Genomic DNA, 267,577 nt, shown 5'->3' with positions numbered 1-267,577 from the left:
ATGTTTCCAGTTCAATGTCAAGGTTGGTCCAGCAACCTGAGTTATAAGTAGGGTGATTATATACCTTGGTTTCTTTAGGACAGTCCTTGTTTAAAATTCCTGTTTTCACATTTGGTGAGTGCTCCATTTCACTCTAATGTAAGCTGATATTGAACTCTGAATTATATTCGCACCCTGGCTCTATGACAGTACTACGTCAAACATGCTACTTTGTATTTTATTTCATGCTGAAGTTCACTCTGCCAATAGGGACAATTACTGCAATGCAATTTATAAAGCTGCAATCAATGAGAGGTTGGAAATCTTAAGAGAGGACATTCTATCCATCTCCAAGGAGCTTCATAGGGCAACTCCCTCAAATTCATCGTGGTTCAAAGATTGGCTCTAAATCTAGGAGGCTTAGAAAGCTGATTTATCAACATATCAGAAGTAACCCCACTCAAAAAGAATGATGCATACCAGTTTTTCAATTTATAATGAGCAATCTAATTGGAGAGGCAACCAGACACTCCACCTGCAGGCGTGCCACAGGGGAAGACACAGAGTAATCAGGCTATTACTTGGTGCACATGAAATCACAATGAGGACTGTTAGCGACTTGATTTAAAAGTGTGAAGGCATCAAGCTAAAATAGGCTCACGTATGTCTACTCAAATTCAATCCATCAAGTGACATAGGGGCTCTGTCTGATTCTGAAATCTTTCCTTCTCCACTACCCCACACCCAGAGCAGTGCCAGAGTCCTTAGCAGAAACATTTCCCAGTGGTTTTGAGATAGAGAGATGGAGAATAATGTCTTAACAGCTCAACAATTATAGTCACTTATTTTTATAGCATATTAGAATTAGGCTGTCACATCGAAACAGCCTTAGAGTCTGCATGAAGAGCACACGAAATGCTTTTGTTAAACACAGCAAAAACAGTAAGAAAAATAAAATGTTAGCATTTAGTGAAAGACTTTATGAAAGATTGTCATCCTCAAAGCATGTAAGAGCAAGTTGCTTCTGAAAATTGATTTGGGGCATGTATATGCATATAAATGTCTTCTCCAACATCAGTTTACTCTTTTGCATGGTATCATATCAAATCATATCCTAACACACATTAAGTAGTGTAAACAGCTGTTTTTAACTACCAAATGATGTACACAATACTTTTTTTAAATTACAGCATTCGTTTAAGACCTTTTTTATTTTGTATCTGCTGATGAAGTTTATTTATAACATTGAAGCTTCTTTGATTTAATTACCTTTTCTTTAAAACATTATAGGACCTCTTTTACGTTTTGAATGACTTTTTAAACCAGCCATATAGTGTCATGAAGACAGCTGTTACTCACAAGTTAGTATTGTTTTGGGAAGTTGCTTTGCTTTTGATGTTGATACTACCTTCATTGAGAGAAAAGTTTATTATAGGGACACTCAGCTTGTTCCAAACCACATTAATTATCCTCTCTCTAAATATCGTAAGTGTAACAGGTTCATTGCCCAATGCATGTGAAAAGTCAATATGTGGAAACACTAGATTGCAACAGAAAAAAGAGGTTTAATTGTAGGGCCACTAAATGAGATGAGATGGGCGAAAACGTCAAATTAATCTCTCCAGGGAATGTGGGGCTAGGGGTTTAAGGGTTTTGGAGTGGCCAAAGTGTAGAGATTATTGATGGTCAAAGAGTGCGGGGTGAAGTCATGGGACAAAAAGATAAAGAAACTGTATTTTCATGCTGATTTGGTTCCTCTGATGGGGTCTTTAAACTGATTGGTGTCAGCTGTTCACTGGAATTCAGGATCTGCTTAAATGATTCTTAAAACAAAAGCCTTATGTTTCTAACATCAGAAATTTTATCTATAGTAACAATGGGGATGCAAATGGTCAGTATCTAATGCTTTGGGACTTTTGGTTTGGAGGCAGTGGGCGAAAGTGCAGCCTGGTTAATGCTTAATTACAACTATATTTCCATCAGAATTCTTATTAACTCTGTGAGAACAGCTTCAATATTTAGTCTGCCAGAGTGACTTCTCTCCTTCAGTTACAGCCATCTTCCTCTCCTTGATATTTCTCACTCTCTACACCCAGTTATCAAATACCATTTTCTCTCCTACCTCTTCTCCCCATTCTCACAATCGATGCCCAGCCTCAGGCTTGGGTTGTCATTGCATGACTGGCCTATGGAAGAAACTCCTAATTAGTCTCCCTTCCTGTTTTTTGTTGTGTTTTCTGTGCTCACATTTTGATCTTTTACACTGCTGCCAGTTATTTTCATAAACTAGACTGAATTATGCTGGTACCTTCTCTTTAAAACCTGTAGAGTCTCCTTATTGTCTAAGGGGACTTGCCACAGTTCCTTAGGTTGTATTCCAGACCGTCCAGGGTCTGGCCACATCTCCCCTTTCCGCTCCATCTGGAAGCACACCTCTGTGCTCATGTTGACTACTTATTATTCCCTGAACACAGACAAATTTTAACTTTGTTCATTGTGTTTGCTCTCCTCCTATATCAAAGCCCCATTCCACCTCTAAGTCTCTATTCAAATGTTATTTCTTTCATAAAACCTTCTCTGATCGCTCTTTTAAGAATTTTTTCTCCTTCTGCAATTCCACAGAACGTTGTTTGTTTCCTAATAGAATACCAGTGCCTTATGCTTTTTACTCAAGTGCCTCTTCCTACCCTGCCAACAGTAAGTGTTACCTTATTCAGATGGTGAGTGTGTCTTTCACAGCTGTATGAGTACAGTAAATGTTAGCTGAGCCGACTACCTTTCTGCTGGAAATGTAGCAGCACTGATTTCAGATTTTTGTTTTTTTGTTTTTTGGCCCATGTTTTTCAATCCATGTGGGAATATATAAAATATCAGATGACCTTCTAATCCTGGTCAGTTAGAGAGCTGGTTAATCACAAATGTTAAAGGAACACTGAAGCTAAGGGAAGCATTGTGGTCCGTGCAACCTGGACTGTAAACCTTTCGTCAATAATGTGAATTGTATTAGACCAGTGAGCAAGATTCCTATAAGACCCAATAATTACTTTCATAATAAGTACTGTATAATAGTTATTCAATATTCTGAAATGGAATTCATAGATAGTAAACTCACCTATACACTCACAATAACCAAAAATTATCAATATAATATCCCAACAAAAAATAATGAGAAATTTAAAAAGTAGTTTATAATAAAATAATGTATATTTCAATATGTAAATGCTTGGTGGGGGGAGCAGAACTGCCCCTACCAATACCCAAAATGCCTATACTGAAAATTTTGGATGTAGATACATTTTGGAAGAACAGAGGCATTGTCTTTTTAGAGATCTGGAATAACTATTCCTGGGTTTCTGTGATACATGTAGAGAAAACAGCAACAAATAATTGGGTAGGTCTCAACAGCAGCGTTCTCTCTTTGTTGTTATATGTTAAGAGTAGAGAGGCAGATGATCATCATTTGAATGGAGAGAATAAAGTTTTCCTGGACTTAAGGTGACCAGAAAGTATGAGAAGGAAATGTGACTCAGTTGCCTCAAACAATATGATGTTATTGGTTTATTTCTTTGAATCTGTAATCTAGTATCAAAGCAGTCCTCCAGATAACAACCTCTAATTGAGGGATAAGAAAATTTAGAAGAATCCTTTGCTTCCAATTTTTTTTCTTTGATCTACTTATTGCCTCAGAAGCTTCCTTTTATTCCTCAACTGATTTAATTGCAAAGAAGACAAGTACAAAATAAATTAGCAGGTTAATACTATTGTTGCCAATTTTGATGTTTAGGGTTTAGGTGTAAGTGCCAGCATTCCTCCTGGGACTTTTCCTGCTTTGGAGGGCCCACTGGAGTTGTTCCTGTATCAGTGATAGCTTTCTAATAAGGCTTGAAATATAATTAGACTCTGCAATCATAACTTTTTGGCATTGGTAAATCCATTGCACATCATATAATTCAATCTTCTCATTTTACAAGTGAGAAAAATAAGTCCTCAAGATATTGGGTGACTCAAAGATCTTTCAGCTTGTTAATGTCAAAGCCTGGCCTCGAACCCATATCTGTTGACTGCAGGCCCAGAGCTCTTTTCTGAATAACTCATTGCCTCCTGTAACTGCTGGCAGATTTAGCTCTTCCAGATCTCTGCCAGCACACGAAGCCTTTGTAAGCTACCTTTATTTCTTCCATTTTTCCCTCCATAGTTCCTCTCCAGGCACATTTCTTCTAGTAACCTGTAGAACAAGGATAAACATAAAAAGCCATAAATCCTTGTCTAAATTGGCCTCCAGGATATATATATATATATATATATCTTCCTTCTCCCTATATATCTATATCTTTTTCTTTCAGTCAGTTCTCCAAGCCAGCTGGTGTGATTTGATGGAGAGAGCACTGAGCTAGTTTCCTACCCCCTTAGCCTCTGTGCTTTATTAGGCATGTCATTATTGTTATTTTAAGTATCCACTAATTCCTCTGTACTACAGGGTTAGTAATAATATCTGTTATCTCCTAGGATTCCAGGAAAAATCAAATAGTGGTATGAAAGCACTTTGTAAACTGTAGATCACTGAACAAGTATAAAATGTCTATATTTTCTTACTTTTAATTTTATAGTCATACTAAATGCATCTTGGAACCACCCCTCTGTTACTAATTTTCAAGCTAATCTTGGGAAAACTGTATTTCTTCACTTTGCTGCTTTCACATCTGCTAACGGGAATAAACCTTGTATTGTGGAATTATAGGGATTGGACTTAGGGAATATGTATCTCTTAGGGCAGACTAGGTACATTGTTCTGTACGTGGGATTTGCATTCTTATTTTATGTTATTACCTTGATCTTTATTATTATTGCTACTATTGGTATTTCTCACAAAGCCTCACTTATTTTCTTGTTTTCTCTACCCACATCTTGATACCCATAGCATTTTCATGATATATCTAGACGGGCCAATTTGTTTTAGAGTTGTGTCATCTTGATTCATAAAGTTGTTAATGAACCATTCTCTAACATTACTCAGTGGCCACAAATGAGGCTGAGGAATAATCATACTAAGATGGTGCTTTATCCATTCAGTTGCAATAGAATAATGGAAACATTGACTACAGCACGTTTTATTGCTGAATGCAATTTTCAGCTATTTTGCAACACTTTTATAACGTACGTAAAATGAGGTTGTATATGGAAAAGTTGAATATCTTGTGTACTCACTGTGTAGATTGTTATGAATAAATCTCTAAGCTATAACAAATAAATACAAAATAAAGTCAGGGACTTTCTTCTAAAAATGCTTCATCTTAAAACGGACAATAAAAAATGAAAAGGAAATTTCTTGGCAATAATTCTTGGCAATAAACAAATGAAAAGGAAAATTGAAAAGGAAAAGTACCATTCAATATTTATTTCTTTCCTTTTTCCAAATTGTATACTTCAATATCTCTGCACCTATCTTCTCGCATTTGTAAGGAAGAGGAGTCCTGCTTCACAGACAAAGAGAGAAAAGCAAAAACGAAACCACTCAATACATCCAGACACATCGCTAAATGTTTTAATTTAATTTAATGTTGAAATGTTTGTGATAGTATCACTTTCAGTTGGCATTTCCACACTTGTTACTAACATACATGAAGATTAGGAGTCTTTCATATGTAAAACTACTTTTAAAGCAACATTTTTTTTTTTTTTCAGAAAGTCTGTGAGAATCAGACTTATTGCACTGGATTTTTAGGCAGTGACTCTCTTTAAAAACTGCTACATTATATTATATTTCACCTGAATAGAACACTTGTATAATGAACTTATTTAAATGCGTCAGAGATACAAGCATTTTTCTCAATCTAAAGAAAATCAGACTAGGCACAAATTCTGCAAGAAATCTAAAGGTAGAAAATGGCTCATCTGTTCTGAAACACTAACACTCACTCTTTCCCTCTTTAGACACTCCAACTAAGGGCTAATTCCCACTCATTCTCTGTAAGTGATTATAGATACTGAATGGCCACAATTATGTTGCTGCATATGAATGTAGTGTTTGATGAATGTAACTACAACAATCACAAAGCAATAGAACTAAAAAGAAAAATGCAATAAACTATCATTTTTTAAATTGCCACACTGAAGCAAAATTATACATACTAAGAAAGACACTCAGCAGATAAGATCTATTTGAGACAAAATTTTATTACACATGACAATAACTTGGTATTTTACTTTCTATTATACAAATTAATGATCGTGCTTAGTTCTTGTACCGTGTGTGAGAGAGCAATCCTCTCTAACGTGTGCAAAGATACGCGCAATTAATAAAAATATTATAAAGGAGGTATGCTAGATAATAAAAATTCAGACCTTCTTTAGAATCTGAAATTAAGTCTTCCATGTTTGTTTTCAAACATGAACTTGGGAAACACTTTTAGCTTATTGTTATACTCGTCAATTAGGTCAGTGTCCTCTTACAAAGGATGCACTTTTGCCCCACCCAGTGGCCGCCTCACAAATAGCCACCGTTCCCCTGAGTAAGGTAATTCCTTCCCCGGTGGGTTTTGGTACTAGAAACACAAGGGAATCCGTTGTCCCTGTGGCTCGATGTGTACATGAAGCTATCATTTCATCAGCGCTGCTGCCATCTGTACTGAGCTGTGGAGCACTCACAAGAATGCCAGCCACTTCGGGACTTCCACCAAATGCTTCATTATGCAAGATCTACAAAGTCAACTGTGCTTTCATCCAAAACACCAAAAGAAAGAGCAAAGGCACATCTATGGTAATAAGGTTGAGTTGGTGAGAGGAAGAGAAAGGAGGCAAAGTAATGTCATGAAAGACAGTACAGATCCAGGAGGTTTCACTCTACTCTAATTATATAAATTTGAGCAATTCATTTGTATTTTACTTGCTTATACATTACTGTAAAAGGAGGAGAGTAAAATTTAAATAAAATCAAGCAACTGGAAAAAGGTAAAGTCTCTACAAAAATTGCAAGAAAATATGTAATATTTTTATTCTACAGGTCATATAATATTTTTCTGTTTGTGTCTCATGCATACACATGTGCCTGCACAAACTGAAAGTCACAATTTTACCATCAATACAAAACTAGAGCAAAATTAAAATTAAATCAAATGGCATTGATGAAATTACCTTGTCAAGGATTTGGGAGATGTGTAAGAAGTTTTGCTAGGAGATATCTAGATAAGTGACTCGAAAGAATGATTGCTTTATTATTATAAAAGATTGTTTGCGGGGCGCGGTGGCTCACGCCTGTAATCTCAGCACTTTGGGAGGCCGAAGTGGGCGGATCACAAGGTCAAGAAATCGAGACCATCCTGGCTATCACGGTGAAACCCCATCTCTACCAAATATACAAAAATAGCCGGGCATGGTGGCGGGCGCCCGTAGTCCCAGCTACACGGGAGGCTGAGGCAGGAGAATGGCGTGAACCCGGGAGGCGGAGCTTGCAGTGAGCGGAGATCGCGCCAGTGCACTCCAGCCTGGGCAAGAGAGCGAGACTCCGTCTCAAAAAAAAAAAAAAAAAAAGAAATTGTTTTTCTTATTGCTCCCATCACACTATCTAAATTTAGAAATTATTCCTAAACAAATTGAATAATTTTATAAAAATATTTTCCAGATTCTAAATGGTAATATTAGAATAAAAACAATGCCACCATTGAAACCACATCAGCAAACTGAAAAAATAAAGAAAGAAACTTGCTGGTTAACTGTCAAGGATACCAGCAGGAGGTCTATAAGATGTCAAATTCTCCCCCAGAGGTGGATGAATATAAGCCTCTCACTTGCTAGCCTGCCAAATCCTCTGACCACATGAACATTTCGATAATTTCCTAGTCTTAGCAGAAGATATGCTATTTCCTTTTAAATACAACTTTAAATATTTTGCTCTAATATTGTGTGCATTCAACTAATCATTTATACATCCTCCCAAGTGATTCCTTTTACTCTTAACTTCTGTCATGGTTCTAACTAGTGGAAAGACATTTCCCATGCCATGTAAAGAATGGCAGTGTATTGAGACAAACAGTAATTAAAACAATACTGTTAGAAAGCACACTCCACAGAGTGGTAGCGGGCTTGAGCAAAGGGCTCAAGAGTGCTAGTTACAGAATTTTCTGGGGTTTAAATACCCTGTACAGGTTTCTCACTGGTTAACTGGTTACACCTTATGTAAATTAGGACTTGGCTTGCAACCGGTCTGATTGGTTGTGGAAGGAAACTAATGAGAGCTGAAGTGAAGTTACAAAGTTGCACCCTATATAAATGAAGATGGCTCATGACCAATCTGATTGGTTCTGGGAGGGGACCAATCAGAAGTACTTTCCATTTGTTGTCTGGGAAGCAGTGCAAAGGGAGTAGCCTCTGATCCTCTTGTTACTTGGATGTGGACAGGTGGGGTTTTCCTTCTGATTCAGTTCTAGGAAGTCAGCACAAATTAGCCTTAGGTTTCCTTCCTGCAGACCCTATTCTCCTGCCTCAAAATGATGAGACAGGGATGGAGATAAGCCCAAGTTTTGTGGGAAAACAGAAAAAAAGAACCTATCCTGAAATAGGTGTATCTGTGATTGTTTCCTTAAACAACAACAACAAAAAGTGTCATTCCTATGAGTCCTGGAAAATGAGAATAACTCTAGATAGAATCTAGGTCATCTATGTCTTTTATAAATGTCTTCTTGTCTTTTTGGTAAAATTGTTCCCAGATAGATGTGTGGCTCCTAAACTGTGACTTGAAGTCTCCTGGAGTCTCTGAGATGTTATTCAGGGTCTGCTAGATCCTCCCTTTTCGACTACATATGTGTGTAAGTTTGTATTTTCTTCATATTCTTCAAACTAAACATTGTATCTTACCAAACTGAATGCAGACCCAAATATTAGAATCCTAATTTGTTATTAAGCTAGACAATAGATTTGCAAAAGTGTTAAACAGCAACAAATATCATTGCTTTTTTAAAAAAAATTACTTTACCTAAAATATTTATATCCTCAGTAGTTTTTAAAAATAAAAAAGTCCTTGTCCTTATGAGTTCATTATCTAGTATAAAATATTTTAATGACTCATGTGACTTTTTATTATAATATTAATGCTTTTAGAAGTCATAATCTAGAAAGTCAGAATTTCACAGAAAAGAATTTATTTTTGTTTCCTTTGGAATATTACATTAGAAGCCTGAATTTATTCATTACCTGTTACAGGTCTATTTCTACAAATCAAAGATTTCTAACGTGGATGCATCTAATTTCTGATTTCCAGGTTTGTTGTTATTGTTGTTTTGTTTGTTTATTTTTTATTTTTGTGTATATGCAGAATTTGGAACAACTTTTATGGGGCAATATATATAATTTTTTATTTATATATAAAAATTATTTATTGTATTATTGTATATAAATAATTTATATATATAAATAATGATATTAAAATGATATTAAGTTGCATACTTAAGATGGTTGTATATATATATGTGTATATATATATGGTTATTTTAACCATCATAAGCGTGCAACTTAATATCATTATTTGCATTCACAATATTGTGCAACTGTCATCACTATCTATTTTCAAAACTCTATTAACTGCCCAAACAGAATCTCTGTAACCATTACAAAATTACTCTACATTCCTCCCTTTGCCAGTACCTGATACCTCTAATTTACTTTCAGCCCTAATGAATTTGGCTATTTCACATAAATGAAATCCTATAATATTTGTCTTTTGTGTCTGGATAATTTCATTTAGCCAAATGTTTTCAAAGTCCATCCATGGTGTAGCATTTATCAGAACTTCATTCATTTTTAAAGCTGAATAATATTCCACTGCAAATACATACCACTTTTAGTTTATCCATTCATTTGTTGTTGAGCTCCCAGGTTGTTTCTACCTTTTGACTACTGTAAATAATTCTCCAATGAACATTGTCGTACAAGTAACTGTTTGAGTCTGTTTCTAATTCTTTTGGATATATGCCTAGAAATGAAATTGCTAGGTCATATGGTAATTCTATCTTTAGTTTCCTGAGGAACTGCCAAGCTATTTTTTACAGCAGTTGCATCATTTTTCATTCTCACCAGCAATGTATGAGGGTTCTGATTTCTCCAGATCTTTGCTCACACTGGTCCCCTACTCCTGTGGTGTTGCTGTTGTTATAACCATCCTAGAAAAGGGATGAAGTGATATCTTCTGGTTCTGATTTGCATTTCCCTAGGACTAATGGTGTTGAGAATCTTTTCATGTGCTTAATGGCTATTGATGTGTATATTCTCTAGAGAAAAGCCTTTGCCTATTTTTTAATTGGGTTACTATTTCTTTGTAGACAAATTCTAGGAGTTCTTTGTCTATTCTGGATATTAAACCCCTATCAGATAAATGATTTGCAAATATTTTCTCCCACCATACATGTTTTCCTTTTACTTTCTTAATAATGTTCTTTGATCACAGAAGTTTTTAATATTGATTAAATCAGATTTATCTTGTTTTTCTCTTTTTGCTCACACATTTGATGGCACACCTAAGATTCTATTGTCAAAGTCAAGGTCATGAAGATTTGCTCCTTTGTTTTCCTTGAAGAGTTATGATTTTAGGTCTGATATTTAGGTCATTGATCCATTTTGAGGATATCAAGTTGTATGATAGTGGGAGCCATTTTATTATACATGGTATGGTATGACCATTGTTTGATAGAGATATCCAACATATTCTTTTGCATGTGGAATCTGGTTGTCACAGCCACATTTTTGAAGACACTGTTTGTCTTAGTCTACTTTCTGCTGCTGTAACAAAATACCACAGATAGGGTAATTTATAAATAGCAGATGTTTACATGGCTCACATTTCTGGATGTTGGGAAGTCCAAGAGCATGGCACTGGCAGATGATAAGGGCATTCTTGTGCATTATCCCATGGGAATAGGTAGGCAGGGACGTGAGACAGAGATATACAATGGGGCCAAATCTATCCTTTCTTCAGGAGCCCACTTCCGCAATAACTAACCCATTTATGAGATAATAGCATTAATCACTTTATGAGAGAAGAGTACTCATAACCCATGTAGCCTTTAAGGGTCTCACCTCTGAATATCATTACAATGGCAATTAAATTTCTACATGAGTTCTTCTTCCATTTAATGGAAAAGGAATTTTGGGCCTTTGCCAATAATATGTTGGCCATCAATATAAGGTTTTATTTATTGACTTTCAATTTTATTTCCTTGGTCTATATGTCTTTCCTTATGCCGATAACTTACTGTTTTGGTAACTGTAGTTTGTATTAGGTTTTGAAATTGAAAAATATAAGAACTATGACTTATTCTTCGTTTTAAATATTAGATTTGCTACTTGGGTCCCTTTGCAATTTCATATGGATTAAAACATCAGATTTTCCATTATGCAAAAAAGGATGTTGGTATATTGATAGGTTTTTGGGTTGAGTATATATATATAGATCATTTTGGGTAGTATTGACATCTTAACAATATTAAGTTTTCTAATTGAGAAAATGGGATACATTTCTTTTTTAAATAAAATGTCTTTAATTTCTTTCATCATTTTTCTTGTAGTTTTCAGGGTCCAAATCTTTCATATCTTTGACTAAATATATTCTTAAGTATTTTATTATATTAGATGCCGCTATAAGTGGCATTGTTTTCTTAATTTCCTTTTTGGTTTGCTTATTTCTAGTGTATAAATGTGCATTTGATTTTTGGGTGTAGATTTTCTAACCTGCATTGTTTCTGCTTTTGTTTATTAGCTATAAATGGTTATTTTTTTTTTTTTACTTTTAGTGTAATCTTTAGGGTTTTTCATGTATAAGATGATTATATCTGCACACAGAGAAAATTTTAGTCCTTTCCAATTTGAATGCTGTTTGTTAATTAGTTAATTCACTTAGTTTTGGCTAAGTGCCGTTTCTAGGACTTCCAGTGCTATGTTAATTGAAGCAGTGAAAGTGGACATTCTTGTCTTATTTCTGGAAATTTTGCATTCCTCCCACATGGAGTATGCTATTAGCTGTGGATTTTTTATATATGGCCTTTATCATAATGAGGAAGTTTCTTTCTATTCCTAGGTTGGGTATTTTTTTTTATATTGAAAGAATGTTCAATTTTGTAAAATGTTTTTTTTTTCTGTTCAATTGAGATTATTGTGCATTTTTTTATTCCATTAATATTATGTATTCCATTAATTGATTTTTGCTTTTGAAACACAATTGCATTCTTGGGATAAATCCCACATAGTCATGATTTATAATCCTTTTAATATGCTATTGAATTCAATTTGTTAACATTTCTTTGAGGCTTTTTAAAATCTCTATGCACAAGGGAAATCGACCTGTGGTTTTCTTTTCTGGTGATGTCTTTATCTCACTTTTGTATCTGAGTAATGCTGGCCTCTTAGAATGATTTAGCAAGTGTATCCTCCTTTTCAATTTTATGGAAAACCTTGAGAAGAATTGGTGATACTTGTTTTTTAAATATTTGGTAGAACTCACTGGTAAAGCCACTGGTTCTTTTTCTTGTTAGGAAGTTTTTGATTACTGTTTCAATGTCTTGTTACAAAATGGTTGAAAATTTTTGTTCTTTCTTGAGTCATTTTAGGTAATATGTGTGTTCCCAAAAGATTGCCTATTTATTCTCGGTTTTATAATTTGGTAGTGTAAAATTGTTCATAGTATTATTTTACAATCTTTTTTATTTCTGTAAAGTTGGTAGTATAGTCAACAGTTTTATCTCTGATTTTATTTATTTTGGTCAGTCTAGCTAAAGAGTTGCCAATTTTGTTGATGTTTTCAAAGACCCTACATCTAGTTTTGTTGACTGTCTTTGTTGTTTTATTACTCTCTATTTTATTTATCTCCACTCTAATATTTATTATTTCCTTCCTTCTTCTAGCTTGCAGTTTAGCTGGCTTTTTACAGTTTCTCAAAATGTAAAACTAGGCTCTTAATTTGAGATCTTTCATCTTTTTCAAGATATGCATTTATAATATAAATTTCCCTTGGTATTGCCTTTACTCAAACCTATGAGTTTTGATATGCTGTGTTTTTATTTTCATTTGTCTCTAAGTATTTTTTTTAATTTTTCTTGTGACACTTTTCTCTGACTTATTGGTTTTGAGTACATTATTTTATTTCCATGTATTTGCGAATTTCTCAGTTTTCCTTCTGTTATTGATATCTAGCTTCATATCATGTGGTCAGAAAAGATAGATTATATTATTTCAATTTTTAAATTTATGTTTATTATTATTTTTTAAGTTCCAGGGTACATGTACAGGACACGCAGGTTTTTTACATAGGTAAACCTGTGCCATGATGGTTTGCTGCACCTATTAACCCATCACCCAGGTATTAAGCCCAGTGAGTTTTGTTCCCCTCCCTGTGTCCATGTGTTCTCATTGTTCAGCACCCACTTATAAGTGGGAACACGCAGTGTTTGGTATTCTGTTCCTGCATTAGTTTGCTGAGTATAATAGCTTCCAGCTTCATCCATGTCCCTGCAAAAGACATGATCTTGTTCCCTTTTATGGCTGCATAGTATTCCATGGTGCACCACATCTTCTTTATCCAGTTTATCATTGATGGGCATTTGGGTTGATTCTATATATTTGCTATTGTGAATAGTGCTGCAGTGAACATACACATGCACGTATCTTTATAATAGAATAATTTATATTTCTTTGGGTATGTACCCAATAATTGAATTACTGGGTCAAACGATATTTCTGGTTGTAAATCTTTGAGGAACCTCTACACTGTCTTCAACAGTGGTTGGACTAATTTCCATTCCCACCAACAGTGTAAAAGCATTCCTATTTCTCTGCAACCTTGTCAGCATCTGTTGTTTCTTGACTTTTTAATAATCTCTGTTCTGACTGGTGTGAGACGGTATTTCATTTGCATTTCTCTAATAATTGTTTTGTGGCCAATTTGATCTATCCTACAGAATGTTCCATGTGCACCTGAAAATAATGAGTGTGCTGCTACTGTTGGGTGAAATGTTTTATATAGATCTGTTAGGTCTAGTAGGTTCATAGTGTTGTACAAGTTATCTATTCTCTTATTAATCTACATATAGATGTTTTATCCATTATTGGAAGTGGTGTATTGAAATTTCCAACTATTGTAAAATTGCCTACTTTTCCCTTCTTTTGTCATCAATGTTTGCTTCACACATTTGGGGATCAGTTTTATTTGATATGTATGTTTTTGTTATACCTTTCTGAGAAATTAAAATTCTTATCAATATGTAATGTCCTTCTTTGTTGCATGTAACCTTTTTTTCACATACAGTCTGTTTTGCATGATATTGATAGTCACTTCAGCTTTCTTTTGATTATTATTTGCATACAATATCATTTTCCATTCATTCACTCTTAATCTACTGTGTCCTTGGATCTAAAATGAGTATCTGGGAGATAGTGTGTAGTTGTATCATGTTGTGTTTTATTTTAAAATAACCCATTTATATTTAAAGCAATTATTGACAAGGGAAAACTTATTTCTACCTTCTGTCATTTTATTATTTGTGTCCTTTATGTCTTATAGTTCTTTTTCTTTCATTCCTTCCATTCCTTCATTCTTCTATGTTTAGTTGATTTTTTTTAGTAAACTCTTTTGATTCTCTTCTCATTTCCTTCTATGTATATTTTTAAAACATTTTATTTGTGGTTTCCATGGGGATTACATTTAAAATCCTAAATTTGTAACAACTTGATTTAAATTGATATCAACATAACTTCAGTAGCATACCAAATTTACATATGTCTACAGCTCTATCTTTTCACCGTGTATGCTATAGTCACACATTATATTTTTATACACTTGTGTCCAATAGTAGAGGTTTATAATTATTTTTATGCATTTGTCTTTTAAATCCTGTAGATAGTTTTTTTAAAAATTTACTTCTTTCTTACTTTTACTGGGAATGAGGTGTCATAATTTTCTGTAATCTCATTTTTATAACACTACTTTGTAATTTGAGAAAAATCAGGCACTCTGGATTTAATTTATTTTCACAAGTTTTTAAATAGATAAAATATTAACACAAGAATAGTATTATTAAGACATGGTGGAAAATTATATCACTAACTTTCCAAATGAAGAGGTGTTTTATGCCTTAGTTTCGCTGATCAAATTAGTAATTATAATGCTATTTAAAAGGGATATTAGCCTCATCTCTAGACTAAGATAATCCTTTCATTTTAAATTTTCTGATATATGTTACAATTTAATGAGATTTAAATATTATTATTATATTATGATCAATATTAAAACGTTATATTTATAAACGAAAAAGTAAAGTGATTGTTTCATATTGTTTTTCGTAAGCAAATCTTTTGTTTTTTTGGCCTTAAACACTAAAGGCACATTCTAAAAGATTTTAAGGGTTAAGTCAGTATTTAAATCAGATGAGCGTTCATGAGTTTTGTAAAAATAAAAATCATATCCTCATTACGTAGTACTTTTATCTGCCATTTTTCTCCCAGTCTATTAATATTAATCATATAATTATTCTTTTATTCCTGTATGTTTGTCAATAAATATAGGCCCAGTTACTGGAAGGCTGCTAATAAAATGAAAATTCAATTAATTTAGTGTTTTTTTAAAAGAGGAATTCTCTTCTGATACTATTTTAGAATTGATGAGTATTAGCTGGTCGAACACTTACCTGAACACCTCCCCCCAAATAAAATTAATAGTATAAAACATTGGCATATTTCTCAAAAAAAACCCAAGGTTTTTTTTGTACATGTAAATGTAGCCTTTAAAACTATTCAGAATTTAAAATAAAATAATACTATTAATTAGTGTTAAGTAGGGAAATTTGTCTATTCAAACAAACCAATTAGCTCCATCTGGTAGAAAGTATATGTGTGCATCTATGAGCATCATTGCTCAACCCACTACAGCAGAGCATGCTTAAGTCCTGTGTCAGTGAATCTTGGCCACAGCAACTAAGCTCAACTTCAAATCTCTGCCTGATTCCAACACTCTGTTCAGAGATTGCAGCTTGAATGATCCTATACGTGTATAGGATGAATAGCACGGCTTGCCTAGTCATTCAGCTTTGAGTGTACATCTCAGCATACATTTTGAAGTTAATTTGCATTTCTAATTGATAACTTATTTTAACTATCACCTTTCAATGCTGACTATATGAGTTAACCCAAATGTATTGGAACATTATCTGAAGCATTTACAAGGAAAATAATAACTTCGTATTCCATAAGAAATATATTATTGATATTTTTAGTAATTATAAGGAAATAACCACCAGATCACACCTAATAATCTCAAAGCCACAATAAAGATGTAGATGGTGATTCTATTAAGCCTCCTCTCTTTATCTTTTCCAGTTATAGTTAAAAGTAGTCAATCTTTTAGGATTTTCAATCCTAATACTCAAGTAAAACATAGTTAAATATGGTTTTGTATATTGATTTGTTAAGACTTCCAATGTCTCAATTTTCATTGCATAACAACTGAAATTTCACTTACTCATCTTTAACACAGTAATGTTTTATCTCATTCGTAATGTATAGAGCTTTCTTAATATTTCCATTTGCATTGAGAGACATTTTAGCCCTACTTGAAACATCCATATAATGGAATGGTATGGAGCCCTTAGAAAGTGAGACACAGCCAGCTGGGCACAGTGGCTCACTCCTGTAATCTCAGCACTTTGGGAGGCTAAGGTGGGCAGATCATGAGGTCAGGAGTTCAAGACCAGCCTGGCCAGCATGGTGAAGCCCCATCTCTACTAAAAATACAAAATTAGCCGGGCGTGGTGGCAGGTGCCTGTAGTCCCACCTACTGGGTAGGCTGAAGCAAAAGTATCGCTTGAACCCAAGAGGCAGAGGTTGCAGTGAGCCAAGATTGCGCCACTGCACTCCAGCCTGGACGATAGACCAGGACTCCATCTCAAAAAATAAAAGTAAAAAAAAATAAAGTGAGACATAGCTCACCATCCTCTTCAAGAATATGAGCAAAATATATTACATGGAGCAGATGAAGTGCTCCATAGTGTGTATGGTAGAATAACCTATATAAGTACTGTCATATATGATAGCCATTAGCCACATGTGGCTTTTCAGCATGTGACATGTGGCTACTTCATATTGAGATGTACTCTAAGTGTAACATACACTAATTTTAAAGACAATATTTAAAACATCAATTATCTCATTAGTATGCCTTGTGTTGACTTGTTGGATGAGTTAAATAAAATGTATTATTAAAAGTATTTACTCATGATTTTGTTAATTTGACTATTAAAAAATTAAGATCATGCACGTGGAGTACAAGTATGCGTGCATTGTCTTCTATTGGATACCACTTAAATACAAGATAAAAGTTGGTCATATATCCAAATATTTGCATGTATATATAAGAGAATTTTGGTGAGGATCTAGAAAAGGCTGGGGACTTAGTGAATTGGAGAGGCAGAAATAAGAATAATTTTATTTATACTCTAAATATGTTACCTTTATAATCTTTTGTTTTCTTTCTTTTTTTTTTTTTTTTTTTTCTTTGGAGATGGAGTTTCACTCTTGTTGCCCAGGCTGGAGTGCAATGGCGTGATCTCGGCTCACTGCAACCTCTGCACCTCAGTTTCAAGTGATTCTCCTGCCTCAGCCTCCTGAGTAGCTGGGATTATAGGCATATGCCACCACGCCCAGCTAATTTTGTATTTTTAGTAGAGATAGGGTTTCTCCATGTTGGTCGGGTGATCCACCTGCCTTGGCCTACCAATGTGCTGGGATTACAGGCATGAGCCACCATGCCCAGCGTTTGTTTGCTTGTTTGTTTGTTTGTTTGTTTCTTTCTTTCTTTATCTCCCCTTATTTTAAATAGACGTATCTGTGGATGGATGGATGGATGGATGGATGGATGAGTGAATGGATAATGGATGGGCAGATGGACAAGCATGCCAGGAGGCAGACAGATAGATCAATAGCGTGATAGAAAGAAGAAAGAAAGAAAGAAAGAAAGAAAGAAAGAAAGAAAGAAAGAAAGAAAGAAAGAAACAAAGAAACAAAGAAACAAAGAAAGAAAGAAAAGAAAAGAAAAGGAAAGGAAAGGAAGGGAAAGGAAAGGAAAGGAAAGGAAAGGAAAGGAAAGGAAAGGAAGGGAAGGGAAGGGAAAGGAAAGGAAAGGAAAGGAAAGGAAAGAAAAGAAAGAAAGGAGGGAGGAAGGTAGGGAGGGAGGGGAAAGATGGATGGATGGATGAGTGAATGGATAATGGATGGGCAGAGGGACAAGCATGTTAGGAGGCAGACAGATAGATCAATAGCATGATAGAATGAAGAAAGAAAGAAAGAAAGAAAGAAAGAAAGAAAAAGAAAGAAAGTGAGGAAGGGAAGAAGGGAGGGGAAAGACAGAAAAAGAAAGAGAGGGGAAGGAAGGGAGGGAGGGGAGAAGGAAGGAAAAAAGGAAGAGAGAGAGAGGAAGGGAAGGAGGGAGGAAGGAAGGAAAAGAGACAGAAAGAAAGAGAAGGAGGAAAGGAAGAAAGAAAGGAGGAAATGTGGAAGGAAGAAAAGGACACAATCTTTTATTGTAGTTTATGCACACCGGATGCTTGTTCTCTCATTCTGTCTCTGGGCAGGAAGAATACAAAGACAGAGAAATCACCAAGGATCACTATAAGGACATCTCATTGTTATTACCTAATTTTGCACCTTGGCTGCAGTAATAGATTTATTTTTGCATCTTGGTTTTGAAGACAAGCGCCACATCCTTCATCTCAAAATCAGTGACCGAGCTCCTGCCTCAGCACACATTGCAGTGCCAAGTTTGTCTGTGATAGAGGCTTGGTCTTTATTTCTTTTAGGAAAAGAAGTTCTATCTAGATACTATATCGTCACGTTGCTGTCCTTCCCCTCAGTGACCAGATGCTTCTACATTTACATTCACCACGGGACTGGTGCTTAGATAGCTCCCTATCTTATTTTATTTTTTTTAAATTTATTATTATTATACTTTAGGTTTTAGGGTACATGTGCGCAATGTGCAGGTTAGTTACATATGTATACTGATACATAATCATTGTATGTATTTATAGGTACATGTGATATTTTCATGCATACAATGTGTAATGATCAAATCAAGGTAATCAGAATTTCATCACCTCAAACATTTCTCCTTTATTTGTGTTGAAAACATTTCAAATCTCTTCTAGCTATTTCAAAATATATAATAAATTAACTGTAGCCCACCCTACTATGCTATCAAACATTAGAATATATTCCTTCTATCTAACTGTATTTTTGTACCTATTTACCAACTTTGCTTTATCCATCCTTTCCACTACCCCTCCCAGGCTCTGATAACTTTCTACTCTCTACTTTCATAAAATCAACTTTTTAAAGCTCCTGCACATGTAATATTTGCCCTTTTGTGCCTAACTTATTTCCCTTAACACAATATCCTTCAGGTGTATCCATGTTGCTGCTAATTACAGAAATTTATATTTTTTATGGCTGAAAATATTTTATTCTGTATAACTATCACATTTCCTTTATCCATTTATCTGTCGATGAAACTTAGGTTGATTCTGTATCTTGGCTACTGTGAATAGTGCTGCAATAAATACAGGAATACAGATATCTCTTTGACATACTGATTTTGTTTCTTTTGGATATATACGCAGCAGTGGGATTACTGTATCATGTGGTAGTTATGTTCTTTGTTTTTTGAGGAACCTTCATACTGTTTTTCTTAATGGCAGTACCAATTTACACTGCCACCAACTGTGTATAAGAGTTCCATTTTCTCAGAATTCTGGCCAGCATTTGTTATTGTCTTTTTGGTAATAGCCATTTTAACTGGTATGGGATGATATCTCATTGTGGTTTTGATTTGCATTTCTTCAATAATTAGTAATATTGAGCATTTTTAAAATATACTTGTTGGCCATTCATGTATTTTCTTTTGAGACATGTCTACTCAGACCTTTTCCTCATTTTAAAATCAGGTTGTTATTATTATTTTTGCTAGAGTCCTTTTGCCTTCTTCTTCTAGCTTCTTTTGCCTTGTCAAGTGGATATTTTCTCCCATTCTGTATTCTCTCTTTACTCTGTTTATTGTTTTCATTTCTGTGCAGCAGATTTTTAGCTCGATATAATCTTATTTGTTTATGTGTGCATTTGTTTCCCGTGCTTTTGTGCTCTTACCAAAAAATAAAAATCTTTGCCCAGGCCAACACTTTATGTTAGTAGTTTCATAGCTTCAGTTCTCACATTTAATATTTTAATCCATTTTAAGATGACTTTTATATGCGGTAAAAGATCAGAATCAAGTTACATTTTTCTGCATGTAAATATCCAGTTTCTATCTTTTGCCCCATCCGTGCCTATCATTCTGCTGTCTGAATCTCAGCACTCTCCACACATTCCTTTCCCATGTCAAGTGCTGTTTAAAGAAAAGAGAGAATATTACTTTTATAGAAAACACAAAGTTGTGCCAAACCACTTTTTAAAAATATAATAGAAATAATAATTTACCTGCTTTTTAAATTGTATTCAGCATTATTAAGGTTATACCATGTGGTAGAGATTGTGTTATTGAGATCAGCAACCTAGCCTTTTTATTTTAAGAAATAACTATTGCTTCTAATAGTGTATCTTCAAAACATTCAAATACTTTAATCATTTCAAACCCTGGGACTTCTGTCCATTATAAATTAGGATTGACACAATGACTGTGTACAATGTGGTAGATTATCAGTGTGACTTATTAAGATGTTAAATGTTTCCTATGATTCAAGATGAAGTAGTACCAACTTAGTATATTATTGATTTCCCTCCTTTGTGCCTATTTACCAACTTTGTAATTATAAATGATTTAGTCAGCAGTGGACTGTATTAAAATCTCGCTTTGGTTAATTTTCCAGAACTAGGGAATTGAACCATACACCTGAATGAAATGCCACAGTCTTTGCATGCTGCTTTATCTATTTTTGAAACTGTCCTCTTTTAGCATCCATTCATAAAACCCTTTGCTTCAATTAATCAAGATTTTCTCTTTAAAATGTTAATTTTTTTGTAGGGAGAGGTAAAGTTTTTAACTGATATGTGAAACCAATCCAAAAGAGAGATTTCCAGTGAAGAAAATAGGAAGTTTTTAAAGTTTAGAATATTTAGACCAAATTTTTACAATAAAACAACATCTATTTCTACAATAGTTTGTAAAAGAAATCTCATTTCATACCGACCTCATTTCCAAAATACTTTGTTCTAGTTTGAAAACATATTGTATTAATCCAAAGAGTGTCAAATGTTAATAAAGCACATAAACTCTCACACATTTTATTTAAATATTATATAAGTATTTTATTATTTGTAAAGCCATGTGTATTGCAGCAGCAGAGAACTGGATATATCTGTCTAATCTATTTCCTCAAATAAGTAATACTTTATTACAAGAAAAATAATTAGAGTTTATGAAAAACATTTTTTAAAATGCTCTGAACATGACATCAGAAATGAAATATACATCTTTGAGTAATTCCACAAAATGACTTACATTTCTGTATCCAAAATAATTGAAGGTAATCAAAAACTTCTTTTAAAATACTGTAAACATATCACTATCAATATCTAAGTTTACATGTAAAAAAGTTCTACTTGTTAGTGGGTTTATTAAACTTGAACAGCTAATTCTAAAATCACACCTAAAATAGCTAATTTAGTGAAAATAAATGATTGAGAAGCAAGTCAGACAAAGAGTGTAATTGAAATAACCATTGTTCAAGTGAGTGTCAGCCAAAATGGATGAATGTTGTGGAAATACACAACATCTCAGATTCCTTACTGTTGACAAGAACACTAAGGGTTCATTAAATTTAGCCAGCAGTTCTGTCAAGCCTGAACTATACAATCACTCAGACATTCCCTGCAGTGTTCTTTGAAAGATTCTCTCTATTTAGAAGCTATTTGACTTTTTGAGATGACATAATCATATACCATCAATTATTCTCATCTTGAGAAAAGACTTTACCAAAGAAAATGCATTTTCTGAGTGAAATAAATGATTAAGTAAATTAAATAAATCACTAAATGCATTTTAACAAAAAACCTCTAAAAATAGGTGATAAAAAATAAAGTGATAAAGTATTAAAAGAAAATTATCATCACAGAACAAATTTGTTTCTAAAAACAAATATAGCACACTACTGAAAAATATTGTTTTGAGAGTATTACATGTATACATGGTGTTCATATTGTAAGTATACACTATATATACATTTTGTGTACATACAAAATATAAAAATATGATATTAAAATACCCAGGAAAATAGAAATATTTTGGAAACAAAAACATCAAGCTTAAATTTTATTTATTTATTTATTTTTAATTTTTTTATTTTAGGTTTGGAGGTACATGTGAAGGTTTGTTACATAGATAAACATATGTCAGGGGGGTTTGTTGTACATATTATTTCGCCACCCAGGTATTAAACTCAGTACCCAATAGTTATTTTTTCTGCTCCTCTCTCTCCTCCTACACCCCTCCATCGAGTAGACCCCAATGTTTGTTGTTTTCTTTGTGTTCATATGTTCTTATTATTTAGCTCCCACTTACAAGTGAGAACATGCAGTATTTGGTTTTCTGTTCCTGCATTAGTTTGCTAAAGATGGTAGCCTCCAGCTCCATCCATGTTCTCGTAAAAGACATGATCTTGGTCTTTTTTATGGCTGCATAATATACCATGGCATATGTATCACATGGTGTATATGTACCACATTTTCTTTATTCAGCCTGTCATTGATGGGCATTTAGGTTGATTCCATGTCTCTGCTATTGTGAACAGTGCTGCAATGAACATTTGAACACATGTGTCTTTATGATAGAATCAAGCTCAAATTTTAAGATAACATACAGTGGGATATAATACAAGCAACTTATTAACTTAGGGCAGTTTTAGGTAAAGGTAAAATATTTAAGCAAAAATTGAACAATTCAGTCAGTTGTGTTCATATTTGGTATATCAGAGACCAAACCCCTAGATTTTCAGTCATTTCATTAAGAGGTTTTATACTCTATAGAATTTTGTATCGCATTATCAATTACCATAAATGAAAAAAGGTATATTTTTATTCTGAAAGAAAATAATATTGAATAATTAGCTTCAGTTCAGTCTCAAATAAATTTGCTACATTCTTCTGTGTTAAAAATAATATTTAAGATAAATAGGCAAACTATTAAACATCTCTCTGAATCTCTAAGTTTCACATGAACTTTTAAGTTACTTTTTAACTAAAAACATTCTGCATTCACGACATAAGAGAGTATTCAAATTAATGATCTCTCTTTTAGTGCCATTATGTAATAGACAATTGAACATTTCTCTTTTTTTTAAGATTTTACTATTCTTTTAACAATGCTCCATTTTAATTAGGATCTTTTTCAGCAAAAAAATCAATATTGTATATAGCCACACATTTCATTTATGAATATTTATATTTGATTTCATAAATGACATTTACTTTAAGCAACACACACATCTTTTGAGAAATTAGTACAATGCTTACAAACATTTAACTAATGGATGAAGAATAATTTTCTCTAAAGCAGATGGTACTCCTACTTCTTATTTCTAAGGCTTCATAGTGGGTGCATTTTTCCCATTCCTTCTAACCACTCAGTACACCCACAGTCAATTCGAAAAACAATTGTAATATGAAATTCAATTTTTATAAATGTGGGATTTTTAAATGTAGTCTCAGTTTCTTCTAATTTGCAAAATTTGTTGACATTTAAATTTATGAGTAGGTATCTATTTACTCTGTGTGTGTGTGTGTGTGTGTGTGTGTGTGTGTGAAAGAGAGAGAGAGACAGTTTTGCTCCATCACCCAGCGTGGATTGCAGTGGCCTAATCTTGGTTCACTGCAGCCTTGACTTCCTGGGCTCAGGGGATCCTTCCACCTCAGCTTCCCAAGTAGCTGGGACTACAGGTACGCACTACCAGACGCAAATAATTTTGTTTACTTTTTGTAGAGATGAAGTCCCATTATGTTATCCAGGCTGGTCTTGAACTCTTTTATTTTTTATTTTCATTTATTTATTTTATTTTTTTGAGACGGAGTCTCGCTCTGTCGCCCAGGCTGGAGTGCAGTGGCGTGATCTAGGCTCACTGCAAGCCCTGCCTCCTGGGTTCACGCCATTCTCCTGCCTCAGCCTCCCGAGTAGCTGGGACTACAGGCGCCCACCATCATGCCCAGCTGATTTTTTTGTATATTTTTAGTAGAGACGGGTTTCATCGTGTTAGCCAGCATGGTCTTGATCTCGTGACCTCGTGATCCGCCCATCTCGGCCTCCCAAAGTGCTGGGATTATAGGCGTGAGCCACCGCGCCCGGCCCCTGGTCTTGAACTCTTGAACTCAAGTGATCCTCCCAATTCAGCCTCCCAGAGTGCTGGGATTAAAGCGGGGAGCCATTGTGCCTGGCCTCCATATACTTTGTGTGTGTGTGTGTGTGTGTGAGTGAGTGTGGGAGACAGGATCTGACTCTGTTGCTCAGGCTGGAGCGCAGTGACACGATCACAGTTCACTGCAGCCCTGACCTCCTCGGGCTCCAGTAATTTTTTCACTTCAGCTTCCTGAGTAGCTGCAACCACCAGCACCTGCCACCATGCCCAGTTAATTTTTGTATTTTTGTAGAGATAGGTTTTTGCCATGTTGCCCAGGCTTGTCTCAAGCTCCTTGGCTCAAGCAGTCTGCCTGCCTCAGCCTCCCAAAGTTCTGTCATTACAGGTGTGAGCCACCATGCCCAGCCCTCCAATTATTTTTTAATAAAAATGTTACAATAGGAATAATTTCATTGATTAAAAAAATCAGTAGTTTGTAAATATTTGATCTCACATATTCCTAGTCTTTATGTATTTAGTTTAAGAACTGAAGTACAATGATACACAATAATATCATACATATATTATGCTTAAGAAATTAAACATATAAATTAAACTAAAATATAAGTAAAATATAAATATTCAATTATATAAAATTATTTAAATAAAAGGAAAATTTTATAGCTACTATATCCTTTAAAAATGAAAAGTTTTTTTAGAGACATTTAACTATTACTCCTTTTAAAAAGTGTTATTTTATTTTTAATTGACACATAATAATTGTGCATATGTATGGGGTACAGTGTGATGTTTCAATACATGTATACATGGTGTAATGATCAAATAAGGGTATTTAGCACAAACATCAGCTCAAACATTTATCATTTATTTGTGGTGAGAACATTCAAAATCCTCTCTTATAGTTATCTTGAAATATATGATATTGTTAACTATTGCCACTCTACTATGCAATAGAACACCAGAGCTCATTCTTCTTATGCCCATTGATCAATCTCTCCCCTTCTCCCAGCTTGCTATTACCCTCCTTAGCCTCTGGTAACCACTATTCTACTCTTTACTTCTATGATACCAGATTTGTTGATTCCTAAAATGAGTAAGTTCATGCAATGTTTATTTTTTCATGCTTTACGTATTTCACTTAATATAATGCCCCCTAGGTTTATTGATGTTGCTGTGAATGACAAGATTTTATTTTTTTTCTGTGGCTGAGAGTATTCCATTGTGTATATATACCACATTTTCTTTATTCATCTGTTCATGAACACTTAGGTTGACATCATATCTAGGCTATTGAGGATAGTGCAGCAGTAAATATAAGAGAACAGCTATCTCATTGACATACTGATTTCATTTCCTTTGAACAAATACCCAGTAGTGGGACTGCTGGATCATATGATTAGTTATACTTCTTCTTCTTTTTTTTTATACTTGAAGTTCTGGGATACACGTGCAGAACTTGCTGGTTTGTTACATAGGTATACACGTGCCATGGTGGTTTGCTGCACCCATCAACCAATCACCTACATTAGGTATTTATCCTAATGCTATCCCTCCCCTAGCCAACCCTTCCTCAACGGGCCCTGGTGTGTGATGTTCCCCTCCCTGTGTCCATGTGTTCTCATTGTTCAACTCCCACTTGTGAATGAGAACATGCAGTGTTTGGTTTTCTGTTCCTGTGTTGGTTTTCTGAGAATGATGGTTTCTAGCTTCATCCATGTCCCTGCAAAGGACATGAACTCATCCTTTTTTATGGATGCACAGTATTCCATGTTGTATACATGCCACATTTTGTGTATCCAGTCTATCGTTGGTGGGCATTTGGGTTGCTTCCAAGTCTTTGCTATTGTGAATAGTGCTGCAGTAAACATAGATGTGCATGTGTCTTTATGGTAGAATGATTTATAATACTTTGAGTATATACCCAGTAATGAAATTGCTGGGTCAAATAGTATTTCTGTTTCTAGATCCTTGAGGAATCTCTACACTGTCTTCCACAATGTTTGAACTAATTTACACTCCTACCAACAGTGTAAAACCGTTCCTATTTCTCCACATCCTCTCCATTATCTGTTGTTTCCTGATGTTTTAATGATCATCATTCTAACTGGCATGAGATGGTATCTCATTGTGGTTTTGATTTGCATTTCTCTAACGACCAGTGATGATGAGCATTTTTTCATATGTTTGTTGGCTGCATAAATGTCTTCTTTTGAGAAGTGTCTATTCATACCCTTCACCCGCTATTTTACTGGGTTGTTTGTTTTTTCTTGTCAATTTGTTTATGTTCCTTGTATATTCTGGATATTAGTCCTTTGTCAGATGAATAGATTGCAAAAATTTTTCCCATTCTGTAGGTTGCCTGCTCACTCTGATGATAGTTTCTTTCACTGTGCAGAAGCTCTTTAGTTTAATTAGATACCATTTGTCTATTTTGGCTTTTGTTGCCATGGTTTTTGGTGTTTTAGTCATGAAGTCTTTGCCCATGCCTATGTCCTGAATGGTATTGCCTAGGTTGTCTTCTAGGGTTTTTATGGTTTTAGGTCTTACGTTTAAGTCTTTAATCCTTCTTGAGTTAATTTTTGTATAAGGTGTAAGAAAGGGGTTCAGTTTCAGTTTTCTGCATATGGCTAGCCAGGTTTCCCAACACCATTTATTAAATAGGGAATCCTTTCCCCATTGCTTGTTTTTGTCAATTTTGTCAAAAATCAGATGGTTGTAAATGTGTGGTGTTATTTCTGAGGCCTCTGTTCTATTCCATTGGTCTATATATCTGTCTTGTACCAGTACCATGCTGTTTTGGTTACTGTAGCCTTATAGTATAGTTTGAAGTCAGGTATCGTGATGCCTCCAGCTTTGTTCCTTTTGCTTAGAATTGTCTTGTCTATGCGGGCCCTTTTTTGGTTCCATATGAAATGTAAAGTAGTTTTTTTTCTAATTCTCTGAAGATAGTCAATGGTAACTTGATGGGGATAGCATTGAATCTATAAATTACTTTGGGCAGTATGGCCATTTTCACAATATTGATTCTTCCTATCCATGAGCATGGAATGTTCTTTCATTTGTTTGTATCCTCTCTTATTTCCTTGAGCAGTGGTTTGCAGTTCTTGAAGAGGTCCTTCACATCCCTTGTAAGTTGTATTCCTAGGTATTTTATTCTCTTTGTAGCAATTGAGAATGGGAGTTCACTCATGATTTGGCTCTGTATTATTAGTGTATAGGAATGCTTGTGATTTTTGCACATTTATTTTGTGTCCTGAGACTTTGCTGAAATTGCTTATCAACTTAAGGATATTTTAGGGCTGAGACGATGGGGTTTTCTAAATATACAATCATGTCATCTGCAAACAGAGACTATTTGACTTCCTCTCTTTCTATTTGAATACCTTTTCTTTCTTTCTCTTGCCTGGTTGCACTGGCCGGAACTTCCAATATATTGATTTTTTTGAAGAGTTTTTCGTGTCTCTATCTCCTTCAGTTCTGCTCTTATATTTGTTATTTATTGTCTTCTGCTAGCTCTTGAATTTGTTTGCCTTGCTTTTCTAGTTCTTTTAATTGTGATGTTAGGGGGTCAATTTTAGATATTCCCCACTTTCTCCTGTGGGCATTTAGTGCTATAAATTTCCCTCTAAACCTGCTTTAGGTGTGTCCCAGAGATTTTGGTACATTGTGTCTTTGCTCTTATAGGTTTCGAAAGAACTTATTTATTTCTGCCTTAATTTGTTACTTACCCAGTAGTCATTCAGGAGCAGGTTGTTCAGTTTCCATGTAGTCGTGTGGTTGAGGTTTTTTTTTTTTTTTTTGACTGAGTCTCACTCTGTCACCCAGGCTCACTGCAAGCTCCATCTCCCAGGTTCATGCCATTCTCCTGCCTCAGCCTCCTGAGTATCTGAGACTACAGGCACCCGCCACCACGCCCAGCTAATTTTTTTGTGTTTTTAATAGAGACAGGGTTTCTCCTTGTTAGCCAGGATGGTCTCAATCTCCTGATCTTGTGATCCACCCCACCTTGGCCTCCCAAAGTGCTGGGATTATAGGCGTGAGCCACCCCGCCCGGTCTTGAGTGAGTTTCTTAATCCTGAGTTCTAATTTGATTGCACTGTGGTCTGAGAGACTATTTGTTATGATTTTCTTTCTTTTGCATTTACTGAGGAGTGTTTTACTTAATTATGTGGTCAATTTTAGAATAAGTCCAATGTGTATGTACGGCAGAGTCCCTCACAGCTTCCCTTGGCTAGAGGAGGGAGTTCCCTGACCACTTGCACTTCCTAGGTGAGGCCATGCCCCACCATGCTTCAGCTCTCCCTCCATGGGCTGCACCCACTGCCTAACCAGTCCCAGTGAGATGAGTCGGGTACCTCAGTTGGAAATGCAGCAATCAGCTGCCTTCTATGTTCATCTTGCTGGGAGCTGCAGACCAGAGCTCTTCTTATTCGGCCATCTTCCCAGTCACCAACGGTTTGGTGCCTTTTTGTAGTGATAAACTTTGATTCGTTTCTTTCTCACTCATGTGTCTGCTGGGTTTTTTTTTTGTAGTTACTCTGGGGCTTACATTTAAAAATCTTATAGTTATAAAAAGGATTTAAAGCTGTTAACATTTTATCTTTAATCATATACAAATATTTTAGACTTTCATTCTCCCCCTGACAATTTATTATTTTGTTACCTTCGTTAAATTTTTATATTGCATATTCCTTAACTTATTTTAGCTATGTTTATCATTGGCCATTTTGACTTTTAACCTTAATACTAAACATCTAAAAGATTATATACCATTGTTGCAGTAATAGAGTATTCTAAATTAGATTATAAGTTTACCTCCATCAAGTTTTATACTTTTTATAATTTTATGTTAATAATTAATGTTCCTTCACTTTCATTTGAAGTGGTCCCTTAAGCAGTTCCTGTAAGGCCAGTCTAGTGGTGACAAATTTCCTCAGCTTTTGCTTCTCTGGGAAACACTATTTCTCCTTTATTTCTGAAGGATAGAATTGCTGGCTACAGTATTCTTGACTGGTAGTTTTTGTTTGTTTTTCTCCAGTGCATTGGATATATCACTCCATTCTCTCCTGGCCTACAAGAATTCTGCTGAGAAATTTTCTGATGTTCCAATGGCAGATCTCTTTTTTGCAACTTGTCACATTTTTCTTGCTGATGTTAGAATTCTGTTTTTGTATTTGACTTTTGACAGATTTATTGTAATGTGCCCTAGAGAGGACTTTTCAGGCTGAATCTAACTGGGGTCTATTGAGCTTCATGAATTTGAAGATTCATCTATCCCAAGACTTGGAAAGTTTTCAGCTTTTGTTTATTAAGCATTCTGTGATTTTTTCCATATCTTCTCCCTCCTGAATTAACATACTGCAAAACTCTGTTTGCTTAATGGCATCCCATTAGTCTTATAGTGTTTCTCTACTCTTTTTAAAATATCTTTCCTGTGATTAGAATATTGCAAAAAAAAGAAAAATCCTTCAAGTTAAATTTTTTTCTTCTTTTCTTCTGCTTTATCTAGTCTGCTGCTGAAGCTGTAAATATAACTTTTTATTTCATTAATAGAAGTCTTCAACTCCAAGATTTTTGTTTGCATTTCTGTTTTGCTTGGATTGTCTATACCTTTGCTGATTTTCTTATTCAGCTCCTGAATTGTTTTCCAGATTTTGTCGAATAGTCTATCTGTAGTCTCTTTCAACTCACTGACATTTTTAAAGTTTATTATTTTAAATTATTTGTCACAGAAGTTGAACATTTCCATTTTGGGGGTTTTACTGGAGATTTATTGACTTCTTTGATGGTGTCATTTTCCTTGACTTTTCATGTTTCTGGCATCAATGTGTTGATTTCTCAGCATCTAATGGAATGGTCTCCTCTACCAATTTTATAAGGTGGCTCTCATAGGTAAACTTTTTTGCCTGCAGACAAGGTGTCAGTTGGGGAAGATTACTTTGCTTTGGTTCTGGTTGGGCACAGTAGTGCAGTCTGTGAATTTCTTCAATTGTAGTCAACTGGATGCAATTACCTCAGTTGTCTAGGCTGTAGAAGTTTGTGTGGCTTCTCTGCTAGGCTGGGCATGATCTCTCTTCTGACAGTGGGGAAGCTGGGCTGTTCTGTATGCCAAGGGTGCAGGGGGACTGCTTCACTGGCTTGGTTGCAGCCTCCTGCTGGAGGCAGTCATTCAGGGGCTGCTCTGCTGGATTGAGAGCACCCTCCCCACAACATGCCTTGACAGGCATGGTAACATGTGGGATTGGGCAGTGGGTTACGGCTGTTCTTCTGGGCCTAGGCTCTGAGTAGCCAGGGCTGCGGCACTGCAGTCACTGGATTGGGAAAAATGGATTGCCTCCTAGGCAGTACATTCTCAAGGAGTAGGAAGCTATAGTTGTTCAGCTGAGGAATGGTGTGTTTCCATGTGTCAACACAATGAAGTGGCAGCAGAGCCTTAGGGAAGGGGAGGTGTTCTGGCTATGGGCCCCTGAAGCCAGGCACAACATGGGCCTCTCCTTTGGAATAACACAGTTGTATGAATTCCAGGCTACTCTCTACACTGAGCTCAGGGACTGTGAAGACTGCAGGGTTCTTCAACAGCAAAGACTACAGGTATTCTCATCTATAATGGGGGTTGCTATGGGCCTCCTACTTACCTTTTACCTGCAGAGAAATTCTCTTTTGGTTCTAAGCTGATCTCAACTGGGCAGATGGGGTGGCAAAATCAGGGTGTTTGCTCCCTTTTTTATACAACTATCTTGAGTCTCCATGCTCCATAGGGTCTCTGCCACTCCCCTGAAGTACTTCAACGTTCTCCTTCAGCTACTTTAGTGAAAATTGTGTTATTTGTGTGTGTTGGGGATGGGGGGTGAACATTCAGCACCTCTAGTCAACCATCTTGTAGATGTCACTCCTGATTATTGCTCTTTGTATATAACAACTTCTAACTCTGAAATTTATATTTTATTTTTTTAAAGTTTATTAAACAATTTTGAATAAAAGAAATGTATTTGCTGCATTTTTAAAAGGATAGATTCTCGTTTTATTATGATATATTTTATTACAAAGCAGATTACACATTTTAGTGTTTGTAGGTAAATTACATTGCTTCTGATGAAATATCTAAATATTCTTTTAAGGTATGCACTATTTTTACACCATGATTATGCTTTTAAACTATACCAGAAACAAGATTATTACAGCTAACATCACTTAGGTACTAGAAGGTGTGCGTATATTAGGTTCCTATTAGGGGCTCTTCTTTACTGCACATCTCTTAGTTAAATAAATAAATTCATTACTTCCCTCAAATATAGTCTCAATTGTTAATTCCTCAATTAGGTATATTGTTCCAACCATTTTAAATTATAAGTCTCTGTTTAAAATTTCTCACTTTCCTTAACTTGCTTTATTTTTATTTTATCCTGTTCGCTTTCTAATACAGTACATATTTATTGTAAGAAAATAATATCAGCTCCAAAAGGACAAGTTGATGAACAACTTGTAGTAAAATTCTGAAGAAAATAAAATAAAATTTCCCTTTATTTTTATAATGGCTACTTTTTTTTTTTTTTTTTTTTTTTAGATTTCAGCATATTAAATACATGCAAAAGTGGCTACATTTAAATCAGAGTTATGTTCTACAGTCACCTACTTATAAATATATTTTTCACTTATTTGAATTCCAGAGACACAATTGAAGTTGCGGTAGGTGAAGAATCATGTTCAATGTGCATACCTGCTCTGAAAATTGAAAAACTTCTTGCTTCACTGGTCTCCCCCAAGTAGGTGCCAGTAGCATTTGTGCATCAATCATAATAATTAATAGCCATCCACTAAAATATTCAATCACTCTTAAATGTGGTGTCATTCTAATTTTGTGTCACTATATGGACAGAAAAGCTGCTTTTTCTCTAAAACAGAAATAAAAACTGGTAAGAATTCAGGAAATTTTTTAATGTGGTGATAGACAGTAGAGTCTATTTTCATCTAATGGTCACCAACTTCTGAAGCAAGGTTCTGTATTGAAACACAGGGTGAAATTGGTTAAGTTTAAAGACAGCTAGGGAAATATGACCAAGCACTACACTATGTAAAAGAAAACAGTAAATAATATCAATATTAAACCGTAATCTTTGCAATCATGTGAGTTTTGTTTGTTTGTTGTTGTTGTTTTGTTTTTTTAACAGAGTCTCGCTCTGCCTCCCAGGCTGGAGTGCAGTGGCGCCATCTCGGCTCACTGCAAGCTCCGCCTGCCGGGTTCACGCCATTCTCCTGCCTCAGCCTCCCGAGTAGCTGGGACTACAGGCGCCCGCCACCATGACCAGCTAATTTTTTGTATTTTTAGTAGAGATACGGTTTCACCGTGTTAGCCAGGATGGTCTCCATCTCCTGACCTTGTGATCCGCCCGCCTCGACCTTCCAAAGTGCTGGGATTACAGGCGTGAGTCACTGCGCCCGGCCGAGATTTTTTTTTTTTTTTCCTACCATAGCTCAGAAGACCTAGCATAGGTTTAGGGAATTCACATTGGGTCTGTCCAACTTTGAACTTCTTCCAGGGGGCAATAGCTATTGTAGAACAAAATGGAGGAGAAAAGCTGAGGATATTCACAAGCATATAATCAAGGATGAGACTTTGGAGTTTGTGCTGGATGGGAAGTAACAAAGAAAAAAAGAAGTTGAGAGAAATAAAGAAGAGGAGGTCAGGGTTTAGAGGTGTCAGTAATGTTGAAAAGCAAAATAAAGGTAATAGTGATATTGAATAGTTGGATGATCTGAACTATGAGATTTTAAAGGATATCTGAGTTCATGATTTCAGATAATTAAGCTGCCTTTGGAAGAAAAGTCTTTGACTCTCAAAGCGATTTTTACTGTTATTCATTGTTCTGCACTTTTTTAAAAAAAAAGTCTTATTTGTATTTTTGATTCCGTTTACTTATTTTGGAATAAAGAGTTGTCTAGCCTATTAATTGTTTCTAGAAAAAAAACCATGTTATGGCATACAGTGGGTTTTCTCACTCTCCATTGAGTATACTTCTTAGATAGCATTAGAAAATAATTCCTGGGATGAAGCCTTTTGCTTATGTATTTAAGCAACCAGTTGGCAAAGTTTTGCATGACTGAAGCCTGTGGAATAAGGAAGACTACTTTAATATATGCCACTTTATAGCATTTGTTTGCTTTCTAAACAGAAAGCTGAAATACCAACCTGTTTAATGGAGAGGAAAAAAGCAAGCAAATTTCCGCTTATTGATTTGTATACATCAGGTTGATGGTAGAGCTTCTGGACCCATTTCATGGGCTGGAAAATACTTACGTAATATGATCCCACTTGACTGAGCTATAATAGTCTTAGAAAGTCATGACTACTTTATTTGACACTATGTTAAATAAAATTATTCAAAAATATGTGTACTCCTTAATAGACATGAATAGTGGCAGCTCTGTTGGTGACCTTGCCAACGGAATTTAACACATTTGGGTAATACTTTACAGAATATAATATATCAATCTCCGACTCTCTGTCCTCATTCTATTTTTTAAAACCTTACATTATATATTATGAGAGGTACTTGAGAGCAGTGTAGCAACAGGAAATCAGGTATACTATTATCCCCTAAAAATCTTACGTCTGTGCAGTAGGAGGGCAGCTTCCAAGTTTTTTGTTGGCATAGATTCTGGTCTCTTACCAGGGGGAGGTTGTGGCACAGGACCAAAGCATATCTATACCATCTGCTCCAATTGTAAAAGCTCATGCCAGCTGCCAATTGTAATTCTCAATTCAACCCCATAGGTCTTGTACTTCTTTTCATATTATTGTAATATTTTATAGTTTTCAGTATTATGAGATTTGGTGTTTCTGAGTCATCATATGTGTTTTTAAGAAAAATTGATAGAAGCTTAGTACATCTGAAATTAAAGTTTACAGATATCAAGAATAACATTTAATGTATTATATTTCCTTTAAGTTTGCTTTTGTTGTTTTTACATGCAGATACTAACAGTTTTTATGAAAAAAATATTTTTCCTCTAATTTTTTTTATAAAGTTTTCAAATTTAGAATGTTTTCCATCACAAGAACCAGAAAGTCTTTATCAGTAATTTATGTTGGTATTTTGTTTATTTAATTTTTTTTACTTTATTTAAACTCTATTGTTTAAGATTGAGAAATCAAATATTCTTAGCTAAAATTAATAATTGTCAACACCTTGGCTGTTTAATCTTGGACACGTTAACTTGGACTTTCTAAGCCCATCTTCTGAGCATAGAAAATCCATAGCTCCCAAGCGTTACCAACTTCCATAATTGCATTTCAATTTTCAAGTTACTTGACCTATCTGAAATATGTGAAATAGAAAATCCCATCCACTGGAATTTGTTTTTCTGATTTTTGCCTCCAATAGAGTATGCCAACCTGACAGTCTGCTCTGTATTTGATTTTCCACATTGTGTCTGTTCTGTCCATAGCTTAAATATTCATGTTCCTTAAGATTCACTCCTTGTTACTCTTCTCCCTCTACTTGATCTCCTTAGGTAATCTTAATTGTTTTTATGGGTTGAATCTATAATGATTCCCAAATTCATATTTCACATTGAGATTATCATAAGCATCACAGCCTGAATGTCCCTAATTTAACTAATCTAATAATAATAATAAAAAAGCCTGCTCTTCCTCTGACCTTATTTTTGAAAAGGCACCATCACTGAAGTAGGTACTAAGAATTATCTTTGTCTTCCTTTCCTCTTCGTGTATCCAATAAGTCATGAAATCATGCCACTTTGATCTCTAGAGTATTTTTCATCTGTTCTCTTTTTATTCTATTTCCAGGAGTGTCTTGCTTTTCACCTGCATTACTGTAATAATGTATTCTCAGGTCTCCAAGTCTCCAGATGCAACCATACCATTCCTTCTCCATATGGCCAAGATTCTGAAAACAAAGTTTATTACTTTGAAAACAAAGTCTATTACTAGACTGATTATACCTTGTCATAGTGGCTCTTTCTTGAGTAAGAACAGCTTTCGGATGGCTTTCTAGAAATTACACATAAAATAGGAAATAGTTATATGAGTAAGGGAATGATGTTAAGGTAGAAAGTATCATTTTTATTTTATTAAGCTGTTTTTTATAACGTTGAATTAACACTAATAAAACAATAACAGTAATAAAATAATTACCACAAAAACCTAAAATAATAAAACAAAGTGAGAAAATTACATAGATATCAATTAAGATTGTAAGTACAAATTAACTCCAAAAATAAGTATAAAATTTAAAGCTTTATGAATAGATTGAAGAGTGGTAAGGATTATATTTATAACATATAACTCAGTAAATATTACCCTGAAGTAAACCCAAACAAATGGAACGCTGGAAAGAAATTATAAAATACAAAAAGAATAAAGCGGCAATAAACATACATGTGCATGTGTCTTTATAGCAGCATGATTTATAATCCTTTGGTTATATACCCAGTAATGGGATGGCTGGGTCAAATGGTATTTCTAGTTCTAGATCCCTGAGGAATTGCCACACTGTCTTCCACAATGTTGAACTAGTTTACAATCCCACCAACAGTGTAAAAGTGTTCCTATTTCTCCACATTCTCTCCAGCACCTGTTGTTTCCTGATTTTTTAATGATCGCCATTCTAACTGGTGTGAGATGGTATCTCATTGTGGTTTTGATTTGCATTTGTCTGATGGCCAGTGATGATGTGCATTTTTTCATGTGTCTCTTGGCTGTGGGAATTGAACAACACACCGGGGCCTGTCATGGGGTGGGCGGAGGGGGGAGGGCTAGCATTAGGAGATATACCTAATGTAAATGACGAGTTAATGGGTGCAGCACACCAACATGGCACATGTATACATATGTAACAAAGCTGCACATTGTGCACATGTACCCTAGAACTTAAAGTATAATAAAAATAAATTAATTAATTTAAAAAACAGAAACAAATCATTGAGAAAAGATAATAGAACCATCATTTTGTATTTTCAAGAAAATGGTCTACACTGAAGCTATAACAGACTCTTTTGAAGTAAAAAAAAAGTCAACCTGTAGAAGAATGTGTGACTTTTATAACAGAGCATTAATAAACAACTATGTCTTTCTTGAGAGATGTGACAAAAATACACAAGAATATTGTGATAGAATAATGACCCCATAAAGATGTCCATGTCCTAATACCCGGAATCTGTGCCTATGTTATGTTACTTGGAAAAAGGGAATTAGAGTTGCAGATAGAATTAAATAAATGAGCGTTGTTACCACTTTGGTTGTGATCTTGAAATACGATTTCCCACCAGAGAACTAAAGCTTCTTGGATTAATGGCTGAATTTAGATATGGGCCAAGAAGAAAGTAAGAAGTGTGGTATGGTTTGAATGCTTTTGTCTCCTTCCAAATTCACGTCAAAAGTTAATTCTCTCTGAAATTCAGGGGTTGCCAATGTGATAGTATTAAGAAGTAGGGTATTTAAGAGGTGGTTAGGCCATGAAGGAGCCTTCCTTATTAATAGGATTAAGGCCCTTATAAAACAGGTTTCATGTAGAATTAGGAAAGCTTCAGAGCTTGTCCTTCTGCCATGTTTAGATGCAGAAAGAAGGCCCTTGCTAATGCCACACCAGATGCTAATGCCTTGCTTTTGGACTTTTCTGCCTGCAGAACTGAGATAAATAAATGAAGATAAAATATTTTGGGCTTCGATAAAGATAAAATAGTATTGATCAAGCCATTTTAAAGCTATTTAAATCCACTCATTCATTATTATACACACATAAACTAATTGTTCAACTTTTCAGGAAACTGGGAACCAACTCATGATTTTTAAAAAGTAGTCTATGAGACAAATAAATTCAACATTTCTTGTACATCATTGTAAAAAAAAGTACCATTGGGCAAACTAAATAGTAACTTACAGAGGTATTTCTCATTAGTTAAAATTAATGATTGAATTAGATATTAGGTATAACCTTTTTACAACTGTGATATATTGAAAGGTCTAAATACTGAATATCAATGGCTACTAACTACACAAAAATAGTTGCCTAAGCATTGTATATCTCATGATAGAAGAACAAAACTTACTTGTTAGGTTTTTCTGGCAAAATGTCATACTTGGAACAGAGCAAGCCTGTGCAACCAATCAACTTCTAGAAAATTTTAAAAGAATAGAGGAACATGTCAGACTATACCAGATGAATGTAATAAAAGAAATTAAAACTGGCAATCTCTACAGCAGTGAATTGAGGGTGGTCCAACATTTTTCACTGGTATGTGACAAATTAAGTACAGTACTTAAAAGTAAACATTAATTGTATTCTTAAAGGTTGAGTATCCCCAATTCAAAAATCTGAAATTTGAAATGCCGCTTATTAGCTGTTTGGAAGTAGGAAGATTAGAAAACTGGAGATAAAGAGCTCTGGGTAAGAGACATAAAGATGTATCGATTAGAATGAGAAGCAAGCAGAAATATGTTTTTATGCTGTTTCAAACCATGGGAAAGCATGTACTAAAAATGACATGCAACACAGCCAAATAAACAAAAGAAAGACTCAGTTGAAGTAAATCAATATCTCTTGCTGGTCATCCCAACGGTGACAAAAAGGCTTATGAATAGAATGGTCATAGTGGCAGTGAGAAGTCTGTTCATGAATTCACAAGTTAATCTATCATTCCAACGATGATCTAACTGTTGACAAGCTTTCCAAAGCTATGTACCTGACAGGGACCAAAGCTATGCACCTGATATGACATCATACGCAAAACAGAAATTAACCTAGGTTGCAAGTTGAAGATGCTGGATTGCTTCTCCTGGGAAAATAAGTGTTTCCTCTTAAAATTGAATTGCACATATCCTGGTTGTAGAAGAACAAAACTTATTTGTTAAGTTTTTCTGGCAAAATGTCAGAAAAACTTATAGGTTTGCCTTCCTATTGTATGACCTTGACCAGAAGTCTACATATAGAGTAATCTGTTCACACAGGGTGCTATGTAATATCCCTCCAGAATAATCCATCTATTTTATAGCAAAATGATTGTGACAATGGTCACTTAACCTTGGAATACACTGATTCTATTGAAAACCACAATCTAGAAACCACTGTCCATCGGAATGGCTCCTTAAAGACAAAACTAACAGGCTAAAATAGATATGCGACCTTGTGAGAATAAGGTAGTCTCCACCAAGCTGTGATATATACTTTAAATTAATTTTTACTGAATGGTATTGTGTCCTCAATAGGTAGAATAAACAGGCCTGGGTATCAAAGGATGGAAGAAAGAATGGGCTCATTTACCATCACTATTGTTAACTGACTTGGATATTTGCCCTTCCTTTCACTGTGCATCTAGAGGTCCATGTTCCCAGAGTGGAATGAGTTCTAGAAGAGAAGACCTTAAGAGTTCCAGGGAACTTTAAATAATAGGTATTTATTTTGATAGCTGTTAACATAATACATAATAAAATAGCTTTGATAGCTATTTTGATAGATAATATCTATTCACTTTGGGTTCATCATGCTGAAAGAGCATCAGGCAAGGAAATTGTCACCATACTTGCTGGTAATATACTCTGGTATCAAGAAAGGCAGGGCTGCCTCTACACAATGAGGGCAGGGAGTATATGATTATCATTCACATAATAACCTGTGGCCAGTTGCCCCATTTTAATAGTAAATCAGTAAGTATAGCAGCTACAGACTGAGAAGAGCATGACAACCAAAATGAACATCTGGTCATCTTATACACAAGGTGTCTGGACTAAAAGGAATGCTACAAAGGGTAGGGGAATCTTGAATGGGTTATGGAGAAGAGGGATAATAAGAGTCAGTTGCATTTTCCAGATGCAGTGGAGCACCGTGAGTTGTTATTTATCACACTAGCACTTCTAAGTTTCACAAAAATGAGAACAAGATAGGAGAAGTGACTATAAGAAGTAGGTGAATCTGAGCACTGCAGGGACCTGTCTAAAGAAGTGATGTGGTATTCTGCCTAGGTTCCCTCTTTTCTGCTAGTACAACCACCTTGAGATGCTGATAATATTGTCTGGGCAACAGGGAACTACCTTGCCTAAAAGTACACCTTTTCTTTTCCTTTTTTTTTTTTTCTTTTCTTTTTTTTTTTTTTTTTTTTTTGAGATGGAGTCTTGCTCTGTCACCCAGGCTGGAGTGCAGTGGCACAATCTCTGCTCGCTGCAACCTCTGCCTCCTGGGTTCAAGCAATTCTCCCTGCCTCAATCTCCCTGAGTAGTTGGGATTACAGGCGCGCACCACGCCCAGCTAATTTTTTGTATTTTTAGTAGAGATGGGGTTTCGCCATGTTGGCCAGGCTGGTCTCGAACTCCTGACCTCAGGTGATCCACCCACCTTGGCCTCCCAAAGTGCTGGCATGAGCCACCGTGCCCGGCCAAGTACACCTTTTCTAAGGAACAACCTGCAGCCAGTGACTGACTAGTATGGGCATAAAAGTCCCATCTTCTTTGCCTAATTGAAACAACACTGAAGGGCCAGCTTCAGAGATCCTATTAGTTTTGGGATCAGCTGTCACTTCACTGCAGGTTAGCTTCTCCTTCTGTGGAGTCCTGCTTTCTTCATTTCCTTACATTTCCCCATAAGATATCTTCCTGATAAAAATTCTGCACACAATTTTCCATCCTAGATTTGACTTCCCAGGAAACAAAACCAAACTAAAGTCCTGAAAAAGACCTCATCATTTAGAGATCATACTATAGTATTTACAGGTGAAGTGACAGGACATATGCAAGTTGATTTAAAATACTGCAGAAAAAAAAATTTATGTAAGGTCCAATTTATGATTCAAGAATCCCAAGAAATCAAATAAAATATTATGTTATTTAGAATGTAATTTGAAAAAAGACAAAATTTTCGAAATGAGTAAGAAATGTTTCCAATCCTATATGCATTTTTTAAATTAAAAAGAATATGAATGGCTGTGGCTCATACCTGTAATCCCAGCACTTTGGGAAGCCGAGGCGGGCAGATCACAAGGTCAGGAGATCGAGGCCATCCTGGCTAACACGGTGAAACCCCCATCTCTACTAAAAATACAAAAAAATTAGCCAGGCGTGGTGGCGGGCATCTGTACTCCCAGCTACTTGGGAGGCTGAGGCAGGAGAATGGCGTGAACCTGGGAGGTAGAGCTTGCAGTGAGCCGAGATCAGGCCAGTGCACTCCAGCCTGGGCAACAGAGTGAGGCTCTGTCCAAAAAAAAAAAAAAAAAAAAAGAAAAAGAATATGAATAAATGATTTAATATAAAAGCACACCAAACATGTGAATGGAGATTTTATAATAAAATAATTGTTATTGTGTAATTATGTATCAATAGAGACGACACATGATGCCTACACATGTCAACGTATTCATTTAAATGTTTATCTTCTCTAATAGAATTAAATGTAAATTAAATGGAATATGCACTACCTTTTCACTGGTCGAACTAGTAAAGAATTAAGTGTGCTAAAATATGGTCCCCTTTTCTTCTTGTGTTTGTGTAAAACCTTTCTGAAAGGCATTTGCAAATGTGTGCAAACATATAAAATTTTGTACCTTTTGACAACTTGCATCTTGAAATATGTCCTACAAAAAAATCAAAGATGTGCCAAATCATTTTATTAAAAGTGTCACCTAGTATTTTCTTATAATTAAATTTTAGAACATTTTAAATATCTAATGATAGAATATTAATTATGAAGGTATTAAATGTTGTTTTATAACAGATGTAATAAGATTGAAATATCAACAATGTAATTATTTTAAAGAATAGAAAATGCATATAAACAGGATAATATCAGTCTGTTATATAATATACACCTGCAGTCAGTATTACAGGATAGTACAGTCAAGGGAGGTGGTTATATAAGGACACTAAGACAACAAGTTGAAAATCTTATCAGATCATATCCATCTATCTATCATTCATCATTTATCCAACCTTCCATCACTCACCTACCTATTTTGGATGTAGTTATCTCTGGGTTCCAATGTTTAAATAATTATCTTTATACCCATCTGAATTTTATAATTTCTCTGCATTCAAACATGATTCAATTTTATACATGCACTTGCAGACACACACACACACACACAAACACACACCCCCACATATCCTTTTCACAATATCAAGGAGGAAACAATGTCAGACAATATGTTTTTTGATTTGGTTATGGGAGGATTTGCTGGAAGGATGATGTGAATGCCTGCCAAGGAATCATTACTGTGTGTTAAGAGAATTTACTTTTGTGATTAAAGTTACCCAGAATCATGGGAGAATTATCTGTGTAAAGGAAACTTGTGAAATCATGGGACATACTCCTCTGAATAGCGTTTGAATGACAGAGCAGGGACAATAAGCCATATAGGGTTAGTGATAAATATCATAATAACCAGAAGTTACTTCAATATAGCTTGTATTGAATCTATAGATCAAGTTTTGGAAAATTCATGTATTAAAAATATAACAATTTTATATCTTAACAGGACATCTTTTCATATATTTAGGCTATCTTTAGTTTCAGTGATGTTTTAAAGTTCTCAGTGTAAAGGGCTCACTAATTTCTCAATATATAAGTACATGATGTTTTTAGATGCTATTGTGAATGGTATTTATGTTTGGTGTTAGATGATAAGGTTGAGTTAAATTATGTATTAGGTCTACCAAAGCTCTTGAAATGGCTGTAAATATCTAAAACAAAATACACTAACCACTAAACTCAATTTATCAACAGGAAGTTTTTCCTTATTTTCTTTTTTATCCTCTGAACTGATTCTGGTTGCTGCTTTTATATCTTCACAGCAACAACTTTAATGTTGTAAGCCATCATAAAGTCCATTGCTTACCAAAACATAGGATACTTATGAATTGTATACCAGATATTTCCTATTAAATACAATTACAATGGATAATACAAACATAATTTTACAAAAATGATAAAAGTGATCATATAAATTGTATTTTTTAATGTAATGGATATTGCCAAGTTATCATGAGTGGTGCTGTTTCTTTATGACAGGATGGAGGAAGAGCTACTGTACACAGGAGAGTCTACTGAAAGTATTGATTTAAAAAAATCTCACCTATAATGGATTATTTTGAGAGGGCTTCTGTCTATTGATAGAGCCAAAAATAAGAAAGTTTGAGTAATACAGTATTGTTGGATTTTTGTTACAGTATTTTTGGTAAGAAGCCTGTTGCTTACTTGCTTGAGAATATGTAGTTTTGTCTTCTTACCTAAAGGGTAATTTGCTTTATATAAATGTTTGAATCACTCAGTCTTTATATTATTTTTCCACCTTTATGGTTTGCAATAGAAAAATGCAACAGCATAGATTTTTCCCTTGTCATTCTTTCATCTTTTCTGCCTACCAGACCACACAGCACTTCGTATAAACTTTAAACACAGGAACATACTGTTGGTTATGATAGCCAATTTTTCCTGGGCAATGGAATATATCAATGAACATAAGTGAGGATATGAGTGTTTTTGTGCTGATGAATGGATAAAGGAAATGTGGTACTTATACAAAATGGAGTACTATTAAGCTATAAAAAGGAATGAGATGAGATCCTGTCATTTGAAACAACATGGATGCAACTGGTGGTCATTATGCTCAGTGAAACAAACCAGCACAGAGAGACAAGTATAATTATGGGATCTAAAAACCCAAACAATTAAAGTCATGGAGATATTTGTGTCTTTTAATAATAATTTTTAAATTATACTTCATTTTTTTTACTTGGATATTGATTTCATAAAATCTCTTCACCATGTTTTAAATTGTGGATTCTGCTGGGTTTTTAAAATTGTTTTCCATCTACTGTAATGTTCAATTTCATTATTAATTTTTATTTTCTTCTGAAGTTATTCTGCTCTATATTCAAGCCCATCTTTTTTTTTTTTTTTCAGTTGAGACAAAACTTACACATAGTGAAATGTTCAGGTCTATTCATTATGCTGTGAGTTTTTCTTTTCTTTTTTTCTATGGGGGGGTTGATACTTGCTGAGATTTCCAGTAATATGTTTAATAGAAGTGGTGAGAGACATATTTGTCTTATTCCAGATGTGAGCAGAAAAGCATTAAATATTTTACCACTAAGAGTGCTATTTGTTTTTTTCTTCTAGATACTATTTTTTTTTACATACTAATTTGGTTTTTTTCTAAATACTAATTGTTGGAGGAAGTTTCTTCAACTTCTAGGTTGCTGAGATTTTTAAAATCATAAATGTGTACTGTCTTTTTTGAGCTATGTTTGCTGTAGATATTACTATAATTATGTTGTTTTGGTCTTTTAATCTGCTATCACGCTGAATTATATTCATTGATTATCATGTGTGAAATCAATCTTTTTATTCCTGGAGTAAACCCATTGGTAAACTTTATTATGGTATACTATCTTCGAAACAGATTTTTAAATTTGATTTGCTAATGTTTTGTTGACAAATTTTCTATTTATGTTCATGGGCAAGATTAGTATGAAATTGTCTTTTCTTGTAATTTTCTCATCTGGTTTTGGTATCAGGGCTCTAGTAGCTCATCTGGTTTGACTCTGTGTCCCCACCCAAATCTCATCTTTGTAGCTCCTGTAATTCCCACGTGTTGTGGAAGGGGCCCGGTGGGAGATGATTGAATCATGGGGATGGGTCTTTCCCATGCTCTTCTCATGATAGTGAATGGGTCTCACGATATCTGATGGTCTTAAAAATGGGAGTTGCCCAGCACAAGCTCTCTTTTTTGCCTGTTATCATCCACATAAGATGTGACTTGTTCCTTCTTGCCTTCTGCCATGGTTGTGAGGCCTCCCCAGCCATGTGGAACTGTAAGTCCAATAAGCCTCTTTCTTTTGTAAATTGCCCAGTCTTAAGTATGACTTTATCAGCAGAATGAAAACGGACTAACCCAGTAGCCTTATAAAACGAATTGAATCATGCTCTATTTTTCTAAGGTTAGTATTATCTCTTCTTTAAATATTTGAGAGAACTCACAATGAAAGTTATCTGACCCTGGAGTTCTATTGTGGGTAGAATTTTATTAAAAGTCAATTAACTCAATGGATGTAAGGATATTTAGATTTCAACTTCTTCTTGCGCCAGTTTTGGTAGCTGGTGAGTGTAACTTCAATTATCACCTTTTTAATATATTTTTATAAGATAAATTATTTTGTTATTTATTTGAAATACTGTTTTTGCTTATATTCTGTATCTCCTTCTAAAAATAATTTCTATGCTTAGGTTCCATGATTATTTTTAATTATTAACTATTTTAAAAGAGATGACAACTCTCAATATTGGTTCAAGACTTTCTTTATAAGTTGGGCTTAGGGAAATAATCTGTTGGATGGGTGATTTTCTGGCATTCCTTGATGATAATTTGCTTAGCACTGTACAAAAAGGAACACGAGAGTATAATGATGCTTGCATATGGAGAATGTTGGTGGTGGGCTATCAGAACCAAAACTTTCATTTAGGGGAGCCATTTGTATAGACCTGTGTAATTGCTGAAAAATAGAACGTGGACTGACCACCAAAGGGTTGTGAAATGGGACAATATTGGCTATATCTTTGACTTATTGTCTTAAATGTCCTCTCCTAAAAAGAGAAGCATACTATATGTGTTTTTAAAAAGGAAATTAATTTCATCAAGGAAATCATCAAGATGGTGGGATAGGAAATAACTTGCATGCCCCAATGAAAAACCAATTATACAGCCATCCATGAATAAAAATAACCATGGGATGGCTCAACAGTCCAATTAAGAACCTATAGAAAGACAATGGAGCAAAAATAAAGGGAAGAATAACTACACAGGGATTCTTCTGGAGATATTTGCTTGGCAGAGACACATGGAAAAATGGCTAGGAACACAGAAAAAAGGTGGGGGTTATCTGGATCAGCCATGAGGCAGCTGCCATTGTGTTCCCCAATGGTCTTCTGTTGGGAGTTTTATCAGCCTTTGCTGTTAAGGACCTCAAAATTTCCTATGACAACAGTGTATGCCTACAGCATTCACTGCAGTGGAAGCTGTAGTGTTCATCAGCACCAACCCCAGGGACCTGCTCTGCAGAGGCATCAGCAACCTTCACCACTGAAGTCACCAACAGCCATAGCAATTATAGACACTCTGGAGAAAGAGACACTGCTGCACAACCACCACCACCTCCAGAAGGATCTGCTGTCCCATCACATTGGGAGCGTGGCTGCCAACTTCCTACAACTATTTCTATGCTCCAGATCCCAAGACCACAGCTGCATTGTGTATGTTCAGCTCCAGACCCTGAATCTGCAGGTGATCTACACAAGACTGTATTCCACACCTGGCTCTGTAGCTGACAAATGCACACTTATGTCTCAGCCACCAGAAACAGTGCTATCAGGAGCTAGCCAGAATTCTAGATCCCAGAGACTGTCATTCCATGAACTCCATGCTCCAAATCCCATATCCATGGTCGTTCTACAAGCACTCATGCATCAGACTGTAGTGCTACCACCACTGCAAAGGTGTCCACGAACTGATCCTGTCACCAAGAGTGACAATATCCTCAATGGAAGATAAAGAAATCAGGAGGGCCCTAGGAGCCTTTGCCACCAAAGATCTCTAGTGCCTTTGCTGGTACTGTGAACACTCAGTGTCTTGGCTTTTGAGGACTTCTACAATCTTCTCTAATGCTGATCTCAGGTAACAGAGATGCATGGAGACTACACTGTCAGGCCATCCTCAGAGCTGTAAGTGCCACATTTCATCTTGTTGGTGGCCTCATCCCACCTGAAGTTAAAGGCTTTTATCGACCAAAATTTTCCTTAAGTCAAAAAGAGGTGACTGTTTCTTCAGCTTCAAATGTGCAGGCATCAATGGAAGACTACCAGAAACATAAAAAGTAAAAGAAACATGGTATCAACAAAGGAATTCAATAATTTTCTAGTAATCAACTCCAAAATAGAGATATATGAGTTTCCAAACAAAAAATTCAAAATAATTGTTTTAAGGTAGCTTGTAAATCTAATAGAGTACACAAATAGAGAAATCAACAACATCAGGAAAACAATACAAAAGCAACATGAGAACTTCAAAAGAGATGTGGAAATTATAAAAAGAGAACCATATGTAAATTCTGGACCTGAAGAATACAATAAATGAAATGAAAAATGTAATATAAAGCATCAAGCAGAATTAAGCAAAAGAAAGAATCTGTGAACTTGAAGACAGGTGATTTCAAATTATTCAGTCAGAGGATAAAAATAATTTAAAATAGAGAAGAAAGTCAGTGTAAATTACGGCACATCATCAAGTGAAATGGTATTCATATGAAATTCCAAAAGGAGAAGAGAGATGAAAAGTGGCAGAAAGCTTATTCAAAGAAATAATGAATAAAAACTTTCCAAATCTTGGGAGCGATATGAACAACAAGTTAAATGAAATTCACAGGACCTCATACAGATTTAACCCAAAGTTTTGACTTCTTGAAGCACATTTTATTATCATAAAGCCCTTTTTAAATTTTTTAATTATTATGGATACACAATATTAGGTTGGTGCAAAAGTAATATTAATTTTTGATATTACTTTTAATAGCAAAAACCACAATAACTTTTGCACCAGCCTAATAGTCATACATATTTATGGAGTACCTGTGATATTTTGAAACATGCGTACTATGCATAAGGTTCAAATCAGTGAAACTGAGAAATCCGTCATAGCAAACCTTTATCATTTCTTTGTGTTAGGAACATTACAATTCCACTCTTTAGTTATTGTGAAGTATACAATAAACCATTGTTAACTATAGTCATCCTATTTTATTAAACAACATTAGGTCTTATTCCTTCTATCAAACTGTATTTTGTACCGTTCTCTCTTTGTTCCCCCTTTCCTTCTACCCTTCCTAGCCTCTGTTAACCATCATTCTATTCTTTATCTTCACAACTTCATATTTTTTTTTTTAGCTGCAGTGTGTGAGAGAGGACATCCAATATTTGTCTTTATGTACCTGGCTTGTCTCACCTAACTTAACATTCTCCAGTTCTATTTATGTTTTTGCAAATGACAGGATTTCATTTTTTTATGGTGGAATAATATTTTAAAACTTTGAAAATCAAAGCCAAAAAAGAATTTTGAAAGCAACAAGAGAAAAGAAAGTCACCCATACAAAGGAACATCATAAGGCTATCAGTTTCTCTGCAGAAATGTTGCAGGTCAGGAAAGTCTGGAAAGTGTTGATTTTATTCAACTGTGGCAGAATACACATTCTTTATAAGCACATGCAGGAAATTCTCCAGCATGGATTATATGTAAGTTCACAAAACAAGTCTGAACAAATTTAATAAGTTTGAGATCACAGAAAGTATTTATTTTCAGTACAGTGGTGTGAGAGTAGAAATCAGTGACAGTAGGAAAGCTGGAAAATTCACAAATATGTGAAAATTAAACAACATAGTTCTGAACAATGAGTCAAAAAATCAAAAAGGAAATTTAGAAATATCATCATGAGATATATGGAAATAAATGACCACATACCAAAACTTATGAAGTACAGCAAAAGTAGTTCTAGAAGATAAATTTATAGTGATTAATTTGTACATTAAAAAGAGAAGTGGAGCTAAAATAAACAACCTACCTAACATCAAAGCTTAAAGAACTAGAAAAAGAAAAGAAACTATATCCAAAGTTAGCAGAAGGAAATAACGAAGATGAGAGTAAAAATAAATTATACACTAGAAAAACAGCAGAAAAGATTAATGAAACTAAGTACCCATTTTTTGAAAAGATAAAATTAATAAAACTTTAGACTAAGAATAAAAGAGAAAAAAGAAAATAAAAAATGAAACAAGAGTGATTACAACTGATACAGTAGAAATACAAAGAATTGTAAGAGACTTATGAAAATTATGTCAATAAATAAGGTGAATAAATTTACAAATTTCTAGAAACATACAACCTACCATGAATGAATCATGAAGAAAGATAAAATCTGAACAGACCAATAATATATAAGGAGATTTGATCAGTAATCAAAACCTCTAAACAAAAGAAGTTGAGATCCAGATTACTTCATTGGTTATTTAAATGAGCATTTATGTCAATCCTTCTCAAACATTTCCAAAAAATTGAAAGAAGGGAACAAACTAATTTTGGGAGGCACTGTTCCCAAAACCAAACAAAGAGACTACAAATAATTGCATGCCAATATCCTTTATGAACATAGATGCAAGAATTCTCAACAAAATATTAGCAAACCGAATGAAATAGTACATTAGAAAGCTCATGCGCTGTGATCAAGTGGGATTCATTCCTGGGATGCAAGATGGTTTAATACACGCAAATCAATAAATGTGATACATCACATTAACAAAATAAAGGATAAAATGCAACAAAAACCCACAATAAGATATTAGCTCATACGTGTTAGGATGGTTATTATAAAAATATCAAAAAAGATAAGTGTCAGCAAGCTTGTACACTGTTGGTGAGGATGCAAACTGATTTATTTATGTAAAATGTAATGCTATTCAGCCTTCAAAAAGAAGGACATTCTGCCATTTGGGACAACATGGATGAACCTGCACAACATTATGCAAAGTAAAAAAAACAGGCAAAGACAAATATTGTAGGGTATCACTTATATATGGAATCTAAACAAAAGAAAGTTGAACTCACAGAAAGAGGGAATAGAATAGTGATTTCCAGGGAATTATGGTGGAGGTTATTAGGAGATGCTAGTCAAGGGGTACAAACTTTCTGTTATAAGATGAATAAGTTCCAAAGATCTAATGTACAGCATCATGATTATAGTTAATACTACTCTATTACATATTTGAACTTAGCTATAGCATTTATCTTAAGCATTCTCACACATAAATAAGATTACTATGTGAGGATATAGACGTGTTAACTAACTTTACTGTGGTAATCATTTCACAATGTACACATATACCAAATCATCATGTTGTATACTTTACATGTATATGATTTGTTTGTCAATTACACCTCAAAACCTGAAAAAATAGTTACATATATTATATATAATTGTGTTATTATATGTATATAGTATAACTATATATATTAAATTGCATTATATTATATATATTAGGTTAGTGCAAAAGTAATTGTGGTTTTTGCCATTACCTTCAATATTTCAAAAATATGTGCATACAACATTATATATATTTTTATATATTATATATTGTATTTTATTATGCATTATATTTTGTATATCATATAAAATATATTTTAGACATTTTATATATTATATTATATATTGTATGTATGTAATAGTCCATTAGGTCAAAGGTTTTTGTGTTGGACCTAGTATTTTCTACTATTCCTAGCTGCTGCTCAAGGGATATTATGGAACTACTCAACTATTCAATCTGGCACAATATTTTTATTTTCAATGTTAACACCTTGAAGTTTTGTAAGGTCTAAGCAAATGTGTGTAGAAGAAAAAAATAACAACTTTAGCATGACCTCTCCATAATCTTAAACTTTATTGCTTCAATGGAAGTTTGGTTGGTTATTCCTTTCATGTAGGTGGCATATATGTTTTAGAATAATCTTTATTTCCTGTAAAAATGGGGGTAATCTTTATTATTTCTCATGTGATCTCATTTTATTCCAGATATTATAGTATTTAGCACTGTGCTTCATGATTTAGGTTTGGAGTTGAGGTAATTTTCTTATGTTCTCATGCACGAAATGATTTTTTCTATATTTATTATTTTTATCATTTTCGTTGCAAATGATCTGAATCTATGTTAGCATTTATTATCACATGTTATTTACTTATACTGCTTGAGACTGGGAAATCTAAAAGTTTTGGCATGTGGCATGGAGTAAGTCCTTACTTAAAATCATCAATTGGCTGTCGGATAACTACAATTTTAAGTATAACAACGACGTATAGCAGAAGCAATTTCACCAGAGGCTAATTGATATATTAATAATTTATATAAATAAGAGTTAAGTTCCAACTGCATACTGGCATATTTCTGGTTATGAAAACATCAACAATCTCCTAAATAAAGACCAAAACACTTTTAAAATTGAACACTGAAATAAATGTGAGCTATACATACATTTAAGAAAGATTAGTTAAAACAAGTAAGATAATTAATTACCCAGTTATTCCAATTCAAGTTGTAGGTAGGTCCAGTCAGCTCAGGGAGCAGGGTGGGACAGAATTCGACAGAATTCCATTCCATCCCAGGATGCACTCACACACACACTCACATTCACGCTCACTCACCCTGGGACCATGTAGACATGCCGTCGAATCTAGGGTGCACATCTTTGGGATGTGAGAGGAAACTGGAGTACCCAGAAAAAACCTATGCAGACATGGGTACAACATGCAAGCTCCACACAGAAAGTGGCCCCTGCCATGAATATATATATAATTTTTTTCTCATCAACATTGCAACAAAACAATGTAGAACAAAACAAAGTTATTCACTGTATTTATGGTTATATCAGCATGCATAGTACACTAGTACATGGTAAGGTTTATCAAATGTTAATTAAAAAATGAATACATATTTGAAAGAATAGGTAAATCAGACTGGGTGCAGTGGCTCACGCCTGTAATCCCTGCACTTCGGGAGGCCGAGGAAGGTGGATCACCTGATGTCAGGAGTTTGTGACCACTCTGGCAAACACGGTGAAACCCTATCTCTACCAAAAATACAGAATTATCTGGGTGTGGTGGCACTCGCCTCTAATCCCAGCTACTTGGGAGGCTGAGGCAGGAGAATCGCTTGAACCCATGCGGCAGTGGTTGCAGTGAGTCGAGATAGCGCCACTGCACACTCTAGCCTGGCAGACAGAGTGAAACTCCATCTCAAAAAAAAAAAAAATTGGAATAAATAAATTAATGAATAATTACTGAATAACAGTTACCATAAAATTTAATTCTTATTTATCTTTTGTTTTATAATTTTATATTTACAGCTTTAACATCTTCCTTAGGCTTTTTGAAAAACTAGTTATTTATTTTAAAATGGCATGTTCTTCCAAATATACTTGGTTAAAATAAAATGGTTATGACTAGAGGAAATGATGACTTGTTATCATGATTTATACTCTATAATGAATTTTCTGCTCAACAAATATCAGTTTCATGTATGATCATTGAAGCTATTCAATGTATGATCAAACTAATGTATAATTATTGAAGCTATTTGGTAACAGTTAGTAAATTGATAATCATGTATAAAAAGCACTTTCTGTAAGGGTTTTATTTGTCCCAATAGGTGCATCAAATATCCCTATCTAAAAAGAGAATATTTATATATAAAGATACTGAGTGTGAAGAGTTACATTATAAATAGGATCAGTTAGATTGGCCATAACTTCTCAAGGTTTGGTCCCAAGAAAGCATCACCTGTGTTTTGGTTGGCATAAGTACACTTCTGTATTAATTTCTCAGTAAAATAATTATAAAACTTGAAAAATCAGCATTTATATGAAGTTTAATTAATTTCACACGACTATTTTTATAATGCAAATGCTAATCTTATTTTTAAAGGAAAAGACAAAAGCATTCCTAATATTCCCAAGTCAGCCAGCTCATTCTTGTATATGTCCTCAATCAGCATCAGTTTTTTTCTTACCAATGGAGGCAGCGCATCCTAAATGAAATCTCTGTGATTTCACTCACTGTTAAAATGCTGCGTAATTCAGCTTTAAAAAGAGAAGAGCTAGCTTACTGTCTTTGAATAAGCCCTGGTTTATTACTGGCAACAGGATGATCAAATAAAAGTCTAGCTGAATCTCAGTTACAGAAGAGATCTATTCATTTCTTCTATGAACTTAAATAAAAGCTGTGTCAGCGCTTGATAGTAGTTTAACAATACTAATCTTGATAATCTCTTATATTTTTAGAACAATTCTCTCTGTTTCTTTCGGCCTGATATGCAACTAAATTTGTTAATCCACACTAGATCAAAGAAAACCAAACTAAAACAAAACAAACTTTTCTTTCCAAGAAGATTAACAAATTTGTCCTTGCTAGTTTTGTAATTAAAAAGGAAAATAGCTTGTGCCATAAATCAGATAGAAACAAACACTGTTGTAATTCAAGTCTTTATAAATGCAATTAATCTCTCAATTTCATTTAAGGAGGCCAACCAGCAATTTTATTTCTATTTGTTGACTAAGACAAAGATATTGAACAAAAAGGATTAGACTTTCTATCCCTACTGGATTTTATTTCTATGAATAAAACAAACTCAACAATCTTCTATTACAACATATAGGAAACTATAAGTATCCTTTCTTGTCTAAATCTATTATTTGCCTCCTGATCAAATAGTAGTCCAAGTATTTCTTATTTACCAGAATCTGATCAGTCCCTGGAAATTGACTGGGTAATGAAATTTCAGATAGCGGACATCTATATACCATTACTTGAAAAAGAAAAGCAATAACGCATTTCAAGTCTACACAGAACCCCAACTTTCTTCATGTACCTTTAAAACACTATAAAATACCTACATAAAAATTCATCCAGGATTTGTAGAATACAGACTACCTAGCCACTAACCAATGAATGAACTGTGATGATTGGTTCCTTTCTTTTGGTGATTAGTTTTCTCTCTCTCTCTCTTCCTTCCTTCCTTCCTTCCTTCCTCTCTCTCTCTTTTTGGCATAACATGATAGTGCACACAGTCTCAAATACCAATTCATTTTTTTTTCTAAACTGCAACAAATATCTGCTGTAGCTACAGTGGCCATATTGAAAATACAAACCATCAGTTTTGAGTACGAATCATGTACTATTAATAATTACATCTGGATAACAGGTAAAAACTGTGATAGTTAATCATTCAACTCTAATGTTACTAAGAATAAAAATAACATGATTGGGATACATAAGGAATTCAAATTACACCAAACACAATTGCTACTTAACATTGGAAGGGTTGCTGGAATACGTTTGGTGAGGAGGGCAATTAAGGACAGTCATCAAGTAGGTTAAGGTGAGCTCCAGGGAAGGAGCCAGGGTAACAGTAAATATGAGAGATTAATCGATTTCTGAATCCAAGAAACTACTATGTATGCGCATTTGATCATAATTCCAAGAATCCAGATACCATAAGACTGACGTGCCATTACAGTTTTTTTTTATGTGATGCGTCTATTCACATCAGGAATTATCATTAACAGGATTTTTTAATCTTTTTTTTGCATAACCTAAAATTTCAGCCAAATTGTTGATGTCTGGTTTTCATGTCTACTCATTTTCTCCTCCCTGTAATCAATGATAGCATCAAAATGAATACATTAGGATTAAGTTCTTCATTGTCACAAAATCCTGGCCTCTCTGAAAGATCCATGATGTCTTTAAATGTGAGAATGGGGTGATCATTCAGACCTTTAGCACTTTGGACATCCTCAAGAAAGTGACATAACCATTTCTTCCATTATCTTTTCTTTCTTGTGATACTTTCCTTTCAAGCCTAAGTGCCTCTTGATCCAAAACTGTTTTGTAAGTCCTTCATGGAATCACTAACATCTTCATGAGCACCCCTAATCAGATACTGCTTAGAATATGCTGTGAATGTTGTGCATAACATTTAGCCCAAAAAAATGCAGTTAAGTATGTATTTTGAGGCAAAAAGCCCACTTCACTCTACTCTCTATAAATCAATAGTTTAGATATTAATAAATACATTCCTGATGTATTGTCTATTATCCAGGGGCACTATTTGTAAGATTTTCTTTCTTTCAGTATAAATGTGCCCAAAGTTAAATAACCTACTTTCTCACTGGGCTTTACTATTTGAGCACTATATAACAAGCAGCGCACACTCCAACATTATTTTAAGGTCCCTGGAGTTTTGGAGTAATAAACCAAGGAAGATTTTTACCTTTGTTTTCATAATTTCTGCTCCAGAACAGAATGTGTCTATCTTTGGACACTTAAAGTGCCACATGTTTTTTTTTTTTTTCACCTCCAGTATAATCAGAAAATGGCCACTTGCTTCCAATGAGTATTGCTTTATTCGATTTACAATATTTGCTTTGCATTACAGCCAACTTTTGCTACCAGGAGTGGCTAGTGGCTAATGCAGTCTCGCTTTCAATGTAACGCATTTCACCATTGATCTTCACATTATATAGTCATGAAAGATTCTTTAATCCCCCAAACCATCTCAATCTTGCTTTCAAACTCAATTCTCTAAACCATCTCTTTGTTTCATCACTTTTTTTTCAGCTCCTCAAAGACTTTCCAGCACTTTCTTCTATGTCAACAAGATTCTCAATGGTATATATAGGAACTATGACTTTTAGATCTTTTGTGACAATGTTTATCTAGCATTTCAAAAATACTGCACAGTGCTCAAGTATCCTGGTGTGACTACCCAGAACCAATAAAACTCCAGTGAAACTTGTGCATGGCTAAGCTTATGTTGTTTAGGCTTATACAACTCTCAGTAAGTTTCCTTACCAAATTTTCTTCTAATGAGTGAGTTTTTCTGGGCTTCTTAGGCCCACCTACTTTCTTCTCAAGATTTTACAATGTATATGACTTTTCTTTCTTACTTAAAAATGAGGAGTCTAGCAGGGTGTACTGGCCCATGCTTACAGTTCCAACACATCGGGACGCCTCAGTGGGAGGATTAGTTCAGGCCAGGAGTTTGAGGCCTTGAGGCAGGAGGATTACTTGAGCCCAGGAGTTTGAGGCTGCAGCTCACTGTGATCCCACCTCTGCACTCTAACCTGGGCAACAGAAGGAGGTTTTATTTCAAAAAACAAAAAGCCTATAAAAATCATAATGCACAACCACAAATACAAGATACAATTTTGCTATGAGGAACCTGAGATATAACTACAGCACACACTACAGCTTCTCACTTAATCTTATGCAGTTGGAATGTTTTCTCTCCTTGCATGAACACATCAAATTGCTATACAGACATTGTGTTTGGGGCAAATTTCACAAGTTATGACAACCGGACAGGAAGAATTAAGATAGGGAGGATACCTATGCATTTTATTTCAGGAGTTCCTAAGTGAATTCTGACATAAAAGTAAAAGACGTTTTGGATGAATTAAATTGGATTCTTCCAAATCCAAGCCATTGTTTGTTTGTTATCCCATACCATGTCAAAACAAAAAGCACTTATTGGGAACCAAATAGTCCATTTTCAGCTCAACTTCAAAGGCATCTGTCAGTAACTGGACAGGGAGAAACTAAATTACCTGGATGAATTTTGCCCATTTGGAGAGGTCTTTGACATACTAACTTTTGACCTATGACAAGCCATATAATCTGATACCTTTAAAACGTGAGGCTGGATCAGACTATAAAATCTCTTTTTTTCAGTTTTTCTTCTGCTGTCAAAACAGCTTATAAAATCATGTGTTCACATATAAACCCCTATGTCTTAACCTCCCCAAAGTAAGAAATCACTTCAGAAATAAGATTTAGTTGTGTCCAGCAAAAACTTTGCCAACACCTGCCATTCATATTCATATAGATTGAATGTATATTATTTAAAATGCTTTATTTATGGTACTTACACATTTTCCCATGAATATATTTGCCTTATTAAATTTTCACAGTTATAGCTTTCCTTTTGAATAGATTATAAATTCTGAGAAATGATGAGTTATATAAAATCCTCTTTTTTGTTTGTAGCACCTAGCACACTGCTGAAAAAGAGGTCAAACATCTACAATACTTCATTTCTTCATTTTTTTAAAGAAATGATAATCTCTTGAAATCTTTTAAAAAATGATGATCTCATGAAAATGAGGTGTTGCAAGAATGTTCTCTGTGGTGGAGGTTAAACTTCATTTCTGGAAAGAAGCTGTGAGCAAATGATCCAATAGAACATAGAAGGAAAGACATGGCCAAGAAAGGTGGTCAAAATAAAAATGAGGACATAAGTGATCTCATTTTATTAATAAATAAGAGATCATGAAATTGAAATTGAATTTAAAATTAATCATAAATTCAACTTTTTATGATTCTGCCAATTTATGAATCAATTAATTTTTAACGATATTTAAAAGTTTTACAGCATGAGCATTTTGTATCATGTCATACAGAAAACAATAAATTTATGCTAAGGTTGAACATATGTCTTATTTCTCAATGACAACAACAAACTGCTACTTTCTGTTCATTCTACAATTATTAGAGGTGTTCTACATAAGTATGTTGAAGTGATTCACTCTTGGAAGTTGAAAGACGTTATGTCATTTTTGTCTTCTAACCAGATAAAGTCATTATTTAAAGACATCAGGTATATTTTAAGTGCTATTGGTACCTTATAAACAACATGACATAACATTAATCATTTGATAACTGATGGTAAGAAATATCATTGAAAAATTTTCCCAATTCAGTTTAGATTATTTCTATCCAAACCAATTCTCTGTAGGAAATAATGCCAAACAACAACACCATTAGATATGATGGGATTCTTTTCAAGCAAACTTATTCAAAAATGATTTTTTTTTGCAATTGAATGTAACAGAAATTGATTGGGTTTTTCTCAGTGCCTGCAGTACAACAGGGAAGCAACAATTTGCTAAAGGTCTTCTGTTACTCTTAGAAAGGCATTTTATTTCACAACAAATTTATAGACTTTATGTTATTCTATACATTTCTTGTCACTTTTAACCATACCAATAGAGAAAACTATTAATGGAAGAGAGACAAATATTTAAAAAATAAAACTGTATATGACTTCAACTGGTTTAGACCTTGAAGATTAAATATTATGATCTTGAATTAACCAATGAGGCTTTTTTTGCCCTTAAATTGTCCATGCAATTAGTTATACTTTCCATATAACACCCCTTATACATGTTATTATGACTTATGTCATTATGTATGATTTAAGGGAAACAATATGGGCTAAATGGTATCCCTCCTAAAATTCGTATACCGAAGTCCTAATGCCCATTACCTTAGAATGTGAGCTGATTTAGAGAAAGGGTCTTTAAAGAGGTGACTAATTTAAAATGAATTCAATAGGGAAGACCTTAATCTAATGTGAATAGTGTTCGAATAAGAAGAAAAAGCTTGGGCAGAGGTACAGTGGGAAGACCACGTGAAGAAAGGAAAGATAGTCATCTACAAACCAAGAAGAGAGGCCTGGAATAGATTGTTCTCTCACAAGCCTCATAGGAGCCAAGCCTGCTGACACCTTGATCTTAAACTCCTGGTCTCCATAACTACAAAGAAATACATTTCTTTTGTTTGACACACAGTTTGTGGTGCTCTGTTGTGGCAGCCCTAGCAAACTAAAACAGAGAGTAAACAAATATTTGCATAATTGTAAAAAGTTTAAAAATGATCCGATATTGGATAAATAACAGAAATTTAAATGGGAAGACATGTCTACAATATAACTGAACATGAGGTGTTGCAAAAATGTTCTCTGTGGTTGAGGCTGAACTTCATTCCTGGAAAGAAGCTGAGTGAGCAAATCATCAAATAGAACATAGAAGGAAAGACATGGCCAAGAGAGGTGGTAAAACATAAAATGAGGACATAAGTGATCTCATTTTATTAAGAAATAAGAGATGATGAAATTGAATTATATATATATATATATATATATATTTTTTTTTTTTTTTTAAGACAGGATCTTGCTTTGTCAACCAGGCTGGAGTGCAGTGCTGCAAGCAAGGCTTACTGCAGCCTTGACCTCTCTAGGCCCAGACGGTCCTCCCTCCTCAGCCTCTCAAGTAGCTGTGACTACAGGCATACGTGACCACAGTCCACTAAATTTTGTATTTTTTATTTGTTTGGTTTTTTGTAGACAGGGGATTTCTCCATGTTGCTCCACCTGGTCTTGAACTCCTGGGCCCAAGCAATCTGCCTGTCTTTGCATTCCAAAGTGCTGGGATTACGGAAGTGCACCGCCACACCTGGACTAGAATTTCCACAGGTTCAAATGGTGATATAATCACACATTGCTGTAGACATAGCAAGAGTGAGGTTATGGGCATGACAGCACAAAGTCTTGTGAGAAGTACTGAATTGGAAAGTACAGAGCATACAGAAGGTTAAAAAAGTTAGTAAAGTGTTCGAGAATTTGAAAAATGCCTAATCACTTGTACGTAATTTTAGAGGCAACAGGGAGACCTCAAACATTTGTACTGAATGTTGACTTTCCTATAACTAGTTTTAAGAAAGATCATTCCACTGGCACTTTGAACATAGCTGTAATGAAGGTGGTGCAGACTGGAAATATGCCCCAGAAATCCTGTATTTGGAAATACTGGATGTATGAAGATGCATTGAGCGGGTATCTTTATTATTTCATTAATTTTCCATCACTGGCCTTTTTTTAAATGTGTTGAATGTCAAATATATGAATGTACCCCATTATGTCATAAGTTCATTAATGTCCTGGGCTACTCTAGCTAGGGGAGGGAGAGAGCAAACAAACGCATCATATTATCTCCTGTTTCATTTTAGCCTTCTATGGAGTTTGGATTCTTTGGATGGAAACCAATGAACACAAAGAGATTGAGGAAGATCTGATGATGGTCTGGATTAGGGTAGTAGGTTTTAGTGTGCATGAGAATAGACTGGGAAATTTGCAGAGAAAAAAAGGACCAAGAAAAACGAATGGAAAAATAAAAGCAGATTGCTGCGTCGTGCCTCTAGAATTTCTGATTCAGTTGGTCTAGGATGGGGATATTGAGAATTTGCATTGTTAAAAGATTCTCAGATAATGATGATGCTTCTGGTTCCAGAAAAACACTGGGCTAGAGAAATGGAACTAAGAATGGAAAGTGAAGTGGGTGGCAAACAGCACTTCCTCAAGGACTAGACTGTTTTAGTTTTGTTTCTTTGTTTGCTTAATGGAGTATACAAGAACAGGGTATAATGGAGTTTCCACTCACTACATTATTACGTTATTTTAAAATTAATTATCTTGTTAATTACTCTTTTTAAAATTGTATTTAAATAGTTTTGGGGGAGCGGGTGGTTTTTCGTTACATGAAAAAAGTTCTTTAGTGGTGATTTCTGAGATTTGGTGCACCTGTCACTCGAGTAGTGTACACTGTACCCAATATGTAATATTTTGTCCCTCACCTCTCTCCCATCCTTCCCCCCAAGTCTCCAAAATCACCCTTTATTGTTACACTTTTCCTACTTTATATTTCTTTATTTTCTATTTTTCTTTCTCATGGAATTTCTGACTTCCATTTCTTGTTTTCCTCCATTTTTCCAAATGTATAATAGTCAAAAGAAATTGCTTTACGTTATTAGGCTTAATACCTGGGTAATGAAATAATCTGTACAACAAATCCCCATGACACAAATTTACCTATGTAACAAACCTGTACATGTACCTCTGAACTTAAAATACAAGTTAAAAAAGAATAAGTCTTTAATATAAGAGATTTTGTATAAATTCATAATTTTCTCCGTTTCTGGAAAAATGTGTTGGGTGTGTTATTCACATCTTCTTTGAGCTTATTGATAATTATATTAATTAAGCATGGATCAACTTCTTTTTTGATGATGACTTTCGTTAGCTTAAAAGTTGCATACATCCAGATGTGTTTTTTAAAGATCGGTAGGTAATTAGAAACACTTCATTTCAATCAAGGAAAATTATGCCATTATGTATTAGAATAACAATGCAGATTCAATAACATATTTAATGGTAATTATTATGTTCTACTGTACTTTCTGAGTAGCTAAAAGTTCACTATTTTTACGAACATGTCAAAATGTTAGCAGGTAGAGTGGTCTAGTAAGGTTCGTGGTATTTGATTCATGTGATTTTTAAGAAAAGCATTGCAGGATTCATTGGTGGTTTAAAGTGTATTAAAAAGCTCAGTATTTCTGATAAATTTCTGTCCTAAATCATAGAGTAATATCATGGAAATTGTCTGCATTAGTCATTTTAAATGTACTTTCGTGTTCTACAATTTTACCCTCCCAACTCAAGACGAATTCTTTTCAAAAACCACATATTTTTCGAAGTATAGGCAGCATATGCATATAGTGTTTTCAGAAGACTTCTGTCTCTCCGTTGCTTGTTATGCATTAGTGCTTGATGGAAAGATATTGTTTCTGAGAAATGGTGAGCCCCTTGCAATTCAATTAAGTTCAATTAATCACAATGCTCCACATGTTCTTGGAACAGGTAACTAGAGATGGAATCTACAGATATTGTTGTAATTCATGTCTCTTCTGAAAAGAAATTTAAGACAGCAAGAAATTATAGTCATATACATTAAATGATTGATTCTCAGGCTATGTCTGTCTGTAATATTTATAACTGTGTGCTAAATATTTGTGTGAATTACCTGCATTGTCTGATATCAAACAGTGAGAAAACACTGTATTTTTTTTTTTTTTTGCTGGTATGCATGTCATCACTGTTTGAATAAGTAAGTCTGGGGACATGAACAATTATAGGAGTAGCAGACTTTGCTTTCACTTATTATTTCTAAAACCTGACAAAGAGACTTAATTGGTGATGGTGAAAAGATATCTGATTAATGTGAAAACAACTGTGGTGAGCTATTGGCAAACTGAATAAATCAGTGTTCACAAAGTATATAGCTGTTTAATTGTTGATTTGGTATTATTTAAATTCAACATATAAAAAACAACTAGCTTTGTTATTGATAGCACATCTAATCAATTCTACTTTATCTACTAATAAATTAAATTAATATTATTGTCCAGAATGTAAAAAATTATGCAGAGATATAACAGGAGTTTATAATTATTATAAGACCATTGTCACTATGTAATTGTGAACAAGAAAATCTGACATTGTAAGATCATTTGAAAGATGTAATTCACCATCCAATTAAATTCAGAAAATTTTAGATGCAAATATTAGTTTGCAAAAACAAAATGGGAGAAATAGTTAAATGAAGAAAATTTGAGAATTATACTTTATACCATTTGTCTTTACAACTGTATTAAGAATTGTATTTACATATGTATACATATGTATGTATTTATTTTAGTGAATAATATTAAACATTTATGTCTCAGAGACTCGTAATTCACTAATTCAAGCATGATTCTTAGATATCCAACTCTGCTTAAAACAATTCCAACTCAAACGGTGAAAATCCAGAGAAGGTACTGGGGTTTTATTTGTTCAGAGAATCACCATTAATAAACTATAGAAATTTTATTGTAATTGAAGTTAAGGACCAATATATAGAGTAGAAAATTTTACTAAATTATAGGGACAGTATATTAAGTTTCTAGAATATGTGTCTTTTTATGTAATCTCAATAAAAGTTTTTCATCATCAGCCTTTTATCAATGAGGAATAACATCTTCACCTATGCTTTGATTTCATGTCATTATCATCCATAAAAAGTCACCTTAAGACATTGTTTCAACAGTCTTACTACACTGATGAGGCAGAAACAATATAGCATGCCAAAATATAGGGCTAATTTATGAAACATTGTAGCATATTAGCATTTGTTATAAATAGAATAGTACCCCTCAAAGATCCACATCCTAGAATCTCCAAATCTTGCAATGTGTTGCTTTAAATGATGTATTATTTTTCTGGGGCTTCTATAACATATTACCATAAAATGGATGGCTTTACACAAAAGAAATGTATCTTATATTAATAGTTAGGGAGGCCAGAAGCATGAAATCAAGGTCTCGACAGGGTTGATTCCTTCTGGAGGCTCAGATGGAGAACCCACCTCTATCTTCTATTGCGCATCAGTGTATAACTTTTTTTCTGTCTCTTATAAGGACAGTCCTCATTAGATTTAGAACCCACTCTAATTCACAAGGCTTTCATTCTATGATCTTTAACTACATTTTCAAAGACATTTATTCCAAATACGGTCACATTCTGAGGCTCCAGTAGGCATGCCTTCTGGGAATGCTGTTCAACCCACTAAACATAGCCTAAAAGGACACTGCACATGTGATTAAATTGGGCCTTAAAATGAGAGAGGTTACCCTGGGTTACCTGAATGTGCTCAGTATAACCATAAAGTGATTTATAAGAAAATGGATAAAGCAGGATAGTCAGAGTCAGAAAAGGAGATGTTACAGTGGAGGCAAGAGAAAGAGAGAGAAAATTGAAAATGTTTTTGCTGGCTTAGAAGATATAGAAATAGGCCAGGAGCCAAGGAAAGCAGGTAGCCTCTAAAAGCTGGAAAAGACAAAGAAACAGATTCTGCTCCAGCGCCTCCAGATGAAACACAGCCCTATTTACCCCTTGATTTTCAGACTTTTGATCTACAGAACTGTAAACTAATACATTTGTGTAATTTTGAGAGTCAAAATTTGTGTTTACTTGTTACTGCAGCAATAGAAAATAAATACACATTTTCACAAATCCACATAATCAGGAATTATCTACACCCTGTCCTCCTATAGTAGGAATACTTATAAATTATTAAGATTCTTATTTCTAAGCCACATTGATAAGTATTTCCAAATGATTATATATTAGTTAGATACCAAATCTCAAAAATACTTGTGGACATTTATAATTAATAGCATTTTCCCTAATTTATCTTGGTTTTCGATACAAAACAAGTGTTGAACTATGAAAGTTTTTAAATGATTAATAAATGCAAGTTTTATGTGAAGAAATAAACTTGTTTTTATTTTATAATTATTGCAGACACACCTGACAAATTCTTGTCTGTGGATAGCAATAATATGTTTCATCAAATTATGGAGCTAACTTAATACTAATTGTTCTGTTTAACTCCATTTTGTTTTTTAATGTAATGAAGTTTTACAATTAGAAAAAATCCATTATACTTTCACATCTGACAAGTTTTTGCTGCACAAAAATTTCAATTTATTTAGGCACTAACATTGCAGCTAGCAACAATTTTAGAAAGTTTAGTGCTAATGCAAAAAAAAAATACCCTTGCAAAATTTACCACAATTGTTTACTTTCTGAAAATGAGCACTAAACCATTTGCATAACATCTGTACTGCTTGGAGGGCTGAAACACTAAAGCAATTAGCTCTGTATTCTGTAATGTATGTCGCAACAGAGCAACACTGAAGTGAAGCTAACTTAATATTTAGTTAGAAGAGAAAAGGCACTTTGTTTGCCCTTTACTATTAGTGCTTCTTTAAACCACCCGGTCATGGTAAATGTGTTAAGAACCTTTTTTTAAGACAGTTCCAGGAAACATTACTTGAATTAAAAAATCTCTAAGGGACATCCATTTAGTCTTTCTAATATGTGTTTGTTTACATCTATTGTATGTGCTTGACTATTACAGACTTTATATACTAGTTATTGTAGAGTCTATAAAGCTTCAGATCTATTACAAAAATTACAAGAAATAACTTATAATAATCATATGCCAGAATAACTGTGTTGATGTCCATTAGATGTATGGCCAATACTTCTGATATCCCAAATAGATGACTTTATGTACACTCTTATTTTTAAGAAAATATGATATAACAAGAGTAGGCATGCTTGTTTTTGAATAGTCATTAGATTTACCAATAGACTGTTTTCTGATTTCCAAATGTTTAAATTTACAATTTTATATTTATTAAATTACATTAAATTTTGTATTAAAGTCACCGTGATGATATGTACTATACTTTAATTCTAGATACTAAAGTATCACTATGTAACTTCATATATATATATATATGAAGGCTATATATATATATATACCTATACATACATATATCCTTTTTTTAAAAAAGCATTCTTACATTTGCAATTTATATAAATAAATAGGATGGTACAAGTGAAGTTTTATTAGATAGGTACATTGCATAGCAGCAAAGTCTGGGCTTTTAGAGTAGCCATTACCCAAACAGTGTACATTGTACCTTTCAAGTAACTTCTCATCCCTCACCCCCTCCCACCCTCCCACCCTACGAAGTCTCCAGCGTCTATTATTCCACAATCTATGTCCATGTGTACACATTATTTAGCTCCTGCTTATAAGTGACAACGTGTGGTAAACTGAGTTATTTCACTTAAGATAATGGCCTCCAGTTACATCCATGTTGCTGCCAAAGACATGACTGCATTGTATTATTTATTCCATATATATGTATGTATGTATATATGCCACATTTTCTTTTTTTTTCCCCCTCTGAGACAGAGTCTCCTTCTATCACCCAGGCTAGAGTGCAGTGGTCCTATCTCAGCTCACTGAAACCTCCACCTCCCAGATCCAAGTGATTCTTGTACCTCAGCCTCCCAAATAGCTGGGACTACAGGCATGAGCCATGAGGCCCCGCCAATTTTTGCATTTTTGGTAGAGATGGGGTTTTGTCATGTCGGTGAAGTTGGGCGTGAACCCATGGCCTCAAATGATCTAACCACCTTGGCCTCCCAAAGTGCTGAGATTACAGGCATGAGCCACCATGCCTGGCCTATGTATCACATGTTCTTTATCCAATCCTCTCTTGATGGACACTTCATTTGATTTCATATTTTTGCTATTTTGAATAGTAATAAACATATAGGTGCAGAGGTATCTTTGTGGTATGATACTTGTCCAATTGGAGGCAGTGGACAATTTGCAATAGACAATTTTCTTTTTTTCCTTTCCAACTTTTATTGTCGGTTCAGGAGGTACATGTGCAGGTTAGTTACATGGGTAAATTGCATGTCACGGGGCTTACTGTGCAGATTATTTCACCCCCTAAGTAATGAGTATATTACCCAATAAGTAGTTTCTTGGTCCTTACTCTCCTCCCGCCCTCCACCTTCAAGTAGGCCCCAGTGTCTGTGGTTCCCTTCTTTGTGTCCATGTGTACTCGATGTTTAGTTCCCACTTATAAGTGAGAACATGCAGTATGTGGTTTTCTGTTCCTACATTAATTTACTTAGGATAATGGCCTCCAGCTGTATTCATGTTGCTACAAAGGACATTATTTTACTCTTTTCCATGGCTGCCTGGTATTCTGTGGTATATGTGTTCCACATTTCCTTTATCCAGTACACCACTGATGGGTATCTATATTATTAATTCCTTTTTTTTTTTTTTTTCTTTGAGACGGAGTTTTGCTCTGTCACCCAGGCTGGAGTGCAGTGGCATGATCTTGGCTCACTGCAACCTCCACCTCCCAGGTTCTAGAAATTCTCCTGCCTCAGCCTCCCAGGTAGATAGGACTACAAGCATGCGCCACTAAGTCCAGCTAATTTTTTGTATTTTATTAGAGAAAGGGTTTCACCGTGTTGCCCAGGCTGGTCTGGAACTTCTGAGCTCAGGCAATCCACCCGCCTAGACCTCCCAAAGTGCTGGGATTACAGGCGTGAGTCACCGCATCTGGCCTATTAATTTCATTTCTTTACTTTTGTGACTAGGGCTGTGATGAGCATGTGTGTGCCTTTGTTTTTATGGTAAAATGATTTATATTCCTTTGAGTATATACTCAGTAATGGGATTGCTTGGTTGAATGGTAATTCTGTTTTTAGGACTTTGAGAAATTGCCACACTGTTTCGTTCATTCCTTTTCATTCTTTTTTTCTCTATTCCTGTCTATCTGTCTTATTTCAGAAAGATAGTCTTCAAGCTCTGAGATTTCCTCCACTTGGTCTATCCAGCTATTGCTACTTGTAATTGCATTGTGAAGTTTTTGTGTTGTGTTTTTCAGCTCCATCAGGTCATTTATGTTCCTCTCCAAACTGGCTCTTCTGGTTATCAGCTCCTGTAATGTTTTCTCGTAATTCTCAGCTTCCTTGCATTGGGTTAAAACATGTTCTTTTAGCTCAGTAAAGTTCGTTATTACCCACCTTCGGAAGCCTACTTCTGTCAATTCATCCGTCTCAGCCTCCGCCAAGTTCTGTGCCCTTGCTGGAGAGGTGTTGCAATCATTTGGAGGAGAAAAGACACTCTGGCTTTTTGAGTTTTCAGCATTTTTGCGAGGATTACTTCTCATTTTGTGAGCTTACCTACCTTCTATCTTTGAGGTTGCTGACCTTTGAATGGGGTTTTAGCGGGGTCTTTTTTGTTGTTGTTGATGCTGTTGTGGTTGCTGCTTTGTGTTTGTTTGTTTTTCATTTAACAGTCCGGCCCCTCTTCCACAGGTCTGCTGTGGTTTGCTGGCAGTCTACTGCAGACCCTAGTTGCCTCGGACCCTCCCGCACCTACAAGTATCACCAGTGATGGCTGCAAAACCGCAAACATGGCAGCCTGCTCCTTCCTCTGGGAGCTCTGTTCCAGGAGGGCACTGACTTGATGCCAGCCCAAATGCTCCTGTAGGATGGGTATGGAGACGCCTGTTGGGAGATCTCACTCAGTTGGGAGGAACAGAATCAGGGACCTGCTTAAGGAAGCAGTCTGGCTGCCCCTTGGCAGAGTAGGTGCACCGAGCTGGGGAGAATCTCCCGCATTCAGACCTCTGGGACTTTCCAGAGCCAGAGGGCAGGAAAGGGTGTTGGCTGAACTGCAGGTACAATGGTCACCCCTCCCCCAGCTGGCTCCATCCCAAGGAGTGATCAGAATTATTTCTTGTCTGCTAGCTTTGGGGTTGGTTTGCTCTTGTTTTCCTAGCTCCTCTAGGTGTGATATTAGGTTGTTAATTTGAGATCTTTCTAACTTTCTGATGTGGGTGTTTAGTGCTACCTATAAACTTTCCACTTACTACTGCTTTAACTGTTTGCCAGTTTCTGGTATGTTTCATCTTTGTTTTCGTTAGTTTCGAAGAATTTCTCGATTTCTGCCTTAACTCATTTTTTACTCAAAAGTTATTCAGGAGCAAGTTGATTAATTTCCATGGAATTGTATGATTTTAAGATATCTTCTCCATATTGATTTCTATTTTTGTTGCAGTGTGGTTTGAGAGTGTGGTTGGTACAATTTCAGTTTTTTAAACTTTTTTGAAAAGTGCTTTATGGCTGAGGGTGTGGTCAATTTTAGAGTGTGCAGATGAGAAAAATGTATATTCATGTGCAGATGAGAAAAATGTATATTCTGTTGTTGTTAGATGGTGCTCTGTAGATTCCTATTAGGTCCATTTGGTCAAGTGTTGAGTTTGGATCCCAAATATCTTTCTTAGTTTTCCACTCGATAAAGTGTCTACTACTGTCCTGCTGAAGTCTCCCGCTATTGTTGTGTGACTATGTAAGTCTCCTTTGTAGGCCTCTAAGAACTTGTTTTATGAATCTCGGTGCTCTAGCTGGGCGAATATGTATTTATGATACTCAAGTCTTCTTACTAAATTGAATCATTTATCATTAGGTAATGCCCTTCTTTGTCCTTTTTGATTGTCATTGGTTTAAAGTCTGCTTTGTCTGAAATGAGAATAGCAACCCACTTGCTCTTTTTTTTGTTTGTTTATCTTTCTCTATTCCTTTACCTTAAGCCTATGAGTGTCACTGAATTGTGATATGGGTCTCTTGAAAACAGTACACAGTTAGGTCTTGCTTTTTATTCATGTTGTCACTCTGTGCCTTTTGTGTGGGGTGCTTAGCCCATTTATATTTAAGGTTAATATTGTTATTTCAGGACTTGATCTTGACATGTGTAGTTAGCTGGTTGTCACACAACAAGTCTACATAGACCTGCTTGTGTTGTTACTTTCAAGTTACAATAGACAATTTTCTACCAACAATACTATAACTAATGCAAACTGATTCAGAAATAAATAAAAATTATAATAGATTTATAATCGCTGAAAAAAATTGAGTAAATCAAATAAGCTTACCAATTTATCTCAAAAAATGCATTGGACACTTGCTAGAAATATCTGAAGAAGATTTTAGGGCTATTGCAAGAAAGCAGAGGGAACTCAATCTTGCTGAAATAAAAAGAGAAGATTTTTAAATACAGGTGTGAGCTAATGGAAATGTACTGAATGATATTGAGGAGAGGCTGGTAAAAGTAATTAGGCCATCTGTATTTGCCAACTATTGCTTGATTATTGACTTTAGGCTTCCATCTTCCACAGAGATTGGGAGATAGAAGAACTATCTCCTCAGATGATTATTGTAATTATCACATTTCAAAAACATAACTCCCAGGTCCTTGAGAAAGATATTTCTTGTTTGTAGAAGATTTACATAAAAAGGACAATAGAAATAATTTACAATCCCAAATGTTCTAAAGTAAATGCTCTAAGGGAGGACAGGGACCTGTAGTTTGGAAGAAACTTCTCTCAAGTTTTCCATCTTGGCCATGGATAATGATAGAAGTATCAAGATTAAAATTATCTTCAGCCCCAGCCCAGAAGCTTGAGGGTGGGGTAAATAGAAAGATGATGGTCAAAAGGTACAAAGCCTCAATTATGCAGGATGAGTAGCTTCTGGAAGTCTAATGTACAGCATGGTGACTGTAGTTAATAATATTCTACTGTGCACTTGAAATTTGCTTATCTCTAACTGTTCTCATCACACACATGCAAAAGTAACCATTACATGAGATGAGGGATATGGTAATTAGCTTGATTGTAGTAATTGCATTACAATGTATCTCTATCTATAAGGAACTTAAACAATTCAATAAGCAAAAAACAAATAACTCCATTAAAAAGTGGGCAAAGGATATGAACAGACACTTCTCAAAAGAAGACATACAAGCAGCCAACAAACATGTGAAAAAATGCTCAACATTATTAATCATTGGCAAAATGCAAATCAAAACAAGGTGATACTATGTCATACCAGTCAGAATGGCGATTATTATAAAGTCAGAAAATAACAGATGCCGGCAAGGTTTCAGAGAAAAGGGAACACTTATATGCAACTGGTGGGAGTGTAAATTAGTTCAACCACTTGAAATGTAGTTTAGAGATTTCTCAAAGAACTTAAAAACAGAGCTACCATTTGACCCAGCAAATGGATATATATCCTAAAGAAAATAAATTGTTCTACCAAAAAGGCACACACACTTGTACCTTCATTGCAACATTATTCATGATAGCAAAGACATGGAGTCAACCTATGTGCCCATCAACAGTGGATCAGATAAAGCAAATGTGGTACATGTACACCATGGAATATTATGTGGCCATAAAAAGGAAAGAAATCATGTCCTTTGCAGCAACTTGGATGTAGCTGGAGGCCATCACCCCAAGCAAACTAATGTAGGAACAGAAAACCAAATACCAAATGTTCTTATTTATAAATGGGAGCGAATCATTTGGTACTCATGCACAGAAAGGAGGTGGTCAAGTGTTGAAAAACTAAATATTGGCTACTATGCTCACTACTTAGGTGATGGGGTCATTTGTACCGCAAACCTCAGCATCATGTAGTATATCCATGTAATAAATCTGCACACATACCCCTGAAGACGTACAAGGAGACTAACAAGCATATGAACAATGCTCAGCATCGCTAATCATCAGAGAAATGCAAATCAAAACCAAAAATAAAAGTTGAAATTATTTAAAAAAGCAGAATCCGCACCTCAGTAAAAAGGAGTGGGTGGCTGGTGTATGCTTGTCTGAATTCATCAAATGGTATATATTAAATATGTGTTTTTTCTTATACATCAATGATACCTCAATAAAGCTGTAAAAATAACACCACACTGTACTCCCAATATATATAATTTTTGTCAAGTGTGCCTCAAGAACACTGGAAAAAATAGAATTATATTTGCCAAGTATATTGGTACTTTAAAATTTCAAGATGACTAATTTGAACAATAGGGTAGATATGAATGGAGAATTACACACTCTGGTGTACTAAAAAAAGACTAATTTTATGAATGAATATATCAGATTAATCTTGCCTGTAGTATCTTTGCTGGGGAGTAAGGGACGTAAAATGCAAACTTGAGGTAAGGATAGAGTCGAGGAGTCTAATAGAGAAAAAGAAAGGAAAAGATTTATTGAGTTTAATTTTTACTTATTACCGGGACTCATATGACTCAAAATTACAAAATATTTCAAAAATGTATTTTTTTAACTTGAAGGTAAATTGTTCAGTCTTTCATTTTACTTGGTTGAAGATTTTCCATGGGAAGTTTCAATTGATTCAACTGAAACAAAGTTGCACTCCATCCCCCTACAGGTGCGGCATGAATTTGACACAGATCTAGGGGTCCTGGACATGGTGTTTAACATTAGATGAGATACCATGAAATACTGACCGCTATTTTTAATTGTGTAATTATTAAACCTAAAAGGCCATCACTCAATAAGATGATACAACTGAAATCTTACTCAATTCAAATTCCTCCCCATGAGTGTTGGGCACCTTTTTAGGAGTATTAACTTTTTCATGCCACCAACGAATTATGCGCTGCACTGCACAAATGATGTATTCAGCCCTGGTGGACTTGAAATGTTGATGCACTTTTTAAAAATGCCATATTTGCTCCATTTGAGTAAATTGGGCATTGGGAGAGTTGAGATGTAAAATTCAACATTGATTATCTGATTTCAGTGCTGAGCTCCTTTGGAGAACTGGGCAACCAGAAGCACATAGATACTTTTAATATTCAAATCTACCTAATGTTGCATGATAAATCATTTCAGTAATTGTATTCACTTTGTATTAATACGCTGACACATTTTTTAATAGTGTGCTTTAAAAATTCACATCGTTTTTTGATAAAATACTATTTTTCAGTTATTTTAATGTTATACTTTTTCAGCTACTACTACATATGCAATAGAAATTTGATATAGCATTATTTAATATAGAATTGAATTTTAGTGTCATACAATTAAGAAAACAGATTTAGTGATTGAAGCTTTTAAAAGAAATTTAGTAGAATATTTTCTTTACTACAAAGGTGTGTCTCAGTGTATATTTCATAAAACCATTATAACTAGACTCAAAACATTTTCTTTTATTGTTTCTAACTAATCCTAAAAGAAAATCTATAAATTCATAATCTTAAAAGGTCAACATATATAACACATTCATATTTAAGTATTTTTAATTCTGAAGAATTCTTCAAAGTTGCTCATAACAGTCTCATTAAAAACATGCAATACTAATCTCAAACCAAATATTAATAAAATTATCTAAAAACACTAATTGTCAAAATTATACTATTTTCACAGTAAAACTAAAGTTTATTGTTAATGGTGTTCATTCATGTTTATTAGTTTAAAATAATTATTAGTTTGATATTATAACAGTTCATATTTTTCAAATCATATATAACCAAAATACTGTATACGATCAAAATAGAAAACTGTAAGGATAAACAAAAAAGAAATAAATAATACTGAAAATGGTGTTAAAGGATATTAAGAAAGATTCTTTTAAAAATACAGCTATGTCACAATCACTTGAAATTCATACCACAGAAATATAATATTTTATACAATTTTAATTAAATTATTTAATTTGTTTTGAAAAAAGCTAAGATAAAGCTGAAGTTATTTTACTTGATGCATTTGTTAAATTTTTTTGACTGAAAACCTTTAAATACAACTTAATTCCAATGGGTTTTTAAAATGCTAATATATCATGTAGGTACTATTTTACTATAATTAGATGGGTGTTTACCACCATATAGATGAGCCTCAACACTATAATAATTTCCAAAATAAAAGAATGCAATGAGCTTTCTTAAGAGACTCAGCTTTTAAAAACACATTTCAAATGGTCTTGCCAGTTGTAGAGTTATACACAGCTTGTAGTGGAAAGCATTGCTGATATAAAGAATAATGTTGTGAACCATATTTTCAAATCTTTTTTTAGTTTATTTTATTTTCTGACCAACAGCCTCATTTCTGTTTGGTCTCATCTGATTTCTTTCGATATAGGTTTACATGACTGATGCGGAAAGCAAGAATGATAAAACTGAAGTATCAAATCCTTGATGAATTTAAATTTACTTACGAATATCCTGCTATAAATCAGAGCAGAAGAAATTGAAAGAATAATATAGAATACGATCTGTCAATGGGTATTAAGTAGTAGAGTAAAAAGTTATTTCATTAATCCTTGTATTTATTTTACTTAGTGAATAAAAGAAATTTTTAAATTGGAAAAATATGTTATTCGTTCATTTTAAGTAAACTTTTGGTAATGCCTATATTTATCTATACAAAATTAATCGCCCTTTTATATCATCATCTTTTCATAATAAATGTTATATTATGCAGATAGTAAAACAAATATAATTACCTTTCTCTCTTATTATCTTCTTATGTTACCTGTTTATATCAGGTTTGTTATGGTATAATTATATAGAAGTATTTTATGTAATCCCAAAGAACAGGACAAGTGGTAAGAGAAAAAATCATGTATACAAGTATATATGGAGTTTTTGATGGCAACAGAAAGGACTCATGTCTTCCAAGAGGAGTAGAAGAAATATCACCACTCAGCTTATGAACATCAACACATGCAAAAATTGGGTGTTTCATGGATGAAATGGAAGAATTTGGGGGATAGGCTATAATAAGGCTGTAGAAACTGAACAGCATGCCACTCATTTTCCAGAATATATTTTTTTAAGTTTTTTAATGACTTTTTCTCTTAACCACCTTTAACTTCACAGTAAAATATCCTTGGAAAACACATCATTTATTTTTATATGTATTTATAGCTCAAATATATATTTAGGATTTTCTATTAAGAATAATATACTATTCTTACTTTGCCTCAATTCACACAGGAGTACTTCTCTACAGGACTACACTTCATTTACTTTTTAAGCGTGTAACTCTGGAAATGATTTGAATATAATGAAAATGCTATTAAAAGCACTTTTGTTGAACAGCGTAATAAGCCTCACTTTAATAACCAAAATGTAATCCAGTCATTCATCTTCTTGGAGAACATTGCAAGCCTGGTATGAAAGGTAAAAGGGCTCTGAATGTGTCATTTCTTCTATTTTAATATCTAACCAAAGCCAAGAAAGAATTATAAGTTATGACACATGCATTATTTGTTAAAACCAAACTCATACAACTATACTTATATCCTGGGGATAAAATATTAAATGAATAGAAGCTGAAGAATGTATTTTTTATTTTTTACACCTTTATTGGTAAGAATAACATTAAGGACATGTAAAAATGGTGGAAATTATAAGACATCTTGTGAAATTATAAAGAAAAGTACATAGAATTATAGTGGGAGGAAAATACTCTATGTTGTTGAATATTGGCAAGACCCTGATTGAAAGGTTGTACTCATTCAGACCTCTTCAATTACAAAATAGTAATTACTTTTATTTTGCCTTTGTTTAAAGCACCCATGCAGATATGCTTAAGAGAAACATTATTCTTTGCAGAACACTACTGAGATTTGAAGAGTCAATGGTTAAAAGAAGGTAGGGTTCAACGTAAGACATCGATATATTTTAAAAGATAACATGATTTCACAATCGAGATTTAATATCCTCCCCAAATTGAGTATAACACTATGTAATATTCTCTTAATTTGAATATCATTATTTAGAAACACTTGCCCTCATTAGATATGATGATTCTTCCTTAGCATTGACGAAGACTCTCTCCTTTGAACAAAACTTTAGTCAGGTTCCTCAGAGTCTTCTTCTGCTTGGCAAGGCCCAACCTTGGGCTTCCCTCCATGTCCTTGTAGAATCCAGTTTGAGTAAGAATTGTGCTAAGTCAGTTTATTAACAGTCATCCTCACCCTCTGCTGGTACAGCATTGGACAAGCCTGGATGGCTGATCACCCTGGCTTACCTTCAGCAATAATCCCATCAAGTCAAGTTAGCCAGAAACCCCTTATCCTTGATGTTTTCTCTTAGCAATTTTCTATCCATTGACACCCACCCTGCTTCTTGGTTAAAAATCCCCACTTGTCCTTGTTGGAATCAGAGTTGAGTACAATCTCTCTTTCCCAATGCAAGACTGCATTTACCGATGGCAATGGTCACCTTGGATAAAATCTGCCTTACCATCCTTAACAAGTGTGATGAATATCTTTTTTTTTTTCTTTAACATCAGCACGTGGACTCTGCTTTCATTTGCAAGATTACATAATTAATTTTATTCTCTTACAAAAAAACTTGGTTTCTAAAACAACCTGATTTCATTCATGTTAAGTACTCCAGTGGCCCTTAGTTATTAGAAACATAATATAGGCTATATGTAATTAGCTGCAGTCAGATGTAGGCAACTGAAATCTGCCAAACTTCTGAACTTTCTCCATTGCTCCTAAATTTACTTCCCTCCCTGGATTCCTTATCTCAATTAATGCTACAGCTTTTACCACGGATTCATGCCAGAAACTGTGGAACTATCTTTGATCCTTCCCAGTCTGAAATCTCTAAGATTCTCTTTCTTAGCTAATTGCATTCAGAACACCACAGAATTTGACCTGGATTGCACGAGAAAAGCCATAAATTTAAGCTCTTTAAAGAGGTCATGCTTGAGGCCAAGAAGTCATGTTTTGAATTAGGCCAAGTTTGGGTTTACTGAATGCTCTAGACAGTGGTGCACAACCTGTCTGCATGTGGAACCACCCGGGAAACTGGAAAAAAAAAGACTGATGCAGGAATCTCATCCCAAGACACTCAGATTTAATTGGCCTGGGGTGTGACCTGGACAAAGGTCTTTTGTAAAAGTTACACAAGTCATTGTAATGTGCAGCCAAGCTTGAGAACTACTTCTGTTAAGTTATAACTGTCTTGCAGAGAGAAATAGAAAAACTCAGATTTTCAGAGAGTGTGTGAATAAGTGAAGAGGGGGTCTAGGGAACATTACAGTTGTGCTGCAATGATGTGTTACATGGTTTTCTCTTCTATTTTCTCATACTCTATAAACTCGATGATGTGTCAGTTACTTGGGGGTTGACGGTATGTTGCATGAGATGATGTTGTATTTCTACAAATCTCCCATCCACAAGTTAAGATAGTGCATAAAAGCCCCTCCATATCCTATTATAATTTCTTAGCTGATTTTCAGCCTTCTGTTTTAATTTGAAACTCTTCAAGAAAGATTAACTTTTCCATCGCTTTATCTTAAGAACTTTGTAGTATGCTAAAATCTACTAAATATTTGTTGAATGAATACTAAATAATGCCCAAGTTTAGTGAATTGTTTAAGAGTATTTGTGCGACTAGTTCAGTCTTTACTGGGCTAAATAATATATTTTCACATGAATACTGACTTTATCCCTTTCTTTGCTTTTAAGATTTATTTTACAAAGTCTCAGATACATTCTTTTGAGACCCAGGACTCAGTTAGGGCCTCCTTTATTTCCTTCTTCACCCTTGTAAAGAAGCTTCTGAATTCATTAATATAGAAGGGCCATCAGGAATAGTGAGTATACTGTGAATTATCAGAAGGAGTTGCTTTGATACCACTTCTTAGATTTAAGCAGTTTATCTTGGCTAACAAAGAGCTATTATCTGGGTCCCTCAGGATGAGCCATATGATGTTAGAAGATTAGGGTAGTGTGCTTATGCTAGCTTACTTGAAGAAAAATTCTGCTTTATAGCCAGCCAGGACACATCTTCTGATTTAACTGGATCCTCAGTAGGTATGTTTTGCTCTTTTAACTGGGAAAACATGAGCTTCCCTTGGCTGTTCCAGCAGCCTATTTTCCATTCAAATATGTTTCCCATTATTGCCCTCTGACCTCTTTCTCATCATTCTCCCCTCCCCACATTGATGAATTTTCTTAGCCATCTCTAGAGCCCACATTAAATGTATTAAAAGATCCATCATTTCACCCTTGTGCTAAGGTCTTCTCTTTTTGGTGTCAGGCATTCCAGCTATCACCATCTGGACTTCATTGCTGTCATTTATTGACCTGTCACTCACATTCTCTGAGAACATTGGCTTCAGTCTCCTTGTCCACCTGCCCTTTTTCTAAACTGCTGCTGCTGCCCAATTAAAGTGTTTAACTGTAACAACCTTCATTGCCATCTCACGTTTCATGCAATCTCTGATCACAAAACCCTTTCTTTAAGATGCTACACTCTCATAATTCCACTGAATTTGTCCTTTGACATAATTTAGAACTCTGTCCACAATCTACTTTCCTCATATTCATTTCTCCTACTGATGCAACTGGCTTCTTGTTATATTATTTCAACAAATGTCTTATTTTCACACTCAATTTCCTCAATATCTTTCAGTCAGAACCAAGCCATTTCCAACTCTACATTTATCCAAATTTACACTGTCTGAGATGGTAGCCACTATCCACATGGTCTATTGAGTACATGAAATGTGATTTATGTGAATTAATGTTTGTTAAACGTATGAAAAATGCAGTAGAGTTTGATGATTTGGTATGGAAAAATATAAGATCAAATTAGTAATATTTTATAATAGGAATTTATTATAATAAAGATTGTATAAAAATAAATATTTTATAATAGATATTTATAATATTTATGTTGAAATAAAATTTTGGATAATTGAAATCAATAGCAGATAGAATATAATTTTTAAATTAACATTACCTTTTCTCTTTTTTTAAATCTATTTTTACAAGGTTACTAGAACATGTAAAATTACATATGTGGCTTGCATTTGTTGGTTGCATTATATTTCTGTTGAGCAGTGCCGATTTACACATGGCAATCCGTATATGTCCTTTACTGTCAACTCTGGAGCCTTGAACTTGTTGTGTCTTCCTTGAAAAATGTTCTAACCTAACATGTCCATTTTTAACCAAATCAATTTTTAGCCTAAAATGACCATCAGTACTTCTAAGATGGCCTTTAACTTGTCCCCAATGGACTCAGTGCTCAATTACTTATTACAATTTAAGAGTAAATGCGTAATGAGTATCTGCTATGTCAATCACCAGTTTAGGAGTTGAGAATGAAGCAGTGAACAGCAGATTAAAATCAGTACTCTCTCCTGATGCAGTCAGACAATGGTACAGAATTCAAGTGGTCAGTCTGAATTGAAAATGGGATTCAGGGAATGGTGATAAAAAATGTCAAGAGGGGAACACTGTGAAATTTTTAGGATCTTGACTTGAAAAGGTCTCACTGTGTTGTAGCATCTGAAGGAAGTGAAGAAGCTGAGCACGGCTTCTTGGGAAGAGCCTTCCTGTTTGAGGAAACATCAAGTGGAAAGTTCTGAGCAATATTGGAGCACACATAGTGGCCTTCAGAAAGGCCATTGTGGCTGAAACCAGAGATCCAGAGAGAGAGATGTAGATGAGTCAGGGAATTTGAGAGTGAGGGTGGGTGTGGAGCTGAACGTTGGTTAATCAAATAGGTCACCATGAGTATTGTGGCATTTATGTCAAGTATCTGGAGGGTTTTGTTTGGGGTGGGTAACATGATGAAAAGTAAATTGTAATATTACTCTGGATGTGGCAATGAGAAATGTGTGAGAGGACATGAGGTTAAAAGTGAGTAGGCTGGTATGAGACAATTGCAATAGTCCAGGTGAGAGGTGATGATGGCTTGTGTCAGAGTGGTAGCTAAACAGCTAAAGTGCCTTCCCTCAGAGAGGCAATAACAGCCTCTTGGTTGAATGTTCTGTGTCCAGAGAATTTACCTGCATTCCAACCCAGCCTTACCTTTCTCCTTTTCTCAGAGGAAGCACTACCCAATCTCCTACGTAAGATTAATCCCCTCACTGATTTTCTGAATTCAATCCATTGTCTGTTTGTCACTTTTTTCCACTAATTGTACAATTTATTTTTATTATTTCTAACTTATCTACCCCTATTGGTTCAATAACTATAAAGTTAAGAGAATAAATTCTCCTTCAAACCTTCATTGTCTTCCTGTCCATTGTTAGCTGCATTCTTTTCATTTCTTTCTGTTTGGCTTCCTGAAAGTATAATCTGTAATTCTGATTTCCAAATTCTTACCTCCCTGTTAATTCCTCTAGCCACAGCAAAGTGGCTTTAGTCATCATCACTACAGAAAAATCATATTGACCTTCTGACTTAAAACTTTGTAGATAATTTTAAATCTTCACTTTATGTGATATCTTTGTGGCATTTGGTATTAATCATTTCTTTCTGGAATTTGGACTTTTCTCTGATCACATTTATGTCTTCACTGGTCTCTAAACCATTGGAAAGGATAAACCATATTCTGTTTAACTGTAGTCTCCAATATGATGTGTGTAATACAATTTTGCTACCCAAAACATACATATATATAATATTCATATTTACTTAAATGTAAAATAAGAATATTCAACTTCAGTTAATGTGGAAATAACTCTTTCCCCCGTTCATATCTTTCCATTCTTGAAAGAACTCAGCCTTCTCAAAGGGTCTATGATGCCTCCATTCCAAAAAGTAAAGAAATTGTTTTCCTTTGCTTGTAGTTTTTGAAAATAGAGCCCTCTTTACTCTCAAGGAAAGAGGATCCAGAGTTTTAGCTGCAATGATTTTGGTCCTTACTCCTTCCAGATCTATTGTAAAATAAAAGAAAATTAGCCTTCCCACCCTCCATCTTTCAGCTTTTGTATATTGAATAAAAAAGTTTTATATTAAGAGTTATAAGGCAGATTGCAAAGGGGATAGGTGAGGGAGAGGTTTCCTGGGAAATGTTGAGTTGGTGGATCAAGAAATTGGGCATTGAGTGACGGTCTAAAATCATTGAATTCAAGTCCTCTGATCAGCCTGGTTAACTTCATCCCTCATGTGAATGGGATCCTTCCCTTCCTGCACTCAGAGCCCATGCTGGTTTATCCTTGCCAGTGTCTCAGTAGTCATCCCTCCCATGAGGTTTGGTCCCTGTCTCAATAATCTGCACAGACCATGTTGCAATACTTAGGAAACCTGTAACCCTAAATTTGGAAGGCGATGGAGAGGTGGGTGGTGTGCGCGAATGTGGATGTAGAGTGGGAGAGAAAGCTCCTACAGAGTAACTGAGGGCATGAACTGGGGTAGCTCTCACAGGGGCACTAGTTACTGATAACAGCTTTATCTGGATGAACTGCTTGTCATCTGAATGAACTGCTTCTCATTGTCATTGTCCAACTTATTACCTACAAATCCAAATGGTTACATTTTCCATAGCATATGGATAATTAAAACAATTTTAATAAAGAGGATGTTTGCACAGAATAACGGATTAGAACAGTTATTGAAAATCACTTTATAAAAGAAAATTGTTACTATGTTCATAGTCCTTGAAGTAAATTTAATTGATTTTATTAATTTAATGTAAGAAAAACAACAAAAAACCCAATGTGTCTAATATCAAGGGAGACTTTATTCAGAAAAGATCATATAGAAAGAAGAAAAAAATGGACCAAATTATGTATGTGGTTTTCACATACTCTGAATGGGAAGAATTAACATAAAGACTTTTAAGTATTTTCGTACTGCAGAGAATAGTTTTTCATTTAATAAAGATATAAGGAGAAGATTTTCTCTGGATTCATCTAATTTAACATTTTCTATGACATTTCCCTGATGACCTCTGATTATTTTGTACCCATGTAGCTCAGCCTACAGGGAAGAAGATGATAATGCGAATGTGAGTGTTTTGATTCCTGTAAAATCCCCAGAAATTCTACTCATTAAAATTTACCTTTAAAATAATTATGAACTTACTTAATGTGGCTCAACAACTGAAGAAAGGGAATGGCTCTGGTGTGCTAAGAAAATAGAATTTTTGAGTCTGAAAGCTTGACGGCTTAACATTATTTCTGAAATGCAAACCTGAAGTCTGAATCCAACTACTGTCTGAAATCTCCAGTGAACTTTTTTTTTCATTTTTAAATTTAACTAACATCTAAAAATCTAGGTATTTCTTATGAAATCTGGATTTATTGTTTTTTTTTTTTAAATTGATCTGTGACAACTCGTATTCCCACATGACAGCAACTGGCTGAAGCTGAGAAAGAGGTGGTAACTTGGAAACTTCAGAATCCATGTAGTTGGCCTCTCTGTTCCTAGATGACTCTTTAGGAACCATCCACTATTGGGGTCAAATTGGGGCTTTAAAAAATATCAATGCCTTAGCCCCACCCCAAGAGTTTCCCACTTGATTTTCAATGGAACTGGGAATATTTGAAAAGCTTTGCAGTTCATTTTAATATGCAATTAGTGTTGAGAACCACTATTCTAGACCAGTGTTTCTCAAGCTTAATGTGCATTTGAATCACCTGGAGAACTTTCTGAGATGCAAATCCTGATTCAACTGAGAGTTTATACTTATAAAAGCTCCCAGGTGATCCAGTTGATGCTAGACCCTGGGTGGCATGTCTAGCATGATTCTAGAACCCTACTCAAAAGCAGAAACTCCAAAATGCCATGTTTAGGGCCCAAATTTCAACAATTTCTCAGCAACCATAGAACTTCTGTGTGTTGAATCCAATAACTTACAAAGGCTGTCCTACCCCTCTTTTCTGAGCCTAACTTAGATTTCATACTTAGTTGTCCTAATGAACTATTTGCATCTACTTTGTATAATTTCTTCTTTCTGTATGCTCCTGGTAAAACTCCATCTCTGATTAGAGACAAGGCTCTCCCTGAAGCTGAATAGCTGAACCCAATGGATTAAACATTAAAACATACAGATTAGCTTGAAATTTAAGATTACAAATCTCCAGTGGACAATCAGCATTGCAATTTAATCTGCAGATAATAGAGTCACTCTCCCACTTGCAGATGAAACTTTCAGCAAAGAAATACATTGTAACTGTACTCTACCTTCCCTCCCGTTATTAGGTTAACCAGAGATGCAGCAAGAACCAACAGAATGAGGCTGTGTTCACGCCTTACCTGTAAGATGATTGCCTTTTTTGTCTTCTTTTTTCCTGCCTTTGCCTTCAATGATAGAGGAGTTGGGGCATAGAAGGGGAAGGGAAAGATGGAATTGGAGCTCCAGAACCTCCCCCACCACAGGAGGCCCACATGCATGCACAACAACTCACACTCATGAAAGTCATGGCTTTAGCCTACACTGCAGAGATGAGAGGACTATTTACCCAGTTTTGAAATTGTCAGTTCAAAGTCAACATGACTATGTCTTAAACACAAGAATGGAATTATGATGATAGTACATGTGACCAAAAAGTTAAGTATTTTGGGAAGAACCATCAAAGAAAGTGGGTTCATAAAGCTAAGAAGAAGAAAAGCATTGAAGTTGGGAAAATATAAAGCCATTTCTTGGTGAGATTCCTCAGTTTACCAGAGATATTGTTAACTTTTTATCTCTCCTTTGGCCATTGATTAGTCTTTTAATAGCACATTAGTTGCATTGCTCACTCTAATTACCTTGTCCCAGAATTAGATCTCTTTACTTTGAACAGCCCAACTTTTTTCATCATTATCCTCTTATCTGAAAGAAATGTTTAAATATAAATCAACCATTACTATGTAAATATTATATTTTCCATTATAATTTTTCTTAATCAGGAGACTAGTTTCCTTTTATTTACATTGTGTGTTTATCCCTTTGCATTAAATATTTGATTTCTAGGGTCTTATTTCAAATTTTTAGGCTCATTAATTTATTTATGTATACAGTCACAAATGTTTACTGAGTTTAATCTGCATTCTAGACAACAGGAATTAGAAATAAATGAAATCAATTTATTCAAGGGGCTTATAGTCTACTTTAAAATTTGCCCAGCTTTTCTCAAACTTGGCTTTATTGTTCTTAAAGTTACGTCCATTTTTAGATATATAAATTTTTCAATACATATTTTAAGAAATTAGTATTATTTTCAAAGAGCTACATAAAAGTTTCCCTCCAATTTGTTTATAAAACAATTACAGGTTTTTAAAAATAAAATGTGTTTTTAAATCTTCTTTGAAGATTTGCATTGAAAGCATACACCTCTCTATCAAGCACATAGACTGAGGGAGATTATAGTATCGTTTTCATCTTTGACTTGAAACTGATGTACCATAGAACTAATTAAGCTTAAGCTTCACAGCCTTGTCCTTGCAATGCCACAGATAAATCTTATCACTGTATTCACATGGTCATATGCATCTTTTTAATTTTCAAAAATTGCATATTTAAACCCAAATTAGTTAAGATTGCTGGCTTTTTGTGTTACATTATTATTATTATTATTATTATTTGCTGTACTTTTCCTTGTTTAGAATTTAATAGATTGGACTTAGGCATCATGGGAAGGAAGATAGACTGGAAAACTACAATTTGAGGAAAAATACATTTTGAAAAGTTTCAATAAATTGAGAAACTGCAAATTCCTGAATTAAAACTACATGTGAATATTACATTTATTTAGTAAAGACCTGAGAGAAAATGTAGCTAAAATTGATGGAATGCAAAATTAAAGTAATAAGTTGAAATAATTCTGACATGAAGATGCTAATTGTAATGAAAAAATGACTTCAAGTTACACCAAAGCAGTAACTCACGTAAGAGAAGAGATACATGTTGAACACAAGTAATTAAAAGGCTTTTGTATTGTGTTATAATCCCATTAATGAAGTGGACTGAGTCATATAAACATGTTGGAAAAATAAATTTTTTGCTGATGTAATGTGAAATACTGATATGAACAAAGACAACATAAAACTCACCTCTGAAACCAGGACATCAGTACAAATTGGCCAATGACTGCTGTCAATTTAAAGCATGTATAAGATTAGCTACTGCAGAAGGAACCTGGAAGTGCTCTGCAATCCTTCATCTCATATGTAAAAAATATTTCTAGCAATTTTCTCTCATTTGAAAAAAATTATAAAATATACTTGAATTTTAAAATGATGGGGAATTGTTAGGGATTGTAAATAATAATTAAATATTGCTGAATGTATCCACAGAAAATACTGAATTACCCTGCTATTCTCTCTCTAGAAAATATTACGAAATTGTTGTCAAATGAGGATGCATTCAAAAAATACTGAGCCAAAAATTAGGAGAGAAAACTATTATATAATGTGTCAGGGGGCTAATTAATAAAAGTATTAATTTTTATGAACTTTCTGATGTTTGTAATATTTGCTAGCATTCAGTTTTAATCTGTTGTTATATATATTCACAATCAAATAACTATTTTGTGACTGATCTTGCACTTAACACTTCCTATTTTTTTAAAGGGCCCCCTACCTCTGAATTAGTATAAGCTTCAGTACTCATAAAACTGGATCTACATTTGCTTTTGCCTATTTTTCAGGCTTAACTGAGCATGTTAAAAACAAGATGAATGCAGTGAGAATAAATAAATGTACAAAAAAACCCACTTTTGCTTTAAATTGCGTGAGATGATTTCAAACAGGAGATTTCACAAGCAATATTGACTGAACCCAACATTGATTTACTAATTGCCATTTTTTAAAATTCATAAGAGATTTTTCTTTGCAAAAATACTTTTAAAGCAGTCAACAGTTTTTTTGAAATTACTTTACAAAATATGCATCAAATCAAAATATTCAAATTTTCTAAAATACCTACTCTCTGCTAGGCACTCTTTTTTTTTTTTTTTTTTTTTTTGAGACAGAGTCTCGCTCTGTCGCCCAGGCTGGAATGCAGTGGCTTGATCTCGGCTCACTGCAAGCTCCGCCTCCCGGGTTCCCGCCATTCTCCTGGCTCAGCCTCCCGAGTAGCTGAGACAACAGGCGCCCGCCACGACGCCCCTCTAATTTTTTGTATTTTTAGTAGAGACGGGGTTTCACCGTGTTAGCCAGGATGATCTCGATCTCCTGACCTCATGATCCGCCCGCCTCGGCCTCCCAAAGTGCTGGGATTACAGGTGTGAGCCACCTCGCCTGGCCTTTTGCTAGGCACTCTTAAGGGCCTTTAAATGCAATGGTCAATGATGCCTCCTTGATTCCCTCATGCAGTGGTGCTTGGGAAGAAAATAAAAGAATAGGCCAGGCTCAGCGGCTCATGCTTCTAATCCCAGAACTTTGGGAAGCCAAGATGAGCAGACCATTTGAGCCCAAGAGTTTGAGACCAGCATGGGTAACATGGCAAAAGCCTGTCTCAAAAAAATATTAAAATTAAAATTAGAAGAAAATAAAAGAATAAATAAACATAATTATTAATTGCCATAATGAAGAAAATCGGGTCTTGTCATAGAGCATAATGGGAAAAAAGAATGCTACTTTGGGTAAGATGGTTAGACAATTTCACTAAGAATGAGAATGAGTCATGGTACCTGAAAGTTGAGAAGAAGGCAGCCATCAAAAATTCCCAGGAAGAGCAAGTGCAAAGTCCACGGCAATATCTGGGTGTTTTAAGATATAAGCCTACTTTTTTTTTTTTTTTTTTTTTCTGAGATGGAGTCTTGCTCTGTTGCCCAGGCTGGAGTGCAGTGGCGCGATCTCTGCTCACTGCAAGCTCCGCCTTCCGGGTTCATGCCATTCTCCTGCCTCAGCCTCCTGAGTAGCTGGGACTACAGGCGCCGCCACCATGCCCGGCTACTTTTTTGTATTTTTATAGAGACGGGGTTTCACTGTGTTAGCCAGGATGGTCTCGACCTCCTGACCTCGTGATCTACCCACCTCGGCCTTCCAAAGTGCTGGGATTACAGGCGTGAGCTACCGCGCCCGGCTACTCCTTAATATTCTTAACACCTCTTCTCTTATTTGGTTTTAATTAAGCATATATTTATAATATTTTCTCCATCTAATATAATATTCTTTATAAGAGATACTTAAATGTGTTGAGAAATACCAGGTACACAGTCAGTTTTGCCTACCATTGACACTTCAATTAATAAGTCTCACAAGACGATTCGAATCCTGTTTAAAATGAGCTTCCCTGCAACTTGATATTTGTCTTGAATTAATTACGAAGAAACAACATATGATGGAACTTGACAACTAACTGCATCACTAGCAAAGGAAGAGTTCTTGTTAGGGCCGTGACAAGACTAATCGTGACCTTAGTGGTTTTTGAAGAAATTTTATACTTGACAGCTTGCTGAAACAGCTGCTGTCAAGTGTAAAGAGCAATAAAGTATTACTCTTTGAAAAGTAATGCAGCCATTCATCACCTTCATAATTGATAATATATCCTACAAAATGATTTCATTTAAGGACAGACAAATAAAGAATACCTTTTGGAAGGATGTAATGAATTTGAAAAACCAAAGAAATTTGAAATAGAAAAGCACATTATGAGGATAATAGTCTGTACAAAGTCTATTAATATGCACTTTATATTAGTCATTGGGTACAGGGCAAGGTCTCAGAAGTCAGCCTGAGTTAAAATGCCTGTTCTTCCACTTTTTAGCTCTTTAACCTTAATAACCATTTAAACTCTCTGTGCCTTAGTTTCTCAACAATAAATAAGGACAACAAGAATATTTAACTCACAGCTTTATTGTAAACACATCAAACAGAACTTTGTAAACAATGTCTATCACTATACATTTTATATATATATAACCATTACTTTGATTTTCTTAAAACATTAAAAAATATCTAACTTGTTAACTCTTTCAAACAACTCCAATAAGTGAAAATACATCGCCTGCTGGTGGTTTGGTAAAACACGTTGTCTTCAGTTGATGATATTATATTGGTCAGGGTTCTCTAGAGGAGCAGAACCAAAAGGAGGGATATGGATGCATGGGGTGTGTGTGTGTGTGTGTGTGTGTGTATAAAATAGACAATATATGTATTATATGTGATGTATTATATATATAGGTTATATTAGATGGTAAAAGAGATTTATTTTAAAGTATTTGTTATGTGATTACAGAGGCTGAGAGATCCCACAATAGGCCATCTGCCAGGTGGGCACCAAGGAAAGCTGGTGGTGTGGTTTGAAGGCCTGAAAGCAGGAGGACCAACAATGCTGATGGTGAAGATTCTGATCTAGTCCCGAAGGCCTAAGAAACAGGAGCACTGAGGGCCAATCCATGTTCCAGCTCAAGCAATCATAAGCAGAGAGTGAATTCAACTTTCCTCTGCCATTTTGTTCTGTTCAGGCCGTGAAAGGATTGGGTGATGCCCACTGTAAGAAACACACATTTGCCCATCCAAACCCAAGCCCAAATGGGCCCAGAGACACGAAGAACAGCAGAAGCCAGACTTTTAATGGCAGTCTTGCAAGATCGGGTGTCTGGTAGGCGGCACACCTGGGGCAGTTGTAGCAGGCAATTTGTTTCCTAGAACACAAGTCCCTCCCCAAGTCCCTCGTTGGTGGAATACTAGGGGGTTACAATCTTCCTGCACATGGAGTAAGTTTCATTTTCCCCTTTATAAGGTTATACCCCATCCCCTTCCCCGCTTAAGTTTCGATTTCTCAATAATAAAACTTCTACCCTACATTCTGTTTGCTTATTGTGACCTTCTAGGTGCATTAGCTGTGTGGTTTGTTACATCTGCAGGCTGGCTGCCAGTACTTAGATTTATCATGCCTTGAAAATGGACCATTTAAAATGTTTTCTCACACCCACCCACACTGAGAAGGGCCATCTGCCTTACTCAGACCACCCATTTAAATGCTAATCTCTTCTGGAAACACCATCACACATACACCTAGAAATAACATTTAGCCAATTATCTTGGTATCTCATGGCCAAGTCAAGTTAACATGTGAAATTAACCATTGCAGGTATTAATTATAATCCTTTTCCATTCTTTCCATTTCCTTTGGTTGTATTTAAATGTTTAAAATATAATACAGTGAATCTCAAATATTAAGTGACAATACAGCCTGTATCTTTCATTAAAAATGACTTCCAGTGAACTGATGTAACTGAAATTTACCATGTAATTCACATACTACTTGATATGATTTTTGTCCCAGCCCAAATCTCATGTTGAATTGGAGGAGGGATTGGTGGGAGGTGATTGGATCATGAGGGCAGATTTCCCTCTTGCTGTTCTTCTGATAGTGAGTGAGTTTGCACGAGATCTGATGGTTTAAAAGTGTGTGGCACTTCCCATTTCTTTCTCACTCTCTCCTGCCACCATGTGAAGAAGGTGCTTGCTTCTTCTTCGCCTTCTGGCATGATTGTAAATTTTCTGAAGCCTCTCAGTCATGCTTCATGTTAAACCCATGGAACTCTGAGTCAATTAAACCACTTTCTTCATAAATTACCCAGTCTCAGGTAGTTCTTTATAACAGTGTGAGAACGGACTAATACACCACTCCTGTGGTAATTATTTAAGATGTAAACATACATGTGTATGAGCCATCAATTCTTTGGGGCTTCTCAAGGCTCTAACTCTCAAGGATCTTGTTCTTTACCCTACTACAAACTCTCAGTCCCTGTTTATAGTTCACATTTTGTCTTTAATGAATAACTACAATCCCTCCAGAATCCATTCTGAAGCATTCTACTCTCTGATCACCATCAAATTATATTCCTAAACTTTTCCTCTAGTTTCAATTGCTAGTGAATCCTTAGATCCCACCAGAATTTAGGATTTATACACTTGCTTTCTCACTCCATTTTTTCACTTCTTTCTTTACAGAGTTTAAAGTCCAATCATCATACGCATGTCCTTGCATTCAGCCTCCACTATCTTTCTTCTCCGTAGCTTTGTCCTTGTTTGGCTAAACTTCAGCTCTGATTATATCTAACTCTTGATCTGCTCTGCACCTTTGCCCTGAAACTGCAGCTGAACATGTTCAAAGGTAAGAAAGACACCATTAGCTGACTGGTCTTACTAAACTCAGGATTCTTCTGTTGGTCAATGCAGTCTTTAGTGTTTCTTGGCCGTCACGCAATGTTTTACTCATTCATTGAGACTCACTCCTGTCTAAGAATGTTCCCCTGACGTCTCTTCTCTCTTTAAATTTTCAGCATCTCCTTTCCCATTTTTTTCGTTGTTAATAACTTAATTCTCTCTTTCTTTGAGAAAACGGAACAGACCAAAAATTCCATAAGCCCCATTACAACATTATCTACCCAGTTGTCTGTAATTGTGCTGATACAACCAATGACAATACTGATAACATTGATGCACTTTCTGTACTGCTAGCAAAGACCAACACTGTTATCTGTGTACTTGATTCTACTTCCTTTTAATTACTCAAGAACTTGACTCCAGCAACTTTTTCCCTTTCCAGCCATTAATTCCTAGTCCTCCCACATTAGGATCTTTTCCATTAGAATATACACATAATTGTATTTCTACCATCTTGAAAAACTATTGACTTCATTATTCCTTTCAGTAACCACTCAATTCCCTCCTGCCTTTAACAGTAAAATACCATAAAATGATCTCTTCAGTAGTTGTAGATTATTTTCTTATTCTATCTTGAAAAAGTCTGAATGGGCTTGCACACCGATCAAACAGATCTTGTCATAATTACCAATCACCTCCACTTTGCTAAATACAATGTTCAGTTCTAAAGCTTTGTCTCTCCATTGACTTATCAGACTTTGACATTCCCTTCTCTTCTAAACCTTTCTTATATGGCTTTTGGACATGGATATCTCAGTTTTCCTCTTACTTCTTTGGCCTTTACTTCTGTGTCTCCTTCCTCTGACCACCTTCCCTTCTGTTTCTCCTTATTTCCCTGACTCCTTCACAGTGAGCATATTCAGGGCTCTCCATCTTTACACACTTTATTTCTCTCTCTCTCTCTCTCTTTTTTTGTTTAAGTTCAGGGGTACATGTACAGGTTTGTTATATAGGTTAACTCATTCACAGAGGGTTGTTGCACAGGTTATTTCATCACCTAGGTACTAATCCTGTACCCATTTGTTATTTTTCCTGGTCCTCTTCCACGTCTCATTCTCCACTCTCCAGTAGTTCCTCTCTTTGTGTCCATGTGTTCTCATCTTTTAGCTCTCACTTATAAGTTATAATATGCAGTATTTGGTTTTCTGTTTCTGCATTAGTTTGCTAAGGAAAATAGCCTCCAGCTCCACTTATCTTCCTGCAAATGATGTGATTTCATTTTTTATGGCTGTGTAGTATTCCATAGTGTGTATGTACCACATTTTCTTTATCAAGTCCAGCACTGATGTGCATTTAGGCTGATTCCATGTCTTTGCTATTGTGAACAGTGCTGCAATGAACATATGTGTGCATGTGTCTTTATGGTAGAATGATTTATATTCCATTAGGTATATACCCAGTAATGGGATTGCTTGGTTGAACAGTATTTCTGTTTTTAGGTCTTTGAGGAATTGCCAGCCTGTTTTCCACAATGGTTGAACTTATTTACACTTCCACCAACAGTGCATAAGCATTCCTTTTTCTCCACAATCTTGACAGCACCTGTTATTTTGACTTTTTAAAAATAGCCATTCTGACTGGTATACACCTTATTTCAACATGCACAGGCCTGTGGTCAATCTCATCCTGACTAGTGGCTTCCTATGCCGTGCATACATAAGTGATTCCCAATTTCATGTCTCCAGACTTATCTCTTCAACCACTCCCTCAATATCGCCACTGGGTTGCATAAAAGCTATTTTAACCATAAGTTTATTTTCCCCATGCATTCCTCTCTTGAAATCTTCATCCTCAGTTAGTGGCTGTTTTATCCTTTCCGCAGTTCAGATGATTAAATCAAATATTTGAATCCACTCTCTCTCTCTCACACACAACATTTATACAACAATCAAATCTTATTGAGTCTATCTTCAAAATATATTTAAATTACAATAACTTCAAATTTCATCCACTGCTATCACTTTGGTGAAGACCACTATTATCTCTCTATAGGCTTCTTTTAACAGACTCCTAACTGATTCCCAGTTTCCTCCTTGTGCTTTCCTCTTCTCCTCATCAGCCAGAGTGATCCTGTGAAAATATAGGCCTGGTCATTCTCTTCTATAAATTCTTCAATGCTTCCAATGTCTTCTCTTCTCCTTTCAGGTGAACATCAAAGTTTTACAATAGCCTTATATATGTAACACTGCAGTCCTCACCATTACTTATCTAGCCTCATCTTCTACTTTTTTCTCTATAGCTCATTCTGCCCTATCCACGCTGGCCTCATGCTTTATCTTGTGGAAAGAGAAAAAAAAAGAAAAAGAAAAAAGCAGTTTTAGCTCAGGGAATTTTTATTTGCCCTTCTTATTGCTTGAAATCCTCTTCCCACACATATTTGCCTAGCAGGTGCCCTCAGTCCTTTCAGGTTTTCTCTCAAAATGCTGCCATCTCAAATCTCTCTTCTATATTATCTACCTTTTCATATATCTGAGATTCAGTCTGGATTGTTAATTTTTTATATCTTCCAGTTCACTAATTCTCTCTTTAGTTGTGTTCAATCTTCTGTTAAAGTCATACATTGTAATCATGGTTACAGTTATTATATTGCTCAGATTTTTATATGTTTATTTTTTGTTGCAATTCTTATCTGCTACATTTCTCAGTTTTGACATTTATTTCTTGAAGTATATTAAGCATAGTTATTTTAAAGTTGGGGCTTCAGACACAGTCTTTAATATACAGATTTCTTGTGCGTTATTTTTTTCTGTTGTTCCCTTTCTGTGTGTTCTCTCTTCTTTCATGCAGCTTTGTCCCCTCATGTGCCTAAATATTTTTGATTAAATGCTGGACATTACAAATGAAAAGCCTTTGAAATAATTCAAGGCCCATCTATCACCTCCAGATAGAATTTTTATTTTCATTTGGAAAGTAGCTAAGAACAATAGAAGTCTGAAATCATCCTAATCAAATTTCAGAGATTAAGGTGATTTGAAACTGAGATTTCGTTTCTGCAAGAACCAGTTGTCTTTTAGGTCACTTTTACTTTTAAAATGTGTACCTTGGGAAAGTCTTAAGCAAAAGTGTAAATGGTACTTATAATAAACATCCCCACTTGATGGTCCTGGACTCTTATTTATATACCCCTAGCCCATAAGATTTTAAAATATGCTGCTAAATCTGAGAAGTGGCACTTTCCTAGAATGAGAATTTCTTCTAGAAGTAGGACTCACAGGAGAAACCATCTTCACATGCTGGACTCACCTTTCTAGGTTTCAAAATATTTTTCTAGTTTTTGGACCTATAACTTTTCACAGTATTATTAGTTCTCTAGTGACATTAAGCAGATTTTTATAAATATAATCAGCTTTTCTATAAGGGTTCAGCGGGGAGGTTGGTTCAAATCACTCTTTATATATTTTTCTATTATTTCTGTATCTCTTGTCTTTGATTTCCTTCTCAATTTCAGCATGGCCTCTCCAAGTCTAAGATAAAAGTATTCTTTATATATAATGTAAATATAAATGAGGTTAAGTGAAAATTGTATAATTCATAGCACTTTGAAGAAAGTATTTTAATAATAATTCTTTCTCTGATATATTATTAGGTATTAAGTAACTGAAGAAATAAAAACAAAATTAAAAACTTTAACTACAGTGTCTTTTTGGCCTGTAATTAATGTATAGGTTTTCTACTTTTTATCATGGCTTTTTCTAACATGTTTTACTTGTGAGAAAAAAAATTGCAAATTTTGCATGCAAAGGGTAATAATTAAATGCACTATAGATTTCTGTCTAGATTTCTCACACAAATGAAATAAATTAGATCAGGGAAAGTAAAACCCAAAGTGTAATAGGCCTATTATACACAGTACTCTGTGCCCAAATTTATTTCCAAATTCAAGTAAAAATGATGACTTTTTCTATGGGTCTTAGAGTCACTACTATTCCATTGTCTTCTTCTCTAATGAATACCCTATTTCTAAAAGACTCCCTAATCTGAGAAGAGACTGAATATCATCATTTATGGCCTTTTGGCCAATATCTGGGTAAAGGTCCAATTGGATAGGCCCTCAGGTGACAATGGGTAGGGACAGAAACACATTTTGGGAATTCAGTCAAGGAATTCAGGGCCAAATCTAAGAAGATGAGGTTTATAAAAGAGAGTAGTGTGGTTGACTATTGTTCTCATTATTATGGAAAATAATTAACTTCATATAAAGTAGACAATTTATTTTGAAAAGTTGTATATGTTTCAAGTTTATCATTCATCAACGAAGTATATATTGATAGCATTTCTGACCAATGATAAAGATGAACATAGCTTTCAAATGCAAACTTAGACCTACAAAGGGAAGATGAGCAGCCTAAAAATCTTTAAGAAATAGCATATTCATTTCCTGGAATTTCTTTTTGTAACTCACTGTTTGTCAAGCCAAGAGCAAGGTAATGTTTAAGGGTGAATCTTCCTTGCTCTTAGTAGTGGAAAAAGCAGAAGCCCAGCAATGTATTAACAACAATGAACACCGTCAACTGAGGCTCATACACCTAAAAAATTAGCATCATTGAGTCATATTTTATTCATTTTGGTCTTTCTTTGAGGAAAAAACAATCACCATCTGCTTCTGCTTGCTCTTGCCTACTTCCTGTAAATATGGAAAGCATAGAAGTAGAGCTCCAAAATTCTCTAGACCTTGTTTGATTGCATTTAATAGGGTAATTGGGAGAAGAAGAAGGTGAGGATGTGATAGAACACTAGTGTATATCTCCACGTATTTTGTACTCTAATGGTGTATTTGTACATTTGTGTGTCTTTTATGCACATTAATCCATAAAAGTTACCGCCTATGTAACACTGATCATTACACCCTTCCCCTTTAGAATCCTCTGCCACGTGCACTTCACAAAATCAGTTTCATAACAAACCTGAAAAGAAAATATTGTCTACCTTGAAAATTAAATTTTCTAACACCCAAATGAAAGGCAGTGGCATATTAAGGAAAAGAAACTTTCAGACAGAGCCATAAATGTCTCTTCATAGATCCTAAATACTGTGGCAATATAACCACATTTAAAATATTCTTGGGCCTCAAACCTCTTTACTTTGTATACTTATTTTCCCAATTATGAATCACCAACAGTCAGTTTTTCCTTTTTTATTCCCTCTGAAAAAAATTTCAACTTCTTTTTTTTTCAGACAGTCTCTCTATATCACCCAGCTTGGAGTGCAGTGGCACGATCTCGGCTCACTGCCACCTCCAGCTCCCAGGTTCAAGCCATTCTCCTGCCTCAGCCTCCAGAGTAGCTACAGGTGAGTGCCACCATGGCCAGCTAATTTTTGTATTTTTTAGTAGAGATGGAGTTCTCACCATGTTGGCCAGGCTGGTCTTGAACTCCTGGCCTCAAGTCATCTGCCCTCCTCGACCTCCCAAAGTGTTGAGATTACAGGCGTGAGCCATCATCATGCCTGGCCAGTTTTCAACTTCTTAATGTTGGTGCTTAAATTACATAATTAAAAGTTTAGATAATTGATTAAATTTATGAATTTTAGAGTTATCCTAAAAATATATGTGCACATTACATGTTCTTGGCTATGTTTGATGTGTTAAGTGGCTGGGCTGACCTAAGTCCCAAGTGTTTTAATCAAACATGAATCTAAGTGCTGCTGTAAAGGGATTTTGTAGATGTAAAAGCTCTATAAACAGTTGACATTTTTTCAGTGACATTATCCTGAATGGGCCTCATTTATTCAATTAGAAGGCCTTAAAAGATGGCTCGGCCTCCCTTTGAGAGACAGAAATTGAATCTCACCCCTGGATGTCTCTCCTGCCCTTGCCTCTGTGGGGTTACATTCTGCTCATGATCCATCCTTCTTGTCTAATCTATTTACTACAAGAATACAAATTTTGGACTTGCCTAGACAGCATTCACAGTTGTTTAAAACAAGCCTTTATTCTGTCTCTGTTTCTGTCTCTTTTTCTCTCCTCTGGTGGTTCTGCTTTTCAGGTTGAACCCTGACTGAAAATTCCTGCAGTGCTTTTAATAAAAATCACCTGTATTGAGAACAAAAAAAAAATATTGAACTATAACTTAAACCCTAAGCTTCTCTAAAAAAAAAAAAAATGTAATGAAACTTTCTATTGAATTTCATCAAGAGAAAGCCAAGTCATTTTCTTTACTTCTTATATCAGTCCTGGTCAAGATTAATCACAGTGTTTTTTAAAAAAGGTCTATGGGAAAAATTATTTTCATATTGCACTCAGGCCTGCGTCTTCATAATGCAGTTTATTTCATTTTTCTTCTAGATTATGCTAAATGGGATTGAACTTATAAAACAAAGTAAAAGTTCTTCAAGGATTAATTTTCTGTTGGCTACAGAGTATTAATTGATATCTTTTGTCCCATTCCATAGTTATATAAATATATATGTGTCTCATAGTTTGTGAATTAAGCATATTCTAGCTAATTTACTATAAATTATAAGTAGAAAATTTTAATATTCCATGCAGTATCAATGTAACTTTGTTGTGGAATAAGATTAAGTTTAAAAGTTTTTGGAAAGAGGTTGATATGACAGTGGGTTTCTAGCTTGCAGCATAATGTTATACAGAAGTAGATTTCAGCTTCTGAGATTTTCTGACCTACCAATTCTCATTCCCAATGAAGCAAGTTTTGGCCTGAAAATCTTTTCTGTCACTCAGTCTGGTACTTTTGTGGACCATAAGAATATCTCACATACATAATGAATATTTTAATGAGCCTCTGATTCCAATCTTAGAAAATTGATTTTCTCTTCTAGTTTCATAATAGTATATATTGCCTAAAGGAATTTAACCCTGACAGTTCTCAGCTCAAAAGTCTTTAAGATGGAATGTTATGGTTTTATAAAGTAAATTAGGTTACTACTTCATAACTATATCAATTTCAAATAGTTATGTGTTAGATTTTTGAAACAATGAGTATCTAGAACCTATAATACATAGGATATTTTGTCAATGTATGATTTTGAATATAATATTTTACCAATTGTCAAAATAAAGTTTCATTTTGGGTTACTCCATATATTATGAAAATACACAGCCTCTTTCTTTGAAGAAAAATGCATTGCCTTAATCTTTAAAACACATTGCCAATAATTCATTTTAATGAACCTCTAAAAACTAATACAAGTTTTTTAAATGACCACCTGTGGGAGAGGGCATTTTTTAAAATTCTATTATGTTATTAGTTATATGAAAATTGTAATGCCATAGTATTCCACACATTTCCAGTTCCATTTAGAACAATATATCTATGTCATATCTCTATTTTTAAAGGATGAATTTGTCTGTATATAACAAAAAACCTAGGCAAAGAGTGTCATGAAGAAATAGCAACTTATTTGTCCTATATAATAATTGGAGAGATAGGAGTCTTGGACTAATGTGGCTATTTACTCACCTCCTCAGTAATTCAGGCTCTTTCTTTCTTTTCTGTCTCCCATCCACAGTGGGTAGACTTCTATGACTATACTTGCCAATTCATGGGAGCAAGAGTTCTGCTATTCATTTGTGTCTGTTCCAGGAAGAGAGAAAAAGAAAGTTTAAGGGGTATAAATATTTCCACATAGCAAGACTTTGCTTTTATTTTATTTTACTATTATTATTTTGATTTGGGAAGACACTTTATTCAGAGACTTCACCTGTATCTCATGAAACATTTTTATGTTTTGTGTACTCCCTAGTTAAAAATATGTTATTAGATGGAGTATTTAGTTTACTATTCCCAACATCAGGGAAAGTAAGTGGGAACAATTGGTAATAGGTGTTGAGTGTGTTTGTTTGTTTGTTTTTGGTCTTTGGTTTTTGGTTATTTTTTCTCCTGTGTAATAAACTACATCAGAACCTAGTGGTCAAAAACAACAATTTTATTTGATTCTTACATTTGGAAATCAAAAACTTGGGAAAAGCCGAACTGTTTGGTTTCTCTGTGATCTACAAGATATCAGCTAGGGCAGGTGGAAACAGATAAGAAGATTATTGATTAGAGCAGGTAAAACATCAGAGTTCTAGCAATCTCATAAGGTTGAAGAGACAAAATTTTGAGTTTGAGAATTTTAAGGAATACCAAACTTAGAGGTCCAAAATTCCAGAGAGAAAAGAGAGATAGAGAAATAAATATGGCAGTGCACATTTCTCCTAGATGGACATGCTAATTTCTTAAGCTCCTCAGTGTAAAGAGATAAAAAGGTAATCTCAAGGCCTCTGAAAAGTAAAGTTTGTATCAGTTTTATAGTGACAGGGGGACAAAAAACAAGGTATAGAATCTGCCAAAAAAGAAAGAACCTAGACTATTAAGTCTTGGTGGGGAGTTCTGATAAAATAAACTATAGAGGTTGGCATTAATCAGTAGTCTTATAAAAGCTGTACTCAACCTTAAGTTAGCTCAGTTCCTGCTCTGTATGCTTAGCAGATAATATACTCACTCTAGAGCAAAGTAACATTATCAAATATCTCAAAAATGTTTCATACACAATATCCAGCCATACTGGGTTGAATTGTTTCTCCCCAAAAGATAAGTTCAAGTCCTAAACTTGGTAACTATAAATATGACCTTATTTACAAATAAGGCATTTGCAGATGTAATCAAGCTAGAATGAGGTCACACTAAGTTAGTGTGTGTGATTGGTGTTCTTCTAAGAAGTGAGGAGAACATAGAGACACACACACACATAAGGAAGAAGCTATGTGATAATGGAATCAGAGGCTGGAGTGGTGCAGTTAAAAAATAAGGAATGACAAGGATTGCCAGTAGACATCAGCAGCTGGAAGAGACAAGGAAGGAAGAAGTCTTCCCCAGAGACTTAAGTGGAGACATAGCCCTGAAGAAAATTTGATGTTAGACGTCTAGCTTCCAGAACTGTGAGATAATAATTGCTTATTGATTTAAGCCACACAGTTTGTGTTAGTTTGTTACAGCAGCTTTAGGAAATGAATAAACAATCATTCAATTATATATGACTACAAATACTAAAAACTAGCTTTAGAAAAAGATCAAAAATAGAATCAGGCCAGTAAATGACAGAGTTATAATTACCAGAATAACCATAAAATATGTGTTCAATAAAATATATGACATTTTGGAAAGTTTTTAGTCAGAGAATTAAAGTTGATAAAAAGGTCACACGTAAAGTCCAGAATAAATATGTATATAATACATATTCTGCATCCAGAATACACACACACACAGACATGGACACACACACACACATTATTATGCAAATAACTAATTTTAACCACATATTGGAATCGAATGAGGAGAAAATCCATTACTTGTAGAAAGATCAGTGGAAAAGATTCAATCTGAACAATGGACTATTAAAGGACTAGTTCATTAATATTAAAAATATCTTAAAAGTTGTTTGTATAGGAGTCAATAAAAAGGTCTAACAGTTGTATAATTGGATTCCCACAAAAGTAGGATACAAAGAATGACAAAAAATTGAAAATATAATGTTTAATAATTTTCTAAAACCAATAAGAGAAATCTATCTACATCTTCAAGAGATTCTTCTAACATTGATAGGGTCAATAAAAGTAAAAATCATCCTAGATTTTCACAATGTAGAAAAATAAACATCACCAACAAAAGTAATATATTAAAAGATTCAGAGAATAAAGATACATTTTCTTATAAAGGGCAAAAATGAGAAAGAAGGCTGACTTTTTAATGAAAATAATGGAATTATATGCATATTGAAGTTCATAGCCCAAATGTATATATAAGTAAAGAATTGTTGAATGATAGAGCTTTAGGTATCCATTTTACAAATTTATAAAGAGCTTATTTAAAAACAGAATATCAATAAGAAAGTAAAAGAAAGGCAATAATAATGATAAAAAGAGAAAGCAGTAAAAGTTATAATAAATACACAATAGAGAGAATCAATGAAACCAGTTATTTTTGAAAGGGGAGAGGAAAGATTAATGAAATTGAAAACTTATGGCAAAATTAGTCAATAAGGAGAAAAGAAAATAGGTGAAAATTTTAAAAAGGAGAAATAGCACAGATTCTATAGATGTTAGAAGTTTATAAGATGATATTATGAATAATTATGGCCAATAAATTAAAAATGCTTCTGGAAGATAAAATAACCAAAGTCAATGACCTTGGAGCAGGCAAAGATTATTTTCTTTTTTTTCTTTTTCTTTCTTTTATTTATTTATTTATTTATTTTTGAGACGGAGTCTCACTCTGTCGCCCAGGCTGGAGTGCAATGGCACGATCTCTGCTCACTGCAAGCTCCGCCTCCCGGGTTCACGCCATTCTCCAGCCTCAGCCTCCGGAGTAGCTGGGACTACAGGTGCCCGCCACCATGCCCGGCTAATTTTTTGTATTTTTAGTAGAGACGGGGTTTCACTGTGTTAGCCAGGATGTTCTCGACCTCCTGGCCTCATGATCCGCCAGCCTCAGCCTCCCAAAGTGCTGGGATTACAGGTGTGAGCCACCTCACCCAGCCCAGTTGTTTTCATACTGGTCTAATGTAAAGGATAACATAGAACAACTGGACTGTGTTAAAGAATTTCCGTTCATTAAAAGCCACACCGTTACAATTATGCAAATAAGTCATAGAATAGAGAGGAATATTTGCAATTTTTATGTCTGATTAAGAACCAGTGTTAAGAATAGAGAATTTTCCACAAATCAATAAAAATGACAGAAAGATCAAGTTTTTAAAATGGGCAAAACCCTGAGTGTCTGTTTACAAAAGAGAGTGTACATATGGTCAGTAAATGTATATGAAAGCTGCTTGACCTTATTGGTAGTTAGGAAAATCCAAACCAATATCTCAACTTGATACTACTAATAAGATGACTACTACAATAAAGAAAGGAAAAAGACTGACAATGAAGACTGAACAGTGTTAAGGACATGGAGCAATTGGAATGCTCAAACAATGCTTGTTACTCTCATCCACAGCACTTTGGGAATCTTTGTCATATACTCAAACAACAAATTCCATTGTTAGGCAAATACCCATCAGAATAGTTTAACAAATGATACGTACAAAGATGTTTATAGCAATGTTATTCATAATAAACAAAAACTCTCAACAAATATTCATCAACATTTGAACAGAGAAATACAGTACAACAAAACACCATGAGAATGAATGAACAATTGCTATACTCACAAGTTTCAATCTTACAAACACAATGTTGAATGGATGAAGATAGACACACATATATATTGAACAACTGTCTTTATAGAAAAAAATAAAAAAAAGACAAACAACAAATATCTAGTGTTAGAAGTCAAGATAATTATTTTTTTGTATAGGGCTTAATTATGAGGAGGGGTAAAAGTTGGAGTTCTGAGGCACAGATAATATTCTATTTCTTGTTCTGTGTATCTAGCACATGTTTGCTTTCATTTTATTAATATTTATTGTTTGTGCACTTTCCTGCATGTATGCATGCATGTATTTAGCTCCATAAAAAGTTTATTTAAAAGTAATATGGAAGTAATGTTGATTAACAGCCACAATGGCCAAGACATTATAAAGTAGGAACTGGAGAATAAATCTCCTGGACTGTAGATTTGGTTAAAAGCAGACACTTTAGAGTCAGCTTGTGCTTGAGTCTTAGCAGTGAAACGTCTGTGACCTTTGAAAAATTACTTAACATCTCTGAGCATTCAATCAATCGTGTTATTTAAAACAGAAATGATAATAGTTGTCTGTGGCAAAAATTTTAATCCATTTTTTCCTTCTTCCATAGTAGAATTTACATTGTGTTAAATATGACAACGTCTCTATCTTTTAAAACAGGCAAACAAACAAACAAAAAAACCCTGTTTTTCATTGCGTATCATTAAAAACCTTTCTTATTTATTGTTTACAGCCAGTGTCAGTAACTATGTTAAATTCTGAGATACTAAATTGAATAATTCATGAATCTTTCTTGTAAAGAACTTGCAACATTTTAGGGAGATGCAAGAAAGCCTCTAAGTCTCATTTGAAGGTATAAGCTCCATGACAACAGAAATCAAGCTTGTCTTTTTCATTCGTTTAGTCTAATGGCCTCTTATGAAAACATTTATTGTACTCAACAATACTCAATAAATATTTTGTGGAATGAATGAATGAACAGATGAGAGAATTAAAATTGCTGTGGCAGAAGACCTCACATGCTATCGTGGAAGAATGAAGCAAATTGTGAGCACCTATATCTAGGAGGGTTAAAAGATTCTCTACATATGAAGAAAATTTTGGCTTAAAGCTTAAATTGGTAGGTATTCATCATCCTGTTTTGTGAGAGAAAACTGAGGGAAGATTAGCAAAGAAAGAGAAAACGTCTAAGTAAAAGCTACATCATCAACAAAAGCACTGAAATCTTTTTCACCCGAAGAACAGAAAATCAGAGCAAGTTTAAAATAAAGTAATGAAAGAAGCAGTGTTTCTCTGATACACTAAATCCTCATTAAGTTCTCCCTATAATTATAATGCACTAGTTTGCCAGTTTGGGTGACTATCTTGGTCTTCTATCCTGGGTAATCTCTCAAGACCAGTTGCCTTCCAGATTTAAAAGCTAGTTTACCTCGTTCCTTATCCCTCCTGGGATCTATAATATAATGTGGTTGAATAACTAATCTGATCAATAGATTTAAATCACAGCAATAACAGCTTAACATTTTAAATTTATGAGATACTTTTTCAAATGCATTACTCAAAAAAAATGGATAACTTGAGGATTTTACCCTCCATGGAAGATATTTTGGCATATGCAGGACTCTTTCTAGCATGACTTTGCTTTAAGATTTAGCTTTTCTGCTACTTCCTTTGTTGCACCTTGTCTGACAGGCAGGCCCAGACGTTATCCTTGACACGAGGAATAATCTTTGGTGGAACAGTTTTGCACATGACTGCTTGTCTGTGCTTCCCTTGGTCTATGAGCTCATTGAGGCCAATCATTTTATTTCCATTTTTTGTAGCGTTTGTGCCCAACAGTGTTCTTAGCAATCAGAAGTCAGTCAACAAATATTTGTTGAATGAATGAATATGTACAAAATGGGCATTACCTGATGACAATCTATGGTTTATATTGACTTGTCCAGGTGACTTTACCTGGTGGCAATGTATGGTTTCCTTAGATATACTGTTTACTTTAAATATACATGGGCTTCTTCTAAAGTTGAGCTTTTTGACTAAAGAGTTGAGTTTTCAGTGTTAAATCATTTTTTTAGGTAGGTTTTAATTTTTGTTGTTAATTTCTGGTTGTGATTCCAGCTCACCATCCAACTTGCCTGTGGTACCAGCTGATCCACTGTGTGGACTCAGGCCTCAGGCAGCAAGGGGTGTCTTTATTAAGAAGTGACCCAGGTTGGAAGATAATTTTCCTGGTGAATCCCTTTATCAACAAACTCAGAGACTCCTTGTGACCACATGTCCCAAAGGAGACCCTTCTATTTCCCGGCAGCATCAGGATGTCATTGTTGAGAACAGATATGGTAAATATGCCATTGCAGTAACAATAATATTAATAATGAATACATTGCTAAATATTCATAACAAGTACATTATTGAATCAGGCATTGTTGCTTGGTTTCTAAAGTCTATTTCATCTCTTAGTCTTTATACCAATCTTATAGTTTAGGTGAGATTGACCTTCCCTTACTGCAAGGAAAGGTCTGATTGGCATAATGTATAAAATACAATCTCATTCTCCTTAGCAAACGTAGCAAACAGCTCCATGGAACCATTCATCATATTATGACAATCTTCTGGGTCACAGCTATGGGTTTGTATCAGTAGAGACAAAAATGATTCCATCTTGGATGCTAATCTGCCATACTGACTTCTGATCAGCCCCAGTCTCATGAATACCCACTGGTTTCTACATTAGTTCTTGTCCTTTGTGTAAGAACAAAGCAACCTTGATGTTATCACACAAATTATAGGCTATGACATACATAGCATTCTTGTCTGTTCTGGAGGATGCCTTTAGTTGTCTTGCTGGAGAACGCATGCCTCTTCTCTATGGTAGATAAGTCTCAAGTCTAGGGAGTCACCGGGCAGAGATCTGCTTGTCTGGTGGCTGCCCAAGACCACACTTCCATCGTTAAGTTCTCTTAATAAATCACCCAATAATGACAAACTAGGTTTGTCTGCCTCCTTCTTTGGTTTGGCTCCTTCAGCATTTGGGGGTCACCTTGCATATATGGCCCTTTCATGGAGCAGTACTATAGAAGAAACATCTGATAATTTAAAGCACAATTGACAGATTTTTAACTTTATTCCTGCCACCATCAGTACGATTTGTTAAATACATGTGCAGCAAAATGAAAACTTTTCTATAGTAAGGAGTGTGAATTTGCTGAAAGTCACCTGCCTTTATTCTTACTGAATGTGAATTACCCTTCTGTATGTGGTATTATGCATTCTCAATGGGGGTGATCTTGTCTTCAGTGGAGTAAAAATTGGTTCTTATGGGAATAAGAAAAAAAAAAAAACTTAGACATTACAACGACGTGTGGGCCCCAAATGATATTTCACACACAACATATCTGTGGGTAACACATTTTAGGGGAAAGGGTAATTAGGGGAAAAAATCTTTAAAAGATACTTAGAAGAGTGATAATGAAAAAAAAAAGAAAGGTGTGAGAAACACATCTATAGATCATAAATGGCAAAATACAAATTGACTACTGGATTGTGTTTGTGTCTCTTCCTTATTCCCCCACCCTACTTCTCATTTTTAGGTGGTATGTGCAAGCTAATTTTATCAATAGTTCTAACAATCCTCTAACTAGGAAGTCAGATCTACACAAGATAAGTTGTAAGACTACAATTTATCTTGCAGCTAGTTACATGTATCTCTGAAGTGATTCTGGATTCTGTGGTGGACATGGCAGCCAGGAGCAATTCTCCCTGAAAAGAGAGCTGTTGTAGAGAATGCAGTGCTAGCTGAACCCAGGTGTTGGCTGGGCGGGCTCCGCAGGGGATGAGAGGAAAGAATATCTATATCACAGCCCCATTCAAGTGGCTTAAGTCACTGCCAGAAACGTCAGAACAAGAAGTAAGCAGGAAGGATAAATCTGGTTCTTTCCCAGGGTTCTTTATCTCAGTAAGTGACACTGTTATGAGCTGGACAGAAGGACACCAGTCCTTGATTTCTTCATCACTCTTCCATCATCAGCTCCTGATTATTTTAGCTTCTAAATGTCTCTTGATTTTTTTCTACTTTTTCTATCCTTAACATCACCACTTCCCTTGGTCAGGTTCATTTTTCATCTTGGCTACTATGATTGCCTCCTAACGTGCATCTCTCTCTATTTTTGCAATTCCCCTTTCCCCATCCATTTTTGCACTGCAGCTAAAGTTTAAACATAAATCATGACTTGGTTACTGATCTTCTTTAAAACCCTTAAATAGCTTCTCACTCTTATTAGTATAAAAATTCAAATCCTCTGTATTAGTTATTTTAGTGTAATGAATTTCCTCAATACCCAGAAGCTTAATAAAACAACACTCATTTATTTCCTACAGTTTCTGTGAGCCAGAAATGTGGCTTAGGGTCTGTAACTGCTATCAATGTTTTGGCCAGCACTTCAGTCTTCTTAAGGCTTTCCAGGGAAGAAGTTGCTTCCAACTTCGAGCATGCGGCTGTTGTCAGTCTTCAAGTTCTAAGTGGCTTTTGAATAGAGATATCAGTTCTTTGATACATAGCAGTTGGCTTGAGACAAAGTGACAGGGACAGAGTAAAATGGAAATCACAGTTTTGTAAACTAATCTTCTAAATGACTTGATATCACTTTTATAATCTTATAATTGGATCATGAGCCCAGACTCAATGGCGTGAATACCAGGTGGCAGGAACCATTGGCAGCCTCTTAGAGGCTTCCTTTCACACTGCCCATCATGAACCTCCACTTCAGGCCGCAATTCTCCTCTGTGCACTTAAAATATACCTCCCCATACTCTCTCCACACCTGCCTTTGGCACTCTTTCAGTCCCTGCTGTTCTCCAAGCTTTCTGCCACTGTGTCGTTCATATTTTCACCTTTTCCTGAGAAGCCCTTCTTTTTCCTCTTTGTTTATGTAACTTTTATTTTATTTTATTTTATTTTACTTTATTTAAGTTCTGGGATACATGTGCAGAACGTTCAGGTTTCTTACATAGATATACATATGCCATGGTCGTTTGCTGCACCTATCAACCTGTCATCTAGTTATTATTATTTTTTTTTTATTTAGCCCCGCATGCATTAGGTATTTGTCCTAAAGCTCTCACTCCCCTTTCCCCCCACCCCGCAACAGGCCCCACTGTGTGATGTTCCCCTCCCTGTGTCCATGCGTTCTCATTGTTCAGCTCCCACGTATGAGTGAGAACATGTGGTGTTTGGTTTTCTGTTCCTGGGTTAGTTTGCTGAGAATGATGGCTTCCAGCTTCATCCATGTCCCTGCAAAGGACATAAACTCATTCTATTTTATGGACGCATAGTATTCCATGGTGTAGATGTGCCACATTTTCTTTATCCAGTCTATCATTGATGGTCATTTGGGTTGGTTCCAAGTCTTTTCTGTTATAAATGATACGACAGTAAACACACGTGTGCATGTGTCTTTATAGTAGAATGATTTATAATCCTTTGGGTACTACCTAGGGATGGGATTCCTGAGTCAAATGGTATTTCTTGTTCTAGGTCCCTGAGGAATCGCCACACTGTCTTCCACAATGGTTGAACTAATTTACACTCCCACCAACATTGTAAAAGCACTCCTATTTCTCCATAGCCTTGCCAGCATCTGTTGTTTCCTGGTTTAGATTTTACATTTATTTCATTGTTTCCTATTTTTAGAGAAAAAATATCCCACCTTAGGTCCCATGAGTAGGGTTGCCAGATAAAATGCAGGATGCTCAGTTAAATTTGCACTTCAGATAATGCACGAATAATTTTTTTAGTCTAAGAATGTCCCAAATATTGCAGGAGACACACGTATACTAAAAATTATTTACTTTTTTAATCTGGATTTTAATTGTGCATTCTGTATTTTTCTTTGCTAAATTTGGCAACCTTACTTCTGAGAAGCATAATAAATTTCCCTGTTCCTGGTCAGTGTCTGTCCTAACTAGCTGCAAGATAAATTACAGTCTTACAACTTATCTTGTATTGATCTGACTTCCCAGTTAGAGGACTGTTTGAAGTATTGATAAACTTAGCTTGCATATACCACCTAAAAACGATAGGGTGGAGAAACAAAGAAAAGACACAAACACGATCTAGTAGTGAATTTGTCCAAAAATATTCATTGGATCCATGAGTGATAGTAATTTTTATTCTGGTAGGTTCTCAGAGGAAATGAATTATATAATCAGGAATGCAATATTTCTTAGTTGCTTAATAACTCCGGACCATTTAGAAAGATTCACGTTCCATACTTTTAGGCAGGTTTTGCTCTTCAATGAGCTGACAGAAACTATTCTGAGTGAAATTTTAATTTGTGTCCAATTTCTCTTCATTCAGCAAATCCCAGCATTATCACTCATTATCCAATACAGAAAGCAACTTCTTTCAAAGTTATTTGAGAGACAAAATTGTAAAAAGGAAAGCTTGGTAATTATGAGCAAACAACATAAACACTTTGAGCCTCAGTTATTTTTTCATCAAAGTGACAGGGAGAATAGGGTTGATGTGAGGATTAAATGGGTCAATGAGCAAACAGTAAGAAACATACCTGGCACTTAAAAGGTAGTTAATGACTCTTCCCTTAAGCCCTTTTTATTTCCGTATCATGTATGTATTTTAAATTAGCTAAGACAAAGTATATTGACGGTGAAAATAGAAAGGCTCTAAAATTTAGGGACTACTTCAGAAGCAAAGAACATGTATTATTGTACATTTCAAATCTATTTAGGGAATTAGCCAAACCACTCTTCAGAAAGGTAGCTGAAATTTAAATTTAATGGTTTTTTTTGTTGTTGTTGTTGTTGTGTTTTACTCTTCTTTTTTAAAAAAGAGAATTGAAGTATATATAAAAATGTTGCTTAAAAATGGGTGTATAGAATCTAAAACATGTTCTATGTAATGATTTAAATCTTTAGCTCTGTCAAGAAATAATGAGCTTTAATAATGTCAGATTAGGGCAGGAAGAATCAGAAGGATCACCGAGCAAGGGTAGCCAGGTTTGCAGCACACTCCCTCCCCATTCAAGCTGCATCATTTAATTACTGGTTCAATGCAAGGTTAATAATTAGTACCAACTGTCACATTCACTTAAGACTTTTCTGAGAAAATATTAACAACTCACTGACATTGTAGAGCTTGGGATTTCTATCAAGTAAGAGTGCCAGGGCAGGAAGCTTATGTGGGGGAATCCATTATACAGTATGCAGGCAAATGTAGATTTACAGCAGCAGTTTAGCCAGTTTTGCTAGTATAAATAATATTTAAAACCTCATAGAAATCTGTAATTTCTCATATTTTATGCTTCCTAATGGAATTTTGGTGGGAATAATACAGGTTAGGAAGACTGTCTGTCAAGAGAGCCACTGTGTACTATCATTGAAGATTAGATTTAGATGAATAATTTTAAAAAAGAATTAAAAATTATTTTTATAAACATTCTGAATAACTGTAACAAAATACATTAGCCAAGGTTTGCTGTTATGCTAGAGGGAAAAGTATTTTTTTGAGGAATATATCTATAATATGATCTATCCAAAATGACGTGCCTTGTTTCATAGGAAGAGGTAATCTTGACTGTACAAATTTCAAGCTGTTTAAATAATTGGAGACATGACAACTATTTTAAAAATCTTTCTTTTGATGTTTGACAGAAAAAACTCAACCTTTCTCTTCACATATTGAAGATAATTTAAATGTACTGATTCAAGAAGCTACTAATGCCCAAATATGTCTTTATTCTGTTTATGAGGATATAGAAGGACTAAAAGCCCAAATTGGATAATAAAATAGACATTCAGTTTAAAGGATATGTGAATCATATTATATAATGTTTACCAAGATTTTTAAAAATAATATGTAACATTTCATTTGTGAAGCTAATGCTATAAAATGTTGGACATTCAATAGCAGTTAATTTATTTTTCTATTCAAAGTTTCATTTTTAAAAAATGCATATTTTACATCTTTTTTCCTTAAAAAATATTTGCACTTTAGAAAAGAGGTTAGATCTGTCTGCTTCTTACCCGTAGGTCAAAAGGTGACTTTATTAACATTTTACTGTTGACAATTACTATTACTTCAATAGTTTGGAGTCCTTAGTTGTCTTGTCTGTGTTGGGTTGTGGTTGCTGCAATGAACTATTAATGGCTATCACTGAGCACAGAAACACAAAGATACATCCGAGTGAATTCATTTGATTCCAGGCATACTGCTCTGTTCCTGTGTGGCAGCAATCCTAGGCACGTGGGGTAGTCAAAGTCGATTATCCCTGCCAGAATTGTTACTCCTTCAGTTGGCCCCCAATACACCAGCAAGAGAATACTAAAATGATCAGATGTCACTCATAGCTTTCAGTTAACCTGATCTAACAGAAGCTTTCTCGACCTGTAAACCCAGAACCTTTAACTGGTAGAGTTTAAGATTGTGGACTGAGAAACAAAAGTTCATAATTGAGTTCCCAGATGGGTAGTGATAGAACCCAGATATGCTGTCACTCTTTTGTTCCTGACCTACATATTCTAGGTATCAGGAATACCATACTTTATATCATCCATTTGGGTCATTTCATATAAACTGTTGGGATTCAGAAAACAATACCCCAAATTAAAGGCCTCAGCATCAGCCTGAGAAGCAAAGTTTTTCTCTAACCTTCTCAGTCCCATTCTCCCTTGAAGCTGGCTATAGAAACTAGAATCCCTCTTCCCCAAGGTGGGTCATAGAAACCAGAACTCTTTTCCTGAAAGACAGCCATAGAACCTAAAAATATCCTGAGTAAAAACTGGCTATAAATAAACTCTCTGATCTACCTTATTTGATTGCAGATGAACATAAGACCCCCATTCCAGGAAGGTCCCTGCCCCACACTGAGAAGGAAAGAATGCATGCTCAGAGAGACCAAGAAGACTCTAAACTGACAGGCCTTACTGCGTTTCCTCACTCAGTCTATTAACATTAGATCATGTGCTCTTCTCCAATCATATTTCTACATAGCTGTTCATACTTTGTTGAACCTAAGCATAAAAATGGACAATTTCCCCTATATCTTTGGGTCTCAATTCTGAAGGCATTCGTGTATATGCTTTAAACAAATTCATATGCCTTTTCTCCTATTAATCAATCTGTCTCATGTCAGTGAACTTCAGCGAACCTCCAGGAGGCCAACAGCCTTGGCCCCTACAAACCTCATGGAGAATAGAATATTCATCTTCTCAGGTTACCATAGCTAAATGCTATAGCCTGAGTGCTTATGGAACAGAAATTTATTTCTTATAGTTCTAGAAGCTGGGAAGCCTAAAGTCATATAAACCTGATAGCCAATTTTCTTTCTAGTGAGGAACAGAACTGACTATCAATTCTGTTCCTAGTGAGCCAAAGATGTTATTCAAGCTTATTGAAATAGGTGGGGCCATAACCTAGCCTGGAACAGACTAGGCTAGTGAGGAACAGAATTGGCTGTCAAGTTGTCTGTTTCCTTCCTGGCTTGCAGATGGCCACCTTCTAGCTGTGTCCTCACGTGATAGAACAAGAATGAGCTCTCTTGTGTATTTTCTTACAAAGATTCTAATCCTATCAGATTAAAACCCTACCATTATGACCTCATTTAACCTTAACTGCTTTTTTAAAGGCCGTTTTCCAAATATAGTCACATTAAGAGTTTGAGGTTTCAAAATATGAATTTTGGGGGCACAAAATTCAGTTCATAGTAATAGCATCCTCAATTCAGAAGATATTTTCCATGAGGTGGCACCTTAGCTGCGCTGAATTGGCTTAGGACTGGTGCCAGCTGACATCCAAGGTCAGGTCATCCATCCACCTGCTAGTTGAGAGCCTCCTCTTAGGTGGATGCCCTCTGGCTGGCATTAATGTAAGCTCTATTCACTTGATGCCCATTCCAACAAGGACAACCAGAGGGCATTTTCCAAGAGTTTTTTAATCTTCTAGATGTTTCTCCCAGCCCCTTGACCAAGCAGCCAAGCGATTCACTACTGCTCAGTAAGTAATGTGCATCCATAAGTTGACTAACTCTTCCTTGGTATGAAATGAACAACCTCATGTACTACTTGCAGCTCTTCTCACCAGAATTCTCATTCAGAATGGTCAGCCACTACAGTGAGGGCTGCAATTGATGGGGGTCCAATTTTAACCACAATCAACATATCCCATCAACCACTTTGTGAAGCTGGCCTGAGTTATCTCGTATTCTGTCAGTTGGCCAGAGGTGTGAGTTGAAGGAGGACCATCAGTGCAATAGAAGTGATGACAGAAGGGATAGGTACCTGAGCTACCTGCTCATGTCATTTACCTCTTCTTTCTCATTTTTCCTAAGCCCACTTCAAATAACCATTTACATTTGACAGTAGAATGCTGATGTGCTTGCTTGACATTGTCCTTGATGGATCTGTAATGCACAACTCATAATAACAATTACTTGCAGTAACTATCACTCGGCCTCTATTTGAGCCAAGTAGCACACTAACAGAGTGTGTGTGTGTGTTTGTGTGTATGTGTGAGTGTGTGTGTGAGATAAAGAGAGAGAGACAGAGAGAGAAAAAGGGACTAGTTCTCTGACACAGAATGATATGGCCATAAATGTCTGTACTGCAGCTTTCTGAGGGAGCTTGTTAAAGAATCTGCACAGCATTTTTACCAATTTGTATATTTCTAGCATTATTTTGATCTGTTTCGTTATATGGCCAAAGAGGTAGGGAAGCTCACACTGCAGCCCAGGCCTGCTGTAAAGTCCTCTCTTAATCTAGGCCACACTCAAAATGACTGTGAACATATCAGTTCACAGTCATTTTGAGTGTGGTCTATATTAAGATACATTGAAGCAGTATTTTCGTTTTACTTCTGAAATAAAAACGGCCCACCTGGTGCTGTACTTCTTTCTCAGGTAGGGGATGCACAGAGCAACATTTGTCCTCTAGCTTAGAGGAGATGCTCGGGAGTATTACAAATCACTGGATTCCTTAAAATGTACTAGTGTTGTAGGCTCCTGAGTCCTTTCATTGTTTATCTATCAAGTTCGCCATGTGTGTATCTTATTAGAGAACCTAAGGTTCTGGCCACCTCCTGTTCACTTTGTCTAATTAGGCCAATTTTCTTTGATATAGTAAAATACGGTGATGCTATCAGGAAGGTCAAAATGACCATGATCCTTACAGACTATCTGACAATAAAGGGCAAGAGAGTTAATTTATCCCTGTGGGAAAAAAAGGCAGGGGGGAATGTTGTCTTTAAGAGGTAAAAATGACCTGATTTTAGCCCTTCGTGCTAAGAGGATTGAGAGAAATGTCATTAACAAATCCAAAGCCTTATACCAATTTCAGAAGTTGTGGTAATAGCAGGGAGGAGCTGCAAATGAGGCTAACTAAGAGTGGTCCACTATGAATTACAATGATCCATCTTTTGGTGGTTGTTGTTAACTGAGATTAGACTGGTGAACTGAAAGATTGAAAGAGGAAATACTGGAGACTATTATCCTTAAATTTTTCAAATATTTGATGGTGGCATTAATACATGAACTTCCTCCTCAAATGAGATATTGCTCCCAATATAAACTCCTGGATGGGAATGTGGGGTGGGCTGTTTCCTTGGCTTTCATATTTCCCCTTCTACAATAATGGCTCTTACTTTACAGGTCAGAGAAACAACATGAAAGTTCTGCCAGCTGGTAAATATATTCAACCCAAATAAACTAATCAGGAAGCATATTAGTACTTATAAGTATAGCTTGAGTCCGTGGATGCACTGTATCTACAGTGAGATGGACTTGGGCCACCTCCTCATTCATTCCTTGACCTCCATTATCCCCCTTTAACTTGAGAACCCTGATGACATTTTAGGACTCTGGTTTCCGCTCATACATTATATAAAAAGTTCTTCAAAATGTCTGTATTTCCTCATTTCCTCAGTGCACAGCTCCCTGAAGAAGTGGCTGCAGGTCCTTTGAGGCATGATCAAAGTATTTTTGACCATATATTTATGGTATTGAAGGATCTTTCCTCAAGATGACCTTGTCTTCCTGTCAGTCAGTATATTATGGTCATGTGAACTAATTTGAGATCTGAAAATTGAGATAAGGATATATATTTTGCATTGTAGTGGATGAAAGTTTGCAAAGTCTCACTTATTCTTATTTCTTATACAAATTGTGGAAACCTCTGCTTGACTGTCATATCCCTTGTGTTCAGTACAGCCACTTTAATTGTGGTAGGAGATTCAGACATCTTTATTGTCACTTTACTATACCCATTAAGTTATTTGCATTCTTTGCTTCTGACAATAAGTATTGCCACTGGCCTCTAACATTCTAGATTCTTGTTATTCACATTGATATGGGGCAGGTCTACAACAGGGTCTCTAACTCTCAATGCTCTTTTCCAAGGACACCTACCATTGAGCTTCTCAAACATTTTGATAACATCCTCATTAGGAAATTTTACACTGCCTTAGTGAAAGGATGGATTCTAGGACCTCCTGAGAAACGAGGGTGAGATCTCAGGTCTTATAGTAAATTTATTAATGCATATAATAAATGTACATGTAGTAAATCTATTAATACATATAGTAAATTTATTAATACATCCCTATAAGCTTTCTGACTCTTACTGACACACAGTATATGTGTGCGTATATATATATACACATATATACACACAGACTAATTATATGTATATTAAACATATATATTATACTAATGTATAATTATCAATATACACACAACATATATATATATACACTAATTCCAAAGCAAGAATTGAACTTCATCACAAGCGCCAAGGCATACCTTGAGTTATTGGCCTAACTCAAGGCAAACCAGAGTTATTGGCCTAAAAGCAATATCCTTACTCCTTTGCAGATTACCACTCACTTGTACCTTATCACAGTTAATTGTAGGTGAAGTTTTAGTAATGATGATGCTAGAAACGAAGTTTATACTGACTTCAGATTTCTTGGCAAACTCCAAAAGCCCATCTGATCATATGCTTTCCAGAGTAGCTCTAACTACTCAACTTCTTAATCTGAATACCTTAGAAAAGAAGACTGGATGTGAAAATTTATGAGCCAACATTTTATTAGGGAGTGGGATCCTAGGGGAAGTCATCTGAGGCAATCAAGGAGGGAAGAAAATACATGAAAATGTATGACCAAGTTTCATGAAAAATTAAAATTTCCAGCCTAAATGGATGTCTTCAGAGAGCCTGAAAAAAAATTACTGCATCTCTGAACCATGGCTTGTGAGCAGGATGAGAGAGCAGAAGAATTCATCCAACATCTCTTGCTCCTGGTGTAAGTTCACTGAGTAAGGACAGCGGCAGTACAGAGCATCAGCAGAAACACGGGACACAGGGTGGAAGGTGAGGTATGGATGTGGAGCAGGGATGGAGATACCAGAGTCTGGTACCAAAGACCCTGGTAATACAGGCTTCAGCCACAAACCGGCAATGCACTGAGCTATGATGTGCATAAGCTAGAAACCTTACATACACATTTATGAATTTACTTCAGTTTTTATTCAAATTAAAGTCTTATAGGAAATATTACACACATTATAAAATTAATTACTAGTCATTAATTTAGTACCTAATGGCCATCAAATATTAGGAGGCAACTTCTATATAAGAGACAGAGGTGAGCAAAAGGACAATGACAAGCACATAAATAAGGGTTATTTGGGGTAAAAAAATATATAGCAGAAAGAAAAATGACTGGAAAGACTATAACACATGTAGGTAAAGGACAAAGGTAGAGAATGGTTAGTAACTTACTCTGTGCATTTGTACTAATACCCAGCAAGACCCATTGTTTGTACATCACAGCTTGCCAACAGTGCTGGTTCAGCCACTATTTGGAGTGAACATGTAATAGTTTTTATAACTATTATTTCATGTATGAAATACGAAACTTGTAAAAATAATTAATGTGAATTATCTGCAGGATATCATCTTTGTTCTCAGTCTTAGAGACTTCAAATAATAGAAAAACAGCATTTAGAGTCTATCTGCCAACATTTTCCTACTCACTATAACAATGGTGTCTACTAAAGCAGAATATATAAATAAGAATAATATTTTCATTTTAGAATAGAAATTAAATAGTTAATTACTATTATTTACTGAATATATCCAGTATGTGACTTTGTGTGACAGAGAAGGCCTTAAAATGTTTAAGGTGAAGGTTTAATACATGTATAGAAACTACTTGAAAGCTCATGCAATATGCCGTTGAGCACAAATGATGCAGTATTTCTAATCTTGGCAACTGCAATCAGATCCCAATTAAACAAAATGAAATGTTCATGGGTAAAATACAAATGACTTAAAATTTTAAATACAAAACTAATTTCAACTCGAACGCCTACGTATTTCTACAGAGGCCTTATAGCAGTTTATAGATGAAAAAGCGTTTTGGCTCCTTCTAGCCCTCCAAATAATGAATGTTTGAATTGGGTTTAAAGTATATGCACCTTATAGAATACGAATTCTGTCTTTTAGCATGCTGAACAAATACAACCTTGAGACTTAATATGCTTCTCTTTGTGTGTATGTTTTGAGTATGAAGAAAAAGATGAGAATTTACCTGGAACTTTTTTACTGGAACTTTTCCCGCTAGATTTAAGACAATATCTGTCAATCACATGCCAAAAGCACTTTATAAGCAGATTAAAGAAAAGGAGCTAGCTTCTGAATTATTTAGTCCCTGTCACTCTGCATCTGACAGTATCTTTATAGTCCCCCACGTTGTCTAATTTGTGCATATGGAAGTTAGTGGGTCCTCAGATATTAGAAGACGATAGACCAGAAAGAATATATGCTTCCCACACAACTGTGTTGGGAACTTAAGCAAAAGAACAGAAGAATGTATTCTTTTCTCATTTCTAGAGTCTCACTTGGATGTGTTTCACTCTGTGTCAAGCAATTCAATCCCACCTTAACACTTCAGTGCTTACTGGTAGAGCTAACATTTGACAAAAAGATTGGCCGAGCTGCCAACCCCTGTGATAAATTTCTGTTAGGCTTTATAGTACCAAGAGCGTCACGTACAGTCTCCCTCTGAAATAACACAAATGGCAGCATGTGGTGGGGCAGTCAGACTTCCAGGCATTCTTGCTGAGTCTGGGCATCCACCAGCTGTCGTGTTCCACAGGAAGCTTGATTGATGGTGGCTTCCCTTGTCTAAACACATTCCTTACACAGAAAATCTCCAGCCTTAAAACTCACATCCTACTAGTCTATATAGGACCGTTCAGACAAGCGTAAATCCATATTTCAAGTTATGCCTTAGGGTAAGTTTTGACTTATTATTAACTCCTTCAGTTCTATTAAGGCAGAAAATAAAATAATTGAAAAGTCATTTAGAAGAAAGATCTGTTGCTTTTACACCAGTAAATACTTTGGGCCCCATATAATTGAACAATCATAAATGTATTACCATTTGATGTCAGAATATTAATCCATAACACAATTACCCATATACCTCCTAACATCTTTGCCCTAGTAAGAAAACATACATGTAAAATTGAGTCAATATATTAATCTTTTTATTGCCAATGTTAGAACAAACTATCTCTGTGCACTACAAATACACATGGGATCAACTTTATTTTCTCCAATCTTCTCAATAAAGTTCAGCCATCAGAGAGCTATTTGCTCTTAAACACCCATTTTACATTGCCAAAGACATCTCTTCCTCTTTCACAAGCTGTCTGAGGTGTTGTTCCTGTCAATGGCAGATTCTTTTCCACTTTGAAGTGTTTTATAGCTAATAATAAGCTACCAAATTCCATAAGTCATCAAAATGATAAAAACTGAAGCCTAAGAGAAATCTCAAGTTCTCTGTTAGGGAAGGTGGTGACCCACACATACGACACTAGCATTCACAGATTTTCTGTTCCTTTCAGTCTTTCCTGGTTCTCCTAAAAAAGAAAATTCTGATAAAATATCTGGAAACATTACTAAAAAATCGTGAAAGCACTGAAATATATTTTAATACTGCTTTCTTTCTCTTAAGCATTAAGAACATCTCCTTTTTAATGTGAGTAAATGAGGTGGCATTATTAATTTTGGCACTGAAGAAAGACATTCCTCCTATTCCAGAGAAGAAAATAAGTTAACTATATAACCGGTTTTTTTTCATATAGCAGATATGTGGTAGAGAGAAACCTGGCAAGATTTATTTCATCTCTCAAATGGTTATGAAATTAAATAAACTGCCATTTGCTGGAATAAAAAGCACAAACTCCCTTGAGTATGCCAAAAAACAACAACAACACACATTGTTGGTTTGGGTCATTTTCAGCTTGCAGTCTTGCTCTAAATAGCAAACACAGTATGTGCTTCACAGTGTTAACATTTTAAACTGCACACTTCCAAATCAGATTAGAGTTACAAATGGTAAAACGGTCTTAACACTTGAAAAATTCTTTGGTTTGAAATTTCGTCTAGCACTGAACATGTTGGTGAACAAACTGAAAATTAAAGCTCCGTTTCTTTCATTCAGTAAAGAAACAGAAACACCAAGTTAACACTCAGATATTTTTTAATCAAGTAAAATCTGATTATCTTACCTAGATAAAACTACCATTCAGAGAAACTTTATTCTCAATATTTTGTTAAGATTTTGTCAGTACAATTTTGGAAAGAATACTGATGTGATTTCTTATTCTATTTTCACTTTCCAATTTTTGCAATGCACCATTTTACAAAATAAGTATCCAAGTAAAGGTTTACATTACAGTATACAAAACAGAACAGAGTATGCAAACACACATAGGGTAAAAATATGTGTCTATCTATGTCTATGTGAGTGTGTACTTTAAGAGGCAAGCAGGGAATAATTTAGTTACATCAGTGATGCAATAGAAGATCCTATTTGCCCACCTAAACATGTTTCTAATATTTCATAGTAAATGCCTAAATGTTTAAATAAAACAATAGACAAACATTTCAGAGTAAAACTGTTGTTTTCCAGTGAATGTTTACTAAATTGCATTTCAAACTATGTGTTCACAATGTGTGTAAGTCTAGGGCTTGAACAAAGCATAATGCATTCTCAATGCCCTGGTGCATTTGCAGTGCTCCATGGCAGACAGTGGTACATGACAGTACACCACGTGGATACATGTAGCTTGAAAGTTTCTTGGTCAATTTAAATGCCTATTAGGGTACATTTAGCCAGTAAGATGATCTTTCTAAATAACATAGAGGTGGAAAAACTTGTTTAATATTCAGATAATTTGAATCAGTGATACCAGTATTATCAAATATCTCTCTGGCAAATATTTATCAAATACGGCCTATATGGAGGCAGAGGGACTGCAGAGGAATTTTTGTTTTTGTTTTTAATTATATATTTATTTTCTTATTTGTGTGTCTGCTGACTTACAAACACTTTTAGCACAAGGGGTGTGTTTGGCGCACTACTTTGAGTCGCCTGTGTCTAGTGCAGTGTCCAATACCTGGTAGAATATTAATCAATTAGTTTTATGATACTAAATTTCTTTGAGCATGAAAGAAATTATAACTGTATATATATTCACCATGCCATAAACTCTAGCACATGGAAGAACACATAAGTAGCACATAACTAAATATTATTATTTTCTCAGTGTTTAGATATATATTTCTGGTTTTAAAACATTTTTATAGAATTTCTACTGTATCTACAAAATTGTTATATCAGTATATTTTTATTTTTTATGAAAAATCTTCTGAATACATCCATAAAAGTTTGTTTAAATACTTTAGTATACTTCAGTATTTTGTAATGAAACATGATTTAATGTAAAGCGTTTCTTAATTATGTAAGAATATACATAAGTTGCAAGGACTTAGTTACAACTTAAGTCTATGTTGTAAAATTTATCTCACGATGAACTGCTCATTCCTGCGAATGAGCACAGTGAATTCTCTCTTTCTGGGATATGTGAAATCTGAACATAGTACTACCATTCTTGGGGACTTTTATTTTATTATACTTTAAGATTTAGGGTACATGTGCACAATGTGCAGGTTAGTTACATATGTATACATGTGCCATGCTTGTGTGCTGCACCCATTAACTCGTCATTTAGCATTAGGTATATCTCCTAATGCTATCCCTCCCCCCTCCCCCAACTCCACAACAGTCCCCAGAGTGTGATGTTCCCCTTCCTGTGTCCATGTGTTCTCATTGTTCAATTCCCATCTATGAGTGAGAATATGCGGTGTTTGGTTTTTTGTCCTTGTGATAGTTTACTGAGAATGATGATTTCCAATTTCACCCATGTCCCTTCAAAGGACATGAACTCATCATTTTTTATGGCTGCATAGTATTCCATGGTGTATATCTGCCACATTTTCTTAATCCAGTCTATCATTGTTGGACATTTGGGTTGGTTCCAAGTCTTTGCTATTGTGAATAGTGCCGCAATAAACGTACGTGTGCATGTGTCTTTATAACAGCATGATTTATGGTCCTTTGGGCATATACCCAGTAATGGGATGGCTGGGTCAAATGGTATTTCTAGTTCTAGATCCCTGAGGAATCACCACACTGACTTCCACAATGGTTGAACTGAGTTTTAAGCTATGACATGTACATAGCTTGTGAGTTGTCATTCTTATGCTTACAACGAGAAAAAAGCAGAAAAAAAAAACAATCAACAACTCTTTTTGAGCCCATCAGAGCACTGAGGTCACAAGAAAAACACACCAAACATAATAAAAAACAAACTATGCATGCCTAAGTATGTCATAGACAGACCGCAGAAAACCAAACACAATGAAAAAAATCTTAGGTGAATCCAGAGGAGGAAAGTAATTTTACCTTGTAAGAAATGTGAGAAATATATTGAGAAATATATTGGATTCCGCATCACAAAATTTACAGGTGAGGAAAGAGTGGACTTAATATTAATATATTTAATGTACTGAACAGAGACCTGTGATCCTGTGCCACAAATGGAGTCTGCCAGCCACTCACCCACCAGTGCCCTGCCCCTGTGCTGACACAGCTGCCAGTGCAAATGCATGCAAAGATGCCAGTGTCCTTGACCCCTGGCCCATGCCACGATCACCACCAGCATGAACATGCACACAGAAGTCGCTGGTACTTCCCGTCCCCACACTGACATCACTGCTGGTGAGACTGTGCAAATGGACATGGCAGCCCCGCCCTCCTCCCCATGCCACCACTACTACTGCTGTGAATTTCTACTGGAGGCCAACCACTCCAGTGCCTGCCAGCACTCAGCCCCAGCCAACAATCATGCAACTCACTGCGCTGCCACTGCTGCTGGCACATGAAAACAATCATGAATTCTGCTGCCTCTGCCCAAAGAAACACTTTGGTTGCCACCCCCCAGTGGAGTGTTCTGGCCAGCAGTCAAGGAACATCTCAGCCACTCCAGCCAGCAGATTTCTAACCTTGAGGAGCCAGAGAACAAATTTAGGGGCCAGTACTAAACCCCCAGAGTTAGAACATGCAGCCCAGGACTGCTGAGCTGAGTTTTGCCCCTTTAAAATTGTCCAGAAACAAAGCCAGTCAACTAAACCTGCCTTATACTACAATCAAACTCCTGAGGACGTCAAAGAAGATAAAAGCAAAAAAACAAAATAAAAAAAATGAAAAGGACAGTAACTTCAAAGACAAAAGGAACATCAGCCTGCAAAGATGAAAAAGAACTAATGTAAGAACTCCGGCAACACAAAAAGCCAGAGGTGTCTGCTTACCTCCAAATGATCACACTAGTTCTCCAGCAATGGTTCTTTTTTTTTTTTTCTTTTTTTCTTTTATTATTATTATTATTATTATTATTATTATTATTATACTTTAGGTTTTATGGTACATGTGCCCAATGTGCAGGTAAGTTACATATGTATACATGTGCCATGCTGGTGCGCTGCACCCACCAACTCGTCATCTAGCATTAGGTATATCTCCCAGTGCTATCCCTCCCCCCTCCCCCCACCCCACAACAGTCCCCGAAGTGTGATGTTCCCCTTCCTGTGTCCATGTGTTCTCATTGTTCAATTCCCATCTATGAGTGAGAATATGCGGTGTTTGGTTTTTTGTTCTTGCGATAGTTTACTGAGAATGATGATTTCCAATTTCATCCATGTCCCTACAAAGGACATGAACTCATCATTTTTTATGGCTGCATAGTATTCCATGGTGTATATGTGCCACATTTTCTTAATCCAGTCTATCATTGTTGGACATTTGGGTTGGTTCCAAGTCTTTGCTATTGTGAATAATGCGGCAATAAACATACGTGTGCATGTGTCTTTATAGCAGCATGATTTATAGTCCTTTGGGTATATACCCAGTAATGGGATGGCTGGGTCGAATGGAATTTCTAGTTCTAGATCCCTGAGGAATCGCCACACTGACTTCCACAAGGGTTGAACTAGTTTACAGTCCCACCAACAGTGTAAAAGTGTTCCTATTTCTCCACATCCTCTCCAGCACCTGTTGAACAAAGCTGGAGGCATCACGCTACCTGACTTCAAACTATACTACAAGGCTACAGTAACCAAAACAGCATGGTACTGGTACCAAAACAGAGATATAGATCAATGGAACAGAACAGAGCCGTCAGAAATAATGCCACATATCTACAACCATCTGATCTTTGACAAACCTGACAAAAACAAGAAATGGGGAAAGGATTCCCTATTTAATAAATGGTGCTGGGAAAACTGGCTAGCCGTATGTAGAAAGCTGAAACTGGATCCCTTCCTTACACCTTATACAAAAATCAATTCAAGATGGATTAAAGACTTAAATGTTAGACCTAAAACCATAAAAACCCTAGAAGAAAACCTAGGCAATACCATTCAGGACATAGGCATGGGCAAGGACTTCATGTCTAAAACACCAAAAGCAATGGCAACAAAAGCCAAAATTGACAAATGGGATCTAATTAAACTAAAGAGCTTCTGCACAGCAAAGGAAACTACCATCAGAGTGAACAAGCAATGGTTCTTAACCAGGCTGAAATGTCTGAAATGACAGCAATAGAATTCAGAATATGTATAAGAGAGCAAAGATCATCAACATTCAGGAGAAATCTATGGATGTGAAGGAATAAAATAAAATGATACGGGAGATGAAAGTTGACACAACCCTTTAAAAAAAAAACAAACTGATGTAATAGAGCTGAAAAACTCACTTCAAGAATTTTTTAATACAATCACAAGTATTACAAGCAGAATCCACCAAGCTGAGGAAAGAATATCAGAACTTGAAGACCAGTGCTCTGAAATAAGTCAGACAACAATAAAAAAAAAAAAAAAAAACAGACAGAGAGAATGAGCAAAACCTTTGAGAAACATGGGATTATTTTAAAAGACAAAATCTATGTATCATTCACGTCCCTAAAAAAGGAGACAAAGCAAGCAACTTGGAAAACATATTTGGGGATATCTTCTCTGAAAATTTCCCAAACCTCATTGAAGAGGTCAACATTCAAAATCAGGAAATGCAGATAACCCCAGTAAAATACTACGCAAAAAAAACATCCCTAAGACACATAGTCATCAGATTCTCCAAGGTTCAAGTGAAACGAAAAATGTTAATGGCATCTAGAAAGAAGGGGCAGATCACCTTCAAAGGGAACCCCATCGAGTTAACAGTGGGCCTTTCAGCAGAAACCTAACAGCCAGAAAAGATTGGGGGCCTATATTCAGCATTCTTAAAGATCAGAATCTCCAACCAATAATTTCACATCCAGCCAAATATTCATGAGCGAAGACCTTTTCAGACAAGCAAATGCTAGGGGAATATGTTACCATCAGACTTGCCTTACAAGAGGTCCTGAAGGGAGTGCTAAATATGAAAAGGAAAGATCATTACGAGCCATTACAAAAACACACTTATGTATACACACTTGTGACACTATAAATACATTACATAAACAAGTCTGCATAATAACCATCTAACAACACAACAACATGATCAAATCTGGACATATCAATATTAACCTTGAATGAAAATGAGATAAATTACCCAATTAAAAGACACAGAGTGGCAAATTGGATAAAGAAGCAAGACACAAAAGTATGCTGTCTTCAATAGACATATCTCATATGTGATGACACACACAGATTCAAAATAAAGGGAGGAGAAAAATCTACCAAGCAAAAGAAAATTTTAAAAAAGCAGGGCTTACTATTCTAGCTTCAGACCAAACAAACTTTAAACCAATAAAAAAATTAAAAGACAAATAAGGGCATTACATAATAGTAAAGGACCCAATTTAACAAGAGGACCAAACTATTCTAAGTATATATGTGACCAACACAGTAGCACCCAGATTCATAAAGCAAGTTCTCAGAGACCTATGAAGAGACTTAGATGACCACTCAATAATAGTGGGATATATCAACACCTCACTGACAGTATTAAATTATCAAGGCAGAAAACCATCAAAGATACTCAGAATTTGAACTCAACACTTGACCAAATGGATCTAATAAACATCTACAAAACTCTCCACTCAAAAACAACAGAATATACATTCTTCTCTGCACATGAGCACATACTCTAAAATAGGCCACACAATTGGGCATAAAACAATCTCCAGCAAATTCAAAAACACTGAAATCATATCAACTCTATTCTTGGATCATAGCACGATAAAAACAGAAATCAATAAGAAGAAAATTGCTCAAAACCACATAATTACATGAAAATTAAACTTGCACCTGAATAAAATTTGGGTCAATGACGAAACTAAGGCAGAAATCAAGAAAATCTTCAAAACTAATGAGAAGATACAACAAACATGAATCTCTATAACACAGCTAAAGCAGTGTTAAGAGAGGGGAGTTTATATCCGTGAATACCCTCATCAAAAGTTAGGAAGATATCAAATTAACAACCTATCATCAAGAGCAAACCAACTCCAAAGCTAGTAGAAGACAAAAAATAACCAAAATCAGACCTGAACTGAAGGAAATTGAAACATAAAAAACTGTACAAAAGATCAATGAATCAAGGATTTAGTTATTCAAAAGAATTTAAAAAACACAGATAGACCACTAGCTCGATTAGTAAAGAAAGAGAAGATTCAAATAAACATAATCAGAAACCACCAGGGAGATGTTACCATTGAGCCCACAGATATATAAAGAAGCACTCAGAGACTACTATGAACAACTCTGTGCACACTAACTGGAGAACTTAGCAGAAATGGCTTTATACAAACAAACATATAACCTCCTAAGATTGAACCAAGAACAGATAGTATCCATGAACAGACCAATAACAAGTTCCAAAATTCCATCAGTAATAAAAACCCTACCAACTAGAAAATGCCCAGGACTAGATGGATTGACAGCTGAATTCTACCAGATGTATAAAAAAGATCTGGTACCATTCCTACTGAAACTATTCCAAAACATGGAGGGAGAGGGACTCTTACCTCCAAATGATCACACTCTAACTTTGTGAAGCCAACACAATTTTGATACCAAAACCTGGCAAAGACACAACAAAAAAGTGAAAAACTTCAGGCCAGTATCCTGGGTGAAAAATTCCTCAACAAAATGCTGGCAAACCAAATCCCGCATCATATCAAAAAGTGAATCTACCATGATCAAGTAGGCTTTTTCCCTGGGATGCAATGTTGGTTCAACATATACAAACAAATACCTATGATTTATCACATGAACCGAGTTAAAGAAAAAAACGGACATGATTATCTTGATAGGTGCAGAAAAGGCTTGCAATAAAATTCAACATCCCTTTATGTTAAAAACCTTCAACACACTAGGCATTGAAAGCACATACTTCAAAATAATGAGCTATTTATGAAAAATCCACAGTCAACATCATACTGAATAGGCAAAAGCTAGAATCATTCCCCTTGAGAACTGCAACAACACAAAGATGTTCTCTCTCAACACTCCTATTCAACACAGTACTGGAAGTCCTGGCCAGAGCAATAGGGCAAGAGAAAGAAATAAAATGCATCCAAATAGGAAGCGAGAAAGCCAAAATATCCCTGTTTGTAGACAATGTAATTACATACATAGAAAACCCCATAGCCTCTGCCCAAAGGCTCCTAGATTTGATAAACATTTCAGCAAAGTTTCAGTACACAAAATCAATGTACAAAAATCAGTAGCATTTCACACACCAACAACATCCCAGCTGATAGCCAAATCAAGAACGCAATTTGATTCACAATAGCCACTAAGAAAATAAAACCCCTAGGAATACAGCTAACCAGGGAGGTGCAAGATCACTACAATGAGAATTACAAAATACTGCTTGAAGAAATCAGAGGTGACACAAACAAATGGGAAAACATTTCATGCTTATGTATAGGAAGAATCAATATTGTTTAAACAGCCGTACTGCCCAAAGCAATTTACAGATTCAATGCTATTCCTACCAAAATACCAATGAAATTCTTCATAGAATTAGAAAAAAAAACCTTTTCTAAAATTTATACAGAATCAAAAAACAGATTGAATACCCAAGGAAATCCTAAGTAAAAACAACAAAGTGAAGGCATCACAATACTCAATTTCAAACTACACTACAAGGTGACACTAATGAAAACAGAAAGATGCTGGTACAAAAACAGACATGTAGACCAAAAGTTAAAAGTTGAAAGTTTTTCGTTGAAAAGGAAAATGATATAGGTAAGAAACTTGAATCAAATAATATAACTGCATTAGAGAAGGAATTAAGCAAGTTAAATGAAATCTTTTAGATTTTATTTTTTATTCTATATTGATTTAAAATTCAGTTTGTAGAAAATCATGATATTAACAATATTATAGCATTGGATGATTATAATACAAGAATAAGTGAAATGAATAACAGCAAAGCCATAAGGAATGGGTAGGAGGAACTGGGAATATAAGCTACTTGCACCGCATGTAAAGCAGTAGAGTGTTATTTCAATGTAGAGTCAGATAAGTTTAAAATGTAAACTTTAAACTCTAGGAACTCTGATTAATTTTTTTAAAGTAAAATTGATGTACTAAAAAAAGAGTTAAAAAGGAATCTTATGAAATGCTCAGTGAAAACAAGAGATAACCAGAATAGAAGAAAAACTGATAAAACGATTGCAATGACTAAAAAATATTTGCAAACAATGGCAGATATTAGTCCAACTATATAAATAATCTAGTGTTAAGGGTCTAAATATGCCAATTAAAAAAGATTACTAGCGTGGATCAAAATAAAATAAGACCTACCTATATGTTCTCTACAAGATATTCAATTTAAATATAAAGATTCAAATATGTTAAATAATGCATAAATAGATATTATACTTCATTAGTTCACTTGAGATGCTATAAAAAGTACTGTAGATAGATTGGCTTATACAATATTTATTTTCTCACAACCCTGAAGGCTAGGACCTCCAAGACTAAGGTGCTAATACATTTAATTCTTGGTGAGGGCCCTTTTTCTGGCAGATTAGTTAATAAGGCACAAATAAGGTCTCTATGAAATAGGCATAAAACATAGATTTAGGTCCTGCAAACTTGCTGAAATGCCTGAGTGCATTAAGCAATGGGAAGCAAATAGCTATGACTCACCTTTGTTTTTTTTCTACCTAATCCCAAATTCGAGAATATAATTATATGGCACTTCAGCATACCATAAAAGACTGGACCAGAGGATTTTTGCCTCTGACCGTATGTCATTTAATATACTACTTATTCAATACAAAATAGTTTCAATTTGAACTTTAATATAAATTATAGAGATTACAATAAAGTTTGAGTCCACACTATACTACCATTTGAAAAGGTCCTTGTAAAGTTGCCAGTAGACATCTATAACTCATCTATAAAGTTATTTTGCACACCTTTTTGGAAGAGTAGTAAGAGTAAAGATAGTATAAGGCAATTAAGAATGATGAATAATCATATTTCAAATAAGAAAACGTTAACTCTACTGAAGCCATGATTTATTATCTATACTGGAAGAACACTCAATCAACATCAGGATATTTACATTTCTTAATCAAATTAACTTTTTTTAAAACAAACAAAAAGAATATAAACATTGTAGAATGACCACTAATGAAGTAAATTTGTGGGAAAGTCATATTATTTTAATCAGGTATTTGCAAAGTCCCAATTTCTAATGAAAGCGTCAAATAAAAATTGACTAAGAAACATTTTTCAGTGATATTTTGTAAGGGTTGTATTTTTTCTCCTTTATGGATAATATTTGTAATTCTTCACAGTACCATGTCTACTAAATTAAATAAAAATTTAATAATATTTGACAGATGTATGGACGAACTCCTTGAACTTTATTGATTTACTGGGCACTAAACCACATATAGCTTGAAAGAATATAGTCTTTCATGAGTCACAGGCCTAATTATTGAGATTTATTTATTTCTTTTAAATTTTAAGCAGATAGCCTCGCTATTTTTCTCAATTTGGCAAAACTAAATTTACCTAGTGCCTAAAATCATAGATTCACTGATCCTAGATTATTTAATATTCAAACTATTCAATATTCCTCGAAAATAAGGTATTTGATTACTCTAAAAACCAGGATTTAATCTTTGTTAAATATGGGGATATTATTCTTGATAGATTATATGCATGAATCTTATGTTTTGAAAAAAATCAAATCTGTGTAGCTGTTAATTTTCTTAATATAAAGCTATAGGACAAACAATGTCCATTTATGGGAAGATCTAAAGCTGACTCATGGGTAAGCTGGTATTGGATGTGCTACGTAGCTCTCTAGTTAACCTGCAATGTTTATATATATGTATACAAACACACATGTATATATATATACACACACACTTATATATACACACACACATATATATGTGTACACTTGTATATGTACGCACACACATACTTGTATATATAATTTCCTACTGTGTAGTTAATATATAAATATATGTATAAACTTCCTATATATATATATATACATATGAGATGCACAATACAGAGTTAACTAATCTGCCATCAGAGGCTGCTACAATCCATAGATGGAAGAGAAAAAAGTTTAATCAAGGTCACATCAGGATTAGCTCCATCTCTGTCAGAGAGTGCCAGGGGATTTTTAATACCCACACATACCAGACAAGACCTTGGTTTTTACGGTCTCACCTGAAAGACCCTCACATACTCTACTCTATAATTAATTTACCTCAGAAAGGGTGAAGGTTAGTACAGCTGGGATTTTAAAGGAAGTTTTAAATTCTTCAATTACACACATAGACGAACTAAGTATGTTGTAGTTTACACTCATTTTTAAGCCATAATCATAAACCTTATAAAAGTAATTATACATGCAATTCACCTTTTTTCTTGCATTGTTTTCATTGCTTTCCCTCCCTTCCTTATTTCTTCCCTCTCTCTTCCCCCTTTTTTTCTTTCTGCTTTCTCTTTCTTCCTTCCCTCCCTCTTTCCTTCCCCCTTTTCTCCTTCCCTCCTCCCTTCCTTCCTTCCTTTCTTCTTCCTTCCCTTCCTCCCTTCTTCCTTCCCTCCTCCCTGTCTTCTCTTTCTTGCTTTCTTTTCAATTAGACCTCAATGAATATAACAAGTTAATATTTTCCGGAATCAAAGTTTATCCTTATGGTTAAAGTTGGGAGAACATATTAACCCTTGGTATATTCTGAACTTAGCACCTATAACTGGATTTGACATAGAAAAGCAAAACATTTATTAGCTCATTAGCTAAACTAATATATTCATTTCTCAGGGGAAAGAAACTAAGGTTAAAGCTGTGAGAAAGTGTCCCAAGACTACTTCTGAATTTTGCTGCTCCTATAATCTGTTCTAGTGACTTGGCACATATCCAAAAATATAATGAATAAAGATATACTTGTTCTGTATGCCTCATCCTGAGTTATTTGGTTTACTTTGGCAGAACGTTCTTTTATATATTTCTATATAATATGTTTTAGGAGAAAGTGCTTAAGAGTTTTGTTTTTTTTTTAACTTATATTTTAAGCTTTTTAAATTCTTGGATTCAAGTAATATTTACAGTACCTACTTTTACCTTCAAGTTTTGCGCACCAAATTCACCAAACAAGCAGAATGGTGAAGTAGAAATACCATCATTATGGAGACATTCTTATCATGATGAACAAGTAAATAAAATATGAATTATAAAATTATCCTCTTACAGATCCACAATCGAAATACAAACACAAAGAAATTCTCACTGCAGAAGATGCTGTGAATCATAATCGGTATTTCCTTTGAACATATACATTCTACTTTTTCCACTGAAATCACAGCCTACATCATTGAGACTGTGCTTATACCACACTAAAATTTCCAGCACATTGGGAAAATGTGGCAATTTTCTGAATATTAATGTTACATGATGATGGGTACAGAGATGTTCACCACATCTCTGATACCAAATAGTTTCTGCATAGTTGAAAGTCTATGAATATTGATATTTAAGTATTGCCAGAACATACTAACACGACAATTAGATTGTTTTACATATTTATTACAAATAACAACTATGCATGATCTATTCTTAGCCATATTACCTGGTGTGAGTGATAATATTGAGGGAATTTTGAAAAATAAATATTGTGAAATTTAGATGTTTGTTCTCTGGACATGTTTGTAGTGACTGTTATGAGCATGAAAACAGCACTTCTGACTAGCAGGTTACTCCAGACAATCTCATTTACTCCACGGGGTTATTCATAAGGTTATTCATGTCTGCATTCAACAAACTTCCATGAGAGGTTGCCAAATGCATATCACTCAGGTAGATGCTGAGGAGGCAGCTGATTTGATCCTTACCTTCTCATAGTCTGGCAGGCACAGTAGACATTAATATGTGCTGAGACACGCTACATGGGAGAAGTTATACAACAGGGTCATAAACAAGGAAACCTAATTCTTCTGGGGAAGGAATGCTTCTCAGATAAATTATGTTTATAGGATTTGAGATTTATGGGCTTTGAAGGATAGGTAGATGTTAGTTTGGTGATAATTTCCTTATGGGGCAAGTGTTCAAGGCAGAACTAAGTTTACACGCAATAGTGCCGAGGTGAGAGAGAGCATGGTTCTCTAGAAAAATGTGCAAGATAGAAGATGTGAGTAGAGCATAGAGGGTGAAGGAAAAATCAGTTCAATCTGTGACTGTCCAAGGAAGAAAAGCCATGTTATTCAAAGTCTTATAGGTCAGTGCAAAACTTTAAGACTTTACCAAAGAGGCATTGGAAGCCATAGTTAAGTTTCAGCCATTGGAGTGGCATGACCTGGTGTGTACTGTTAGGAAATTACAATAGGAAATGAATATTTTCCAAACCCAGAAAACCTCTCCACAAAGTAGAAAACTTTCCCCCGATAGGCAATCTGTTAAAAGACTGCAGAGAGAAAATATCACCCTTTTATATAGCCAAGCAGATACAAACCATTACATACATGTTCTCATGATAAACTAGTCCTCAAATAAAGGGATTTGACAGCACCATTTATCACTCACAGTTTTTCCTAAATTTATTAGGTAATTAGGGTTACCATCTGTGGTATCTAATTGGTTTATCCAAAGGAAAAATAGACTTCTCATATCTTTATGACAGGCGGTAGTATTGGAGCAAGGCCTCAGCCCCTTAGGCTCTGATCCTACCACATAAAGAAGAGAGAGAGGCGCTGTCTTCCCTGAGGGGGCTTTTCCTTTCAAAGAGACAGAGGTCCTCAAGGGCTTTAAGAAAGACTTCCCTGGTTTGCTTAACTGACAAGAGGCTTATTTAGCATTTAAAAAGATGAAATAACAGAATTACAAGTTTTCTAAAGTAAATGCTGTAAAGAAGGGAGTGGGAAAAAATCCCTTTCTTTATATTCAACAGAGAGAATTAAGCCCCCTTTTAAATTTGCTTTGTCTTTAACAGATTTTTTTTCTATTTTTAACATTCCTTTTTTTGTTTTTTATTGAGATATAAATCTCATTGTCTTATTTCTGTATCAATATCACAGTCTCCAGATTTCTCTACTTTTTGAGAAAGTCTTAAAATCAGGTAGCCTATTTCTTCACGTTCACGCCTCTATTTTTCTTTTCTTTGTTTTCTATTTTTTTGTTTTGTTTTGCTTTTTAGAGAGGAGGTCTTTCTGTGTTGCTCAGGCTGTCCTGGAGCTCCTGGGCTCAAGCGAATTCTCCCACTACAGCCTCCCAAGTAGCTGGGATGATAGACACGTGCCACGCTCTGAATTTGCTCATCTTTTTAAAGGTTGTTTGTACTTTTCTAGGTCCTTTTCTTTTCTCTATTTTGTAATATGCTTATCAATTTCTTAAAACAAAAATGCCCACTGGGATTTTGATTGGATTTGCATTGAAACTAATTAATTTGGAAAGTATAGTTAATCTAACAACATTAAGTCATCAATCATAACGATAATATGTTTTCATTTGCCTTCTTTAATTCTTTTAACAATATTTCTTAGTTTTCCATGTATCTACCACGTATTATGTTACACACTGTATATATTTTGAGACTAGTGTAAATAATATATTATATTTTTTATTTGCTTATTACTATTAGACGCACAGTCTAATAATTTTGTTGATCGTGCAATCAGCAATACTATCCATTTATTTTTTACTGCTAATAATTTTTCAGGATTCTCTACAAACACAATGATGTTGTCTGCAAATAAAGACAGTTTTACTCTTCCGTTTCAATCTTTCTGACTTTCTTTTTTTCCTCTTCCTTGAAAGAGCCAAGGTTTTCAGCATCAAATTGACTAGAATTATTTAAAGTGGATGAGACAGGCAATGCACATGGGCCCACAACAATTATGGAAGCACTCGATTTTCTCAGGTGCAGATCCTGTACTTATAAGACTCTAATAGGGAGGACCCCCTTGAGAGAGAGGAGCTTGTTATCTAGTCATGACAGGATCATTTTTTAGGAGCTTATTCTTCTATACCAGAAGTACGGTAATGTCTATAATTGAATATTAATTCTTCCAGTGTTTAAAAGAAAAAAAAACTTTAGAAAGTTTTAGTTGTAAAGTGATTATTACTTTGGTCAGTTTGCATCAGGTTTGTATAAAATTACAATCACGTCAAATTTTCTGAGGAGGCCCCCATATTTTACATCTAAATTTATTTACGCTACTAAGAGAATTAGGATTATATTATTTTTGCATGTTTAATGCATAGCTCAGACTGTCATGTGTTACGGCTGGAAAAAAAAAAAACTTTGGCATCTTCTTCTTTTTTTTTTTTTCGAGACGGAGTCTGGCTCTGTCGCCCAGGCTGGAGTGCAGTGGCGCGATCTCGGCTCACAAGCTCCACCTCCCGGGTTCGCGCCATTCTCCTGCCTCAGCCTCCCGAGTAGCTGGGACTACAGGCGCCCGCCACCACGCCTGGCTGATTTTTTGTATTTTTAGTGGAAATGGGGTTTCACCGTGTTAGCCAGGATGGTCTCGATCTCTTGACCTCGTGATCTGCCCATCTCGGCCCCCCAAAGTGCTGGGATTACAGGCGTGAGCCACCGGGCCCAGCCGGAATCTTCTAAAACTTTTTTTAAACTGAAAAAAAAGACTATTTGCTGATTTTTTCTTATTCTAAGCACTACACTAGTTGCTTCATGTATATTGTTTCATTTAAGCCTTCCAATAACAATGCAAATTAGATATTCTTCATCTCCATTTTACAAGTGAAGAAACTGAATCTGAAAAAAAATTAATTTATCTACAACTCTATAGTGAGTTACTGGTGAAACCAATCCTTTAGATCAGGTATTTATAATAATAATTATTATTACTATTATTATTATTATATTGTAGTTTGTTCATTGTTGTATCCCAAAGCCTAGAGTAGTGTCTGGCAGGTAAACAATGAGCAGTAATTAACATTTGTTACATGGATAAAATAACTTTTATGCTCAGTTTATTTTTAATTTCTATTGTTCCTCGTGTTTGCTGGTAAATGTGAATATCCAATTATACATTATATGTGAATATAATTGCCATATTTTGAAATTATATTTGAAGCAAATTTATTTCCTCACAATAAGAAGGCATTAGGGAAGATTCAGAACTATTCTTTAGACTTGCCTGTCTCATAAGGTCATTTGGAGGCTGTGGTGTGCTGACCTTCAGTGTATGTTAAGACAGCGCAAAAGTCCTAGTCATAAAGCTTGAATCATGATAAAGAAAATGAGTATCTTAGTAGGTAAACATTTTGTCAGGTTGTGAGTCATACTCACAATGCGAGACCATTAGCATACTAGAATGTCTGTCCACAGGAAACAGATTATGGACAAGAGTTTCAGACTCAAATGAGGACAACTGGGTCAAGTTAAGTCAGATTCTAAGAATAGAGAGTAAAGGAGAATCTAGTATAAAAATAATAAATCTAAATGCAAGTATAGAAAAAGTGCTATATCCTGGGGAACAAAAATGAAACAAATGAGCAGCAGTTCATATGTCCTGGTTATGCCTAGCAGAGACAGGAGCCACATTTTCTTGAGTGAAGGTATTGATAAAGTACTCAATGCTTTAAGTCAAGATAAATCTTGCAACTGGGAGAAGACTGAGTCTACAGAATTGGGACTTACTGGGTTTTTTGAAAATAACTAAGTGAGTATTGTCAGAAATAATCTTAGTTAGGACAGCTATTCAGAGAGTATGTTTTATGTGTAGCCTGGGGAAATCCGAGTTTTTCCTAGGCCTGGGTTTAGTGTCTCTGAGCTCTATTGAAATATGCGGTTGTACAAAATGTATGTCCCAGCTCTCAGAGAACTTACTGCCTTGTGTGGGAGATAGACATTAATAAAAACAGTATCATAATTATGAATGTGTTACATAAGGCTTACAGCCCTAAATAAGTGCTCTGAAGCAAAGCAACAGGCTTATGAGAATGTGTAAGAAACCCTATGACCTATACTAGGAGTATGGGGAGGTTTTCCTCAGAAAACAGAAGTTCAGTTAATACTGAAGCCATGAGTGACCATATTACTCAGGATGTATACAGAGTAAAAAGAAAAGGAAAGAAAAGGAAACGAAATAAAACATAATTTAATCTTAAAGAATGCCATCATTTTCCTTAGAAAATAAAGAAAAAGCAGACAGACAGGTAAATGGAGAATAGGAGAGAATCTCTCCATGCAAGTCAGGAAAGATACTATTTTCTAAAAATTCAGCTCCTGTGAATTTTCCACTAGAGTTGTTCTGAACATAGAAAGGGAATGGTGTTTTTACCCTCTAGAGAAGAAATCTGGCAGTGTCTTGAAGCATATTTTGTAGCTACGACTAGGGAGGGTGCTCCTCTCGTTTAGTGGGGAGAAGCCAGGGATGCTGCTGAATATTTTGTAATGCAAAGAAAAGCCTCCCACAACGAACATCCACCCTAAATGTTAGTGCTACTAAGCTTGAAAGCAAGCACTAGTGTGAGTGCAAAGATGATAGAGTAGCTACAGACTGAATGAGCTGAGAGGAAGTCACAGGGATTCTGTGAGCATTGTCTGAGCACTCCTGGGAGTCCTGATACCAAGAACCGCTTATAAGAGAAGCAGCTTATAAGAGTTTTGGTAAGAGAAGGTAAGCCAGAAGTTATTAACAGAATAAGAGCTGCCACTGATGGCAGCAGTTATAGGCAGCTACTGCTGCCAATAGGAGTGGAGATATAAGGCCTGAGGGTATCCTAAGAAGGAAAAAGATACACTCCTGTTAAGACATTCTGGAAACACTGCCTTTTGAAGTTGATGGAGATGAGAATGCTGCTGTACTTAGAAGCCATGAATATTATCCCATCATTTGCTTTGTTGACATTTTACGAAATGTTAGAAATCATTGGATCTATTTACTTACTCCTACTTGAGATTATCAAATTAAAAAAAAGAATTGTATTAGTCATTCTTAGACTGCTATAAAGAAACATCAGAGTAATTTATAAAGAGAAGAGGTTTAATTGGCTCATGGTTTCACAGGCTGTACAGGAAGCATGGCTGGGGAGGCCTCAGGAAACATTCAGTCATGGGAGACGGGGAAGCAAACACATCTTATGTGGCTGGAGCAGGAGGAAGAGAAGGAAGAGAGAGGTGCTGCACACAACCTTTAAACAACTAGATCTTGTGAGAACTCACCATCATGAGAACAGCAAGGGGGAAATATGCCCCCATGATGCAATCGCCTCCCAGCAGGTCCCTCCTCCAGCCTCGGTGATTCCAGTTCAACTTTACATTCCAGCAGGGACACAAATCCAAACCATAGACAAATTGGCGTGAAAGGCCTTGAAATTTCAGAACAAAACTTTAAGTTGATTCTAGAATGAGAAAACATTCCCAAGAATGTTCAATGAATTGATTTATTCTTTACTTATTAAGTGCATCATATTGTGTCCGGAATTGGTGGGTTCTTGGTCTCACTGACTTCAAGAATGATGCTGCAGACCCTCGCGGTGAGTGTTACAGTTCTTAAAGGCGGCGTGTCCGGAGTTTGTTCCTTCTGATGTTCAGATGTGTTCGGAGTTTCTTCCTTCTGGTGGATTCGTGGTCTCGCTGGCTCAGGAGTGAAGCTGTAGACTTTCGCGGTGAGTGTTACAGCTCTTAAGGCGGTGCTTCTGGAGTTGTTCGTTCCTCCCAGTGGGTTCCTGGTCTCGCTGGCTTCCGGAGTGAAGCTGCAGACCTTGGCGGTGAGTGTTACAGCTCATAAAGGCAGTGTGGACCCAAAGAGTAAGCGGTAGCAAGATTTATTGCAAAGAGCAAAAGAACAAAGCTTCCCCAGTGTGGAAGGGGACTGGAGCGGGTTGCCACTGCTGGCTGGGGCAGCCTACTTTTATTCTCTTATCTGGCCCCACCCACATCCTGCTGACTGGTAGAGCCCAGTGGTCTGTTTTGACAGGGCGCTGATTGGTGCGTTTACAATTCCTGAGCTAGACACAAAGGTTCTCCACGTCCCCACCAGATTAGCTAGATACAGAGTGTGGACACAAAGGTTCTCCAAGGCCCCACCAGAGTAGCTAGATACAGAGTGTGGATTGGTGCATTCACAAACCCTGCGCTAGACACAGGGTGCTGATTGGTGTATTTACAAACCTTGAGCTAGATACGGAGTGCCCATTGGTGTATTTACAATCCCTGAGCTAGACACAAATGTTCTCTACCTCCCCACCAGACTCAGGAGCCCAGCTGGCTTCACCCAGTGGATCCCATACCGGGGCTGCAGACGGAGCTGCCTGCTAGTCCTGCGCCATGCGCCGGCACTCCTCAGCCCTTGGGTGGTTGATGGGACTGGGCGCCGTGGAGCAGGAGGTGGTGCTGGTCGAGGAGGCTCGGGCCGCACAGGAGCCCACGGAGGTGGTGGGAGGCTCAGGCATGGCGGGCTACGGGTCCCGAGCCCTGCCCCACGGGAAGACAGCTAAGGCCAGGTGAGAAATCCAGCGCAGCGCCGGTGGACCGGCACTGCTGGGGGACCCAGTACTCCCTCTGCAGCCTCTGGCCCGGGTGCTAAGCCCCTCATTGCCCGGGGCGGCAGGGCCGGCCGGCTGCTCCGAGTGCAGGGCCCGCCAGGCCTGCGCCCACCCGGAACTCCAGCTGCCCGGCAGCGCCGCGCGCAGCCCCGGTTCCCGCTCTCACCTCTCCCTCCACACCTCCCTGCAAGCTGAGGGAGCGGGCTCCGGCCTTGGCCAGCCCGGAAAGGGGCTCCCACAGTGCAGCTGTGGGCTCCTCAAGTGCCGCCAAAGTGGGAGCCCAGGCAGAGGAGGCGCCCAGAGCGATGGAGGGCTGTGAGGACTGCCAGCACGCTGTCACCTCACAATATGTTTACGTGTTCTAGGTGTTGAGGTTTCAACAATTGGCAGTCTTGACAATGGCCTTCTCGTCCTGAATCATATATTTCAGTTGGGAAGCAAAAGATAGAAACAAAGGAAATTAACAGGCAAGATAACTTTAGAACATGGTAAGTTCTAGGGACACAATGAAATTGGGAAGTGGTATGAGGTAGTCCTTGATTATTTTAGCATATATATCTCTCCACTCACTTTCTAAATATTTACCTGATTTCACTGCCATTTGGATTAAGATCAACGTGCTGGGAAAGATCTAGCTGTGGGATCCTGTAGTGACAGAGTCTTCCAAATTATGGCTAGAACAAGGAACAGAAAGAAGTCTCAAGTGCCTGGATTGTATTTGGAGGATGGGAATAAGGTAGTTGTAGTGAGAAAGACCACCTCGTGGAAAGCTTGAAAGCCATGCAAAGGAGATTGAATTTAATTCTGAAGGCTTAAGAGATAACCAGAAGGTTTTATGAAGTGGAGTAATATGACCTAAGATATATTTTAGAAGGCCATTTTGGTCCAGTGTAAGAACAGTGGAAGTTGAATGATAAAACTAGTGTCATGACAGTGAGAGTGGAGAAAAGTAAAGAGTTCACAGACTTTGCTATGGAATGCAAAGGAAAGAGATTATACGTGAGAATTTTGCTTGGGTGTCATTGTTGGGGCATTTTAATAAATTTTAATAACTAGTGAATTATAGTACATTTAATAAGACTAATGATTTGGGAAAGAGTCGTATTTTGATATGCTAGGTTGTAGCTGCATAGAAAACATCCGATAAAGTTAGTAAGTCACTATTGCACTATATCATCTAAATTTCAGGGAATTTCCAGTTATCAAGCTGTTGATTTGGTGGTGAATGATCTATAAAGTAATGCGATTACATAAATTCTCTGAGAGATATTGCTCCTAGAGACAGATAGAGTGAATGTGAGGCCAAAATCTGAGCTCTGGATCATTCTAGCATTTAGGAATCAAAGAGTAAAGCAATTAGGAGGAGCAAGTAGTAAAGCAACTAGGAGTCAAAGAGTAAAGCAACTACAAGGGAGACCTAGAAGGAGCAGTTACTGAGGTAGGAGGAGAATCATAGAGCGTATCACGTGGAAACCAAGGGACAATAGTGTGCACAGGTAGAAGCAGTAATAGGAAGGAGTGCTTCTGTGGGTCTGACTTGCCCAGGACAGGCAAGTGGAAATAGGAATTGAGACGAGGCAGGTTATGGATTTTTTAAGACTGACTATTATGGACTCATGGAGACCACTCCAGCCCAGCATGGATTAAGGAAACTAAAGAAAGTAAAGAAGTATAATCAGCAAATGCTCACAGCCTGTGAGGAGTTTTGCTATAAAGGAAAACAAAGAAAATGAATGAAATCTAGAGTAAAATCTAAAACTAAGAGAAATGTTATAATATTATATATAAATTTATATTTATAATTTTATTATATATAAATTTTATTGTACATAATTTTATATTTTATATATAATAGCATATATGCATTTATAATTTATATATTATATATAAACATATATGTACACATTTATTGTATTTATATATATTTTACATTGTATACATAAATACATGTATACATTGTATATATAAATACTGTATATAGTATTTACACATATACTTATATGTATTTATATGTATGTACAATATGTATATAGTATTTATATATTTATATGTATTTACATACATAAATGTGTATATATATGTACTATATAAATAAATGTAACGATGTACAATGGTTACTTGATATTTTCATTTGGATATTTGATTAACTGCTTAAACCTAGCATGCCAAAAGATGACTGTTTCATTTTCCTCCCCAAATACATTTCTCTCTAGTCTTTTACCTACCTTCACATCAGTAAACTTGGTAAAATAATTACCATTTCTAGCCTTTAAATCTTTAAAATTATGTATTAAAGAATGTTTTATAATTTTGTTTTATAATCTACCCCTTTCCTCCTTCCCTTTTAATCTCTATATATACTTAATTTTATGAATTAAATATGTAATTTTATAAGATATAAAATATATATGTGTGTATATATAGACATATATATATAGTGTCTTTATATATTTTTTCTATATATAAAGAGATTATACATGAGAATTTGGCTTACGTGAAAATTGGTAAGATCAAGGATTAGAAAGTTTCTCTGGAGCTCTGGAGTGGTGAGGTGTGAGTAATTGAGTTGGTGAGCTAGAAAATTATACTTTTGATTATACGTTTGAATTGGGGATGAAGGTATTGGTTATGAAGATCTAGGTCAAACCCATGGGAGTAGGTAATTGAAGAAAGTAGAGAAAAAACATTTTAGAGATGAGGATGAAATGGAACTACACAACATGTTGAATAGATCATACATGTTTGCTGAAGTTATTAGGAATGGTGGCAAAAGTGAAAGGGAATCTAGTTATTCAATAAATAAGGAAGTAATCAGTTGATTGGTAGCTAAAAGTAATGAATGAAAATAGTAGATGGTGCAAACTAGGTCATGAGCTTCAAAAATATCTCTGGTGTTTGGAGAATGGAGGATTGGAAATGTTTAAGACATATCTGTTATTTCATATTTAATACTTATGAGTATTGCTTAATTTGTTAGTATCAATGCAGCATTAAAATTCTCATTCATATGGCCCATTTTAAATGGATTTTTAAATAAATATTGACAGAAAAAGTTTAAGAACAATATCACTGATAGCAACTTAGAAGTTTGTGAAAAGAGAGAAGAGGTTATTTTAAATTTTTGGTATAATACTGTTTTTGAACACGTACTACCTCACAAGACCATACAATTCTTTTTAAAATACAAATGCTTTTATCATTGCTGGAGCAAATGAATTGACAAATTACTGAGTTTTGGACTATCTGGAATTGTTTTGGAAATTTATCTCTAAGGCTAAATAGTGTGGCACCATAATTATTGAGTTTAGATGAGGGAAAGGAAGCAAGGACACCCTTGGATAAATGAAATGTCAAAGCAGGGTTGAAGGCAATAGTCATGCCTAGCATGGAGGAAATCCTTAATGACACTTTTTACAGAGTTCAAAAAAATCATTGCCATTCCCTTTAACTGACATGAATAAGAGTAATTTGTCAGCAAGAACACTTAAGGCTACCCAACTAAATTGGTTTGAGGCATCCTGCAGGAAACCAAATCTAATCTAATCAATAATACTGACACACCAAAGAGAGGTACGTAGGAGCAATTTTAAAAATGAGGAATAATATAAATTTTAAAATGTCAGGATTTTTTTTCCCTTTTAAGCTCCTGAGAACTAAAATTTAAAGTAATGTTTATGTAGTTTAATGTTCTCTCCAGTTACAGAAAAACCATTATTTTGCTGTTGTTTCCATTTGAGAGATAATTGGCTTAAGATTTAATTATACATGTATGCATTCCTGAATATTTGCATATACATATATATATATTTCTCTACTAATATATATGTGTGTCTTTGTATGTGTACATGTATTATAGTATAACACACATTATTATGTACATAACACATATACATACAATAATACATATTATTAATACATAAGTATTATTACAATATAACATACAGTTTTACCCTGATAAATAAGAGTATTCTATTACGGCTTTTTTTTTTACTTCAAGTTATGGTTTGCTTTTTCTACTTTAAATAATGTTTTTCTTTTCGCTGCGTAGTTATGTTTTAATCCCACCTACAAACATTAGCTAATCAGAACTTCAGTAATTACCAAGCATGGAAAATTCTTCTTATCTTTTACTGACATCTGCATTCAGCGACCTTACCTCAAACTTACAAATGTCTCTAATTGGGCTATTTGCCCAACATTTTCACATTTTAATTTTATGATTGTCCTTGAAGAAATTGGATCCCACCAATACTAGTAATTATAGCTCCATTATGCCTCTTACTTAACTCAGGAGATATTTAGACTTTGATCAATGTATTCATTACACTTATTGATTGATAATTATAATGCATTACTTGCCGACTTTCCTGCCTCCCTCATTAATTGTCTTACCACAGTGCAGAAACATAGTTGCTAGACACTTGACATACATTTTGCCAGAACATTTTACTTTGCTTTTACACTTACTTGGTGCTTAATTGTTCACTTCCCTTATTACAAACCCACTTTATTATTTATTGTAGCTTTCTGGCGCTGCTCATAGGGATCCAAGCAGCCTTCACCATTCTTATGTTCCCCACCCACCCCTTAGCTATGCTCCTCTAAACTTGCTATTTCCAGAATGTTATAAAAGAAACTCAGCATAACTTATCTATAATTACTCTAGGATTTATGATTTATTTAGATTTTATTTTTAAAGTGTTAACTAAAACCTTAAATATGTTAAAACCTGTGGATATTACTATCTGTATTTGAACAAGGTCGATTTAAATACACTATCACTTCTTTTTGAGTCTCGCTCTGTTGCCCAGGCTGGAGTGCAATGGTGCAATCTCGGCTCACCATGACCTCCACCTCCCAGGTCCAAGCGATTCTCTTGCCTCAGCCTCCCGGGTAGCTGGGATTACAGGCATGCACCACCATGCCTGGCTAATTTTGCATTTTTAGTAGAGATGGGGTTTCTCCATGTTGGTCAGTCTGGTCTCAAACTCCCGACCTCAGGTGATCCAGCCACCTCGGCCTCCCAAAGTGCTGGGATTCAGGTGTGAACCACCGCACCCAGCCATTATCACTTCTTAATAATGTAACAATACAAGTTGAGGAAGTGGTAAGATTCAAGACATTCATTAGTGTACAAATGTGTTTTAATTACATATTTTGGCAAGTAATACATTATTTTTATTTAATCATTTTACTTCATTATTTAAACTACCTTAAATTATTTTCTACATCTGGACAGAGCAGCTTATATTTATTTGTGACCCAAAATATGAATAACAATGCTGTTATTCTTTTTTCCAGATGAATAGGACTCAACCTTTTGTAGACACTTCAAATAATGCTTTCTGTCATGAAAAAAAAAATGTTTAATATGTGACATTTTCATTATCTGTCCACTTTTTAGTCGTGTTAGTAATGACACTTATCATTTAATGCCCCCTCCAAGCTTATAGACATCGCAGTATGTTGTCTTTACTGTCGACATTTTATAGTGCTTTGCATGTTTGTGTAATAGTTTGACTCCATATTCCAATTTTGTCACTAGGGTCTAGATCTCTTTATTCCCAGAACCTAGCATAGGGAAGGTTTTAAGGGAAGGTTTTTTAATACAGATGCTCCTCAACTTCTAATGAGGTCATGTCCTGATACACCAATCATAAGTTAAAAAATCATTCAATACCTTGCCTACCTTAAACATGCTCAGAATACTCACAATAGCCCATAGTTGAACAAAATCGCCTAGCACAAAGCCTGTTTTATAATAACGTGTTGAATATCTCATATAATTTATCGAATACTGTAGTGAAAGTGAAAAACAGAATGGTTGTACGGGTCCCCAAAGAATGGTCTCTACTGAACGCGTATCCCTTTTGCACCACCATAAAATAAAAAAAAAATTAAGTTAAAACATTCTAAATCAGGGATCGTCTGTATATATTAATTTGTATGTATGTACGTACATATATATGAAAAGGGAAAGTAAAGAGTTGACTCAATTTATAATATACTCTCATATTATAAATTGCATATGCATTAAAGGAAATATCAAAATTTAAAGAGGGATAGCCATAATAAATATCAACAAAGGCAATCATAACTGTTACTTGGTGAAAACGTTTCCTTAACTCATCTACAGGGCTGCATTATTACCTTTTGTTTTATCTCATTATAAGATTTTAATATTTTTTCAATTGTAGCTCATCATTCCAATATTTAATCACATTGTTGCTTAAGAAAGTGGTATTTTTTTCTTTACATATGCTTTCTTTTTTCTCACAGTTTCTTCAAGCAAACTCTCAACAGTATCTTCTTAGCATGAGTGTTAGCTTTTCTTATTGCCAACCTTTTAATTGGAGTTTTAAAATAGGAAAGGATTTAGTTGGTAGACAAAAATGGAGTAAAGATAAATTTTAAAAATCTTAAATACTGACTGAAATCAATTTTACGTTTTTTTCTATTTTTATCTATGTTTAACATAAAGTAATATAAGCATAAAGAATATTTTATAAACATAAACAATGCAAATATATCAAGTGGAAGAGAAAGTGACACATTCAGAAATACTATTTTTATAATTAAAAATATAGTGTTCTATAATGCTTTAAATCATAATACACTAAAAATAAAAAATGTAACTTCCAAAAAAATACTGTTAGATTGTGTAGAAATATATTGATTTCAACCTCATTTGCAGAATCAGAGAACTAGATTGCTACAAAACAGATGGACTCTTTTGAGTGCCATTGGATTCATAGAAGCAATATGTAAATAATGAGTAAAAAAATCTTGATTATTTCCTGTTATTTTACAAAATATTAACCCTTGTGATCTCCCTCAGATCACCTCACAGGTCCACACAATTTAGGAAATAAATTCCATCCATCATGATCCAATGCAGTTTTTTTCATACTGAGCCACTTGGAAGGCATTGGATTATTTTCACGCAAGACCTTGGAATATATTTGAATATAGGGAGGTAGGGAGGAGAGGAGAATGAAATGCTGAAAATATTTAAATTTATTTAAAAAATAAGTTGATTAAAAATCTGTTCACATGCATGCTGTTACACACATCCCAAGGGCTATTTGCTTATTCATGTGTAGTTTCAGTGTAAAAACAGGTAACATTTTCACTGACTGTGATCTAAATTAAATTAATGTCTAAAAATAATTCATGAGTTAGCAGTGGAAGTCAAAGTAGCACTTCAAGCATACTTGAAGTATTGACTTTTGTTGAAAACAATTTAGTATATTACCCTGCTTTGCTGTAATATTTTAAATAATTTCTAAAAAAAGTTTCATTTTGAAGATTTCTAGATTAATCTCTGGATTTGCATAATACCTTCCATGGTTTATTTATTTATCTATTTTTTTGAGACGGAGTTTCGCTCTTGTTGCCCAGGCTGGAGTGCAATGGCAAGATCTCCGATCATCGCAACCTCTGTCTCCTGGATTCAAGAGATTCTGCTACCTCAGCCTCCTGAGTAGCTGGGATTACAGGCTCACGCCACCACACCCGGCTAATTTTGTATTTTTAGTAGGGACGACGTTTCCCTATGTTGGTCAGGTTGGTCTTGAACTCCCAACCTCAGGTGATCCACCTGCCTCAGCTTCTCAAAGTGCTGGGATTACAGGCATGAACCACCGTGCCTGGCCTTCCATTGTTTATTAATAGCTAACAAGACTAACATTTTAAACAATTTAGAGAGGAAGGCTGTTACAAATAAATCAATATCTTTACATAATAGTTGTCACAAATACCTTTTACTTAATATAATGCTTCTAAGTTTTAAAACCTGCCTCATGAATGATGGTAAACTGAGGATGAAAGTCAACCGTTATTTACAGAAAACTTTGAACATGTCATGGTATCTCCCATTTTCAGTACATATGTGGAGTTAATATATGATTGCATTTCTTAGCAGTCATATGTTGTTATTATATTAACAATGTAACAATGTTTTATTTATTTTACTGCCTCACCTACCTAATCAAATTATGTATTGGATTTATTAAATGATCCTGACAGAACATTTATCATTACTCAATAATATAAAATAAATAAAATAAAATAACCCAGTAAACTTTTCTAAGGTAAGGAAAAATTCCAGCCACTGATAATAAAATTAGAAATTTATGCTTTGTTACTAAAAAAATTTTAATCATATTTTTAACCTTAAAATTGTATGTTGGTGTTTATATGTTTTCTATTTTATCTCATAAATAAGACCAAATGTCATTTCTAAATAGAAAATAATAACTTATATACATCTTAATATTTGGAATAATTTTTCCTGACTCTGCTCACCTACAGTTTTTTGCATATTTGCAATCACAGTGTAATATATATTTCGTATTCTTTTCTACTTGATTAATATGTAGCTTATGTATATTGTGGTTGACAGAATCTTATCCCCCATGAATTTTGTCCGTTGTGTTATGTCTGTGAATATATTACCTGACAATAGAAACGGTACAAATGTTAACTGTGGTTATTAACCAGCAGGCTTACGAAATAGGGGGATTATCTTACTATCCTGGTGGGCTCAATGCAATCACATGAGCCCTTAAACACAGGAGAGAAAACTGGTGAGATTTGAAGCAAGAGAAAGATTTGATGTGCTTGAAGACAGAGAGAATCACATAGAAGGTGTGCGAGGGAATACACACTCTAACCAAAACCCTTGTGCCTGAATGAAGACCCAGAGTCCCAGGTGAGAGCAGCATTCTTTGCCGATAATTGATTTTAGTCCAGTGAGAACCTTAGTAGATAATCCAGTCACAATAGGCTGGGCTTCTGCTATAAAGAAAAATTCGACATTATAAATGGTTTTGTTGTGGTGACGTTATAAATGGTTTTGTCGTGAGCTACTAAATTTGTGGCACTTTGTTACTCAGCAATAGGAGGCTAATACATATATTTTGTTTCCAGTTCTTCATTATTATTCAATATTCAGATTATTAAATTGGTGTGTAACATGGACACTAGTGTTATAAAGACTGCAATCTAAAGGTAGGAAATGGTATCTACCTTTTAGAAACCCACAATATAACCAGAAAGGCAAACAGCCACACAAGAAAAGTTAAAATTATTTTTGTCACAGGCAGAAATGTTTGGGAGGAGTCACAGCAGCAAGAGACACTGCTCTGGAGCTGTTTGCTGGAACTAACAGATACAAAGAAGAATTTGTAGTGTTAAGTCCCTGTCATCTAACTGATGCTCACCATTATCTCATTAACCCTCACTGCTGTAGTCAAATGGCTGGAAATGAAGAGAAACTGTAGATAAAGTATTATGTTAGACATAATACAAGATCAGACTGGAAACCCTATACAGGCTAGGGTAGAGATGAACATAACTAAAATAATTTGTGTACCTAGGAGATTTTCTATAATTTCAGCATGTGCAAAAGATTGACTCCTAAATTTACAGATTATATTTTTGGATATGGCCATTTAGGACGCAACACTAGATTGGGTTGTGCAGCATAATACATGATTTCCAGGATACAGGAAGGGTAAAAGCCAAGATTTACTCCAAGATTTCTAGTTTGGCTACTGGGGACAAAATACACAATTAAAAGAAACAACATAATTTAACAATTCAATAATTGGGCAGAAGAGGGGACATGAGAGCTTATTTTAAAAGTTATGATATGTTTTGCTATGAATAAATGAAACTATAACTCCAATTTTCTTCACAGTAAATAAGTCTATTACCTCAACTGATAGCATACAGTGTTGGTAGTTTGAACATTTCAATGTCATCTAGAACCCGAACTTGAAGAATAATTTAAATGCATACGTTAATTAACTTGATTTAGTCATTCCACAATGTATTGATATTCAAAACATCATATTGTACAAGATAAATATATACTTTTATTTTTTAATTTAGAAAAATAAAATAAAAAGAAATAAACCAGGAGGACAGAAACTATATGGTTCAACTTATATGAGGTACCTAGAGTAGACAAATTCATAGAGATAGAAAGCAGAATAGAAGCCGCCAGGGATACAGGGAGAGGAAAGGGATAATCCTATTTTGATGGGTAGAGTTTATGTTTGGAATGATAAAAACATTTATGGCATAATAATGGTGATGAGTACACAGCATCGTGAATGTATTTTATGCCACTGAATTATATATTTACAAATGATTAAAATCATAAACATTAGGCGTATTTGATCACAAGAAAAAATAGGAAAAAAAGAGTAACTTAAAACATAAGGTAGAAGTGTGATTTTCCACAACATGTTTAAGAAATGTCATAAAATTCCCAATGCTACAGAAAAGTAAGATGAGAATTGATAAAAGATGACTTGATTGGATGAGTTATAAATCAACAATAATGTTAGATACAGTGTTTAGTAAAGAGTGCTTTTCTAACAAATTGTGGAAGTAGAAGTCAGAGCGAAAGGAGAAAGTAGTGAGCAACTGCAGGTTACATAAGTTGGCTGCTCCCTCATGGCATTCCAAATCAATAGGTGAGAAGGTGTGCCAGGGAGTAGCAGTCTCAATGGAACTTTTTGTTATTGTTTTTGTTGTTACATTATATTATTTTAATTTATAGAAGAAAATATTATGTAGTTTGGAGAAGAAAATATGAGTCTCTAGATGAGAAAATGGGCAGTTTATATAAAAAGGTTAAAAGTTTAACTATGGAGGACATAAATTTATACACTAATGCCCTGGATAACAGAAGCTAAACTTATAATTTGCACATTGCAGATTATAAATACCCCTGAGCATGCCTTCCTCCCATAAGACTCAAGCTGCAATTTTACTTTAGCAATAACAGGAGAAACTATAGAAAAGAGACAAGAGAAGATGGTGGGTAAATACTCCTGGCAGTTGGTTAGAGAATCTAGGGAATATGAGTATGTTCATATTTACTGATATCAATTTTCCAGGAAAGTACAAGTTAATGTAATCAGCTGGGAATAAAGGGACAGGAATTTCAGTCTTCAGTAAAAGCTTCAATATTTCCTATTTATTCCATTATGTGCCGGTGCTTTATAGATCATTGTACGTCTTACTTGATGAGAGATAAGAGAACTTAGAACAACACAGTAGTAGTTGCAATACAACCCAATATAATCACATAACATTTCTTTCTAGCTCCAGTTCATCCAGAGTCTTTGATTAATCTTTTATTGTATAGCTTAATTGTGCCTGGTATTTTATTTTATTTTATTTTATATTTTACAGTGTCACTCTCAGGGTATTGTGCCTATTTTTAGGATATTTGGCTTCCACAAAACTCAGGAAACATTGTGGTGATAATTAGAGATGGCCGAGTTTAGAGGCAAAGGGATTCTTTAAGAGATTAGTCCAGGTGATGATGCTTTGGACTTAAACTAAGAGATTGGAAATGCATCTATTTCTAAATATTATGAAGAACATGATTTTTACCAAACTAAAAGTGATAAATAAGATAGAAAACCTCTGGGTTACAGCCTTGAAAACAATGTAATGCCATTAATTGAGCTAGATACTATTGATGGGGAAAGATGAGGTTAAGAGGTGATCTGATGTTGTCACTTGGGATATGTTGAATCGAATATGTCTGCAGAAGATACAAGTTGAGATAGCAATTTAGTTAGAGTTAAAATGCAGATCTAGAGTTTGGGAAACAATCTCTACAGCTAGGCATCATTCTTTATTTGACTATTAAGGACATAAGGCAAGTTGGTATTGACTAAGAAGAACAAGTATTGCTTTTTTAAAAAAAAAGCAAGAAGAGGCCGGGCACAGTGGCTCACACCTGCAATCCCAGCACTTTGGGAGGCCGAGGCGGGCAGATCACAAGGTTAGGAGATTGAGGCCATCCTGGCTAACTCGGTGAAACCTCGTCTCTACTAAAAATACAAAAAATTAGCCGGGTGTGGTGGCGGGCGTCTGTAGTGCCAGCTACTAGGGAGGTTGAGGCAGGAGAATCCCTTGAACCCGGGAGGCGGAGCTTGCAGTGAGCAGAGATCTCGCCATTGCACTCCAGCCTGGGCAACAGAGGAAGACTCCGCCAAAAAAAAAAAAAAAAAAAAACCAAAAAATAACAACAACGAAAAAGAATCTAGTGAGAAGGAAGAGAAGAAATGAACTAATAGAAAAGATAAAGGAAGAATAATCTTAGATGTTGGATTATAATCAGCATTTTCTGAGTATTTTATGCAAAAAAAATGACATAAATTGGATTTGTTTTGTTCTTACCATAATGCTTTTAGGATGATATTTATATCTACTTTGCACTAAACAGGAAAGTAGACCTCAGAGAGGTTAAATAATTTGTACACATTTATTAACATAGAACCTAGCTATGGTAGAAGGCCAGACCTATCTGGATCCCAAGCTATTTCTTGTCCTCTAATATCACTTTGTATCTAGGAGATAACTTCAAACCCAAACAACGTTTCAGGTCATTTACATAACAGCGACTTGCGGATTCCAAGGCAACTGGGTATGAAAGAATATGTGAGTGAGTTTTCTGCTAGCGGTTTTCCTCCATTCAGTCTGCTAAGTCTTTTAGGGAGATGGTTATCCTTTTTGCTTTCCTGGTTTTCCTAATCATCTAGAAAGTCCTTGCTCTATTTCCGCTTACTTTTTGTTATAAGACTTTTTCTGATTCTCCCTCTCCAGGCGGAAGCAAAAAGAAAAAAGATCTTCATTATACGTCTGCTCATCAGCAGAACAAATTCCCATGGCTCTCTGTTCTAATCAGGAGGAAGTAATTTTCCCTTCTCACCTGACTGATTCTCCAACTTGGCTCTTGAAGCTGACTGCTCTCCAATCCCTCCCTCCAGGTACTCAGTTGCAATTTTCGGTTCCTGCTAAGTTTCGCTTATTAAACACTTTACCACTTACTCTCTGTTACTTCTACCCATCTTCCCACTCATTTAACCAAATTCCCACAAATTTAACCAAGTTTCAGTGAAAAATCAAGCTAACACATACTTAAACAACCACTATATGATTTTAAAAGCATCTGTATTTATTTGACTAGATATTAAGTGCCTGATGGCATAAACATAAGAGTCATCACTATCATCATCACCCCTATTATTTGCTATGTGCTAGATACTGTGCTAAATATACTTCTCAGGCATCATTTCCTTTAGTTAGGAGTATTTACATCATCTCTCTTTATATAAATGTAAATATAACATATATATTTAAATACATATTTACATTATATGTAAAGAGAGTAATTTATATAAAGCTGGTATATATATACACATATATAAATATTATACATATATACTGGTGTGTGTGTGTTGTGTATGTGCGTGTGTGTATATATATATTTATATATATAAAGAATAGTCTTAGATGTTGGATTATAGCGGCATTTTCTGAATATTTTATGCAGCAAATATTGTATATGTAATATATAAATATTTTATATATAAAGTTTAGTTAATGGAATTCCATATATGTGGGGTTTACGTATGTCAACCTAGTTTAACAATTTGTTGTGAGTTAGGTGTTATTAGCATGGTACTGATAAGGAAATAGTATTTCAAAGTTATACTGCCTCTCCAGGGCAGAACCAGTTCTTAAAATGCTTGAAGTTTTTAAGTTCTAAGGATACATAAAAATCTAAGACCCAAGTGAACTTGAACTACCAAAAATATTTAATGAACATATTAAATTGATTTACAAACTAGGAAAGTTTATGGCACATATAAATATAAAACATACGTAAATGTACAAAGTAATAGCAAGTTTCAGTTCCCTAAAAATTAAGAAAAGATGCAATACTTATGAAACATAACCCCCTTTTCTAAATCAATGTTCAACTTGTAAAGGCAGCCACAAACTAAGATGTAGTCTAGAGGCTACAACTCAGTGCTGATGGAAACATATTTTGTTTAAAGTAAGCATCTGATATTAAAAATGTGCTTTTGAACAGTTACTGAAAGTGAATCAGCACCACAGATCACCTTGTCAGTGCTCTGACAGGAAGGCTGATATTTAAAGGTGAGTTCCAACTGTTTCCTTAATTTATAGTGTAAGAATTCTGCAGCCACCTGTCTAAGGGAAGCAACCATGTAGAGATTATTGGTCCCCGAGCACTTTTGTCACCTGTCTTGTTAGACCTCTTGTACCAATCAGCATTTTTTTGTAGAATCTAAGCTGTTTTAATCACCTGTTTTTCCTTTTCCCAATCTTTGTGTCAGATAATTTTACATAAATCTCAATGGGGAAAAAAACAAGAACAAAAACCAACCACCCCCAAACAGAAAAGCCAATATATCTGGCTTGGTTAATGTTCCAATTATTGGTCTATGGCAAACACTTGCTTTGTTAGGTTTTTAAAAGCTTTCCTCGGCCGGGTGCGGTGGCTCACGCCTGTAATCTCAGCACTTTGGGAGGCGGAGGTGGGCGGATCATGAGGTCAGGAGATCGAGACCATCCTGGCCAACACAGTGAAACCCCGTCTCTACTAAAAACACAAAAAAATTAGCCGGGCGTGGTGGCGGGCGCCTGTAGTCGCAGCTACTCTGGAGGCTGAGGCAGGAGAATGGCGTGAACCCGGGAGGCGGAGCTTGCTGTGAGCCGAGATCGTGCCACTGCAGTCCAGCTTGGGCAACAGAGTGAGACTCCGTCTCAAAAAAAATAAGCTTTCTTCAGAAATAAGTGTTTTTTTATGTCTCATATATAACATTCCTACTGACTTAGCAACCATATTTTGAAAGCCATTAATAATCACAGACCCTGAACGCAACCTCACTCTCTTCCCATTGTATAGTGTTTATCAGACATCATTCCCTTTGGTGCACCGCTCAGTGTTTTGCCAGTTTCTAGCAATGTTAACAAGGTATAATAAGACTCAACCTAGCTACGGCTCAGATTTCAGCATTAAAAAATGGGCCCAGTTATACTCCACACAGTTATTTGAGAAAAATCAGAATGCATGTAGAACTTCATAGCCAAGTGCCTGAAAAACAGTAAGTGCCACAAAGTTTTATGTTCTTTCCTTTCTTCATATTTGTTTTTCCAATCTTTCATTACTAAATATGTAATAGCTCTCAAGGGAGAACTCTAGGAGTTAACAATTTAGTCTCATCCATACACTTACTTATAGTTCACAAGTTGATCACTTGTCACTTTGATTTATTGTTCTTCATTCTCTAGTAGTGCAAAATAATTCTACTCTTCCTCAGTTGTAAGAGTCTTAGGCACAACGTAGTAGTATTCCCTAAGAATGACACTATATGATTAGATGGGTTTCATTTTTTTTCTTTGTTCTGTTGCTTGTTTGGTTTATCTTGTTTTTGAAAAACAAAATTGTTACAAAGTAGAAAACATCACAGGAGAAAAAATGCTGAGTTTTATGATCTGGGAAAAGTAGGGAAGGAATATATTTCAGTGTTTCCGAGTTATTGAAGATAACCTTTTTTCTCATCGAAAGCATCCTTAACTTCTGTGGCATACACTTTCATCTTCTAATATTTAAAGTGTCCATGGTAAGATTAGATGGAAGAGAGGTGGGGAGAGTCATCAATCATGCTTCTGTTTAAAACTGTTTAAATAGAGTTTAATCTACTCTATTTTACACTTTCAAAGCAGGAAAGGAATACTTTTTTATATAGCCAAGTGGGACACCTTTGCACAAAGGCTTCAAAATAGTGAAAAGAAACATGTATATATATATATGTATATGTATATGTTAAATATTTCTCATTCATACGGACTCTCAATGTATTCTACATGAAACACTTTTAGCAGTACTCATGGATAGGTTAAGTGAACTCAAAGATGCTTAAACGCTCTATTTAAGGCAGTGGAGATATACAGGATCCTCCTGTGTGTTCTTGATGGCATCGTTACGTTACTTCTTGGACTAGTGCCTACTGAGTGTGAGAGGAGTGAGTTAAGTGGGGAGAATAACATGATTAACTTCCATGTTATTTGATTGATTGAGTTTTGTACCTAGACAGCTCATGTAACTGTAATTTTTCTATCTATAAACTGAGACAAATTATGCCTCTCTATCAAAAACACTCATTCAGAAGACCAAGTTTGTTTTTATTAATGTAGAATACTTCAAGATATTTACATTAAATTGCTTTTAAAACTTTTCTTGTCTTATTAATAATGAAACATAATCTTCTAGCAATGAAAAAGCTCAATTTGCCTCCTAAAGTATAGTGGTAAGAGAATGATATTGGAACCAATTCTAATTTGCTTCTGAAAGGGCTTGTATTATTTTTAAACAGATTACTTCTAAGAGTTCAGATTCCTGGCAGACACATATAAGTATGAAAATATAATAGCATAATAACTGGTACACCAAATATGTGTAATAAATATGCTTTAAAAAAAGGAAATAAACATTTAAAAAATGTATCTTTAAAGCCGCAGGTCCCCACGGTGAGCAAATTGAAAACAAGAAAGAATAGAAAGGGGAAAGAATGAAAAGAAGCTATTTTTTAATTAATTGCGAGTTAACTTCTAGGGCCATGCTATGCATTCCACATATTTGAATCTAATTTTATTAAGCATTTTGTTATATTATAATTAAAATAGCTATGACACTGTCTATAGAAGCTAAGGTTTATCTAATTTAAATAGTTTTTCAGGGATCCACAGTTGCTGGACAGGGCTGGAAGTATAAGGTGGTGCTCATAAGTTCTATGTAGGTTTCTTTGTTTCACTTTTGTGTTATCCAAAACCCTCTTCCAGAAGGATAGTTAATGACCTGGGAAGGGTCTGCTCTATGGCTTCAACTTATTCCTGATAATGTAACTGAGTCTATTCAATACAACAAATATTTAATTAAGTGCCTAGTTTGTGCTTATGGGGGTTAGGTGACATCAGTGAAGAAAGCAGACAACTCTTTCTTTTCTACTTTGTAATTGAGAGGGACAGAAATCAATAATAAACCTACTAAATGAGAAAATTATATAGTATAAAAGAAGGTGATAAGTGCTAATTAAATACATAAAATAGAGTGAGCAAAAAAGATCAGAAGTGCTATTCATGGGCTAAATTTTAATAGTGTGTTCAAGGTAGATAGGCCTCACTGTTAAAGTGACTTTTGAGTAAGGAACTAAAAAAAAAGTTAGAAGTTAACCGTTGAGGTACCCTAGATAGCCAAGGGGAGGGAAGGCATTCTGGGGAGAAGTAAAAGCCAACGCAAAAACACATGTTAGCAGGATGTTGTCTGGTCTGTTCTAAACATATCGAGGAGGCCTGTGGCCAGTGAAATAGAGAAAGTGAGGGGAATAAGAGTAGATGACAAATCAGAGAGATAATTGAGGAGGTGGGGATGTATGTCATTAGGATAGGCATACGGGCTGTCATAAGCACTTCCTCCGAGTTCATGGGGAAGCCATTGCAGAGCTCTAAAGGTAGGAGTGACATAACTCACCTTTTGTTTTAAGAGTTTAACTTTGACTTTGCCAAGAATAGACAGAGGGAATGATATAACTTTAGAAACTGATGACATATAACTTGGTTAGAAATAACAGTGGCTCAGCTGGGCGTGATGGCTCATGCCTGTAATCTCAGCACTTTGGGAGGCCAAGGCGGGCAGATTGCTTGAGCTAAGGAGTTTGAGACCAGCTTGGACAACATGGTGAGACAGACCCTGTCTCTATAAAAAGTATACAAAAATTAGCCAGGTGTGGTGGCATGTGCCTGTAGTCCCAGCTACTCAAGAAGCTGAGGTGGGAGGATTGCTTGAGCTAGGGAAGTGAAAGTTGCAGTGACTCGTGATAATCACACTATGCTCCAGACCAGGTGACAGGGAGTTCAAAACAACAGGACTTTTGGTGAGCTAACATAGTCTGAGAACAAAAGAAGAATCAAAAATGAGTCCAAGTTTTTTGGTCTGAACTACCAGAAGATTGAAAATGCCATCAACTGAGACGAGTAGGAAGACTACAGATAGAACAGGTTTATAGGGGAAATATTAGAAATTCAGTTTTGAAAGTATTCTAAACATTTAAGAGAAGTCAAATAAGTGTTTCTGAATGCATGTGAATCTGGGGTAGAGGTGGAACTTTTGGTGTTGTCAGGATTTAAATGTTATTTAAAGTAATTATCCTGATTATAGCTGAGACCACAGAGATTAAAAGGATCATTAGCAGCTAGTATGAGCAACTATATGCTAATAAATTGGAAAACCTAGAAGAAATGGATAAATTCCTAGACGCATATAACCTGCTGAGGTTGAACTATGAAGAAATCCAAAACCAGAACAGACCAATAACAGGTAAAAAGATTGAAGTCTTAATAAAAAGTCTCCTGGCAAAGAAAAGCCTAGGTTCTGATGGCTTCACTGCTGAATTTTACCAAACACTTAAAGAAGAACTAATACCAATCCTACTTAAACAATTCCAAAAATAGAAGAGGGGGGAATCCTCCCAAACTCATTCTATGAGGCCAGTGTTACTCTAATACCAAAATCACAAAAAAATACACATCAAAACAGGAAAACTACAGACCAGTGTTCCTTATGAACATCGATGCAAAAATCCTCAACAAAATACTAGCAAACTGAATTAAACTACATATTAAAAAGATTATTTATCCTGACCAAGTGGGATTCATCCCAAGGATACAAGGATAGTTTAACACACACATATCAATCAATGTGATACATATCAAAAGAATGAAGGATAAAAATCATATGATCATTTCAATTGATGCTGAAAAAGAATTTGATAAAATTCAACATCTCTTCATGATTAAAAAAACCCTAAAAAAAACCCTAAAAAACTGTATAAGGAATATTCATCAATACAATAAAAGCCATATATGACACACCCACAACTAGTATTATACTGAATGGGGAAAAAAACTGAAAGCCTTTCCCCTAAGATCTGTGACATGACAAGGATGCCCACTGTCACCACTGTTATTCAACATATTACTGGGAGCCCTAGCTAGAGCAATCAGACAAAAGAAAGAAATAAAGGGCACCCAAATTGAAAAGGAAGGTGTCAAATTATCCTTGTTTGCAGTTGACATAATCTTACATTTGGAAAAACCTAAAGACTCCATCAAAAAGTATAAGAACTGATAAATACGTTTTAAAAAGTTGCAGGATAGAAAATTGACATATAAAAATTAATAGCATCTTTATATGCCAGCAACAAATAATATGAAAAACAAGAAAGTAATCCCATTTACAATAGCTACAAAGAAAATGAAATATATAGGAGTTAACCAGAGAAGTAAAATATCTCTACAATTAAACATTGATGAAGGAAATTGAAGAGGACACAAAAATATGGAAAGATATTCCATGTTCATGGAGTGGAAGAATCAATATTGTTAAAATGTCCATAGTATTCTAAGAAATCTACAGTTCAATAAAACACCTCTCAAAATACCAATGACATTCTTCACAGAAATAGAAAAACAATCCTACTGTCAGTCCTTTCTTTTTTTTTCATTTTAGAAAGACTCATAAGAGCCAAAGCTATTCTGAACAAAAAGAACAAAACTGGAGGAATCACATGAACAGTACCAAAAGAGCATGGTACTGACATAAAACCAGACACACAGACGAATGGAACAATATAGAGAGCCCATGAACAAATCCATACATCTGCAATGAACTCATTTATGACAAAGGTGCCAAGAACATATACTGGGGAAAGGGCAGCCTCTTTGATAAATGGTGCTGGGAAGACTGAATATCCATGTGCAGAAGAATGAAACTAGACCCGTATGTCTCGCCATATACAACACTCACACCAAAATGGATTAAAGACTTAAATCCAAGACGTCAAACTATTCAATTACTAAAAGAAAACATTGGGGAATCTCTCCAGGACACTGGAGTGAGCAAAAGTTTCTTGAGTAATACCACCAAGCACAGGCAATCAAAGCAAAAGTGGACAAATGGGATCACGTGAAGTTAAAAAGCTTCTGCACAGCAAAGGAAGCAGCTAACAAAGTGAAGAGACAACCCACAGAATGGAAGAAAATATTTGCAAACTCTTCATCTGAGAAGAGATTAATAACCAGAATATATTAGGAGCTCAAACAACTCAATAGGAAATAATCTAATAATCCAGCTAAAAATTGGCAAAAGATCTAAACAGACATTTGTCAATACAAGACATAAAAATAGAAAACAGGTATGAAAAAGTGCTTGATATTATTATCACCAGAGAAATGCAAATTAAAGCTAGTATTGATATCATCTCACCCCAGTTAAAATGTGTTTTATCCAAAAGACAAGCAATAACAAATACTGGCGAGGAGGTGGAGAAAAGGGAATCCTCATATGCTGTTTGTAGAAATGTAAATTAGCACAGCCACTGTGGAGAACAGTTTGGATGTCACTCAGAAAGCTAAAAATTGACCTAATATATGATACAGCAGTCCCACTGCCAGGTATGTACTTAAAAAAAAAGGTTATCAGTGCATTGAAGAGATATCTGCACTCCCATGTTTATGGCTGCACTATTTACAATAGACAAGCCTTGGAAGCAACCCTCTGTGTTCACCAACAGAAAAATAGATAAAGAAAATGTGTTAGATATACACAGTGGAGTACTTATCAGCCCTAAGAAAGAATGAGATCCTGTCATTTGCAACAACATGAATGAAACTGGAGGTTATTATGTTAAGTGAATTAAACCAGGCACAGAAGGACAAACTTCTCATGTTCTTACTTATTTATGGGAGGTAAACATTAAAACAATTGAACTCATGGAAATAGAGATTACAGTGATGGCTGCCAGGGGCTAGAAAGGATAGTGAGGTTATGGGGAGGAAGTGGGGATGGCTAATGGGTACGGCGTAGTTTTTAGAAAGAATGAATAAGATTTAGCATTTGATGGCACAACATGGTGGCATCATACTGAGAAACTGTATTTTACTATAGTAAAATAGCCACCATGCTGTGGTGGCTATAATATTTGGCCATAATTTTAATTGGCCATTAAATTTGGCCAAGTAATATGGCCAAATAATAATTGGCCATAATTTACTATAATTATACTTACTTATTTTAAATAATTTACTAGTTATTTAAAAATAACTAAAGTACTGCAGTTGGATTGTTTGTAACACAAAGGATAAATGCTTAAGGTGATGGAGACCCCATTTACCCTGATGTGATTATTATGCATTTTATGCCTGTATCAAAATATCTCATCTATCCCATAAATATCTCATCGACACCTACTATACCTATAAAAATTAAAAAAATATATATATATATAAATGTCATAATTATGAACAAGATCATCAGGAGCAACAGGAACTAACGTCAGGGACCGAGCATCTACATGAACAAGTCTAGGACAAGAGGCAGATCAAGCAAGTGAGACCAAACTGTCTTGCAAGGATAGGGAAGAAAGTATATCATGGAAATGGGAGTGGCTGACTCAAATGCCATAGCTAGGGACAAGAATTGGCCACGGGATTTTGACACCGAGGACGGCATTGTGCTCTTGCTAAGAGAAATTTTGATGGAGTTGTGAGTGGGAAGGCAACAGCCTTACTGCAGAATGTATACAGAGACCAGGAAGAGGGGAACCCGAAATATTTTTTCAGGGAATTTTAGTGGAAATCATAGTAAACAGAAAAATGTTAGGAAAGATAAATTCAATTCTAGATTACAGATATCCTCAATGAAACTTTTAAGATTATAGTTTGATTGCACTTTTTCTTGAATGTCCAACTACATGCATACTAATCTACATCACTAGAAATCTTACATAGACATAGAAATTTATTTTAGCTTATTATTTTAACAAGTTATACAGTAACAGACTCATTCACTTACATATATATATGTACTTGTTTTGATTCCATGATCATAGTTAACATATTTCAAACCACAGGCACAATTAATATGCAGAAAGGAATATGTTATACAGAAATATATATGTTGTGTATGCTATGAAATATATTTGGGAAACTACATACTGCAATACATCTAGCCATATTACACTATGAACATATTTCTCTACTTCTCTTGGGTTTTCATTTGCTGAAATTTATACTCAAAAAAATTAAATTTAATAGTGGAATTAACTGCTCAAATATGCATACAGGCATCACAGAAAAAATTTCATTTACTTATTTTAGAAAAAATATACAAGATGGAGGAGTGGGTTATAAAACACATCAACCTAGAATGAGAAAAAGAATCCAGCTTCATGAGATGTAACTGAGAAGAGCCTACAGTTCTTTATGTGATCAATACGGAAGTGATCAACTGGAAGACAGTTCTTTAAGATGAGTTTGTGCCCACAAAAAGAGGTGGTCATATAGACGAGACATCACTAGAAGTTTACAGATCTTGGTATCCTTTCTGAAAAAAAAAAAATCCCCAAACTGATCCTTAGGTACTAAAATCAAGATTCTTACATATCAATGTTTATGCAATGATTTTTATTTCATTAAAATCACAGGGTCTTATATCCACTGGCTGTAAGTTTTTAAGTATTTACTGAGAAACCTGTCTATGGTGAATTGACTCTAAAACTGGGAAGTTTCATATGAAACCAAGGGAACTAGCTCTATGGTTCTTGAGTGAGCTCAAATTCATAGAACAGCTGCTAGAGGAGGGACGCCTTGTTTTCACAACTGAATGTATGCCGAGTACAAAAAAACAGGAGCTGCAGGAGCATGAGTCATGATTACTTAGGGAGAAGACTTTGTCAATATTTCAGTGTATGCCCATAAATATGGATACCATATACTCCTATCTATTTAGCAACAAATAATTTAAGGTATGTATTTTAATCTTTCTTATGGACAGAGGATAACTGGCTAAAACATAGTGTCTACTAAGTATTCAGATATCACAGGAGTGAAATAACAAAAGCCTTTCAATTTAAAAATTTTATATAAATAATTTATACATAATGCACATTATAAGGGGCAAAGACTTCTGCATTTAAGCACAAAACAGTTTATCATACTGACCAACGTGTTGATTCCGCTTACATTCTTTTACTGTTTAGAGTAAGACATTTATTTTTTAAATGGTGCTAAACATTATTAGGTATTTTTAAAATTTGTCATCACTTGCAAAGAAAAATACTTTTTTTCTGTTGTTTCCCCTCCAAATAATAGCAATTTTAAAATATTTTATCTCAATGTGAATTCAGAAAAAAGGATAATACAGTGACAAGATGAATACATAAGAATATACAATTGTTATTAAGACAAAGACAACTGCTATGTTCATTTACATATCAGAATGAATATGCGCAGTGTATTGAAATCCAGGTGGCATGTGGGATAAAGAAATACCATGTATCCAACAACCCAGCCTGAACTCTGCTTGGAGAATGAGGCCCTCTGAAGTGAAATTTTATTTCTCTTTTAGGGCCACATCATTATGTGGGCTCCCCGTAGCTCTTCCACTACAGATGTAGGAAACATTTCAATCTCAATATTTTGTTTTTATAGTTCTCCCTTGTAAAAGGAAAGCCAGCATTTCAAATGCGTTTTCTTACATTCAGCTGTGTACCAGGTAAAGCAATAAAACTGCTAATACCTGCGTTGGCCTTGGTCTTCATCAAGGCCATACGGTGAACCAGGAAGGATTTAGAGCACCTACTATGAGCAAGGCCCATTCTGCCACCACAAAAGCACAGGCTACTCTATTCCCTTTTCATAATTTCTCCGATTACAGTTGTCACAGAAGCTGTGTTAAATGGAAGATTTCTATTTTTTTCATTGTTAAATATCACTCAGGAGAGCATTTATAGAATAATTTCATATTTTATTTGTTACATGAGATCTTAAGCTTTTAAAATCATTTTTATATAGTTGATCAGGAAATGGTTTTAGATGCTATAGGTGGACATCACGTTCTTAGAAAAATAAAATAATGAAGTTTTTTTCTCAAGAAAATATGGCAACTCATATTTTTGGAGGAAGTTGTCTACTAATAACAAAGAATTGCAGAATCTCTCTGGCACTATATAAATATGGAAAGATAGAATGAAAATGTTTCAATTTGTATTTCTAAATGTTCCATACTAGAAATGAAAAGACCAAAGAGACTCTCTTGAAATATTAATTTTCTAGATACATTTTTCTGTTATTTCATTTATATATATATATATATTTTGGTTGCTCATTTCAATTTATGATATAAAAAGCAGATGTCATTTTCTTTCAGTAATCATTATTCATATAGGTTTATAATGATGCTCTGAATTGGAAAAAAAAACATAACTAACCAGCAGAACAAATATATTTTACACAATTTTGAATATGTTTGTCTAATACACCTAGATAATCTTATTATCCCATACTTTAAAAGTAGGACATGTTGCTGTAGAAATATATATTTTTTGCTTCCATAAATATTTATAGGTTTAAAATTGAGAACTCTCAATTTGTATTTAAAATTTCTAAAAGAAAAAGACATTACATTATGAAAAGATTAACATCAAGAAAGATCAACAATAAAATCATTGTTCATTTATCCCAATATTATGTGAAGTAACAGTACTGCAGGAAGAAAAAAAGTAGGTTGAAAAGTGGCTATTACATCTATTTTCCAGATTTTAAGCTCACTGAATGCTATTATCACAAGGTTACTATACTCTTTAATCTAATGTGCCTGATAGCTAATTGTCATTCAATGAATATTGTAGAAGGAACTGTATTTAATATCTCTCTCAAGTGGTTCCTGTCTCTGCTTGGAGATTTTTTTCTCTTTAGGTTCTATTTCCATCATTTTGAATTTTTCCCCTGCAAACTACAAAGAGTGGACAAATTATAAGTGTGTTAAAGTAACAAGTGAAAAAATATAAATCAATTATTTACAAGTACACTCTAATGTACAGAGTGTACTTGTAATGTGTTGATGATTTTACAATAAAACTCATCCTAATTTAATTTTTTAGCTTAATGTGAGTATAATTTATGCACAGTAAACAGCACATATTTAAAGTAAATGATGTGGAAAATTTTGACATGTTTTTACATGTGACAAATTTTGAGAAATGATGTATATCTATCAAAAAAATCATGATAATGAACATATCCATCACCCTCCCAAAAAATTCCTCGTAACTCTTTCTGATCTCTCCCTCCCATCCCTCCTCATAACTCTACTTCAGGCCAAACAACTACTGATCTACTTTCTGTAACTACAAATTAGTTTGCATTTTTTAGAATTTAGATTAATAAAATTTTATTGTAGGTACATTTTGTCTTCCTTTTTTTCACTCACAATAATTTTTTTTGAGATTTCTCTATCTTGGTGGGTGTACTGAAAGTTTATTTCTTTTCATTATTGAATAGATTTCCATCATGGGAATAAACCGTATCTGCTCATTCATGCACGTATTTATGAACCTTGGAGTTGTTGCCAGCTTTGGATTGTCACAAATAAAAAGTTGTTATGAACATTTATGTGCAAGTCTTTGTGTGAATATATTGTTTAATTTGTCTTGGATAAAATCTCCAACTATAATTTTGTGCAATTTTCAATTTCTATTTGCAGTTCTATTAGTTTTTCTCTGGTGTATTTTGAAATTCTATTATGAAATGTTAGATTGTTACGATTTTTATGTGCTCTTGCCCCTTTCTTAGTGTAAAATAAGCTTTTTTATTCCTGGTAATATCTTTGCTCTAAAATATATTTAGGCTGAAATTGAATTAATTTTCTAATGCTGGATAAAAATTATCACAGATTTAGTGATGTAAGACAGCATTCATTTATTGTCTCACAATTGCCTTGTAACAGAAGTGTGGGCAATACTTAGCTGCATCCTCTGGTCAGGGTCTCACAAGGCTGCAATTAAAGTGTTGGCAAGGATGAGTTATCATCTGGAGGCTTGACTGGGGAAGAATACACTCTCAACTACATTCAGGTTGCTGGCAGAACTCATTTCCTTGTAGCAATATGTTTTTAGGCTCTGGCATTTTGCTCATTGTCAGCTGGAGTGTGTTCCTGGGTCCCAGGGGAACCTTTCATTTGAGATTCTCCAACATGGTCATTTATGTCATCTAGCTCTCAAGGAGAGTCTGTCTCCTCAGATGAGGCCTACTCCTACTGAGTCAGGCTCACTCAGGGAGATCATATTTTTGGTTACCTCAAAATCAACTGATTGCGTGTTGATGATTAATTGTATCTGAAAATTTTCTATTTCTTTGGCATTCTCTATTATCTGAAGCAAGTCAGAATTCTTGCTCACACTTAAGGGAAGGAAATTAAATAAGGTATAAACACCAGGTGGTGGGGATTACTGGGGTTTCCCTAAGGGTTGTCAACCACAGATACTAATAGAGTTTCTTCACCTTTCCTTTGATTCGTGTTACTAGCTGTATTAGCTTTATTATTTTATAAGCTTTTTTTCATTAATTTACAGTTTTTTGTTGCTATGATTGTTGTTGATTAAGCTACCATATTGTTGGTTCTTGTTTTTTTAATCTGCTCTCATAATCTCGAGTTTTTAATTTTTGATATTTATATTTAATATGAATATTAATAAGAAGGTTTTTAATCTGTCACCTTTCTGTTTTCTATTTATTTGTATGTTATTGGTCCTTTTTGAATAATTTATTTTTTTATGATTCTATCTTCTTTGTTTTGGTAAATTATCTATTACTCTTTACTTTTGTGTGCCTGTGTTTGCTTTGGGATTTATAATATGCATCTATAATTTTTCATGATTTATCTTCAGGTAATATATTTTCACATATTTTGTAAAAATCTTACAATAGTATGTTTTCATTTTCTCTCTTCTAGTATTGCTCTATTTTTAACAATGTGTCTTACCTCTGCATATTGTAGGAACCACATACTACCTCTGGTATCTTTTCTTTGTCCTTAAGAAACTATTTAATATTTTTTGTAGGGCATGTCACTGATTCTACTTTTTTACATTATTATATCTGTTGAAACTTTATTTTACCTATGTTTTTATTTATTTACTTATTCATTCATTCATTCATTTGAGATAGGGTCTTGCTTTATCACCCAGGCTGGAGTGCAATGGTGTGATCACAGCTCTCACTGCAGCCTTTACCTCTCAGGCTCAATCAATACTTTCACCTCAGCCTCCCAAGTAGCTGGGACTACAGGTATACACCACCATGCCTAGCTAATTTTTTGTATTTTTTGTAGAGATGGGCTTTTGTCATGTTACCCAGGCTGGTCTTGAACTCTTAGGTTCAAGCAATCTGTCCACCTTGGCCTCCCGAAGTCCTGGGATTACAGATATGAATCACTGTGCCTGGCCTACCTTGTTTTTAGAAAACAATTTTGCTTGATATACATTTTTAGTTTAAAAGATATGCTCTTTCAAGATACATACATCAAAAAGTCTGCTGTCACTCTTGTTTTGGTTTTACTAAAAATATCCACCCCTCTCCCAACCTCCATCAGCTGTTTTGAAGATATTCTTTTTATCAGTCATTTTAAGCAATGTGATTATGTGCCTTTCTTTCATTTTCTTTATTTGAGTAAGGATTATTGAACATCTTATATCTGTAGGGTTTTCTTGAGCAGGTGACATCTGTTGGCTACAAGGAGCAATAGTCTCAGGGTATCCAGTCGCTGCATTATTTGCAGGCATTAAGATCACCAAGAGACATAACTCTCAGGAGTACCTGATGAATCAATGATTTACTCATATAGAGAAGAGACATAGCAAGATCAGTGTCAAGAGTGATTGTTATTCATCAATAGCCAGCAGGTCTTGCCCTGCAGCCAACACAGGACAAGTTCCACACACACTCCTCTAGAGCTACAGGTGAAAGGCCCTGTTTTCTCCCCACCAGGAACAGATATAACAGTGGGGTTGGCCAGTTAACACATGACACACACATTTTAAGCAGAATAAAGTAACATCAAGCCCAGACTATGAAAAGATATTCACAAAAAATGCAATAATCCAGCAGTCTGTGAGAGTTCCTATGTTCACATAAGAACATGTTGTTCCAGCCCAAGACACACTCAAACAGGCATGCAGGAGTCAAGCAAGATGCATCCGACTGTCTTTCCCAAAAGTTTGTAATTTCCATTAAACATAGAAAACTTCTATCCTTTATTTCTTCAAATATTTTTGTAAGCCACTTTCCAGAAACTCCAGTGATATATAAAGGGGGTTCTGTGAGACTTTCCAAGAGATTACTAATATTTTATATAATTTTATTTCTGTTTATTCCTTTGTGTTTTATTTTGGGTAGGTTCTTTGTCATCAAGTTCAGAATTCTTTTTTAATTACTTTTGGCAGTGTCTGCTTTCAATCCTCTCTAGTATTTTTTTTTATCATAGACATTGTATTTTCCTACTTTAGAAGTTGGACTTTAGTCTTTTAAAATATGTTTTACATCATCACCTAACATGCTTCGTCTTATTTCTACCTTCTTGAATATATAATGTAAAGTTATAATAACTGTTTTCATGATCTTCTTTACTATTTCTCTTATTTGTGTACTTTCTTGGCTTCTAAGTTATTCATTTTTCTGCTTATTATGTAAGTGTCATATTTTGCCTTTTTTGTATGTTGGGTAATTTTGGATTAGAAACCAAATGCTGTGGATTTTGCCCTTTTTCGTTGGTGGATATTGTGTATTCCTATAAACGTTCTTGAATTCGTTCTGGTATAAAGCTAACTTGCTTGAATATGGTTCGACTCTTTTAAGTATTGTTTTTAGGCTCTGTGGAAACTGAGCAACTTTTAGTCTAGGGCCGTTTTGACTCCCTGCTGAGACAATATCTTTTTAAGAAGTCTTTGTGATGCCCTGTGAATAAGTTTTTCCACTTTGACTGGTGGGAACATGAACTTTCCGTGGCCCTGTTGATCCTTGGTATTGCTCTCTGTCCTTCTTTCTGTTATTTCTTTTCTGGCCTCAATGTTTTGTGTTATGCCTTCATTAATCAGTAGTAAGCTGAAAACTGGCGGCCGACTCTGTGCCCTTTTCAAGAGGTTTGGCTCCATGCTTCTCTCCTCTCTTTACACTCTGCTTTGTGGAATAGAACTTCCTGAACTCTCCAGACTCCCTAGTCCTTGCCCGCAACTCAGAGAGGTGCCATCGGGGTTGTCATTCTCCCTCCTCCTGCATGTCAGCTTCATAACTCTATCCAGGCACAAAGCTTGAGAAATCGTAAGGCTCAACCTGTTTGTTCACTCTCTATCAGGATTGCTGTTCTGTCTTGCCTGATGTCTAGTGTATGAAAATCATTTTTTGATATAATTTTATACAATTTAAATCTGTTTCCTTTTACTCTATATTGGCCAAAATAAGAAATCCCCAATTCAAATTTAAAAGTTACTTTTTTTTTTTTAATTTAGAAATAGGTGAAAATACAAGTCTCATGATGTTTTAGAGTTACAGACATCTCATGACATTTTAGGTATCATTTATAGATTTGCTAATTTTTTGCTTTAAATCTTTTTATAAATTGTAATGGACTATATGAAAACTCAACAGAAAACTTTAAGTTTTAATTTTGTTTGATCTGTATTCAAATACATGATAATAATAATTTTACTAAAGCAAATTTTGAACAAAATTAATGTACATTCTTTAACAGAAGACATGCTTAAACATTCTATAGAAGTAAAAAATTTGAAACAAATGAATTTTTCCCCCATAGCTGTGAAGAAGTAGAAGAAAACATACACTTTGGAAACTGCACATTTTGAATAGATAACAAGTATCATAGACGTAAACATTTAATAAACTTGGGTTGCAGTTTTTAGTTATACTCATTTTCTTGCTATACACCTTGGACAACTGACTAATTCTCTCTCTTCTGCTCTCTCTCTTTCTTTATCTCTCTCAACGTTCTTTAAAATTTATTTTTACTGTGTGGCCTAATTTGTGTATTTTTACTATGTAGAGGTCATTATTCGGGCATTGTTAAAAGTTTATATTGTGACACTGTGACAGATAAGAACTAGCAGGCCAGATGCCTGGTGACATGCTAACTCAGTGTCAACACTCTAATGACCCTAATAAAGGAGAACAAATGAAACAAAAGATCATCATAGAGGGCATCAGAAGCAAATTATAATGGACATCATATGATCCGTGATGACTTTGGGGAATATTAAAACAAGGAAAAATTAACAGAATGACTGATATCAGTGTTGACAGGTATCAACAGATGTTTGCTTGCCTCTGGCAAAATAAGAATCAGAAACAGAAGTAGAATTTCTGTATTTCTGACCATTTATCAGCTACCACAACTACAGTTTTGGCTAAATTATCAAGAAATAGTTTAGCTTAAATCATGGTATACAGAGAAAATAGAGTATCACAATTTTTTAAATGCAAAGAGGTAACTATATGAAAACAAATTATATAATTTAGGATTTTATAATTATGAATAACAAAATGCCTTATGTAATTATTATCTAAAACCTCTACTGGATATAAGCATTGATTTGCATAATATCTTGTCTAAATTTTGACTTTAGTATTCGATATTTAGTGCTTTTAAGAATTTTGAAAGGTAGCTCAACAAATAAAATGTTGATTGTAGAATCAGACTCTTTTTTAGAATCCTGGCTTCACCACAACCTTAACCTGTTTTGTGCTACTGCGACAAAACATCTGAGACTGAGCAATTTATAAATAATAGAAATTTATTTTTTTCACAGCTCTAGAGGCTAGGAAGTGCAAGATCAAGACACTGGTACGTTTGGTTGTCTGGTGAGGGCTCTGGAAGGAAGGAAAGCTTTGTTCTAACAGGGCAAAGAGTTGAATGCTGCCCGAGAATGCTGCCCGAAGCTTCTTTTATAAGGGCCTTAATTCTATTCACTAAGGAGAAATGCTTATGGCCTAATCACCTATCAAATGCCTCACCTCTTGCTACTATCACATTAGCAACACTTGAATTTTTTAGTGGATATGTCCAAACCACAACAACCGCTTTCTAGCTATGTGAGCTTGTGCCAATTAGCTAATTTTTCTATGGCTGAATTTCTTTGTTTTTAAAGGGTATCAAAACTATATCTACTTTAGAGAGTTGTTATGAGGAATGAATTAGTTAATACAAGAAAAGCTCTTAGAGCAATGTCTGGTATTTAGACACATTCAATAAATATTAGATAATAGTATTGATATTTCCACTGATACATTATGGAGTTCAATTATTCACACTGTCTTGCTCTAAAAGTATGTGTATCACTCCCTATGTTGCCACAGCTTCATCCACCCAGCCTTTAGGCCTTATGCATTATCTCCTGTAGTCATTTTCAGAGAAAAGAAAAATTGCTCTTACTTTACAGAAGTATCTCATGCCACATTAGTTTAAGGCATAAGTGCTCTGTGTTGCCCTTATGGTTCCATATGCGGGAGGGTCTGAGCACCAGTAGCGCAGAGAAATTATAGTGGAAAAATATCTCAAGCAAGACATCTTCTTTTCTTTCTCTATTAAGGATTTCTTGAGGATTCCTTTATACCTCCCAGCCTGCTATAGATACATTATGTACCTTGAAATTTCTTGGATCTCTGGCTCCTAAGACCCAGTCGCAGATATACCTGTCTCCAGCTTAACAGAATTGGAAAGCTTGTCTTATTTTATATCGGCATCTTTTGGATTACTTTAATAAGTAGATAGGTTTAGCATCACCAAATGGGAGATTTTATATACATACATATATATACATATACGCACACACTATATACATTTATATTTTATATATTTATAAAATATATATTTTAAATATAAACTCATTCCAAATCTCTATATATTATATATAATCCCAAATCTATATCATATATTGGTTTTTAAAGTGTGTGTGTGTACATACATATATATATGTGTGTGTGTATGTATATATGTATACCTAAAAATACATAAAAATTCTTTAAAATCAAAATATGCACAGTATTGTTGTGACTGTTTTCTTTTGTTTTTTTTTTTTTGAGATGGAGTCTTGCTGTCTTCCAGGCTGGAGTGCAGTGGCGTGATCTCCGCTCATTGCAACTTCCGTCTCCCAGGTTCAAGCGATTCTCCTGTCTCAGCCTCCCGAGTAGCTTTGATTACAGACATGCACCACCATGCCTGGCTAATTTTTGCATTTTTACTAGAGACAGGGTTTGGCAATTTTGGCCAGGCTGGTCTCAAACGCCTGACCTCAGGTGATCTGCCCGCCTTGGCTTTCCAAAATGCTGAGGTTACGGGCATGAGCCACCCTGCCCAGCAGTGACTGTTTTCTTAATGGCAGGAGGGTGAAAGATGTCTTAGGAACAAGGTGCCCTACATGATATAGACTGCTGGAACCCAAAACATTTCACTGAGGGATTGCTGGAATTTATGGCTTTCTCTCTGGCATAACGTATCTAACCAAACTATCTAGAGTAGCAGTTGACACATTTCTTTCCATAAAGCGCCAGATAGTAAATATTTTAGACTTCGTTAGACATGTCACAACTATTCACCTTAATAATCAGAGCATGAAAGCAGCCATAGAAAATATGTTAGTGAATGTGCATGGCGGTGGTTCAATAAAACTTTATTTACAAAAGCAGATAATGGGTTGGATTGTTTTCCACAGGCTTTTATTTTTTCTGTCGTTCCCTGGGGGAATCCACTACATCCAGCTGTCCAGATTGATGTCATCAATATAGCAGAGCAGCATGAGGCCCTCTTATGGAATGATGAGGCTCATAGCTCAACTTCAACAAAACTAGAGAATTATACATTCAGCCTGTGCCGCGATGAGGTTCTCTGCCACATGAAAGCAAACCACTTCTGGTGTTTTCAGTATAATAGTTTAGAGGTAATAAAGCATTCCCAAGAAAACAGATGCATAGTAAAATAAGCTGGATTAATTTTCTTTAGTGGAATGACATCTGAAGTGCAACTGATATCTGAATGACTACTAGCTTGAACTTATTACTTATTGATTTAATTGAAACTTGTCTTGTTTTTACATTAAATGAGCACATTAATAGGTTTGTTATAGAAATCACTGCTAAAGAATCTTTCAAATCTTTTTTTTTTTTTTGGTGTTTCTCCAGTCTGACCCTTCCTATATGATAATAAGGGCCCACAATATGTATGTAGGACACCAGTAAAAGGAATCTGCTAATTTTTAGAAAAATTTATTCCAATTATATAATGAGGACCTGGCGATAATACTGATTGTTCCTGCTGGGCTATCTGAAGGCAGACTAGGGACAAAATAGAACCAATTATTTGACTTCCAAAAGACCTTCCCTGGCCATTAGATATCAGTGGAATTTTGAGTGTTCAGAAATTAGTGTTATCTTAACTGCCAGGGTCAAATATTTGCAAATAAAGTAAATATGCTTATTTCATGCCCTTGTTTTTTTGTTTTTTTGGCTATGTTTCACCTAGAAATTATGGTAACTGAACTTTATTTATCATGGACTACTCTTGAGTTCAAGGTTTTATAAACATGATGAGCAAACCATTAGAACCATGGCTAACGAAGCGAGGTTACATATTAAGTCTAAAATTTCTGGTAAACACACATCCATAAACAAATATAGTCAACTATAAAATAAAATTATGATACCTTCTTCTTGCCAAAAAACTTCAGAATTCAATCCTGCACAGCTTCTCTAGGTTTTTGTTGATATGGATTATAAAGTTTTCTGATTCTTTTGCCTTTATATGAATTTTGCTTGTATTGTCCCATCTCAGCATGTGCTGAGATCAAATGCTATTTACAGACTTCAAGAAAATAACAGGTGAAGGAAGTGGAAGCTGAGGGAGTGGCTTAAAAGAGGTGGGGACAACCTTATCAGACATGGAAGAAATAATTGATTTATTAGCAAGAAATCTTGGAGGGATTAAAGGTTTGAGATGCTCACTATCCTTTAAATCCCTCTCCACATGTCTCTAATTCTAATTTTGGGGACCCCACTTCTCAATGAATGACAGGACTTCCATAAAACAGATTGACAAGGCTGTGATTTTTATCAATAATGCCATTTAGATACCCACATCAAGTGTCAGATTTCGAGTTTGTTTTTGGCTTTATCACTCTTGTGCCACCAAAAAATAAGAGATGATTTTGAACATTGCCTGATAAATTTGTCTGTTTTCAATCTATGTCTTGACATTAAAATGTATGGATTTAGGCTTATTTTGCTCTTTCGTGAAACCTTCCTATACTCCACAAGCAGCTATAGCAACACAGAACCCTTGACTTCTTGATCACATTCAAACTGTTCCATGATGTGGGTAAAATGGTCTGTGAAAGTCTTGAAGAGTAGATTAAGCCAGAGCCAAGAGTCACACTGGGATTGAAGCAAAGGGAATAGACCATGGCAGTATCTTTGAGGTTGCTCATCACAGTTAATATTGCCTGATTGAGTTACAGAGGGTGGGAAGTTCCTAACATTAGTAAAGAAATGAACTTGATACTTGCTATTAGTTAATACTATTATATAATATATAGATATGTATATATATTACTTAACTGTATATATACTATTAAATTTTTAATTTTTTATAAAATTTTTAAATTTTTATTTTATATATATACTATTAAATTTTTAAGAAGGGAATTAAAAAATGGGACACATTGAAAGGCAGAAATGTTTACTGGAAGCTCAAGATTTAAAACACTCATGAAAGGCTAAACCTGTAGCCTCAAACAAATGGCAAGATATACCTTGCTCTTGGATTGGGTGGCTCAACATCATCAAGATGTCAGTTCTTTCTAAGTTTTCTTAAAATTTTAAAGCTATGCTAGTTAAGCTGTCAATGAATTATTTTGGGAAAGCTAGATACAGATTATAAATTTCATTTAAGGAAATCATCAAGACTAGCCAGAACAATCTTAATAAAAAGCAATGATTTGAAGTGGGTGCTAGATCTAGGTTTATAAAATCTGTTGTGCACTCTTATATTTAAAATAATAAGATGTTGGTATATGAATAAGCAGAGAGTAAATAAAACAAGAAAAAGTTCCACAAATACCTAAATATCTATGTACATTTGGTATTTTTTAAATGACATTTTTTAAATCGTTAGAGGCAACAATGGTTTCTTCAGTAAGTGGTGTTGCACTGTCTGAGAGTCATTTAAAAATATATGCCGGAATTTGAATAACATGAATTTGAAAAACATGAGAAAGGTAATTAAGTACAAGTTAAGTAGAGGTTAAGTACATATTAAATAACATGTATATATGGATACATATGTATACACATATAGTAATAAAATGCAAGTACAGAATAATGTTTCTGATATTTTCCATTCATATAAAATAAGAAAAATAATTAAATAAAAATTAAATTAAAAATAAAATTAAATAAAAAATAAAATAAAATAAAAATAAATAAAATAAAAATATTTATGGGCTTTTGCTTAGTTTTGGAAAACAGCATTAGAGTTTCGCGTCATAAACCTTAGAATGTTAAATCCTAAAGTATTTTTTAAAAATTTACCAATGAGGGCATGAGGACTAGGGAGAAAGAAGTAGGGATGAATGAGTTACTTATTTGTGTATGTATTTTTATGTATTTGAATTGCCTCCATATAATATTTTATATATTAAGAGTTCATAGATTAAGAGAGGAAGCATATTACAATATGGAAAAAATATATACCTAACAGTTTAACAAATTTATACACACAAACACATACAGGTGCATGTAAAACAAAATAGAACAAATACTGATTCAAATTACTTTTGAACATATAACTTCAATTATTTATATTAATATTAGCAGAGTATACTTTAAGAATAAAGATTTACCAAAATCTGTGAAAGTTTATTTGGCAGTATTAATGTTTGAATTACTGTTGGGGTTGGTGATTTTTAACCTCTTTTTTATATAGCCTGTTGAATAAAGTCTATTAATAAATATGTTTAAAAATACAACTATTGGGTACTGGGTTTAATACCTGGGAGATGAAATAATATTTACAACAGACTGTAATCCTAGCACTTTAGGAGGACGAGGAGGGCAGATCGCTTGAACTCACAAGTTTGAGACCAGCCTGGGCAACAGGGCAAAACCTCATTTCTACAAAAAGTACAAAAATTAGCCAGTCATGGTGGCACGTGCCTGTAGTCCCGGCTACTGGGCAGGCTGAGATGGGAGTATGGCTTGAACCTGGGAGGCAGAGGTTGCAGTGGGCTGAGATGGAGCCACAGCATTCCAGCCTGGGCTATAGAGTGAGACCTTGTCTCTCTCTCTGTCTCTCACAACACACACACACACACACACAAAAGAAAGAAAAATAATATGTACAACAAACCCTCATGACACATGTTTACCTATGTAACAAACCTTCACATGTACCCCCAAATCTAAAATAAAAGTAAAAAAAACACAAGAAATTGGAAAAATCTAATAATTAAATGACTGTATATAAAACAATGTAAAAATAACATAAATATGCTACTATTATAAAAGGAGAGGTAAAATAAGATTTAAGCAAAATCTGTGATATTAAATTGATATTAAATTTGGCTTTAGTAACAGCACATATGATACACACACACACACACACACACACACACACATACATACATACATATGTTTTTTATGTATCTCCTAGCACTGCCCACTGTAAGGCCCTAGAATTTGAGAAGATACTGTAGTAAAATAAAGAAGCCTAGCAGCCATCGTATGTTTTCTACATACAATTGTCCACTAAAATTTTCCAGGGGTATTTGGAGTCCTGTTCTGGAGCAGGTCTGTACAAAGTGCGTCTTCAAAATCTTGTGTTAGAAACCAAGGAATCTCAGAGGTGAAGATGTTGCTATAACAGGAGGAAACTTGCAGAGGCTCTCCTGAGCCAACTTGTGTCAAAATCAAGTCAAAAAAAGATGTTTGTAATTTAGTGAAACATTGAAAAAATAAAATCTGTTGTTCTGAATCGGTACAAGAAGGAGAAGGGTGGGATGGGGCGAGGTGAGCTGACTCCTTTGCTACCAATGGAAGTGATGATTTCATCATCTCATTCTGTAAAGTGGCGATTAATAGGAAAGAGGCATTCACCCTCAATTTTCAGAAAGAATGCTATTTCAATTACACTTGAAAGGAGGAAAAATGCTTGTTTAAAGAGAATTCAGTTAATTTATAAGCTAGTAAATGTGTGTGTATATATATATATATATATATATATATTTTTTTTTTTTCGAGATGGAGTCTCAACTCTGTTGCCCAGGCTGGAGTTCAGTGGCACGATTTCCACTCACTGCAACCTCTGTCTCCCAGGCTCAAAGGATTTTTGTGCTTTCCGAGTAGCTATGATTACTAGTGCATGCCACCATGCCCAGCTAGGTTTTCTTTCTTTCTTTTTTTTTTTTTTGTAATTTGTTTTTATTTGTATTCTTAGTAGAGACGGAGTTTTACCTTTTTGATCCAGCTGGTCTCAAACTCCTGACCTCAAGTGATCCGCCAGCCTCGGCCTCCCAAAGTGCTGGGATTATAGGCGTGAGCCACTGCATCTCTCCAAAAAATTTAAAAATTAGTTTTCTACAACTCCAGTGGAAAAATTGAATAGGAAAAGATCTTAAATAAATGCTAACATTTTTGAGTGAAATTTGTTGATAATCATGATATTTACACAGTTTCAAATATCCGACCCAAACTTAATTGCTATTTGCAAAGGGGAAAACATCTTGGAAATTAATAGGTCTGGTGGTGACTACCATGACCGAATTTTCGAAGTTAGCATTATAAAAGGTGAGACAATTTGACATTACTTGCTTCTTGATTGAGACAGTATAAAGTACTGACAACAACATACGTTTGATCTATGTATACATCATAGATATGTTAAATCAAGCCAACTAACGTATCTATCACCTTAGCAATTTATCATGTTTTTGTGTTGTGCAAATGTTAAAAATCTCTTGTTAAACAATTTTGTAATGTATGCCACATTTTTATTAACTGAAGTCACCATGCTGTGCAGTAGATCACCAAGAGTTTCCTGCAGTCTGAAACTTTGTGCTCTTATTTTAATAGACATCGCCTCTTTCCTAATTCTTCTCCTTCCCCCAGCATCTGGTAACCCCTTTTCTTCTCTGTTTCCAAGTAATCAGTTTTTTTATATAGATGCCACAGTTATTATTTGTCAATTAAAATAAATAAATATATATAAAAAAGAAAAAAAAGTAATAACACTTGCCACAAATATTTTTACATGAATCTATCCACACTCTCAGACTTAACAGGTCTTTTATAGAAAATAAATGGGTGAGCAAATGTTATGGCTCCATAAGGGAAACCATCAGGCAAATTAAAAAATGTGTAACTTTCCTTGTCGAAAACACTGGAGTAGGAAGAAGAGGCATAATAAAACATGCTTACCTCTAGAGGGCATAGCTGACTCCCTAGAGGAGGAAAGAAGAAGTTTGTAGTTTGTTGTTTCTTTAACCGTATGTATGGATGACATTTATTGTAATATTAATTTGGAAATAGAAAATAAATCAATGTTTTTTAAAAAAGAGTAGTTAGATGAAAATGACTGAAAGGGAATATAGGTTGTAAATGTTTCTTAGACCTACCAAATGAATATCATACAGTGCTTGATTTGTTTATGACTTGGAAAAATATGTGTATCAATTCATGACTCTGTTTGACTCTATTATTCTGAATGCCAAACTATAGAAAATTATTTTCTTGGAAAATAAAATATAGACCCTTACCTGAAGGATGCACAGAAGGATATATGTGCCTGTAGGATATTAAAAATTATTCAGAATATGTTATTAAAGGATTTTCTCAAAGAAAAATATAATGAAAAACATGGCTTTTATCTATGCTCCCCAAAAAGACAAAAAACTGAAAATATTTGCACAACAAATACGACCTTGTCCTTCAGCAGAGTTCCCCAGCTCATACTTTCACAGAGGTAAGGAGAAGAGATGTCTTCAAGGACTATTCACACGTGGCTCAAAACTGACTCAGTGAATCTTCTGCCATGTTAAATTGGAGAAAGTGACTGACACAGCATATTCAAGGAATGGGAAATAGACTCTATTTCTTGTTCAGAGGAACTTCAAAGACTCATTTCAAGGGACATAAATCAGGTGGTGGGGGAAAACTTTTTTTAATCAATCAGCCAAACCATAATAAAATTAATCTAGGCTAATAATAAAGGATGTACAGGGGATAATATTGAAGCTGATGTCCCTTTTGTAATATAATTTTGTTCTAAATATAATTGCATTATATTTAGACTTCCTGCTTAAAAGTAGAGAACACCCACATTTTGTTTTACTTCTAATATTTGTATTACTGAAAATGTAAAAGCAACATTATATATGGCTTCCATCATCAAAAAGTATCCCTTATCCAATGATAAGTGGCACTTTTTCATGTTTCATCTTAAACATGAAAAGAAAATGAAAGAGAGAAGTGTTTATTTCATAGAAGTGTTTATAAGAATAACACAACACCTAATTTAAGAAATTAGGTGCCAGGCGCGGGCCTTTAAATCCCAGCACTTTGGGAGGCCAAAGCGGGCGGATCATGAGGTCAGGAGATCGAGACCATCCTGGCTAACACGGTGAAACCCCGTCTCTACTAAAAATACAAAAAAAATTAGCCTGATTTGGTGGCGGGTGTCTGTAGTCCCAGCTACTCAGGAGGCTGAGGCAGGAGATCTCGCCACTGCACTCCAGCCTGGGTGATAGAGCAAGACTCTGTCTCAAAAAAAAAAAAAAAAAAAAAAAAAATTATGACATCTAGGCCAGGTGCATTGACTCACTCTTGTAATCCTAGCACTTTGGGAGGCCCAGGCAGGTTGATAACCTGAGGTCAGGAGTTCGAGACCAGCCTGGGCATCACGGTGAAACCCTGTCACTACTAAAAATACAAAAAAATTAGCCGGGCATTGTGGTGGGTGCCTGTAATCCCAGCTACTCAGGGGGCTGAGGCAGGAGAATGGCGTGAACCCGGGAGGCGGAGGTTGCAGTGAGCCAAGATCACACCATTGCACTCCAGCCTGGGCAACAAGAATGAAACTCTGTCTCAAAATAAATAAATAAATAAATATAAAAAATAAAAATAAAAAATTAGGACATCTAATATTTCATTTGGTTCCTGATATAAACTAAATCTGTCAAATATTTTCTCACATTTTCAGCTGTGACTGAATGTTAGTTATTAATTATGCACATTTTTTGGTACTTTACTTCTCCAAAATGAGCTTCTTCTTTTCATTATTTGCAATCTTTATTGTGACCAGGCTGATATATTATCTCTATTACAGTTTTCTCTGTAATAGAGATTCTCTTAAACAGTTTAAGAGAATAAAAATGTACTTATTTAGTAACCAAAGCACAGAGAAAACTGTAATAGAGGAAATACATCATCATTAACTTTGGTTGAAATGCTGAATATTTCTAAGATAAAGAGTGAGGTGAAAATTTTATAGATGCACTTTTCTATGTAAGCATTTGTAATGACTAAATGCAAAATTTCTTCAAAAGGATACAGTGATGTGAACATAATCTTAACGTTGGGAGAAATATATAGATTTAGATATATAGATTTCTATCAAACATTATAAAGAACCAATAAAACAATACAATTATGGCTGGATAAAAATTATGTCTCCAAAATCAACTCTGTGATGATAAGAAAAAACAAATCTAAGCCAGATGATAAAATATTAAACACAGCCACACATACACACATTTGAATACTATCAACTGATATTTTTGATGTATGTAAACAAAAAAGCTTACAAGTATTTTTAGTACTATATAATATTTTAAATTATAATTAGAAGGCTTTTTATTATCTGTACTAGATGATATACTTGTGAAAAGTAATATTATCTTTCATTTGTTCCTTTCTTTCCATTCACATTTGATGAATATCATAATTTCAGAAAGGACTTGAATGAATATATTTTTAGTGGCTTTTAATCTTACACTCTCAAAGTGCAAAATGATCTTAATAGTTAATAGAAAAAAAAGATTGTTCTGTGACCTATGAAAATTTTTGTGAAAACATTGAACAGCCTCCTATTGTTGGTCAAAAGTGGATAGAAAAATGAAAACAATAGTAAAACTAATGCATATTTAGTATACTTTTAAGATAAAATATCAGAAACATTGACAGAAAGTATTTATGTTTCTGTAAAAAACTTATGAGTAGTTTGAAGAGAGCCAGCACTCTTCTCATGATATAATTTCAAGATACAGAGTGAGGCCAACTGCCTCTCTTAAAGTTTGCATCAGTTTCCAACATTTTATCCTTTGCACGTTCAATGTCATAAAATATTTCAAAGAATTTCTTTAATGGGCAGGTTTTGTTGGTGTTACTTTCCCTTGAGTGCTTGCATTCTTTTTTTTTCATAGCCACTTTAGTCATTATGGCTAATTAATTCTGCATTATTTTATATAATTCTGAAAGTCCATGTATTAGGAACTATTAGGATGATGATTTTCTGGGTGAGGAAACTGAGGCACAGAAATGTAAAGTAACTTTCCAATGCCACCATTAGCAGAAGATAGAACCAGGATTCAGACTCCAGCAATTTAACCCTAGAACAGGCTTAAATCATTTTGAGAGGTGAAGCCAGCTGGACTTCCTGGGTTGAGTGGGGACTCGGAGAACTTTTCTCTCTAGCTAAAGGATTGTAAATACACCAATCAGCACCCTGTAAAAACGCACCAATCAGTGCTCTGTGACTAGCTAAAGGATTGTAAATGCACCAATCAGTGCTCTGTGTCTAGCTAAAGGATTGTAAATGCACCAATCAGCATTCTGTAAAATGGACCAATCAGCACTGTGTAAAATGAACCAATCAACACTCTGTAAAGTGGACCAATCAGCAGGACATGGGCAGGGACAAATAATGGAATAAAAGCTGGCCACCCCAGCCAGCAGCAGCAACCCACTCAGGTCCCCTTCCATGCTGTGGAAGCTTTGTTCTTTAGCTCTTCAGAATAAATCTTGCTGCTGCTCACTCTTTGGGTCCACACCACCTTTAAGAGCTGTAACACGCTGTTATACTTGCCACGAAGGTCTGAGGCTTCATTCTTGAAGTCAGCGAGACCACAAACCCATCGGAAGGAAGAAACTCTGGACACATCTGAAGGAATAAACTCCAGACATAACACTCACTGTGAAGGTCCACGACTTCATTCTTGAAGTCAGCGAGACCAAGAACTCACCGGAAGGAACCAACTCCGGACAAAATTTAACCACATGTCCAATAATCTGTGTGATTAAAACATCTCAACACCTTGGCCCTACCCCAGAACAATTTCTGAAGGTGAGGCTCAGGCATTGGTGTGTTTTAAAAGCTTCTCAGACAACTCTAATGACCAGCCATGATTGATAATTACTGCTTCTGAGCCGCGAGGCATTATTAATAAGCATTAGCAGCATTGAAAACCTGAAGGAGAAACTACACTTTTCAGTAACTGGTGTTAAGACAGTTGGAAGCAAGTAAGATTGGATATCTACCTCACACATTTGCCTCGCGAAATTCCTAATGGTTCAATCACTAAATGTATGAATTGTTACTATGTAATTCAAATATGGAATATGACAGAATAGGTATGTGCCCTAGGGAATAGAGAGAAAAGGCCAAAAACCAGAAAAACAACAACAACAAGAAAACAAAAACCGCAAGAGTCAAAAATTGTCTGCAAAATTAAACTGAAATTACTGAGTATACACTATTTTAATTGCTTATGGTCACTAAATGGATTAATTTTGCAATCTTTATATTTTGAAGTCTGTGTGATAAAGCAGTACTCCGTCTAAAACAGCAACATCACACAAGTCCAGTTGGGTCTGGCTTCAGCTAGACTATTTCATGCTGCATGATATTGTATCAGGCAGTGTTCTAATACATTAAGAATATTTTAAACTTTTTTTGATTATTTAAATTTTACAATTTGTCTGTTAATTTTGTAAACCCAGAAAACCTGAGACTGGTCTCAGTTAATTTTGAAAGTTTATTTTGCCAAGATTGAGGATGCTTTCCCTTGACACAGCCACAGGAGGTCCTGAGAACGTGCCCAAGGTGGTTGGGGCACAGCTTGGTTTTATACATTTTAGGGAGATATGAGACATCAATCAATATATGTAAGAAGTACATTGGTTCGGTCTGGAAAGGCGGGACAACTTGAAGCAAAGGAAGGAAGACTCAAAGTGGGGAGGGGGCTTCCAGGTCACAGATAGGTGAGAGACAAACAGTTGTGTTCTTTTGAGTTTCTGATTAGCCTTTCCAAAGGAGGCAATCAGATATGCATTGATTTCAGTGAGCAGAGGGATAACTGCATAGGAGAGGCAGGTTTGCCCTAAGCAGTTTCCAGCTTGAGTTTTTCTTTTTAGCTTGGTGATTTGGGGGGCCCAAGATAATTTCTTTCACAATTTTTAAGAAAATAATTTTTCTTCATTTTAAAAGAAGCCTCAAATGGCATTAATAAGGCTTTTTTATACTTTTGAGTAGAAAAGCATTATGTTCTGTACTATTCATTGAAAAATTGTGAATTTTTCAGCTATTTGTTAAAATAATATTCATTCTTGACAAAATGGTGCCCATGCAGCATTTCCAGAAATGAAAATCAGTATGAATAATGGAGAGGGATATATTCACTGCAGCTGCTATAGTAAATGAATGGCTGGAACTTTGTTTCGTAGAACAATTTTTCAATAATTAATCAGTTATACATATTTGACATAAATACATGTAAATATGCTCTTTTCAAGTGTCACAAAAATAGGGAATGTATTGTTTTTTAAATCTTTGTATTACTTTATGGAATGTAACTACACATTTAAGCAACAAGGTTGAAAGAAATCCTTTATTTTTAATAATTTTGTTCTCAATTTCAGACAATAGCTTAAAGGAAAAAAAAAAATGCTCTCAGTAAGTTCAGCTCCACAACTAAAGCAAATCTGTGGTTTAAAAAACTTGTTTTGAGAATTACCAAGTTGAATATAAAAGCAGTATTTTACTTTGATACAATCACATTTCGATTACTCTCTAAAAGACACCATGTTATTATTTTTGTGTATAGTGAGAACACTTAATTTGGGATCTAGTTTCCTAACAAATTTTTTCAATATTCAATACAGTATTGTTAATTACAGGCTTAATGTTTTACAGAGGAACTCTAGAATTTATTTATCTTGCATAACTCAAACTTTATGCTCATTGAATAACTCGCGATGTCCTCCTTCCCCAGACCCTGGTTACTACCATTCTAGTTTCTGCTTCTACAAATTTGACTCTTTTAGGTACCTCATATGAGTGAGATCATGCAATATTTGTCCTTTTGTGTCATGTTTATATTACTGAACAGAATGTCCTACAGTTTCACTCATGTTGTTGCAAATGGAAAGATTTCCTTTTCATTCTCTTTCAAGTCAGAATAACATTTTATTGTACAAAAATATATGCTACATTTTCTTTATGTATTAAACTGTCAACAGACAAGTGGCTTCCATATATTGGCTATTGTGAATAATACTGCAATGAACATGGGAGTGCAGGTCTCTCCTTGAGATAGTGATTTTACTTCCTTTGGATGTAAACCCAGAAGTTGTGTTGCTGGATCATATGGTAGTTCTATTTTCAATATTCTAAGGAACTTCTACATGTTTTGTACTGCGATTTCACCACTTTACCTTCTTATCAACAGTGTGCAAGGGTTCCCTTTTCTCCACATATTCATCAGCTCTTGCTTTTTTTTTTTTCTTATAATATCCATCTGATATGGTTCGGCTTTGTGTCCCCACTCAAATCTCATCTTGAATTACAATCCCCATAATTCCCACGTGTCAAGGGAGGGGCCATGTGGAGGTAATTGCATCATGGGGGTGGTTTCCCCCATGCTGTTTTTGTGATGGTGAGTGATTTCTGAGGAGATCCAATGGTTTTATAAGTGTTTGGTGGTTCCTCCTGCATTCATTCTCCTTCCTGCCACCTCGTGAAGACAGTGACTTGCTTCCCTTTCACCTTCTGCCATGATTATAAGTTTCCTGAGGCCTCCCCAGCCGGGCTGAACTGTGAGTCAATTAAACCTTTTTCCTTTATAAATTACCCATTCTCGGGAAGTTCTTTATAGCAGTGTGAAAACGGACTAATACAACATCCTATCGGGTATGCAGTGATATCTTAATGTGGATTGATTTGCATGTTCCAGATAATGAATGAGGTCAAGCAACCTTTCATTGTATTTGTAGGTATTTTACGGACAAATGTCTATTCAAGTCCTGTGCCTATTTTGTAATTGGATAAACTTTTGAAGTAATAAATACATTTATTATCTTGATTTTTGTGATATTTCATGGGTATGTGCATGTGGTCCAATCCATCCAATTGTATACATGAAATATATGCAGTTTTTGTATATCAATTATATGTTAATAAAGCTGTTAAAACAGAAATAAAGAAAATAAAAGCAAATGTGTATTTACTATAGGAACTGGTTTAAAATGTTTTGCCTATTTCAACACACCTACTAGGTGATATTTACATGTATGACATACTCCAGTAGACAGATCAAGAATTGTTTGTAAAGGCTGCAGAAAAGACAAGCCAAACTTCTGAGACACTTATAGGAAATTCTTGCTGTGCTGAAACCCAATTTCCTCTTCTTCCTTTGAGATTATGAACCAAATGTTTAGGACACGTAGGATTGAGCAAGACAGATAACCTGTGCTCAGGGAAAGTGCAAAATATTTTACTGTGCCTCCCAGGTGATTGCTGGATGTACTGATCCTTGACAAACGTCCTGCAGCCCAACACTTACATTGGGAACCTTAAAATACTAAGGAGACTTCTATACTAAGATGTTTATCAACTGGAAGGAGAAATTAGTGCACTGGGGATGCAAAACGCACACAAAGTCAGTTATCAAATGGTCGTATACTTACAAACCCAAAACAATTCAAAATATCAATGTATTCCATCCTTCTGTTTTACAGAAGAAAACTATAGCACAGATAGGCCAAATAATTTGTCCAAGTACACATAGGTAAATAGTGGCAGTGACAAGACACAAGCCAGTCACTTCCATTCAAGTTTTCTTACCACCGAAGGTTTCTATCTAACAACTCTATTGTGAGTTCATTATGTACAACACCAGTCATGCTATCTTAATATCAGCAACCAAGAAGAAAATGCAGCTGTGAAAACTGAGATATAGTTCTGTAGATCCCAGTCACTGTCAAAGTTTCTGCTTGGTAGAAAAGTTGTATGTTATTAAAGTCTTATATATCATTATATCAGATTTATTAAGATCAACAATTTATTTTTTATGCCATATAATAATTGATAATTTATAGAGGATTAACTATGATTCAGGCATTATTCTAAGCATATTACAAATATCTCATTTAATGGCTACCAATAGTAATAACTGTAAGAAGAAATATGTAGAAAATGAGAAAGAGGAATTGTGTGTCGTAAAAAAAGGAAATATTCCCAAATTAATCCGTAGGTTTAGTAAAATTAAATATTAATTAACTCCCACTTCTCACCAATCTAAAAGTTACAGAAAACAAACATTAGAATAGAAAAATATTTTTAGTTAAGTGTTATTTTAGGATGATTATAGGTTCATATGCAATTGTAAGAAAAAAATACATTGAGATCCCCTGAAGCTTATTCAGTTTCTTCCAGGGGTAATCTCTTACACTGCTGTAGCTCAATAACACACCTATATTAGCATTGGTGTAGTCGCCATACAGAACATTATCATTACCACAAGGATCATTCATGTTGAATTTTTGTTCTAGTTTAACTGAAGTATAATTGATAAATTGAAATTTTGTGTATTTAATGTACACAATGTGATGTTTTAATATAAATAGACAATGTGAAATGATTACCACAATCAAGCTAATTAACATATCCATCACCTCACACAGCTATCATATTTTTGTGTGCATGGCAGGAACACTTGAGATCTACTCTATTAGCAAATTTCAAGCACGTAGTACATTATTATTAACTACAGTCATCATATTGTATATTAGGTCTCCAGAAATAATTACATCTTGTAAGTGAAACCATGGAACTATTGACCAACATCCCTGAATTTCTGCACCCTCTAGGCACTGGTAATCACCATTCTACTCTCTATGAATTTGAATTTTTTGGATTTCATATATAAGTGAGAGCATGCAGTATTTGTCTGTGTCTAGATTTTTCCATTAAATATAATGCCCTCCAGGATAACCTATGTTGTTGGAAGAATTCTCTTTCGTTTTTAAAGGCAGAATAGTGTGTGTGTGTGTGTGTGTGTGTGTGTGTGTGTATGTTTGCATGTGTATGTGTTTGTGTGTATCCTTGAGAAAAATTTCTATTGGCTTTTTTGTCCATTTTTTAATTGGGTTGTCTTTTTGGATGTTATGTTGTAAGAGTTCCTTCCTATTGTTTAATATTAACCCTATTTAACATACGGTTTGCAAATATTTTCTTTCAATATATAGATTGTCTTTTAATTTTGTTGTTGTTGTTTTCTCTTTTTGCTCTGCAGAAAGTTTCTAGTTTAGTTTGATGTAGTCCTGTTTGTTTATTTTTGCTTTTGATGTCTGTGCTTTTGTTGTCCTGTTCAAAAAGATCATTGTCAAGATCAACCCCATGGAGCTTTTTCCTCTGTTTTCTTCTAGGAGTTTTATGGTGTTAGGTCTAATTATTGTCTTTAAGCTATATTGAGGTGATTTTTGTATATAATATAAAATAAAGGCCCAATTTCATCATTTTCCATGTGGATATCCAGTTTTCCTAAAGCAATTTATTGAAAAAACTAACCCTCCCCCATTATATATTTTTTGCACCTTTGTCAAAGTTGACTGTATATATGTGAATTTATTTCTAGGCTCTATTCACTTCTTTTTGTCTATGTGTCTGTTTAATGCCAGTACCATATTTTTTTTATTACTGCAGCTTTGAAATGTGATTTGAAATCAGAAAGTGTGATTTGTGTTTGCTTTTGACTGCTTTGGCCGTTAGAGGCCTTTTGAGATTCCATATACATTTTAAAATTGTTGTAACTATTTCTGCAAAAATTGCCATATGAATTTTGATAGAGATCGAATTGATTTTGTAGATGTCTTTAGGTAATGTGGGCATTTTAATAATTTAATTATCTTAATTCACTAATATTATTTTTCCAATCCATGAACATAATACATCTTTCTGTTTGTCTTCTTCAATTTATTAAATTAATGTTTTATAGATTTCAATGTACAGGTCTTTCACTTGCTTGGTTAACATTATTTCTAAGTATTTTATTGCTTTTTATGCTGTTGCTAATGGGATTACTTTCTTAATTTATTTTTTTCAATAGCTTGTTGTTAGTGTATACAAATGCAACTGTTTTTGTATGCAGATTATGTATCCTATAACTTTATTTGCTGAATTCATTTATTTGTTCTAACAGTTTATTGGTGGTGTCCTTATGGTTTTCTATATATGAGACCATGTCACTTGCTCATAGAAGCAATTTTAATTCTTCTCCTGCTATTTGAATGTCTTTCATTTCCTTTTCTTGCCTAAGCATTCTGGCTAGGATTTATATTACTATGTTGAATAAAAATGATGAGTGGGCATCCTTGTCTGGTTCCTAATCTTAGGGAAAAAGCTTTCAGCTTTTTACCATTGAGTATGTTGATAGCTGTGGGCTTGTCATATATGGCATTTGTTATGTTGAAGTACATTCCTTTTATATCTAATTTGTTGACAGTTTTTATTATAAAAGAAAGCTGAAGTTTGTCAAATGCTTTTTCTGCATATATTCAGATGACCATATATTTCCTATTCTTACCTCTATTAATGTGTTGTATCACATTATTGACTCATGTATGTTGAATCATCTTTGCATCTCAGTGGTACATGTCACTTGATCATAGTATGTGATCCTTATAATGTGCTTATGAATTACGTTTGCTTGTATTTTGTTCAGGAGTTTTGCATCTATGTTCGTCAGAAGTAATGGCCTGTTTTCTTTTCCTACAGTGTCCTTTTATGCCTTTGGTATCAGGGCAATGCTGACATTGTAACACGAATTTGGAAGTCTCCCCTCTTCCTCAATTTTTCTGAGGAGTTTGAAAAGGATTGACATTAATTGTTTAAATGTTTGGCGAAAATCCACTAGTGATGCCATGTGGTTCCAGGCCATTCTTTTTTGGGAAGTTTTTGATTAACGACTCAAAATGCTTTCTCATTATTGGTCTGTTCATATTTTCTATTTCAATATGATTTAATATTGGTAGCTTGTTTGCGTCAAGGAATTTATCCATTTCCTATAGGTTATCCAATTTGTTAGTACATAATTATTCATAGTAACCTCTTATGATCATTTGCCATTTTTGCAGTATCAGTTGCAAAGTCCCATCTTTCATTTCTAATTTTACTTATTTGAGTCCTCTCCCATGTTTTTCACAGTGTAGGAGAAGTTTTGTCAATATTGTTTATTTTCTCAAAAATCAACTTTTGTTGATAATTTCTATTATTTTTTGGTCTTTATTTCATATAACTATGCTCTGATCTTTGTTACTTTCTTCTTTTTACTCAGTTTATGCTTTATTCTTATTTTCCAGCTGCTGAAGGTATATAGTTAAGTTGTTTATTGGATACCATTCTTTTCCGTTAATGTCAGTAGTTAGTGCTATCAACGTAGCAGTTAGAATTCTACTTAGAATTGCCTTTGCTGCATCACATATATTCTGCTATTTTGTGTTTGCATTTTCAGTGGTAGCTATCGGTCTATCTATCTCTGCTTTAAACTATTCGTTGTTTAGGAGTGTGCTGTTTAATTTCTTCCTATCTGTAAATTTTCTAATTATCCTCATATTTTTTACTTCTAGTTTACAACATTGTGTTCAAAAAACATACATAGTATAATTTCAATCTTCTTAAATTTGTTAACACTTATTTTGTAGCTTAACATATGATCTATACTAAAGTATCTTCCATGTGCACTGGAGGAGGTGTATTCTATTGCAGTTTGACGGAAGGTTCTGTCATGTCTGTTAAATCTATGTGGTCTAAAGTGGAATCCAGTGTTTCCTTATTGATTATCTTTCTGGATAATCTACCCATTTTTGAAAGTGGGACACTGAAGTCCCATATTATCATTGTGTTGCTGTATCTTTGTCCCCTCAGTTACATTAATATTTTCCTTACATATTAAGTGTTCTGATGTTGGGTATACATATATTTACAACTGTTATATTACTTAATTGGCCACTTCATACGTATATAATGACCTTCTTTTTCTCTTGTGACAGTTTTTGAATCCAAATTCCTTTTTTTCTTTATTTTATTTTATTTATATATATATATTTATTATACTTTAATTTGTAGAGTACATGTGCACAATGTGCAGGTTTCTTACATATGTATACATGTGCCATGTTGGTGTGCTGCACTCATTAACTCGTCATTTACATTAGGTATATCTCCTAATGCTATCCCTCCCCCCTTCCCCCACCTCACAACAGGCCCCGGTGTGTGATGTTCCCCTTCCTGTGTCCAAGTGTTCTCATTGTTCAATTCCCATCTATGAGTGAGGACATGTGGTGTTTGGTTTTTTGTCCTTGCAATAGTTTGCTGAGAATGATGGTTTCCAGCTTCATCCATGTCCCTGTAAAGGACATGAACTCATCATTTTTTATGGCTGCATGGTATTCCATGGTGTATATGTGCTACATTTTCTTAATCCAGTCTATCATTGTTGAACATTTGGGTTGGTTCCAAGTCTTTGCTATTGTGAGTAGTGCCACAATAAACATACGTGTGCATGTGTCTTTATAGCAGCATGATTTATATTCCTTTGGGTATATACCCAGTAATGGGATGGCTGGGTCTAATGGTATTTCTAGTTCTAGATCTGTGAGGAATTGCCACACTGTCTTCCACAATGGTTGAACTAGTTTACAGTCCCACCAACAGTGTAAAAGTGTTCCTATTTCTCCACATCCGCCGCAGCACCTGTTGTTTCCTGACTTTTGAATGATCGCCATTCTAACTGGTGTGAGATGGTATCTCACTGTGGTTTTGATTTGCACTTCTCTGATGGCCAGTGATGATGAGCATTTTTTCATGTGTCTGTTGGCTGCATAAATGTCTTCTTTTGAGAAGTGTCTGTTCATGTCCTTCGCCCACTTTTTGATGGGGTTGTTTGTTTTTTTCTTGTAAATTTGTTGGAGTTCATTGTAGATTCTGGATATTAGCCCTTTGTCAGCTGAGTAGATTGCAAAAATTTTCTTCCATTCTGTAGGTTGCCTGTTCACTCTGATGGTAGTTTGTTTTGCTGTGCAGAAGCTTTTAGTTTAATTAGATCCCATTTGTCAATTTTGGCTTTTGTTGCCATTGCATTTGGTGTTTTAGACATGAAGTCCTTGCCCATGCCTGTGTATGGTATTGCCTAGGTTTTCTTCTAGGGTTTTTATGGTTTTAGGTCTAAGATTTAAGTCTTTAATCCATCTTGAATTAATTTTCATATAAGGTGTAAGGAAGGGATCCATTTTCAGCTTCCAATAACAGGCTCTGAAATTGAGGCAATAATTAATAGCTTACCAAGCAAAAAAAGTCTAGGACCAGATAGATTCACTGCCAGGTTCTACCAGAGGTACAAGGAGGAGCTGGTACTATTCCTTCTGAAACTATTTCAATCAATAGAAAAAGAGGGAATCCTCCCTAACTCATTTTATGAGGCCAGCATCATCCTGATACCAAAGCCTGGCAGAGACACAACAAAAAAAGAGAATTTTAGACCAATATCCCTGATGAACGTTGATGCAAAAATCCTCAGTAAAATACTGGCAAACCGAATCCAGCAGCACATCATAAAGCTTATCCACCATGATCAAGTGGGTTTCATCCCTAGGATCTAAGGCTGGCTCAATGTACGCAAATCAAGAAATGTAATCCAGCATATAAACAGAACCAAAGACAAAAACCACATGATTATCCTCAGTAGATGCAGAAAAGGCCTTCGACAAAATTCAACAGCCCTTCATGCTAAAAACTCTCAATAAATTAGGTATTGATGGGACGTATCTCAAAATAATAACAGCTAATTATGACAAACCCACAGCCAATATCATACTGAATGGGCAAAAACTGGAAGTATTCCCTTTGAAAACTGGCACAAGGCAGGGATGCCCTCTCTCAGCACTCCTATTCAACATAGTGTTAGAAGTTCTGGCCAGGGCAATCAGGCAGGAGAAAGAAATGAAGGGTATTCAATTAGGAAAAGAGGAGGTGAAATTGTCCCTGTTTGCAGATGACATGATTGTATATCTAGAAAACCCCATTGTCTCAGCCCAAAATCTCCTTAAGCTGATAAGCAACTTCAGCAAAGTCCCAGGATACAAAATCAATGTGCAAAAATCACAAGCATTCTTATACACCAGTAACAGACAAACAGAAAGAACAGAAAGCCAAATCATGAGTGAACTCCCATTCACAATTGCTTCAAAGAGAATAAAATACCTAGGAATCCAACTTACAGGGGATGTGAAGGACTCTTCAAGGAGACCTACAAACCACTGCTCAATGAAATAACAGAGGACACAAACAAATGGAAGAACATTCCATGCTCATGGGTAGGAAGAATCAATATCGTGAAGATGGCCATACTGCCCAAGGTCATTTATAGATTCAATGCCATCCCCATCAAGCTACCAATGACTTTCTTCACAGAATTGGAAAAAACTACTTTAAAATTCATATGGAACCAAAAACAGCCCGCATTGCCAAGTCAATCCTAAGCCAAAAGAACAAAGCTGGAGGCATCACGCTACCTGACTTCAAACGATACTGCAAGGCTACAGTAACCAAAACAGCATGGTACTGGTACGAAAACAGAGATATAGACCAATGGAACAGAACAGAGCCCTTAGAAATAATACCACACATCTACAACTATCTGATCTTTGACAAACCTGAGAAAAACAAGCAATGGGGAAAGGATTCCCTATTTAACAAATGGTGCTGGGAAAATTTATTTTTTGTCATATAAGTATCCCTATTCTCTTTTGGTTTCCATTGGCATAGAAGATCTTTCTCGGCCGGTCGTGGTGGCTTACGCCTGTAATCCCAGCACTTTGGGAGGCTGAGGCAGGCAGATCACCAGGTCAGGAGATCGAGATCATCCTAGCTAACATGGTGAAACCCCATCTCTACTAAAAATACAAAAAAAATTAGCCAGGCGTGGTGGCAGGCGCCTGTAGTCCCAGCTACTCCAGAGGCTGAGGCAGGAGAATGGTGCAAACCCAGGAGGCGGAGCTTGCAGTGAGCCAAGATCTTGCCACTGCACTCCAGTCTGGGTGACAGAGCAAGACTCCGTCTCAAAAAAAAAAAGAAAAAATGAAGATCTTTCTCTATTCCTTTATTTTCACTCTGTTTATCCTTAAAGCTCAAGTAAGTCTATTATAGGCAGCTTGTAGTGGGGTCTTGATTTTTATTTTTATCCATTTAGCCACTCCTTTTGGTTACAGAGCTTAATCAATTTACTTTTAAAGTAAATATTCATATAAAAGGACTTAGTATTCCCATCCAGTTAAGTGTTTTCTGACTGTTTTATAGTCCCATTGTTCCTTTATTCTTCTCCTGCTATTTTCCTCTGAAATTTAATAATTTACGGCATTGGTAAGCTTTGATTTATTTGGTTTTACCTTTTGTGTATCTACTATAAATTTTTGCCTTGTAGTTAACATGAGGTTTAACTAGCACATCTTATAAAGCAAATAGTACATTTTAAGCCAATTACAACTTAAATTCAATTGCATACACCATCTCTACACTTGTACTTCCTTCCGTCTATATTTTATTTTTTGATGTCACAGTTTACATGTTGTTATATCCTGTATCCATTAACGTGTTATTTTAGCTGCAGTTATATTTAATACTTTCCCTTTTAATCTTTATACTAGAGTTAACAGTGATTTATATGACACTGTTATAATAATGTGAATATTCTAAATTTGATTGCATACTTAACTTTACCAGTGAGTTTCTCCTTCATTTCTGAGGAAATAAAGTTAGGTTGGGACAGATTTTCTCAGTTACTGGTGGTGCTCATGGGCCAGTTTGGGGGATTCACAGGTGAAGCCTCCTGAGTGGCTCCCAGGTAGGTTCCTGGATGGACTCCACAAATAATTGGTGGCCGTCTTTTCACTTCCCAGTCCTGGTTTCCGTGAGTTTCTTCCTATTTTCCCTGCTCCCAGCTTCTCCCAACCACTCAGTCATGTCAGTAGTTTAAGTGAGGTGAGAAAGAAGAGGTTCTCTTGGACAGCATCCCACACAGCTGGGGAAAGCAGGAACTCACTATGCACTCACTTTTTTCTGTGGTAGAAATAGCAGGTGTCTCTCTTTACACTGAGCCGTGCTGCTTTGGGGAAGATAACGGGTGAAGTAAAACTGTTCTTACAGTCTTCAGTTGTTTGTTCTTAGATTTTGTGTTCCAATGTCATTTCTGAACTCCTTCACTGGACTTTGGGATTCCCACAAAGCTATTCTTGTTCACAAGTGCTTGTTAAAATGAATGATGGTAGACAATACCTAGTCTGCCATCTTGCTGACATCAAATCTCTCATTTGAACTTTTATATCCATATTCACTTCCTTCCCAATAAACACCCTATTATTAACCCCTGGCAACCAGTAACCATTTTCCATCTCTATGATTTTTATCATTTCAAGAATATTATACAATTGGAATCATACAATATGTAACCTTTTGGGAATGGCTTTTTTTTTTTTCTCAGAAAAACTCTTTGGAGATTCATCCAGTTTTTTGTGTATATCAATAGTTTATTCCTTGTTATTGTAGAGTAATAATCCATGATACAGGTATGCTAGAGCTTGTTTGATCATTCACATGTAGAAGGTCAACTGGATTGACTCCAATTTGGGGTTATTATGAGTAAAACTGCTCTAAACTTTTATTTATAGACAGTCTCTAAACATAACCCTTTATTTCTTTGTAATAAATGCCCAGAGATGCAATTGTTGGATCGTATAATACATTCACGTTTAGTTTTTCAAGAAACTGACAATTATTTTCCAGAGTGGTCTACCATTTTGTATTTCCATCATTAATGTATGATTGATCCAGATTCCCCACATCCTTTCTGGCATTTGATGTTGTTACAAAATTTTGTTTTAGCTATTTTATAAGTGTATAATGATATCGAATTATAGGTGTAATTTGCATTTCTTTAATAGGGAATGGTGTCAAACATATTTTCATGTTCTTATTTGTCACTTGTATATTTTGGTAAAATGTCTCTTTATATATTTTGCTCATGTTCAGTGTGGATTTTTTGTTGTTTTTACTGTTGAATTTTGAGAGATTTTCATGTATCTAGATAATAGTTTTGTCCGATGTGTGATTTACAAATATTTTCCCTCCGTCTGTAGTTTGTCTTCATAGGGTCCTTTTCACAGCAAAATTTTGATTTTATGAATTCTAATGTAACCACTTTTCCCTTTAAGACTAGGGTATTACCAGAATTTTCAGAATTCTCAGAATGCTATGTCTAGACCTATATTTTGAAGCTTCTTCTTCGGTTTATTTTTTTTTTCTAAATGTTTTATACTTTCATGATTTCATTTAAGCCCATGAACCATTTTGAGTTACTTTTTGTATAATTTGTGAGATATTTTGGACCTCCTCCCCACTGCCCGCCTCCGTGGACATCTAATTGCTTCAGCACCACTATTGGCTAAAAGGACTATTTTACTTCAGTTGAACTGCTTTTGTACCTTTGTCAAAATTCAGTTGGGCATATTTATGTGGGTCTATTTCTGGGTTCTCTGTTCTGTTCTATTGATTTTTATGTCTATGCCCTCACCAGTACCATGCAGTTTGGATTGCTGGTGCTGTATATAATACAACTTGAAATTGGATAGACTGATTCTGTTCACATTATTTTTCTTTTTCAATATTGTTTTAGATCATATAGTTCCTTTGCCTTTCCACATAAGTTTTGGAATAAACATCTTTTCTACATCAACAAATATTGCTGAGATATTGATAGAAATTGCATTAACACAGTATATCAATTAATAGAGCATAAACAAATTTACTACATTTTGTCTTCTAATTCATAAACATAGTATTTCTCTCCATTGTGCGTTCTTTGACTTTTTAAACCACTGTTGTATAGATTTCAGCATAAAAAAATTGTACATATTTTGTTAGATTCCTGCCTATTATTTTCTTTTTAAAATAACTTAAAAATTTTTGGTGTCTCTGTGTTCATTCCTGGTAGTAGAATTTATAAGTCCAGTTTTCCTTCTATTGATACTCAACAGGATGTGGCTTCTCATTATTGCTGGAAGGATGTGATAGGTCCAGCTCCCCATTAAGCCTTCACTGATATATTCCTGACAAGTCCAGATAGGAGAGCCTCATTAATGTTTCCACATTGTCTCCGGAGACATCATGGAGAGTGGAGATTTTTGTTACCACCTGGTGTGAATGAAAGTCCTGGCTCCCTCCTTAGCCTTGTCTGACACTATCCTGGTTTGGAGTGGGAGTTAAGGAGACCTGTTAGAATCCATTAAGGGAGAAGCTGTGGTTCCCCACTTGATCATTGTGGGTCTGGGTGAGAGTGAAGCCACCGGTGGAAATAGGTCTCTGTTGTTAGGTTACTTCTTTCTGTATCATATGGCTAGAGAGAACAGAATTTTAGAGAGCTAATTTGTCTTAGCCCTATAGCATTTTTGCTGCCAGCATCTTCATCTTTATATATAGGATATATGAGACAGAAAGAAAATCTAAGGACCTCACCGTCATGCCATTTCTTAAATCCTGAGACCTCTGGCCATTCTGCCTTCTCTCCATTTTTCAGACTCTTCTTATGATTGTTTCATGTATAATGTCTAGAGTTTTCAGCTGTACTTCATAGGAAGAATAGAGAATATGTTTACCAGGAGTAGAAAATGAGCAAAACATTTTTGATGGTGTAATGCTGTGATGGTTGCTTATTCAAAGCAAGGGCCTGCTATTATCTAAACAAGCAAAAGTCATGTTTATGGAACAACATGTGTAATAAATTACTAAATAAAGAAAGAAATAAACAGATTTATGTGTGATAAAAGAAATATCAAATTCATTTGGAAACAAATGGGTTATTTAAAGGCAGTGGTTGAATTATAGCTTAATAAATCATAGAATGTTGGTAGGCTATAAACTGAAACTACCACTAAGGATAATATTTCTGAGGAATCTTCAATGAAATAGAAATTGCATAAGCTATCGTGTTAAGTAAAAAATGTATGCTATTATATTATACTTTATAAGCTAAATATTAGAAAAGAAATTTGATGTGTATTAACAATTTTCAAAGGGAAAAAACTTTCCAAATGTTAATAAAAATGTTATATTTAGATTTTATTATCATTACATAAATGGTCTGACTTATATTGTTCTATATTTTTAACTTCTTCAAAAGTTAGGCTTGTAAAAAAATATTGACATTTTTTATTTTATACATGTGTAAATGAAATAACTATCTCTAAAACTCATTCACAATGACTAAAACATTTACAGCTACATTCTTAATGCCTTTCATGTTATCTGATAACATTTTTTAGCGTATTGAGAAAAACTTTACATAAGTGAGAAAAAACATAAACATATATCCTAGAATATTTTCTATAATTACATGATATTTATATCTATTTAAAATTATGTTTGCTTTCAGAAAATATTTCTTGTATGCCTACCATTGGCTAGCCTTATTGGCGTTTACAGTATTTTCCTTAATTCTTACTAAATATCTACAAAATTATTTTATTCTTTTATTTTACATGTGTGGAACTGGAAATCTGAAGATTTAGAGAAATTCATGTAAAGTTTCCCAGATTATTCACAGTAAACTAGGTTTTACCTCTAGGTCAGTTTAAGCCAAACTTAGAGACTTTTTTTTTCCCGTTAACTAAAACAGAGGTAGAGATTTAAACAGATTTGTAAAGAATGTTTTATGAGTGACTTAATTTTTTATTGAACTTTCAGTTTTTTATTTAAAATTAAATTGTAATTTCATCTTTGGATTTCTAAATTCTTCTGTGCTGAATGGGGATGAGATAGAGTGGAGATTTTTTGTGGCAAGTAGAATTTGTTTTGCAATAGTAGGATGGGCTTTCTACGGAAAAACTCACATTTTAAGTCATAGGATTTTTTTTATTATTGTTGTTTTCAAGACAGTTATTTTTACATTGAAAAATCATTGTTCAGAATCCATTAAAATAAAAGATTCTTTTTCTGTTACTGCATTTTTTTTCTTATAGTTATAATGGTATTTGAAATTATACTTTGCCCTTTTCCAGGGTTAAAGACTTCTGGAAGGAAATGATTTTGTTTAATGATAGAGGTGTAAACAAATTTTCTTAGCACCTTGATTAGAAACTTTTAAGGATTTGTGATGCAATGTAAATATTAATCAATTATCTGTGATTTGTACTTGAATATCTCTACACCACTTTAGGATGATTGTGGTAGTAACGTTTTCTGTTTAAGAGACTTGATATTTGTCTTTTTGGAGTAATATTAATATTTTATTATACACATGATTAATTGAATGAAATACATACTGTGTATCTCCTCCATTTATAGCTATCTTTCTGCTGGAATATATCTGTAAAGAATTGTTTAATTTTAAATAAATTTTGATTTATTGTTAAAAATATAAAATGCATTCAACATGCATTCTTCTTTCAAATAATGTTTGTTATTTTAATAATGTTATTTTAACAATGTGTTAGAATGTTATTTTAGTTAATAAAATACTGACTCATGTTTTCTTATGCTTATGGTTTTTGCGATATTACTGAATTTTTAAAAAATACATAGTTTACAAAATAAGGAATTTAAATTATTGGATACAAGTTCTTCATTAATCAAGCATAACAATGTTATTCATATTTTTCCATGAAGTGGACTCTTAAGTAATTCAACATAATTCTAATAATTTTATAATGACAATAATATTGCTATGAAAATTTTCTTTAAAGGTACATTTTTGGAATATATCTCTTACATACTGAAAGATCCTTATGGCACAAAACAATAGACACTAAAGGAATATTTATTATTAGTCTTAATGAAAATCACTTTAGCCTTATTATTGATAAGTGACTAAACCCTGACAATATTAGCAGCTCACTGTTTAGAAAAGGTGGTAGGATTTATCACTAGGCAGCTGTTTCGATTATGATATAGCAGGATGGTCAGCATTCAAATCATGCAGTCAATGAGTTAGGTAGACATGTAGGCAATCGTTCAATAGGTGGTCTGTGTTTTGTGATGAGTTGAGGCACTGAAGTCTTATGGCCTGGCTGTGAATTACAGTTTGATTACGTATAAACAGTGTGGCTTATCTGTCAACTTTTCTGTGCCTCAGTTTTGTCATCTATAAAATGAGCTAATAATAATACGTTTCTTTAAAAGTTGTTGAATTATATAATTTAATACAGGGAAAATGACTACCCACGTAAAAATATTCCATAAATATTTGTAGTGGTTATTATCATCATAGTATGGAAACAATTGAAGAAATTATCCTATTTTATGAGTTTATATTGGATTGAGAATGATTTAATTTTTGTTTCATATTTGTTTTTGATATTTTTCTGGGTATAAAATTCTTATTTTGGTGAGGGTATTATAAATACTGCTTAACTTTTGAAATATACAACATGACCTACAGAAAGAAAGTTTTGGCAATCCATGTATACCTCCAGGAAAAATACTTCTATATAATTAAGGGCTTACTAGGCATGTTACCTCTGTAACTGAAACAGTTATCTAAACCTGTAAAACACCCTTTGGTCATGTTTGGCAAGAACTGTCCCTGAAGGATATCACAGGAAATGTGCACCGAATGTAAGAATATTTTTCTTTCCTTCTAAAGTATTTAGAATTTTTTTTGCCTTGAAAGTGATTCTTAAGGGGAATAAAAGTCTACATTTAATTAAAAATGGCCTTTAAGGCATTTTTCAGAAATATGTCTAAACATGGGGCACCGTTCTGAAGAGAGCTCCTTGTAATTATATTCTCCATGAGTGCTGATTGAACTAATTAAAAATTGTATGTCCTATCAAGACTATTTATTGAAATCTATTTGGCAGCTTCTATTACTTGACATAGCTCAGTAGTTTATTCTTTTATACTCATTTAAGAATGGCAGCAGTGATTCAAGCAACGAATGAAAGTTGAGAAATGTTTGATAAACAGATAAGACCGTATATGATCCTTTATACTTCAGAAAGTGACTCAATGGGTGAATCCACAGATTGTAAAATAACCTTTTAAATCACCTAGTAATTTAATTTTATTTTGCTTTTATTATCTAGAAAAGTGCATTAGGTAGCAACAATTCGGTTCCCTATTCAAATTTGTTCTTATTGATTTGGTCTGAAGGAAAATCCAAAGTTAATTTTTGATGTGTTAGTGGTGATCAGGAGACATCCATTAGGGAACTGCATAGTGAAATCTAAAATAATTGTATTAAAACCAGGCCTTGCATCGGTGGGACAGGAATAAATGCTTAGTATTCTTTTCTCAAGGAGAGGCTTTCTGTGTTTCTCCTGTGTCACTGTTTGCTCAAGGAACAGAAAATATGGGTAATATGATCAGAGGACTATCAAAATGAAGAAAATATGGAGTGAATCAGAGTAGGATGGGCAATTCTGCTTTACTGTGTACTAGCTCTGTGAACTTGGGCAAGAAAATCAATATTTTTGCATTTCAGCTATTTATTTGCAAAACAGTATAGTGAAATGAATCTGGAAATATTGTAAGACTAATGCAAATTAAGTGCATGGAGGAGTTCCTGGGAGGGCAAAACTCATTTTCAAAGAAGATTCTAACAAGTAAAATTGTTTAAAAAATGAAATGAACTTCCTCATGTTCATCCCACTTACTGGGCATGTTGTAAAGAGATTCATGCTTTATGAAAAGGGCCAGTTCGGTTAGCTTCAGGGATCCTTTAGTCCTGATAGTCATTTATGGCCAGTTTGAAATGTAAAATTGACTGAACTATATATATTTGTGATAAGGGTGTGGGTGTCATATATTGTTGCTTTGAATATATATTTTTCTACTTCTGCTGACAAAACTAACCAGAAAAGTAGAAACTCTTCCTTTCCATTGATGTAAGAGTACCATTTTTATTCATATGGAAACATGTAAAATATGATTCTAGAGGATATAATTGAGAAATCAAGGCACAGATGGTGAATTACTCATGCAATGAGTCATGAGGTAAAATAGGAAGTAGACTGTCTTGTGTTCGTTCCACAATATTTGTAAATAGTTTTCAAAAGGCATTGCGAATGCATAAAATCAATTTGTTTCAGAAATTTGTATTAAGCTTACCTGTAAGTAACCAGTGTCACTACATCTATTGATTAAATATGTCTATTCTTTCTTTGCGTGAGCACCTGCCAACTGAAAAAAAAGGAAAAAAAAACCTGAATTATCAATCAAAGATTCTCATAAAAATAAAATCAAAACGTGATACAAACATGTTTGGTAATGTCTCAAATTATGTTCAAGCTGTTTTTACAATGCTAAAGATTCACCTAGAACCTTACCCTAGAGGCTTTTCAAACAACTGACATATGTAAATCCACAATAAATGAAACATTTAGGAGTAAGAAGCACATTTCCAGGGAGAAAACAAACAGTTCAGAGTAAGTTTCTGAATTTGAGTAAAATAAGCCAGTGGGAAGCTGTAAAAGCCACTACCATTAACCTATACAGTAAGTAAGATAAAAAGAAGATCTGGACTGGTATCTCTTGGTCATCAGATTTCTGAAAAAAGCATTTCTTAATAAAACTGGTAGAATTCAAGATTTTTTTTGCATGAAAACTAGCCTATTGGTAGATGAAATTTTATTAGACTGGGAAGAAAGGTTAAAAAAAACACCTGAAATATTTTAAAATTCTAATTCAATATCTACTTCATTCTTTCATACCACTTACAAGTCACAGCTTATTGCCATTAAGTATAAGCCAAGTGTCTAAAAATTATTGTCTAAGGGAAGAGGACGGTGAATGACACTTAGAACAAATAATTACTTAACCTTGGTTATCGAATTACAGATTCTGCTTAAGTTCATTGTAAAAAAAAATTAAGAAAAATAATTTATGCACTCTAACATGCTAGTGCTCAAAGAGCGAATTCCAAAAGCAAATGAAAAAGCAAACTGTCTAAACTGATGAAGAGACTATCTGGAACAAACTAAGTTATTTGATGGAATTAACAACCCTTTTAAAGGAAACGTCTGAATAATTTCTGAAAGATGCCGCAGATTAAATTCCATTCTGGTGAGCTGAATTTATTCAGAAAGCTGAATTTCAATCTTGTAAGAAGTCTAATAACCTCTAACCAGACATTGCTTTTCTTAAATATCATCAAAAAATGTTTTCTAGTCACTTTTTTTCCCTTTAAAAACTCCCCAACTTAAGAAAATGTTTGAACTAAATTTTGTAGAAATCTCGTCTCTTGCAGCAAGCTTGAAATCAAGCATTGTCACAAGCACTCAATTAATCTGGTGTTAAGAAGAAAGGCAGGATGAGTCAAGGCAGCTTTCTTTCAACTCTGATGATCAAGCAGCAGGTGAAGAGATCTGGGTGATGCAGAATCTAGGTCAAGGTTCTGACTTTTATTTTATTTAAAACAAAACAAAACAAAACAAAAAAATAGACATTAAAGTGGCTTTATTCACATAAACATGATTCATAGGAAACGCTACAAATAAGCTACCAGAAATGAAAAGTGTATTTATCAAGGTCTCAGTATACAAGTCAATGATTTTTTTGTCGTTTGTCTGTTTTTTTAATTATACTTTACATTCTGGTATACATGTGCAGAACATGCAGGTTTGTTACACACATATACAGGTACCATGGTGGTTTGCTGCACCCATCAACCTGCCATCTACATTAGGTATTTCTCCTAATGCTATCCCTGCCCTAGCCTTACCCCCTTTGACAGGCCCCAGTGTGTGATGTTCCCCTCCCTGGTCCATGTGTTCTCATTGTTCAACTCCCACTTATGAGTGAGAACATACAGTGTTTGGTTTTCTGTTCCTGTGTTTGCTGAGAAAGATGGTTTCCAGCTTCATCCATGTCCCTGCAAAGGACATGAACTTATCCTTTTTAATGGCTGCATAGTATTCCATGGTGAGTATGTGCCACGTTTTCTTTATCCAGTCTATCATTGATGGACATTTGAGTTGGTTCCAAGTCTTTGCTATTGTGAACAGTGCTGCAATAAACATACGTGTGCATGTGTCTTTATAGTAGAATGATTTATAACCCTTTGGGTATATACCCAGTAATGAGATTGCTGGGTCAAATGGTATTTGTAGTTCTAGATCCTTGAGCAATCGCCACACTGTCTTCTACAATGGTAGAACTAATTTACACTCCCACCAACAGTGTAAAAGTGTTCCTATTTCTCCACATCCTCTCCGGCATCTGTTGTTTCCTGACTTTTTTCTGTCTACTGCCATACCATCCTGAATGTCCCCGATCTAGTCTGACTTGTTCTTAAGAAGAAATTCAACACCATGCATTAATGAATGCTAGGAATTTTAGACAGATTGAGGGCAAGGAGGAAGCAGAAGGAGCTGGATTTTTCCCTTAAATTTGGACTCTGAGAGGAATTCCACAGAGGATGCTCTGTGCTAACATGGGAGCAGTACTACAGTAGACAAGGTATTGCGAAGTCTGCAAAGAGGATACGAAAGAGAACAAACCCGAAGAAATTCATTCAGAGCATGCCCTGGCAAAGAAGTCAATCATCATCAGTTTTTTTTGGCAGAGACTCAAAGACAGGCAGTGTGCCTCCTGTGAGTAGAATCATGCAGCATTGTCTTTCTGTGACTGGCTTTTTTCACTTAGACTAATATCCTCAAATTTCATCCATATTGTTGCATATTGCAATCTCCTTCTTGTGGCTGAATGGCATTCCATTGTGTGTATAGTCTATATTTTCTTTATCCATGCCTCTGTTGATGGACACCTAGGTTGTTTTCACATCTTTTTTATTGTGAATTGTCAAATTCATAAAATCAAATAGAGGAATGATTGTTACCCAGGGCTAGGGAGAAGGAGGAATTACTAACAATAAGCAAAATTTTCAGGTAAGCCAGATTTCTAAGCTTGAGAAAATTCATCCATTTTTAAAAATAAAAGTCTAAAATCTGGATTTTCAGATCACAGATCTTTATTGTTATAAGATCGCTATTTTATAACTTTGTGGTGGTCAAAAATTAAAAAGAAACAGAAGCAAAAACATGTCTGCTTGACATTACTCAGGTTGTTCATTTGTGACCTCAGATCTCATTTTAGAGTGAAATAATATTATTTGTGTTATTTTCTATAGTAAACAAAATATTTAAACTTAATTCTTAAAAAACTATTAAACTAAAATATTTCCTTTTTTTTTTTTTTTTTTTTTGATTGAGAAGGAGTCTTGCTCTGTCGCCCAGGCTGGAGTGCAGTGGTGCTATCTTGGCTCACTACAAGCTCCGCCTCCCAGGTTCACACCATTCTCCTGCCTCAGCCTCCCGAGTAGCTGGGACTACAGGTGTCCGCCACCACGCTTGGCTAATTTTTTTTTTTGTATTTTTTTAGTAGAGACGGGGTTTCACTGCGTTAGCCAGGATGGTCTCAATCTCCTGACCTTGTGATCCACCTGCCTCGGCCTCCTCAAATGCTGGGATTACAGGCATAAGCCACTGTGCCAGGCCAATATTTCCTTATTTAAATGTTGATGTGTATAAATCAGTATCTAATATCCATGGTCAACTTCTGTCTTCCAGTAAACAAAACACCTTATAGTCCTGTCTAACTGTAGAGTTAACTGAGATTCTCTTTTTGTTGAATCACATACCATTAATGCCAGAGTGTACCATTTACTCAATAGATAAGACTTTTTAAAATACATTCACCTGAAAGTACTTTCATGTTACAATTTTATGTTCCAGTGCTTTTAAATATGCCTCATTTCCTAATACAAAACCCTTTAACATTTTAATTACTCTGATTATAAGAATATGTAGTATATGTCATGTTTTCTTAAAAATACGCCTATAATACTTTATAATCAATCAATCAATATTGTTCTATTTTATGCAAAATATAAAATATGTAAATAATTGGTTCAAAAGAACACAGTAGGTCCGGTAATCTTTTAAACTCTGTTTCCTTTATATTGAACACTTTGCATTAAAAAATAATGAACATATGAGTATAAAAAGAGCGTGGGACCTGTCACACCAATAAGCAATATTGTAAGAGTTTTACATCTATATTTCAATACAACCACAATTAAAATTTTAGAAGTATGTGTTAATTGACAAGATCATCTAAGTTATTGTTTTCTTGATACAAGTTTGTCAGTTTGGAGGTTTTCACTGACAGAAACAATTGCAACAAAAGAAGTTGAATGTCTCTTGTTTTCTTTCCTTATCAGTCATGATAAAAGTTCAACAGTATTTTTTTAAATAAAAATTTACTAACAGCTTCTAAAGTGCATCTGGAAAGTAATTGCATAGAAAGAGATAACATTCTGAAAAAGGAGAATAAACTTTAAGTAACATGTTACCTAAAATGCCATGTTAAATACAACCATAAAGTTATACAAATTAAAAATATAATAACACAAAGAATAAAATAACCTTGTCTTAGGCAGGTTTAGAGATACAGAATGCTAGAGCAAAATGTGCCCAGAAACATATTAAAGTATACATAGGTATTTATAAAATAATAAAATGTGGAGCATACCCTATTCAATAAAGGGCTTATGTATATTTGGGTAACAATTTAGAAAACAACTCCCCCGCCACAAACACACACATAAATCTAATGACAACAAAACATAAAAGGATTACTACCTGACAACATTCATGCACATTAATTCTGGGAATAAATATAAAACTGTTAACACAATACTAGAGAAATATTTGCATTTAAAGACAATTTTCTAGAAAAGATGACATCATGACTGTCATACTGACCTAAAAATGAACATGTGTTAAAAGATATTATTTAATTCACTCAGTGAAGGAACCAAATTGATCTTATAAATGATTCAGGAAAACAGACATATTTATGCAGAGTTGAGTGAACAATTAAAAAGTGTGTTGTATGTGGACAATGGTTGTAAAATAGCTAAAAGACAAAGCTGGTATGTTCTATAGAAGCAGTGTTTGAAACACTTTTTTTTTTTTTTCCCTGAGGTTCTCCCTTTGTTCTATCAAAAATTTTCTGAAATAAAAATTATTATTAATCACAAACTAAGGTTGTTCTCATTAGATCTGACTGATTATTTACAGAGCTGTAGCAAAAGTGTAAATTTTTTTACACTTTTTTTTACACTTTTGTAAATTTTTTTACACTTTTGTAAAGCAAAAGGCCTACATATAGGCCTTTGTAACTTTACCGGAATTTTCCTAAGAAATCCCACATAAGGATTTTTAAGTTGTCTTAACAAACTTTCTTGACTCTAGGATCTAAAGTAAGACACTCTCTCCATCAGGATTTACCTGCAGTAACTATACCTTTAGGTGAATTCTGTCTCCAAAATATCCTAAGTTCCCTGGACTTATCAGGAAGTAAACTTTCTCGCTCACCATTAAGGCTGAGAGCACTGTAGACCAGTAACAGATTCCATTTTCCCAAGAGGGTCTTGTAAATATTGCTCTGTAAAATCAATCTCACTTGATTAAAAGTTTCTGGTCATAGTTGATTAAATGAGCATCGTTTTCAAGTAAGACATTCCAGGCAAGTTCTTGGTTGCAAAATCATTTTTTCCAATTACATCCTAATAAAAAAAGAATTTTTTTTTCACTGAACCTATGCAAATAACTGTATTGTCATGAAAAGTAAGATTCAATAAGAGTTTCTGAATTCTAGGGGGAGAGGGCCATGAAGAAATAATAAGAGATAATTTTAAAGTGTTTTATTTTAGAGTACAGAAGCAAAATTTACTAAGTTGTTTTGAGTTACAGACAGCTTAAGAAGAAAGAAAAAGGGCTTTCTAAAATATCCAGAAAACAGATCATTAAGACATCCATAATATCAACAGCAAAACAAAAATTGCAGCCATCCCTCATCAGTTCATTCAATCCTCTGTGATTAATTCTTATTTCACTGAATCTTGGGTTAGAAATTTCAGCATAATCTTAATACATCTTTTTAAATTTTAGTGCTTCTTTTCAGACTCATAATTTGTATGTGCAAATCAAAATCCCTCTTCCACAGACCTAGAACTTTCTATATCCACTCAAATTTTGTTCTTCACTCTTCTCTTTCTCATTCTGTAATGACCAGACATTTTACTTTAGGACAAAAATATATGTTTTTCTCTTGATAAACAAATACCTATCTAATTATCTTGTATACAAACTTGTGCTTCTATGTCATTTTTGCTCTCAGCAGTCTCATTTATGTATACTAATTATAACCTAATTTTACTAATTATAACTTCTAATCAAAGTAACTTCTATTGCACAAAGGAAACTATAGGATGAACAATTGTGAACTGTCTGCCAGACATCAGCATTTTAGCAACAAACTCATGAATACACATAACATTAGTTTCTATACCTACAACTATTTCTTTAAAAACTGCTTGAAGAAGCAAAAGAGAACATATTTATTAACAGAGCTTCCCTGTAGTTTAGAAAATAAGTTCTAAAGTTAGTGCTTTTCTGTGGTATAGAAAAATAAGAAGTGCATATAAATTTAAAATATTGCCTAGTTATCAATGTTTCGGTATTTTATCTTAGAAATGAGCTAGGTATTTAATAATTATCAATGAATTAACTCCATTTAATATTATTCCACAATATTATTGGCCAAAATTTTGGATTATCTTCAAGGTAACATTCTACAAACATAATTAATGTTGGAATAGTTTGTCAGAATAACGATTCATTTTGGTTAAACAACAACTTAAATTTTTTATAACCTTAAACATTAAGTAGAAATAATATTAGTTTATTTGATAAGTAAATATATATAAGTAAAGGGAAAACATATGCAAGTGGAATACAAACATACGCATGTATTATACTTACCACTCATAAACCACAGAAGACAGAGCTGTTTTGTTAGACCAAAAGTATTAGTTTTGTTTGTTGAAGATTTACCTACATTTTATGAACTTGAATTCTTAACTCTTTTGAATTGGTTTCTGTAAAAATACATTTCCTTTCTAGTTTATTAAACATATTAGAAATAATTCTGTTTTCTTGGAAAATTTGAACATTTTTAATTTGATTTTATCTCTATATACTAAGCTTCTTTAATTTTACGGACTTTATAATCTAATTTGTAAAGACAATTTGGAGATAGAATAATTACAATATACTATATAAAGTAAAGGACTTTATGAAATATAGACATTTAGGAATACTCAGAGAGAAGTGGTAGTTTCAATTCTGCAATTTTAGCAATAGGTAAAGATTAAGCACAGAAACACAAAATTCACTGGTTCAGATACACAAGAGGTTCTCTTTCCATTGGGCACAAACTTAATTGTTTGAGCTCAAAATAGGCCAATATGCAAACAAACAAAAGACTAACAAACCAAATTTCTTGTCACGTTTCACCCAACAGAGACTATAACTCCATAAACCATTAATTCATTTCCAGAACCACCAAAAATGGAAACCATAAAACCAAATTTCCAACCAAAGAACAGACGTATTTATACAGAGTTAGAAAATTGTTCATACTCGAAACAGATAATCTAAAAAGGAGTGCCCTATGTAGACAATAAATTGTGGAAAAATAATGCAAAGGCAAAGAAGGATAAACTCAGGTGATCTGAAGGAATGTTCTTTCACCAGTGCATAGGTTTATGTTGAAATTCAGTTTACCTCTGCTTTCTTAACATGGACAAGGCTTTCTCAGTGTCAGGTAAGTCAGAAGTCATAAAGAAATGGTAAAAATGTCTATCAAAATAAAACATATTAGAATAACTAAGGCAGCATAATTCAATTTAAAGGACTAGAATGTGATTGTATATATATATATATATTTATTTATTTTATTTTTATTTTTATTTTTATTTTTTATTTTATTGTATGTATATATTTATATATACACACACAGAAACACATATATACACACACACATATATGTGTTTATATATATACACACACATATATATATATATACACACATAGAATCTTCAATCAGCACACACATAAATCTAGATATCTATCTCTTTAGTCAACACACATGCATCTATATATTCTAAATATAACTATAGACTATTATATTTAATTAACATAATTCAATTTAAAGGACTAGAATGTGATTGTATATATATATTTATATATACACACACAGAAACATATGTGTGTGTGTGTATATATATACGTATACTTATATATACGTATATATATACACACACATATATATACACACATAGAATCTTCAATCAGCACACACATAAATCTAGATAGCTATCTCTTTAGTCAACACACATGCATCTATATATTCTAAATATAACTATAGACTACTATATAAAGCATATATAGGGTACTTGCAGTCAGAACATTCACATTGTTTTGAAACACTCATATTATAAAAACTTGTAAAATTAAATACAACAATCCATAAAAAAGAACAAAAGCTGTGAACAGGGAATTAATAGAAGACTAAATGCAAATTTGAAATGCTGCCTAATCCTACTAATCATCATGTAGAGAACATTAAACCATAAGAAATATTTTTTTTCTATTCAAAATTGGAAAGGATAAAATTTTCAAATATCTGCATGAGATATTTGAGTGACTTTTCAAAAAGACAGGAATTTGGCATATGTATTCAACCTTAAAATGCACATACACAGTTGCTGGAGTAAATTTGCTTCATTTATTCCTTTTAGTTTTGTATTTTGTATCATCTCATTAAAAAACAAACATGTATATTATATATTTATATATATTCATCTTGACATGAATAACAGTAATGGCAATTCTAATAAAAAACTAACAGAATGAGTGCATGTGAATCACTAATATTGGTAGGCTATCCAAATATGCAGCTTTTGCTAGTACAAGTGTGATTTTTCCATGTTCTGTTGTCCTGTATTATATTTGCACCAACGTGACTATTGTTTTAAATGAATAAGTAATTCAGTTATTCAATTAATTTCAAAATAGTTATCAAAGAATAATCCAAAAGTTCCTACCATAAAAACTAAGATAAATGTTGAAGGTGATGGCTATCCCAGTTAAACTGATTTGATCTTTACATTCTTTATATCAATGTATCAAATTATCACTTGTACCCTCAAAATATGTACATCTATTATGTATCGATAAAATACATAAAATGAAAGAGTCGAGAATAATAAAATAAACTAGTTTAGCGAAACTATAGGCATTTCACACACTAGTAAACTGTATTTCCAGCAATCATGTTATTCTTGAATATCAAAAGAAAGATTCATCATTCATGCTCTGTTCGTTAAGGGGTATTTGTGTTTAGGTACTACTAGATAACATTTATTTATTTTTTACAACTCCTAAATAACCTGACTTTTTGGGGGGATGTGAAATAAAGCCACTTTTTTTGAGACTTCTAACCACACCAGAAGGGAAGTCATCCTTAGGGAAAACACTTTAATTTCAAAAGAAGCCTACCATTGAAATGTCACCCTTTTTGCAATAAGCCATTGACAGCAGCTAAAGTCATTTAAAATGGCATTCAAGGAATAATTCATGAAAAGGACTGGTTTGGTTTAACATAGATACATCTTAGTAAGATTATCAGAAATCTTCAAACAGTGATATTACCACTTAAAGCTCTTTAATTACGTGGAGATAGAAAATCAAAAACCCGGGTCATCTATTCAAGTAATGCTGGGAAATAATAACAGCTCTCATTTGACACAGTGATGGATTTTTTTTTTTAAAAGAAAGAAAAATAGGACAGAATATTTGGTAGGTGAAAGAGAATGCTTCCTTGGGGAAGAAATATGGAAGACATTTGAAAGTCATTCACTGCAGGGCTGGGCGCGGTGGCTCACGCCTGTAATCCCAGCACTATGGGAGGCCGAGGCGGGCGGATCACGAGGTCAGGAGATCGAGACCATCCTGGCTAACATGGTGAAACCCCGTCTCTACTAAAAATACAAAAAAAAGCCGGGCGTGGAGGCAGATGCCTGTAGTCGCAGCTACTCGGCAGGCTGAGGCAGGAGAATGGCGTGAACCCGGGAGGTGGAGGTTTCAGTGAGCCGAGATCGCGCCACTGCACTCCAGCCTGGGAGCCAGAGCGAGACTCCGTCTCAAAAAAAAAAAAAAAAAAGAAAAGAAAAAAAGAAAATCACTCACTACAGAGAATCCTTACCCTTCAAGATGGGAACATTCTATAAGAAAAGTCAGCTTAATATTGCATCTCCCAAACACTATTAAGACTTTTATTTCTCCTCGTACATGAGGATTTCTCACCAATATACAACCAAAACCAAAAATCAAAACGCTTATTTTGAGTATTAAGCAACCCTACCACCTGACTAATAAAAATAAATACTCCAGCTGAAACTTCCTGACATATTCCCTCCCTGGTTTGCTCTCTTTCCTGCTGTTACTTAGTTTGTAATCAATTCTCTTGGCTCATTTTGGATATTATACCTCTTGTGTTCTCTGAAATCTTTTTTATTTCAGTAAGCAAGTCTGATTCAGAAATCAAAAGGTCAACATCTTGAACAAACCTTTCTGTTTTTCCCAATACATTTTAACAATTTTATTATATTTCTTCTTATCCAATAAAAAGGTATGTCTCTCATAACTGCTGTTGTGAAGTGTACAGCTGCTTGGTGAATCATGCCTGATGAAGACGATTTTCAAGGGTCAATCCAAATGAACTAATATAACATTACTTATTCCAGAAGTAAAACAGAGGGGTGAGGTTGTCAATAACATCCTTCTATGTGAATAGTTAGCAGCTATATTATAATATTTTCTTCCTTTAGCATTCAGTTCTTGTTTAGCAGATCAAACCAACACATATTTTCAGGAACAAACTAGCGTTCAACATGGTTCAAAGATGGTAATAATAATGAACAAGCAAATGGTATAATTAACCTATACTTTTTGATATGTGTATTAAAATATTTATGCAGGTGTTTATTTTCCAGATAAAGGTAGTATAGCTAAATATAATTTGTAGATATTTTTCTCCAAGTTTTGTAGCTGAGAATAAATTGTTCTTACTGTATTTTCATGTTTCCCCTTTAGTTAACTTCAACTATCCCATATGAGAAATTGTATTTACTACTGCCCCAAATTTCCCAGTTCCCTTGCATGTTTTTGGGGCCACGTGACTTTTCTGGACAATGATTTTTAAGGATAAATATTTTATATACTTTTTAGATATTTACATTTATGATTTTTGGGCATTTTTCCCTCTCTCTCTTTCTCCATGTATGTGATGGACGAATTCGTCTCTTCAAGATCATGGCTGCAATAAGATAGTAAAGCCTCTCTGGGTCCCTGATTGATCTATGGATTAGGAAGCCTACTAATCTGTGTTGTACATATAACATGAGCACAGAATAAAACTCAGTTTTGGGTTTGATTCTTAATACCCATATTCCAACCTCTTATGACTTATATGTCTCTTAAAGCCAATACATTAAGGACATTTATATTAAAATTAAACATTAACCAAGCCCCATTTCTTTTTTTTAATTTATTCTTTTGAATTTTTTTTCTCCATAGGTCTTTGAGGAATAGGTGGTACTTGGTTATATGAGAAAGTTCTTTTTTTTTTTTTTTTTGAGACAGAGTCACTCTGTTGCCCAGGCTGGAGTGCAGTGGCATGATCATGGTTCACTGCAACCTTCACTTTCCGGGTTCAAGCGATTCTCCTACCTCAGCCTCCTGAGTAGCTGGGACTACAGGCACATGCCACCACACTCAGCTAATTTTTTTTTTAGTAGAGAACGAGATTTCACCATATTGGCCAGGCTGGTCTCGAACTCCTAACCTCAGGTGATCTGCCCGCCTCAGCCTCCGAAAGTGCTGGGATTACAGGTGTGAGCCACCATGCCCACCCATGAGTAAGTTCTTTAGCAGTAATTTGTGAGATTTTGGTGCACCAATCACCCGAAGAGTATACACTGAACCCAATTTGTAGTCTTTTATCCCTCACTCCCCTCCCACCCTTTCTCCTGAGTTGGCAAAGTCCATTGTATCATTCTTATGCCTTTGCATCCTCATAGCTTAGCTCCCACTTATGAGTGAGAACATAGAATGTTTGATTTTCCATTCCTGGGTTACTTCACTTAGACTAATAGTCTCCAGTTCCTTCCAGGTTGCTGTGAATGCTATTCTATGGGTGAGTAGTATTCTATCAGGTATAGATATATACACCACAATTTCTTCATCCACTTGTTGATTGATGGGAATTTTGGCTGGTTCCATGTTTTTGCAATTGTGAATTGTGCTGCTATAGACACGCATATGCAAGCATCTTCTTCGTATAATGATTTCTTTTCCTTTGGGTGGATACCCAGCGGTAGAATTGCTGGATCAAATAGTAGTTCTACTTTTAGTTCTTTAAGGAATCTCCACGTTGTTTTTCATAGTGATGCTACTAGTTTACATTTCCACCAGCAGTGTACAAGTGTTCCCTTCTCACTGCATCCCCACCAACATCTTTTTTTTTTTTTAAATTTTTTGATTATGGCCATTCTTGCAGGAGTAAGGTGATATTGTATTGTGGTTTCGATTTGTATTTCCCTTGTCATTAGTGAGGTTGAGTATTTTTTCATGTTTGTTGGCCATTTGTATATCTTCTTTTGGTAATTGTCTATTCATGTCCTTAGCCCACTTTTTCATGGAGTTGTTTATTTTATTCTTCTTTGAGTTTCTTGTAGATTCTAGATATTAGTCCTTTGTCAGATATATAGATTGTGAAGACTTTCTCCCACTCTGTGGCTTGTCTGTTTACTCTACTGACTGTTCCTCTTACTGTGCAGAAGCTCTTTAGTTTAATTAAGTCCCACCTATTTATTCTTGTTTGGGTTGCATTTGTTGTTGTGTTCTTGGTCATGAAATCTTTGCCTAAGCCAATGTCTAGAAGAGTTTTTATGATGTTATCTTCTAGAATTTTTATAGTTTCAGGTCTTAGATTTAAGTCCTTCATCCATCTTCAGTTGATTTTGTATAAGTTCAGAAATGAGGATCCAGTTTCACTCTCCTACATGTGGCTTGCCAATTATTCAAGCACCATTTGTTGAATAGGGTGTCTTTTTTTTCCTACTTTGTTTTTGTTTGCTTTGTCAAAAATCAGTTGGCTGTTAGAACTTGGGTTTATTTCTGGGTTCTCTATTCTGTTCCATTTGTCTATGTTCCATGGTATATCAGTACCATGCTGTTTTGGTGACTAATGGCCTTATAGTATAGTTTGAAGTCAGGTAATGTGATGCCTCCAGATTTGCTCTTTTTGCTTGGTCTTGCTTTGACTATGCAGGCTCTTTTTTTTGGTTCCATATGAATTTTAAGATTGTTTTTTCTAGCTCTGTAAAGAATGACGGTGGTATTTTGATGGGAATTGCATTGAATTTGTGGGTTTCTTTTGGCAGTGTGGTCATTTTCACAATATTGATTCTACCTATCCATGAGCTTGGGATGTGTTTCCATTTGCCAAAGCCCCATTTCTATTTCTACTTCTGTCTAAGGAATTTTCCCATTCAAGGAATATTTCCTTTTTATATAAAAATCTTGCTTCCATTACCCCTTTGTATTACCTTCTATTCTGATCTTCTAGTTACTGCATTATTGTCATTATTTGAGGACATTGTATTCTCATTCACAGTACTTTCTTTCATTCTATTTATTAACAACTTCTTTTAGAAACCAAAAAGATAGACACTTATCTCTGTAACATCCTCATTTCTAAATATTTGTATTTACTTTTCACTCCAGACTGTATCTTGAATAATGAAACTTAACACCACCTGAAACATTTGCACCTTACTATGTTCACTGTCTTTTTATGTCCTCCAAATTTTCCACTTCTCTTATGTTTTTATTGTCTCTGCAATGGTTCTTTAGAAAATCAGAGCGTTTTTCCTTAGACTTTGGTCATTTCCTTCTACTAGCAAACTTCTCTTTTCTAATGTTTTTACTCAGCTAAGATATTATGGTTAATCCCTTCAACTAATTATTTACCAATATCCTCTACATGCTTACCTAATTGGTCTGCCTGTACACCTGCACATGCATAAACACACATGCACACACACACGCAACATGCACACACACACACGTTGTGATGCTAATCAGATTAATCTGTTTATTTTCTACACTTTTAATGCCAGATTGCTATTGTTCCTGAAGTAAAACCATAAATTATGTAAATAATGTTGCTGGAAATTTATGTTACTGAAATTCACCTAGTAAGCTCTGCTTTCTATTTTCTGTAGTGGTTATTGATTAACCTCTCTACTTTGCTCAAATATAACAGAACACCACTATCCGCATACCTCACGCTCATAGAATATTATACTTTCTTCTTCAATTAGAGAATAAAAGGTATTATGTAAGATTTTTAAAAAAGCTTTCCCAAGTGATTTTTAAGTTACTTTCATCCTAATTGTTTAGATCTTTTCCTTGACTCTTCATTACAATGAATGTTCTCATTATCCATCCTGCAAAAGGGAAATCAATTCCCTACATCTGTGCTTTGAATCCCACACCTTCATTCTCTTTTGTAACTTTCCTGTATCAATTATGTCTTCACTCGCCTCTATTTTTATATTCTTCATCTTATTTGTATTTTCATTTCACTATTAAACATACAGAAAACTAAAATATCTTAATAAAAAGTATCTAAGTATAATAACAATAATTATTGTTTTTTGCTTGAGAATGAGCAAGCAATGAGTTTTCACTCTTGATAAGATAAAAAACATTTTCTATTTATATTTTTCTCTTTTGAGTCATTACTTTTAACTATCTTTGTCAGAATTCTTAGATGTTTCTTTGTATCTGTGAATGAAACACTAAGTTGATTATGATAGATGGTAACTGAGTGTCCTCTGCCATTACATAGATTCAATTGTATAACAGATCTCTCCATGAATGGGGGGGGGTCTGAATATAAGCCACATATATAAATGAAGATCCATTTCAACATTTACTGGAAAGAGACTACTTTTCTCTCTTAACATCTGTATAATGGAGCCTTGTATTCAAAAGGATCTCTAGATATCTCTGTGTTGTTAAAATAATTGGGATGATATCTGTGCCTTTAGTCTTGGGCCAGTGCTGCTCCTTGTCCACCACTTTTGTAAGCAAGGGTTTCTATATGAGGACATATGCAGGGTTTTGTCCTAGCCCCTTTGTGTTCATTTATAATTACTATGACTTATATCCTGCAGTAATTCAAGTGATTCCAGATCTTCTGCTCTAAACTCAAAGTCTATCGAAGCTTTTCTGTGAATAATGCATTCTGCCTTGGCTGTAGGTTTCTCTGCATGTTTATCTTTGTAGCTCCCAGCTACAAAGCTCCCAGCCTTAACTGTCAATAGTTTCTGCATTTTTTCATTTTTCAATACATTTTACAAAATTGATCTAAAAACTTTGGTTCCAACACATACTTACATTAAAACACATACAAAGATTATCTTAAATATATGAAAATAGTGCCAGGGTACACTGGTAAGCTTAGAATAAAGAAAAGGAACCAACAGTTGTTACAAGTGAAGAAGAATCTCAATGTTAGTGCAGTGAGTGGAAGTCAAAATCAAAATGTTTCCTCTGTCATTTCAACTAGAGACAAATTATCAGAGAGAAGTGCTGTGTGTTAGATTTTTATACAGGGAACTTATTTCAGGCTTAAGACATGGTGAGCAAATGGAGCTAGAAATTAGTTATCAAAAGGGGGTCAAGGTGTGTGCCAGAGCTTGGGAATTACCATCCACAAATATGACCCCGCAAGGAAACCAGCCATCAGCTAAGATTGTGCTCCAGATGGGGGAAAACAAGAGCCACAACAGTTTGTGAGAATCCTGAACCACTTGTTAGTGTGAAATTCAAATTTTCATGACTACAAGAGGTGCAGGGTCCATGAATACAAGAATTAACATAATAAAATATGTGAATTGGAAAAATTGAGTGAGCACCAGCAGAAGCCCACTCATATTTTACTATTAAGATGTAAGATGCTTTGATAACCTAAGGCATCAGTTTCCCACAGAAAACCAAGCTCCCGAAACTGTGCTCATGACAAGTATTAAACAACATGCAAGGAAGCGTTGGCGAATCTACTAAGTGAGTGAATTAGGAGAGTTGTATACACTGAGAATATTTTAAAAATAAAGTAGACCAGAATATATTTTAAAATATAAGATGTCTGAAATGTACAAAGCATTAAAAGAGGAATGCAAACAAACAAACAAACAAAAAAACCATAAAAACAGGACACTGGAAAAGAGTATCTTTCAAAAGGAATCAAATAGAAATTCTGTAAGAATCAAATAGAAATTCTGTAAGTGAAATATAAAAATGAAATAAAGTCAGCTCAGTGGACAAATTAAACAGTAAACTAGACATATCAAAAAAGATAATCAGCAAGTCGTAAGTTGATTTTTCATGTATTTAAAAACATTTTGACCACCTACTTTGTGTAGACTAGTAAGGCTCTGCCCTTATCCTTACAGGATAAGGATAAAGAGATAGGAAATAAAGAAGCAGATAAATCCCTAATAAATAATGTACTTCCAAGTAGTGATAAGCAATGTGAAAAAAAATAAGTAAGATACTACAAAAGAGAGTAATATGGGTAGAGAGAGATAATCAAGTTAGGGTAGTCTTGGAAAATCTCTCCTAGAAGGTAATATGTAAGTAGAGACATAAGTGAAGGAATGTAAAAAGCAAGACAAAGGTCTATGGAAAGAATATTTCAGGTGAAAGAGGCAGTAAAAGCAAGGGTCCTGAAATACCAATTAATGTGGCCTGTTGGAAGAACAATAATGCCAGAGAACGTATGTAAAGAAAAGAGCAGTATAAGATTATTATTTTTTTAAATAGGGGTTAATTTTATTTTTTAATTAAAAACGGAAGATGTTGAAACTTTGTCGTATCTTTTCTCCTTTCCTATTAAAAGTGTTATTGAAATTGTTTATGTAATTGTTCATTGATTTATGTTCTCCTTATTGGATCACCCTTTTCAGTCTTCAGATGCATTCAGTTTGCCCCTTGCCTGCCCTGTGCTTCCAATTCTTCTTGAATCTACCCAGAGGAGCCTCTCCGCAGCCACTGCTGAAGGTGTCTTTTCTGATATCCTTGTGACAATCTATAAAGGGATCTGTAAGCCAAGATACTGCTCATTTTGCACAGAAACGATGCAAACAGGCTTCTTCTCAACATTTCCAAACTACGCTTTTTTGTTACTCAGCCCTGAACCATCACTGCTAAAACTGAAAATTTCATGTTCCTCCTCTTCGCTCTTGTAGCTAGAAACTTACATTGAAACAACAACAGCAGCAATACAACACTTACGAGCACACACACACATCTTTACCCCACAGAGCAAACAACAGTAACTCTGCAAAGTATAATCTTTATTGAGTTCATGTCCTTTGTAGGGACATGGATGAAACTGGAAACCATCATTCTCAGCAAACTATCGCAAGGACAAAAAACCAAACACCGCATGTTCTCACTTATAGGTGGGAATTGAACAACGAAAACACATGGACACAGGAAGGGGGACATCACACACCGGGGACTATTGTGGGGTGGGGAGAGGGGGGAGGGATAGCATTAGGAGATATACCTAATGCTAAATGACGAATTAATGGGTGCAGCACACCAACATGGCACATGTATATGTATGTAACAAACCTGCACGTTGCGCACATGTACCCTAAAACTTAAAGTATAATACTAACTAAAAAAAAAGAAAAATGTAAACAATACCCTGAAATATCTAACCCAATAGATTTTCTCAATTGTGCACAAATAATTAGTAGATGACCAATCCAAAAATATATGATGAAATTTTAAAGTATGTTTGATAACTTATGATTTCCATTAAAAAAGTTACTGTAGCCTGCCAGAAGGCAAACTCAAGTGTTTATTACTTGTTCCAGAAAAGACTCTGCCTCAAAATTCAGATGATAACCAGGCTCCATCTTTCATAAACTCAAGCATTAAGATTAGGAATAAATGTAGGTCCCAAACTAGGCCAAGATATCATTCCAATGAACTTATTATGTCCCTGTCTATTTGTGTGAGTGTGTGTAACTTCACATACTACCTAGCATAATTAATGTATTCAGTCACTAAATGTTAATTCATTAAATGTGGGGAAACAATACTGATATAATTTTTGTTTGCTATTCCATTATGAATGTTATATTTGAAGTAGATTCCAAGGTTTATATTGCCAAAAAATATCTTAGGTTAACATCTTCAGAGAGTTATTCTTTAAAGATTTTCACTTATGTCTCAGGGATGCTTTGATAGAAATTTGTTATTTATCAACATTAGCAGAGTAATTGAAAGTAAAGGAGGATAGCAGCTTTCTTCTAGAAATGAGATTTTTCAGGTCAAATGCACTTGCTTTGGAATGATTCCAGTTGCTAAAGTATCTTGCAAAAAAAGTGTAAGTAAGTGCATTACATTAAATTTTTTAAATCTAAATTTAAATGTTTCTGTAATATCCCATTTCAGAGTTTTTTATGATTTGTTGCCCTGTGTTTATATTTGGCCATGGCTCTACTAGATTTAAAATATCATAATGAAAATTATATATATGTCTATATATATATATATATGTATATATATACATGTCTGAGGATAATAGTTGGTATTATTTCTGCTTCCTCTTGATCTCTTTTAATTTTATACTTATGTTCTTCTATGTTGAGTCGTTGCTCTCCACTAGACATCTCAGAATTATTGGCTATCCATTTGTATAAAGTAAGTCCTTACATAACGTCATGACAGGTTCTTAAAAACTGCTGACTTTAAACAAAACAACATACAACAAAACTAATTTTACCATAGGCTAATTGATACAAACAAGAGTTAAGTTCCTATAGCATCTTTCTGGTTACAAAAACATCACCAAACTTCTAAATAAAGACCAAATTACTTATCAAATTAAACATGGAAATAAATGTGAGCTATGCATACACTGAAGAAAGATTAATAGAAATAAGTAAGATAATTATTTACCATATTATTTCAGTTCAGGGTTGTGGATGGCCAGAACATCTCCTGGCAGCTTAGGGCACCCGGCGGGAACCAGCCCTGGACAGGACACCATCCTGTTGCAGAGCCACTCACACACAAACAAAAACACACACACAGACACACACACACTCACACACCTACAACCATACCGACACTCACTCACCCACACTCCTACCTAGTGGCCCAGGCTGGGAATCAATCTTTTTTTTTTTTTTCCTCAGGGTTGTAACATCATTGAATGAAGCAACATTATTCAAGGACCTGCTCTATATGAATGAAAGCTTAAATTGATTTCTTCATTAATTTTCTCCACACATTCAAACCACTTTTTAAGACCCCTCTCCTGCTTAGTTTAGTAGAAGCATAAGTAAAGTCTTAATTTTTTTTAATCATTTAGGCCTTCTTCCTCTGTAGATTTCTAACTGAGGTGCGGAACAACATTTATTTTAGTGCAAATCACCAGAAGACTCTCAAAGCCAATACTTAGTTCCCAGTCAGTTCCTTCAGCTGCAGAAGACCAAAATTTACTTAGAAATATTTTATCTGGCTTATTTTTTCAAATGGAAGTTTAAATATGATAATTTATTATTTAAAGAGAACATGTCTATTTATAAATACAGAAAAGTGTTTACCCAACTTATTTTGCTCCCCAAGAAGCCCTATGTACAGAAAATAATCTCTTCAGAGAGACTTATTTCTTTCAATATCCTGTGGATACACTAGTGAGTTGATGTATATTGGACACAGATATCTCTTTAGCATTTCCTTTCTATTTAAGTAGAGAAAAAAAGCTATTTTGGTCTAAAGCTTTATAAATTGCATTATATACTGATATGATGTGGCTCTGTGTTCCCACCGAAATCTCATCTTGAATTGTAATCCTCATAATCCCGACATGTTGAAGCAGGAACCAGGTGGGGAGGTGATTGGATCATTGGGGCAGTTTCCTCCCTGCTGTTCTCATGACAGTTAGTGAGTTCTCATGAGCTCTGATGGTTTTATAAGGTAATTTTCCCTGCTTTTGCCTGGTATCTCTTGCCTGCTGCCATGTAAGACATGCCTTTTCCCCTTTTGCCATGATTGTAAATTTCCTGAGGCCTCCCCAGACATGCAGAACTGTGAACCAATTAAACCTCTTTTCTTTATAAATTACCTATTCTCAGGTATTTCTTTATAGCAGTGTGAGAATGAACTAACACATATACGGTGTTTAATTTATCATTTTTTATCTTAGTTGACTATCACCTTCCACCTTATCTAGTCGCAAATCCAGGATCTGGATTTTTTTTTTTTTTTCCTATTCTCTACTGCCTAAAGGGTATTGTGTCAAAGGTTTTATCTTTGTGAGCATGAGCCTACCTCTCCCTCTTTGGTACTCCCTATTAATATTTCAACATACCGCATCATTTTAGACAGTTTCCATTATCTGGAGATATTTTCATTCTATCAGTATATGAACTCAAGGTTGGAAATGGTGATTTATCCATCTGTGATTTTCCCAAAGAATGAATCTTGTAAAAAAAAAATAGCACCTATTAACTACTGGAGAATTGTATCCAATCTTCATTCTTAATTCTCTTGACTCCAAGTGACTTATGAGCAGCAGTTGTCATTGGGAGATTTAGAATGACTGAAGAATGTTAGCAGATATTTTCACTACATTGAGCATCAAAATGTATTTATTTCAGCTGCAGGAATCTAACCACTATAAAAAATAAACGTTGGAAATTAATTCAAAAGACACTTAATAATAATAATAATAATAATAATAATAATAATAATTTTTAAAAGCAGCCAAAATATACTGAGTACTTTCTTTGTATCAGACCCTGGTCTAAACCGTTGTCATTTACTAGCTTATTTAATGTTAAGAACAAAGTTATAATGGGTGATAATATTATTGCCTGTATTTTATTTCTCTATTGATTTTACGTTTTTTAAAATTATATTTTGTTTTAGATTCAGGGTGTACATGTGCATGTTTTTAACAAGGGTATATTACCTACTGGTGTCCACCTATTACCCAACTAGTGAACATTGTACTCTATAAGTAATTTTTCAACCCTTTCTTCCCCTCCCACCCTCACCCATTTTTGAGCCTGCAGTGTCTATTATTTCCATCTTTATGTTCATGTGTATCCATTGTTTAGCTCCTAATTATAAGGGAGAACATGTGGCATTTTATTTTCTGTTTCTGCATTCACTTAGGATAATGCATTGCCTCTATTATATAGATAAGAAAACTGAGACTAAGATTTATCCCATATCAACAGCTATCAGTAATCTAGCTAGCATGTAAGTACTGACAATCTGACTCTGGAGGGAGTTCGTACTCAAACTTACCTAAGGCTGTATCCTATCCGTTAGGGAAACTTGTTTCAGAGAGATTCGACTCATTATTGCAGTGATTTTAAAATGCAGTCTTTACTTCTATATATTTTAACAGTATTTCATTTTAGAGGTATAAATTAAAATTGCTAATATGTGAGGAGCCTGAAGAATGCGGCATTAATGTTTGAAATTGACTGTGTAAGTTAAAGGGCACAATGTCCTGAAAATGTTGTCCTAAGGAACCTAACTCTAAACACAGAGCGTTCACAAAATGCTTATTGAATTGTTGGAAGCATGAGACTCACATTTGTTATCTTAGGTGATTCGACCACTGGCCATGCAGTCTTGTTTTCTCTCCTTGATGAATGAACTGTCCTAATTCTAGGTTATAAATGAGATGTTCAAACTGTAGGGTGCCTCTTTACTGAAACTCTGACTTCCGAGAACAGATGACAATTTTTTTAGTAGTAACACAAAGACAAATATTTCTGTCTTCTACAGAAAAAAATATATAAATCTCAGCTATATATAAAACCTAGAATGTTGCATATTTTCACCCCAACTTATGGAAACTTTTCTAATGTTCAATTTTACCTTTTCACCAACTTACTGGCATTGAAACAAAAGTGTCTCAAACTATTCCCACCTGCGTCGAAATCACCTGGTTGTACTTGTTAAGCCTGCAGCTCCCTGGCTTTTACAGTGTAACTTTGTCCAACTCTGCAAGTTGGAGCCTGGGAAGCTGGCAGGGTAAAAATGAATGAATGAATGAATTAATTAATTAATTAATTAATGGATGTACCAAGTCGTTCTCATATAAAATTCTTGCCATGAATCTTTTCGTTTCTCCTTTATTTAAATCTTCAGTTTAGAAATGCATCATTTTCTACCCACATTATTGCACCTTCTCTTTCTACTTCCAAAACACATCGCTGACATGGTTTCTGCTTCTTCCATGGTACTGAGGCCTTCTTTAGAAATTATTATAATTTTTAGCTATTCCTTCTACCTTTACTTATTGTGTCAACTCTTTATCTTCAATTATTTTAACTGCTAAGTTTTTTGAACTTGGCATTTTAATATTTTTTTGTAAATAAATTATCTACTCTTTCTCCTCTTCTAATCTCTAAATATATTCATTTGTATATTCTCAAGCAGGCAATGGGATCAGGGAATAAGATGATAATGCCACCATTCTTACCTGTAATGTCTCATGCCCTTGTGTATGGTGAGTTGAAATATGAAAATCAGTGAGAATTCACTGTCATCAGTGGCTCTGCAATTTAATTGCTGGCTACATAATTTTAGTCAAGTCATTCGACATCATTGAATTTTCTTTTTTTTTTTTTTGGAGACAGAGTCTTGCTCTGTCGCCCAGGCTGGAGTGCAGTGGCGCCATCTCGGCTCACTGCAAGCTCCGCCTCCCGGGTTCACGCCATTCTCCTGCCTCAGCCTCCCGAGTAGCTGGGACTACAGGCGCCCGCCACCACGCCCGGCTAATTTTTTGTATTTTTAGTAGAGACGGGGTTTCACCGTGTTAGCCAGGATGGTCTCGATCTTCTGACTCGTGATCCGCCTGCCTCGGCCTCCCAAAGTGCTGGGATTACAGGCGTGAGCCACCGCGCCCGGCCTACATCATTGAATTTTCATAATCTCATCCATCAACTGGGATTGTAGTAAACCTAAAGCTATATTATGTTTGAATTACATGAGTTAATCCTTGTGCATATGTTTGGCGAAGTGTCAAGTTTTATAAAAAAGTTTCTCTTCTTTAGAGTTACGCTTGTTTGCTTTACCTTATAGTCTACTTGCATTAATAAAAACTGACCAAGAGTAATTTATATATTTCATAACGAATAAAGCTAGGAACCTAGCTTTATTGATTACAAAGAAGTACATTTGTTATTGTAGTATATCTGTGCATAAATATGTGCTTACAGAGATTCAACCTTATATACACATGCAAAGAGAGAGAGAACTAGCCTTTTTTGGATATTTTATTTTGCCAGGTATTTAATATATATGAATCTAACTTATTTAGCATTATTATTATTTAAGTTTTACAAATGTAAGCATCTGTGGAGAGTGACTTTCCCATTGGCCACAGTAGGATATGATGGTATTCTGACATGTGGATTTGAATACAGGGGTAAAGCGAAAGGATCAATTTGGCCAGGGCGAAAATTTGTATCTGGAATTGTCTGCTGCGAAACCCACAGCTGGTCTCCACCACACAGGTTTCCAAGCTGCTTGATTTTTTGCTGCCATGTTTAACATGGATTTTTGTGTGTGTTTCTTTTGTTGTTTGTAAAATCAATATTGCTTTAGCCTACAAGCAAAATGTAAAGGTCAAGGATTACGTCTATTTCCATTGTTTTGCTCTTTCTAGTCCTCTAAATACTGAGATTTATGTTCAATCATATTTTCTGACTAAGCTGATCCCTGTGGATAAATGGGGTTACTTCTTTTATACAAAATTTATCCACCTGCCTTCGGTCTTTCTTCTTACAAATTAAGTAGTAAATAATGCAAAGCATATTGAATTACCATTTTTGAAGGTCAGCCTATATATTAAAACCTATTAACTAATAATGAATTTTAATAATGATACCACATGATATACATTTATATAATTAATATTAGGAGCATTGACTTGAATACTACAAATTAATATTTCTAAATTGCCATTTTATGGAACATATTAATGAACAGCATTAATCAACAAATATTTATTTGGAGTCTTTAGGAAAAAAATCTCTGAGTTATAATTGATAATTATAAAGAAGCCATTTTAAATGTACTTACTTTTTTCAATTTATTATTCCAGGGATTCACCTCTCCACCCAACGAAAATAAAGAACTGCTGTTGTGTTTACAGTTAAAATAAATTCTGTTTTTATTTCCTGATACCACAGATATTAAGCAGTTTTAGAAAATTACAAGGCATTTAGGAGAAATAAATCATGTTTGTCCTGTGGTGTGCTCCTGGGAGATAACATGTCTCTCAGGGGACTAATGCCAGCTCTTGCAGTTTCTGGCTATAACATGATCCATAGCCATTAAATACTAAAAGCTACTGTACTCCCTCTATCTTTATGAAAGTAAGACATGATTTACTCTAGGGTAACATTGTACTTAAAAGACTACTTTTCTTTTTAACGACTGAAGGGACATTTGAACAAAATGTTTAATTTTGTATTTCTGCCAATGTTACATAGGCAGCATTGTAATAAACCACATGACTGGATTTTTGCCAAAGATCATAAAATGACAAACTTAGAGCCTATAGGCAAAACTATTTGTGATCAATTATTTTCCATTTTAAGAAACTTACCAAGTGAGTAACTTTATGGTTTTCTGAGTTTAAATTTGGCATGATTGAATGAATTGTTCTTGATTAAAGAACTGTAATTCCACTCTACAGCTAAGGTGCTACATAGCGAATCAATTTGAAAATCCACGAAAATACTAAGTATGGTCTGTGGCACGCATTGCATGTCCTGGATTGCCTTTGTATTCCTCATAGTGACTCATTTTAAATTGAAAAGTAACTACTTTTCTGAAATTTAATCTCAGTGCTACTTCCTTCAATGTGTGGTATATAGGAAAGAATATAGTTTTTGGAGTCAAGATAAAACTTAGTAGTAATATGGTCTTGTGTAATTCATTTAATTTCTATTGGCAAATAAAAACAAAATGTAATTTACAAGTTTTTGGAGTAAAATGATAAAATATATAAACTAGCATAATGCTTTTCAAAATCTAGTTTCTCATTAAGAAAACCTATAGAAAAGTTTGTATTTCATTTTCTATCACATTTATTAATTTATTGCTTGAAATTTAATATTAGTATAATATATGTAATAGTTTAAATATAGTTTAAATGAAGAATAGTTTCTTTTACATTTTTCTCTAAATTTTATTGTGTTTTTTTAAATATAGAAAATTTGAAGGATAGTAAAAAAAAAGCCATATAACCTACATTTGGATTTAATAATTGTTAATACCCTGACAAATTACTTTTCTTTCATTCTTATTCTCTCTCTCTCTCTCACTCTCTCTCCTTATTTCTTCTACTTGGCAAATTTGGGACATTTTAATGATCAAAAAAGGTGATTACTAATTTTGAAATACTGAATAGATAACAATCCATGGGCTCAGAGTGATACACATATGTAGACACCAGGGAGTTCTTTTCACAGAATATGATGGTAGGTAATAAATGGAGAAGGAGTGATAGAATTTAAAAATCAGCATTTGTAACCTTAGTGAAATGCTTATTTGGGAAGGAATCAGCAATGGGTTCCAAAATAAGGTGGAAAGCGTATTTGTATAGTACCAATGTTTCACAGATTGCCTACTAATTTCAGAGGAAAAAAATCATTTATTTAATAGAGAGCTTCCAGCCACCATCCTAACCAAGGACTCAACCTCAGCATCATGAATAGTGGGAAAACTTGACCTTACGTACCTGCTGATAATACAAAACAGAAAATATATGGCATTACTTCTGAAAGCTTCTCACCATTTAACCTTCATCTAATCACTTCTCTAGTCCTCATTTCAGTTTTCCAAGGAAAAGACAGAGGAATATATTTAAGAAAATACCAGGAAACCATAAGACAAATTTAAAATATTTACAATCTATTGACAGCTGATTTAATTGCTTTAAAAATGCCATGAAGGGGACAGAAATGTTGAAGTATTAGAGAAAACTAGGAGTGTCTTTACATATGAAGGATACAAGGGCATCTAGGACATGACGTGCATACACAGTTAGTACTTTCTTTGGTTTTTATATTGATTCATTATATAGCACCTTAAGTATATAGTCTAACTAAAGTTATTTGATCAATGGTAAGAACTCATTTAATCATTCTAACTTCAGAAATCCTAAAATTATTCCAGTGGTTTCTTTCACAAAAAGAAAATTAATTTATCACAAATATTTGTGTCTACAGTCTTTAAGCTTGTAAGAGTATGCTGTTTGGCAGAAATTCAGGTAAATGATCTCCTACAAAACTTAGATGGAATCTTGTTTCAAAATCAAAATTATACATATTATTTTGTAAACATTTAGAATAAATCTGAATATTGTTTAGATGTTAGATAACATAAGGAAATTATTGTTAATTTTTTAAACTGTGATAATCATATTACTATTACAAGGAAAAGGTCATGTTTTTCTTAGGAGATGCAACTGAACTGTCTAGGGTTGGAATGTTTTCTGATTATGATGCAATTATACTAGAAAACTAATTAAATGAAAAATTTTATAAGCCCAACTGCCTAAAAATAAACAACTACATTAAACAACTCCTATGTTAAAGGGTAAATATAAACCCCAGAATAACTAAGTTACTTGTTAATCAAATAAAGTTCATTCTCTAGATGACCATAGGAAACATAAAAGTAAAATCATCTCTAAAATTTGAATGCTAATATAGTTTATTTTGTAAACTCATCTATTGTTTTTATATCCTTCTAATATTTCTTTTTTATTGAAAAAGTCTATTTTTTAATTTTTAATTTTTGTGTTTACATAGTAGGTACATGGGGTACATGAGAGATTCTGATATAGGCATACATTGTGTATTAATCACAACAGAGAGAATGGAATATTCATTCTCTCAAGCATTTATCCTTTCTTTGTGTTACAAACAATCCAATTATATTCTTAGTTATTTTTAAATGTAAAACAAAATTGTTGACTGTAGTTGCCCTGTTTTGTTATCAAATACTAGATCTTATTTATTCTAACTATACTTAGTATCCATTAACCATCCCCCACTGCCCCTCCCCCACTGCCCTTCATAGTCACTGGTAACCATCAGTCTACTCTCTTATTCTTATATCCTGGGCATGATCATAATTATGTCATATTTACTAATTATTAATATTGTGTATTTAAAAAACAATATCTGAATTTAAACCTGTGAATATTTACTATTATGCTCTCATTTTCTTTCTTTTCTTAATTAGTAATGTTTGTTTATTTTAAAATAACAGTTTTATAAAATATAATTTGCTGTTTTCAAATACATATCAATGAGAATTGATTACTGCAGTCAAGCTAATTAGCATATCCATCACCTCATATAATCACCTTTTGTTCTTTGTGTGGTGAGAACATTCAAGATTTACTTACTTAGCAATTATCAAGTGTAGAGCGCATTATTAACTGTAGTCACCATGCTGTATATTAGATCTCTAGAATTTATTAATCTTACACAACTGAAAGTTTGTACCCTTTAATCAACTTCTCTCCATTTTCTCCCACTTTTTGCAACCACCATTTTGCTGTCAGCTTTTATGAACTTGGCTATTTGATTATTAGATTCAGTATGTATGTTAGATTATGCAGTATTTTTCTTTCTGTATCTGGCTTATTTCACTCAGCGTGTCCTAATACTCATCCATGTTGTTGTGAATGGCAGAATTTTCTTTCATTTTAAGGCTGAATAATATTCAATTGTACACACGTGTACCCCCTTTTCTTTATCCATGCATTTTTCAATGGACACATAGGTTGTTTACATATCTTGGGTATTGTGAATAATGCTGCACTGAATGTAGCAGTGCAGATATCTTTTCTAGATATTGATTTCATTTCCTTTAAATATACCAAGTGATGGGATTGCTGGGTCATATGGTAAAAAATTTTTGTTTTTTTTTAAATTTTTTTGAAGAAATTTCATTCTGATTCTCATAATGGCTGCACTAATTTACATTCCCATCAACAGTGTACAAGGGTTCCCTTTTTGCCACACAAGACTTCCACAATGCTTACATCAATTCACTTAACAGTGTTCCATAAATCCCATAGATATTCTCTACTCTTTTTTATTATTTTTCCTACTATGTCAGGATAATTTCAAGTATTCTGTCTTTGAATTTGTTTAGTATTTCTTCTGCTTGATCGAATGTGTCATTGAAGCTCTCTATATAATTTTCATTTTAGTCATTGTATTCTTCTACACCAGAAATTAGTTCTTTTTATGATTTGTATCACATTTTTGAAAGCAAGGCTACAAGGAACAATGAAAAACAGAGATACATGACATTGCCAAAATAATGTGATAATTCCCCAGTAACTGACCCCAAATTAATGGGACTGTATGATTTCCAGGCAAATAATTCAAAATAATTGTTGTAAAGAAGTTCAGCAAACTACAAGAGAACATTAATAGCAAATTCAGTGAAATCAGAAAAAAATAATCCATGAACCAAACAGCATGAGTTCAATGCAGTGGTTCTGGCTCTGGGCAGCGCCAGTGGCTTGGTTCTACATCAGTGAAGATTAGGAGAGTCTTCTGTGGCAGTAGCTATGGTGGCTGGGATCCACTGTGTCAAAGGCTGCTAAGGTTCCCTGTTGCCCTTCTCAATCCAGGGGGCAATTTTTGACTGAGGGGATTTATCTTGGTGCTGCACCAGCCTGGAAAGGTTGGGGGATGCAGACAAAATACTTTCTTCTCCTTTATATGCAGTCATCCCTGGTCTCTGTACTGCACCAGCCTGGCGGCGAGGGAGGTGGTGATACAAACAAATACTTTCTTCCACTTTATATGCACCCATCCCTGGTCTCTGTACTCCTCTGTGTCCCTGTAGCCTTCTAACAGCACTCCAGCAATATTCCAGAGCTCATCATTCTCATTTTTGAATAGTTGACCTCATTGTTGTTTTTGTGTAGGATGAGGAAGAAAGACAGACTATAAACCAGTAATTCTCATGGACACTGAAGCAAAAATTATCAATAAAATACCTTGAAATACATAAAAAAGATAAAATATCATAATTAATTGTATTTAACTTGAGAATGCTGAGCTATTTGGATTTCAACAAAATCAACCAACACAATTCATCCTATTAACAGAGTAAAGGTGAACACCAGGGATTCTTCTTGCTTGAAAAGGAAATTGATCTCCTTGTAGACATTAAATGGCCAATAGTATGAGGTTACGAAAGTATTTTAAGGCCAACCACCAAAATAGTGTTTCATGCTATTAATAATTTGTGAACCTTTCTGAAACATATTAAATTGTAGGTTTAATTAGAATGCCAAGCCACTGCTTGATTTTTCATCATGATTATTCTATAAATTAGATTTTGTTGTTGTTGTTGTTTTGAGATGGAGTCTCACTCTGTCACCCAGGCTGGAGTGCAGTGGCGCAATCTAGGCTTACTGCAACCTCTGCTTCCCGGGTTCAAGTGACTTTCCTGCCTTAGCCTCCTGAGTAGCTGAGGCACAGGTGCATGCCACCATGCCCAGCTAATTTTTTGTATTTTCAGTAGAGACAGGGTTTCAACAAGTTAGCCAGCACGGTCTTGATCTCCTGACCTCATGATCTACCCGCCTGGGCCTCCCAAAGTGCTGGGATTGTTTTCTTTAGTTGGCCTTCATCTTAAGTTTCCAGCAAAATGAATGTGCTAATATTGTCTCATTTTGTTAATCAAACTGGCCTACATTTTAATACAGTTGAATTAAAACCCAAAATTAGTCTGCCAGAAGTAACAGTTTTCTGAGCGAAAAGAAAACAAAACAAAACCTGCTAAAAAAAATTTAAATATCTACTATAAAATTTTGCTTTCATTTTTGCAAAACAATACCCTTCTTTTCAGCCAAACAAATAATTTTATGAAAACAAGTGTACTTAGAATAATTTCATTTGAAATAATAGTAAGCCACATAGAAATCAATATAGGTAGCAAAAATTGAGACTGTTTCATGTACACTTGGGAAAAAATATGTATTCTCCTGTTTCAGTGGAGTGTTCCATATTTTTTTCTTTTATGCCTAGCTAGTTTATAGTGTTGATCAAGTCTTCTGTTTTCTTGCTGTTTTTTGCCTAGATTTTCTGTTATTGAAAGTGTGATATTGAAGTCTCCTAATACTGTAGAGCTGGTAACTTCTCCCTTCAATTCTGTGATTGTCATATATATATATGTGTGTGTGTATATATATATGTTTATAATTCATATTCTTGATGGATTATTCCTTTCATCAATATGTAATGTCTTGACCTTCTTTGTCTCTGATAACCATTTTTACTTAAAGTCTGTTTTATCTGATAGTAGGTACCACTGGTTCTAGTTTGGTTATTATTTGTATAGAGTATCTTTTTCCATCCTTTCACTTCCACCTCTTTGTGTTTGGGAATATAAATGGAGTCTCTTGTAGGTGTATTGTAGGATCATGCTTTTTAAATCCATTATGTTATTCTCTACCTTTTAACTGGATAGTTTAATTCACATGCATTTAAAGTAATGACAGATAAGTAAAAACTTCTGCCATTTTGTTATTTGTTCCCCATGTCATTTTATTTTGTTCCACAAATTCCTGTATTACTGCTTCTTTGTGTTTAAGTAATTTTTTGTAGTGTAGCCTTTCGATATCTTTCTCATTTACTTTTCTGTATATATTTTTAGTTAATTTCTTCATGGTTACTCATGGATTACAATTAACCTCTTCAACATATTAGCAATTTATTTTGAATTAATACCAATTAGCCTTAGTAGCATACATAAACTCTGCCCCTACACAGGTCGTCTCTCATTGCTTATGTGGTTGTTGTTACAAATTAAATCATTATGCATTATGTTCCCAATAACATAGATTTATGATTATTTTAAGTATTTGTATTTAAATCCTGTAGGAAATGAAAAGTGAAGTTTCAAACCAAAAATATAATACTGGCTCTTATATTTGCCCATGTCTTACCTTTAACAGGATTTTTTTTTTCTTCATACAGCTTTGTTTTTGTTGTTGTTGTTGTTTTGTTTGTTTGTTTTTGTTTTGAGACAAAGTCTCACTCTGTTGCCCAGGCTGGAGTGCAGTGGTACGATCTCAGCTCACTGCATCCTCCACCGCCTGGGTTCAACTTCCGCCTCCTGAGTTCAACCTCTGCCTCCTGGGTTCAAGCAATTCTGCCTCAACCTCCCAAGTAGCTGGGATTACAGGTGCATGCCACCATGCCTAATTTTTTTATTTTTGGTAGAGACAGAGTTTCACCGTGTTGGCCAGGCTGGTTTTGAACTCCTGACCTCAGGTGATCTGCGCGCCTCGGCCTCCCAAAGTGCTGAGACTACAGGCATGAGCCACCATGCCCAACTTCTTCATATAGCTTTGAGTTACTGTCTTGTATCTTTTTATTTCAACCAGAAGAACCACCTTTAGCATTTTTAATAGGGCTGCTCCAGTGATACACGTTCCCTTAGCTTTTGTTCATCTTTTATTTGGAAAAATCTTAATTTCTCCCTCATTTTTGAATTGTAGTTTTACTGGATATAGGATTCTTGTTTGATAGTCTCTGTTTTTTTACAGCACATAGAATATGCCATCCCACTGTCATCTAGCATCTATAGCTTCTGATGAAAAATAGACTGTAGGTCTTACTGGGGAGCCTTAGTGCATGCTTTATATGCTTCTCTCTTTGTCTTTGCTTTTGGCAGTGTGATTATAATGTATTTTAGAGTCAATCATTTTGAGTTTATCCTGCTTAGAGTTTGTTGAGCTTTTAGAATGTGTAGATTTATGACTTTCACCAAATTTAAATGTTATCAGTCATTATTTCTCTTAATATTATTTTTGTCTCTTCAACTCTCTTTCTTTCTGAGGTTCTTATTATATATATGTTGGTATAATTGATAATATTCCCAAAGTATTTTAGTCTCTGTTCAGTTTTATTTTTTGTTATTTTGGATCTCCAAATGTATAGTGTAAGTTAACCAATTTTCAGATTTGTTGATTATTTCTTTAGCCTGCCAATATCTGCTGATGAACCTCTTCAGTTAATTTTTCATTTTAATTATTGTCAGCTATAGAATTTCTGTTTCATTACCTTTTAAATTATTTATGTCCACTCATATTCTGTATTTCTTAAGACATCATTCTTCCAAGATCCTATTGTCTTTTGTTCATTGTTTTGTTTAGTTGGCTGAGTCTATTTTGAGAGTGTTTGTCAAGCAAGTTCAATGTCTGTGCTTCCTCTGGGAAAGCCTCTCTTAATATCTCCTAGAAATGGGTCTTTCTTTCTTTCTCTTTCTTTCTTTCTCGCTCTCTTTCTTTCTTTCTTTCATTCATCTTTCTTTCTCAATTCCTTATTGAAAACTGGGCATTTTGAATATTATAATATGACATCTCTGAAAATTATATTCATCCTCCTCCTTGGGGTTTGTTTTTATTACTTTGCATAAGTAGTTCTTTGTTTGTTCAGTAAGTTTTCTAAATTACTCTTGTAAATTCTTTATTCTTTTTGTTATGTGTAGTCTCTTAAGTCTCTGGTCATTTAGCTATATGCAGCTCATTTTAGACAGGGATTTGCTTGAACACCAGGAAGAAGAAAAATAATTTTTAATTCTCCACATATATTTTATCCTTGAGCTATCCTCTGAGGCTTTCAGTGTACCTATAATTTGCTCCACTGAAACTTTTTCCCATGTTGCAGTGGATTTTTCATTTGAATTAAAATATCTTCAAGGGATACCTTCTGTTGTAGCCACATTTCCACCCTGTGTGATTTCTGAGCTAGACAAAATGAAAGCAGGCACTTTGGGTTATTCTTTCAGTTGACTGCCAGATAAGTAATAATAGAAAAACGCAATTATTTGGGAATAACATATACTCTCTTCCTTTCAGAACCAGTGACCAAAATTACAAATTGGGAATATGAGCTGTGGTTTTCAAAATCACTGCTGCAAAGCAGAGGGTATTGGGCCAAAGACAAGGACAAATTCCACAAAGTTATCTGACCAAGTTTAATTTACCTTTTCCTTAATTCAGCATCTGCCTGGTTACTGTAAACCTTTGACTCTTTGCCAGAGTTTGAACAAATGTGAAAGTGGAGTCTGATAGTTGTACTCATTTTTTCAATATTTCTCTGGAGAGAAGTGCTCTTGGAGCTACATACTCCATTATCATAACTCCTGAATCGTTGCTTTTTAAAATTTTATTTTCTTTCCTATTATTTGTTGCTTTCCACAAATGCAGGAGTTTTTTTTTTTAACATATGTGTGTCACAGTCTCTTTATACATGTAAAATTCTTTCATTTACTAGAAAAAATAAAATCCAAGCTATGTACGTTAAAAAATACTTAAGATTGCATTTAAAAACAGATTTGCAAAGTTTGCAATGAAATTAACATAGCATTCTAAAAGTTTTCTGCCGTGGACAAGATATAAATAATAAAAGATAATCTTTTTTTGCCTAGCATTTGGGTAAAACTAAAGATATAGTTAGATACTGTAGAAACAATATAAATAATAAAAGATACAGTAGAAATAATAAAAGATAATCTGTTATAATTTAACTGTATTATTTCATAACACTGTTATTATCCTGAGTAGAAATAGTAAAAGATAATCTAATTTTACCTAGTATTTTGGGTGAAACTGAAAATATAGTGAGAACAGTAGAAACAATAAAAAAGTGCAAATAAATAAAAGAGTTAGTTATAAAAGCATTGTTTTCACAGCTGTAAAAATAGTTGAATACAAATCATGGGATATCTTTATTTCAATTTTTAAAAATAAGGTATAACAATACAACTTTATATATGTACTTATTTTATGGAAGTTGTGTTTCTTTTTTAAACTTTTAAGTTCAGGGGAATACGTGTGGGTTTGTTATATAGGTAAACTTGTGTCATGGGGGTTTGATGTACAGATTATTTTGTCACCCAAGTATTAAGCCTAGTACTCATTAGATATTTTTCCTGATTCTCTTCCCCTCCCACTTTCCACCCTCTGGTAGTCCCCAGTGTCCATTTTTCCCTGCTGTATATCCCTGTGTTCTCATCTTTTGGCTCCCATATGTGAATGAGAACCTTGGTTATTTGGTTTTCTGTTTCTGTGTTAGTTTGCTAAGAATAATGGCCTTCAGCTCCATCCATGTTCCAGCAAACCACCATGGCACATCACTGACTATTGGAAAAATGCAAATCAAAACCACAATGGGAAATTGTGTTTCAACGGAAAATTATCTGTCCTCTAGAACTGTGTATCCTTTCTGTATTCTCAGATCTAGCTTTGTTCATTGTTTCGGGGATATTTTGGTACACTTTGTAAATTGTAGTTACCTGATAATTATGTAAATTATATTCTATATGGTACATATTTAATTGACTTATCTCCCTTCTGTGAAATAACCAGCGTTGTTTCCATTTGCAATACTTTTCAGTATTCCTTTTCTCTAGTTTTGTGCTTTTTGATTTTCCCTAATATCAGTAATTACACCTGCTGAGTTCTCTCATGTCATGTGATCAAAATAGAATTTTTAAATATGTTTACTTTTTATATGTGCATAAAAATCATGATTTTATCTTCTTCCTAAAAATTATCTTTTAACATTATAAACATAAACATGTATAGATATAGATAGACATCTATTTGGAAAAACAAACTAATTTTTATATATGTGTACATATATGTATTATTTATGTATTCACATATATAAGCATTTTATGCCCACACATACATATTGATATGCTAGATAGATTGATATAGATGAATATTCTAGCATGAGATGGAGTTCCTTTCTTCTTTTACAATTTTATAACTTCAACCCCTCTTTTGTATCTTTTCTTCACCAATTTAACTATTTATTTTTAAAAAATAAGTTGCATATTTGTCAAACTTGGAGTGAACTTGGTATAGAGATAAATTCTCTTGTAAATGTTGTTCTTTGAAAATATTTAGACTCATTTCTAAGCTTTCTATATAGAGGGTAATGGTGAGTCAGAATGGAAGTATAATGGCCTTTATCTACATTGGTAGAAGTTCATCCCTCTGGGATGACGTAACCCTCAAAGGATAAAGCTTATTCAGAAAAGCAGGGGTCAGATTTTGGCTCCAAATTACTCGTTTTAACCTGAAGCCTGTGTGCAGAAATCAGAAATTTAACTCACTTCATCAAGTTTTAGAATACATAAATATTATTAATTTCTTGGTAATGTTAGTGGGCAGAGACAGCTGAAGGTGAACATAAATGTGCTACTCTTCTATGACATCAAGGCTATGGTGAAAACAAACCCCAGACAAAATTATTTCCATTTCTGTGACTTTTACCAGCAAAACAGGAGTTAGTAGACAAAATCAGTCTAGAAGCCACCTGAAGTCTCAGTCTCTGCCTATTCTGTTACTCACAGAGCATCTAGAATGAAGAGGTCCCTCAAGGCAAACTGGCCTATTGAACAATAGCCAAAACTCAATTAACCATCTAATCAGGATCAGGTGATAGCCATTTTAGGGATCACAGCTGAGCTGTTTTCCCTAAGGCTAAAGGTGAAAAAGCTAAAATCTTCTATCCAGTTTATGTCAATAATTTAACCGGTGAAAACCATGTGTAATGCCCATTATGGTTATTATTATGAAATCATTAATTTCAGCAACAAAAAGTCATCCTTAATATATTAAATATATGCTGCTAATTAGAAAGGACCCTTTTCTTCATTAATGAGAAAGCAAAGGGAAACACATCTAAGAGCTCATCCTTGAGTGGATCTGCTTACTGAATGCCAACGAATCATCTCTATGGTATTTCTGTTTTTGGAAGTGGGTCACTCTTGAGTAAGCACAAAACAACAGAAAACATAAATTTTAATATTTTAATTGATAAAATATAAGCACTTATATATCACATTTTAAAGTATATAACATCAAAAAGTAATTCCTGTTGTTGCAATTTATAAGAGTAAAATAATATTATATTTTACGTAGCTATAATGAATATCACCTCATTCAGTGCCACTTAATAAGCTCATTCTTTCTGTTCTTTTAGAACAAAATTTGTATAATTTTCTCCACGAGTTAGGATTTCAATTTTCTTTTCATGTCATTTTTCTTTCCAATTTACAGATGTTCTCCACCAGAAGGAGAATAATATGCCCAAGAAGTCCAACCTGCAACTTTTCAGTGAAATATTTGCTATAAGCTATAATTTCAGTTCTGAGGATCTATCATAAAAATTTTTAACACAGGTACCTCAATCAAGTATTAAAAGATGAAAATTCTTTTCTTTACCATATGGAAATGGCTGGTTATTGCTTCTTTTGGGAATCAATATTTTAAAGACAGGGCTTCAGTATCTTTTATTGCTGTAATAAATGTTCAATATTTTCCCCAGTGTTGAGTGAAAGTGGAGTGAACTTGAGTTTCCTTTCTCAATTCTGCAGTTGAAAATAATTGCTTTGCTTTTCTCACATAATTGTGGAAAAACAATTTTGACAAGAGACTAGTTCCTAAGTATTGAATATTGAAATTAATTAGCATTCACATTGCGTTGTGCACTGCCATCCCTGGAGAATTGTGGTAATGAGTATTCAGATTAACTATACCCACTAGGGACACCCTGTACTATTATGCCTTCATGTTCTATAAATATACATAGTCCTTGAACAGTCAAAATATACTAAGGGATCAATTATACCCACAAATCTAAAGAACTAGAATATAGAAGGACATGGTCCATTTAACTACGCAGATCACAACATACTATGCTGGTACATCATAATATTGTCTCAACTAAAATTTCCAAGTGTCTGTTCTTGAAATTGGCATAACATAACAACACACTGCTATCAAACACTCCCATTTAAAACAGCAGAGCATTTGGTTTAATGACCCCCTTCTAATTAATTACAAGAATTGTGCTTAGAAAACTGTCGATTTATCAAAGCAAAGTCAAGTTATGGATATTGGCACATATAATTTTTGTTAGCATATCCATTTCACTTCTTTCCTATAATCTCAGCAAGTGTTGGCTAAGTTTCAAATTTAGTCAAAACATTTGCTCCAAGTAGGATTTTAAAAATCAACCTACTTTGGTTTATTCAAAGCCTGATTAAACAGATAATTAAAACTTATAGACACAGATTCCTGCTAAATTACTGTAGCTTAAATGAAATTGTGCAATAGATTATTAGTGGAATGTAAGCTGGTATAAACTGAATCGGTCACAGTGCGGACAATATACAAAGATTTCATGTTTCCTGTTTTCTACATATGCTCCTAAAATGGCTTCTTTTGATATGAAAAGAGTCAGAAATTTGGACAATTTATGAATTTTTTTTAGATTTAAGAGCTCCTTTATCCCAAATTTTCTAAGCCAGTGCCACTGTTTATTATATCATTTCATCATGGAATTGATCATTAAGAAAATTCTATTTGCCTTAAGAATCCTTGAGTGCTTTAAAAAGGTAAATATGCTGAGAAAAATGTAAGAATTAAAATGGTCATTTACGGTAAATTGCCAAGATGCAAATTAGGTCTGTGGTCAAATCTCTATTATGAATACTTTTTATTTGTATAACTCTCTGAATTTCAAACCATCTTATATTACTAGGAAAAATGCAGATTTTTAAACTTTAAGTATTGTTGTAAGTACTAAATGAAATACTGTATGTGAGACTCCCTAGCACATTTCCAGGAACAAAATCTTGCAAGGTTGGTTTCTTTCATGCATTTACACACGGAAAGGTAACATGCAACAGATTAAAAAAAGAAAAAGAAAAAGAAAAAGCTTCAGACTTGATCTCTTCCATGTACGACTTTAAATTTGAGTAAGACACACAGTCTCTGATCCTAATCCTCAGATAGCTCAGCTTCAAAACTCAACAAATAGTCACTTTAGGTAACCAGGAGATCAAACAAATAAGGTATACACATCTTCCAGAAATATTGGCATTTTGAATTCTCTCAAAAATTGTTATTGGCCTTAAAACATTATATATTTGCTCAACAGTCCATATTCTACTTCCACATTCTTGTAGAAAGAAACTAATCATTGTGAATATCTCAATTCTCCACCTTCCCTAGTCCAGCGTATATCTATTAGAATTTGCTATATGCTTACATTGTTCTAGGCATTAAAGATAATGAGCTTGAAGCAAAAGTACCCTAATGAAACTTACTTGGCCATACCAATCATAGGCGATAAGCAATACAATATCAGGTAGAGAGGAATACCAAAAATAAAGTTCAATATAGTACAGGTTAAATAGTTAAATGTTGGAGTATAATGGTTGGAGTGGCCAGTGAAATACAGGGTGATCCATTAAAAAATAGGAATTTTTCCAATGTTAATTACAAATTTTATAGAATTCCAATGTGGTATTTATCTAGACGAAAAGATTCTAAAACTAATCAAAAAGAATAGTAAAAAACAACACAGGCAAAGATAACTGCCCTAACAGAATATATGATTGAGTGATGTTATAAATCAATGGGAAAATAAATAATTATTCAATAAATATTACAGAGAAAATTATCTAAACATTAAAAAATTATCAATCATTTTCCCTTACATTGTACGCCATAATAGACCCAATATAAAATGAAGAGGCTTCAGTTAAATTGTAAACTGTAAATAAGAAGTGTTACTGAATATTTAGACAATACTCAGAAAGGATACTTTAAGTATAAAAACAACGAAATAAATAAAAAGGTAAAAGTAAACTACACACAAATTTGAGATTTCTGAATCTATAAAATACATGAAAAGATAATCAAATAAGCCAAAAATATTTATTATAGAAGTTTTAAAGTTGGATTTCTAAGATTACTGAGGTAAGCCTTACAATCTTGAGGTTACTTAGAATTATATTGACTGGGTACCCATTAGCCACATCTGACTATCAAGCACTGAAATGTGGCCAGTCCTAATTGAGAACTGCTACAATGTAAAATACAGACAAAATTCTGAAAACTTGGTAGGAAAATTAAAAATATAAAAGATCTCAATAACGTTTTGTTGATTAAATATTACAGTAATACTTTTGACTTATTAAATTAAGTATATTATTAAAATTAGTCTCTCTTGTTTCTTTTACTTTTGTAATATAGCTACTAGAAAATGTAGCATTACCTATGCAGCACAGATTATATTTTGGATTGCACGTATCTAGAGAGGCAAGAACTATTTGGAAAATTGGACCTACCAGGTTGCCTCATCTTCATTTTTCTAAGATATTATGTTAAGAAACTTGATTATGATAATAATAACAGTGGTGATGATCTTGGTAATTTTTGCATCTCGACATTGTATCTTTATACCTTCTTATAATTTTGGTGTTCACCTTATGTTTGATATACTGATGCTAGAATTTGAAAAGTCAAATATTTTGGCTTCCTAACAATGACAGCTTCCTGATTTTCCTAACTGCTATGAAATGTTAAATGGCCATGGCAAAATAACTCAAGAATTTCATATTCTGTATACTTCAATGAAAATAAAAATGTTTACTCATTAACTCTAAATAAAACCATCACCAAATTAGTTGTAAATAACTAGGCAGAGAAAAAAATTATAAGTTGTTATCATTAAATTTTTATCTTATTCATTAAGAAAAGAAGTGCCATTTGGGGAAGGACTTATTGAGTCATCTCTGAGATTTCCACCTGTCTGTTATTGCATAAGAGATAGCTCTGGATAATACCAACCTTTAAGAAGACAGGTTGTATCTGGGAATTATCATGATTCGTGTCACTCCTACTTCCATATATTATCTTGGTTATTCCAAATTAGCCACAATGACTAACAAAGCATCACAGTCCTGTTAACCTTTCACAGTTGAGTAGAGAATCTAATGAACAGGCAAGGAACATTTAATTCACCTTGATTAAATAATTGCATCTGTGAATTTGTGTAAAATTATGAATAGAACTGAGATGTAGACAAAATTATGTATGAGGATGCCGTCATTACTGTTGTGGTTGCTGTTATTTTGTATTATCTTGATGCAGTTTTTACAACAATAAGAAATAAATTATGCAAACACAAAACTTTAAATTTGAAGCATAGTTAATGACATGAGAAGATTCATTAAGTATTTAAAAAATTATTCATTATCCAATTATCTAAACGACTGCATATAATATTTTAGTTATGTATATTTACATATATGTGTATTTCTAAATGCACTGAGTTTTAATGTACATATTATTTTCTACTGTGTTTCTTTACATATCAATCAGTATGCAGCCTCCATTGCAGCGAGGATTAAAGATGATGCATGCCAAACACTTGTGTCGTCCCTTCCAGAGAGTAGGCTCTCTAAACTTCAGGAGATTCCTATTCTTGCTCATAATGTTCTACATTTTTTTCATATTACTGGTATATAATATGCTTCCTTAATAATTTTGGTTGCTTAGACACTGAAAACTAAGATTGGTTCACTTTAAGTTAACTCATTCCAACTACCCAGCCCATAATTTCTTTCTTAGTACTTAATGGCGTGTACAATCATCTACATTACTTTGGGCTGCTTTTGATAGTAAACTGAATACAATGGCTTAATGAAGTAAGGGTGTATATTTCTCACCTAGAAAAAAAATGAGAGGCAAGAAGTCCATGGCCAGTGCTCCACTATGTCACAAGGACCTGGTCTTCTTTTTTGTTCTAACATCTTTAGTTTGTGAATTATGTTCCCGTCTGACACGACGGTTGCTGTATTTAACATTCACAATTGAAGAGGAAGTAAAAAGACAATAGCCGTTTGCTCTAGCCCTATGATGTTTTTCGTTTTTGTTTTTTTAAACAACAGGAAGAGGATAGCACTTTCAGCTATTTCATAGATTTTACATGAAAAAGTAGACTTTCCTGTATGTAATTATCCATATGTAGGTCTAATTTCAAACAAAATGAAATCTGTTATAAAAGGAGGGAAAAGAATTGAATATTGGGAGACGATGAGCAGATAGATTAGGGTGTAAACTGTGATAATCCAATCTACTAACAGACTTTTATTAATATTTTTGTACCTTTGAACCAATTTTCTCCTCTATTAAATGATGAAATAATATCTATCTCTCTGAGTGGTTATGCAAAGTTAGTAAGGCAGTGTCAATCATCTAGTGAAGTACCTGATTCATATTGTGTTCCCATTAATGTGCTGATTTACATGAAGCGTTAGATTTCTGAATATATAAGCGTTTATGTATATTAAGTTTCTATAGTTGTTCTTTGGTAGTACATAAGGTTCAAATTAATAAGCATAAAAACGTATTCTAAAATAAGTGGATGTTGTTAAAGGCATATGATGGGTAAGGTAAAAAATGTCTTTCTTATTACTTCCCTAGAAAATATAATTAAGAATTAGCACTAAATATATTCAGCCCTTACTATGTCTAGTAAAATTATGATAATATAAAATATTGAATACTACACAAATATACTTTATGAGCCTTTGAACATTTATTTGGGATATAATTAAAGAAAAATGGCAGAATAAAATATATACTATATTAACCTACATTATTATTTTTTAAGTTTACTATTTGAAAGCATTTACATAGCATGCGTATATCAATTCATGTAATTCACAGAGCATATCGGTTGTCCAATAAAAGTCTTTTTATAACTTGGATTATGAATTTAAAAAGCAATATGTTTTCTCAAGTACCTATGAATGGATCCTTGGTTGTCTTTTATAAAGAATTCTGAAGTTCTCAGAAAACGACATCACATAATTGAAGCTAAAACAAAATCTAGTAAGAGTGGACAGAAAGTGTCAAAAGGCAATACAGCTTTCCAAGTTAAAGGGTAATATAGAATCATAGAAGAAATGAAGTGGCTAAATCCGTCAGCCACTTTCCATTGTGTCCAGTCTTGTTTGATATGAATTCCCTATGATAAGCCACTTGAGTATCTGTAATAATTTCCCAGCAGGTCTCCATGTCTTCACAGTCTACATTCTCTGTATTCCTATCCTCCAAATGTTTACAAAAAATACTATTACCACTATTATATTTAAGATAGCATTATTTGACAACTCTTACATTAAAAAAGTCAGATTTTCTATTAACAAAGAAGATTATTTAATTTACCCAATATTCAAGATCCTTTCTACTTTGTGTTTAAATTACCTCGCTGGCCTTATCTTGTAGTGTTTCATTCCTCTCTGGTCACAGCATACACTTGGGAGACTCAATGGCTTTGCTGATGCTATTTCATCCTGTTTATTCTATTCCGTCTAACTGGCATTTCTTTCCACTCAATTTAGCCCATTGAAATTTTTTGACAAACAGCCCAAATTTGCTACTTTTTTGAATCCTTTCCTGATTTTGCTTGGCCAATTTAGTTACTCTCTCCTTTGTGATCCCATCATATTTTATTTATATTTACAATTGCAGAATTTATTATAATCTGACATGCTTTCTAGTTAGCTAAAAAATTGCCCCCTCTTCTACTAGGTCAAAAGCTATTATTATTATTATTATTATTATTATTATTTTAATCACCTAGTACCTAATTTGAGGATATATGCACAGCAGAGTCTTATAAAGGCTTATTGAATTGAATTAATATTCATAAATCTATCCCATCCAGACAGTTAACTTAGTTTTCTTTTAATATCTACTATTCTGGAATCAGTGTCCTTTTGCTATTGTGACAAATTGGAAAGAATATTCATAAAGCTTTTCCCTTCAAGTTCATACTGCTGAATATTCTAAATGCCACTTCTTGCCTTCTGCTTACGTTATCTGTTTTCTCAATTTCATCATTTTAAAAAATTACAAAATTCCAAGTAATTTATAGTACATTTCATAGGATTTCTGCTTTCTTCCAGGAATGTCTCTAGTAAAAATTAATATGTCTTCTATCAAATTAACTCATTTATATTCATTCAGTAAGGAATTTCCATATTGATCTCTCCTTGAAAGTTCATCTTGTCCTCTTTCAGTCTCTTTGCACTCAGAATAGACATGAAACTGCTGCCTCAACAACTTATCAAAATCATTTCCATCCATGAAGATTGCAGAGAGAATGAAAAACTCCAGTGTTAACATTAGGCCTTATTTATCCTGACATTTTTCCCTATGCTTATATTTGGCTGAGAAGAAGCCAAATGTATTCAGAGACTTATGTAGTTGGCACCATAATATCTAGCTTAGGGCCAAAATTCTGTTCTTGACAAAGATGAAAAAGTCATTTAATTTATTGGAACTTTTGTTTTGACATATGTAAAATGTAAGAAATTTAGATAATATTTATACTTTCTCTTAGAATCTCTTCTTTTAAAAAAAACTAAATTGATGTTTCAAGGTTAATACTACAAGCACAAAAATTTACATTTAAAAGGCTATGTAGTAAGTCATTCTTAAAGTCTTTGACTTATAGAATATCAGAGTTGGGAGGGAACAAAGAGTTCTTTGTCTAGTCTTCCTCCCATCTCTCTGTTACACATTATATCCAAACTAGGCAGTCATTTTCTATCAGCAAAATAAGTTCTGTAACAACAAGTTTATGACATCAAAACTTAATCTGTTCCACTGCTGAACAGGATGGATTATCAGAAAATCCTTAGACCTTGTAATTTTCATTCCTATCTTTGAAGTATCTGTAGTTAAATCATCTAGAAATCCCAAAGAATTTATCTCTAGAACTATGGAATAAGATCCATGGTCCTCACCTTGAGTAGACAGAGATTTACAAAAGGAGCCCTTTTAGCCAGCCATAATATCATCTGTGAAAAGCAAAAAAAAAGCATGTCTCTCATTCTAAAATTCCATATCCTAATCCCAAGTACTGTAAATGATGGGATATCACTGTGGTGATTAAGTTACATTATATGGCACAGTTGATCAGTTGATGAAGTGGGCCTGATCTAATCCTATGATCCTTTAAAAGCAGAGTGCTTTATTTGGCTGGTGATAGAAGGGGAAGTGAGAGAGATTCAAAGTCGAAGGACTTGACATTCTTTTGCTGGTGTTGAAGGGCTCCACTGAAGAAAAAGTACAGGTAGCTTCTGAGAGCAAGGGTGATTCCCAATTTACAGCCAGCAAGGAAACAGAAATCTCAGTTTAACAACAGCAAGTAACTGACTTCTACCAACAAACTGCATGAGCTCAGACATTTCTCTGCAGATCTTCTAGATAAGAACTCAGCCCAACAAACACCTTGATTTCAGCCTTGTAAAACCCTAAGCAGAGAACCAACACACGATGCCTGATTTCTGACCTACCATACTGTGAGCCAATAAAATGGGTATTGTTTAAGCTAATAAATTTGTGGAAATTTATTACATAGTAACATAAAATACTACCTAGATTAAGAAATAATGTGTTACAGAGTTTATTTGTAAATGAGGTACTGAAAAAAAATAAAATTATCACCAAGTTACCAACAGACTTTCCCTCCAAGGAAAATATTTTCAATTAAATTGTAATCATGAAAATTGTAATATGTTTGCTGTAAAGACTGATATTTCATGTGAAAAAAAGCATAGCTGTTTAATCCTTAGAATTTTCAAAGAGAAGTTGTTCATATTCTAATGAACAACGTTGGAAATTTAAGCAGAAATAAATTGAATAAAAGCAGTTAATCCAACTGGATAGTTTTTATTTAGTTAAGAATAACACATACTTTGTGGTCAAATTTTATAGTCACAGATAATTTTCTGATTTGTAAAGGACTGTTCTTATATAAAAATTGCGTTGCAAACTGAGAATATTATAGAGAAGAAAACATAGCTAACCATTATTGAGCAATTACTATGGGCCAGGAGCTGTTTTACTCATTTTAAATGCATCTACTCACATAGCCCAATAGATTACTATTATTATAATATAGTGTATTATAATATATTATTTTTATTTTACAGATGAGAAAACTGAGACACAGAGAGATTACTTATCTACAGGTACAGGAGTAGTGGTTGGTGAACCTGGAATGTGAATTTAGGTTCCAGAATCTGTGGAGTAACCACTATTGTTATTTATGTGTGTATGTTACCTAAGGAGATAGTTCTTCATAATTTTATAAACAATCAGAACATAAAGGTAAATATCCTTTTAGCTTAGGCAAAATTATAAAACATATAAAAAAGATATAATCCCCAATAATATTTTTTTCTCCATCTCAAATCATTGTATTTTTTGTCGCTATATTGAATTATCTTATCTTACTTTCTGTGGCCAAAGTACCAGAGTAATACGCTTCTCCTTAAGCATTGTAAAAATATATTCCAGGTACAGAAAATCACACAAAATAAACATCTATAGCTCAATAGTTTGTCACAAAGAGAATGTTCATATAACCACCAGCCAATTGTGACAATAAAACATTTCATATTTTTAAATTTTTCATTTTCTTTTAGGCAATTAATATATTTATATTTAAAATTGTAATTTCTTATTTGTTCTATGAGTTATTTAGAAGTGCATTATTCAATATGCAACATAAGGATTTTCTAGTTATCGTTTTTATTAATTTTTAGTTTAATTTATTTTCGATAAGATATGATGATGTGTATGATTTCCAACATTAAAAATTATTTATAAAGACCTTCTATATGGCACAACATATGGTCAGCTTTTGTAAATGTCTAGTGTGTACTTGAAAAGAAAGTACACTCTGCAGTTTAAGGAGTGCAATATCTTCATCATTAATTTTGCTGATTGTGACGTCATAATCTTTATTTTATCTTGACTGATTTTGGTGGCCTTATTTATGAGTTTTTGAGATAGTTTGAATAATCCTTCTAAAATTCTTGGTTTGTTTATTTTTCCATTGTTTATGTCAGTTTTGTATGATTATAAAACTTTATAATTTCTTAATTAAGTAAATTCTTCAGCATAATACAATGTCTATTTATCACTAGTAATGCTTTTTGGTTTGAAGTCTATTTTGACATCAATATTTTCATATTAATAAGTGTTTGCATAGCTTATACTTATCCATTCAGTTTTATTCATATATCTTTATATTTTAGACATTTCCTTTGTAAATGACAAATAATTGAGAAAATTGTATAGTTTTACAGTCTTTATATGCAATTTGAGTGTAGAGTATATTATTTACATTTAGATACATAATTTAATGACTTTTAAAAAGTCATTTATATTCATATAATCTTTCCCTTTTTTCTTACTTTTTAATCTTCTTTTGAATTTATTATATTTATTTTGTTTTTCGTTGTAATGAATTGGAATTGGTCCACTCTCTTTACTATTAAAAGATTTCTCATAAATTATGATTATAAAAAATACGATTTTAATGTTAGTTGGGACCATTCTATTTATTTTAAATAGTATACATTGCATAGCAATACATACACTTGATATATGTCTTTATTATTGTTGTTATGTGGAATTAACATTTATTTATACCTACTGTTTTTCTTGCTCATCATTTCTTCATACATCTTTTAGCTTCCATCTAGAAAGCTTTGCCTTCTTGAGAAGATCCCATATTCTCTAATACTTTATTTAACGTATGTGCACTGGTAATATCATAGTATAGTATAATTTTTGGCCAGGAAAAGTCTTAATTCTATTCACATTCACAATATTTTAGTATGAAAATCTGCAAGTAAAGAAAATCAAATCGATTTATAGTGAACAACCACACTTCTACTATGTAGATCCTGTCATTGTTAGGTTTACCACATTTACTTTTCCGCATATATATCTATTCACATATATATATATAATATATATCCATCAATGAATTTTATATTTTGATACATTTCAAAGTAAATTGGTTTCAAGAACATGATTCAAATGTGTTCTAAGGTCTTTCGTAGTTCACATTGGTTTCCAGCTTACATTACTTCTATGATGCAATATTTCAGAATATCATCCAAATCAATAGAGTTTACTCAGACATTTGTCTCAGTCTTGGACTCTGATTATTGTCCCACTAACATTGTGAGGCTGCCATAACTTCAGAGCTTAACCTTTGGCTCTGAACTTTTCAAGTGCCTGCTCTGAGATGTATCATGCTTTTAAGAGGAAACTGACCTCAAATACTGGGCTCACTCCCTATGTCCCCATCCTACCCTGAATCCTGTCCTAATAACTCTTAACTATCTTGACAGATTTCACATGACTTTAAGTACATTTTAAACTTAATATTAAAACATTTCCATCTTTTCTAATTTTCCACTAGTGTTGTTTACCCATTTCTATATTGATCTACATACAGACCAACGGAAATACAATCTTTACATACCTGATGTGCATTTGCCCAAGATGATAGAATGCCATTTCTAGTTGGTATAACCCCCTCACTTACATATCAAAGAGAGTCATTAAGTTCATTAAAGATCTTAATTTATATTCACATATTGGTATGGAAGATTGATGGGATACTTTCCTTGGAGTCAGGTCATATGAATGATAGGTTAGTAACTTGTTTACCCTAAACAATCTATAAGAACAAGGAATATACTGTTAGAGAATAAAATACTTAGGAATCCAACTTGCAAGGGATGTGAAGGACCTCTTCAAGGAGAACTACAAACCGCTGCTCAATGAAATAAAAGAGGATACAAACAAATGGAAGAACATTCCATGCTCATGGGTAGGAAGAATCAATATCGTGAAAATGGCCATACTGCCCAAGGTCACTTATAGATTCAATGCCATCCCCATCAAGCCACCAATGACTTTCTTCACAGAATTGGAAAAAACTACTTTAAAGTTCATATGGAACCAAAAAAGAGCCTGCATCACCAAGTCAATCCTAAACCAAAAATAACAAAGCTGGAGGCATCACGCTACCTGACCTGAAACTATACTGCAAGGCTACAGTAACCAAAACAGCATGGTACTGGTACCAAAACAGAGATATAGATCAATGGAACAGAACAGAGCCCTCAGAAATAACACCACATATCTACAACTATCTGATCTTTGACAAATCTGAGAAAAACAAGCAATGAGGAAAGGATTCCCTATTTAATAAATGGTGCTGGGAAAACTGGCTAGCCATATGTAGAAAGCTGAAACTGGAACCCTTCCTTACACCTTATACAAAAATTAATTCAAGATGGATTAAAGACTTAAACGTTAGACCTAAAACCATAAAAACCCTAGAAGAAAACCTAGGCATTACCATTCAGGACATAGGCATGGGCAAGGACTTCATGTCTAAAACACCAAAAGCAATGGCAACAAAAGCCAAAATTGACAAATGGGATCTAATTAAACTAAAGAGCTTCTGCACAGCAAAGGAAACTACCATCAGAGTGAACAGGCAACCTACAAAATGGGAGAACATTTTCGCAACCTACTCATCTGACAAAGGGCTAATATCCAGAATCTACAATGAACTCAAACAAATTTACAAGAAAAAAACAAACAATCCCATCAAAACGTGGGCAAAGGATATGAACAGACACTTCTCAAAAGAAGACATTTATGCAGCCAAAAGACATAAGAAAAATTGCTCACCATCACCGGCCATCAGAGAAATGCAAATCAAAACCACGATGAGATACCATCTCACACCAGTTAGAATGGCAATCATTAAAAAGTCAGGAAACAACAGGTACTGGAGAGGATGTGGAGAAATAGGAACACTTTTACACTGTTGGTGGGACTGTAAACTAGTTCAACCATTGTGGAAGTCAGTGTGGCAATTCGTCAGGTATCTAGAACTAGAAATACCATTTGACCCAGCCATCCCATTACCGGGTATATACCCAAAGGACTATAAATCATGCTTCTATAAAGACACATGCACACATATGTTTATTGCGGCACTATTCACAATAGCAAAGACTTGGAACCAACCCAAATGTCCAACAATGATAGACTGGATTAAGAAAATGTGGCACATATACACCATGGAATACTATGCAGCCATAACAAATGATGAGTTCATGTCCTTTGTAGGGACATGGATGAAATTGGAAATCATCATTCTCAGTAAACTATCGCAAGGACAAAAAACCAAACACCACATATTCTCACTCATAGATGGGAATTGAACAATGAGAACACATGGACACAGGAAGGGGAACATCACACTCTGGGGAATGTTGTGGGGTGGGGGGAGTGGGGAGGGATAGCATTAGGAGATATACCTAATGCTAAATGACGAGTTAATGGGCGCAGCACACCAGCATGGCACATGTATACATATGTAACTAACCTGCACGTTGTGCACATGTACCCTAAAACTTAAAGTATAATAATAATAATAAAAAAAAGCATTGAATAGATAACAACTCTTCTGCTCACAAAATCTCTAGCACTTGTTTATCAGGTGGTCTGTTATTATTATGCTCCCCAGGGAATTAGATCAGGTCTCCTGGCTTATTTCTTTCCTAGAAATGTTCAGAGCAAGCAAAGAAATGACCATGGACATGCTGCTTAATTCCTTCCAAGAAATGCTGACATCTTGGTAATGGTGGCACTATTCAAAACAACGATGTCATTGGTGAAAATTTCATTTTCAAAGTAACTTGCACATAATTTGGACTTTGCAAGCCTTTTTTTTTTTTTTTTTTGGCTCACCACATATACACAGATGTCCGATCTACAAGACGTGACCTTAGCAATTACTTGTGTTGTACAAAGATTAAGCAATGCCAATATCTAGACCATATCATATTCATTTTTGTAATCTCAACATCTGCCACAAAAACTGGCTTATATTTTCTGCTCAAAGAAATGTTCATAACTATTTATTGCTGAATTTCTTTATTTAATTCAGAGATAATTTAAGAAATGAGAAATCAATAGTTGTCTTAAAAAATAAAAAAGGTTGTGGTTTTATTCTCCCATGTTATCATCACATTTGACCACTAACACAGTGCCACATTCTTCTTAGGTGAGGAAGAGGTCATTTTAACTTCTACAGCCAGTTCAGGAAGAAAAGAATAGTAAACCTTTGTTATTTTCTCTCATTCACAATGATGCATCCTTACAAATAGGAAGCTTTAAGTTCTATTCTATTTACTTTGAAATTCTGTGTAATTCTTCAATACAATATGTTTCATTTAGAAATTGTTAATTCATCAAAAGCAAAATTCCAAGGCATTACTCAAAAGGAAATAAAACATATTTGTTGTTGCTACTATCGCAAAAGTAATCAAAGGAGGTACAAAGATTTGGCAAAGCTATCCGTAAAGCAAGGCGAAGGTAGCCAAGTATCCTTTGGAAAAAAATAAAAAAAATTTTTATGTTAATTAACTCAAATCAGTTTAACATTTTGAATACACCATAACACTAAAAATAATGATTGTGATTCTGACATAACTTATATCTCTATATTCTGAAAGGACAAGCTTTAGTATTATTTTTTAAGTCTGATTAAAACGTACTTAACATGACAATGAAAGCTTTATTTCAGTTTGCTATTTAATGAGGAAAAAGTTATGATACCCTTAGTATGTCAGAGGATATGACATAAACTACTTCCAAATAAGTTACTGTCTCACCTGTGGTGATTAATATGTACAATTCATCATCATTCCAATGTATATATTTTTAGTTATAAGCAACATTTCCAGAGAATTAATCATGATTAAGATTTAGAAGAAGTAGAGAGGAAATTTAGCAAGACATTTAACAGCTTGGACACTGGAGTTACAGTCAATTGGACAAGAATTAATAGATACTAACTCTTTAAACTTGGGAAATTTGGTTTTCCTTCCTGAGTCTCAGTTTCCTGATCTATAAAATTAGGATAATACCAGCAGCAAGTTAATTTGATTATTTGAAGAAAATACAAGGAAGAAATAAGAGTAAAGTAGCAGATAGATAGATGATAGATAGAGAGAGAGAGAGAGATAGATAGATGGATAGATAGATAGATAGATAGATAGATAGATAGATAGATAGATAGATAGACAAATAGAAAAATCTATCTTTTTTAGGGCTTGTGATAGATAGATTTGTCTATCTACGTATCTATCTATGTATCTACCTATCTATCTACAAATCTATGTATCTACAAATCTGTCTATCTATCTATCTATCTATCTATCTATCTATCTGTCTATCTCAAGCACTAAAAAATGTAAACTCATGCATTCAATGTTAAGTATGCAGAGAGAAATGTAGTAGTTGAGTCCCTAAATCTCTAGTCACACACTGACTATGACAAGCAATAGAACTTTGTTCACTATACTTACCTGAAGAATTAATCTTCCCAATACGATTTTCCATTTCATTTTTCCAACCAGTTTTTTTTTGTTTGCCTTTGATCCTTATACCCAAGATTGAGAAAGTTAAAAAAAAGCTACAATATTCTCAATAAGTTCAGTTGGCTTATTTTAATAGAAATGGTAGAAATGCCATATTTAGGGCATTTTCTTACATTTTTATGAGCACTTAATCCAATTAAAAAGTCACAGTGCTTTTTCAGAAAACAAAACCTTCAAAATATTTTTCTGGCAATAAATTGACTTCATGACACAATGTAAACAATAATGCATCATGCATTTTTTAAAACAACATTTTTTTTCATTATTATACTTTAATTTTTAGGGTACATGTGCACAATGTGCAAGTTAGTTACATATGTATACATGTGCCATGCTGGTGTGCTGCACCCATTAACTCGTCATTTAGCATTAGGTATATCTCCTAATGCTATCCCTCCCCCCTCCCCCCTCCCCCCACCCCACAACAGTCCCCAGAGTGTGATGTTCCCCTTCCTGTGTCCATGTGTTCTCATTGTTCAATTCCCATCTATGAGTGAGAACATGCGGTGTTTGGTTTTTTGTCCTTGCGATAGTTTACTGAGAATGATGATTTCCAATTTCATCCATGTCCCTACAAAGGACATGAACTCATCATTTGTTATGGCTGCATAGTATTCCATGGTGTATATGTGCCACATTTTCTTAATCCAGTCTATCATTGCTGGACATTTGGGTTGGTTCCAAGTCTTTGCTATTGTGAATAGTGCCGCAATAAACATACATGTGCATGTGTCTTTATAGAAGCATGATTTATAGTCCTTTGGGTATATACCCGGTAATGGGATGGCTGGGTCAAATGGTATTTCTAGTTCTAGATCCCTGAGGAATCACCACACTGACTTCCACAATGGTTGAACTAGTTTACAGTCCCATCAACAGTGTAAAAGTGTTCCTATTTCTCCATATCCTCTTCAGCACCTGTTGTTTCCTGACTTTTTAATGATTGCCATTCTAACTGGTGTGAGATGGTATCGCATTGTGGTTTTGATTTGCATTTCTCTGATGGCCAGTGATGGTGAACATTTTTTCATGTGTCTTTTGGCTGCATAAATGTCTTCTTTTGAGAAGTGTCTGTTCATGTCCTTCGCCCACTTTTTGATGGGGTTGTTTGTTTTTTTCTTGTAAATTTGTTTGAGTTAATTGTAGATTCTGGATATTAGCCCTTTGTCAGATGAGTAGGTTGCGAAAATGTTCTCCCATTTTGTAGGTTGCCTGTTCACTCTGATGGTAGGTTCCTTTGCTGTGCAGAAGTTCTTTAGTTTAATTAGATCCCATTTGTCAATTTTGGCTTTTGTTGCCATTGCTTTTGGTGTTTTAGACATGAAGTCCTTGCCCATGCCTATGTCCTGAATGGTAATGCCTAGGTTTTCTTCTAGGGTTTTTATGGTTTTAGGTCTAATGTTTAAGTCTTTAATCCATCTTGAATAAGGTGTAAGGAAGGGACCCAGCTTCGGCTTTCTACATATGGCTAGCCAGTTTTCCCAGCACCATTTATTAAATAGGGAATCCTTTCCCCATTGCTTGTTTTTCTCAGATTTGTCAAAGATCAGATAGTTGTAGATATGTGGTGTTATTTCTGAGGGCTCTGTTCTGTTCCATTGATCTATATCTCTGTTTTGGTATCAGTACCATGCTGTTTTGGTTACTGTAGCCTTGTAGTATAGTTTGAAGTCAGGAAGCATGATGCCTCCAGCTTTGTTCTTTTGGCTTAGGGTTGACTTGGTGATGCAGGCTCTTTTTTGGTTCCATATGAACTTTAAAGTAGTTTTTTTCCAATTCTGTGAAGAAAGTCATTGGTAGCTTGATGGGGATGGCATTGAATCTATAAATGACCTTGGGCAGTATGGCCATTTTCACGATATTGATTCTTCCTACCCATGAGCATGGAATGTTCTTCCATTTGTTTGTATCCTCTTTTATTTCATTGAGCAGTGGTTTGTAGTTCTCCTTGAAGAGGTCCTTCAAGTCCCTTGTAAGTTGGATTCCTAGGTATTTTATTCTCTTTGAAGCAGTTGTGAATGGGAGTTCACTCATGATTTGGCTCTCTGTTAGTCTCTTATTTGTGTATAAGAATGCTTGTGATTTTTGCACATTGATTTTGTATCCTGGGACTTTGCTGAAGTTGCTTATCAGCTTAAGGAGATTTTGGGCTGAGACAGTAGGGTTTTCTAGATATACAATCATGTCATCTGCAAACAGGGACAATTTGACTTCCTCTTTTCCTAATTGAATACCCTTTATTTCCTTCTCCTGCCTTATTGCCCTGGGCAGAACTTCCAACACTATGTTGAATAGGAGTGGTGAGAGAGGGCATCCCTGTCTTGTGCCAGTTTTCGAAGGGAATGCTTCCAGTTTTTGCCCATTCAGTATGATATTGGCTGTGGGTTTGTCATAGATAGCTCTTATTATTTTGAGATATGTCCCATCAATACCTAATTTCTTGAGAGTTTTTAGCATGAAGCATTGTTAAATTTTGTCAAAGGCCTTTTCTGCATCTATTGAGATAATCATGTGGTTTCTGTCTTTGGTTCTGTTTATATGCTGGATTACATTTATTGATTTGCGTATATTGAACCAGCTTTGCATCCCAGGGATGAAGCCCACTTGATCATGGTGGATAAGCTTTTTGATGTGCTGCTGGATTCAGTTTGCCAGTATTTTATTGATGATTTTTGCATCAGTGAATCTCTGGGACACATTCAAAGCAGTGTGTAGAGGGAAATTTATAGCACTAAATGCCCACAAGAGAAAGCAGGAAAGATCCAAATTTGACACCCTAAAACAACATTTTTTAAATTTAAAAATGACTGAGGCCAGGCGTGGTGGCTTACGCCTGTAATCTCAGCACTTTGGGAGGTGAAGGTGGATGGATCACCTGAGTCCAGCCTGGCCAACATGATGAAACCCCGCCTCTACTAAAAATAAAAAAATTTAGCTGGGCATGTTGGCGGGCACCTGTAATCTCAGCTACTTGGGAGGCTGAGTCAGGAGAATCACTTGAACCTGGGAGGCGGAGGTTGCAGTGAGCTGAGATGGTGCCACTGCACTCCAGCCTGGGCAGCAAGAGCGAAACTACATCTCAAAAAAAATAAATAAATAAATAAATAAAATAACTGACAATTGTTTTAAAGATAAATCTATTCACACTTTTTGCTAAATAACAATTTCCAATTTCTTAATTCCTTAAATTATGTGCATAAAAATGATTTTAAAAAGCAGAGTTACTTAGGATTATTAAAATTGTAATATTTTGTCTTTACTTATTTCATTAAAGCCAAGACATCTACATGATTTAATTTTGTAATTTTGGAAAATTGCTATACTTTCTGCAGATATATAATTTGCAAATTTGATACAGATAAATGAAGAACATTGTTACTTTGAGTGTTTTCCAAAGCTTTGAACCTTATCAATAGAAAAATAGAGGAAAATAATCTGCTATTTTACTTCATCAATCAGTATCTCTGTTCTGATATGATCCACAATGTTTCCTTAATGTGCCTAAATTATTAAACATCTGTGTCTATAGAAATTGAAAGATTTCCCTACAATTGTCTCAAATTGTAACTTTATTTTCTCCCTCATACTGTTTCCTCCTTCTCCCCACTCTCCATCTTTTCTCCTTGTCTTCTAGAATTCATCCTTCTTTCCCCCTTCTGCTTATCTTCTTTTTTCTTTTGAAAATATTTTTGATGAGAAAAATGGCCACTTAGTAACTCAAACACATATTAATATTTATTTATTAAACAGAAAATCAATCTCATTCAATTGCATTCAAGTATCTTCAGATTTCATGAGACCAAGGCAGAATTCTTTTCTCAGGCACTTGTTATGTAGTGGGGTCTAAGTGAACACTTAATGCAAATGACCTGGTGGGAAACCAGAAGACCATATATTAGAGCTCATCTACACTTTAATGTCACCAAGCCTTAGGATATAATTTAATGACAATATGCCAATGCTGAAAAAATGATTGGATTTCAGTGATCTGGGTGTCTAGTATTAAACCATGCAGAAACATTGTACTGTGAACCAGGAGAACTAATCATCAAAATAATACAAATTATGTGTTTGACCTTAAACAAATATTTATTTCTCAGCTTTCAAGGGAGACATATCAATAAAACCTCTGAATATTTATTTACAGAATAATAGAGATATATTTGAAGACAGTTTTTTAGTCATTTACAGTTATTTTACAATCCATATTATCAGATTTATTATGATCTGCATTATTTGTGAAGTAATAAAAGAATCCACCCTGAATCAAATATTCTAAATACTTGTGAATGAGTTTGTAGTTATAGATCAGCAGACAGGGAACAAACTGCAAAACAAAATTCAGACATTAAGTCAGTTTTATTTCAACCTCTTTTGTAAGCCACAGGACTTCATGAGAAAAAAAAAAAAAGTCTGTACTAGAAGTTAATTTTCCCCAAATGATCTATGTCTTCTTAATTAAAAATTTCCTAATTAGGATAATGTCTCTGTTTCCACTTTAAAAAACACTAAAGAATATAAGTAGACCTAAGAGGATAGTGCTATTTCCTAGGTACAACAATTTTTATTTAATTTCTCATTAACACTTTTTAAAAGAGCAAATGTTTCTCCTAAACTCTTTCAAACATCTTTTTTTAAAAAAAAATTTCAGCAGTTACAAAGTCCTGTTTAAAAGGACTTATTATTAAAAACAAAAGCAAAAACTCCAAGAAAAATCCTCACTCCTGAAAGCCAAGATGGAATCGTAACAAGGTCATGATGAGCCTAAGCTCACTTCAAGGGAGTCTTCCTAAAGACACATCACCATAGCAACAGCATTGAGGAATGAATCAAACTGCATGTTTGGAAGTCCTAACACCCAGTGTGATGGTGTTTGGAGGCGGAGCCTTTGTTAAATGAGTTCATAGCTGTGGGGGTCTTGTGATGGGATTAGTGTCCTTATAAGAAGAGACACTGAGGGACTAGTTTTCTCTCTCTGTCTTGTGAGGACACAGTGAGAAGATGACCATCTACAAGTCAGGAAGAAAGTCCTCACCAGACCTTGACCATGCTGCCACCCTGATTTTGGACTTTAAGACTCCAGAACTGTGAGAAATAAATATCTATTGTTTAAGCCACCTAGTCTATAGTATTTTGCATGGCAAGATTAGATTTGCACTGGTCAATATAGTAGCCATCAAACACCTGCAGCTATCACGCACTTAAGATGTGGTTAAATAGTGATTTTCTGTGAGTGTAACATACATGTCAGATTTTGAAGACAGTAAAAAAAATGCAAAATATTCCATTAGTAATTTTTAAAATTTTAATTATGTATTAAAATATGTACCAGTTTAAATACAATATATTACTAAAATTAATCACAGCTACTTTTTCTTTTACTATTTAAAATGTGACTACAAAATTTACAATCCTCTATGTGGCTTGCATTTGTAGATCACATTATTTTTCTATTGGACAGCATTAATTTAGACTCTCGTGTTCCTATTAAAGCCAAGTCCTGATTAAGGTAGTAAATTTAATGATCAGTCATATCTTGGTACTCATGAATTATCAAAATTTGAAATGCATTTTCTAAGGAGAAATCATTAAAAGAGAATCATGATATGTTGAGAATAATTTGCGACATGAGTTATTTACACGGGATCTTGGGAGACCTTCTGTGGTCCAATTCATAGTGGGTCAAATGTTATTCAGTAAGGATTGCAATAATTGATTCACAGCATATTAGATATGGAGAAGCCTACCTAAATATTTTCAGATAAAAAATAAGGCTTTGGATATAGTAATATATTGTTCTCTATTCAATTATTTATCTCTTGCTTTCAATGTTTATTGCCATTTATTTTCAGACATTCAAACTCATCTTTCTTCTAATGGAAGCTCAATACTATACTCTGTTCTGACACATTTATCCTTGACTCTGAAAATGTTCAAACTAATATTTAAACTTATGAATTCTTAGCAAAATAAAACCAGTAATGATGACAAGTTTTTGTTACTCATCTCTCTTGTTTTAGAAGAGTTAGTGAAAACATAGGTGCCATCCATGACCATCTATGTTGAATGCTCAGCATTGTAAAATGATTGGTTGGATTATATCTTAACATTAAAAAAAAGTAAATAGGTGCTCCATATTAGAACTAATAAAATTGAGTATATTGTTTTATATTTTACAACCCGAAATGACATTTTACAACTTAAAGTAGATCAGTATAAATGAGACTGTAATTGCTTATATACTAACATAAATAGAGTTATAAATGGCTTTAGGGAAAAGAACTATTAGGCTATGACCCTAGATCCCTCACCTTTCAATGTACCAACTTCATAAGGGTCGTATGTTCGCCATAATCAAGGCAATTTTACCTTTATTGTCAGGATGATTAACCAAATTCTTTCTTTTAAAACTTTTATTTTAGGTTCAGGGGTACATGTGCAGCTTTATGGTATAAGTAAATTGTGTGTCACAGATAATCTGTTTGGTGCACAGATTATTTCATTACCTAGGTAATAAAGATATTACCCAACAGGTAATTTTTCCATCCTTATCCCCTACCTTGTGTAGGTGCTAGTGTCTGTTATTCCCTTCTTTGCATCATATGTACTTGAAGTTTAGCTTCTAATTATATATGAGAACATGTGGTATTTGGTTTTTTTGTTCCTGTGTTAGTTCACTTAGGATAAAGGCCTCCAGCTCCATCCATGTTGCTGGAAAGAAAACGTCCTTATTCTCTTTTATGGCTGTGTAGTATTCCATGGTATATACACACCATATTTTCTTTATTCAGTCTACTGTTGATGGGCATTTAGGTTTATTCCATAGCTTTGCTATTGTGAATAGTGTTGCAGTGAAAATATGCATGCAGCTGTCTTTATGGTAGAGTGGCTTATATTCTTTGGAAGTATATACCCAATAATGGGATTGCTGGGTAAAGTCTACATAATGTATTATTTTGACAATATATGCTGGATTGTATATCACATTGTAAGTTCTTCTTTCACCTACATAGGGAACAGACAGGTTTTTTTGTTTTATTTTATTTTATTTAGAAACTATCTTTTAGAGTGCAGCATGTTTTTATTCCTGTTGGAGAAGGCAAGAAGAGAGAACTGAAGGCAGGTTTTTATCCAATGAGTCTAGAATGAAATATGGCATATTTACATGTCTGCTGCTGGGACATTCAGCGCCTTCTCACACTTTCAGTGGCAGGAGAAGGAGGCAACCCAATGTATCACACTCCCACATGGAATAGAAAGGACCAAACCCAAAGCAAGTATCACACAGAAGAGTCACAGACTACATTTACCTGCTTCCTCTAATGATCAATGAAAACTCTACATACTAATACTTGCAAATTATTCACCCACATCGAAAATCCTCATTTGTAGGGCACGGGTAGGGTGGCATTGATAATGTATTAAATTTTCTAAAATCCATGAAAGGATGAGCTTTAATTATTTAAAGTTAATTAGAGAAAACATGGTCTTCACCACTGACTTGTTCAAGAATCAGGCTTAAGCTGATGGGTGTGTAGTGTTTCCCACACCAAGAGCATTCATTTTGAATTAGAATTTGATTAAATTTGGATCAATGAAATGTAAGAAGTTTTCTTCTGGGCTTCTGAAATCTTTCTTCACTGGTAATTTTGAGAATAACAAGAAGAGGCACTCTCTGTCATTTAGATGTGCCACCTGGAATTTCTTCAGCCAGTTTTGATGGTCTGAGGTTAAGATCAGAAAGACTGAGGTCTGAGATAGAAAAATGTGATTAAACGGAGCTTGAAATATTCATTAATTAAGTCACCTGTTAAGGTGACGCTACCCATAGATTTCCATTCATAGTAATCAATATTATATTTATTATATTTTCTTTTTATGTAAAAGCAATTTTAATTGGAGTTTCAATTCACTACAGCAAAAAGCAGCCTAATTTCTCCAAGGTCTGAGGGAACTGTCAGAGTGTAGGGCCATGCAAGGTGACTTATGTAGCTGACCTTAAATATCAAGTAATTTATTTCACTGCCAGAAAGTATATTGCTAGCTGTATTGCCTGGTCTGAACATGAATACCATAGAAGGAGTGCAAGGTCACTGACAACCATCAAAACAAATAGAAGAGCAGTAAGAATGAAGCCATGGTGCTATCTGTGTATTTATAGTGATCTTTTATTGCTGTTGACATAGTCATGCTACCAGAATCCTTTTTATTTGAGAGAAAGAAAGGTAACATGTGTTTTAGTAAATGAGACACAGCAATGCTTGGGTCTATTATTCTGTCTCCTGGGGCTCAAGAAGCTACTCAAGCTGTGCATTTGTGGTTTATCCCACCATCTGCTATTCAAATGTTTCCTATTAACCATGACCACCAGTGGTTTCACCTTTCAGTATCTTTCAAACATTTCATTTACAGGCCAAAAAAAAAAGTAACTGGGATGGATGCACAAAATCCATTTTGAGGCCTGTATTGTTCAGCTAATAGATCTGTTATCAATTAAATGAGGGCATAAGTTAGATATTTTGCATGGCCAGATACATTTCTCTGTTCTGAATCTATCTATCTACATTGCTAAAAGGGCATGAAATAGCTTCCACCGGTGGTATTTTATTACCACTGAGCTGTAAAATTTAACAGCACAGCCAACATTGTCTGGTATCTACCTGTTAGGGAAAAAAGGGATAATATGGAAGATTTAAAGCTTAACCAACAAGACATCCAGAAGTAGAAAATGAGTGCTTAGAGTGAGACTTTGTTAGTTGGAACTAAAATCACAGCTGAACAAAATGACTTTCCCTTCATAAAAATAGTTGCTTGACATATTTCAAACCCAAATGCTTATTTCTTCCTTCATAAGAGCATACATTTAATGTAAATTTGTTCCATGCTCTATACTTTAGCTGAGGAAAAGCAGCTATTGTGTTACAAATCAAATCCCTTTACACAACATCTTTCTTTCACTCATTTGTAGAAAATGCAAAGGATATCGGAGTTGTCAGAATAAAAAATTCTTTTCTCTTAACAACAACACTCAGGAGCAGAGTTAAAGCCTATAAAATAAACTTCAGAGGCTGAAAAGAGAAGCCCTAAATTGTTTGTCATCACTGTGTGAGAAAGATAAGACAGGTCAAGCCTGAACTGGGGTTATATTATTTAAGTAATACATTTACTTGTAAAGCATTGGTAACTATTACATGTATTTAAAACCAAATCAAATTCTCCAGCCCTGTTTCACATTCATGCTATAGAAAATAGGACCTTTTAAAGAACAGAGAACAGTCTATGAGAAAGCATGACTCTTGATTCTCAACAAATGGTTAGATCCCAATTTAATTCTAACAAAATAGGGCATTTAGAAAGCACAGGTAGCTGATACGTTGCAGCCAGTGTTACTGTGGTTACCAAATCCTCTGAGATAAAAGCTTAATTTAACACATTTGGACCCAGGGGCTAAGGATTTTGGGAATAAGTATGACTTTGAGGTATAGACCACATGGATGGGCTTGTCTAATCATAGCTGTGGAAAAAAACACATAATTGAAACTGCAAGAACTATTAATAACTTGCTCATCTCCCACTTTACTTGAGCCCGTTCTCCTGTTCATTCCCCATTTGGAAGCCAGATCTTTCTCTACAAATGGAAATCACATCATTTCATTCCCCAACTTATAATCATTCAAATAGTTATTGTTAATTAAAATAAAATATAATTTTCTTATGTTATCCTGCAAATCCTGTTATGATCTCTCTCTTATGCACCCTAAAAATCAGCTCATTTAATTGATTCCTCCTTCTTCCCTCCCTTTTTCCCACTCTTTGTCACTGAAATCCAGAAGCATGGGTGGGTTTACAAATTGCTTATAATGTGATGAGCCACAAGTGGTTTTCAGTGTTATTGGCTCCCAATAATCCTCCCTCCAGCCCTCATGCACTGATAATTCTTTGCATAGTTGAATTTTTTTCACCAGTTATTCTTACTTAAAGAGACACTTCAGTGGGATTTCTCTGACCTTCCTGACTAAAGCACCCTGTCCTGTTTTGTTCTATCTCCTAGTGTCCTTGTGGCAGTTATCAAAATTTGTAATTGTTCATTTTTTTGTTTGTTTTTAGTCAGTTTTTATCTTGATATGTAAGAACTTCAAAGAATATTTTAGAAAACATGAAAATTTAGAGAATTTAGAAGACAATTACTTTTCCTAAACTTCAAAAGTATTATTGATTTTAATAGATTTTCATATATTACAAAGTCATTGATGTAGTCTGTGAATTTTCTTATAATACATCAAACATCTTAGAGGTATAGTCTTATACTAAGTTGGCAATTCATAGCTAACACCATTGTGAGTATTCCTAAATTTATAAAATCTAAATCTCTTATGAAAGTGAATGATTATCTTAGATACACTGGAGAAATTTTTAAATTAGTTTTCTTGGGTAGGCAATAAATATAAATAAGTAGATAGATGGAGTTTTTAAATAGTTTTGAAAACTTAGGAAAGTATTGAAAGTTTCATATAAATACTTTTCTGGAATAAATTATGTGCATGGGGAGCGAAGGATTGAAGAATTATTGGGCATAATTCATAAATTAATTAGTCAATTAAGTCAATAATGGAGAGGATATCCTAGTCTTATTAAAGAAAACTAGAAAAATGACAGAGCAAAGGTCACATAATAGCAAAGAAAGCTATTGGAGAGGATGTTTATCACTGATATAACTCTTCATAGGAGTCAGCAGAGCCAGGAAAAAAAACAACTATATATTCCTGGAAAGAGCTATGAATAAAATCACCTGAATGAGTTAGTATAAAACTGATAAGCACATGCTCAGTGAGCTCTTATTATTGAGTGTTAAGTGAATGGATAGAGGGGAAGCCAGGAGGCTAAAACTTATTAGGAAGTTTTATTAACATCTCCCCAGGGAATTAACAAAGGCCTTAGTAGTATCAAACCCAAAGCAGCTAGTAGATTTTATTATTGACTAAAAATAATAAGATTAAACAGGTCAATCAAAAGATAATTGGTATTCTGCTTCTAGTAATAGGGAAATATCTCCTACCAAAACAATTTTCCAAGATACGACTTGAGTATAGAACTACACACTCTACAAAGATTTTAAAAACAACTTTTGAAAGGCGTAAGAAAGTGACGAAAACAGTTGTAAACCTGAGAAAAGTTAATACTCAAAATAAGAAAAAGGTGGGAAGTCATTTTTCCATTTTTATGGCTTCCTGCTTGAGGGAAGACCCAAAATTAGGTAGAAACTGACAGGCCTACTATCTTTAAAAGTCGGAATGAAGACTTCAGGGTGAACGCAGTAGCTAGAATGTAACAGGAAACATCTGGGATAGGATAAGTACATGGAGGAATATCTTCACATTTTGAAAACAAGTTCTTCCCAAATCTCTGCATGACCCCTGAATTATTCAGGTGTATAGTAGAATCTAAGGAGCCAAACTAAGAACAAAATATGTAAACAAAAGTTTAACCTGCTTCCCACCACAGAAGAGACTGAGACTGAAGTTTGAGTTCAGCTAAAGTGATTCCCTGTTAAAACTTTAAAAATCAATCAATTAATCAATCAAATCAGTACACTTGAAAAGAATATAATGGTATCTGAAATCTACCCAGTATATCATTCACAATATACAGAATGCATTCCAAAATTACCTGGCATGTAAGGAAATAGGAAGCTTCATTTCACGTGTACTCAAAACAAAGAGAAATAAATTAAGATTAACACTTACCTGATCCCAACTTAGAATCAGCAGATGAAAATTTTAGAGCAGCAATATTTACTTTCAAGGATGTAAAGAAAAATATCCTCAAAAGAGAATAATGTGTAGAAAATAGAAACTCAGAAAAAATTGAAAGCTCTGGAGCAGAAAATCACAATATTTGAAACAACAACAAAAGATGTTTAAATGAGGTTACCACCTGGTTGGAAATGCAGAACAAAACGTCCATAAACTTGCAGATAGACCAATCAAAATCATCCAATCTAAAAAATAGAAATTAAAAAGATTGAGAGAAAAGTTGAAAAACAACTTAGAGTTAATATCAAAGTTCCAGAAGAAGGAAAAGATAGTATGAGACAGAAAAAAACGAAAACTGAATGGCTGAAAATTTCTTCAAATTGTTGAAAGACATACATTTACAAATTAAATTTAGTGAGTCCAGTGTTAAAAATTACAAAACACACACAGGCTTGTGAGTGCACGCACGCACACACACACACACACACAGAGATAGAAACAATGTAGGGAATGTAACTGTTTAAAACCAATGATAAAGAGGACAATTTTCAAAGTAGCTAGAGAAAACTGACAAGCACACGAAATATAACAATGTGTTTATCTTTGACTTCTCCTTAGAAACAATGGAGGCTAGAAGACAGTGGGATTATATCATTAAAATGCTACAAGAAAATCACCCCAGAATTCCATATACAGCTAAAGTATTCTTCACAAATACAGATAAATAAAAGCTCAGAGTATTCGAGGAAAGTATTTAAGCAATTCAGTGGTATTTTTTTTCTTTTAACAGATACTGCTGATAAAATTGAATATCCAATTTAAAAACTAAAGCTCCAAACCTGTCTGTAATTATAACAAAAATTTAATTCTAAATGGTTAAGTCTATCAATGTAAACGCTAAAATATGAAGCCAAAGAAACATTTGGTGATTTCTTGACATGTCTTCATAACACTGGGGTAAGCAAATGTTTTCTTAGATGGGACATAGAAAGCAATAACTATAAAAGAAAAAAAAATGTTGCTATGCAATCAAGCACTTCCTAAGCAGCAGTGACTGCTGCATCAGCTAGGTTGACTCGCCAAATTTCCACAGATTTGGTCAGTAGGGAAACAATTAGCCCAAATGGATTTAGACAGTTTATTACTCTCAGCAGAACCAGCAGCGTGAATTTCAGGTTCACATCAGTTCCTCATGTAGCCAAGTTCCATAGAGTTGTCATAGAGGTGGCCCCAGGTGAACAGTCTGTTTTGTAGCTAAGGACCACTCTACTTCAGAATCCACTCAATCTTACAGAGAGTGGCTGGCAAACCTATCATTCTGTCCTCTGGAGACAGCTATTAACTTTATTATCCTAGTCAGGAAACAAATCTTCCCCCTAATCTGGAAGAAAACATTTTCTTTATTACCTTGTAAAATTTATCTGGGGAGGGGAGGGAGACATTATTATTTTTTTACTGTCCTAGAATATGAAAAATGCTACATCCTGTATCAGAGTAGCTTTGCAAACTTCACTGATGTTCAGAAATGCATGATCCATGGGGAAAAGTCTCCAAACAGTGGGTAAATTGGCCTTTTCAAAACTCGAAGATATAATCATCAGGTACCATGAAGGAGAAAATGAATAGCCAGTGAGAAAATATTCCTAAAATATATATTTCCAAAGGATTTATTTCTAAGATATATAAAGAATTACAACTACTCAATAATAAAAGATTAACAACTGTATTTTTTGTTGGGGGCAGGGGGCAGAGTGTCGCTCTGTCACCAGGCTGGAGTGCAGTGGCGCAATCTCAGCTCACCACAACCTCTGCCTCCTGGGTTCAAGCAATTCTCCTGCCTCAGCCTCCCAAGTAGCTAGGATTACAGGCGCACACCACCATCCTCAGCTAATTTTTCTATTTTTAATAGAGACGGGGTTTCAACATGTTGCCCAGGATGGTCTCCATCTCCTGACCTCGTGTTCTGCCTGCCCTGGGCTCCCAAAGTGCTGGGATTCCAGGCTTGAGGCACCACACCCAGCCGAAAACTGTATTTTTAAAAGGCGGCTACATAAAGGGCCCCCAAATATACTAGATTAATATTCATAGTAATATATACATTAAAACCACAATGCAATATTATTACCTACCAGAATGGTTGCAGTGATAAAGGCTTCAAGGATGTGAAGAAAAGCTATCAACGGATACTAGCAGGAGTGTAAAATGGTACAACTATTTAGAACATGAGCCTGACAATTTCTTATGAATTGAAATACATACTTACATACCAGCAATTCCACCTGTAGAAAGAGAAAGTTGTACACTCATTATACATGAATGTTTATAAGAGCTTTATTCATAATGCCAAAAAACCCAGAATTTTGTGCATGTGTATATGTGTTTGTGTGTGTCTTACACTATTCTTTATATTGACCCAACTTTTTGCTTCAAAACTTCCCTGTAATTACCAGTTTTCCTCTAATTGGAGGATGCTGCACTAGTATTAAAATGGGATTATATAAATGGTGAGCGGCATCAGCAGGCACTCCTTAATTCATTAATGTTTATGATTTCACACATGCATACTAGCAGTCCCCAACCCCTGGGCCATGGACTGACATTGGTCCGTGGCCTATTTGGAACTGGGCTACGCAGGAGGTGAGCAGCAAACCAGCATTACTGCCTGAGCTCCACCTCCTGTCAGATCAGCGGTGGCATTAGATTCTCATAGGAGCATGAACCCTATTATGAACTGTATATGTGAGGGTTCTAGGTTGCATGCTCCCTATGAGAATCTAATGCCTGTTGATCTGAAGAAGAACAGTTTCACCCCAAAACCATCCCCCCAAACCCAGCCCATAGAAAAATTGTCTTTCCATTTATGCAGCCAACAGACATACGAAACAATGTTCATCATCACTGGTCATTAGAGAAATGCAAATCAAAACCACAATGAGATAACATCTCATGCCAGTTAGAATGGTGATCATTACAAAGTCAGGAAACAACAGGTGCTAGAGAGGATGTGGAAAAATAGGAACGCTTTTACACTGTTGGTGGGGGTATAAATTAGTTTAACCATTGTGGAAGACAGTGTGGCAATTCCTCAAGGATATAGAACTAGAAATACCATTTGACCCAGCAATCCCATTACTGGGCATATACCCAAAGGATTATAAATCATTCTATGATAAAGACACATGCACACCTATGTTTATTGCGGCACTATTCACAATAGCAAAGACTTGGAACCAACCCAAATGACCATCAATGATAGACTGGATTAAGAAAATGTGGCACATATACACCATGGAATACTATGCAGCCATAAAAGAGGATGAGTTCATGTCTTTTGTAGGTACATGGATGAAGCTGGAAAACATCATTCTCAGCAAACTATCACAAGATCAGAAAACCAAACACCACATTTTCTCACTCATAAGTGGGAGTTGAACAATGAGAACACATAGACATAGGGAGGGGAACATCACACACCAGGGCCTTTGAGGGGTAGGGGGTTAGGGGAGAGATAGCATTAGGAGAAATACCTAACGTAGATGGCGGGTTGATGGGTGCAGCAAACCACCATGGCACGTGTATACCTATGTAACAAACCTGCACGTTCTGCGCATGTATCCCAGAACTTAAAGAAGAAGAAGAAGAAGAAGAAGAAGAAGAAGAAGAAGAAGAAGAAGAAGAATAAAAACAAAGAAAAATTGTCTTCCATGAAAACCACTCCCTGATGCCAAAAAGGTTGGGGACCTCTGATGTATACATTTTGAGAATACGCCTCTGGAGTTTGATATTTTTTCCCTAGGAGTGATTGAAAAACATATCCTGAAGTAAATGTATTTTCATATACATCTTAAAGGGAATGGTTATGTTTACAGAAGATAGATTTTTGAACATTAGAGAGACTTATTCAAACTTGCTGAGAAATAATAGGCCAAAAAAAAGCAGTTAAAACTGGCAATCAATTAATAAAAGAATGTTATTACTCAAAGCGAGTTTGATGAAGAGTTTACTGCTACCAATGTTTTAGATTTAGGAACAGCAATGTGCAGTTACATGGGTTCTGTTATGTGGATTGTCCTGTGTGTTCATTAAATGATATTTTTTGAAGACTAAGCTGTATTTTCTGTATATTTGTTTGTCTCTCTATAAAAAAGGAATATCTACAATAAAAACAGATTCAAAGTCATATACAAATTTCCTTTGGAAAAAAAATGTAGATTCTTATTCAGTCACTGATTAGTATTTGCCCTTGGGTACCATGTAAATTTCTATTTCCTGGTTCTCAGTTTTTTTTTTTTACATAGATAATAAATTGTATTTAATCATTGTGAATGTGTTGCCAGCTATAGAGTCTTCTGGCATTTCTATAAAATTGAGACAAAGGAAAGTCCCTAGATTCCACTTTAAATGACATTTGAAAAAACCAATGGCCACTACACCAACATAAAGTACTATTTGGAAGACTGTTAGTAATTTCATAAAATTGGTTTCTTAGGTTATGTTCCCCTAAAAGAGTTCCTGAGACAGGATCTGAATGCCTGTAGTTTATTTGGTAGATATTCCAGAAAGCAAAAATGAGGGATTAGGGAGAATGAAAAAAGAGTAGGAAGAAAAGTCAATAAAGGGTATGCTCATTAGAACAGGCTACCACTGAGGGCAACTAGCCTTTAACTGGGAAGCTCTGAGTAACCTAGTGTAGCAGTGCCTTAAAATTTCCCGTGAAATCATGGTCCTAATTGGTTGATGGCTGCTCTTGGGGAATGTTAAATCCCAGGAACTTCTGAGTTCTCCTAAGAGAAGACTGGAAGAGCTCCCCGGGAGGCTGAAGAAAACCTCCATGCAAAGACACAGAGAGACTCAGGTCCTGGAGGGAGGAAGCCATCAGGGTAAACAGGAATGATCCGTCTCAGCTTCAGGAAACAGAACAGGGGCAGAGAGAAAGCAAAAACTACAACTTAATTCAATTTCAAAGTACAAGTATATAAGCATATATAGGCATATATATATATATATATATAAACACACACACACGTAATGTTTGTTGTGTCAGTATATACTGTACAGATATGCATAGTAAAATGATATTTATATGAATACAAAGATTGATACAATGTGATGTCCACCTCACAAATATTCATTAGCCTTTCTTCTAATTGTGGATATTTAGTAATCACAAGGTCTATGGATAAGAACTGAACAGAAACTTTCAGAGATTCCAGGGATTATCATTAATTTACCAGAGAGATTCAACTTCCGGGCACGGTGGTTCACGCCGGTAATCCCAGCACTTTGGGAGGCCGGGACGGGTGGATCACAAGATCAGGAGATCTAGACCATCCTGGCTAACACGGTGAAACCCCGTCTCTACTAAAAATACAAAAAATTAGCCATGCGTGGTGGCGGGCGCCTGTAGTCCCAGCTGTTTGGGAGGCTGAGGCAGGACAATGGCATGAACCCGGGAGGCGGAGCTTGCAGTGAGCCGAGATGGCGCCACTGCACTCCAGCCTGGGCGCCAGAGTGAGGCTACATCTCAAAAAAAAAAAAAAGTTTTCAAACTCTGAATTTTAGTTTTTAGTCTTAAAACTTTAAGCTACTCACATTAATTTCAATGGACATCAATGTGTCTCTATAGTTTATTTTTTTTAATTTTTAATATTTTTAGGCAAACTGAGTTTTTATATCTGAAAATCTGAAGATCTGAACATGTACTAAACTATTCAAAAGACACACGTTAGTACAAATAACCTGTACTCTAAAAATGACATACATTAGATGTCAAACACCAAAGGAAAATTTTTTAGTAACTGCAAAAAGTGAGAAATGTGAATATTACATAACTCATTTTTTCTAGGAACTCTGATAGTCTAAATGTACAAATACTTTTAAATTTATAATTTTATATTTAGTCAGTTGTAAAAAAATGTTTAAATTGTCCTCATGTTTTAGAGTGCTTTCCCAATGGAATATTTTAAGAACAAAAATTCATCACTCCAAAACAAAGCTCATCTGGAAAAAATTTGAAGACTAAGAGAAGTGGCGAATTAAAGTGGCATATGTTATAACATTTTTTTCAACGATAATTATAGGACATATGGTGAAAGATATCCCTTTATTTAAAATAAAATTTTTTAAAAATGAACACTGTCAAATATATTCAACTCTCATATGAATATCCATTATGTAATAAGTCACAGGAGGTCTGCTTTTGAAGATGTTACTATGAAGCTTTTACTAAAAAAAAAAAAAAAAAAAAAAAAAAAATAGGGAAAGCATCATGTCCCTAAGCAGATACAGTAAATCATATTCAGGTTGAGGCTTCTTAATATTATGAAATGACTGTACTGAGAATGGAAATACATTTCATAGATGATGAGAGCCAGAAGAAACCTTAGAGGCCACTTAATCCAGTTATTTTCACCAGTTTGTACTCTTTTCAAGCTTCAGAAATATTTGGATAAACTCCAGTATAAAAATCAGATCAAAGCACTGTCTCCCCTCCCCACCTGAGGGCCCCCAAATCACCACTCTGAATCCTTTGGAGCTCTGCAGAGCACTAAAGATCGAAAATCAAAGCCCTTGTTTTGCTATAATCTTCCAGATGGCAAGACTAGTGTATCACAAAGACTAATTTATTTTTCATAGTTGGTAGCTTGATGTGTGTTGCAGATGGGTCTGGAAGCTAGGTCTCTTGATTAGTTCCTGTGTGCCTGGAACACCATGCCCTTGATTCCAAAAGAAGGCCTGCTGCAGGTTATAGCTAAATGCAACCCACATCAAGTAGATGTGAACATACTATGCAAATAAATTCCAATTGTCCTTTAACCTGGGGTCCTTTATTGACATGGAGTCTTCGTGCAGAATAGGAAGATGTTGTCCGCATGGTACTAGACATCTCAGGGTGATCTCCCTTGCATATAGAAATCAAAACGATCAACATTATTTCAAGAAGGTAAATGGGCTTCCCAAGTGTGTTCAAACAATATTCACAGTCTATACAAACTTTCTAGAAACCTCTAGAAATGCTCTCTGCAAAACCTTTTATTTTGCCTTTTCATCACAGTTTCTAATCACAGAGCAGAGTGATTGGGGTGTAGCACCATAACCATCATTTGGTAGATAACTCTTAAATATTACATTTTTTAGAAAACAGGGTTAAGGTCACGTTAAAAGAGAAAGATTTCCTTTTAATGTTGTTAAAATCATGTGGCATCCTTTAGAAGAGAAGGAGTGTATTAATTATTTTATCACTATTATTTTGCTATTAATATTATAAAATGTGAAGATCATATTAACTACTCCCCTTGGAAAACAGTCTCAAATATATAAAATGATTATGAGATGTGCATATCAAAAAAATAGAGCAACTCCATCAGACTTTGAATTCTCAGTGCTATAGAATGTACTATTGTTTTTCTGATTTCCATTTTACTTGAGACTCAGGGTGTGCCTATGCAAGTTTGTTACAGGCTATATTGCGTGGTGCTTAAGTTTGGGCTTCTATTGATCCTGTCACCCAGATACTGAACATAGTACCCAATAGGAAGTTTTTCAGCCCTTGCCCCTTTTCTCCCTCCCTCCTTTTGCATTCCCCAGTGTCTACTGTTCCTAGCTTTATGTCCATGTGAGCCCAAGATTTAGCTCTCACATATAAGTGACACTACTCAGAATTTGGTTTTCTGTTTCCGCATCAGTTCACTTAGGATAACAGCCTCCAGCTGCATCCATGTTGCTGCAAAGAATGGAGTTCTGTTTTTTTAAATGGCTGTGTTGTATTCCATGGTGTATATGTACCACATTTTCTTTATTCAATCCACCATTAGTGGACACCTAGTTCGGTTTCCTGCTTTTGTTGTTGTGAATAACACAGGCATTTATTTTAATGTTAGTCCCAATTTTGCTATTTTTTTAAGAAAAAGAGAATTTTATTGAAAATCCTAGTTCAGAATTCAACCTTCAAAGGTGAAAATTTCTATTTTATCAAAATTTCTATTTTATCAAAATTTTAAATATAAAAATGTCTATTTTAGTTATAATTTGGCTAAACACTTTTACCAAGTAATATCTTCTTTATACCATAAATTAACATGAACAATGAAAATTTGTTTGTTAGAAATCATTATCATAATATTATCAGGTTGGTTTTTTCCCGCAACTCAAAATTGTTTACATTGTGTAATATTTTATATATAAGCTTTAGAAAAAAACAAATGGGAAGATGATAAGCTATTCATATATGACACTATTAACCTGTTATTAGGGTTGTTAAATTGTAGAAAATTTTCATGTTATTATACAGACTTTTTAATTGAAGACACTTGTGCAAGAGGAAACTTTTTATTTGTTGTTTGACACTCAATAGATTAATTTTATAAAATTGTTTAACCAGTATTTCTCTAAAAATTTGAATACATTATATAAATAATAAAGCAAAGAAGAATTATAGTTAATATTTAAATCCCCATAGGTGTTTACTTAAGAAGATACCACACATTTAGTATATACTTTCCTATACCTGAATTTCTTCAAATTACAATTATTATTACTCTGTACTCCCGTTATTATTACTACAATTGTTATTTTATGTTAGGTTGGTGCAAAAGTAATTGCAGCTTTTTCTATTAAAAGTGCTCCCCAGACTGAGCTAGGGATATATTTATTTAAGTACCTTGACAGAGTTATCATCTACTCCCATCCAAGTATTAACCAGGCCAAACTTGCTTAGCTTTTGAGATTAGGCAAGATTGGGCATGTTCAGGGTGCAATGGCCATGGACTCTAGAGTTACAATCTTTTAGCAAAGCCAAAAGTAAAGTAGGAATACAGGCTCAGCCTGGGTTGGCCAATATAGCGTCTTGTTTTTTTTTTTTTCTGTCTGTACATACGTCACTGTCATCTGTTTATGCCTCTTAAGAAAGAGATGAAAGGTAAAATCCATGTTGTTATCTTGTGAATATCAGCATGTGCTGACCAATCATTAAAAAGCTATTTTTCTCGTTAGTTTTTGGGACCACTGGTACTGTTTTATCCTCTTTTCCTTTTATGTCTTCTATTTAAGAACAATTTCGTTTAACCATAGTTTTTGGTATTTCTCTTTTTCAATTTCCCAAAGAGAAAATGGGCAACAGCGAAAGCAATCACATCTGCTTACAGGCACTCTTCTTTGTTATTTCAACTGCATTTTGTCCTTACAAATTAAAATCACAATGGCTTCTCTTAACTATAATTGTAATTTTGATTATGATTTCTT

General features: G+C 34.6%; 2 long non-coding RNA genes across 3 annotated transcripts; one reads left to right on the top strand and one right to left on the bottom strand.

The window, feature by feature from the left end:
- Positions 1-37,409: 37,409 nt before the first annotated feature.
- On the bottom strand, positions 37,410-134,238 carry LOC134738412 (uncharacterized). 2 transcript variants are annotated; one of them, XR_010124123.1, is made up of 3 exons: positions 132,910-133,785; positions 95,134-95,247; positions 37,410-37,474 (listed from the first exon to the last, which is right to left on the bottom strand). It is a non-coding gene; the product is annotated as an uncharacterized LOC134738412 (long non-coding RNA). The 2 variants fall into 2 exon arrangements; XR_010124122.1 differs by lacking the exon at positions 37,410-37,474 and adding an exon at positions 85,837-89,991 and having other exon boundaries at positions 132,910-134,238.
- Positions 134,239-134,282: 44 nt separating this feature from the next.
- On the top strand, positions 134,283-156,580 carry LOC129018869 (uncharacterized). Its single transcript, XR_008495445.1, has 3 exons — positions 134,283-134,722; positions 146,871-147,034; positions 156,294-156,580. It is a non-coding gene; the product is annotated as an uncharacterized LOC129018869 (long non-coding RNA).
- The last annotated feature ends 110,997 nt before the right edge of the window (positions 156,581-267,577 follow it).

Source organism: Pongo pygmaeus, chromosome 17 (genome assembly GCF_028885625.2).
Source record: "Pongo pygmaeus isolate AG05252 chromosome 17, NHGRI_mPonPyg2-v2.0_pri, whole genome shotgun sequence".
Lineage (NCBI taxonomy): Eukaryota > Metazoa > Chordata > Mammalia > Primates > Hominidae > Pongo > Pongo pygmaeus.
This window is presented reverse-complemented; position numbering and strand designations above follow the sequence as displayed.